This window comes from Heloderma suspectum, chromosome 11 (genome assembly GCF_057233095.1).
Source record: "Heloderma suspectum isolate Gila_16-S chromosome 11, 16-S_ref, whole genome shotgun sequence".
NCBI lineage: Eukaryota > Metazoa > Chordata > Lepidosauria > Squamata > Helodermatidae > Heloderma > Heloderma suspectum.
Genome location: NC_139468.1, coordinates 27,593,520 through 27,880,025, shown reverse-complemented (window position 1 = coordinate 27,880,025; position 286,506 = coordinate 27,593,520). Strand labels below are relative to the sequence as shown.

Genomic DNA, 286,506 nt, shown 5'->3' with positions numbered 1-286,506 from the left:
GGTGCTGTTGCAACTGTGTCCTGTTTCTGGGTTTCCCATGGGCAGCTGGCTGGCCACTCTGTGAACAGAATGCTGACCTAGAGGGACCGGTCGTCTGATCCAGCAGGGCTCTTCTTCTGTTCTTATGCTGGCGCATCATGTGTGAAATGGCCCTAAAGCTGTGAGGCAGCCTTTTCAGAAGAATATTGCCAAGGTGGCTTCGCAACCAGTACATTGAGACTCATACTCAAGAGAGCTGAGTCCAAATCCCTGCTCAGTCACAAAGATAACTGGGCGACCTTGGGCCAGCTGCTTACTATCTCTTAGCCCAACCTACCTCAGAGAGGTTGTTTCAAGGAGAAACGGGACACCATGGATATTGCCCTGTGCTCCATGGAGGAATTGTAATAATGATCGCCACTGCTTTTGGAATGTGGCCTTCATTAGGAAAAGGGTAGCCAGTTGCCCTGTTTTACAGAGAACAGTCCTCTATTTGAAGGGTTGTCAAAGGACAGTCCTCTATTTGAAGGGTTGTCAAAGGACAGTCCTCTATTTGAAGGGTTGTCAAAGGACAGTCCTCTATTTGAAGGGTTGTCAAAGGACAGTCCTCTATTTGAAGATGTCCTCTATTTATTAGGCTGTTCAGTCCAAGTCTGGTTTAAAGAAAAAGAACCATAAGAAAGGAGAGCTGGAGTCTTGATGCTGCTCATTAACAGCACCCGAACACTGAACAGGCAGGCACACAGGTCCCCTGGTCACAGTCTTCCCCACTATGGTGCAATGTACTGTATTTCTATTTTAATTAGAGTCATTATTTCTAAAGTTGTATCGATGCATAGAAATTCACGTAAGCAACTTGTATGCAAATGTATCCTCTCTTTTTGGTGATGTATTCCCTTCTTTTCTGGTCCTGTGTAAATGGCCACCCTAACTAGGTATTTTGCAGTGATGCCCTAAGGAAAGGGAAGGGCCAGATGTCTCACTGATCATCATTCCCTCACTCAGAACTGTGATTCTGGCCAGGAATTTCCTGGATTCAGGAGAGAAGGATGCCCATCTCCTGATGTTTCCTGCACAGCTGTCTTCCAGGGCCCCGGCAGAACGAGCAGGCAGATAGGCAGGAGTGAAAGACAATGTTTTGTCTCTGCAATGTGACCTACAGAGGAGAGCAGGGGGCTTCCATCAATTTCCTGCCTCTGCATCCTGGAGACTTTTATCAGTTTCTGTTCCCCAGAAAAATGTCAGAAGGATGCCAGTGGCAAAAGGCAGAGGGGCCGGGAAAAGCTTGTTATAATCCATTCCCTTATAAGCAACGCGGCCTGGAGAACATCAAAGTGTCAAGGTACCGCAAACAAGTTACATACACATCTCTAGCTAGACTCGACCAATGTTAAGCCAATTGTTCGAAATTCCAAAATGGGGTTGGGGGAATCATAGCAGCATGAAATTCTATTGTTTTACAAATCTCCAGTGAAATTGGAGGAGGAGGAGGTGGCGGCGGCAAAGAGCATTTATATAGCACTTCATAGCACAAAGATTGATTGCATTCAAACATAACACTAAGCCATGATGTATGTTAACCATGGTTTGTTGCTTTAGCCATGAATTGTCCTCCAGATGAGCAAACAAGCTGTGGCTTGTTTTCTCTATTTCTGGTTTGCTTCTCTCCCTCCCATTTAGCCAGCCTTCAGAGCACGTTTTGTTTTACAGTGGCTGGCCACCTCTGTTTCAGGGCAGACAGCAGTGCAAACAAGCCACAGTTCTAAACCCACAGCTCTAGGTTCAGACATCATGAGAAGCCATGGTTTAAACAAGCCAGACTTTGAAAGCCAGCAACAAAACATGGGTTCTGTGTGGTTTACAGCTGGTTAGCAAACTATGATTTTTTTACAGGGATGGGTCCAGATGTAACAATAAGTCAGATGTGAACAAATCATCCTTAGCCTGATGTGCAAACCAGGCCATTATACCTGTAATAGGGATGTGTGAATCAGCAAAACTCCAGCTTGCTGAAGTTCTCCGAATTCAATCTCAAAGCTCACTCCAACTAGAGTCCATATCAGATTATGAGCTTTCCTTTTTTCTTTTTGCACAACAATCCATCTGTATTTTAGTGCATAGTTTTCCAAATGTGCCCATCAGTTCTGCGCATTTTGAAATGTACATATTCTTCTCCCATCCCTTAAAGCATATTTGTGTGCATTTTTCAAAAGTATGCATTTTTTCATGTATATTTTTCAAATGTATGCATGCTTTCAAATGCTTTTTTTTTTGGTTCGTGAATCGCATTGTACGCTCAGAAATGTACAAACTTTGACCGCAGATTGCATCCAAGTCCATGTTCAGTCCAGAAGGTGGAAACTGGGTAAAATCCTGCTCAAAAACAAACTGAAATTAATTTCTCATACATCTCTCATCTGTAATCCTTACACCATCCCTGTAAAGTAGACTATAATCTACCCCATACTGCAAATGGGGGCCAAAGGGTACCCGGTAAGTTCAGGGATAAATTTACCTTTGAACCAGTAACAGTTCAGTCTCTTAACCACTGCTCTATACTGTAGCATTGACTGTTTTACATAGCTGATTAAGGGAGCAATCCTATGGCTGCTAGACAACGGCTAGACGGCCATAGGATATGTTGTTTTCTGGGAACTGACCTCGGAGCTCATGTTCCAAGGTTGGTTCCTGGAGAACTGACTTCCCCCCCACTTCCACGCTGCCTCGGAGGCAGCTCGGAGAAGCCCCGTCCTCCACGCTTACAAGAGAAGCATGGAGTGGCCAAAAAGGGGTGTGTCTGGGGGCGTTCTGGGGTGGGGAGGGCAGAAATGCCTGTACGACACATCCAATGTGTCGTACAGCAGCTTCCTCCCCCGTCCCTGCCCTCACGGCTAGACAGCTGAAATCGGCTGTCTAGCCGAAAATGCAGGGCAGGAGGAGCGTGGAGGGAACGACCCCCTCTGTGCTTCTCCTGCCCTGCATTGGATAGGCGGTCGCCTCCGAGTTTGGAGGTGGCCGCCTATCTGCATAGGATTGTGCCCTAATATACATAAACATACACATGCATGCACACACAAATAGATAGACTAACAACAGACCAATTTAACAATACATTTAGAGCTAAACATTTCAGCGTCTGCCCTCATAGCTGTGATGTTAAACAGATACCAAGAGTGGCAGCTTGGAATGCTGGGAAATGCATATTCCTATGGAGAAAAAAAGCAAGGTATGTATAGTCTAAAGCTTATGAATTGTCCTCCAGATTAAGGCCATATATATAATTCTTATATATTTTAACTTAAGATTGACAGCATCCATAGTGGATCGAGCACCTTCTTGACACTTTGCTGTTCTGCTGCTTTACCCGTACATACACACAAACACTGCGTTCTCATACTTCAATGGATCGTCTTCATTCCAGATCCTCAGAGGCGGCAGGGAGATTAACTTTCTTGAAGAGTAGCATTCGATATGTAATTGTGTGAAACTTTAATCAGCTAATTGATCCACTGAAAGCCAGATAGTTATTCAGATTTTTAAAAAAACACACACTCCAATTAGCTGACAGCCCTATTTCTGAGGGGGGGGGCTGGGAGGGGGTTTAGTGGAATCATAGGGTGGGACTTTAGCAGCTGGCAGGGCTGTTCCCCCACCTTGGCATGGACTTTTATTATATCCGTGCCTGTCTCGGACAGCGGCCAGGGCTGGGGAATTTACAAGAAGCGGCTGAGCAATTAAGGGCTGATCCATCCTCCCGTTGGGGCTGGCACCTGAAAACCTTTGATTGTTAAACAGCTGCAACTCAGTCATTCCTTGGGGGCTGTAGGCCTCACTTTTTCCCATGCACAGGGGGGAGAGAAGCAGCTCCCTCCCAGATGAGCTGTGAGCCAAATGAGAGCATGTGTGGGGCATCGTGGCCAAATTGCAAAGCATACTGGCCGCTTGATTACAATTTCAAAAGAAAAAAGAGAAAGAAAGATCCCTGTTCTCTCTTGAAATGGCTCACAAACCCTGTGCACAGGGGGTGCATTTGTTCAACCACCCTTGAAATGTGCTCAGCTTCTCTCCCACCTGGTGATGCATTCTGTCTATATTAATGCCATTGCCAAGTGAAGGTTTCGATGCAACATGGTGAAGAAGCTAAGGAGCCATTTGGAGAGTCAAGAGGATTCAGCCTTGCTTTCTGGCTGGATTGGAAACATTTGAGGGGAAACCAGCTGACCACCATGGCTTCCACCCACATAGACCTTTCCCTTTCTCTCTCTCTCTCTCTCTCTCTCTCCCCCTTTTTCTCCACTCCCAACCTCTAGCCTCGCTGTTTCTCCCCCCAACCCCTTTCCTCATTATTTCTCTCCCTTCCCTGTCCCTAGCCTTGCTCTTTCTCTCCCTTCCCCATCCCTAGCCTTGCTCTTTCTCTCCCTTCCCTGTCCCTAGCTTTGCTTTCTCTCCCACTCACCCCTTTAACTTGCAGTTTCTCTCCACTCCCAGCTTCTAAGCTTGCTCTTTCTCTCCCCACACCTCTTTATCTCACTGTTTCTCCTCGCTTCTATCCTTGCTCTTTCTCCTCTACACCTTTGCCTTGCTTTCTCTTCCTCCCTGCTGAACAGGTCAGCAGGTTCAGGAACAGGAAGGAGAACCTGGTGCCCTAACATTTTTCAATTTTTTATTTAATTTTTTTCTTTTTGGAAGGGTGCAGAGAGTGGAAAGCTTTGCAGGTGCCATTGGATGTCCCCATGGCCACCGCCTTGGGGACCCCCTGCTTTAAATGATAAGTGTGTATTATTTTACGTGTTTCAAAATGCGGTCAGCCAGGTTTGCTACATTTGGGAGCCCACCTGCTCATTCTCATGATCGAGGCCCTGCACCTCTGCCCCAAAGTTCTGCTCTGATGACACCACTGGCTGCTTATGTTCTGTTTCTGAAATCCCAGACAGATAGCAAAAATCAGTCTATCCAGCCCCTGGTGTAGGAGGGCCATCTACCCTACTTTGCAGAGGACAGTTCTTTATTTGAAGGGCTGTCTAGTCCAAGTATGGTTTAAAGAGAAAGAACCATAAAACGCTGGGCGAGCCGGGGCCCTTACAGTTGCTCATTGCTAGCAGGTTGAGCAAGCAGGCACACAGGTCACCTGGTCATAATCTTCCCCACTCTGGGGAGATGTATTGTATTTCTGGTTAAATTACAGTAATTATTTCTAACTTGCATCTATGCCTATCAATGAACAGATGCACATTTAATGCAAATCCCTGTCCTCATTTTGGGCAATGCGTTTCCTCTTTTTTAGCAGTGCATGAGTACCCCCCCACCCACCCACCCCAGCGATCTGCAAGGCTTCACTTGGCTTGGTGGGTGAGTAGTTGTGTAGCCTGCAATCCACATTTTCACCCCTCCTGTCCCATTGATTCTCACTTCTTCATGTCTGCCATCCTAGGCCATCCCCTTCCCCTTATGATTGTGCTGTCCACCCCACCCTATCTAAGGCAGCCATTATTTTACACAGTACCAAAAGAGAGGACAAAAGAGGACACACATTTGCATGAAACTGACCTGTGCTCATTTATATGTAAAGGTGCAAATGTGGAAATCATGAGTATAATTGAAATAGAAATACAGTCCATCTCACCAGAGTGGGGAAGACTGTGACCAGATGACCTGTTTGCCTTGCTCAGACTTTTGTCCAGGTGCTAAAAGTTGATAAGCAACTCCAATGGTGACTCCTTCCTTCCGATGGCTCTTTTTCTTCAGACTGGAGTTGGACCAGGCAGCCCTTGAAACAGAGGATGCCTTCAAATGGAGGACTGTTCTCTGACAGCCCTTCTGCTAGAGGACTGTCTTCTGCAAAATAGGACACCTGGCCACCCTAATCCGCATTGCTGGCTCAAGCCTTTTCCCCATGACACAGAGATAATCAAAGCCTCCTGGTTGTCTATGAGGGCTGAAGCCATACTTGACAGTTTTTGTGGCTCTGGCACATCCAAGCTGCCCTGAAAGAATTTCTCTCCCGAGTCCGGTTCCCCCAGCAGCACCAGTCATAGCCACAAGACATCCCTTGCACGACTCGCAGCTGGAATGAGTTGCGGCTATAATCCCAGGCCTCAAAGCGTGGCGTCTTGTGTCGAGGGGAAGGCAGCTGAGATGGAGCAAGACAGCATGCATGGAGCGAAAATTGGGAGCAGACAGTAAGCACACAGTGGAATGCCATCTTCAGCAGGGATGGCAGGGGAGGGGCTGTGGCTCAGGGGCAATCCCAGGTTCAATCCCTGGTGTCTCCAGGTAAGGCTAGATAAGAATCCTGCCTGAAACCCTGGAGAGCCACTGCCAATCTGTGTCGACAATACCAGGCTAGACGGACTAAGAGTCTGACTCAGGACAGGGCAGCTTCCTACGTTCCCATGAACATCTGGCCCTCCAGATGTGGTTGGACTGCAACTCCCATCCAGTGTAGGCTGGTGGCTCTGATTTCAGTGGGGCTGTGAATGCATTCTGGGTTTCAGTCAGAACCAGCTAGAAGTCTAAAGAAGCTATCCAAGGTGCTGAACCCTATCCCTAAACTAGGTTCAGCACCTTGGATAGCTCCTCTAGAGAGCTGACTGGGACCCAGAATGGATTCACAGCCCCACTGAAATTGGAGCCACCAGCCCTCCACTGCCCCCTTCACCCTTCCCCATAGGCTACGCTGGCTAGGGCTGATGGAAGTTGCAGTCCAATGATGTCTGGGGGAGGGGGGGTAACAACCAATCAGGAAGTGGTACATCATGTGGTGATGCATAAGGCCATGAGGCATTATACCATTCCAAATTACAGCTCCCAAGATGCAGTTTGATGCTGTGCATGTGCAAAAACTTGTATACACAGAATGAGATCATGAATTAAAGGAGTACTCTCATCCCAGATTACACACATGAATTTGTTACTTTGTGTTCACCCACCAGTAGACAAACCTCACTGGCTTGACCCAGCGTTCAGCTTGTTAGAACGTCTTTCTGTCATGCAGCTTGTAGAGGATGGAGGAACAAGAGTTCTCACCGTGGGTGAAGAACTTGACTTCATTTCTCTTTTAATATTACATCAGTCTTCATCCTCTAGGTTGCCAACTGTTTTACCAGCCTTGCTCCTATACCTTTCACAGCAGCTTAAAAAGGAGAAATTAAGGTGAAGCTTCTCTCAGCACTCAACCTCCATGCCACAAAAAGCAGCATAATTTCTTTAAGTTGCCAACTTTATTCCCTCATTGCAGGCAGCCTCGCCATTCCTTTTATTCAACATGAATAACTTTCATTTGTAGCGTGCCTTGTCCAGCCACATACTGAGATCTTGAGGTAGTCAGGTCTTCACTTCTTCTGCTAAAAGACATGAGGAAGGACTGTAGCTTGGAGGAAGAACACTTGCTTGGCAGCAAAAGGTCCCAGGTTTGCTCTGTGGCATCTCTGGGTGAGGCTGGGAAAGATCCATCAGAAACCCTGCAGATCCACTGTCAGTCGCCATGAATAGGCAATACCAGTCTTGAGTGCCCCACGGCCTGACTGAATATGAGGTTGTGTTCTATGTTCCTAAGCAGCGGAGGAGGGTGGCTCCGATGTCAGTGGGGTGGTGAATCTGCTCTGGGTTTCAGAACTTTTAGAGTTCTGATTGGAACCCAGAGCGGATCCACTGCCCCACTGACATTGGAACCCCCCAGCCTCCATCGTTCCTAAATGTCATCAACAGTATATGGATGACTTGTGATCACGGGTGCAATAATGGTACAAATCCAACTCTTAAAAAAAAAATAATGTACAGTTGCCTGTATTGTTTCTGACTAATACACACATACACACAAAATAACACACACTCACACACTCCTTTTATACACTGCATAAACTGTATTTTTTACTTTTCCATTCTGTATTGAGCGCCTACTGAAGCCGTTTTACTGTAGATGTTCCATAAGCTCATCAGTTATAGATGAAGAATGATAGTGAATCCCTTTGTTTCTTTAGTGATCTTGATTTATTATTATGTAGGTTCTTCTTCATTGCCTTTATTTTGTTAACTTTATTGTGAAATAAAATAAAATTCCATGTAGGAAACAACAAGAAAGGATTCGACGGTGGCTGGGAACACATGAGGGGGCAGCTCAGCTCAAGACTCTCTCTGTGTTGCCCTGCAGATGTGTTGAACTACCACTTTTATTATCCCCAACCAGCATGGTCATTGGCTATGCTAGCTGGGGCTGATTGGAGTTGGGAGTACAACACATCTCCTGGGCACCAGGTTCAGGAAGGCTGATTGAGAAAGAGAGGAGAGGCAGGGGGTTAGGATGGAAAACAGACCCTCAAGGGAAGCGCCAAAGGAGAAGGAAGCGAGATAACATAAACAGACTTGCCAGATGCCTTTAGATCCTCCATCCCCTTCAATAGGTTATCTGTTTCCTCCATGGTGGAGAAAGTGGAATTGCCTGAATCAAAGCCAGACTGAGCTTGTATGGGCGAAATATGTCATTGGTTTGTGCTGATGCTACAGGGCCACTGTGGTCTTCTCTAGCGTAGCAGCGCCTGTGTTGCCACAGCCAGGCCCATTCTGCACAGCCTTGCTCCAAATGCCTAGCATTGCGTCTTTATCTGATGCGTCTATGGATCTCAGGTTGCGTCTAATTCGGCAAAAACCTTGTTTCATGTCTATTGGTCACCACAACATCTCTTTAATATGGGTTTGTGTTTGTCTAAGTTGGGCTAATTGTCAGAGGTGCAACACAGCTAATGCTTCTCTTAGGCATGCATTGGCAATGCCCAGTAGTTGCCTCTTTGGGGAAGGAGGTCACTATGGGGATACATTTTTGTATTGGAACACTCCTTAATATTTATTGATTGATGTATGTGCTCTTTTAAATTATCTACCTGCTTCCTGGACGTTAATACAGGGTCAGCACCAATGGATTCTCCACGCCCTTCTGACAGCTATTAGACTGTTACTACAGCACTGGAAGGATAAACACTCACCTCCTATAATGCCATGGACTGAGGACCTTACAACACTTTCAATATTTGAACAGGTGGTGTTAGACACTCACCTGCAAATGGATACTTATTTGGATATTTGATCTGCTTTTGTTGAAGTTTATGTGTAGCTCTTAGAAACCTGTATTTTCATGCACATATATATGCATGAAATACACACACACACACTTCATATGTATGCACTGAAATTGATATATTCTATGTAGCCACATTTCCTTTCCTTTCTTTTATTTATTGCATTTATATCCCACCTTTTTCTCTCTTGCAAGGAACCCAAGGTGGCTTACATTATCCTCCTCCTCTCCATTTTATCCTCACAGCAACAACCCTGTGAGGTAGGTTGGACTGAGAGTCTGTGACTCGCTCAAAGTCACCCAATGAGCTTCCATGGCCAAGTGGGGACTAGAACCCGGATCTCCTGAAAGGATTCAACAACACTCTCGCCCCTACACCACACTGACTCTCTTTCCTTTTGTTGAAAGTTTACTGTATATTGGTTGATGTCATATATATCTCTCTCATTGCAGAGTGAGCAGGCAACAACAAAAGGTCACGTGCAGAGAGCAAAGGATGGGTGAGAGGATCTATAGCTGGTCTGCCATGGTGCTTGAAGCAGCACACAGGGCTGGCTCCCCGTTGTAGGCTGGCACAGGCAGAATGCCACCCACCCTTTAGCCATCCTTAAGGCATGGGGGATGAGCCAGGGGGTTGTAAACACTCAGGGGTAGGGAACCTCTGGCCTGGGCAGGCTTCCCATCTGCCCCACATTGGCCAGAGACTAAATGCCATCTCCCCACCTGCTGACGTCATTCAGCCTGTGGAGGGCTGAGTGGGAGGACATGTGCCCCCCTTCACCAAAACACAGTTCCCAAGCCCCAGCCCCTCCCACTCCTCTCCAACCTCCACCCCACCCTCACCAGCAGCCTTAACTTTTGTTAGTTTACGCCAGCTCCAATCTTAATCAGGGTTAATACTGACCAGGGTTTCTGTTAACCTGGATTCTATAACCAGCTTCTAACCCTGGTTAGCATTAACCAGAGCCAATATAAGCTGGGGGTGAGCAACCTCAGGAGGTCCATGGCCCATTTTTGCCCCGCTCTCAGCACCCGTCCCACAGCCGCTGGGAAAAAAATTAAATGTAATGAATTAATTAAAAATGGCGTCTGTAGCAGCTTGTTTGCAAGCTATTTTTTTTTATCCTTTTGACACTTCATAGCCACTGTAGATGCCATTTTTCTCCCAGTTTTATAAAAATTAATTTTGAGGATGGCAGGGGCAACATGGGGCCTGCCCCTTGTATAAGCTTAAGGCTGACAGTGGGGATTCATGCACACAATACAGCTGGGGAAAAGAAGCATATGAATCGTCATCTGTTCCTAATTCCTTCCTAATTTCCATCTGTGGCTAAGGGATGGGCCACAGTGCATCTTTGCAGGTTCTGCATGAAGAATGAGTTAGCTGATTAGTATTTGCCACATATTTTGGCAGAACATTGATAATTACTAATGGGTGAGCTTTCCTAAGCTCAGTTCTGACTAGACTTATTTAAAATGAGCTTGATTTGGAGCAAGCCCAAATTAGTAAAATCCCACTGATATCACAACCAGGTCTGAACCCACACACGCACACACCATCCACATCCCTTGTCTGCTCCTACATATACAGAGCCCTCTTGCCACCAAAATTTACTTGGCAGTCCTGATAAAGCCTTAGCATTTGCACCGTAACAGCATCCCTGGGAATTGTAACATGGACCCAGAAGCCCTGGGAAACTGTATTTCCCAGGGCTCCTGGCACCCACAATGCTGCTGTAAGGGTGCAATGAAAGCCAAAAAAACAGTCCTCCTTCATTCCTGCCAGGGAACGTTCAGCAAGGAGGGGAAGGAGGCAACTGTGGCAGCAGGCAAGGATGACGTCAAGTAAATGACAAGCCGAACCTGAAATTCAGAGAGGTTTGGGCTTAGCTCATAATGAGCTCAGAAGCTGCAAACTGGAGAAGTGTATACTCTGCACTCCGCAATTCCAAATTTCAGAAGCACCACTGCTGTGGCTTTCATTCAGCCCTTGAGCACTTGAACATTGTGGGTGCCAGGAGCCCTGGGAAATTTTGATTGTTCACTTCCATGGTTCCCTGCCTGGAGAACACTTTCATGGGGTCCTGCTGGGGTCTCCTTGAACCAGGCAGCACAGAAAGAAGCCACATAATGTTTGCCATCCCAATTTTAGAATTCCCCCCCCATCCATTGGTTCTTTCTGGGATTCAATGCATTGAAAGACATCAAAACGTAGAGATCTTAAGATGTTTTAATACTGTGAGTCTTTACTTCGCACTGTGTCCAGCTGCGAAGCCACAATCCCCACCATCAGGATTTCCTATGACTTTTTATTCCTTTGCGCTGGGTTAATTGCTTCCAGATCTCAGACCATGCCCTTGTCGAAGCCCCTCTTGTTAGGTTTGTCTTACTGAAAGCTATACGGTGCCCCCCACTCCAAACTCACACATGCCTCTTTCAAAGGGACATTCCACATTTGTTTTCATTTTTAAAAGTTGTCCTTTCTTCTCCTCTATGGCTTCACAGCGTCCTGCTTCTTCATAGCGCTGTGACCAAGCATGACGTTGGCCTGACAATGTAGAGCATTTGAGGGAAGATGTTGTGGGGGGTCAAAGGAGAGACACAAAGCATGATGGGTAAAAAAAATCCTCAAGGCTTTTTTAGTCGGCAAAAGGTGAGGGAGCAGTTGGGCTGCTCCCCCATGAGTGACACCAAGGGCTGAATGTATTTTACAAATCGGGGGGGGGGGGTCACCGTGTATGCACCTTGTCTCCAATATTTGGAATCCTCAGACATCTTACAAATAGGGGAAGGGGGCCAGGTCTGTGTGGAGTCCTTGCAAGTGAAAGTGGCACTGGGCAAAGAATCTGTCTTTCATCGCTGAGGAACAAAAAGCAAGCTTCTAGCCCTCATGGCTGTGAAAATAAACTTGAACGTGTGTGAGGAAAATGTGTTGGCAATTTCCAGGAAAGAGGGTTATTTAATGAGCCCTAAGATTTCTTGTTCCACCCCATGATTCTAAAAACAGAATAAATTATGCAAAATTGGGCACATCTACTTAGTCTGCAAAGTTCAATCTTACAAAGACTGAAAAAAACAAGCTTTTCTTGGTGCAGAGTTTGGATCGTGTTTTTAAAAAATAAAGACAAAGAGAGAATATACACAGCTCTGTCTGTGACCTACACCACATCTAGATTACGAAACATCTATCTGCTTTCCACCAGTTTAACTGACATGGCTTCATCCAGAGAATCTTGGGAATCGTAGTTCAAGGAGGGAGACAAGCACTTTGTTAGAGAGCTCTAGCCCCTGCCAAATTACAGTTCCCAGGGATACCCAGACAGAGGGGCTGAAAACCAGCTGAACTCTGCGGTATGAGGACATGCCCCAAGGGAAACCAAAACTTGGCGCGTGGAGCAGGGCCCACAAAAGCAAGAGACCCATCACACAAAGTGGTTCTTAAAGTGCTGTGCTCAGGAGCCATGGGAAATCAAGGGGGGCAGAGTGTGATAATGCAAATGAGGTCACCAGGCTGTTGCATATTCTCTGAAAGCAAAGGTGAGAGGTAGGGATGAGAAGGAAGACAAGGTGAGCAGGTACCAAGGCCCCTCCTTTCACATAGCTGCTGCCTCCATCTACAGATGTCAGGAAACATGGAGCCCACAACGCCCAACCTGCACAGAGCGCGGCATCCTTATAAATGGCCCTGGGGCGAGACATGAAGAAGAGGATGTCGGAACAGCAAGAGCCGTGGGTCCAGGGGAAAAGGACAAAGCAGGTGGGGTGGGGGGTAATCAGTACAGTTCTCCGCTCCGTGGTCCTCACGCCAACAGGACCTACTCATCGCAGCCCAGAAGCTCCACACGCAACGTGATACGGTTGTGCCAGGATTCGGGCAAGATGCGCACAAACCGGGCGTAGAAGGGCACGTCAAACACATTTTTCTTGTGTGAATAATTGTCGTGGTTGCCTTCGAATACCTGTGCCAGCAGGGGAAAGAGAAGCAGCTCTGTTAGAATCAGCAAGAGGTAACAAAAGGAAGGGAACCCAACAGAGCAATTGCAGGGTCTCACTACCATAGACACAAGAAGGGGAAGGAAGGAAGGAAGGAAGGAAGGAAGGAAGGAAGGAAGGAAGGAAGGAAGGACAAAAGATCAGCCTACCTTGCAGGGCTGTTGTGAGAATTCACTTTTTTCTTGATGTTCTGGACAGATAAAATGCTATTAAAACTTAGTATGGCGCCATTATTAGGATGTTGGGTTTGACCCTGGGAAAAACCAGGTTCAAATTCCCATTCAGCAGCAAGGTCAGTGGATGGGGCAAAGGCAGTTGCTAAAATTGCTCACCCTAACAAGTTTGTTGTGAGATTAAATTATTCCTCCCTTGCTCCTCCCGCCACAGAGCTCCTTGGAGGAAACTTGGGATCTAAATGCAGTAAGGAAACTCTAACAACAACAACAACAACAACAGACACAATGTGGAAATGGGTGCACAATTCAGCTTCCTAAAATCTCAGCTTGCTTTGTAAGTTTCTCACCCTTCTGGCTGCCCAGGTATGCCTGCTGAAATCTCAAGAGGGTGGGCTTTATTATGTATGTATGTATTACATTTATATCTCACCTTTTTTCCTCCTTAAGGAACTCAAGGCAGCATACATAATCCTTGTCCTCCTCCATTTTATCCTCACAACAACAACCCTGTGAGGTGGGTTGGGTTGAGAGTCTGTGACTGGCCCAAAGTCACCCAGTGAGCTTCCATGGCCGAGTGGGGACTAGAACCCAGATCTCCTGGCTCCCAGTCCAACACTCTAACAACCGCACCACACTGGCTCTTTAGTGCCCTGTACTGATATTCTTGCCCCTCTTTCCTACCCCCCAGGAGGAACACTGTGGCAAGGGGAAGACCAGCCTCGCCGCATTTGTCAGCCAGAGAAGTAGCAGCGTGCTTCCTCCTCCCTGCCAAAAAGAACCTGCAGCTCCAACTGCCAGTTTCCCCAGGACTGCAGAGAAGAAGGGAAGCACATTCTGGCCTCTGCCCCGGCCAAGGGGACCAGGGGCCACTGGGAGACTGCGCCCCCTGCGTCCCAATGGGGAACATCATGACAATGGGGAGACCAACCTGTCCCCGTCCTTGGCCAAAGGACACAGGGCTGTATTATTACAGCCTGTTGTAAGCTACCTTGAGAATAATCCGACTGAAAGGTGGGGAATAAATCTTCAAAAGAAACCTGTAACAATAAAAGAGGATGGCTGTTGGTCTGACTGTCGATGTCATAGTTCCAGGACCATGAAAGTGAGACACCTGAAATATGGCATTATTTTGCTTTTAAAACTCATTTATTCATTTTAATGTGTCCATGTGGTCAAAGGCTGCAATACCACTATCGGTCATTAGGAGCAGACTTCCCTAACCAGTGCATAGCTTTTGTAGCCCATAGAGTTTGAAGCCACAGAAGACTGGTAGGCCATTAAATGCCTGTTCCCTCCCCTGTGCTGTGGGGCAGCCCCCCCCCCTGCCCAGGGAATGGAGTGGACAGACCCCTCCCTTAAGGGGCTACAGGGGAACACCTGGCAGGGGCCATGCCTAGGGGGGCCAGCAGCCATGGCTTCTCAGATGGGGTAGGCACAATGTGTGCAGTTCTCTAACAGCTGTGTGGGTTTGCTTGAAGGCTTCACTGTATCAAGCTATTTTATGGGCCGAGGGACAGAGTTATATGCCTGTTCCCTCCCCACCAGTGTGGGGCAGTTCCCCTCAGGGATGTGGAGTGAACAGATCTTCCCTCAGGGTACTGTAGGGGTATACCATGACAGAAGCCATGCCTCGAGGTGCCAGCAGGCGTGCCTTTCCTCAGACAGGGTGGGCACCATGTGTCCAAATCTGACAACTGCGTACATTTGCTTGCAGCCTTCGCTGTATCAATGTACAGGCTATTCCCACCTGTGCAAAGCCGCGTCTGTTCACTAGTAAATATATATTACTGCCTAGCAACCCCAGAAGATAGTATGCATTTTAGGAAGCAAGAGAAATTCTGCAAAGCAAGAGAAATTCTGCAAACATGCTTAATTTGCGTAACCTACAGGAGGTCACAGGAGTTCCTGGTGGTGCCAAATGTGAACTGTTTTAGCAGAGAGAGTAGACAAGCTGCTCCTAGTTCCCATCAATCCTGCAGAAAACTTTGCCCAAAGTTACCTTAGTTTTGTTGGTCCTCTTGTCCTTGTAAAGACTCCAGGACTTCCCATCATCACTGTAGGCCACTTTGTAGGCTGCCACGTACTGAATATGCCCAAAGTCACGAGCCCCTTGGGTGACAATCCCGGCCACCTTTTTCTGATTCCGAAGATCAATCTGCAGGAAGCAAAAGCATGGGTTTCATTGGTATAAATAAGAGGCGCTGGGGTTCATGTGAGGCCCTTTACTCCTAAGTGCCAGATGTGTTGGGTCTGATTATTTATAGGATTTATATACTGCTCTATATTTAACAAGATTCCTCAGCAGTGAAAAAGAAAAAATGTGCCAGACTACAACCCCCATCATCCCCAGCCAGCACTGGCCATACTGGCTGGGGTAACGGGGTCACATTCCAAAACATTTCGTTTGGGGAAGGCCAAATGAACCCATGAAAGGCTGAAGGCTCCTCTTGGGCCGCCAACTTAAATATGGGGTTCAGAAAAAGCATGCAAACATGAATGCAATTTGGTTTGTTTATACAGTTTATTTAGACAGGCTTTCTTGCTAGAGAACTGGGATATTTTTTCCCTTCCTGAACTATTATTATCATTTACTTGCGACTGAGCGTGAAATAGAAATCCAGGGGGGTGTTTTGTTTTTAACCCATGTCACTAGTAGCAGATATCAAGTACAGGCAAGCAATGTGCAACTAGACAATGCAACCTATTAAATCCCAGAGAGAGAGAGAAAGATCAGCTTTTGTAGGAGGAGCATATGCATACTGTGCTAGAAGATAACTGAGACTCTGAGATAAGCTCCTTCTCAAAGTAAATAATCCTGGCTTGAGGGAAGCTACGTGTCTTTCAACTTGGATGGTCTGGATTAATGTTACCTCACTGTTTGAAAGAGAGAGCAAAAGGGATTCAGTCTCTACACATAAGAAGTCAGGTATAGATGCTGAACATTTAGAACAGGGGTGGGCAGAAGGTAGATCAGGCTTTACTGGTAGATCTCTCAGTGATTTGCAGTAGATCAACAAGGGCTTCTGACGGTTGTTGAACGGCAAAGCTTTTCCCCCTATATTAGGTTGCTGAAAAGGGGGAAACTAGGTGTAGATTTTTGTTCAAAAAGACTTGTGAGCTTGGTTCTGGTACCAATCACACATTCCTTTGCTGAGTCGATGCTCACAGACACCCTTTTCCTTACTTCTTAGCATATAATCTGCCCATATGCTGTGCCACTGTTTTGCACCTGGCCTCTGGTTGGCAGGCCTCGGGGTTCATGTAAAAAGGAAGCCGATCCCACAAGCCTGAAGTCTGCCTGCTCCTGGTTTAGAGCACAGGTCCACCCAGCCAAAGATGCACCCTAAGGCCACAAAATCCCAAATTCAGTCATTCTCACATGCACACCCTTCATCCCCATCTCCTTGCACGAGGAGACACACCTGAAGCCATTCGTCCTGATTGTTGGTGAGGGCTGCCCAGGCATTGCTCTTGCCCGTCTTGTCAAGGCGGGCATAATGTGGATGCCAAGTGAATGCATCAATGCCCCACGTCTTGTACACACTGGAGGCTGTGATCTGCTGGTCAGAGATGCGGTGGGATTTCATGCCCAGCGGCTCCGAGCAACCTGCCATGTTGAAATACACTGTAACACAACGGTTTACAGACACAGTGAAAGGGAAGAGTCCAGGAGCACAAGGCCTCAACAGCAACAAAGAATCAAGCACCGTCAAGCAAGCATACCCAAAGATACCACCACCACCACTCCACCCGAAACAATCACTTTTTCAGTCTTCCAGATTTAGGTAACCCTTTCTATGATGACTCATCTGCCAAGGAGCAATGGAACTCCTCGTGGGAACCAGGGATGTGCAAATCAGCAAAACCCGAGTTGGTCAAGATTCTCCAAATTCCACCTCAACACTCGTTCTGACTCACGTCCATATCAGATTGTGAGCTCTAGGTTTTTTTGCACAAAAATCCATGTGCATTTTCATGCACATTGATCCAAATTTATGTATCAATCGTATGCATTTTTGAAATGTACCCTTTTCCTCCCACTGATTAAAGCATGTTTGTGCGCATTTTTCAAAAGGACACGCTTTTTCGGCCGCATTTTTCATCTGCATTTTTCAAATGTTTGCATTTTTCAAATGTTTGCATTTTTAATGCCATTTTTATGTTCTGAAAATCACTTTGCTGGCTCAGAAATGTAAGGACTTTAGCCACAATTTGCTTTTGGATCTGCATTCAGTTCCGGAAGTTGCAAACTGGGTAAATCCAGGTGAAAAGCAAACTGAAATGAACTTCTCAGACATCCCTACTAGGAACATAGGAAGCTGTTTTATACCGAGTCAGACCGTCGTCAGTCCATCTAGCTCAGTACTGTCAACAGTGACTAGCAACGACTCTCGAGGGTTTCAGGCAGGATTCCTTCCTAGCCCCACCTGGAGATGCGGGGGATCGAACCTGGGACCTTCTGCATGCAAAGCAGGGCCTCTACCACTGAGCTACGGCCCTTCCCTGGTCGCCAAAGGTTCTGGGGGATGATTCTAAGGCACAGACTCAGTTCAAGCAGGATGCTGGCCAGACCTGTTTGGACAGGGCCAGTACTGAGGGTTGGCATAGCTAGGTGTCTGTTGAGGCCCACACCCCAGCCTCAGCACCGAACAGAGCCCACTGGCTCTTGCAGCTTCTCCTTGCCTTCTGCCTGTTCTTGCACCCACCCTCTCCCACTGGCCAAGAGAGGGCCCATAAATAGCAATGGCAAAGGTATAATGAGCAGGAGCAGGCAGGGGTGCAGTGGAGCCAGGGTTCGCAGGGACACAGTGCCACCACTTTTTTATTAGCAGGGATGCTGATGTCATCTGCCACCCCCCTCAGAATTCCCTGTTCTCTCCGAGCTCAGATGAAATTCTCACAGTAGCTGGGAGGAAAGGAATTCTCCCAACAAGAAATATACTGTTCCCAGTTGTAATGCCAAATATTTTTGGGGTCTCCACAGCCTACTGGCTGGGCTTCAGGGTCCTGGACGCACCTCGGAAGATGATGCAGCATCATTCCCAGCCCGGATCTGGAAAAGCAACTGGAAGGCTGTGCAAAACCTTGCACCGCTCCGAGTTGCCGCAGTGTGTTTTCTCAAAGATGCAAGGAAAGGAGGGAAAAACCCTCAGCCACCTCATATAGAGAGCTAGTCTGGTATATAGGGATGCTAGAGAAATTCGAGATGAACTAAAATGAGCTTGGATTTCTAAGAATCTGACCTGCAGAATCTGCTGTGGACTGACCCCCCTCAGGCCACGTGGAGTTGGTGGACTTTCGGATCTTTTTCTTTTTTACTTTCCCCAAATTTACGCATATTTATTTGCAGGAAAATACGCAAGTTTCTGCTGATACCAGTAAATATACATGCAGAAAAGTGGAATGGAATGGGGGACAATATGCTAAATGTTATGTACTAAGGTAAATTACGTCAATTGTTGCGAACAGGCATCACGAAAAAAATTCAAATCTGTCTGTGAATGGACAACAGAACAATAGGCGCCTGACAATCGAGAAACACAGGCTGAGTGAACTTTAAACAGTCCATATATCCTCAGTGGTGTAGTGATTAGAGTGCTGGACTGGGACTCAGGAGATCTGGGTTCAAGTCCCCTCTCAGACATGAAGCTCATTGGGCCAGTCACTGACTCGCAGCCTAACCTACCTCACAGGGTTGTGTGAGGAGGAGGGCTATGTAAGCCACTCAGGGGGTTTTGCAAGAGAAAAAAACCCGGGATACAAATGCAAATAATAATAATACTGACGATAATAATAATAATAATAATAAAAAAGATAATTAAGACAAGTCTAAGCCTACCAAAAAAAATCTATGCAGTTCACCCACCCTCCCAATCTTCAGGGGGAGGTCTACTTTCATGCACCCCCCCCCCCAAATGTCGAAAAGACTGAACCAGCAATAATATGAAAAGAGCAGCAGACCCTGGAAGCAACAGCCTTTTTTCTGGAAGCCCTTTCTCTTAATTGCAGATCTTTTGAAGTTGCTTATGCAGTAGCAAGGGAATGCATTTTGCACATTCACAGTATATGGGCAACGTAGAAAAGGCCTAGAAGAGCCCATTGAACCCATGGACCCACAAAAATCAGGCTCTTTCACCTTCTGCTCAAATTTAGATTGTAAGCTCCCTGGGGCAGGGATCTGTCTGATTTTTTGATGTTGCTCTGTAAAGCGTCAAGCATTAGAAGTGGGAGTAGTAATAGCAGCAGCAGCAAAACAGTAAGCAATCTTGCAGTTCCAAACACCACCAGTGGGTGTCACTGTGATGAGAGGAATAGGTTGGGAGCAGACAGAGACACAGAGTCCCAAAATCTGGCATAAGGAGACCTTCCAGTTTAGTCAACAAGAGCCAGCAACGAAGACTCCATTGCCATTAGGGAAGTTAATGAAAGCTTAGTCCTGTCAAGCCAGTCCTCACCACAGGGTCCCAGTGCAGTCTAGCATTTCCAGGACAATTTTGAGTAATGACCACTGGCAGACATAGGGGGCTTGCCCCACGGAGAAGTGGCAAAAGCACAGTGCCCATAACATCATACGTGAGGCCTGTACATCACTTCAGCTTTAGCTTCCCAGTGGTTTGGAGCAGAGCCCCTGTTCCCCTCTCTGGGACCCACTAAAGCCAGATTAAAAGTAGGCAAGAGAAATCACGCCAACTTGCTTCATTTGCATAATGTGTACAGCTCGCAGAACCCAGGTTTTCTTGGTGCAGAATTTGGACCATAAGAGGTTGGATTTTTTTTTTTTTTTTTACAGTGCACACAGCACTGGCAATTACTCACAATGCCCAAGGTTCCAGGAGGAGAGGCCTAAACGTTCATGGGAAATGCTAACAGATTTTGGAAAGTTTGGTGAGCAAAGACAAGACTTTCAGCCGACAGAAGCCCCCAGGCGCTCCAGTAGCCCTGTATCAGCATTTTGATCTCCTTTTGACTTGCCCAGTCCTCATTTAGAAAAAAGTATTCCCAGTGCGGAAACACCTCTCAATTTCAGTTTCTCTCACTTTCTCATTTTTCCAACTTACGTTCAGTCTATCCAAAACTTTTGAGAATTTCACATTTCTCCTAATACATGTATTTTTGCCTAATACACACATTTTTCTCAAGCAGTTTTCCTATTATAATGCATATTTCAACATTTTCTCAATTGCAAAATTTGGAAAAGTGCGAATTCCAACAGATAACTGCATTTCAGTTCGCATGGCGGTTTGTAAGTGCAAAATTAGGCACATTCATATCAAACTGTGAACTGAATGAATTCCTTCCCCATCCCTAGGCTGAACTTGGGACACCGGAGCACGGCTGCCCTCTGATTAGCCACGCAAGAAATTGCACCACCACTGCCCAGCACAATTAAACCAATGGGAAGCATTTACCATTCATTTCACAGCCAATCAGCTCAAAGCGCACGGTGCAGGCTCTACGGCAGACCACAGGGTAGATGCGGATGTACTGGGCTGTGATTGGAGGATTAAAGAAATTGGCCACCGTGTCATCATTGCCCATGTTGCCCGAAAAAACCTGCAGGAGGAAAAAGTCGAAGTGAACAATGCCTCGGGAATGGGGATGGATACCTGTGCACAGTTCTTCACAGCATTGCTCTTAATCAAGGGGGATATGTTTTCACAGCTATATCTGAGAGACAGTACAGTGTCATGGTTAGATTGTTGGACTTTGCTTGGGGAGATCAGAGTACAAATCCCTGGCTGGCCATGACACTCACCAGCCTTGGGCCAATTACTTTCTTTTCCCTAGCCTATCTCGCAGGGTTGTTGTAAAGATAACCATGGAGTGACCCACATCCATGCACACTACCCTAAGCTCAATGGAGGAAGGCTGGGATTATAAGAATGTGGAGAGCCAGTGTGGTGTAGAGGTTAGAATGTTGGACTGGAACTCGGGAGATCCGGGTTCTAGTCCACACTCAGCCATGAAGCTCACTGGGTGACTTTGGACCAGTCACAGACTCTCAGCCTAGCCTACCTCACAGGGTAGTTGTGAGAATAAAACGGAGAGGAGGACAACAACCATGTAAGCTGCCTTGGGTTCCTTACAAGAGGAAGAAAGGCAGTATAAATATTTAATAATATATAGATGATGATGAGAATTAATTTATCATCATCATCATTATCATCATCTGAACTTAGGGGAGCCAATGTTATTTAGTTAGACTCAGTATTAAAGGACTTTTGAAGCTATTTCGGATCTCATGTGTTACTGTAATAGGGCATGAAAAAGAAAATATTACAGATGAACTTACCAATTATTAAATTAGATAATAGGCAACTTTATCTGAAGTCAATCAATTAAAAGGCAGATGACTTCTCACTTCCTACCTAAGATAAATTACCTAAAAATGTGAAGTAATGAAAGGCAAAATAAAGTCTCCAAAACTAAGCAAAAGTATTAATTGCAGGATCGGGGATTTCCCTGGGTGAAGAACTTAGAATTCTGCCTGCAAAAAGTATACATCCTTCATTATATATAGTGTAGATTAAGGCTGCAATCCTATCCACGCTTACCTTCTGAGCAGACGTGCACAGGACTGTGCTGTAAGAGTTCAGCCAACAGCTCTTACCAAACTTGTCCCTTTAGCAAACCGCTTAAGCAGTTCCAATTATTCAAAAGCGCACTTGCTCCAAGAATGATCTGTATGGTTTAAACCAACTATTTACTTGGGGGGGAGGCCGTGTGTGCAACTTCTTGCAACTAGAACCCACAGGCCTTGCCTTTCATGCAGAAGCTAACTCAGCTCACATGTGCTTTGCGTCAGCCTTCCGACTGGGCGAGAAAAACATTTTAAGGGTGGGAGGAGGGGAATGAAGAATGTCAACTATGCATTGAGGAGCAATCTGCTACTGATTATCTTGCTAGTCAATGCTTGTAGAAGAACTCAAAGCACTTCTGGACTCCCAAATATTCCATTTAGTCTCCTGAATACCTGGAAGCAAGCAAGGATCTGCCAATTGGAGCAAAGCAAACTATACACGATTAGCATTCATGAATGAACAGACCTAAAGTTTCTTGCTCTCCAGTAGCAAGGGGCCGGAATTGCAACAACCTAGAGAGATGGGAAGGATGGGATGGCAGGACCTGATCGCTTTCCAGGTCCCTGTCTTGAATTGTTAGATTTCATAAGTTACTGAAACACAGTGGCTTAGGGTGAAATCCTATAAATGTTTAGACAGAAAAGGTCCTACAATTCCCAGCATGTCCCACCCAGCATGGCTGGCCGGAGGGATTCTGGGAGTTGTAGGACTTTTTTCTGTCCAAACATGCATAGGATTGCACCCTTAGAGAATCATGCAGGCTGGGGAATGTTGGGAACTATAGAACTTTCTTCCTAAGACCCAGAACCCAGACTGTCTCTAAGACCCAGTTCAAATATAAAAGGAAACCACGAGTGATTCCAAATGCTTCTGGGGCACCCTACCGCAACCTTTTGCCCTCCAGATGTGTTGGACTCCAACTCCCATCAGCCCTAGCCAGCATAGCCAATGTCAGGAAAGCTGAAAATCATAGTTCAAAGCATGTGGGAGGTTGGGTGAAGGCTACCAAAGAAATGGCATTGTGCAGAAGTTTTACCTTTTCCTCCTTAGTGGATTTTTTTCTGGTAAGAAAAATGTTGGAAGAGCCAGTGGGAAAACACAAGAAGAGTGACAAACTGAAGCCAGCAGTGTCTCCCCCACTCACCTAGTAAAATTTCCATGAATGAGTCATTGTACGATAGAAGCCTCATCAGGAAGCAGGGGTGCCAGAGAAATCCATTTGGGGGGTGGAGTGCAATGAGTTCTGCTAGGCTCGGCCCCCCAGACTTTGTTTCAGCCCCCACTATGGCGCCGACTCAATCTGCAGTGCGTTGGGTGCTACAGCAGCTTTCCTGGGAATTTTGTGTATTTAGGGAGGAAGTTTCCACAATTTGTGCAAATTTTCTAAGCTATTTGAACAAATTGCAGCTGAATTTGCGCAAATTGCAGCTGAATTTGTGCAAATTATGGCAAATTTGTATAATTTATGCAAATTCAGCCATGATTCGTGCAAATTTGGCTGTAGTTTGCACAAGTTGCTCAGAAATTTGTGCAAACTGAAGAACCTTCTCCAAAAAATACACAAAAAGTTCCCAGAGTTTGGGGAACAGCCGCAGCTTGGCTTGCAAACACAAATCGAGCTATACACGCTGCAGAACTCCGTTGAGCCAAAAAAGGAACAGATTTCCCAGTGACAGACATCGCTATCAGGAAGCAGCCAGATGTAAAAGATCAGGCATAAGCCTCAGGCCCATGTGTTGCCTCTCCCCTTCTTTTCCATCTCCTCTGTGAGGAGGAGATGGAAACTCTCGCATCCAACTTTTAAACAAGCCACAGTTCCCTGTGACATCAGAACGCAAGAAAGTTTGATTTGTTTAAACCTGGGGTAGGCAACTTGTGGCCCTTCTACAACTCCCATCATTCCTCACAATTGCCTATGCCTGCTGGGACTGATGCAAGTTGCAGGCCAAAACATCTGCAGGGCCACAAGTTCCCCACCTCTGGTTTAAACTATGGTTAAGCCAACATCAAACCTTTGATTCAGGTTTTGGCTTGTTCTCACAAACTTGGGCAGCCTTCCCCAACCTGGTTCACTCCAGATGTCCTGGACCGCAACTCCCATCATTCCCAGCTAACATGGAGGGCACCAGGTTGGGGGAAGGCTGAACTAGAGTTTAAACAAACACAGTTCTCTGAGCTTGGACATCAAAGGAAACTATGGTTAGCTTTAGAGTGGCTGGGTGACCAACCAGATGGGCGATTAATAAATTTAATAATAAATAAATAAATAAATAAATAAATAGCTTTAAAACTGGAAGCAATTCCTTCTGATTGGTTCCTCTGGAGGGGAGGGGAGTGACAGAGCCAAAGATTTTCTGTGCCTTGTTCATGTAGTGGAATAAAGCATGGGTTCCTATTTATGTCTGAACTGGCCCTAAAGCAGCAATCCTAAGCACACTTACATGGGAGGCTTAATTTTTTTTTAGTAAATCTGCACAGGATAGCACTGTGGGGTATGAATGAGGAAGCCCCTGATTTGAATCTCACCCCTGTCCTGAATGCAAAAGCACCCTTGAGCAATGCACAATTTCTCTCAGCTTCAGTCCCTTTTCTGCAATATGGCTGAGGCCAGAACCAGGTTCAGGGGGGCCCTCTAGGGGGATCCCTCAGAAATTGGTGGACCCCCACAGTGGGCTTTCCTGATGATGAGTAGTGGTGGCAAGGCTCCAACCAGAACTGGATGTCTGTAATTTTACATTTCCCACAATGCTGCAGAACAGTGCTACCTCAGGGGGATTGTGGGAAATTAAAATGGCAGCCACCCAGTGCTGATTGCAACACCACTTTTAAAGAGGGGGTGCAGAATCAGGGCAGACATCTGTGATGGTCCATGTCGGGGCACTAGAATGCTGGCAGCTGCCCAAGAATGCTCTGTGCTGGTGTCGGGATGGAATATGGGGAGAGTTTTTCTGCCCTACCTTACAAGGTTGTTGCCAGGAAAACAAGATAAAGCACTCAGAACACCCAAAAACATTTTAGATATGATAAGTATTATTTAAAGTATAAAGGAAATCCCTTCCAATCCACTTTCCATTACTTTCCTTCCCACCAGACCCATCACTCACCTTATCCTGATTTCGCTCCTCATCCTGGAAGAACACGAACTCATGCCCATCGAGACTGTAGGCTACTTTGTAGGCCCGGACATACTCTGCCCGGCCTACACGGCGCGCCCCTTGCAGGGAGATACCGGAGAGTCTCATTTTTCTCAGCAGGTTTGCCTGGTGGGTGGGGAAAAGGTTGCCCCAAGGAGGGCAGAATTACCCACTTTGGCTGGGTAAATAAACAAACGAAACACAGCAAGGCTCAGCACTAAATCAGACACTGTGTGCTTGGTTTATCTTCCTGAGGGCCTGCTGGGATTCATGGAACAAACCAGGCACTGGCAAGTGCAAGAGGTGATGTTCTCTCATCAGTTCCTCTTCCTGCTCAACCCCCTGCTTTACCCTTCTGCCATCTACGACAGAGTTGGGCCAAAGTGTTTTGCAGCTCAAAGCAAGCTAGCATTCTGTCACCAGCAAAGCAGCATCCCAGCCACACGTTACGGAACCGAGAGTCAACCAGCATATGATTTTCTCGTTTTTGTTTTTTGGCATCCTCCCTTTTCCTTTGCGTCCTTTGATTTACATTTTGTGTGTGTTGGGGGGTGGGGGGTCCTAGGTTTCAGGCAGCCAATGGAGATCAGAAGCTCCCCATCACATTCTCTGGAATACAAGGGGTAACCCGCAGCACATACGCCCCTGGCATTTTGGCACCTCAAGCAGTTCTTGAGTTTGCCAGTATGGCTGGGCCAGTCCTGGTTAAGAATGGCTGACCAATGCAGGATGATCCAATTTGGGAGACAGTTGAGTAGATCTCTCCTCAGCATTGCCCATTCTCTCTTGATACCCTTTATGTCTAGAACCACTCCGCAAACACATATGTGGTACCATCTCTCTCTCTCTCTCTCTCTCTCTCTGTCTCTCTCTCTCTCATATCAAATCACCCTGAAAATACATCTCTTCCATTAAACCTTTGGTTTAGCACCTTATTTCTTGCCCAACTGAAACAAAGGGCCAAAACAGACATTATTTTAACATGTGTCTAGCAGCTAAGGGCACAATCCTATGCATGCTTAGACAGAGAAAAGGCCTACAACTCCCAGCATTCCCCAGCCAGCAGGCTGGCTAGGGAATGCTGGGAGTTGTAGGCCTTTTCTCTGTCTAAACATGCATAGGATTGCGAACCTAAATCTTCTTTTCATTTTTAATCTAGAGTGGGAGCAGGGCTCCTGATCTTTAAAAACCTTCTCCCCCACCCACCCCGCAAGCTAGGGCCCCAAAGCAGATTGGGTAAGTAAAAATGACTGGAGTAAAAATGAAAAAACCAACACAAACTGCTAGACGCACTTTTAAAGTAATGTCTGCTTTCGTCCAAAGCTGAAGCAAAAGTGATTCATTTTATGTCAAGCCAAACATTTTCATGCAACATTTTGCAGGGAGGAGAGGGGGGCAAGCAAATGGGAGGCCCGAATCCTCTTGGCAAGAAGTGAGGAGAATTTCAGGGGGTGAAATGCAGCGCCCTGCTCCAGAGCTCTAGCTGCCATTTTTAATTCTCTCCCAGAAGCCCCGAACCAAGCGGTGCTGAGGTGCTGCTTTTGGGAGAAAAATAAATAAATAAGGGCAGCAACTGGAAGTTGCTCCAAAAGCAGCCAATTAATTTCGCCTCCCTGAAAATTTGCCAAAATGCTCCCCCTCTCCCCGTTTTGCCAGCTGCAAATGCGTCAGCACAATGGGGGAAGAGACCATTTCAACTCGGCCCTACTCACTTATGCTCACCCCTTGTTCCTCTTGCCTCTCCTCCTTTCCTTCATTTTCTGTCCTCTGTCAAAATTTAGACTGTAAACTCCTTGGGCCTGGAAGGGTTTGTTTCTGAAATATCACTGATGGCACCATACAAAAAACTGCAGCAAAAGGGCACCTCTTCATAGCACCATCAATGTGCCATTCTAAAACATGCCATGCTGGATGCGCCCGATCTCATCTGATCTGGGAAGCTAAGCAGGGTCAGCCCTGGTTAGTACTTGGATGAGAGACCGCCTGGGAATCAGGCTTCCTGCACTGAGCAGGGGGTTGGACTCAATGGTCTTCTGGCCCCTTCCAACCCTATGATTATATGATGATTCTAAGAGGAGTGTTTTTATGGCTGCTGCACCACTCTGGAACTCACTTCCTTTAGAGCAGGGGTGTTGAACCTCTTTCAGCCCGAGAGCCAAACTAAATTTCAGAGAAGCCCCCTGGGGTCATATTCCAGTGGTGGGTGTGGCCAAAGGCAAAAAGAGTGGGACCCAAAACCCCAGCATATTTTAGCTGAAAGCGGTTACTGCCAGTAACTGGCAGAGGCATTTCAACCTTTTAGAATGGGAAAAAACATACAAAAGCCAGGAAACCACCAAAAGGTTGGCAGTCAGGGGAAAGGGGCGTGACTATCTGGGAAAACTCAGAGGGCCAGATTTAACCCCCAAGGAGGACTGGATTTGGCCTTCGGGCCTCAGGTTCAACACCCCCATTTTAGAGACTTGCCCAAACTCTGGCCAGACGATCAATTGACAGCACTGTCAGGCTATTCTGTTTGGATTCCTCTTTGATGGTAGGAGTTAACATGTTAGGGTTTTATCTGTATTTATTTTTTTGGCCTGTGCAACAAAAAGCCTTTTTTAAAGGGCTTTTTTCAAGCCTGTTTGACACAGGAAAGGGGGGAGATTTTCAGGGGTGGGGTGCAGAGCATGGGAAGGGGAGGTTCATCATTCCCTCCCCAGATGCAAACCCCTAACACCGCTCCCTGCTAAAATTATGCCTTCTTAAAGCTTCCCTTGGCCCTAATGAAAGCTTTTTAAAAAAATCCTAGCTTCTGGGCGAGGGGAGGCTGAAGAAACAGCCAGGGAGTCTCCGCAAGCTACATCTGGCCCATGGGCTTCCGGTTCCAAAGTCATGCCCTTGGCCAGCCTTCCCAACCTGGTGCCCCTCCAAATCTCTTTGACTACAACTCCCATCATCCCCAGCCAGCATGGGAGTTGTAGTCCAAGACCGCTGGAGGGCTCTGTGCCAATCGATGCCACTTGCATGGCTACGAGCCCCCTGGTTGGCGGCGGGGGGGAAATGCACCGTCTCCTTGCTTAGATTTTTGCAGCTCTTAAAGCCCATGTTGGACGTGCTGTTCCTTCCTGCACTGATACCTGAATCCAAGGGTTTCTGTCGTAGTTGCTGGAGGTCCAGGCATTCACAATCCCCTTGTTGTTGAGGCGGGCAAGCTCAGGGCCCCAGCGCTGCAGGCCAAGGAACCCATAATGCACGGAAGAGGCCGTGAGCTGGGTGTCCGCGATGGCGCCTGTCTCCATGCCCAGTACATTTGCACACCCTGTAATACACAGTGGGTTGGGGCATGGGGTCATGGAGAGGAGAGGAAAAGACCATGAACATGAAGGGAAGCAGCAGGGCAGAATGGAAGCCAGAGAAAAGAAGGACCAAGAGAAAAAGAAATGAGGACATCTTACAAAAACGTGGCCATTTTCCCCATGCAAATCATCCCGTATACGCTCCTTCCCCAATCTGGTGCCCTCCAGATCTTTTGAACTTCAACTTCCATCAGACCCAGCCAGCATGGCCCATGGTCAAGAATCCTGGGAGTTGTAGTTCAAAACATCTGGAGGGCACCAGGATGGGAAAGGCTGCTATATACTTATACTGAACTCATTCTCCCTTATGTGGCAAAAATGGCACCATCCATACACAAGAGAGGAGCATTGGCAAGTTTGGGGGAACCTCAAGATCTGCAGAAGTACCCCCCCAAAACACCACCTTTAGGGGAAAAAAATCTAAGAGGGGAAAAAACCCAAAACAGCCCATGAGGCCCGAGTAAGCTCAGTGGCCACAGAATGCCAAGTATCTTGTTGGGGCCAGGAGGGGAATGTATGGGAATATTCTTAGAGAGGACATGGCTGGTTGGTTGGCACCCTGAACTCCATACTGCCACTCCAGCACTCCATGCTACCACATTCTGTTGCAGCTCCTACTAGCAATATTCGAGCAATCGTGTCCTGGGCATTCTTAAATTTTTAATCAAGCGCTCTTCAGAGACCATGGGGTTCTGGAAGGCCATTTCTATTCACCTCTCCTTCCTGTTGTTCTGTCTCAAAGGTCAGGATCTTTTCAGGCCCTCTAGCTTCCATTATACCCATCAATTGCGTCTTCCCCTATACCAGTAAGCAGTGCCACAAAAAGGCCAGGTGAAATCTCCCCCGACATGCAATTTGGGGGGGGGGGAAGAGATACATTTTGATAGACTAGCTATTTATAAAATTAAAACCAGCTCCCAATTTTGCCACAAGACAGTGCTGGATCAGCCACCTTCCCAGAAACATCAAGTCTGTGCCAACAGGTGTCTGACACCCATTTGTTTCTAAGCCTTTGCACGCAGCAAATCCATGCACGCTCAGCAAAAGGAGGGTGGTGGAACAAGTTCATATTCACTAGACCCATTTCCTCTACCCTCCTCAACCTCCATGCCTCAATCAAGCTCAAATGGGGGGCCCACTGTGAATTGGGACTGCTCCACAGGAGCAACTGCCCCATTACTTCTCTCCTTGCTCCGTATTCCCAGTAGAGAAACCATCAAATTAAACCACCAAGGTAAAGGGGGAGGAAAATTATTTGTGGGGCTCTTTAGAAGGATAATGGGTTTGGCCAGCTCTTATCTCACTTTAGTGCCCAGTTTGTTTACTCCATAAAAGTGTCAGTAAACGCATCAGCAAGAAGCTATGAAGAGGACCTCCCAAGGACAACTTCGGGACCTTGATTGCCCACAAACTTCATCTTGAGATAAATGAGGAAAGCAAACAATTACATGGCAGTTATCTCAAACGCGGGTGGGGTTCACAGGACGTGGCAAGCACAGAGCGACAGGAAAGAGATAGCGAGCAAGGAATTGTGGCTAACACTCAGAGGATTTCTTGCTCGTGTAACAACCCTCTCAGGAAACGCAGAAGCTACAAACGGGAACCTGTACGACTGTATGTGGCTTCCCGGTGTAGTGGTGAGCAACAGGCAGAAACTGCTGGATCCGTGTACGGGTGCCACGTGTGGTGAACCACTGAATTGCAGGTATCAGCTTCACAGTGAAGCACGGTCACAGGCCCTGGATTGACTCCTCCCACCGAAGCTGGTCATTCGATCTTCCTGGACAGGAAGACTCCTGTTCTAGTTGAGTCTTGCTTAAGCAACAAGGACTTCCTGAATACTGGCTTCTCCCGTGGTTCCTGGTTCTTGTCTCCTGGCTCACCACAGACTGCAGCCTTCCCCAACCTCATGCCCCCCAGATGTTGTGGACTACAACTCCCATCTATCCAGCCAGCATGGCCAATGGTCAGGAATCCTGGGAGTTATAGCCCAAAACATCTGGGGGGCACCTTGTTGGGGATGGCTGCTCCAAGAGTACATGTTGGAGCATCACCCTAGCAAGCTAAGGGATCCCGGCTGCTGGAGTGACTCCACCCACCTTGGCTAGCCATTGGCAATCCCAGTGGAGGCTGGTGGCTCCTATTCTGGTGGGGCTGTGTATCCATTCTAGGTTTCAATCAGAACCAGCCAGAAGTCTAAAGGAACTAAAAAAGGTCCTAAACCTGTTTTGAGGATAGGGTTCAGCAGCTTGGATAGGTCCTTTAGAGTTCTGGCTGGTTCGAAAACCCAGAATGGATTCACAGCCCCCCGAAATCAGAGCTACCAGCCTCCAGTGGGAAATCCTCAACAGGAAGAGCTATTAAAGCTTCATTTTTCAGACTGTAACTTTCCCTGAGATATGGCCATTTCCTAGCTCTGACTCAACTTCCCTCCCCTCCAGCTCTGACCCCTGGCTCCCACCTAATGTCTGCCTGAAAGTCTGTTCTGATCAATCCTGACTCAGTAAACTTTGAAGCAATGTTTATATATGAGCCCTGTTGTTAAACAAGCTATTGCTGATGTCCTTGAGCAAAGAGATACAGGCTGCAGCGTAGATAAAGTGAGAAGGATGGGTCACGGGGGGAAAACACCTTCAGATCCCTTATACTAGCATTCACCAACCTGGTGCCCTCCAGATGTTGTTGGACTTCAGGTCCCATCAGCCTCAGCCAGCACAGCCAATAGTCAGGGATTCTGGGAATTGCAGTCCAACACATCTGGAGGGCAGCAGGTTGGGGAAGTTTGCCTTACATGGTCATACCCCCTAGGTGGCCTTAGGCAAGTCACAGTCTCTCAGCTTAGCCTGCCTTACAAGAGGGTTGTTGGGATAAATGAGATAAAAAATGATAAAGGGCTTTGTATTCTAAAAAGTGTTACAAAAAATGTAAAACATGACAATGCCCTCTTGTGTTTGGTGTTTTGGTGTTGTTGTTGTTCTTGTTCATTTCTCTTTGTATTGTATCATCATTCAGTGAAAGGAATCTCTTTTATGTTTATAAATAAATAAATAGGAAAGGATAAAATAATGCCCGCTTTTTCTCCTGGGTCGGATTTGCATGTTCACATGGATACGACAGCAAATTGCTCCCCATTTGGACACAGGGGCTCACCAGGAGGAAGAGGCGGATTCTCAGCGGACCACCTAGGAAGCCCAGCAAAGCACATTCTATGCCAACAGGGAGACGTTCCCTTGCTTGGATCAGATCCCCTGATGCATGATGGGTGTTTTACATTTAGAGGGGCCTAATACACATCTGAGTATGGATCAGAAGGCTGCTTGGTTGATTTTAGCTGAAGTCCAGGGCTGCGTTTGGCAATGGGCATCTTTGAGTAGCTGCTGAGGCCCAGCAATGTTCTGGGCCCTTTTTAATTCCCCCCCCCCCAAAAAAACCGGCATTCCAAGCTAAACATAGCAAATGGATTTAACTGCCATTTTAATTTCCCATCATGCCCCTGATGCAGCATCACTGGTAGGTCCCAGTCTCACTTGCCCCTGCTACCACATAAACACACCAGGGACCATCAACAAAGGAGGGAACCTCCAGAGGCAAGCCCCAAATTCCACCTTTGGGGCCTGTAAAGCAGGGGTGCAGAACCGCAGGCCCAGGGGCCAAAGCCAGCTTGCCTGGGGCCCCAATCTGGCCCTCAAGGGTCCCCCAGAGGGCCACACCTCCTTCCCCCTGACCACTGATCATTTGGCAGTATCCCAGCTTTTGTGCAGTTTCCCCCTTTCTAAAAGGTCGAAACGCCTCTCCTAAGGCTTAGTTACTGGCAGTACGACCTTTAAGCTAAAACAGGCTGGTATTTTTGGTATCCTGGCTCCTCCCCTTTGGCCCCGCCCTCTGCTGGAATGCAGCTCTGAAGAGCTGCTCTGAAATGGAATTCAGCACTCAGGCTGAATTAGGTTCTGTGCCCCTGCTGTAGACAGACCTTCCTCAATACTGGAGCTATAGTTTGGCAATGCTCATCAAAGGTCAAATTTGTAACCACCTTTCACTTCATCGCTCCCCTCCGTACCCGCCATCACGAACAGGAACTTACGGATATGGCAGGTCTTCCCCACGTAGGGTGAAGCACATTTGCAGGCATAGTCACCGCTCAGATCCACGCAGCTCCCTCCATTCTTGCAGGGCTGCGAAGAGCATTCGTTCAGGTCTACGGACAAAAGAAAGGAAGCATGGATGCACCCACACCTAAATCCAGCCAAATCAGGACTGAGACTCAATTGAAGAAATCTTAAGTCTAATCATATTTATTGGAGACGTCCTAAGGTTGGAAATATCGGGAAGCTGAATCTTGGACAAAGAGAAGAGATGACAAGGTAAAATTTGTCATGAGACTGGGCCCATAGCAGGGGGAAGAAATAAAGCCCCCAGCCCCAACCCCACCCCATGCTAAGCTCCCAATCCAGATCAGGTCCCTGCACAAAATGAAAACAAGACGTAACTGCTAGATATGGATTTAAAGTAACGTCTGTTTTGGCCCTTCATAGCAGCAGAGGGTTGTTTCCATTAAGCACTACTTGTGGGTTTCCTAGCTGACCGCTGTCAGAAGCAGGATACTGGGCTTGATGGCCCTTTGGCTCAGCACCAGCAAGAGCTGTTCTTCCCTTCGTAGAGCCACTGTTTCCAAAGATATCCCACACTCACGATTCTCGCAGTGTTTGCCTTCATACCCCGAGGGGCACTGGCAGACATATTCAGTAAAGACGTCACCCCGGTTGGGAACCACCTGGCAAATGCCACTGTTCTGGCAGGGATTTGGGTGGCAAGGACCTGAACACAAAGAGATATGGAGGAGGAAGAAGAAAAAGCAGATGTCAAATGGGAACAAGAAAACTGTCATCATAATCCTGTCCTAGATGTAACTATGGAAGATTTAATCCACCCAATGCATCTTAATTCCCCAAACATGCATGCACCTTGGTTCAGCAAGGAGATCTGCAAACAAATAACGAACTTAAGAGCAGCTGCTGATTTGCATATGAAAACCATAGCATGGATATCTTTTCCAAGCAATTGAGAAGATTTGCATGTCATCAACGTGGCTCAGACAGGAAACCAACCAGATGCAATACATATGCTGTAGTGTAATAGTAACAATTGGTTCTAATACCGATTCAAGCCTTTCCATGCTAATATAGCCAAAACTGCACCACCCACGCACAAGACAGTTATTAGCAGACTTGGGGTAACCAAGGTTTGCAGGTGCTCAGAAAAACATTAGCGGGGACACGGGGAATCATCCCATGAGAGCTCAGTGGTACAGGATCTTGAGTGACTGATAGAGAAAAAACTGACGACTGGGTCGAAGAGGGAATGAAATGGAGTGGCTGAAAAGAAGAGAGGGAGAGAGACACAGAGATATTTAAAAAGGGTAGAAAGAACCATATCACAGTGTGAATAGGTCACTTCCTGGTTCACACTATTTTAAGAATGTCCCCAGGGTCAGAAAAGAGAAGTGCTCACAGAAATTAATGGAGAAATCGATTATTTTAATGCATATATGCTTATGGACATAGACATATATGTCCGTTCCACCCCAAAACAAGAAAGGGGAAAGAAAGCAGCCTAAGGAGGACAGAGTATGCTCAGTGAGTGGGCATAGAATGCTGACTGTTCTGGTGGGGGGAAGGAAAAATGGTGCAGTGGGGAGGGCAGAATGGAATGGTTAGAAACTTGAAACCTCCACGCAGCAACATTTTAATGCGGAGCCCCACTTGAAATAATATTTTGCATTATCAGGGTAACTGAGGTGCTTACATATATTATAGCTCAGTAACTGTTACAATCAATATGTAGCATAAGTCAAGTATTACCCAGTTTCAGATCGGGGGAGGGGGGGCTTGTGAGCTTGTGCAAGTAGCCAGAACAGTCCATTGCCCACTACACTACTTCTCACAGATTTCCCAGTGAGGTCTACCAAAGCTGAGATTCCCATGGAATGATTAGGACAGTGGGAGGATCCAGTTTTCATAGCAGAACTGTGTATATGCCTCCAGAAAGAGCAGAACCATTACATATATATTGCATATTCCCTGCTGTGTGTGATGTGTGGCTTGATCTAGCATGCATTGACCTATTTAGAGAGAGAGAGAGAGAGAGAGACATACACACACACTCACACACCGCTCCTCATCAGAAGATTTTGGAGCGGAGAACAACATGATAAAAGAATAAAACAATGGTTAAAAGAGTTAAAACATTGTTTAAAAAAGACAAACCCCAACGAAGTGGAGCTTAACAAACCACGGCTGGTCATGCAAGGAAGGCCTCTTGAAAGAACAATGTCTTCAGGAGGCGCCGGAAGGAACACAGTGTTGGCGCCTGCCTGACCTCTAAAGGTAGGGAATTCCACAGGAAGGGGGCCACCACACTGAAGGCTCTTTTCCTGGTGGACTCCAACCGGGCCATGGGTCCATGTGGAACCACCAGGAACATGCCCTCTGATGACCTCAGTGACCTAAAAGGAACAATCATGTGATCGTCATACTGCACTTTAAAAAATCTGCATCACTCCCTCTAATAGCAAACTCAGTTGGTGAGTGCCAACAGCTATGTAACCAAAACAGGGCCACTGAGAAACACGAGGGAGGTATCCATGCGCTCAGGGGAACCCCAAAGTTTGCAGAGGCACACAAAAAATATTTTGAGAGAAAAAAGCCTCCCTCCTACAATCCACTCTTGATAAAAAGCCTCCCTCCTACAATCCACTCCTGATAAAAAGCCTCCCTCCTACAATCCACTCCTGAAAAAAGCCTCCCTCCTACAATCCACTCCTGAAAAAAGCCTCCTTCCTATAATCCACTCCTAATATCCAGCAGTCTGTTACCTGGAACTTGTTCAGAAAAAAAATGGGGGGAGAGGAAAAAATACTCTAGAATAGGTTCTATGCTTCTTGCCGTAGAAGCACCGTTCCTAGAAAGCAGCCAGAAGCCTTTGAACACTGCTTCCTAGGATGTTCCAGAGATGCTCTAGGAATGAGGCTTCTATGGAAAGAACCATAGAGGCTGTTCCTAACATGCTTTTTCCTTTTCTTCCCCAGTTTCCTCCTGGGAGTCTAGAGGGCCACCAGTAGCAAGCAGATCACACTTTTTGTGATTTCAGGCAAAGACCACCTTTCAATAATCTTCCAGGGCACTTGCTGTGGTTGTAGTAAGAAGGATGTGGTATGAAATTTAAGCACAGACATAAGGAATGATGGTTTTGCCAATTCACCCTCAAAATCAGACACACACAAAGAGATACAGGTAACCCAGGATGCAGCCTTTGACTGTAAGGACACTGGCTTCAGTTGATTGACGTGAACTGCTGTTGTGAATCGCCCAGAGAGCTTTGGCTATTGGGCAGCATAGAAATGTAATAATAAAGTGAGTCCTCCCTAGCCATTAGCTCAGCTATTGCGGTGTTATAGAATGTTTATGAACATTCCAACAGCTTAGAAATGTTAAAAGCTACCAGCAGACAGGGAGGCTGTCTACTGTTGGTGGAAAGGGAGTGTTGATCACTTGCTGGAGTGTGTGTGTGTGTGTGTGTGTGATGGGGGGGAGGGAGAGGGGGAGATGTATGTGAGCTTGCACATGTAAATGGCATGTGAGCATGCACATTAATGTAAGTATTGAATGTGAATGTGTGCATGAAGCAGGGAGTGTGAGCAGTCAGAGAAGGAACTCCACACCCAACAAACACACGTTTACATGAGTTTCCACTTGGCACATTCTATTTTCTAAGTTACACAAAGGTCTGTGCTCTGGGATCCACTTATACCTTTCTCAGTCTCGTTGCAAACAATCCCAGTGAAGCCTTCTGCACAGATGCAGAAAAAAGGAGATTCATTAACGTCACTGATGCAAGTCCCTCCATTCTTACAGTGGTTCACTTCACAGAAGTCACCTGGAAGAAAAGCAAGGGCATAAAGTGAGTGCAAACAACAGCCGCCAAGGAAAGGTTCTCCACCCACTGAGTCATTAGAACAGAAGGAGGCTGACTGATGGTTTATTGAGCCCAGTATGCTGTTCCTGGTAGTACTGTGTCCAGTGGCAGAAAACATACCTGGAGAGAGGCCGTGGCTCAGTGGTGAAGCAACCTGGTGCCCTCCAAAGTACAACCCTATCATTCCTGATGGGATTTGGAGTTCAAAGTATCTGGAAGGTGCCAGGTTGGGGAAAGTTGCTTTACAACCTGAGAGTCCTCCTGGATCAGACCAAGGGTGTCTCTACATTAAAGGAAAACCCACAGCCCTACCATTGCGGAGCCTTTCCGCATTTACCACAGACTACCAGGGGAGATAAGATAGCGCTCTTTAAGTACTTGAAAGGTTGTCGGAGAGAGGAAGGCCAGGATCTCTTCTCGATCATCCCAGAATGCAAGACACGGAATAATGGGCTCAAGTTACAGGAAGCCAGATTCCGGCTGAACATCAGGAAAAACTTCCTGTTAGAACAAAACGACAATGGAACCAATTACCTAGCAAGGTAGTGGGCTCTCCCACACTGGAGGCATTCAAGATGAGGCTGGACAGCCATCTGTCAGGGATGCTTTGCCTTGGATTCCTGCACTGCGCACAGGGTTGGACTAAATGGTCTTATAGGCCCCTTCCAACCCTACTCTTCTATGATTCTACCAGATGATGACCGCGTGATTGCTGAGAGGGGAAGTTTTTAATTTTCAAAGTTTCATAGATCTCAGTGAAACAGCCCCATCTACTGGCTGTTTTAATAGTGCAACAATGAATGTATATGGCAGGGAAAATCCAGGATATTTAAACAGCTCATTATCTCTGGATCTTTTTAACATGGAATAACCGGGAAATACCACTGGATGTGCCCTGGAGGCTGATGAAGTCATGAAAAGGACCCGCAAACTTCCGGGAGTGACCCACCACAAATGCATGATAAAAGCCTTGTGTGATGGCCTATCTAGTCCACATCTCTGCTTCTCAGAGAGGTCAACCAGAGGCCGCCTCTGGAAAACTCCAAAGACAGGATACGAGGGCAACATCCCATTCCTGCTGTTGCTCCCCAACAACTGGTATTCAGAGCCCTGCCATCTCTGATCCTGGAGATAACATATAACCATCATGTCTAGTAGCCACCGATAGCCTTATCTTCCATCAATTAGCCTAATCCTCCTTTAAAGCCATCTTAGCCAGTCACCATATCCTGCAGCAAATAAGATAGTTTAACTATGTGCTGTCTGAAGAACTACTTCCTTTTCTCTGTCCCAGATCTCCCACCCTTTGCTTGCTGTGGAGTAGCCAAGGTGGAATCTCCCAAAATAACCCCTGTGCAACCTTATTCTCTGAGATAGGAACGGAGTCGTATTGTCCAAAGAGTTGGATCAAGACACGCAGCTTTCATGGGCTTAAGCTACTCCCTGGAGCGTTATTGCTCACCGGTCTTTTTATAGCAGAAGGTCTTTAGAGTTTAATCTCACTTCCTGCCACTCCACAGCAAATGGGCCAAGCTGAAAACCAGGCTCCAAACAGCCAGTTCAGAGAAGCTGGTGCAGCTCCCATAGCCAAGCCGGAAAAAAAGAAACAGAGCTTGGGCAGGAGATCAAGTCACTGCCTGTGCTGCTGCCCTGGCTGGCTTGGGATGATCTCATCCTCCATCAATGCACTGCCACGAGGTATAGCCAGGGAGGAGGGGATGCCCCTAGGAAGGAGAGACATCGCTTCGCATCCAACTCAAAGCACCAAGGACCGGGAGTATTTAACTGCCCTCCGAGTCCCTCTGCCCTGTCTCCCAAACCCTCACTAGCAGTTCTGGATCAAGGCCCCATGTAGTGCAACAGCCAAGCTGCTACAGCAGCCTCCCCCAATGGGCTGGGGTGATGGGAGTTGTAGTCCAATGCTGCTGGAGGGCGCGGGTTGGGGGGGCTGTGCTACAGTAAACACTGGACCTCTTCAAGTACAAGAGATGGTTGCATGAAGATGCTCTAACACTCAGCAGGGCTGCATCCGCACCACAGTTCCACGGAAGCATTCAAAAATGCGCTGAAGGAGATATTGCCTACAGAATTAAGATCCTTGAGAAAGTCTGTTTTCAGGGTTTGTTTGTTTGTTTGTTTGTTTTCTAAAAAGACCCAAGTTTCTAGCACTTAAGGCTGGAAAAATATATTTGAATATATGGCAAAAATGCCTGCTGAGGTGTCAGAAGCCAGAGGCATGGCTGATTTCCAGTGCTTGCAGGCTGAACGTCAGAGGCCTCGATAGCATCTTGTCTACCATACTTAAAGATGAGAAACAGTAAGAATGTAATTAGTCACATTCGCTTAGTTTTCCTAATTTTTATCCAGGTCACAGATTCAGCTTTTCTTGGATCATGTGGATGAATTTAAATGTTTTGTTTCATTTTATTATTTATTTATTCTATTTATGAGTCCCACTCTAGCCAAAGCTCTCCGGGCCACATATATAATAAAAGCAAAACCAAACAACAACAACAATAAAACACATTAAAAAGTATTCTTTAAAAAGCAACAGCAACAAAAAACATTTAAAAGAGATAAACAACTGAGTAGCTAAAAACAGATATGTTTTTAAAATGCAGCATTACACTTATTAAAAATAAAGCAAGCAGAAGTTGAAAATACTTTTAAAAGGCCTGAGAGAATAGAATGTATCCATTTTAGCACTCGATGCATACACAGTCCTGCCTATATCCAATATCTATGAGGTGGGGAACAGCAACACTTCCAACGATTCATTTAAAGAAAGACCCGGAGACCTGAAATGGGAGAATATCCAAACTATTACACATACAGAATAAGGAGGGGCAAAAGTAGAGATGATGTTGGGAAAAGCTTCACTTCTTGATTTCTGTCCATTCTGCAACTTTTAAAGCCAAAGCACTTCCGTGTTCAATTTTAAAAGTTTGTTTGCAAAAAAAGTTTGTCAGGACCATGTCAAGACCAGGGTTTATTCTCTCACATACACTGCAGGTGGGAAACTAATAAAGCAAAGCTAGGGATATTGTGTTATGAGTATGAATTCTTTTGTGGTTGCGAAGTTTGACAAAGCGTGTGAACGGTCACAGAGAAAGTGACTGAAAGGTATCAGAGGGGAGATTCAGAAGGACATTTCACTCCCCATAATCCTGAAAATTTACCCCAAAGTATCAGCTAGGCCAAGGGTGCAGAACATCAGGCCCTGGGGCAAAATCTGACCCACCTGGGGTCCCAATCCAGCCATCCAGCATTCCCCAGATGGCCATGACCCCTTCCTCTAGTCCCATCCTTTTCCCCCAACCACCAATCATTTGGTGATTTCCTGAGTTTGTGCCATTTTTCTCCCCACTCTACAAGTCTGGAAGTAGGGCAGCAGATGACTATAACAGACACCAATACTAAACTGGGCTCCAGTGTATCAAGATCTCAAAATTTAAGAACAAGTGTTTCCTTGACTTCCACCAGTTGAAATGGGCTCTTTCAGCAATAGCTCCATGAAAACTCTGTTTGACAGATTAATCAACCAAAACTTTAGTTGATTAATCTATTAAAACATGGGTGTAGAAGTCCCAGGGGCCAAGTTCGGCCCTCCTGGGGTCCCAATCCAGTCCTCCAGGGTTCCTCAGAGGGTCACACCTCCTTCCCTGTTTCCCCCGACCACCAATTATTTTGTGGTTTCCTATCTTTTGTGCAGTTTTTCCCCAATCTAAAAGTTTGAAATTCCTCTCCTAAGGTTCAGTTGCTGGCAGTAAGAGCTTTAAGCTAAAATATGCTGGGATTTGTGGGGGGGTTGGTCCCACCCCTTTTGCTCTCAGCCCGGCCTACATCAGAATGCGGCCCCCAAGAGCTTGTCCAAAAGGGAATTTGGCCCTCGGGCTGAAAGAGGTTCAACACCACTGAGCTAGGCCATACTTTGGCTCGGTCTTACTTGTCACCCATTATCAGTGCTGGGAACAGTCACTGGGCTTAGAGCTGTGCGCAAAGGGCCTCTCAAAATTCTCCTGCCTATTCGTGGGCAGAAAAATTGCAAGGACAATTTCACCGAATTTCTCCTAGGGGAGAAGAAATTCTCGAACCATTTCTCACAGATAGGACTCAGCATTGGCAGGGGTTGCAGACCATGTTCTTTCTTCTTTCCTAAGGGTTTTTGGTTTATAGCACTGCTTCTATAAGTGGCAACAGCATCAGCTGTGGTGAGGCTTCCACTTTTCTGAGGAAGAATTTCGAATTTCTTTTGGTGGTATTTTTGAGCTAACCTAACTCCTGCAAGGGGGCCGAGGAGGCTGTGTGTGTTTTTTCTCTCTATTACACATCTTTCCATTGCTCTGAAGCCTCCCAGGCCACCTGCACTTCCTGAACTGAAAAAGCCCCGTGGGAGGAATAGACTTATGATGTCTTCCTCAGGATGGCGTTAACCGAAGTGTGGGAAGCCAAGGATGCTACAGGCTGCCAAATAGATTATTGGACAGTGACAGACAGGGCACTCATGCACACTCCTCAGCCACCTCATAAGTAAGGTAAGCACAAGATCCCCAAACCCAACCCATGAGAATTTCTCCGAAATTTCTCCTCCTTAGAAGGGAAATTGCTTTTGAAAAGAAATTCAATCAAATTGAATGAGAATGGTCGAAAAAAATGTGGGAGAAATTTCTGGCACAGTGCTAGCTAGGCTCGTCTTGCATACAGCTGAGTTTTGCACAGAGCTGTCACATACCAGACCTCTTGCATTCCATCACTTTTCAACCCCACTATGTACATGTTTTCCCTTCTCTCTATTCATGCATATCACTTCCAGCTGAGGATAATGCTCCATGCAACTGATGAGTTAGTCCACCCTTCCCCAACCTGATGCCCTCCAGATGTGTCAGACTACAAGCCCCATCATCCCCAGTGGGGTCTGATGGGCAGTGTAGTCCAACACTTCTGGGGGGCGCCACGTTGGGGAAGACTGAACTAGTCTATGGAAGATTATACTTCGGTTAGCTATAGCTCAGTGGTAATGCACATGCTTTGTGGCATACGGGATGAGGACATGTGTGCACAGCAGAGGGCCCAGGTTCAATCCCTGTCTTTTCACGGTAGGGCTAGGAAAGATGCATCCTGGAGAACCGCTGCCAGTCAACCAGTGGAGGCGGGTGGCTCCAATCTCAGTGGGGCGATGAATCCACTATGGCTTTCAGTCAGAACCAATCAGAACTCACCTTGGAAAGCTCTTTTAGAATTCTGAGTGGTTTTGACTGAAACCAAAGTGGATTCATTGGCCCACTGGGATTGGAGCCACCAGCCTCCACTACAGTCAGCACTGGCAATAATGAACAGCATGGACCAGACTTGGTACAAGGCAATTTCCCATGTTGCTAAAGTCCCCACTTCAATCCCCGGCAACTCCATTTAGAAGGATCCAGTAGCAAGTGATGGGAAACAGCCCTGCCAGAGACCAGGGAGAGGTGCTGCCGGACAGAATAGGCAGTACAAGGCTCTAGACAAGTAGCATGACTTGGTACAAAGAAGCTTCCTGTGCTGCAATAAAATTGTTCATCTTTAGAGTGGCACAAGATTCTTCTGTGTTTGATTTAACAGTCTTAACATGACTATCTCTCTGGAATAACATGTTTGCAACTAGGGATGTACAGATGGTGTGAATTATCTCCGTCTGTGTTTTGCAGATTGGCAGGCATCTTTTGTTCCGTCATCCATTCACAGACAGATGCAAATATTTTTTTCATCATGAGGAAAAATACGCAAATAATTATGTAAGGGGGTTCATAACAATTTACATAATTTACCTTAGTATGTAACATTTCGCGTATTGTCCCCCATTCCATTCCACTTTTCCTCAGCAGAAACCTGCATATTTTCCTACGAACAAACTTGAGTAAATTTCAGGAAAGTAAAAAACCCATCCGAAAGTCCACAGACCCCACACAGCCTGAGGGGGTCACTTCGCAGAGGATTCCACAGGTTGGATTCCTAGAAATCAGAGCTCATTTTAGTCCATCTCAAATTTCTCCAGCATCCCTATTTGCAACAAGTTACACCCATGGGTGCCTCTGTATTCTTGTCCTTTCCTCCTTCCTGCTTCTGTAGGCCAAAGCAGTGCCCTTTGGTATGTACTGCTTAAATACAAGGACATTCCATGTGTCTCACAGAAATGACTGGAAAACAATGGAACAGGAATCTATCTAGTAGAGGGAGGATTAGCCACTATTGTCTATCCTGTCAGGGAAGCACTGCCTAATAATTAAAGCAAAGACATGTATCTCTGTCAGGACAGGACTGCCAGATCAGAATCAAATCCAAATTGTCGCTTTATTCGCTGTCAGGAAAGCAAGGAAATTGGATGAGCAACATAATTATCCTCCAAACCAGAGAATATTGGCTGTGTTTTGCAGAACCAGGATGTTTAAATTTGAATACATATGGGTCATATCTGCTAAAGGCTTCAAACACAGCAGGGGCTTTTTAGGTAGTGCTTCCTGAGATTGTGACTTCTCCAAATCCACCATTTTTTTCAGTTGTTACATTTGTGTCCCCACAATGTGCTTGCAGCATAGAATTTCCATGTGGCCACCCGCAGAGGTACTTAGATTCAAAATTGGAACTACATCTTCGACCACTATTAGGAGCTGGATTCCCATCTCCTAAATGCTCCAGTTCCTATCAAACTCTCCCTATAGACTCCCTAATGTTCCATGGCATATACTGGGATAGTTCACATGTCACAAGAACACAGCAACAGTCCAGGGGAGAAAGAAAAAGTCCTGCCTGGAGAGAGGTTGATTCAGTAGTAGTGGCAGCAGCAGTATTCCCCCTCCTCCTTTGCCCTTGAAGAGTTGGTAGAAGAGATTAGAATTAGTTTTACAGGAGGATTGTAGCTCAGTGCTAGAGCTCCTGCTTTGCATGCAGAAGGTCCCAGGTTCGATCCCCGGCATCTCCAGGTAGGGCTAGGAAAGATTCCTGCCTGAAACCCCGGAGAGCCGCTGCCAGTCAGTGTCAACAATACTAAACTAGACAGACCAAGGGTCTGACTCAATGATCTGGTTCACACGTAACGACAAGCTCCCATGGGTTCACTTCCTTGCCGAGCTTGTTGTAGCAATGCCAGCCGCCATTTTAAACGTGTAAGTTATGGCGGGCCCCCCGTTGTGGCTTGTTGTTACCTGCAGACCTGGCCAGGGTAGGTTGTTGGGGTGGTTAACAAACCACCCAGAACCCATGGCCTGTTTTAGGGTTTGGGGTGGTTTGTTAACCACCACCACAACCCATCCTGGCCAGGCTCGCATGTCATGACAAGCTGCAGTAGGGGCCCTACCATGGCTTGCGATGATGAGCCCTGTGGGGAAATTAGCCCATGGTGGCTTCTTGTTACATGCAAACCGGCCCAGTATAAGTCAGGTACCTATATTCCTAGAGGGCTACTAACTTAAGGAGCACCTTCTCCTATATGTTCCAGCCTAATTGCTAACATCACCTTCAGAGACTCTTCTCTGAATGCTGCTGCCCACAGCAGTGCAACTGGTGGTTACCAGGGAAAGAACCTTCTTTGTGGTGGCCCCCGGTCTGTGGAATGCCCTTACCAGGGAGATCCACCTGGTGTCTTCACTGTATACATTCAAGTGCCAGGTTAAGACCTTTCTCTTCCAACAGGCACTAAATCTTTCCTCTCTTGCTCTCATTATTAATTTTATACTGCCTCCTTAATATTTTTAATCTTTTAAACTTTTCATTTTTTTTCATTGTTGTATTTAATGTTTTGGTTGTTATTTTATTGTTGTTGTTTGGGGGGAAGGGGGCGTTCTTACTGTAAACTCTCCGGAGAGCATCTGCCAGTTGGGTGGTATATAAATGTAATTAATTAATTACTAAGGGAAGCTAACAGGGCAATACTCTATGCCCCAGGGCCTGGTGCCAAGTACCAAGGGCCATGAAAGCTACTCATCTACGCCCCCCCCCCCCACACACACACACACATTCTGTTTGTGGGTTTGGCAACTGGTGGAGGAGGGAGATTTAGTACCACTTGAGGGTTGGAGTTGACTCAGCTGCTGCTGCCAGTTGCTGAACCTAAACGAGAAACTATTGTCTTTTCTACTACTTTTTATTTTTTTTTCAAAAACAAGGGTGCAGTTTGCACCGATAGCAGCATCTGCTGGGATGTTCATTCATGCAGAATTCCATCTAAACCCCTCGAGCTGCATCTCTTCACCTCCCCCACAGTACCTGGTTGTGCTTTCCTTTGAAAAGGGCTCAGTAGTGCTGACTCTGGAAAGAATTGTTCCAAGAATTCAAGCAGATAATGCTGATTGCGTTTGGTTCAGGCCTGTACCCATCAGAGCTCTGCGATAGGAATTTAAACTGTCCCCTCCCCCGGCACCATTAGTCAGAAGTAAAAGCACGTTTCAGCAGTTGTCTTAGGAACCTGGCAAAACCTTGGTGGAAAAAGACTCCCTGTCTGTGACCATAGAGATGAGCATCGTAAGTACTGGGATATCGATATGAATGTACACCTTCATATCGTCACTCTACATTTATTATATTTTCTCCTGCCCTTCCTCCAAGGAATTCATGATGGCATGCATGGTTTCTCTCTCCCCTCTCCCATCACCAGCCCCCATACAAAGGATAAAAGATACAGCCTGCTCCAAGGTCAGCTAATAATCTTCAGGGCTGAGTGGTGGATTCAAACCCAGGACTCCCTGATCCAAGTCTGACACAATCCCAGGGAAGTCGAACCTATTTCAGCCCGAGGACCAAATTCAATTCTGGGGAAGATATGGGTGGGGAGGCAGATTCCAGTGGAGGTGAGGGCAAAATCCTAACATACCAGCATATTATAAATTAATGTTCTTACTGTCAGTAACTAAGCCATAGCAGAGGCATTCAACCTTTTAGGATTGGGCTGGGGGGAACAGTGCAAAAGCTGGGAAACCAACAAATGATTGGTGGTTTGGAGAAAGGGGGCGTGGCCAGGGGAAGGGGGCATGGCCGCTGCTCAAGGCTGCTCAAGGCTTGCTCAAGGCAGCATACATGTCATCCTCACAGCAAACCACATGAGGTGGCTTGGGCTGAGAGATAGTGCTTGGGCTGATGACACCCAGCCGAGCTTCATGGCAGAGAGGGAATTTGAACTCAGACCTCCTGTTCCTAGTCCGACACTGAAACTTTTACTCTGTGCAGCCTCAGTTCAGTCACATCGTGAGCCTTTCTCAAAGGGGAGTCTTATAAATAGCCATTTATTTGGCATTATTCACCCAAGGCAAGTACAAGCACTCCTGTGTGAACAGTAAAAAGTGGGCTTGTAAATTGGAAAAGGTTCACCAAGTATAGAATAGTGGTTCTAATTTCAGGCCTTCACCAAGACAGAAATGACTACTGTATTTGACCCACAGGCCTGAGATTCAACACCCTGCTTTATCCACTAGACCATGCTAGTTCCCCAAGGAGGGCTCCTAGAGAGAGGGGGGGGGGAGGCATTGTGCATCTAAAAAAAAAAAAGATGAAAGAAGGGGTGGGAAAACAGAAGAGGGTTGCAAGTGGAATACACCACCTTCAGGACCCCCCATAACATTGTGTGGACGAGGCAGGGTGATTGCCTGAGAAAAGCCTTGTCTGGAAGCATGACACAGCAGAAGTGAGCATAAGGTTCTTGGCTGAATTCCAAAAGCCCCCTGCAAGGGTTCAGTTAAGAGGCTTCTGGAAATTGCTACCTATCACTCCCTCAGGAGGGAGAAAGACGGAGAAGTGAAGGGAGAGGGAGAGAGAAAGCTGGCAGGGAGAGAGAGAGAGAGAGAGAGGTCTAAACCTGCCCACTCCTGGCTTTGGCTCCACCCACTACCAGTATGCCCACCTCTCCCTGACAGATTACCTGCACAGGAAAAGAGACCTGCAACAGAAAATAGGTTCCTCACCCCAGCCTATCACCATGGATAACTCCTTAAAAAAAAAAGTGTTGCTTCTGTCCCAGCTCAGAAGAGAATTTCTTGGAAGTAAGCCTCTTTAGTTTCCAAGGAACTTACTTTCCCAAAGTTTTAAATTCTATGTTTCCTCCCAGGAGCTCAAGGCAGCATACATGTCATCCTCACAGCAAACCACATGAGGTGGCTTGGGCTGAGAGATAGTGCTTGGGCTGATGACACCCAGCCGAGCTTCATGGCAGAGAGGGAATTTGAACTCAGACCTCCTGTTCCTAGTCCGACACTGAAACCTTTACTCTGTGCAGCCTCAGTTCAGTCACATCGTGAGCCTTTCTCAAAGGGGAGTCTTATAAATAGCCATTTATTTGGCATTATTCACCCAAGGCAAGTACAAGCACTCCTGTGTGAACAGTAAAAAGTGGGCTTGTAAATTGGAAAAGGTTCACCAAGTATAGAATAGTGGTTCTAATTTCAGGCCTTCACCAAGACAGAAATGACTACTGTAAATATAGCTAGTAAAAATTGGTGTTGGCTAGCAACAGTTGCAGATATATATATATATATGTAAGGCTTCTGTACGGAAATGCAATTAATGGTGCCATCTTATGCATGTTTAGGCAGAAAAAAAAGTCCAACAACTTCCAGCATTCCTGGGCCAGCCATGGCTGGCTGGGGAAGGGTTTTCTGGTGCACTGAAACTGCCCTTGCCCACCCAGGATTGTGCCTATCTAATCTGGATGGTCTTTCATATTTTAGAGCCCCAAAACCTCCATGAACTGGGGTCCCAGCTGAACAGAGCAAAACAACAACACAGATCTAGATCACTTGAAACCTTAAGTTGGTTGAGATCTGTGTTGTTGCTTTTAGCTTCTCAGCCTGTTCTTGACAACAAGGCTCAGCCATGAAAATGCAAAACTGAGTATGTAAAGAGTGCCTTTCAACCCCGAATAACTACAGCTGCACATCTGGACAAAGCTTCCAGGTAACAGTTTCCAGGCAAGATTAAGTCTGGGGAAGAGCCATAGCTCAGTGGTACACTGCTTTGCACTGCTTTGCATGCAGGAGGTCCCTGGTTCAATCCCCAGCATCTCCAGGGAGGGCTTCTGTCTGAAAATCTAAACGGCTGCTGCTGAAAGAGACAAGGCAACTTCCTATATTCCTAAACTCTTTTTAGAAATTAACCATTGTACTAATCTTCCCCACTCCCACAATTCTACTGACAACATTCACACCCCTCACCCACAGCATCTGAAAGACTCTCAAGGCTGCAATCCTGTAACACTTAGCTGGGAGTAAGTCACTCTGAACTCAGTGGGGCTTATTTCTGAGTAGACATGGATGGGATTGCAGTGTGACTCAAAGAAACACACATATACCTCTGTGCCAACCTTCCTCACCCTCCAGCTGTTTTGGACTCCAGCTCCCATCAGCCCCAGCCAGTATGGCAAATGGTCAGGGATGATGGGTGTTGTAGTCCAAAACATCTGGAGGGTGCCAAGTGGGGGAAGACTGATTCTAAACCCTGGAAATAGGATGGTATTAAAAAAAAAATCACAAGAACAAAAAGATACATCCATAATGCAACCAAAGTAGAAAAATAAGTCATTTGTCCCCAGAACAATCTCAAATTCTTACAGCAGACCCCTTTGGCTTTCATTCCATTGAGATGATTGAGGAAACACAGCAAACCTCCTTTGATCCACACCATGTTGTACACATTGTAAAACATTGGTCTGGTGATCTCCAGTGCTGTGGGGTGGGGGTAATTTGGCTGAAGTTCTCATTTCAGTACCCCCCCCATCACACACACTCACCTTGTAATTTGGGCATGGGGGCAATTCCTACAAGACCCCTGACTAGGTCTTCACTTTTGTTAGGACTCACTAAAGTCCCACACAGACACACAAGGATACACACATTTTAACTCAGGAGAGGGCAAAGGTTGATCTCCAGGTTTTTTTGGACTTCAACTCCCAGAAGCCCCTGCCAGCAAGGCCAATAATCAGGAATGTTGGGAGTTGAAGTCCAAAAAACCTGAAGATCTACTTTCTTCCCACCCGTGCCTTAAACAAGATAAAAATAACGCCAGAGCTTAGCGCGGGCCCTTGTGAAGTACTCATGACGATCAGAGCATCTCTGGAACACGTGCAGAGTGCTTTTCCGATCCGCACCAAGTCACCCACATCTTCCACACAGGGTTGCGCTGTAAAGTTTATATGTGTGCGCGCGCGCGCGCGAATGTATGTAATGGTTTTACGATGTGTGCGCGTGAAAGGGTGGTTAGAAGGTTGTACGAGGCATGAAGTTTTGTGGAAAGAAGGGGATGGATCCGGGGGGGGGGGTTGCTCGGTTTGGAGAGCGAGCGAAGCCCCGGCACTTCTTCTCCCCGTATCCACGAAGCCCCGTGCGCGCCAGCCCCCCGCCACCATCACCCCCAGTGACAGCGCGGAGCGGTCTGGAGCCAAGAGGGAGAGAGGGGAGGGAAAGGAGGAGGAAATCGGCGCCTACTCACAGCTGACCGCCACCAGCAGCGACACGACGAGCCAGGGGCCCAGCCAGAGCTGCAAGGCGCTGGATCCCTTCATGGCGCTCCCTCCCCGGGCTGGACTGGCTCCGTCCCGACCTGCTCCGCTCGCTGTCCTCGGGCTGTTTGGTGTTTTGCTCTTCGCAGAGATTAGCCCGAGTCAGTGAATGACTCAGTTCATCCAAAGCAAGCAGCCCGCCCCCTCTTTCCCCCTCGGGCTCAGCCTGCCAATTACGCCCCGGCCGCCACGTGCTCCAGCTGGCGGGCCAATGGCGAGCGGCACCGAAAGGAGGCCAAGCGGGAGCCGCCGCCGCCCTCCAAAGCGCGTTGGCCCTCCTGCGCCTGAATGAATGGGTAGAGGCGGGCCGGCTCGGGCTGGTGGGCGCGTAGCCGCCGACATTCGACAGCCGGCGCTTGCAGTGGGCAGCCTCCGGCGTTAGTCCTACTCAGAGTAGACCCACTGAAATGAATGGGAGGTTAGTCGCGACTAAGCGACGTCCCATTCATTTCAATGGGTCTACTCTAAGTACGGCTAGCGCTGGATTTTACCGCTCACAACCCTAGTGCGTCCGCTGCGGTGTGGCGGTTGGTGTGTTGGACACGAACTGGGTTCTAGTCCCCCTTCGGCCATGAAGCTGCCCGGGTCTGAAGCCTAACCTAACTTACAGGGTTGTTGGGGGGATAAAATGGAGAGAGGGAGGATCGTGTATGCCGCCTTGGGCTCCTCGGAGAAAAGGAGGGATAGCAATGTAACAAACAAATCTGCACATGCTAATTTATATGTAGAAATGCAAATTTAGAAATAATAACTAGTTTAAACAGAAATAGAATACAGGTCTTACCAGCGGAGGCTGGTGGCGCCGATGTCAGCGGGGCAGTGAATCCACTCTGGGTTTCAGTCAGAGCCCTAAAGGAACTATCCAAGGTGCTGGACCCAAACCCCAAATAGGTTCAGCACCTTGGATAGTTCCTTTAGAGTTCTGACTGGTTATGACTGAACCCTGAAGCGGATGCACTGCCCCACTGACATCAGAGCCACCAGCCTCCACTGGATCTTGCTGTACTGGGGAAGAGTGTGGCTGGGTGACCTGTGTGCCTGCTCAGTCTGCTGTCCTGGTGTTAACTGTGGATGGGAACCATCAAGGTACCTGCACTCCTTACCTTTTTACTCTTTTTTATCTTTAAACCAGACTTGGACAGGACAGCCCTTCAAATAAAAGACACCATCAAATAAAGGACTGTCCTCTGTAAAGTAGGACACCTGGACACCTTCCAATCCCCATGGACATGACATACACAGACACGCCCCTTGCTCTCTTACGGTTACACACAGGGCTGGCTGGAGACCAAGAGTCATCCTCCAGGCGGAGAAGCAACTTTGGTAGTCCCTCTCCATTTGTTTAATTTTTGAATGCCTTTTTTATTATTGCATATGTCACCAATTTCATAACTGTGTGAGAAATGAAATTTTAAAGCCACTGGCCTGCAGTTTTTAAAGGCACTGGGCTGCCTGGGGGTCAAGGGGACTGGGGAAATTTGCCCTGGGTCTTCTCAAAGCAGCTCCCATGTGTGTCATGGTCTTTGCCTTGCCACACTGTAGGGGGCAATGGCCCCCAACATCACACCTTCCCCTGCCCCTGCCCCTTATGGGGGAGTTGAAAGATTTGGGGGTCAGGTCCACAGGACACAAATCTGCATACATTTTGCATATGCTTATATCTATATCTGCACATTTAGAAATAATTACAAGAATTTATTTACATTACAACATTACGCAGAAGGCAAAGGCACCCAATTAATTTTTCATCCAAATTGCCTCAAATAAAATCAGTTCTTCAATTCATTTGCACTCCACTCCAGATCATCCCCAATCAGGAGTTCCTTGTTAATTACAATTAATTTGCAGTCTCTCGCTTTCCCTGCCCCCACCCCACATCTCTCTCTTGCACTCCTGAAGGAAAATCTCCCCACCCCAACGCATAAGCATAAAAGGAAAGCTTCCACTAACATCAGTGGATTTTTATTATTTATTTTTTTTTGCTAAGCTTAATTGCCATATGGGGATGGAGGGTTAGGGGGGTGTTCCATCAGGTGGGGAGGGTGACCTTTCCATCCCTAGGTGCAATCCCCCTTGAAAATTACTCCCAATTAAACTAAAAAAGAAATCTTGCATTAGTACCAATGGACAGGCAGGGCTCTGTGGAATAGATCCAGGGCCTTGGGAAATAGATTTAGGGCCAGGCCCCATTGGTTCAGGCCTAGGCCTATGACCCCATAAACCCACTGGGCGGCCCTTCTGGCCTAGCTTCCTCCCAATTAATCTCCACAGGATAGGCTGGTAATCTGGGCACAGTCTCTGCACTGGGTGTGGTTTGAGCATTTCATCACTCCTTGTGCAGGCATGCACAGAATTAACTAGAGGGGCTTCCTCCATGGCATCTCTGCATGAGGCTAGGGTGGCCTGCTTTTAATCAGGAAGCCAGCCAGCCCCTAAGAATGACTTCTGCAGAAACACAGAGGGTTGTGTCCCTTCCGAGGGCGGGTCATTCTTAATCTCACACAAGCTAAAAATAACCCTTCGCAGATGTGCCAGTAAAGTGTGCTCATTTTATTTTATTTTGTATTATTTTAAGTGGGCCTCAAATGGTGCTAGAGGAGAAGCGGGTCATAGGTATGGAAATTCCCCTTGAGAGGGAAAGCAGAATTAAAGTCACCGAGCCATAAATAAGCAAAGGGCAAAAAAGGCAGGCACAGAGCTGTGTGCAATGCAAACCGACAGTGGCTAGGGACTTTTCCAGATGTTGGCGAGCTCTCCTAACTTAATTTCGAAAGCCCTTGTTTGAGATATGTCTGCTCTGTAATTATGATGGGTCACAAAACTGACCTCAACCCGTAGAAAACAAAAGCTGTCCAGTCTCTAGCCCTTGATGTCGTAATGGAAGCTACGAAGTTTTTTAAGGTTTCCTAAAAAGGTTTTAAAAAAGGAAGAAAACACAAAACAGTTTCACGTGTATTTATTGAATTAAAGTTCTTGAAAGCACATCATCATTATTGGCACCTCGAGTAATTAGGCTGTGCAGAAATTAAAACAAAACACAGGTTCTGTCTTCAGGCGGACAATCCAAGGCCCCGATCCTACTACAGTTAGTATGAATAAATTCCCATAAAATCAATAGGGCCATTTTGTTGCAAGTACTAACGTAAATCCCATTGTGTTCCATGGGGAAACCGCCTTTTCCCTTCTGCAAAAGAAAACCGGACACACTTGAATCAGGGCATAAGAGATAAAACTACAGAGAAGTAATTAAATGGAGGGGGAAGGGTAAGATGATGAAGATGCATTTGAGACTGGAATTTCTAACAGGCAAATAGCAGCTTGGGGCAGAGGGACAGAGTGTGGCATCATGAATCTCCTACATCATGCATAGTTAAGACTGAAGATAAACTATCCATACCACCACCAGTAGTAGTAGAGTAGGAACAGTGGTGTTTTATATTTTGGGACAGATGTATTCATACAAAGAGATGTCATAATGGATCTTCCGCATCTTGTGGAGTTTGGACCTAACATCTATCAAACCTCCATACTAGTAGTAGTAGTGTCTTATATTTAGGGACAGATGCATTAGTACAAAGAAAGACACTCCAGTATAGGATGCACCTGATCTCGTCTGATTTCAGAAGCTAAGCAGGGTCAGGCCTGGTTAGTACTTGGATGGGGGGGATTTTGTTGTGTTTTTAGGGGTGGGTAGCCTGCCTGATAGGCGGGAGCGAGGGGGCATGTGTCCACCTGATGGAGGCAGTGGGGGGAGTGTTGGGGGCCAGAACATACCGAGGCTGGGCGGCAGGCGCTGGCGGAGCGCTAGGGGCAGGCCATGCCAGGTAAGGGGAACAAGGGAGAGATGTGTAGTATCTGTCCCCTGCTCCGGGCCTGTCCAGAGCCAAAGGATGGCTGGGAGAGGCGTGACCCCATCTTCTGGCCTTCGTTTGCTGCTCTGCAATGCCAGGTCTGTTACCCAGAAAACCTCCCTCATACATGACATGATCCTGGATGAGGGTGCAGACCTGGCATGTATTACGGAGACCTGGCTGGCCGAGGCTGCTGCTCCAACCCTTGCAGCCATGTGTCCAGCTGGATTTTCGTATGCACAGCAGCCGAGGGCTGGGGATCGGGGAGAGGGAGTGGCTGTTATCTACCGAGAGTCCTTGGTCTTCACCAGACCCCCTTTCCGGGAGACCAAGGTTGCTGAGTGCATGTACTGGAGGTTGGGCCCAAAGGGCAGTCTGGGGATTCTGCTCGTGTACCGTCCACCCCGCTGCACGACTGACTCCCTGGCCGAGGTGCTTGAGGTGGTCTCTGATGTGCGTGTACAGTCCCCTAACTTACTGGTGTTGGGGGACTTCAACGTACATTCGGAGGCCATCCTCACAGGAGCACCTTGGGACTTCATGGAGACCATGGCCTCCTGGGAGCTGCACCATATTCTAACTGGGCCCACCCATGTAGCCGGTCATGCACTAGACCTTGTGTTTGTTTCTGGAGAAGCGGAGAGTGATCTGGAAGTCGGGGGTATATCCACCACCCCCTTGTCATGGTCAGATCACTATCTGGTGATGTTGGACTTCTCGGTTCCACAACCCCTCCACAGGGGTGGAGGACCCATTAAAATGGTCCGCCCCAGGCGTCTTATGGATCCAAATGGATTCCTGAACGCGCTTGGGGATTCTCTGGGGCATGCCAACGGCCACTCGGTCGAGACCCTGGTGGGTGGCTGGAATGCCGCAATCACCGGGGCATTAGATCGGGTGGCTCCGAAACGCCCTCTCCCCCTGAACAGGGCTCGGACTGCACCATGGTTCAATCCACAGTTACGAGCTCTGAAACAGGAGGTGAGACGGCTAGAGCGCCGGTGGCGGAAGTCTCGCTCCAAAGACGATCAGACACGGGCTAGAGCTGTATCTTCAGCCTATCACGTGGCGGTGAAGGCAGCAAAAAAGGAATATTATGCTGCCTCCATCGCGTCTGCAGAGTGCTGCCCCAGGAGGCTGTTCCAAGTGGTCCGGAGCCTGGTCGGTCCTGTGGCTCCGGAACCACTGGAGCATTCTAAGGCCTCCTATGAGGCTTTGGCAAGGCACTTTGCAGATAAAATTGATCAGATTAGGTGTGTTACTCTGCACACTGTGGATACAGTTAGTGAGCAAGAGGCGGCCTGTGGCAAACCGGTTTTGTGGGATCGGTTCCAGCTTCTTCCTCCTGATGAACTGGACAAGGTGCTTTCATCTGTAAGGCCGACCACCTGCTTACTTGATCCTTGCCCATCTTGGCTCATTATGAGCTGCAGAGAGAGACTGGGTGAAGGGATCAGGGCGGTGGTGATGCCATCAGCCCTCAAGGAGGCAGTGATAAGACCGCTCTTAAAGAAGCCCTCCTTGGATCCTCAAGTTCTGAACAACTTTCGCCCAGTCTCAAATCTGCCATTTTTGGGCAAGGTGATTGAGCGGGTGGTGGCGGTGCAGTTGAAGGCACACTTGGAAGAAACTGATTATCTAGACCCATTTCAGTCGGGCTTCAGGCCTGGGCATGGGACAGAAACGACCTTGGTCGCCTTGGTGGATGATATGAGGAGGGCTCTGGATAGGGGTGAATGCTCCTTCCTTGTTCTCCTCGACCTCTCAGCGGCTTTCGATACCGTTGACCACGGTATCCTCCTGGACCGCCTGGAGGGGTTGGGCATTGGAGACACTGTATTGCGGTGGTTCCGGTCCTTTCTCTCCGGCAGGTACCAGAGGGTAGCACTGGGAGAGGAGGTTTCGGACCCGTGGCCACTCACTTGTGGGGTGCCACAGGGTTCCATCCTCTCCCCGATGCTATTTAACATCTATGTGAAGCCGCTGGGGGCTATCATCAGGAGGTTTGGGGTGCAGTGTCATCAATATGCGGATGACACGCAGCTCTACCTCTCATTCAAATCTTCACCAAGGTTGGCCGTAGAATCCCTGTCCAAATGTCTGGAGACGGTGAGTGGCTGGATGGGGAGGAATAAGCTGAAGCTCAACCCTGACAAGACCGAGGTACTTTTGGTGGGAGACAAGAGGAGGCTGGGGGATGTTGACCTGGTGTTGAATGGGGTACGGCTACCCTTGAAAGACCAGGTCCGCAGCCTGGGGGTCATTTTGGACTCCCAGCTGTCCATGGAGGCTCAGGTGTCAGCTGTGAGCCGGACAGCGCTGTATCAACTCCATCTGATACGGCAGCTGCGCCCCTTCCTTCCCGACCATCTGCTCCCATCGGTAGTACATGCCCTGGTCTCCTCTCATTTAGACTACTGTAATGCGCTCTACGTGGGGTTACCCTTGAAGACGGTTCGGAAGCTGCAACTGGTACAGAACGCGGCGGCTCGCCTGATTAAAGGCAGCCGCTGGCGAGATCACATCACTCCAGTGCTGAAGGAGTTGCACTGGTTACCAGTTGTTTTCCGGGCCAAATTCAAGGTGTTGGTTTTGACCTTTAAAACCCTATATGGTTCCGGCCCAGCCTATCTTAAGGAGCGCCTCCAGCAGCACCAGACAGGCCGCTTAACAAGATCAGCCTCAGATGGCCTTCTCTCTGTCCCATCAGCCAGGACAGCTAGACTGGTGGGGACGAGGGAGAGGGCCTTCTCTGTGGTGGCCCCCACTCTGTGGAACTCCCTCCCTAGGGAACTCCGTCATGCCCCCTCTTTAATGAGCTTCCGTCGTGCATTAAAAACGTGGTTGTTCAGGCAGGCATTTGGGGTGGGTTAGGGTATTTAAAAAAAAAAATTATGGTAAAATTTTATTGTTTTAAATTGTTTTATGGGGGTTGTACATCGCCCAGAGTGGCTGGGTGACCAGTCAGATGGGCGATTAATAAATTTAATAAATAAATAAATAAATAAAATGGGAAACCGCCTGGGAATCAGGCTTCCTGCACTGAGCAGGGGGTTGGGCTCAATGGTCTTGTAGGCCCCTTCCAACCCTATGATTCTATGATCTCATTATGGATCTCCCACAACTTCTAAGTTTGGACCTACCAAACCTTCATACTAGTATTACTGTACTACTAGTAGCAGTAGTGCTTAATATTTAGGGCAAAAATGTATTCATATAAAAGATTCATTTGCTGTATTGTACTTAATAATTAAAACTATTCATAGAATCATAGAATTGTAGGGTTGGAAGGGGCCTAGAAGACCATCAAGTCCAACCCCCTGCTCAATGCAGGAATCCAAGTCAGAGCATCCCTGACAGATGGCTGTCCAGCCTCGTCTTGAATGCCTCCAGCGTGGGAGAGCCCACCACCTCCCATATTCTGTATTTAATGGGACGTATCCAAATCGACATGAGAGCTAACGTAGATTATGCTGCGCTAGCATAGAGGACTTCTTGCGCAGTGGTGAAGAATCCAGCCCTCCTCCGATTTTGCTCCCGCCTTCTGGGGTTCCCCAAATGACCACATCTACTTCCCCTAGTCCTACCCTTTCCCACCTGACTGCTGATCATTTGGTGATTTCCCAGATTTTGCATGTGTTTTTTTTTCCTTTCTAAAAGGTTAAAATGCCTCTCCGAAGGCTTAGTTACTCGCAGTAAGCACTTTAACCTAAAATATACTGGCATTTTGACACCACCCCCTTTGCTTTGGCCTAGCCCTTTTTGCCTTGCCCACCACTAGAATGCACACACACAACACACACACACACACACACCTGAGAGTGTCTCCAAAATGGAATTTGGCCCTCACACTGAAAGAGGTTTGACACCCCTGCTTCTGGCCACCAGGCCCAAGCCAAGTCAATCATGCCTTAACAGGGTTATAAGCTCATCAGTTTCATTTTCCCTATCCTCCCATTATTATCCTGGATTTGCTTGCATTTGATAATGTGTGGTTCCATCAGCCAGCTCTGCCCAGCTTCTTGAAGCATGAGATGGGGACCCAAAGAATGGTCTGTGTTTGCGCAGTAAACAGAATAAGATAAGGAAAGAGGATTCCTTTCTCAAGATACCTTCCAGCTTCCATGACATCAACTGTTTGTTGCAAGACTTATTCTATCTAAGAAGCCTCGGTATCAAACTCATGAATGGAAGAGAAACATCTCAAGATGCCGAAACAGAGATTTTACTTGTAAAAAAGTCAAACGTGTTTCGGCCTATATTTGTTTTAAGGCCTTCTTCAGGGAGCTGTGAAATAATACAAGACAACACATTACTAAAAGAGCATAGAATTGCACCATTAAAGTACAAAACATTTAAATCATTGCACACTGCAGATAGAGCTGTGCATACGTACTTATAAAAAACGTCTGCAGAAATTCCTGTAATAATGTCTCTGACTAAAATTCACTGGTGACTCGGAAACGTGTTCAGAAGGAAACGTGTCATTTTTATTCAATCTGTTAGAGAGGTTTATTCAGGTGTTCCCGAGATACATCAGTTAGCTCAAGGATACTCATATCTGGACAGGACGGCATTGGAGAGGAAAGGGAATGTCTGAAAACTAGGGCTGTGCAGGGACCCCCCGACCCAACTCAGAAGCCACTTCAGGGCTTCCGAGGCGGGCCCAACCCGCTTCAGGGCAATTCCGGGGCTGAAGTGGGATTTGGATGGCCAAAGCGGGCTCTCCCCCCACCCGTTCAGCCCCTGCCATGCCACATGAGCCCCCTGCTCCTTACCTAGACCCTTGGGATACACACAGCCTCTTCAAGGGAGTCGTCATTTTGGTGACTTCCTCTATTTCTGAAGTTGATTCCTGGGCAAATGGCGGCCATAAGGCAGTTATGTATGCAACATTACAGGTGTCTATGCCTGTAATGTTGTGTAGATGACAGCCTTACGGCCATTTGCACAGGATTCAATGTCCAGAAATAGAGGAATTTGCAATGGCGACTCCCTCAAAGAGTCCGACGGCTGCCAGCACACGTCCCGAGGGTCCAGGTACAGAACAAGGGGCTCGCACGGCTAGGGGGTGAGCGGCAGGGCAGTAGGGCTTCTGGATCACTCCAAAGCATGTTGAAGTGCTTCGGAGCAACCCGACCCACTTCAGGTTGCTTTGGGCCAATCCCAACCCATTTCGAGTGTGGCCCGAAGCGGCCCGAAGCACCCCGCCTCGGCTCAGAACTCAGCTCTGGAACTGAAGCAGTGCGCAGCCCTACTGAAAACTACATAGTTCTTAGAGAAATGGAAAAAACTCCAATTCCCCTTTACGTCCCTGAGGTAATAAAGGCAGTATCCAGTAGAGGCCATGCGCGCACACCCAGCCCCACCAGCCCAGGTCCACATGTGGCCCATACCACACAAGGCCACAATATAGCACTTCTGGGGCAAGCCCCCACACAAGCAAAAACTGTCATTTCTGGAAGGAGCACCATCTGCCCTTTCCAGAAGAAAGCATTTTTGCTTGTGTGGGGGCTTGCCCCCGGAAGCAGTATGTTGCAGCCACATGTGGTAGGGGCCATGCATGGACTGGGGCTGGCTGCTGCACACAGCACCTACTGGATACTACCTGGAGTGTTTAATCTTAGGAGACATCTATCCTCCAAGCCTCCAAGACAAGCATACCCACAAAAGGCTTATAAGCTCATCAGTTCCATTTCCCCTAGCCTCCCGTTATTAGCCCAGATTTGCTTGTGTTTGATAATAGGTGGCTCTGTCAGCCAGCTCACACTCAGCCCAGCTTCTTGAAGCATGAGAAGGAGACCCAAAGAATGGCCTGTGTTTGCCCTGATAAACAGAACAAGATAAGGGAAGAGGATTCCTTTCTCAATATCCCTTCCAGCTTCTCACTCCATGACATCAGCTGTTTGTTGCAAGCCTTATTCTTTCTAGGAAGCCTCCGTATCAAACCCACCTCCCCCGAAATGGAGATTACAGAGGAATCCAAGGACTAATTAGAACTCACAACAGGATAAACTAAATCACCCATTTCAGTGTTTATTGTTCCTAGCCATTATGGCCATTATATTATCATACTATAAACAAAACAAAAATAGAAAGTATTACCAACAATATATTTTTAAAAGGTCAGGTCAGTATGTATGGCATCTATGGCAAGCATATATCCTGCCTTTCCTCTAAGGAACTCAAGGCATCATACAAAGTTCTCCCCCTTCCATTTTTATCCCCACAACAGCCCTGTGAGGTAGTTTAGGCCCAGAAGTAGTGACTGGCCCAAGGTTACCCACTGAGCTTCATGGCTGAGTGGGGATTTGAATCTAGGTCTCTGCAGTCCTAGTCTAACCACTACACGCTACTCACACCACATGTTCAAAATGAATTTCTGCATGACACATTACCTGCCTCCAACCCATCACCTATACCTTTTGATCAGTTCAAGTAACCAGTAAAAGCACTCTCAGTAAATAAATACTTGTGGAATTCCCTTCCTGTTAATATCAGGCAGTGATGACAGATCTGACTTTTAGGCTTGTGCTCAAAATGCTCCCACCCCACCCCAGCCCTCACTCAGGCTTTCCTTGTGGAGTGGTCCAGCTCTGTACTTTGCTGTTATTGATCATGTGATGGTTTTTCTTTATCTTCTTTTCTTCTTGTGTGTATTTTATTGCATGTTTTACATTATACCCTGCTGTGGTGTTCTTATATATTCAACGGCATATAATTTGTACAAATAAATACAAATAGATAAGCAACCGAAGGCAATGAATACTGAAGAGCTGTTATATAGAAGAGGGTGAGGACTTGTTCTCTGCTGTCCCACAAGGCAGGACGAGGGGCTTTTCCGCATGAGGCATTTATTGTGTGCTCATCATTCCCTACTCATGGGTTTTTACGGGTTCTTTAGATAACATGATGACCTTCCAGTTTCGCTTCTGTGTCTAACCAGCACTTCCAGCGAGTCTTTTTAGAGCATGGAAAATGCAGCATTTAATCCTGAAAGTGAAAGAAAGCATGATTATCTCTGGTGTATTTGTGCTATTCTGCTATACCACAGTGCCACCTAGAGGTTTTGTAGCAGAAAAGCAGGAAAGGAAATGCTCCTCAGATAGTGTTCCTATGTCAATTCTGTGACAAAGCCAAATATAGATGTAACAGATGACAAGTGTAGCAGATGTAGATGTAGCAGATATACAAGATGTCGCTTGTGTAAAAAAAAAGAAAAAAAAGCTCTATATCAAATGGGTTTAAGTTACAGGAGGGTTGATTTTGGTTGAACATTAGGAAATCTTGATAGTAAGAGTATCTTGATGGTAAGAGCCATTCAACAATGGAAGCAATTATCTAGAGTGGTGGGAGGCTCTCGCTTGCTTGAGGTCTTCAAGCAGAGGCTGTGCTAGAATTTAACTCCTGTCAGCCTCAGTCAGCATGGCCAATGGTCAGGAATACTGAGAGATGTAGTCTAAAATATCTGGAGAGCACCAGGTTGGGGAAGGCTGCTGCAGACCATGTAGGAAGAGCTCGTCTTGCTTCAGTGCCTCACCATGCCAGCACTATCCCAGTTTCTGGAGGGTTGAACACTGATGCGCAGAAGAATCTAAGCCATGGTTCCTCCCACATGGTCCAAGGCTACCCCAGGAGCAGCACTGCAGTGCTTCCTATACCACTGGCATAACAGAAGAACTCACTCAGGGCCGGCCCTACCATTAGGTGACGTGAGGCAGCTGCCTTAGGTGGCGGACGCTGGGGGGGGGGAAGCAGCAGTCTCCCCACCTGTTCCTATCAGTTGGGGGACAGAGCTGTATGTGCCCTGCAGCCTGCCTTCTGTCCCCTAAATAACCTTCTATCCCCAGTTGTGGTAGAAGACACTGTCTTGTCACTAGTGTCAAAGTAAGATTCAACTGCTAGTCCAGCTGGCTTCTGTGTGTGGAATGGAGGGCGGGGGGGGGTGCCATCTTGTCCTTCCCAGCAAAATGCCTCAGGCTGCCCCTGAACCCCCTCTCATAAAGCTACTTTCACTCTTCTCCCTAGGGGTCCTCCACACGTTAAAGGAAAGGAAGTGTTCCAACACTGTGGCTTGACCACCACGTAATGCTATGAAGTCTAAAATGCTTGCTTGAAAACATAATACAAACATGGCCAGAAGATTTACAGAGGCATGTTAAGCATGTGTATTACATGTTTTCAGGGACTGAGATGTAATGAGCAAAACATTACAGAAAAGATGCAGATGAGATGACCCATGGTGGAAATACAGGAATCCATCTTTTCTTAAACATTTGAAATGGATGCTCCTTGGATGTGACCTCTGAATGTAATGGCTCTTTACCTTTAGCCAGATGGGGGAAGTGGAGATGCTGCATGGATGCCAGAAATTCTGTCCTCCTTGTTTGTTAGAATGGCCACCTTCACATGGAATTGTAACCTGGGATTCTGGGAAATCCTGGCTTGCTATGAACAAGCTATGTGCTGGTGCACGCAGACCATTTGCTTCTACTTGGCTTCTCCTCCTCGCGCCAGCAGCAAGAGCTAGACAAACCAGAACTAGCTGTTTAGTGTGTCATCTGAATCAGAGATCTTGGCTTGTTGCACCTTTACCATTTGTTTACAGCCAGGATCATAAACCAAGGTTGTTGGCTTGTGGATCCTGGCTTGTGTGCGAGCAACAAGCCAGGATCCCTAGTTTAGACAACACACGAAACAAACCATTTCTAGAGAAGGAACCAAGTGGGAACAAACAGAATCCCCAGAATCCTGGCTTACCATTCTGTTTGAACCTGTAAGTGCTTTTGCTAGAGGCCAATTTCACCTGCAAGGACAAAGGGCTTCATCACACGGAGCTTTTATCCTGTGATTGAGATTGCTCCCTCACAGAAGTTTGTGGGCTCTTTACCCTCCTGCACTAAATGCCCTTTGTTCGGTTTTTAAATAGATCGCAGATAATGAGCTATCAAATTATCCCTTTGTGTTCCGCTTCAGTTTCCTCCATGAAAAGAGTTAAAGCAGGAAGAAGAGGAGTGAGATCAATGAAAGATAATGGAAGACTCAGATACAGGGAGAAGGGGGGGGGGAGGAAGCACATGTAAAGGGAGTCAGTGGTGATCCTGCATTTAAAATGGAAGCAGAAAAACTTAAATTTAAATGCAGGCTTTTAGGCTGGTGTAGAAATGCCCAAAGTGTGTGCCTTAGAGCACATGCTTTGCAAGCAGGAAGTCCCAGGTTTAATCCCTCGCATCCTCAGTTAAAAATTTCTGCCTGATACCTTATTGATTTTATTGTTTTCTAGCCCACTTTTCAGGTAAAAACAAAGCAGATAACAATATAGTTTCACACACACAAAAATACACCATGTTTGGTACACAAATCATTAAACAATAAATAAGACCAGATAAAAACCTTACCAAACAAAAAAGCACAGTACACAGAAATTAAATCAAAATTCAGACTGGGATAAAGAAGTCTTTAAAAATCCTCAAAAGGCCAGCAAACAGGTGTCCATATGCTTCCCAGAGAGGGCATTCCAAAGATGTGGGGCCATCATAGGAAAAGCCCTGTCTTTGGCACTCACTAATCTTACATTTTTCATGGTGGGCCAGAGAACAGGGGTATGGAGAGCCACTGTCAGTCATAGTAGACAATACTGGGCTAGATGGGATCAGTAGTCAAATTCTAGATAAGGCAGCTTTGTGTGCTTAAACCAATCATTCCCAAACAGTTTGCCATGAGAAATAAATGAAGTAACTATTGAAAATTTCCAACGAGCCCAAAGTCAAGGTCAACATCACTGAGGAACTTGCTTCAGCAGATGCCAAGCTCTGGCAGGGTTCATCACTAACGCCTACTCTGGGACTCCCATTAGGCAGCCACCATTTTAGGCAGCTCAACTTCAGGCAGCCACCATTTTAATTTCCCACAATGCCCAGAGTGATGCTACATGGGAAATTAAAACGGCAGTCACCTAAAGCTGAACGCCAAAAAAATTAAAATGGGGGCTGCCCAGCACTATTAGGAATAGCATTGTTAGTTAAGCGGGGGGGGGGGAGAGATGGTATAGGAAGGGGCTCACAGAGGGCACTATTCCAAGGAATCTCTCAAAAGTGTAGCTGGTCATGCCCAAAGTATCCACAAAGGAGGCTGCCATGGTGTCTCTGTATGATTCATCACTCCAGCTTGCCTTTTTGCCAATCAGCATTGTGTGCGCGCGCGCATGCGTGCAATAGGGGATGGGGGAGTGTTAATTCTGTCTCTGCATCAGGGCATTGGAGTGTTCAATCACTCCTGACTGACTACTAGATAGTACATTGTGTAGATCAACCTTCCCCAACTTGGTGCAGTACAGATGTTTTGGACTTCAACTCCCATCAGCCCCAGCCAGCATGGCCAATGGCCAAGAATGTTGGGTGGTGTAGTCCAAAAACATATGGAGGGTACCAGGTTGGGGAAGGCTGAAGCAGTTAGTAGATACTGGGCTAAGGCAGCTTCAGATGCTCACGAATGAACATAGAAGGCTAGTACAGAGCTAGAGATGACAACTAAATACCAATGCTTGTGCCTTGGGTAGGGTGGCCCTTATGAATCCGCCCCCCCAAAAAAACCAGGAAATACATAACCAAAAAAGAGGACAGCAATCTGCTTAAAATTTGCATATGCTAATGTCTTTGTATAGATGCAAATGCAGAAATCATGGGTATAATTTAAATAGAAATACAGTACATCTCATCATAGTATGGAAAATGGTGACTTGTGTGCCTGCCTATCGGTTGTCCAGGTGCTAACGGTTGTGGCAAGAGTTCTTAGGATTCTTTCTCTTTAAACTGGAATTGAATGGGACGGCCCTTCAAATGGAGGCTGCCTTCAAAGAGAGGATGGTCCTCTGTAAAAGAAGACTGTCAAGGTTCCGTTTCTGAGCTGGATCCAGTGAGCAACTCCTTAAGGATCTCTTGCCTCCTTAAGAGTCTCACCTTCTTTCTTTTAAAATTCCCCTTCCCAGTAACATGGGGTTTAGGTTGTGGGGTTTAGGCTGTAGATATGGGGTGACTGACACTCTAGACACAGGGTTTAACCACAACAATTTATTGATAAATTAAAGCAAACAAATAATAACAAAAGGTATTTACACCATGGAGCTAAGTTATACAAAAGGCATTAAAAGGAAAGAAAATTTGCAAAACATAAGTTCCTTTATTCTTGCTGACCTTAGACTTTTCTAGGCTGCTTCTTCCTCCTCCCTCTTCTGACTCTGCTCTCACTTCAGGCTCTGGCTGTCTCTCTCTTACTGGATCTCTCACTCTCTATACCCTCCTCCTTCTAAACTGAAAGTACTGCTTCAAATGTGAAGCAATCAAACTTAAGTGGAGACATGAAACTGACACTTCACCAGAGAAATGAAACTACTCCTCTCAGGGTTTCCCCCTCCCAACAGAAAACTCCGGGCATCAAAGTCTGCCCTTTTTTCCCATTGCTTCTGTAGGCCTCAAACGTTTACAAGGGCACATAGCTATTCTAGCCTGGGGGTAACTTCTAGCACACATAAGTCACCTACCCTGACCTCCATCAGAATTAACCCTGAAACAGTTCAGAGTCTGGCCAAAGAAAGAGAAACAAAACAGTTAATTAGTAGCCTTGGGAAACTAATGCTGACTGTGCACTAGTAACAAGATTGAACAGTGTGCCCTGCACCACCCTGCTTTCAGTCATTGACGAGGTCCGATTTCCTTGGGTATGGCTTGCACACCCTCTTCACAGTATGGAGCTGACGGAAGCTTAGTCATGTATGAGCGATGCTAGGACTTTCTGGGTCTTCCTGACCCTAGGAGATAAACGATGCAACAGATAAAAGAAGCCTCTCCTGGTAATCATATCTGGAAGCAAAAGGTCAGTGACAGCACGGTGCCAGCTGGATGGGCTGAGAGCTACTGCTGCCAAGTTCCGTAGGAGATGGCAGGGAGATCTTTGCACAGCACAAAGTCCTTTTCTCCTCTCCCCCTCCCTTGTGAAGAAAGAACAGCAGAAGAACATACATGAAAATAACATTAGGGCTTGGGCAAAGGGGGAAGTGCAATCATTCTTCCCAGTGCAGCAAACGGTGGGGCATCTGGCAACTGTATATGTGGCTGGGAACTAGCATCCATCCTGTGGATGCTGGCAGAAAAAGAAGGAAAAGAGGAGCCCGAGCCATCTCCAGAGATGTCCAGGATGGCCTTCTTGGCACTGGATATAAAGGCAGCCTAGAGACAAATTAGACATGATGTAGGACAGGGGTGTAGAACCTCAGACCTGGGGGCAAAATGTGGCCCTCTGGGGTCCCCCAGAAGGTCACTTCCCCTTCCCTTAGCCCCTTTCCCTTGACCTCTGGTTGCTTGGTGGTTTCCCAGCTTTCGTACAGTTTTTCCCCCATTCTAAAAGATTGCAATGCCTCGCCTAAGGCTTAGTTACTGGCAGTCAGAGCTTTAAGGTAAAATATCCTGTTGTTGTTTTAATTTGGCCCTGCCCCTTTTGCTTTTGGCCCCATCCACCACTGGAATGCAGCCCCCTCCCTCCGAGAGCTTCTTCAAGATGTAATTCAGCCCTCAAGCTGAAAGAGGTTCAATACCCCTGATGTACAAGATCCATGCTGAGCCAACATTAGCACCCAGCACCCTTGGGTAGATGCCTGAGCCCAAGGGCCTCAACAGGGTTGAATCCAATGCTTGCTTGGCTTTTGCCAGCCCCCAGCCACCCAGGCATAGGCTTATCTGGCAACACCAACTGGGTCTGGGAAGCGGCCCAACATTTTACATTTCCCAGAGTGCCTTGGAGTGGCCAAGGTAGCATTTCACCATAGCACTGTGGGAAATTATAATTTGGTCCTTAGGAACTAGATGGGGAGGGAGAGCTCCAGCTAAAGACCCAGCAGGCTGTGGAGACAAGGTCTGGGGGAGGGGGGCAGTGTTTTATCTTCTTGTGTTTGGGGGGCTGGTAAAGCTAGAGGGGACATAAAATCCTTCCTCGTTAAAAATGGGTGGATTGTAGTTGTTGACAGAACAGGATCCCTAGAGGAAAATAAAATAAAAATAAAAACCCAGATTGTTGCAATAACCTCCGGCCTGGGGAAGAGCCACTTTAGGAAACTGCTGGGAAATGAATCCCGAAATATTTTCCCCAAGCCAAATATGCAGTCTGAAATTCCAACCTCTCCTTCCTGAACTGTACCAGATTGGAGGAACAGGTGGTCTTTCCGCCCAGATCATTCAAATGCTGGAGCAAATAGATGGTGTGTGTTGAGTCATAGTCAGGTACCAGTTTTTCAGCAGGACTGGATTGAGAATGGTGGGCTAGTCTCTCCTCTCCTGTCCTGCTTCTGCGCTGAGAACCGAAAGGGCCTTCTGGTATTCCACCAGGGGGCTGGAATTGACTCTGGGGTCCCCAGTTGCTGTTCCCTGGTGTAGAATATATCATAAAGCAAAGATTGTGCAGTGAAGGAAGCCAGAAAAGGGAACGAGAATGTGGGTGAATGTTTGTCAGCGGTGGTTTGGTGTTTGCACTCTGACAGTGTCACGGGTGAGCCTTAATCAAACAGACCATCTATTATTGGAAAAAGAAAAGTGTCGTTTTTTTCTCTCTCTCTCCTTCTCTCCCAAAGGTCATGGACACCAGAATAAAATAAAGAAGTCACTTTCAAACACAGAACAAATGTCGAGATTTTTAAAGGAAAAAAATGGCAGGCCAAATAAGGGCATTGTTCAATATTTTCCAAAAGCAAAACAAAACAGTGAAGTAGGGAAGGAAACAGATTTAAGAAATAAGTTCAAGTGACTAGAAAGTGAGGCGGGGAGAAAATCATATCATCATGTACTGGGAGGTAAACTGGGAAAGAAATCCATCTTCTTGGCTAGTATAGCTAGATTCTGAACTAGTGGAATTTTTTTATTTCTACATATCTCCAAACTGTTTTTCACAGACCAGTCAAGCCTTCTGCATGGGAGAGATCTCTTTATGCCCTGGTGGAGTAAGCTATGTACAATTTAACAACTCCTGCAGGGGCAATCTATGTTGCTTTTTAAAAATATTTCCACAGAGGTTTGATCTAGGGATGTTAAGACTTTGGATTTCAGTTGCTCTAACCAAAGTGGGGGGGAGCATAAGGGGAAGAGACTTGTTTCCTATTTTCACACCTGCTTAGAACATCTGAAGTAGTGCCATATAATATCTCCCCCTTTCCTTCTGCCCCATCCCAAGTCTCCACATCTGAAAAAGGGTTTGAAACCTTGTAGCGATATCTGGAAAGAAACTGCTCTTCTGTTCCAAAAAAGAATTAACACCCACAAATGGCCATTTATTTAATTTTAATTGTATTTATTTTGCTGTAATTGACTATATGGGTTATCCTTTTCCCCCTTTCTTTTTTGTATTAGTTTTTAAGCATTTAATATGGATGGGTTTTATTGTGCAATACATTAAGGATGCAATAAAACCCAACAATATTAAATGCTTAAAAACTAATACAAAAAAGAAAGGGGGAAAAGGATAACCCATACAGCCAGTTGCAGCAAAATGTCCCCTGTCATCTAGATCATAAAAGTCTTACCGAAAAGGAAGATTTTGATGTTTCCCACCCACTCCCACCCCCCAAGGTGAAGCAAGCAGGCCAGAAACATTTCCTTTGGAAGGGAGTTCCACAGGGTATACAGGCAAAAGTCCCAACTTCTTTTGTGTGCAACTTACCTACGGAGGTAGTGGCCTCTCCCACACTGGTGGCATTCAAGTCGAGGCTGGACAGCCATCTGTCAGGGATGCTCTGACTTGGATTCCTGCATTGAGCAGGGGGTTGGACTCAATGGCCTTGTAGGCGCCTTCCAACCCTACTATTCTATGATTCTATAATTTTCTTTTCTTTTCTTTCTTTTTTGTCTGCTTGAAAAAGGGATCTGTGCAACTCAAAAGCTTGGTCCTCCCTCCTGTCGACATAGTTGGTCCTGTCAAAGATATCATTCTGACCCATTCTGGATTTGGTTTCTTCCTGAACGTTGCCAACATCCCAGCCACTAAATGCCATTCCTCCCAGCCCCGAACAGATTCCACTCCTCCTGAACTGAACACTTTTGTGCTCGGGCATTTAAAGACACACACACTTGAGTTGGTTTGTTAGGCTTTGGCATTAGGGTCAGTGGAGGCTGGTGGCTCTGATGTCAGTGGGGCATTGAATCTGCTCCGGGTTTCAGTCAGAACCAGTCAGAACTCTAAGCACTTTGGATAACTCTTTTAGGGTTCTGACTGGTTCAGACTAAAACACAGAGCGGATCCACCATCCTACTGACATCAGAGCCACCAGCCTCCACTGATCAGGGTCCCAGTCCAATGCTGTTCATTTGGCACTTCCTATTTCCATTTGATTCAGTGCTGCCATTTGGGTGGTAAGCAAGGGCAGGGAAATCAGGCTTTCCCTTTAGCAGAGGTGGGGAACCTTCTCCCTCCCCCCATCTCCAGAGGGCCACATTCCCTCAGGGGTAGTCTGTTGTGGGTTGCATGCCAGCAGTGGGAGGGAGGGGCAAAGTTGGCAGTGGGCGGGGCCAGAATGAGCAGTGGGCGGGGCAGAAATGGCAGTGGGTGGGGCCAGAACGAGCAGTGGGTGAGGCAGAAATGGCAGTGGGTGGGGCAGAAATTGCAGTGGCCAGGGCCAGAACGAGCAGTGGGGGGCAGAAATGGCAGTGGGTGGGGCCAGAACGAGCAGTGGGTGAGGCAGAAATGGCAGTGGGTGGGGCAGAAATTGCAGTGGCCAGGGCCAGAACGAGCAGTGGGGGGCAGAAATGGCAGTGGGTGGGGCCAGAAAGAGCAGTGGGTGAGGCAGAAATGGCAGTGGGTGGGGCAGAAATTGCAGTGGCCGGGGCCAGAACGAGCAGTGGGGGGCAGAAATGGCAGTGGGTGGGGCCAAAGCCAGTAGTTGGGAGCAGACTTGGCAGTGGGTGGAGCTAGTGAAGGTGGTGGACAGAGCCAGTGGCAGCAGTGGCAAGACCATGGTCAGTAGACCAGAGCCGCTCCACTCTCTCTCTCTCTCTCTCTCTCTCTCTCTCCCTTTCTCTCTCTTTCTCACACTCCCATCCATTCAGGGCTGGTGTCAAGGGTAGGCATGCTTGGGCATCTGCCGAGGGCCCACACCCCAGCAGGGGCCCACTGACAAGAGCTCCCTGGGTTTGCTCCTCCTCTTCACCACTGCAACCTCCTTGTTCACCTGGCTCTGGCCCAGACGATGGTGATGGGGAGGGAGGGAGAAGGAGGAGCAGCAGATGCTGCTGCCTACTTGTTCACTGAGGGGGACCATTGACAATGCCTTGCCCAAGGGCCCTCACAAACCTGGGACCGTCATTGGCTGACCCTACCATAAGGCAGAGTGAGGCAGCTGCCTCAGGTGGAGGATGTTGGGAGGCGCAGAGCAGTGGCAAGATATTGGAGCATCCTGCTCTGCATCCCCTGCTGCCTTCAGGTGCAGTGGCGGCTGGTCTCCTGTCGTCAGTGTTGAAGTAAGATTTATCTGCCAGTCACTCCATTCTACTTCTGTATGTGAAATAGGTGGGCACGGGCGCAGCAGGGGCGGGGGGCATTTCTCCTTTGTCTCAGGCAGGAAAATGTCTTGGGCCAGCCCTGCATCTGTCCGTTCACAAACACAAACACATCCATTCAAAAATGAGAACAAGAGAGAGTGTGTGTCACGTAGGCCGGCAGGCATGCATAAGATTTCAGAGGTCTGACCACGGAGTGCTCCAGAGAGCATCTTTCCGAATGACACTACACCGCTCTAGCCTCTGTGCTCTGTGGTTGAGCCTCTGAGCTTACATGTGTGCCTGCTGGTCTAACATAAGACTTATAGAGATGTGGGGATACAGTGCACCTGACCATGGTGTCATCATGGCTTTGACCCAAAATGGCAGCTTTCAAACAGGAAAAGGAAGCGAGGGCTGTGCATCACTCCAAATCAGCCTTCCCCAACCTGGTGCCCTGCAGGTATTTTGGACTACAACTCCCAGCATTCCTGACCATTGGCCATGCTGCTGGGGCTGATAGGAGTTGGAGCCCAAAACATCTGGAGGCTATCAGGTTGAGAGAAGCTGCTCTAAAGTTTCCTTAACTCTAGGTTTCCGTCTGCTTTCCTCATTGATAAATAATACCTCAACTGGGCAACATCTCCTTCCTCCCTTTGGACACCAGCTCAAGCTTCTTGCCAGTTCACCTCTCCTGCATTGAGCCTCTTAAAGCCCACGTGCTCCATTATCTCTCCCTGTAGCAATCTCCCTCCTGCTTGGTCACTGCCAATCTAACCTACAATGCTAAGCAGACTAGGTCACAACAGTATAATGAGGTCTACATTTTATAACCCATTATCTGAGCCCCAAGGAGATTTGCCAGGGCCATCATATTAAACCTCCGGCAGCCGCAGCTAGGCATGTGCTTGCTAGCTAGCTAGCGGAGGAGGCGCTGCAATCACCAGCAGTCTAAAAAAGTATTCAGCCCTATGCCTGTTCCTAATCCTTCTGTCAGGACAATCAAGGCCCTCAGTCACAGCTTGTGGCCTCTTGCATGACAGAGACCAGTCAGTGGGCATCTTAGCTAATGGTGACAATAAGCAGGTACAGCCAGGTAACAAGTACTGGGATTTATTTATTTATTACATTTCTTTCCCACCTTTTTCCTGCCTTAAGAAACCCAAGGTGGCGTACATAATCTTCCTCCTCCTCCATTTTACCCTCACAACAGCAACTCTGAGAGGTGGGTTGGACTGAGAGTCTGTGACTGGCCCAAAGTCACCCAGGGCCGATCTACATTGTGCCTGCCATCGCAATGAATTCGGTGTCCTCTCAGGTTAAACGCTCTTGCATTAAAATGTGATTATCAATACTCAGCTGTTTTCCCCGTTGCGGTGCTTCATCAAATGCGCGACCTCAGTTCACACTTGAGCGCTGTGCTGTTTTCCTGCTCTTAAAGATGGCAGCTCTCATTGGAGGATCAGAAACTCTTCCTGTTTCTGCTGATTCCACGCCCACCGCGCGGCAGTGGCGCAGGAGAGGCTTGTCATTTTCTGCATGTTTTCCTGGCCTTGGGGAAAACAACCAGCTTGTCCCTTGCCACCGCCCCTGTAGCAGGTGGGGGTGGAGGGAAGGAAGAGGCACCTATCCTCTTCTCTCCCCCCTCACCTGCTGGAAGCCAGAGTGAGCGGCTGAGGGGTGTCTGCCAATGCTCTTTTCCCCACGCCAGCCCTTGACAGCCGGCGCGAGGAAGAGAGTCAGTGGCGGCAGCACCCAGCACTCGCGTTTTGGGGGGGCTGCTGGCATCTTCAGAGATTCGAAGCTTCACCTCAGCCCAGTCAGTAGTTGGATGGGCCTGGGAATCAGGCTTCCTGCACTGAGCAGGGGGTTGTTCTATCCCTTCAAATGAGACTAAGTTATCCCTTCTATCCCCTGCTTTGGCTTTTTTTTTTTTAATTTAAGGTATTATCTTCAAAGAATCCTGGCTTCTCCGTGATTTTTTTTTTTTTCCTAATTCAGGCATGATCTTTGAAGATTTGAAGATTCAAAGCTTCACATCTTTGAATTTTCAAATCTTCAAAGATCATGCCTGAATTAGGAAAAAAAAACATGGAGAAGCCACGATTCTTCGAAGATAACACCTTAATTTTTTTTAAAAAGCTGAAGCGGGGGATAGAAGGGGGTAAAACTTAGTCTCATTTGAAGGGACAACCCCCTGCTCAGTGCAGGAAGCCTGATTCCCAGGCGGTCATCCATCCAACTACTGACCGGGGCCGACCCTGCTTAGCTTCTGAGACCAGACAAGCGCGCGCACATCCAGCCCTTTGCTTGTTGTTGAGGAAACATTGAGTGCTGAGGAAGCTATGCAATCAGGAACCGGAAGACGACATGGGGCCGTTGAGAGCTGTGATTGGACAGGAGGGAAATACAAACACCGCCGTATATGGACAGGCAGGGGAGGGGACTATGACCAGATATGGTAGCGAAGGTGGAAAATCAGAGCACATTAAGGGAAAATACCAGGATATCAGGGTATTGAAAGCGGGAGCATGGAAGCGGGAAATTCCAGTTCCAGTTCAAGGCAGGTACTGCGTAGTGTGAAAGACAGGCGATGAAACTAAGTGTAGATTGGCCCCCAGTGAGCTTCCATGGCCAAGTGGGGACTAGAACCTGGGTCTCCCAACTCCCAGTCCAACACTCTAGCCACTACACCACACTGGCTCTGGTTTAGCAATCGATTTTGGGGGGATATTGTTTAAGCACCATTCCTCTGTGTTATGGAATTATATGTTTGACCTGCAATAAAATGTTGCAGTGTATGTTCACCTCCTAACAGGATTGCTCCTCCCCAGTGCTCCAGACAGCTACCTGTGCTCTCCTCCAGGATATTTAGGTTGCAATTGTATACGCACTTACCCAGAAGTAAGTGCCATTGAACTCCATGGATCTTACTTCTGAGTAGACATGTATAGGATTGCGCTGCAAAGAGCTCAAGCAGGCCATTCCACTACCTCCTCCCCACCCACACTTTTGGTTTTCTTTTCTAACTGAAACTCTGTATTATGTGGCTAGTGAGCATGCTCAATCTTAATTGGGCTGTTTTTTGAGGGGGCTGCCCCTTAAGGGTTTTTTTTTTTTTTTAAAGTACTTCTGCAAAACTCAGAGTTCTCCCCTGAGCATACTGCTACCTCCCTCTCCTTTCTTAGTGGCCCCAGTTCTATTAGCAGTCACCACCTCAGTTTGCTCTTAGAGGCGGTGATATAATATATTTGAATGGATGATCTTTGGCAAGTTTTAATGAAGGGGTATGGCCAAACATTGGGAGGGATTATGCTAAATGCACATGATTAAAGAAGGAGTGAGGCTATAAGATCAAAATCAATACATAACTAATTTATGAAATCCACTCTTACAAGATGTGCAAAGTTCTTCATTTAGGATAAAGAAATCAAATGCACAGGTATAAGCTTGGGAATACTTGGCTTGGCAACAGTACATGTGATAAGGACCTTGGAGTTGTAGTCGATCACAAACTGAATATGAGTCAGCAGTGTGATGCAGTTGGAAAAAAGGCAAATAACATTTTAGGTTGCATCAATAGAAGTATAGTTTCAAAATTACAGGAAGTGATACTTCTACTGTATTCTGCACTGGTCAGACCTCACCTCAAATACCACTGTGTCCAGTTCTGGACACCGCACTTTAAGAAGGATTCAGACAAATTGGAACAAGTTCAGAGAAGGAGCAACAAAGATGATCAAGGGACTAGAAACAAATTCCTGCAAGGAACAATTGAAGGGACTGGGTATGTTTAGCCTTGAGAAGAGGAGACTAAGGGGGGATATGATAGCACTTTTCAAGTATTGAAAGGGTTGTCACACAGAAGAGGGCTGCAACCTGTTGTCTATCATCCAAGTCTGTGGGATGCAGGCTTAAGTTACAGGAAGGCAGCTTTCGGTTGAACATCAAGAAAAAAACATCCTAACGGTCAGAGCAGTCAGACAATGGAACCAACTGCCTAGGGAGGTGGTGGGCTCTCCGTTGCTGGAGGTATTCAAGCAAAGACTAGGCAGCCATCTGTCAGGGATGCTTTAAGCTGGATTCCTGCACTGAGCAGGGGGTTGGACTCAATGGCCTAAATGGCCCCTTCCAACTCTTTGATTGATTCTATGTGGCAATGGCTGCCAGCTTAAATGCCTTAAAAGAGGGAGTAGACAACTTTATCAAGGTGAGGTCTATCCCTACTAGGTATTAGCTATAATAGCTCCACAGAATCTCCAGGTTCACGGGCAGTATATCTCTGAAGAGGGCTCTTACCCTCATTATTTGCTTGTGGGCTTCCCAGGGAAGTATCTTCCCAGTTGGCCATTGTTGGAAACAGGATGCTGGACTAGGTGGACCTTTGGTCTGATCCAGCAGCACCCTTTTAATTTCATGATGTTCTTAACATTCATTAGAAGTCGGTTCCTTCCACCCCCCACCCTTGCTTCTACCACTGATCTTCCTTTTTGAGTTTGGATACACATAAACAGTGTTTTCTTTTAGCTATGGGTTTGTCCCATTCCTGCCAGTAGGGTCAAATCCTGCCTTACCAGGACTAGTCTTGTGAGTCAAGGATAAGATAAGTACAGGCTCGCGGGGGGCTGTCCAGCAGGGAGCACAGGAAGAGAGAGGTTGTTCCCGCAATGGCTAGGCTCTAACTGAGTAGCTTCTTTTCTTTCCTCTACTCTCAGGCATTTGGCAGCATATGATAGGGTTTTTGATCAGGTCATAGGATTTCTTATTGTTGATTGTTAAGATTGTGTGTGTGTGTGTGTGTGTGCTGTCTGTTTATATCTTTGTATGTAAACTGTTTTTATACTATGTACAATCACTGAATGTTTAAGGTTTTTAATCTCTGTAAGGGCACAATCCTATCCAGATAGGCGGCCGCCTCCAAACTCAGGGGTGACCGCCTATCCAAAGCAAGGCAGGAGAAGCATGGGCGAGGGGGGTTGTTCCCTGTGTGCCTCTCCTGCCCTGCTTTTTCTGCTAGACAGCCTTTTTTGGCTGTCTAGCCCAGGGGGGGTGGGGGGCGAGTGGGAGAGGAGGCTGCTGTATGACACATAGGATGTGTCATACATACGCTCTCCCCGCCCCGGAACACCCCCAGCCCAGCCACTTTTCAGCCACTCTATGCTCCTCTTCTGAGCACGGAGGACTGGGCTTCTCAGCGCTGCCTCTGAGGCAGCGCATATGTTTGTGTGTGTGGGGGGGTTGGTTTTCCAGGAACCAACCTCAGAGCACAGGCTCTGAGGTCGGTTCCCAGAAAACAGCATATCCTATGGGTGTCTAGCTGCTGTCTAGCAGCCATAGGATTGCTCCCTAAACCACCCAGAGACCTTTAGCTATTTGGAGGTATAGAAATGTAATAAATGAAATGAAATGGAGTTGCTGCCCCCACCCCAGTTTCTAGCTTGCCATTAGGGCCCTGATCCAGAGCATGCTTCCTCCTCATGAGTAAGGCTCAGGGATATTTGATGTGCTGTCAGATTAGCACTGCACTTCCAACTCTGGGCCTCCATCTGGACATGCTTCTGCCTTTGATCTTGGAGCCCTGGGAGTGATCCTGGTGGGTCTGTACTGGGCAGATGGGACCAGTCAGGGAACTTTGGTTCTCCCAACTAGCGCTGTGCTGAAAATGTCTCCCAAATATTTTTCAGTCATTCTCATTCAATTTGATAGAAAATAAATTGCTTTCGAAATGAAATTCAGTGGTGAAGAAAATTTCTGAGAAATTCTCATGGATTGGGTTTGAGTTTCTTGCACTTATCTTGCTGGTGGCTGAGGAGTATGTGCCTTTTTTTATTGTACAGCCATTTCTCTGACAGCCTGTAGCCTCCTCTGCTTCCCACACTTCAGTTAAAGTGTAGAGGAAGACATCATGAGGTAATTTCCCCCAAAGGGGTTTTTCAGCTAAGGAAGCATGGGCAGCCTGAGAGAATGCAGAATAATACAAAGAAAACACACACACAGCACCCACGACCACCTCATAGTGATTAGGTAAGCTCAAAACACCACAAAAATAAATTATAAAACACCTGGAGAATGAGGCAGAACAATAGAATCCTCTTTCATGGGGGAAGAAAACTTTCAGGAAATTGGAGGACAAATTTTGGCTTAGCACTACCTCCCACCTCTTCCCTGCAATTAGAAACAACACTGCCCCTCTCACACCTGCATTATGGTGGATACAAAATGGGGGACAGCCTGCCAATGCTGTTGCCACTTGGAGTGAGAGCACTTGTTGTTGTTGTTTATTCGGTCAGTCGCTTCCGACTCTTCGTGACTTCATGGACCAGCCCACGCCAGAGCTTCCTGTCAGCTGTCACCACCCCGAGCTCCCCCAAGGTGGAGTCCGTCACCTCCAGAATATCATCCATCCATCTTGCCCTTGGTTGGCCCCTCTTCCTTTTGCCTTCCACTTTCCCTAGCATCAGCATCTTCTCTAGGGTATCCTGTCTTCTCATTATGTGGCCAGTTCACTGACACCCAAAATGTCTATATTTAATCTTGACATCTCCTCAATAACCACATCCAATTTGCCCTGGCTCATAGATCTTACATTCCAGGTTCCTATGGTGTGTTGATCTGTAGAACATCAGATTCGTCGTTCACCACCAGCACCATTGGCTGTTAGCCGTCCTTTCGGCTTTGAGCTAGCTGTGTCATCACATCTGGGGCTAGTTGAACTTATCCTCTGTTCCTCCCCAGTAGAATTTTGACCATCTTCCAACCTGGGAGTCCCATCTTCCGATGGTATACCGACATATCTCTGGTTGTACTGATCCATTTAGTTTTAGTGAGAGCACACAAAAAAACAAAAACCCTTATGAAAGAAAGAAGAGGCTATGCTACAACCCCTGCCAATGGTGAGCTCTACCTGTGAGAAACTGTTGAAAATTTCTCCCCCGTCTGGAGAAATGCAGTGAAATTGTCCCCCCAATTTCTCTTCCTACAAATAGGGTGGAGAATTTTGAGAGGGCATTTGTGCACAGCTCCGCTTCCAACACTGAGGCCTCTTTGAAGGGGACATCATCCTGAGTGGTGGTCTTAGGAGGGCTATCGACATCCTTTGATTCCTCTTGATCTCTGCAAACACTAGGGCTAACTACAGGAAACTCCTCCTCCTCTTGACATTTCACCAAGTTCTGGGGAGGTTCTACCAGGAAGCTGGCGGCACACAACAGAGATATTTGAAAACATGTGATTGCCCATCCCTGTTATGTCTTCCATTTTGGGGTGGGAAACTACTAGGAACATATTCACTGCTATGCTGTGTACTCCACAGAACAGCTATTGTCTTATCATCTGTGACTTGACCAAAGTTAAGAATATGTCCTACTTCTTTCCAGCCCTGGACTTCTGTAACATTCCCTATGATACACACACACATACACAAAACAGAGGCAGTTCCCTTTTCATACACAAAAAAGGAAAGCAATGGTTAGTTTCTCAGCCTCAGGAAAAGGTATAATATCAGTAACATGAGAAACAGAGTACTCCTTGTACTAGATTTCAAGAGCATATGGGCTGGTGGGAAGTAATAATGGCTGTTTCTCAATTTGTCTAGCTTCATAAATGAACAGCAGTCTGGGAGAAAGAGTGACTTAGGAGGAAGACGGATAGAAGAAAGTTAATTGTGCAGCTCTTCCATCTTTTCTTCATTAACAGATTTTTTCTGGGAAGAAACAAAATGGAGGAAGCAGTGGGAAAACATGGGAGGGAAGACAGTGATGTCTCATTCCCCGCCCCTCCCATAAAATTACATGAACAGTGCAGGGTGATTACGCAATAAAAGCTTCAACTGGAAGTACCCACAATGCATTGCAGATGTTGGCCATTACTCATGACTCTCCCTGTGTTTCCCTTGGCTTTCCACAGGCAGTGCTCAGAGAGGTACAGAGGCAAGGACATCTCCATACAGACCAAGGAGAAATAGCCTGCAAACTCATTGTAAGGAGAACCATATAAGTCAGGGTTGAGCAACTGTTCCAGCCTCAGGGATCAGATTGCTTCCCAGAATGGCCCCTGGCTGACATCAGGGGGATGGGTCCTCCCTTCTGAAGCCCCACCCCAGACATAATCAGACTCTCTATGCAGGGAGAGGAACAGAGAAAGTCAGCGGCTTTCCCTGCTCCGTGCTGAGTGTTGGGCAGGGCCTGGGAGAGAAGCTGGATGAGGAACCCTTGCAGGCCAGCCAGAGGTTCCCCATTCCTGATACGGGTATTTGTATGTTTATCCCCATGAGGCATGCAGCAACTTGGGGTGAGGACAACTTAGATTGAGAAACCAGCATGAGGAAAAGAGTAACATACGAATATGGGAAACTGCCTTATACTGACTCAGACCACTGGTTCGTCTAGCCCACTGTGCTCGACCCTGACTAGCAGCAGTGGCTCTCCAGGGTTGTAGGCAGGATTCTTTCCTAGCCCTATCTGGAGATTCCCAGGGATCGAACCTGGGAACTTCTGCATGCAAAGCAGATGCTCTACCACTGAGCTACAGTCCTCCTGTAAAACTAATTCTAATCCCTTCTACCAACAAGGAGGAGGGCGAATACTACTACTACTCAGTCAGCACCTCAAATGGTGCCCAGAAGGCAACAGGAAGCCACTGAAAACTCTGGAATATCCATTCCTCGGTTGGGACAAAGCTTTGCTGTAACTTTCTGCCTGCAGAGAGAGAGAGAAAGAGAGAGAGAGAGAGAGAGAGAGAATCACATATTTTGCAGGGCATGGAAACCACAACAGGACTCTGGCATGCACGAGTCCCCACATTCAGAAATGTCTTTGCCAGTGGCTCATTCTTCTTTCCTCTTTATGACTATTCCTTTCCTTGGGCAGCAGGGCAGAGGGGGTGGGAGAATCCCTCAAAGAAACAAGCCCTGAGCCAGCCATATGTCCCTAAATGAAATCCATGTGCTGACTGGCCCTGGTAGACATCTCCCAGCGGTGCTCGGGGCCCTGAGGATCTGCTGCTTGTTATGCTGAGGCACGGCTTATGGGGCGTTCCAGAAGATGGAGGAAAAATAAATGTACAGGGTAGATTCCATATGTCTGTCAACTGTAATGCGCCATGTAAGCAATTAACAGAAATTCCTGTTCTTCCTACACTCGGGCACCTTTATGTCTCTGTTGACTATTGTCTGGAAATGTTTTTGAGCTCTGTGTGTTCCTCACCTTTCAGCAGTGATTCTGATAACTTCTTATCATAATTGCCTGCTGATTATAGGCTGTAAAACTAGGATTGACCCATGCTACACTTGTCTTCAGAATAGTTTCTCCTACAGGGGTGTTGAACCTCAGGCCTGTGGGCCAAATCCGGCTCTCTTGGCTTCCCCAGAGGGCAATGACCCTTTCCCCTGACCACCAATAATTTAGTGATTTCCCAGCTTGTGTGTGTTTTTTCTCCTTTCTATAAGGTTAAAATAACTCTTGTAAACCTCAGTTACTGGCACTCAGAGCTTTAAGATACAATATGCGCACATTTTGGCCCTACTCCTTTTGCTCACAGCCATGCCCGCCACTGGAATGCGGCCCCCGAGAGCTTCTCTGAAATGTGTGTATAGGATTTCACTATTCAGGAGAGTAAACTCCACTGGGCACAGGGAGACTTACTTCTGAGTTAATGTTCTTAGGATTGTACTGCATACAGCCTTTTTAGCATGCCTGCTCTTGTGCCTTTAAGACAGTCACCCAGATAGCCATGCCCACTTCCCCTGGCTCCACCCCATTCCTCCCAACCACTGATCATTTTCATTTTTTTGTGCAGTGTTTTCCCCATTCGAAAAGGTTGAAATGCCTCTCTTGAGGCTTAGTGACTGGCAGTAAGAGATTTAAACTAAAATATGCTGGCATTTTGGCCCCCTAAGAGCTTCTCCAAAATAGAATTTGGCCCTTGGGCTGAAAGAACTTCAACAGCCCCACCTTAAAATAACTGTGCAGATTACCAGTCAGTGTCTGGGCACTATTCAAAGGGTTGATGTTGATTTTTAAAGCCTCACATCAGAGGTGGAGAGATTTCAAGCTTGGGGAATCTATTTATTTATTTATTGCTAGGACCCCAAGATCTACTACCTGGAGCCAGGTGGAAAATGGTAGCTCAGAGAGGAAAGTCAATTACCTACTGCATCCCACAAGCCATACACTGGGATAACCTGTGTATACAAGTACGAGTTACTACAGATCAGGGATTCTAAGCCCAAATTCTACAACTGACCAGCAGTGCTGCACAAAGACCAGGTCAAAGACAACCTAATTCATGTTTGGGTTTTATATTTGAGGCTGAGGATTAAGTGATTAGCACAAGGTGAGCCATGGCAGAGTTTTTCTTTTTATTTATTTTACTTCATTATTAATGATAATAATTCCCTCTATTTCCTATGTTCAGACAGTGAGTGCCATTGTTTATGTAGCCAAAACTGTATCACACATGCACAATTGGAAGGTATCAGCAGGCTTGGGGGAGGGGGGACTCCAATGTTTGCAAAGGTAAAAGAGATCTTTAGGGAGGGAATTCCTAAGGGGAAGACCCCCGAAAACAACCCAATGAGGACTGAATGTGCTGAGCGACCACGAAATGATGAATGACTCTTGGGGAGAGGGGACAGAAAACCAGGTAGGAAAGGGAATGGAAGGAGAGTATGGCTGGCTGGCTGGAATAGTGAACATTAGTACTTCCCACTGCAAAGTTTTGATGGTGATGACAATTTAAAACATGCCTCAAATATCAGAAGTTTGGAAACATGTTATAAAGGCATGATTGCCTCAGTTCTGGCACTGATTCTGTGAAGATACCAGATGATAATCCTCCTTCTCTCTTGCTATTTGTCCTTCTAAATAATTAAACCAGCAACACTGACTGATCTGAAGTTGCCAGTCTGTGACGGCTACTATGACATCTCAGCAGCTAAGCCAGCTGACAAAACCAGTGTCTCTGCTGCACTGCAGCGATGACCCCTTCTCAGCCACGTGACCAGTCCCTGCTGTCATATGGGGAAATGTTAGCACGATCTGTGTTGCACATTGATGATAGCCAGCAGCAACCCTGGGTATCATTGCAAGTCCACAGTCCAATACGCTAAGGTTCCTTGTGAGATTCTGGGCACACAAGGAGACGAAGAGCAGGCCTGGCCCAAGATATCTGACCTCCTAGTGAAGTCGGGTTGCCACCTGGCCAAGAAGTAGGGTGCTGGCCCCTGCTTCTGTGCCTTTAACAACGCCTTGATCGGCATGCATGACAAGGAACTGGTGCTTTTCTCTGGGCTGTGAAGAACATCACTTGACTTCTGCAAAGCAAAGTGCGGTGAAAGGAGCAAGGAGCAAGCCAGGCCATTTTTTCTGGTTAGTTGGCGAACCTGACAATGAAGGGGCACACTTGAAGTAAAATGAATAAATAAATCAGAAATTCAGTAACTGGCGTTTTCCCTTTAATGACACCTAAAATCCGCTGCCTCACTCTCTCTAATGGCAGAGCTGGACCTGGAAAACGGGGCTGAGGCTGCTTGTGACTAAGGGAAACTGCCTGTATGATCCAACCCTACCATTAGCCCAGTCTTCCACCACCTGATGCCCTCTAGATGTGTTTGACTGCAGCTTCCATCATTCCCAGCCAGCATGATGGCTGGGAATTAGCAGAGCTGCAGTCCCACGCATTTGAAGGACAACAGCTTTGGGAAGGCTACATTAGACCAACAGCAACTAGGGTTCCTTCCATCCCAGAACTCTCTCTCTCTCTCTCTCTCTCTCTGATCCCAAGCAGGAACTCAGCAAGCAGCAGTTGTAGAAAGAAGCTGTTCCATTCATGTCATTCTGATCAGGCTCAACTACCCATCAGGAGTCTGGGGTTGAGGAAAAGTGAGAAGAGAAGCACTCCTGTGATAATCAATCTCTTAATGTCTGGGTAGATTCCAGTGGTTTGCATGCCACTCTGTGCAAGAATCTACACACATACATTCATCCACCAAAGGTATGGTTGGTGCAGATTTGTCCTGGAAAGCAGAGCATTTAGAAGGGAGCCCAAGTTCAAAACATTCCCCCTCCAAACCCCACAGGAGTAGTGCTGCTTAAGTATTTCTGCTCTCCCTGTTTTTCTAATCTCTTCTATTCTTTCATCTCCCATATTTCCTGTATCATTGTTTTTCTTCCTCTTATTTCTTTTCTGTTTGCTTTTCTTTGTCCCTCTGCTTTGGTTTGCATTTGTTTCTCTTACTTCTCATTTTCCTGTTTCCTGACTCTTGCCTTCATCCCCAGTTGCTCCTTCCCAGGCCCCTGAGTCAGTCATTCTCCCAAAATGGATGAGCGGCTAATACATTTCTGATGGGTGAAGAAAGAATAACCTTCCAAAATGTCACCCCCAGCCTGCTGTTCAATGCTTCTCCAGGAATGGGGGTAACAGTGGCCAAAAAGGTGTCATTGCATACCAGCAACAACATCCCACCACACACAGCAGCTTGAATTTAGAAGAATTGCACTAAAGTTTCCTATTGTCTATGGCAGGGTTGCAGAACCTCAGACCCGGGGGCCAAATCTGGCCCTCAGAGTTCCCCACACGGCCATGCTTCCTTTCCTTAGCCCCACCCCCTTTCCCGAAGCACCATCTGATTGGTAGTTTCCTATTTTTGTGAGTTTCCCCCACCTCCCAATTCTAAAAGTTTGAAATACTTCTCATAAGGCTTAATGAATGGCAGTAGGAGGCTTAAGCTAAGATATGCCAGTATTTTTTATATGTTTGGTCTCGCCACTTTTGCCTTCGGTCCTGCCCACCATTGGAATGCGGCCCCCAACAGCTTCTCTGAAATGCTATTCAGCCCCTGGACTGAAAGAGGTTTAACACCCCCCTGTAACATGCGAACAGATTCTGTATCAATCTGACTTGTTGATATGAACTATCAAGTGGACAATACTGATTTAGAAATAGCTGTGAACATTCTAACAGCATTGAAACTGTCAGTTGTCTATTAGAAGAAGAAGGGCCCGATTCTATGCATGTTTAGACAGAAAAAAGCTCCACAGTTCCCAGCATGCCCAAACCATGCGGCATGCTGGAAGTTTTAGGGCATTTTTCTGTCTAAACATGCATAGGATTTCACCCTAAAGGAGTTTCCCTTTGCCCCCTGTTGCTCGACTGGTATCTCAGGGCCAGACTAAACAAGACAATGGAGATCTATGACTGGAACTCCCGTCTCCTTACAGTTTGATAAAAAGCAGCTGCAGGAGGGGGATTTGGACTGAGACCAAAGTGCGGGGGGAAGATTGTGTTTAACCCTTTCCCCTGAGTAGTCTTCCGGATGAAAATTGCTCCCCCTTCCCAAGATGTTATTTCCCCCATTAGGGAAAGCTTATGTGTCCTTCCCCTACCCCAGCACTGAGGTCCCAAACTGAACAGGGGCCCCTTCATAGCTTTCCTTTATGGATTTCCATTCTCTTCTTGGCCAGCTTGGCTGTCAGGTGATGGCAGATTTCCCTAAGCCAGTGCCCTTCATGCGGCTGGGGATGGTTGGAGTTGTAGTTCAACACCCCTGGAGGATGCCAGCTTGGGGAAGGCTGGGATATGGGATTTTGCATGGATGATCAAACTCACTAATTTCGTTAGTTTAAAGCAGTGTTGTTTAAACATTCTACCTTGGAATGGCTCACTGGAATGAAACAACAACAACAAATTGCGACAATAGTTGCACCCCAGTGGGCAGTTTAGCACTGAGTTAACAGCAGAAGCACAGGGGTGGTATGGCACTAATTCTTAACATCACATGGTGTTTTTAGTTTGTAGGTTATTTCAGAATTTGGCCAAAGCTTCTGAAAAAAGTACCACAAAAAGGACAATTGAATTTTGACATCTCACTTCAAAGAAAACAAGACCAGCAATCAGCAAAGTCCTGGCACAGAAGGAAAACCTTTAGTGTACAGATAGTGCCCCTGCCCTGAGTAATCAATATTGCCTGTAACACAGTGCCCCCTAGCACTCTTACAGAGCATTTGCACATTATTATCTGAGTTTACCTATTTTCATGTTCAATTACTGATGATGGTTTCCTGTCTGAGTTCCAGTTTCCTGCCCAACTATCTACTAAATATCACCCAGTGATGGATTATTTTCTAGGAAGTCTGAAACCAGGAACGAGTGCTTTGATCCACTAATCTCCAGAGGAATAGTCATGTTGACCTGTTGTAGCAAAAACAACAAACAGTCTTGTGACACTTTAAAGCAGGGGAACCTAACTGGTGACCCCCTGCCTTTACTGCAGCCCCCCAAGGGTACCCTGATCCCATCACCACTGCCAAATTCCATGCCTCCTGTACTCTCCACACCCTCCTCCAGAGATGCTCATATATATCACTTTTTTCCTTGCCACTGCCAGCAGCAAGGACAGATGTATCTGTATAAGGATCACTACGGGAAGGGGTGGAGAGAAGTGTCTCTGCTCCCTGCCCCAGAGGTCCTCATACAGATTGCTGGGATGTGTGTGCATATATGTGTGTGCATCTGTGCAGCCCCACCCCAGCATTACATGAGGCCCTCAGGGCCAAAAAGGTTGTGCTTGTTGTTGTTCAGTCGTTCAGTCATGTCCGACTCTTCGTGACCCCATGGACCATAGCACACCAGGCATTCCTGTCCTGCGCTCTCTCCCGGAGTGTGCTCAAGTTCATATTCATTGCATCGGTGATGCTATCTAGCCATCTCATCCTCTGCCGTCCCCTTCTCCTTTTGCCTTCAGTCTTTCCCAGCATCAGGGTCTTTTCCAGAGAGTTTTCTCTTCGCATTAGGTGGCCAAAATATTTCAGCTTCAGCTTCAGTATCTGTCCTTCCAATGAGCACTCAGGTTTGATTTCCTTTAGGATGGACTGATCTGACCTCCTTGCAGTCCAGGGGACTCGTAAGAGTCTTCTCCAGCACCACAGTTCGAAAGCATCGATTCTTTGGCACTCAGCCTTCCTTATAGTCCAGCTCTCACAGCCATACATTACTACTGGGAAAACCATAGCTTTGATTAGACAGACCTTTGTCGGCAAGGTGATGTCTCTGCTTCTTACTATGCTGTCTAGGTTTGCCATAGCTTTCCTCCCAAGGAGCAAGCGTCTTTTAATTTCATGGCTACAGTCACCGTCTGTGGTGATCTTGGAGCCCAAGAAAGTAAAATCTGTCACTGCTTCCATTTCTTCCCCTTCTATATGCCAGGAAGTGATGGGGCCAGATGCCATGATCTTAGTTTTTTTAATGCTGAGTTTCAAACCAGCTTTTGCACTCTCCTCTTTCACCCTCAACAAGAGGCTCTTGAGATCCTCTTCGCTTTCTGCCATTAGGGTGGTATCGTCTGCATGTCGGAGGTTGTTGATAATTCTCCCAGCAATCTTAATTCCGACCTGTGCTTCATCCAACCCGGCGTTTCGCATGATGTACTCTGCATATAAGTTAAATAAGCAGGGTGACAATATGCAGCCTTGTCGTACTCCTTTCCCAATTTTGAACCACTCAGTTGTTCCATGTCTGGTTCTTACTGTTGCTTCTTGATCCTCGTACAGGTTTCTCAGGAGACAGGTAAGGTGGTCTGGTACTCCCATCACTTTAAGAATTTGCCACAGTTTGTTGTGATCCACACAATCAAAGGCTTTAGCGTAGTCAATGAAGCAGAAATAGACGTTTTTCTGGAATTCTCTTGCTTTCTCCATGATCCAGCAAATGTTGGCGATTTGATCTCTAGTTCCTCTGCCTCTTCGAAACCCAGCTTGTACTTCCGGTAGTTTTCGGTTCGCGTACTGCTGAAGCCTAGCTTGTAGGATTTTGAGCATCACCTTGCTGGCATGTGAAATGAGCGCAATTGTGCAGTAGTTTGAACACCCTTTGGCATTGCCCTTCTTTGGAATTGGAATGTAAACTGACCTTTTCCAGTCTTGCGGCCATTGTTGAGTGTTCCAGATTTGTTGGCATATTGAATGCAGCACTTTAACAGCATCATCTTTTAGGATTTTAAATAGCTCAGCTGGAATACTGTCATCTCCGCTAGCTTTGTTGTTACTAATGCTTCCTAAGGCCCACTTGACTTCACTCTCTAGGATGTCCGGCTCAAGTTCAGTGACCGCACTATCATGGCTATCAGGGACATTCAGATCTTTCCTGTATAGTTCTTCTGTGTATTCTTTCCACCTCTTCTTAATCTCATCTGCTTCTGTTAGGTCCCTGCCTTCATTGTCCTTTATCATGCCCATCTTTGCACAAAACGTTCCCTTGAGAGCACTCCTTCCTTAAAGACTAATATATTGATGACAGTATACATTTTTGTGGACGGATGCAGGAAGTATTATCCTCATTTGTGTGTCTGTGTGTGTTCCCGGTACTTTGGAGCAACCCACCAACTTTATTTCTTTGTAAATCTCTCTTCTGAGGGTGCCAGGAGGCACAGCCCAAAGCAGATATTCTATAGGCAACCTCCTTTGGAGGAAGGACATTTTACTGTGCAAGATTACCTACACCCTTGAATACTGATTGCAAGCAAGGAAGGAGACTTTAATTACTTACTTCATTATTTCCCCTGCAACTCCCATCAACTCCCATGGCCAATGGTAAGAGATTATGGGATTTGTAGTCCAACATATTTGGAGGGCACCAGGTTGCCTATGCCTTAAGCATACGAAGCTGCCTTATACTGAACCTTTGACCCACCTAGTCCAGTGACTCCAAGATTCCAGACAAAGCTCTTTCTCAGCTCTACTTGAGATCCTGTAACTAGAGATGCTGGTAGGGATTAAATCTGGGACCTTATTCATGCAAAGTATGTGTGCTACTCCACCGAACTATGGTCTCTCCCTCTCAACCCTTGATCTTGCAGCCACAGCAGAACCTGAACCTGCAATCTTCTGATTCAAAGTCAAAATGCTTTCTCCATTAGTCCAAGCATCCAGCAGACCACATGCTAAATTAACAGTGGTTCTGGTGTGTTTTTTTTAAATCTCAGGGTAGGGCTGAAAGCAGGCAAGGCTGTCCCAACTTGACACTGCAAATAAAGAAGCCAAAACAAACAAAACAAACCACTGTAACAGGGTGAGTAATGAGACAGGATCAGGTCAAAAGGTAGGTCCTTTTATTTGAAATGAAAGGCATTAGCACAAAAGAACAAAAGAACGTAAGAAGAGCCATGCTGGATCAGATCAAGACTCCATCTAGTCCAGCATTCTGTTCACACAGTGGCCAACCAGCTGTCAACCAGGAACCCACAAGCAAGACACGAGCACAACAGCACTTATTGTGAAGATTAACCTCATGCTCCTCATACCACATAGGGTGGCCAGGTGTCCTACTTTACAGTCCTTTATTTGACTATATCAGAGGACAGTCCTCTGTTTGAAGGTGTCTTCTATTTAAAGGGCTGTCCAGCCCAAAGCCTGTTTAAAGATAAAGAACCAGAAGAAAGGAGACCAAGGGACTTGCTGTTTCTTGTCAACAGCTAGCACCTCAAGAGCAGACCGGGAAGGCAAACCACACCTGGTTACAGTCTTTCTCATTATAGTGAGATGTATTACATTTCTACTTAAATTATAATCATTATTTCCAAATGTGCATCTATACATATAAATTAACGTATGGGAATTGTATGAAAATAGGTCATCTTCTTTTGTCCCCTTTTTTGGTGATGTGTTTCCTTTTGCTGTTGTTTTTGCTGTGTAAATAGTCACGATAATGGCACAGCTCAGTACTTCAAAGGTCTCTCAAGCTTTCTTACCGAGATCCTTTTTTCCCTCCCCAGACAACTCAAGCTTGAGAGTGTACAGTCCCAATGCAGACTTGATTGACACTTCTGGAATTATACTGAATTCAGTCGCCACTCTGATTGCCAGTAATACTAATTTTTATTTTTAAAATTTGCACCCCATTTTTCTTGATTAAAATAAACCTGTAGCAGCTCACGGATTAAAGTCCATAAGACAAGAGACAATAAAAACTAAGCCATATAAGCCAAAAGCTTTCTGAAAAAGTCCGGGTCTTAGCCAAGTATATAGGATTGGGGCCCAAAAAAAATCTCTATAGCAGCCTTTCCTACCATGGATCCCTCCAGATGTTTTGCCTTACAACCCCAGTGTCCCTAACCATTGGCCATGCTGGCTGGGGCTGATTTTGTAGGCCATCTGGAGGGATCTAAACTGAGGAAGGCTGCTTTATAGAGAGGGAGTTCCATCGAGTTAGCACCACTACCAAGAAGGCTCTGCTCCTAGTAGAAACGTAACAAGATCCCTGTTAGATAAGACCAAAGCCCTATGTAGTCTGGCATCCTGTTCCCCATAGTGGCTGACCAGATGTCTCTGGGAAGCCCACACGTGGTATAGGAGAATAGCTACTCCCACTGTTGCTCCCTAGCAACTGCAACTCAGAAAGATGCTGCCTCTGAAACTAGAGGTAGCATATGACCATTATGATTCGTAGCCATTGACAGCCGTATCCTCCATGAATCTGTCTAATCCCCCTTTAAAACCACCTAAGCTGGTAGCTGTTATCACAACTTGTGACGGGAAGAAGCAGATGCCTGCCAAACTTAATCTGGGCCTGGCATGTAGGGCAGGTCTCAGATGCTGAATGCAGTATATGTGGGGGCACATATGGAAGAAGGTGGTCCCAAGTCACTTAGGGCTGGAGGTCAAAACCAGGACCTTAGATTGTGCCTGGAAACAAACAGGCAACCAGTGCAGATCAAACAGTAGATAAAATACAAGGAGTATAAAGCTCTCAGCATGAGATGCGGTGGTAGAGCAATGCCTCTCTATACTCCTATCTGTAACCATTGTAGAACATCATGGACATTCAGTGGCGGCTTTACATTTTTTTTTTTGTACTGGAAATGCAAGCTACTTGTTCTTTTAGCCTTCATTCTATACCATGCTACCCAATTGTTTCACATTCCCCCACTTCTCCCCCCAAGAATAACGTACTCCATCTTTTTACAGGGTCAATTTCTTTGGAGAGACTGCTAGACACTGCTGATATCTTTGTAATATATCTAGCTGCAAATGGCAAAGCTGAACCTGGAGGAACAGGTAAGCCACAGATGAGGCTTTTATCACACTGACACACAGTCTCACTTACAGAATTTTACAGAGAACCCAAATGTTGTTGTCTTCCACTCGTAATCCTCCCATGTTTTCCCACCACTTTTTTCTTACTGCAGCAAATCCATTAAGAAGAAAAAGACGAAAAAGCTGGATAATTAGGGATGTACGGATTTTCCATCTGCGTTCCACGGATTGTCAGGTGCCTTTCATTCTGTTATCTGCTCACTGACGGAATTGGATTTTTTGCAAATTTGCACTTATGCAAATCCACACTTGCGAAAATTTGCACTTGCAAAAATGCGTAAATCCCCCCCAAATTAATTCCCCCCCCCAATGTTCAAATCTCCCCAAAATGCACATTTTCATGATTTAGCCTACGGGGGAAAATGCACATTTTTGGACGGTGTTTTTGTATTTTACGTATTTTTTTACTACTGAATTTGCGTAAAATTCCAGAAAGTAAAAAAATCAGTCCGCAAGTCCATGGAATCCGTGCAACTTGGGAATAGCCAGTCCGCTGCCAAATCTGTGGGTCAGAGTCATAGAAATCCAAACTCATTTGATTTTGTTGTGAATTTCTCTGACATCCCTATGTACAATGCCTTCTAATTCGTAGCAGTAGGACCCCCCCATCTGGAAGCACACACAGTGCTATTGTTTAAACTGGCATCAGTTCCCCAAATGGCTCTTTCTTGTCAGACAGCTATAAAACTTTTACATTTGTCTTTTTTTCCTTTTTGCTACAAAACTGGTCCCTCCCCCCCCAAGCCTCAGCCCTTCCTTCAGATTTAAGCCTCCACCCAGCAATTATATTGTGCTCATTATGTAGTAGCCACTAACCATTAAGCAAGTACCTTTAGCTAGCAAATTATATAAAAGAGAGATTATTTTGCATATCCAAAGAGGATGCTTGCAACATCATCATCTCTAGGGAGTGTGAGGATTGCTAGGAACATACCTGTAGGAATGGAAAAACTCTGTGCACTATCATTTGTTCATGTAATGTGTTTATTTTTTTCTGTGAGTACTTGGATTGGAAAATTGCTGTGAGCAGGTATTCTTACCAACATAACAAGTATATTGGTTGTCCTGTATTTCTCAGTGGCTTTTGATACCAACAGCCATGGTGTCTTCTGGGCCAGCTCTCCGGGCTAGGAGTGGGAGGCTCCAGCCTTTCCTGCAGTAACAGACTCTGGGTGCTGCCATATGAAATTTTTTACCATGCAATTGCCCTGCCTCATTCATGGAATGTTATGGGACTGGGGGGTGGGGTCCAGACATCATTGTCTTCCACTTGTAACCCTTCCATGTTTTCCCATTGCTTTGTCCTTTTTCTTTCCATAAAAGGGGGGAAAAAAATAAGAAGGAAAAGATGGAATAGCTACACAATGTCTTTTGATTGGTAGTACTAGAAGTCATCCATTAGGAAGCATCCTCACCAGAAGATGATGCTGGGGGACTTCAGTTTCATCTCATGGCCCTTGGCCTTTGGAGTGCTTCAACATCTCATCTTGCCCCCAGTGCTCTTTAACATTTACATGAAACTGAAGGGAGAAGTCATGCAGAGTTTGGGGTTAAAGCTCAGAACAGCGGGTAGCACTATATACTAAGGCCCCCATGAAGCCTGTGTCACACAGAGTAAAAGAAAATGCATTGAAGATGATGCAAAGGTGGTATGTTACATCAGTAAAGCAGTGCTATTTTAATTGTAATGAGAATCCTAGTTGTTGGAGGTGTGGAGCCACCAGAGGCAACTACCTGCATATGTGGTGGGATTGCCCAGTGGTGCAAAGGTTTTGGGTCCAGGTCTTTTCCTTTGCCAGTGAGGTCACGCAACAAGATACAACACTATCTGGAAAACTGGGACAACTATCTCTTGATATGGACTGTAATTCACAAATAAGACATAAAGAGCTCCTGACTTTGTTCTGGACACCAGCCAGATTGATCATAGCTGCTAAATGGAAATCAGCAAACAAACTTTCTCTTACCATATGAAAACAGAAAATTTGGGACTTTGCACTAATGGAGAAACTCACTAAACATCTTCAGGTACAAACAGGCCAAATAGAAATTGACACTTATGGAATATGGCATCCATTTATTGAATTCGCTAATATTGAGAAGAATACACAACAACCTCCTAAGATACATGGAACTCTTATGGTGTGATCTATTTGGATGATGACTTTATCAGGTAATCTTGCTTGTACCAAATAGAGATCCTGAGTGATCAGAAAGACTGTAAAGAAATTGACTGACATGTGGTGTATTTAGATTCATTACTGTTCATTGTTACTTAGAAAAAATCAATTTTAAAAAGTTTTTTTAAAAAAAACGTTTTTTAAAAGTGTCATCAGTTTGTGGGTGACACACAGCCGTACTTGTCTTTTCCACCTGCCAGTTGAGGCTGTGGAAACCCGAAGATGTCTGGAGGCAGTTTGGGGATGGATAAGGGCAAACAAGCTGAAGTTTAATTCAACTAAGACGGAGGTACTGTGGGGTGAGAAGTTTGCCAGTATGAAAGGTGGATTGCACTCACCCTGAAAGACCAAGTACACAGCTTAGGGGTTCCCCTGGCCTTGGCACCATCTATGGAGACACAGTTGATGTCAATAGCTAGGAGAGTCTTTTATCTGCTTGAGCTTGTTCTCCAAATGCAACCCTATCTAGAAAAAGTGGATCTTGCCTCAGTTACACATGCCCTGATTACATACATAATAGACCACTCCAGGGGGAGGCAACCAGGTGCCTTCCAGATATTTTGAACTACAATTCCCATAATCCCTGACCCTTGGCCTTGCTGGCTGGAGCATATGGGAGTTGTAGTCCAAAACATCTGGAGGGCATTAGGTTGTCTTACTGGTGGACTATTGCAATATGCTGTATGTGAGGCTGCCTTTAAAGATGGTTTGGAATCTTCAGCTGGTGGAGAAAGCAACCACTAGGATCCTTGAGAAGGTTGAGCACTGACAGCATTTAACACAACTACTATACAAGTTACATTGGCTGCCTGTTCATTTCTGGGCTCAATTTAAAGTGTTGGTGTTCACCTTTAAAGTCATAAAAGGTTTGGGAGCTCATTTGAAGGATCGTTTGCACCCATGCGAACCTGGCCAGCCCTTACGTTCAGCCTCTGAGGCCCTGGTCTTAGGCCCACCGTAAGGTATATCAGACCGGCCAGCACTTTGAAATAGAGGCTTTTCGGTAGTGGCCCCTTATCTTTGGAACTCCCAAAAGAAGTATGTACGGTCCCACTTTTGTTCATTTTTAAATGGACCATGAGCATTTATTTGTTTCATACTGTGTTCTATTAAAAGTGTGGTGAGATGGATTTTAAAGTGCTACTGCTATTAGTTTGGGTAATTTGATTATTTTATTTATATTTTTTAAAAGCTGCCTCGAGATGGCTCTGTCCTATGAACAAATAAATAAGGCAAGAAGACTCCACCTGACTTCAATCAAGGAAAAACTAACTTTCTTCAGGATATTAGTAGTGGGAACTATAGCTAAGACTATAATCTAATGTAGAATTAGGCATGGCTAAGCTCATTGATTTTCAGCAGACTTACATGGGATCAGGCTGCATGTTTTTAATTTAGCAGTCTTCCTGATACATCTGTTCCCTTCCTCCACGGTGACTCAGAATCTTTGGGACTTAGTCACCTTGATAAATATACTACTCTTTGGAAAATTTGAGTACATTCTTACAAACTTGTTTTTATATGGCTACGCAGACAAAAACAACTGAGGGAGGATATTTTTACAGAATGGTGTAAAACAGCCAGGATACTAATATAGCCAGGAGAATTAATATAGAACAGCACTGAGGAGACTTATACGACTTGGCCTGAGAGGCGAATCACCTTTTTAAACTCAGACAACTGGACTGCATCAAACATTGGCTATGAGGAGGGACTGTGGGTGCTTCCAAATGGAGAGCCTCTAGTGCTACTGCATTGCATTGCGATTTTGCCTTTCTTCCTTAGGGTGCAATCCTATCGACTGCACCCTCAGTGATTGGAAGACCCTGAACTCAGAGATGTCCAATCATCTAATGCAGGGTGGGAGGAAAGGCAGAAGCAATCTTCACCTCCTGTCCTCTGGTCCTGCTGATTTCACTAGATGGGCTTTTTAGCCCATCTAGCAAGGGCGCCTTGGAGGGGGAGGGAAGAAGGCTGGAAGAGGCTCAGAATAACTCGTATCCTGGCCTCTCCGGTCTCCTCCCTTGCCCACCCATCATTCCAGCCCTTTTCCTCCTCCTCCTCCTCCTCCACCTCCTCCTCTGGGGTCGCTGGAGGGCAGCCGGCATGGTTCTTTCCACGCTGGCTGTTAGAGGTTGGAGGAGGAAGGGTCGGATCTCTGACGCCCCTTTCCAAGATCGGAGGGGGAACATGAACAATCCTATCATCCCTGGGATACTCATCCAGGCTCCATAGGATTGTTGTCTTAATGGATTTTCAGCCATAAGGAAAAAGATGGGAAAATGTCAGGAGCTCCCTGGCGGCCTCTTTCAGTAGACTCCAATAGCCAACTCAAGACACAGACGAAAGGATTCTTTTCAAAGCTTTAATCCTTTTACAGCTTAATGACTCTTTCAGATGCTAATCACCAGCGACTAAAGCAAGGAACAGCAGAGTGGCCTAAGCTTCGAATAGGCAGTTGATCCCCATTTGAAAGAGAGTCACTTGAAGATTCAGAACTTATGGGGCAGGGAGAGATCCTCCCTCTTTCCCTTGGGTCCATGGGAGGCGGCCGTTGCTTGCGCGCCAAACAGGTGCTACGCCTCCTTTCCGCACCCTCCTTCGCTCGTTGCTGTCTGCGTCTGCGTCGAGCATCTAGCAAGCCTCGTTCCCGCACTTTCTCACTGCTAGGATCACTATCTAACTCAGGAATGCCGGCAGGAGGAATCTCTGCCAGCTGCTGTGCCTGTGGGGGATGAGCTGGCTCCTCTCCCACGGATTGCTGTTCTTCTTCAGAATCAGAACTGCTCTGGGGCTCTATGGGCTCAGTTTCCACCCTGACAGAAAAGTGGTGGGAAAACATGGGAGGGAAGACGTCGACTGGACCCCCCATAAAATTTCATGAATGAAGCAAGGGTGACGCTGTGATGGCACCATAAAACCTTGTCTGGAAGAAGCCTGTAGTTCAGTGGTAAAGCACATACTTTGCCTGCACAAGGTCCCAGGTTCAATCCCTGGCATGTCAAATTAAAAGGATCAGGTAGGGTGTGATGTGAAAGACCTCTGCCTGAGACCTTGGAAAGCCACTGCCAGTCAGAGTAGAATAGACAACAGTGGGCTAGATGGACATAAGAACATATGAACATAAGATGAGCCATGCTGGATCAGACCAAGAGCCCATCTAGTCTAGCATTCTGTTCATACTGTTGTCAACCAGGAAACCCACAAGCAGGACATGAGTGCAACAGTACCCTCCCACCCATGTTCCCCAGGAACTGATACATAGGCATACTGCCTCTGATACTGGAAGGAGCACATAGCTTTCAGGACTAGTAACGGTTGATACCCTTTTTCTCCAGGAATTTATCTAACCTTCTTTTAAAGCCACCCAGATTGGTGGCCATCACTACGTCTTGTGGTAGCGAATTCCCTAGCTTAACTATGCACTGTGTGAAGAAGTCCTTTTATCTGTCCTGATTCTCCCCCCAATCAACTTCATGGGATGACCCTGGGTTCCAGTATTATGAGAGAGTGAAAAAATGTCTCCCTATCCACATTCTCCACACCATGCATAATTTTGTACTCCTCTATCATGTCTCCCCTTACTTGCTTTTTCCCCAAGCTAAGCAATCCCAGCTGTTGTAACATTCCCTCATATGGGAGTTGCTCTAGCACCTTGATCATTTTAGTTGCCCTTTTCTGCACGTTTTTTCCCCAGCTCTACAATAACTTTTTTAAAGGACCAAATAGTCCGACCTAGTATAAGGCAGCTTCCAATGCACTTTTATACCATCTCTATGTTTTCTGCAAAGGGAGTTTTAGAATTGTCAAAAGATGGGGGGAAATTCATCTTGCTAGAAGATTTTGGCCTACTTGTCCATGATCACAGCTGAAGGAAATTGCCTCAAACAAGTTATCTGTCAGCTTTATAAAGCAGAATATTAACTATAGAAGATATTTTCAGTAACATAATTGAAATGGTTAAGGAATGACAGACTCTACCTCTCCAGGGTTGCTAGGTGTCTTGTCATAGCTGGTCTCAGCAGAGCTCTGAGCAGCTTAGTTGTCTCCGGCTGGGTTTACAAATCTGCATAGAATAATATTCAGCAGTACACTAGCAAGTGCTTCTTGCAATTGAGGCATCTTATCCCCAATCTGAATCTGATCTCTGCATGAACTCACTAGGTGGCCCACTGGTACCCCCCATCAATGTGATGATGATGATGATGATGAGTGTTTATAGTGCTTGGTAAAGATGCCTCAGAGTAAAGCCATATTCCACTGATTTTTATCTAGAATGAATGACATCAGACTGGAAATTGGGGAAAAATACTTTTAACCTAATTGATGGAAGTTCATTTTTGTAGTTAGTGCCCAAACAACTAGTAGAACTTGGGTGGTGGTGGGAGAGTTCAAAGATATTTCCTGCTTTTTTCCAAATTAGCGCACTGCACACAGTACACTAAAAAAACACCATCTCCAAGCTCAGTTCGTCACCCCCTTTATCTTGGCACCCAGGGCAAGCACCCATCCCTAAGGCTGGCCTTGGTCTGAACGTAACGCAGTGAATACTCCTCAAAGACTGTACTTTGTACACAGCCTTTGGGGAGTTATGCAAGAGAAGATATGCTTGTGGGCATGGCAGGGCAATCCCTAGTCTGTCTCTGGTTATGAATTCTGGCAGAAAAGAGAGTGTAATTTATGAAGCAGAGTTAGGGGTGTCTGGTTTGGCATAGGGCTCCCATGTCCTTTACACCAGCCTTGCTATTTGCAAGCTAGAAGCAGAATTAATTTTAATTATTATTTTTTGCTGGTGGCTTTTAACTACAACTACCAGCTGTAGTTTGGACTAATGTACCAAACTGAATAAATGTTTATGCATGGTTCTCAAGCCATTTTGGAACACTTCCACTAAATTCAAGAGGACCATTCTGAAGTAAGTGGGAGGACTGCAGCTCGATCATGGTGCTATCAAGAGGCAGCAGTAAGAACATATGACTCAACAAGGAAATGTGAATCCAAGATATACAGAGGGCCTGTCACGTTGAAGCAGCAAATGCCACCTTTGACTGTTACTATAAAGGTCTAGTGTAGCAATCGCATACACATAATCATTGAAAACCAGGCAAATGTTAAGCAAATAAGTTTTTTTTTAAGGCATTGTGATATTTGGTATCAAAAATGGCTTTTCTAAAAATAAAATTGTCATCAGGGCTTTAATGTGTACTTCGCCTCTCAGCAGGAAGTTAATTCAGTGATCTTAGGCTAGCTGTTGTTTCTCAGCCTTACCTACCTCACAGGGTTGTTGTGATGATAAAAGAACCCCATGTTCTCAGCCATGAGCTCCTGTGAGTAAAGGCTGGATACAAATGTGATTAATAATGATATTATTACTGAAAACCCACTCTCAACAAACTCTAAAGAATTTGAGAGGTAACTGGAGACCTTGTTTCAAAGCCTAACAGCTATAGACAATCAGGATTTTTCTAGAATTCTCCTTTGTTTTTCTGAATTCTCCCCCCGCCCCCCCATCCCCTGTCATCATCAGTGGTGGCAACAACAGGAAATATTCAATTCTTACTAGTTGTGAGCAACTTTCACCAGTGCTGTTAAAGGCTTTCCTAATCCTAAGTACTGGAACAATACTGCACCTTTGCATAAAAGACCCCATAAATTCTAGTAAGCTGAGAATGAAGAATTATGAGTCACCTCCCAAATATTTAGCATAGAAATTCCTAATGCATGCCATGGAAATGTTCTTTAAAAGGCAAGTGCTATTTCTTTATCCAAAAATAGCTGATGAAAAGGAAGATCTAGAGGTTAAAGTACAGAAGCATGACTCAGATCAAGATCCCAGTTGTTTGCCTGTCTTTCTTTCTCTCCTTGAAGAGGTTTGTAGAGGAAAAACTCATAACTGGGCATCCTTTTTCACCAGCATATGGTAGTTTACTAAGGGTGCTTCCAGATGGAGGGCTCCCAGTACTACCAATTAAAATGCATTGTGTAGATGCCCTATCTTTTTCTCCTTAATGGATTTTATGTGGTAAGACAAAGACAGAAGCAGCAGTGGGAAAACATGGGCGGGTCATCTGGACCACCCACAATATTCCATGAATGAGGCAGAGCAATGGTGTGATAAAAACCTTGTCTGGAAGCACCCTAAAGCTGCAATCCTATAAACCAACCTTTCCAACCTGGTGCCTTCCAGCTGTGTTGGACTACAATGCCCAGCATCCCCCTGTTGGCTGGGGGATGCTGGGAGTTATAGTTCCACACGGCTGGAGGGCATCAAGTTGTGGAAGGCTGTTATAAACTTAATTGGGATTAAGCCCCATTGAACCCAATGGGACATACTGCTGAGTAGCCATATATAGGATTGCACTATAAATAGCATCAACTTTACTCTGTGCCTCTCATTCTCTGGAACCAACATGGCAACTACACTGTTTCCTTTCTTTCTGTGTAAAAATGGTGGCAAATTATTTCATTAGTCTCTGCTTCAGCTTTGGTTCCTAAAGAACGGCTGAGTGGTGTTGTGAAGGTTACATTGATGCTTGCATTCATTGTGGCGAGAAAGGGTATGATAATACCACATTGTTATGAAGTTAATATCAGGGGGAGAAGTGAGAGACACACTGGTCTGGGTGTTTCTGGTTGAAATGAGAGGCTGAGTCATTCCCAATGAGTGAGTTGCAAGTCAGGGTAGATATACAGGAAAGGCAGCTGTATCAGACAAAGACACAGGGTTCTGTTTCAACATGCCCTGATCTCTCCCAAAATTCTCTTTGGTCTGATGTGTGCCCATTTTGTATTTTATGGCCTGACTTGTGACAAGGAATGTGACACAGAACGGACAGGACAATGGCCAAAGGCACAGAACCGGCAGTTCTTTGTGATAGCCTGCATCCTAGTGTTTGTACTGAAACAGGAATGGCAAGCGCTGCCTTCTCATCTCATTGGCAGTCTGCTCACAGCAGCTGCCTTCTTTACTTCTTCTGCATGCGGCACGGGTCTGCACACTGGGATGAATAATGAAAGGGGCCGTTGCTCGTTCTGTTAGGACCAACCTCTCTGTGCAGCCTACAGGCTGGCTTTGCACACAGAGGAGGAGAATGAGCAGCATTGGACAAGCGCTGTTTCATAAACACATGAGCTGCCATGTGCAAGGACCGAGCAGATGTACTTTAAAAGGCCAGGAGGATGAATCATAGGGCATCACAAAAGGATCTGCGGAACTCCAACCTCCCTCCAGACACTGCAGGCAGCTACTTGGATGAGAATTAAATACGGGGCCAGCACTTTGCAGAAGGCCCTATGGAGCAAGCAGTCCACCATCCTCACAACTGTGTGATGCAGAATCAATTCCACCTTGGGCTAAAAAGCCCAAATCAAACAGGCCCTCATGCTCACATCCTAAAACATAACCTTGGTGTCAGCCTAAAAGCCTAACTCACACTGAGATGACATGACAGTAATTGTCAAGGCTGGAGTTACGTGTCTGCAAACATGCACAGATGTTTGAGAAGAAATCTAACAGGTTACAGTTGACTCGCTGAGAACGAGCAGAACATATGTGCAGCTCAGAACCCCAGTTGCTCAGAGAAGCCTCCAGATTTTAAAGCAGGGATAGCTAACTGGGCAGCCCATGGGCCAAGTAAGCCACACTAAATTTTAGTCAAGCTGTGATAAAAACATTGCTTGCCATTTCAATAGTAAAAAAAAAATTAAAGAAGCTGTGTGTGTCTGAGAGAGCAAGAGAGGGGTGCTATTCTACATTTTAATATTTCATCTCTCCCTTAAATAACAACGCCATGCCTGTGTGCATGCTTTTGCAGTTAGTTGGCACCAATTTTATCATACAGCCTAACCAACTGGGAGTGAGATTGTATGGCAAAATATGCATCCAGCCCATAGACAACTGCTCAGGCAGCACTGGTGCATCAGAATATGGATGCTGGCCATTCCTGTTTGATAAAACACGCACACACTAGGTGTGATGCCTTTATTCTGTCAGGGATCCTATGTGACAGCAAGAAATCCAACAGGGGCTTTTCCCAGCATGAAGGCGCAGATAGGTGTAGGGGGGATGAAGCTGAATCACCGCTGTTCAAGTCAGAAAAAGCGCAAAAAGATGTTGATAACTATGCTAAGAGCGTAACCCTATGCACGTTTAGCCAGAAAAGAAGTCTTGCAGCTACAAATCCCACGGGTGGCTGAGATATGCTGTGGGTGGTAGGCCTTTTTTCTGTCTAAACCTGCATAGGATTGTGCCCTAAACCATTTTTATTTAGGCTAGATTTTAATGTGTTCGAGGTCTGGGGTTTTCTTTCTTGTTCGTTGTTATGTCTTATTGACCGTTTTGTTCGTGCTTAATGTGCCACAAGCCTCTGTGTCTCGTTTTTTTTTTTCCTGCAACGGGCTGACACAACTACCTGTGGACATTTTTTTAAATGGTGTGTGTTTTTTTTACTGCAAACTGTGGCAAGCCCCTTCTCCTCATGAAGACTGGTAACTAACCCCTGGGGCAGGACACAAGTCACAAAAGCACACTCCAACGTATACCCTGAGGTAAAAAATAAGCTAAACTAAAATGGCAGCCTGAGGCACGGAACCGAGGGCGCATCCGCAGCCTCGTCAGCCTCCCCTCCCTCAGCGCGCGTCACGACTCCATTCATTCCTGGCTGACACTCCGCCTGAACCAATGGCGACTTGAAGCCCCGCCCAACTGCGTCATAAGGAACCAATGGCACGCCGCCTCTCCCGTTTGCCGGGCCGCCGCGGGCGGGGCGGTGTCGGTGGTGCCGCCGCCGCCGCCGCCCTCCTCCTCACAACCTTAAAGTCCTCCCTGTTTCCCCCTCCTCCCCTTTCTTTTTTTGGTGAGAGGCCGGCTTCCAATAGCCAATCGCGCATCGGTGGATGGCGGTGAGTGGCAGGCGCGAGCGCCAACGGAATGACATAGTCGGCGGCAGAGGAGAGGGCGGGGCAGGCGGGCGCCGAGCGGGGTGCGCGAGTGTGTCTGTGGCGGAGCAGCTCGATGGGAGCCGCTGTCAAGGCAGGAACTGGCGGGAGCGCCCGGGCTGGGCCTACGCAGGTGAGGCGATCATTTGGGCAGGGGCCCACGGGGAAGGGGACGACGCCCTCAGAAGGGAGGGGGCGTGAGAGGAAGCTGAGGTAATCTCGCAAGCTGGGCGGTGGCCAAGAGAGACCCCCTCCCCAACATCCGGGGGTCGCCTTTTCTGCCCCCCCCAAATCCCCATTGACCAGGAGGAACTGATCGGCCGAGAGATATCTAGGCCTGGGTGGGTGTGGGATAGGAGGAGAGAGCACGGCTGGTGAGCTTCCATTACCGCCTGTAGAATCCCCCTCCCCTTTTTGGGCGCCCCCCCATCACCCATCGATGATAACGGGAGGAAGCGGTTTTGTGTCCTCGGTCCCTTCACCTCTCCCTCCCTTCTTCTGTCCCTTTCACAATCACGCCCAGACTGGCCACCCATTACCATCTGCAGGAGAGAGGCAGTCCTGAATACTTTTCTTCCTGGTTCCTGCGGCTCCTTTCTCCCCTTTTTGTTTTCAACTCTCCTCTCTTTAAAAAAAAAAAATTTTTTTTTAAATGTATTTATTTATTTCTATACTGCCCAATAACTGAAGCTTTCTGGGCAGTTCGCAGAAACTACACATCGTAATATAAGGTAATAACATAAAATCTGTAACATACAAAATTTAAAACGGTTTAAACAGTGGAAACATTTACAATAGGGTACTGGACCTGGTAGAAACAACTGACATAAATGCCCCATCATATGCAGTTTTAAAGACATTTTAACTTAGGGTTTTACACATGCGTGCGCTCACACACGCACACACACGAAGCTGTAACATGTTAAGAGGGCTTTTCTCACACGTGTCAACATGTGTGGCCTCTCCTGGCCCTTATTGTTCATGTTCCACTTCTTTGAATAATATTTTAATCGAAAAATGTGGTATAAATATCAAATAACCTAAACTAAAGCTCATTGTTTTGCCCTCCCATGATAGCCCTCTAGATTCTCTCCTTCTACACACAGGACCTGAAATCAGCAGGTGTGTCACTTCAGTTTGGTAAAGGGGAAGAAATGTCAGTATCCCTTTGTCTGTGTGCATGCAGAGGGAGTTTATTTTTTTAATCCTCCTGAATCAGACTAATGGCCTATCTAGTCGAGCATCCTGTTTTCAGCATGAACCACCCACATGCCTCTAGGAAACTCAGGGTACGAAGGGAATGACCTCTTCTGTTTGTTTGCATTGCAAACAAATGGGATCGAGGGTACAAACAAGAGTAAGATTCACAGTAGGGCTCAGAGGCCTACCTTGGAATATATTCAAGATCAAACTTCCAAAAAGGAAAAAAGGTCATTTTTAAGAGCATTTAATGTGGTTACTCTTTGTAACAATGGAGATGCTCCTCAGAAATGATCAGTTTGGTCTGAAGTGCAAGGGTGGAGAGGCAAGGGCTTTCCTGCTTGCCCTCCCTAAATGGCCCCATAAGTTTGAGGTTCTTTCCTTCCCCTCCTATTTCCTCTTTCACCCATTACAAAGGCTTGTGTTTCTTTCCCTGGATTGAGTTAAAGGGCTATGCCCCACCTATTCTCGTAGTGGCTGCCGTTTCCCTTTATTACATGAGTTGTGAACTGCTTTGGGTTTTGACTGGTTCCAGATTATCCTCACATTCTTATGGGCTGGGGTCCCCTTCTCCAAGATGTGTGGTGGGATTTTTCTCATCTCCCCCTCCCCCTTATTTCTTTTCCACAACTGTAACAATATTCACTCTCTGATTTCAGCATCCTCTTTTCCCTGGGTAAAGATTCTTTCCTTATAAAATTCACCCACCGCCTTTCAAATCCTCTCATATGTCACTTTCTAGCCTAAGTTTCTGTTATGTGAATTTTAGTGGCCTCCTTTGTGAGATATTTGCTGCTTCTGCTTTTGAGGATTCAGCTGCTCTCGCCCACTTTTCCTCCTGAGGTATTTTGTGGGTGGCTTTATGCTTGCTGTACTTCCCCTTATATGTGGCAAATGCCATTTTCCACCTCCTGCTGTTTCTGAGCCTGGGGAAAAGATGATTAAAAAGCTATATGGTAGCTACCCTTAAAAGCAGCCTTGAAATACTTCAAATGAATTAAATAAATATTTGAAGAGCTGTCATACAGACGATGGAGCAAATCTGATATCTATTGCTCTAGATGGTAAGACCAAAACCAGTGGGTTCAAACTGCAAGGAAAAACGGGGTTTCAACGAAACATTAGGTCAAGAAGATGGTATGTAACAGACTGGCTCAGAAGGTGGTGGACTGTCCTTTGCTAGAGGTTTTTAAGCAGAGGCTGGATGGCCACCTGTCAGAGATGCTGCTGCAGCAGTAGATTTCCTGCTTTGGCAAAGGGTTGGACTATTAGATGAACCTTCCAACTCTGTGATTCTTAATAGTACCCATATTATACACCCCCTCTTATTTTTTGGCTGGTGGTTAAGATTTCTCTGTAACACATACATCTACATCAATTTTTTGGAAAGATATCCAACCTGCAGAAGGTGTCCCTCCAAGGTTCTTGCTTCAGAATTTCTCTGACAGTTATTATCCTCTCAATTACTTGTCATCTTAATGTGTACTGGCTTGCCCTTCTATTTTTGTATTTCATCTACTCCTCGCTTGTTATATAGTCAGGCTACACAGACCTGTTATATAATAATACTTTAGAAGTCCGTAACCTGGTCACTCAAAATAATAGGGGATTCAGTGTCATCATAGGCTATAGGTTATGCGAATAGCTTACAAAGACTCTTATTTCAATCCATGCACAAGTATCCAACACTGGGCACCTTTTCCTGCCTATCGCTACCTAATTCTATTCTATCTAGTTACTCCTTGATGCTCTTCAGCAATTAATCATGTTCTAAATGTAATATTTTTGTTGGGGTGAATTCTGTTGTGGCTTGCCTTGAATACTGTTATGGGTGTATAGATTGGCCTTATATACTGCTTTAGAATTCCTCTTATTGCTGTTTTGTCACTGGTGTCATAACCTTGTCAGTGTTGCATAGAGAAATTATTGTGCTGTAAATCATGTCTTGTATCTCAAGTTTATTTGAATAGAACTGTACATATTGTTCTGTAATATCTAGCTGTTAAAATAAATAGTTGGCACTGCTGGTCACCTAGGGATATAAACACATATAGCATAGGTGATCTATTCATTATCTCCAAATAGAAAAGTGAAGTACAGGGATGTAATGACAAAGGTCACTGGGGCTTCTGGGAACAAATTAGGTTTGTCTGAATTGTCCGAGTCTTATTCAGCCCAGAATATTGCAATGACTCCTGCTAAATATGTTTCTTTCTTAGAATTCTTGATGGATAGCATTTATTGTATTTCATTGTAGGCAGTCCTCTTGCTACTTGCAGATTTTTTCTGTTTTCTGTCAGTCTGTCTGAACTTTCAGGTAATGGTTGTAATATTTTTTTGTTGGCTTTTCTGAAATCTATTTAGTGTAGTTTCAGTATTCCATTGGCAAATATCATTTTGACAGTTTTTTTCTAAAATATTTGTCAAAAGGATCTTGCTTCATAAATCCTCAGTATGGTTTATGCAGCTCCTGGTCTGATTATCCCAGTTTATGAATAGCAATTTATTTATTTATTTATTATTAAACATTTTATCTTTTGTTCTGATAGTTCTGTTGCACAGAATCCAACAATAATGCCTGGTTTTGTTTAAATAGCATGGTCGTGCATCTCTTAGTCTGTAGTCACATAATGAGAGTTATAACTTCTTTTATAAAATAACTGTTTAAAATTCCTCTTTGACACTATACTAGATGTTTGACTTCCTGGGGTGTTTCCCCCTTGATACCAGTTCATCCCTTACTTGTTTTTTTAACACCGTTTTTTATTTCTAAATTGTATTGTGATATATCATTTTGACATTGTTGCATCTATAAGGAGAGGTTTGGACCAAGTCTGCCTTAATAAAATCAGATATCTTTCACTCTCCAATGTACTTCATGGGAGAAGATACAGGGCAGAAATATTCATATCTTAAGGAGCCTGAGACAATCACTTAAGCATTCTACTAGTATTATATGAAGATTTTAAGATAACCTTTGGAGGGAGCAATCCTATGGCGGCTAGTCAGCAGCTAGGCAGCCATAGGATATGTCACTCCAAGGTCGGTTCCCGGAGAACTGATCTCCCTGCCCCCCCGCGCTGCCTCGCAGGCAGCTTGGAATGGTCCCACACTCCACACTTGGAAGAGGAGCGCAGAGCGGCGAAAATAGGGCGTTCTGGGGCGGGGAAGATGGAAATGCCAGTACGACACATCCTATGTGTCGTCTGGCAGCCGCTTCCCCCTCTCCACCTTCCCATGGCTAGACGTCCAAAATCTGCTGTCTATCCACAAATGCAGAGTGACTGAAACGTGGTGGGGCGATCCCATCCATGCTTCTTCTGCCCTGCATTGGATAGGCAGTTGCCTCCGAGTTCGGAGGTGGCCGCCTATCCCCATAGGATTGCGCCCTTAATATATTGTATTATAGATTCATTAAGGGTTTGAATGGTACTTGATATGGTGATTGAAAGAAAAGGCTTTCCCTTTGGAGTAAAGAAGCTACTTTCAGAAATAAATGTTAAATTGCTTATTATCATACTTTGAAGATGTTGGCTGTGGATACATGTCAATTTTATTTCGAGTGAAAAAGTATGTGTGTGTGTGTTTGAGACAAGGTGTTACTTGGCCAGGTTAACATAACTGTCTCAGTTCGATTACTAGCATTCTTCCAGTGGCTTTTTAAATTACTGTGACACCTTGCAGAAATATGCGTAGTAGAGATTACAGGAACTCTTATGACTTCATATGCAAAGCTGGATGGTGTTGTCTACAATATATATTTAAAAGTTATATTGCTTGAAAACAGTTGCAAATGAACCAGTGCTAAGAATTAACAAGTACAAAATAAATTACAGTTTGAATTGAATTACTACTTAGCAGCATTATTGGCAAATTGTTCTATCTTGTGACTAACAGATTTTGCATTTTAATTGTACAGTGATGCATGTGGATTTCCGGTTCTTTCAAGCATAACAAAAATGCAGCTCACATTATCAGCAAGATTATACAGAATCACTTTCTTATGAGACTGTTGTGTGGGCCTGCAAAGAATGTTGTATAGAATGGAGAGGTGTCCATTCTCAAATGAGAATTTGGGGCTGTGATGTACAAGTTAGACTGTGTAACAGCTTGTGTGGCTCAAGAAAGATTGTGTTTGAAAACAGAGGAGAAGAAAAAGTTTAAGGCACGCTCATTTTAAGACAAACCCATTTTAAGTAAATTGAGCAGCAGGACTCTTCATTCTTCCTCCCCCCCATTGCAAGCAAGTTACACAAGATGGGACCCAAAGAAGCACAGAACTAGTTCCATGTACTGAAGAGGCTTTGGACTTGTTTCTGAAACAGACCCCCAGGCAAAAAAGCAAACTACTTTCAAAGGGGATTTTCAAAGCAGACTGTAATATAGAGGGTAGGAGAGATCTGCTATTAAAATGTGTTTGTTTTGACATGAGGTATACCTAAGCCACTGGATTGATGTAAAGTACTTATTTGAGTATGACTATGAGCCTAAGAGGAATAATTTGTCTAAGCTTTTTAATAGGCTATGCCTGTTTGTGTGTAACATGACAATGACTCGATTGTTGTCATTGTCATTGACAACAATCCAAGTTTTTTGTTTTTTTTTTAAACTAGCAAGTGTGCTGGCCCAGGGTGTTACTCTGCATTCCAGCTCTGGCTTATCTCTTCCCCAGCAAGCCAGAGTTACTGGTTTGCACGTCACACTAAAAAACCCAGGGACAGAGCATCCCTGGATTGTTTAGCCACTTCCACTGCAAGTGATCAGACAGCATGCCTACTGAACCAATGAAAATGTGGGTAACTGAGCCACAGTAGCACTGTTGAAGTACCATAGGGGCAAAGGGACTACAAGTACTCCTGGAAAAATTATTCTAAACTTACTGAAACATCTCTGTTTAAAGCAAAGTGTTGAATCTGACACCTCTTCTGAGTGAGTTCCCATTCCTCCAGCTAACCATTGTGCTGAATATCTTATGGAATTAGAAACTGCAATCACTCATATCACGCAGTCATAAAATTTCTTGTTTGATGGTATATTATGGATCCTGATTATTAATATTACCAGTTGTACCAGTCTCTGGTGTTGTAGGGTACAATAAGAACTAAAAACAGGTGATGTTAGTTGTTGTCAACTAACTAGCATAGGCATAGAATCTTTCAACAACTTGGTGTCACCTACTGTAATCAAATTAAACACCTTGGATAAACTTTGAATCTAAAGCATTTCCTGTCTTGTCATAGACTGGTAGCTGTCATTGGGTTGCCAGTAGATGCTTGCCATACTCTTTCTACAACGTCAGTGTGGTATTGCAGTAATGTTTCCTAATATGTTTCCCTAAAGCAAGACAGTCTGAGAATATCACCTCTACTTAGCTTTTTTGTCTTGCTGAAATAATTTGACAGATATATCTAAACTTGTCCAGGCGAGGTTGTTTGACCATATTATACTGTTCTCCAGGATTTGGTCTGGCTATGGTCTGGCTTTTGATGGTAAAATTTGTAGTGTGTCCTCTTATATATAGGGCATATAGTGCATATTGGTAGAGTCCTAAAGATAAGGGTCAAAATAGATATAGTGTGAGAGATCTGTGATTAGTATCTCTCATGATTTGTTTTGTTTTTTGAAAACTTATTAGTAACTACCATCTGCCTTGAAGATCAATTACTTGGGAGAGAGTGGTAACCTTTTTTCCTCCCTTGCTGTTTCCCAAATTTCACCCCCCCCCCCGAATTAATAGCGTCTTCAGGATTTAGATAAAGGGAAAGGGTTAACAGGGTATATCCCAGGGCATTACTATACTGATCTTCAAAGCAACAATGAACAGGTTAAGCATCCTTCAGCACCTGCTGAGGCACATACCCCAGCAAGGGAACTGCTGCCAACCCCTAAAGCCTCCTGGCCCCATTGCTGTTCCTTATTGCTCCTCAGGAAGCAGAGAGAAATTATAGTTATCATAGTGGAGGGATTTAAAGAGTGGGTTTCCCCCAGGATCTGTTTTGGGATTGGTGCTTTTTAATTATTCCTAAATCACCTAGAGTTAGGGGTAGGTAGTGAGGTGGCCAAGGTTGCTCACAATACCAAATTATTCAGAGTGGTGAAAACAAAGGGAGCTCCAAAAGGAACTCTCCAAACGGAGTGAATAGGTAATAGGCAGTAAACTGTACAGTTCAGTGTAAGTTAAATGTAAAGTATTGGGCACTGGGGCAAAAAATCCTAACTTCACATATGCAGTTATAGTATCTGGACTGGCAGTGACTGAGGAACAGTATCTTGGGATCATGGTGTATAGTTCAATGAAAACATTCACCCAGTGTGTGATAGCTGTGAAAAATGCTAGGGATCATTAGGAAAGGGGTTGGATTTTTTCTTTTAAACTGCCTTTCTACAAATCTGTGCTGCAGTCACACTTGCAATACTGTGTTCAGTTCTGGTCACTATATCTCATAGGATATTGTCGAGCTGAAAAAGGTGCAGAAAACAGTAACCAAAATGATCAACAACTCCCCCTAAGAGGAAAGGTTATGCCATTTGGGGCTTTTTAGGTTAGAAAAAAAGGGGAATGGGGGTGGAAATACAATAGAAGTGTATAAAATTATGCCTAGTGTGGAGAAGTTTTTCAATCTCTCATAATACTAGGCTTTCTAAGGTCATCCAGTAAAGCTGAATGGTTGGAGACTGAGGACATGCAAAATGAAGCACTACTTAACACAATGCAGTTAAACTGTGGAATTTTCTGCTGCAAGATGTGCCGATGGCCACAAACTTAGATAAATTCTTGGGGGATAAGGCTATTGATTGCTACTACTCATGATGGCTATATGCTACATTCAGTATCAAAGGCAGCATACCTCTGAATACCAGTTGCTGTGGAACATGAGTGGAATGGTGCCATTCCGTTCATGTCCTGCTTCCCATAGACATCTGGTTGGCCACTGCGGAAAATGGGTTACGGGATTATTCCTTCATGCATGATGCCATGATTACGGTAAAGTAAGCAATACTTAGAGCTTGAAATGTCATGTGGTCGTGATTTTTTTAAAAAAGAAATAAAATAATTAGAAATACATAGGCAGAACAATCCAGCTTTAGGAAGAATACAAGTCTTTGTGACTTTCAAAGTGGAATGTGTAGCTTTTTGAAGTGCAGAGGTCACACGCTTCCAAAAACCTTGGAGATTGAATTGTAGACTTCCTGTAGTTTTCCTAGGCAGATGAAATCCTCCATTGACAAATCTTTTCACAAATGGTAACTAGTGATCTACAATTGTTTATGCTTTTGACTCTACATTAAATGTTAGATATTGTTTCATCCAGTTCAAAACAATACCCTTTTAGGATTCCCTTGCTATTTTACTTTTATAACACTTTGTGCATTGCTTCATCCTCTCTCAACAACCCAGTTAGAGACCATGCTAATTTCTACTTATACAGATGGAAAACTGAGCCTGAGATAATTGTGCAGTATCAGTGAGCTTTTACTGAGCCAAGAATCCAGATGTCTCAGATCTGAAACTTTGTCCCTCTGGATCATAATGGTGTAGTTGAACGATCCTTGGAAATTCAAAATTCTTACGCCAGTATTTTACTTCCCCTTCATACAGAAAAAGTGGTAAATGAAACCCATTATATATACCTATTGTACTGATGGACAAAGTTCTTTAATGTACTATCTCAGTACCTGACAGCATATATATAGATTGTGCCCTGGGCAGTTGCATTTCTGAACTCTGTCCTTGGGATATATGAGTGAGGATGGTGTCTTGAGTAAGCATGTTTCACCCTGACTTGTAAAGTAGCTCTTATATAGCTGTCCAAAGAACAGCTGTGAGCTGAAATTCCAATTCTTTGATTATAATCTTTCTTTCTCTCCCCTAAATATGAGTTTTGAGAAGGGCAGTGGGTGGGGAGAGAATGTTGAACTGGCAGCAAGTACTGCAGTCTTCTCAGGAAGTTAGAGTAATAAAAACTGCATCAGAGTATTATAGGCCTTTTTGAGATGATGTAATTTTTCTTTTATTTCCACTGCCCTCCCTGTTTCTCCAGATGGGCACCGTTGTGATTGGGTGTACTATACTACATTGGCCCTAAGATTTTTCCTTCTGGCATAGCTTAGTGACCTGTAACTGCTTTCTCTCTGTTCTGCTCCTTGGATGTTTGAGGGGGAAGAGCCTGACTGTAGCCACATCTCACTGTGTGGGTTTTATGCCTTCCTCATTGTGATACTTCCCAGTAGCAATGTCTTTTAACGGGGCAGGGACTTGGTCATAGAGAAGGTAAGTGAGGATCTTGTGAATCTTCAAGGGGTGGCGGGGGGGGGGGGACCTTTTTCCAAAGATCTCAGTGGCTGTGGGCACCTGAAGCATTCTTGCTACTGATGAGATTTAATGGCCATGCCACAGGAGGTGGGGGTGGGAAAGTGGGGTAAGCACACAAATAGCTCTCACAATGGAACCTGTGGATGCATCTTCAAGTGACCTCTGTGTAGTTGATTTGTATGATGTGGGCCTAAGCCAACTATCCTCCTGAATTGCCGATGGCTTCTGTGCTGTAGTGCAGGAGTGGAGAACCTCAGGCCTGGGGTCCCAATCTGGCCCTCCAGGGTTCCCTAAATGGCCACACCCCTTCCCCCCAACCTCCAATTGTTTGATGTTTTTGCCTGCTTTTGTGCAGTTTTTACCCTGTTCTAAAAGGTTGGAATGCCTCTCCCAAGGCTTAGTTACTGGCAGAAAGACTTTTAAGCCACAATATGCTGGGATTTTTGTATTTTTTGTTTGCCTTTGGCTTTGCCCCATTTGCTTTCAACCCTGCCTGCTGCTGGAATGCAGCCCCTGAGAGTTTCTCTGAAATTGCATTCAGCCCTTGGGCTGAAAGAGGTGGCCCACCCTGCTCAGTGGGATACCTGTACTGTGACTTGTGCTTTATTAGATTGTTACTATTGGCAGTAAAGTGATATATACAATCTGTTTGTGTTTTATAGGCTAACTTTGACTTGGACAGCATACTTGCTTAGAAGATTCCTGAGTTTCCTGTATTTAAGAATAAGTGGCACACCGCACAGGTGGGTTTTATGTGCTTTGAATGCATTGTTTGAGAGGTGTCAAGGACTACCCTGAACATCCTGCAAATTGTTGCCGGACATTCCAAGCAGAAGAGTACTGTTGTTGTGGCATGTAATATAACCTAGCAGTGTTCTTCTTGCTAAAGCAGAGACCAAGCCAGAGTTGGTAGCTATGGAGAAATCATCTGTGTGCTTATGTATTTCTTATAGCCTTGCCTTAACATTGCTACAGAACATTGTGTCAGCACCAAGAGTAATTATGTTTACGATTTTTTTTTAAGATTAGTGTAATCCAAATTGTACATTTTAGAGTTGGATCTGATACCTTAGTGATACATCCCCCTCCCCCCAATTTTTCTTCACTGGATTGTCATTTGCCTCTTTTTTGTTTTGTTTAATAATTCATACTTCTGTTATAGTTTTAAATTCTAGGGAAATTCTGAAGGCTTAAAAACAAGAGAAACGAATAACCAATTGAATTGTGTAAATATTGATGAAAATGTGGTTTACAAGTATACACAGTCATCTCCTTTCCCATGCCACAGAATGCCACTGTCCAATGGGAAGAATCAAGACTACCCAGTAGATTAGTTTACTCATAATGGATCCATCCTGAGACACCCTTAATGCCCCTGCCTTCTGTAGACCTATGCATATATGTGTGTGTGCTGCATAGAAAAGTGTGTAAATATATATTGGGCTCTACTCCTTGATCATCTCATAACTGAAGTTGTTGTTGGTGCATCTTATTACAGTTAGTTTTCTATTTAGAATAGGCACCAGAATTGTTCCTTGGGAAAATGTTTGGCTTGGAATAAATATCCTGCATTTTTTTTAGTGCAGCATGAAATACAGAATCCTGGGCAGTTCTGTTGGAGTAGCTAACTGATAGTTCTGCCCTATAGTTGCTCTCTGGGGTGTCTTTTCTTTAATTGTGAATGTAGGGGTAAAACTCCAAGATAAGGGCTGTCTACTAGGGATAGTTTCCTAAGAAGAATCTCTTCTTGGTCTCAGTGTAAAATCCTAAGACTTCTTGATTATGTAGACACAGTTCTTAAGCTAAATTGCATAATCCGTTCTGTATGAACTTGCCCTGAGTTGGCTTCTTTATGAATGGTATTTTCTCTTGAAAGCATTTCTAACACTGTGCTTAACAAAAGACCCGTTACCCTACTTTGTAAGGATATCTTGGCTGCTGAAAATAGTTTTCTGAGTTTTTTCTTTCTTTCTCAGATTTCAAGATGAGTTCCATAATGGAAACCCCTGAACTGCCGGCAGTATTTGACGGGGTGAAGTTGGCTGCTGTAGCTGCTGTTCTCTACATTATTGTCCGCTGCTTGAATCTGAAGAGCCCAACTGCCCCTCCAGAGCTCATATACCAAGACACTCCTTTGTCCCGCTTCCTATTGAAGTCATGCCCTCTTCTAACCAAAGAGTGAGTAGCCAGTCAACATTAAACTATGTTCATATGTTCAAATGCAACATGTTAGACATTAGACAAGATACTGTCTTTGGAAACCAACATATGGTGTGAGATCTCTTGTTAGCAATATAATGGAAAACAACTTTTTCATGCTAGAATCTAATAGCATAAAGACCTGATTCAGATGTCACAACAGCCTAGGGTTTTTGAAATCCTGGGTTGTTGTGAGAAAAACAGGAGTGTGCTGGTTCTTGCTGCCTGATTGCTCCCACTGCAGCTGGGTGAAGGCAAACAAACCAGGGATGTCCCATCCTTGGGTTTTTTAGCATGATACCTGAACGCAGACCTCTGGGCTGTTGAGAGAGAGACAACCCAGAGTTGTAACCCATGGTTTGTTCTTTCCCCCGTTTTGTCTCCAGTATCTGATATGGAGAGTGATGCTGCCTCTGTACATCTTGGAGCATCAGCCCAGCTAGGATGGAGGAATGATTTGTGTTGAAATCTGTACAACTGCTTCCTCTGTCCTAAGCTGAAGATGCTTTGTACCAATAGACTAGATTTGTTTACTTCGGATATTGTTGGAATAGAAATACCCATCTGCAGGCAGTTGTTTGGCTCAGGAAATATTGTCATAACCACTTTGCTGCTTATGTAGTCTCAAATCTGCTTTTGTTACAGAGGGGTGTTTATTGGATTCTCATTTCAGTTTATTTTGTTTATTATATTTCTATACCACTGCATAACCGAAACTCACTGAGTGGTTCTCAGGCACTAATATGTTAAACAAGCTATCAGTACCTGCAGAGATTGCACAAGGATGAATGAACCATCCATATTTCAAACTGCTATGGCTCCTGCATGATGGGCAAAATGAGAATCTTGCAAACAAATTCATTTTTCTAGTTCAGATCTACAAAAAGCTTTGTTAGGACAGTATTTCAGTACATGGTTGACTGGCACATTTACCATGTGAAATATTTATTTCAAAGAATGTTGAAGGTACTTGCAGGAAGGTACTCACAATTCCTGAAGTTTTTGCAGGAGGGGCTTTAAGGATGCAATTCTGTGTGTTGCTCCATTGTTGGACAAAAGCCTCCAATGTCCTATCAGGCTGCTGCGAGCAGGGAAGGAGGAGTGACGGAGGTTATTTTCACCTCTCTGTCCTTGTTCTTTTCTTCTGGATGAGCCTCTGAGCCCATCTAGTGGAGGGCTGGGGCTGGAGAGGCCATAGGATTCTTCATAATCTCCCCTCCCCGCCCACCACAACCCCCCTTTCAGACCCCTCCAAGGTCACTTTTGCAACTTTGTAATGTGCCCAGCAAGGTTCTTTCCATGGCATTTCTGAGGGGATTTGGGGAGGGATTGGATTTCAGAGTCCCCCTTCCAAGCAGGGGGACTCTGAAGAATCTTATGGTTCCTGGAATGCCCTCCAGGGACCGTAGGATTGCTTTCTATGTGTACGAAACATCAAGGAGTAGTATTCCTCTAATACAAGTACTGGCTGATACAAATAGCGGAGAGGATTCCTGTATTTATGACAGCAGTATAGAAGCAGAAATGTCAGTAGGTTCAGTTTGAGTATCAGTGCTGCAGAGGTGAGAAGCTGTATCTGCCACTATTTGCACTTCTACACAGCTATCAACGTTATAGTAACCCCCTCTTCCATGGTGGAGGAGATATGTCATTTGTTACATCTGTTCACCCTTCTGGGGAATGTAAACTTGAGTTTCTTACATAGAATGAAGGCAGCATTTAAGCTGTTATGCAACAGAATAGCAGATACAAAAGACAAGCCTCTCACAGAAACTTGTTGAATTCAACAGTGTAGTACTGAATACATCTTGGCTTCCTGAATGAACTCCCAGAGCCTTTATATAGGGGAATATAGTGCTTGTTTAAACCATTAATACAAACTTATATTTTACATGAGTGGGAAGCAGTGTTGAAAATCTCTTGCATTTAGGCCACTAAAAGAATTTGATAAGACTTCGTTATGAGCTAACTATTCTAAATCTGTTTTGTTTAAGCATGGATATAAAGTAAGTGACTTAATTTTTTGGAAATCTCATACTTCAGCCTTCAGGTCAGTGGCTCCCAGAGTAGACGACAATGGTTAAAACCTGAAATCTATTAAAACAGCAGAGCAGAAAAACAGATCAAGAAAAAAGTGCCAGGTCAATGCCAGGCAAGTCTCACAGGAGAGAGCGTTCCAGAGACAGGGCCTTTTCAGATGTTCTCTCTCAGGTCACCACTCACCTTGCCTCTGAGGATCTTAACATCTAAGCAGGCTCATGTGGGAGAAGGCAGTCCTTCAGGTGAATTGGCCCTAGGCTATTTAAAGCTTTAAAGGTTAAAACCAGCACTTTCAATTGTGCTTGGAACCAGACCGGGAGTCACTGTAGCTCTTCTGAAATGGACATGTTGCATATGCCTAGTAATTATTGGCCTAGCTCCCATATTTTGAACTAACTGCAGTTTCCAAACAGCTTTTAAAGGCATCCTTGGATGCAATGCATTTGTGTAATCCAAACAGGATGTTTCCAAAGTATGGATAACTATGGCTAGGATATCTGTGTCCATGAGAGACCTCAGATGATACACCAGGCTCAGCTGGTGTTAAAGTAATTTGTGCCACATAAGCCACTTGCACATCCAAAGACAAAGGCCAGATCCCAGCACCCCAGCCTGCCAACCTGATCGTGTAGGGCAGCGATGGGCAACTTGTGGCCCTCCCAGAACTTGTGGGCCTACAACTTCTATCACCTCTAACCATCAGCTATGCTGGCTAGGACTGATGGGAGTTCTGGCCCTCCAGATATTTTGGCCTACAAGTTGTTCACCCCTGCTGTAGTCCATCCAGAACAGGTTGAGCATCCAGTTCAGATGAACTACCCACCAGCAATACCATTACCACGTCTTGAATGTAGCTTCGGCTTACTGGGTCTTGTTCCGACACTGCTTCAACATTCTGACAGCTTCCCGAGAATTGGATGGTGAGGGAAAAAGAGTTGCATGTCATTGGCATACTGAAGACGTTTCACCTCAAATCCCTGGATGGGATCCAGGATCATGAAGATATTGAATATCATGTAGATCAGAGATGGGGAATGTGTATCTCTCCAAATATTGTTCGACTGCACCTCCCATTATCCCTCACCATTGGCTATGTTAGCTAGGGCTGATGGGAGTTGCAGTCCAGCAACATCTGGAGTGCCACACGTTCCCCACCCCTGCTGTAGATATTGAATAGCATGGATGACAAAATAACACCCTAAGACATACCGTAGCATAATTGCCATGGGGGGAGCAGTAGTTCTCTAGCATCACATATTTGATCCAGGTAGGAACAAACAGTGTAATGCAATGCCTCCAGTCCCTACCTTGGGCAGTTGATCCAGAAGGATGCTGTGGCTGATGCTATTGAAAGGTCTGGGAGAATTAACAGGGACATTTCCGCTGTCCTTCTCCCACCATAGGTCATTCATCAAGCAATGAAAGTCATTTCAGTCCCAGGCCAGAAGCCAGACTGAAATTGATCCACATGATCTGTATAGAGATGTAACATTTCCTGGAATTTTGAAGCCATGGGGGAAAACCTGGTTTTGGGGGGTGGGGAAAAAATGGAAAATTTAGGGAAAATTGAAAAATAAGCAATATTTATTTTTTTAGTACTCTTTACAGATCTGAAGTAACTTTGTTGCTTTAGGACTGCCTTCCCTAACCTGGTGCCCTCCAGATATTTTGGACTTCAGCTCCTATCAGCATCAGGCAGGATGGCCACTGGTCAGGAATGCTGGCCATTGTAGTCCAAAACATCTGGAGGGTATCAGGTTGAGGAAGGCTGCTTTAGGAATGTAAAATAGGCCTTTTAACATCGTAGTTAATGTCAGTGCCTAACTTTTTTTCATCTCAGGGATGCTGCAATTCACTGTGACAATGAACTGATGAGTAAATTCATGTTGAGGGTTCTTCATAATAGAGTGCTGGGCCAAATACTGCTGTCTGAGGAATACTTCAGCCCTGTAGTTGACAGCCCTCTGCTTTATTTTCATATCACTCTTCCCCCCATCCCAATTGCATGCATCTTTGAAATGTACGCATTCTTTTGCCATTGATTAAAGCATATTTGTGTGCATTTTTTAAAGTACACATTTTTCCATGTGCATTTTTCAAATGTACGCATGCTGTTGAATGCATTTTTGTTTGGTCCCTGAATCACATTGCAAAGCTCAGAAATGTACGGACTTCAACTGCAGATTGTGTCCGGTTCCATGTTCAGAAGTCCAGAAAATGCAAACTGGATAAATCGTGATCAGAAGTTAACTGAAATGAATTTCTCATACATTCCTAGAAATTACTTGGGAGAGGGCTGTGTCTTGGAAGCAGGAAGATGCAAGAGAAAAGAGCACTTCCTCATCTTGTTTATATAGCTCTATCTGTTTACTGTTCCCTCCATTCTCTGGAGCTATTTCAGGAAAGGGTAGGTGGGATGTAGAGAATGGCCCCATATCTAGTGTGAAGTTTGGAGGGCTTGTCCATGACTGACTGCCTCAGAGTGGTCTGCCAGCAAAGCCTTTTTATCAAGCTAAGCCTTATGGTGTACACAATTCCTTATAAAATGCAAACATTAAATGCCTTTGTATTGGAACAGTTCATTTCTAACTTTTTTTTAATATGAAGAGGTAGCATCTTGGGATTGGACCCTTAGTACAGATGGCTTGAGGGGAAAAATGCATGTGATCATGGACAATATTATTCTTTTGATTTACCATCTCATAAGACTAGGGATGTATGAAAGTCACTTACCTTTCGTGGATTATGTTGATGGTGTGGGGGGGAGGCATTCTATCTGTCCCTCTGGAATCCTTGACGGTGGGGGGAGGCGATCCGTTCCTCCCCCCCGGAATCCTCCGCAGCCAGCTGTGCTCTGCGGCAGCTCCGCAGAGCAGCTGGCCAGGCCCAGCCAGGCCAGAGCAGTCCGCAGCTGGATTTCCGGCCACGGAGGGCTCTGGGGAAAAAAACAAAACAAAAACCGCGTACGCAAATGGCAGCGGCTATGGCCGCCGCCATTTGCGTTCCTTATTTTTGCCGTCTTAATCTACGTAAATATTTACGTAGACTAAGACGGCGAAAATAAGGGGAACGCAAATAGCGTAGCGGACGCTGTCTGTAGATGTAAATATTTACGTAGACTAAGATGGCCCAAAATAAGGAACGCAAATGGTGGCGGCCGTAGCCGCTGCCATTTGCGTACGCCTTTTTTTTTTTTTACCCAGACGTTTTAGGCTACGTAAAAACTTATGTAGCCTATCATGTCTCTGTAAAAAAACAAACAAACAAACAAAAACTGCAAATGGTGGCGGCGGCTGGTCAGAAGACCAGCAGCCGCCACCGCCCGGAAGATCCACCCCAGGTAAGTCTCGTCCCAGGGGGGATCCGCAGGGGGGCGGGGGGATGGCAGGCCGTTCCGCCACAGATTTCGGGGGGCCGAATGCACTGGCATTCGGCCACACCGTGATCCGTGGCGGAATTCTCTGCCATCCCTACATAAGACCCCCCCCCTCTCTTTCTCTCTCTCTTTTTTTTTTTTAAGGACCTGCAGTGCTTTCCAAGGGCTTGTTTAGTCCTAGCTTCATAAATTTAATGTGCATTTAGGAGTATATATTTGGAGTACCACAGTACTTCATTTAAGAAGACAAAGATGCTTCAGATATGAGTGCGGCTTCAGCAGTTCAGAAGCACAATGTTGGTTCTTTATAGCACTCCTTGTGTAATTGAAATTCCTCCCTTTTTGATGTATATGGGACTGATTTGACAAAATGTTGTCTTGGAAATCATTTTGGCAAATACTTTCAGTGAAGCTTCTGATACTGAAAGCATTGAGAATCTCCACAATTTGGCTGTGAAAAGCTTCATGTTGACATTTGTATTTCAGTTGAATAATAATAATAATAATAATAATTTCATTTCTTATTTTTTCATTTCTATAGCTGAAACTCTCTGGGCAGTTGATAAAAACTAGAAATATTTTGCTAAATATTCTTTTTAAAATCTTATGGGTCCATTCAAACTGCAACACATTTCTGTGATTAACACAGCAGAAGTGAGAGAGTGGGGCCTCACATGCTGGCCCTACCCTTCTGACCTCACCCCCATGCTGTCCATGCGTGGTGGACATGTCTGTAGACGGAAAGCCTGCTGACTAGGTTGGCTATTTTCATGAGCTGGAATCTTGGATCTCAGCTCACGGAGATAGCCTACACATGTTTGGCAAGCTTCCCCTCTGCAGAAATACTACCTCTCCCTCCAAATGTGGGGGTAAGGCTGGCAAGAGACAAGGGGGCAGGGCTAGCACGGGCAGATCCCTTCTCTCTCTGTACAGTGAGTTCAAAATGCTTAAACAAGGCTCTTGTATAGCTGAAATTAGCTGCTGCTTGATAATTAGATCACCATGTTTCACTAGCATCTAGAGGGTTCTGTTTGCATTTAGCATCAGAACCTGGGATACAGTCTGTTACAGCTTTTTGCCACTGTAATATGAGAGGGTTGTTGAAGGAAAGTTGTCTCTGAGGTTCTAGATTTACTGTATAACTAAATACATGTCACATTTTAATATGTAAAAGTAATATGTAATATGTACCCTCCCCCACCATTTTCTGTCTGAGTTCTGACATACAAGCCACGGTTTATGCTAATTGTCATTTACCATTATGTCTGAATTCACAGACCACTGCTCAGCGACATAGGGCCATTTTTCTGCCTCAAAGAGGCTGCCGCATTATGGAGATGGGAGTGAACTTAAAAGGATGCATCCTGAGTAGATGGGGAAATGTAAATGGACAGGCAGCTCACAATCATGGTTTGCCTATTATGCATCTACATGTTCAAGCTGTGGTGTGAGTTCTTAACAATGGCTGGCACAAACAATGGTTTTGTATTATAGCTGAACTTTACCTCTGACTTATCCCTCTGTCTTCTGTCTATTTCAATCTGTTAGGGCGCAATCCTGTCATGATGCTCATAAGCATCAAACTTGGAGGCTTCGGTCATCCTATGCAGAGCGGAAGGAGTGGTGGAAGTGAGCATTTTTGTTAGATGGACTTTTTTGCCCATTGAGCTGGGGTGCTTCAGAGGGGGAGGGAAGGAGGCTGGAGAGGCCTTAGGATAGCTCATATCCCAGCCTCTCCAGACCCCTCCCTGCCCACAGAGATGCTCCCTTTACCCCCTCTCGGAGGTAGCATTCCTGACCTTGGAGAGGCAGTCAGTGCAGTTCTTTCCATGTCAGCCAGGAAGTAGAGGATGGTTGGAGCATAGATTCCTCCCTCTGTGGTTGGAGTGTTGTCGATGTCAGGGTGGAAACTGAGCCCATAGAGCCCCAGAGCAGTTCTGATTCTGAGGAAGAGCAACAACCCGTGGGAGAGGAGCTCACTCATCTCTCACAGGCATAGCGGCAGGGGGAGATTCCTCCTGCCTGCATTCCTGAGAGAGATAGTGACCCTGGCAGTGAGAGTGGGGGAGGGGTTTTTTCTGGATGCTCGGTGCAGACGCAGGGAGCAGTGCCAGGTGGAGGGCGCCGAGAGGAGGCTCTCTGCCTGCTTGGCACTAAAACAACGGTCGCGTCCCAAGGACCCAAGGGTAAGAGGGAGGACCTCTCCATAGCCCATAAGTTCAGAGTCTTCGTGCTCTTCCCCTTCAAACTGGGACCAACTGCATTACCTGGAGCTTAGGCTTCTCTGCTAACTACCCCAGTGCAGTTCCTTGCTTAGTCGCTGGTGATTAGTATCTGAAAGAGTCATTAACTTGTAAAAGGAATAAAGCCTTGGAAAGAATCCTTTCGTCAGTGTCTTGAGTTGGCTATTGGAGGGGACTGTAAGAGGTAGCTAGGGCGCTCCTGACAGTCCCTGACCTTGAATCTTGGGAATCCAAAATAACCTATGGCCCCCCAGATGCTGTGTAGGAGCTATAGGATTGGTCCCTTAGTCATGTGTACTACTTCATTTTGATGTAATGAATGGCCCTTATTTTTCTAGATCCTTTGGCCCTCCCCCCTGTTTTTTTCCTCCAAGCAACCCCACATCTTTTGCGCTTCAACCTTCCAGGGATACTAAAGCCTGAGAAATTTAAAATTGACAAAGTTGTTCCCTGCATCTGTAATGAACTACTGATGTTTGTAATTACTTGGTTTGTTTTTGTGTCTTCATTGTCCAATTAGTGACCATTCTTTTAGCATTATAGTATTGGTTCAATTCACTTCATAACAGAAATATTTCATGTTCTGGCTACTTCTCACTCCTGAAAATGAGTGAATATGTTTAGATTATTATTATATTCTACAATTACAGCAAGCTCAGACAGCAAATATTTACTGTGGTATCACAGGTGAAACATTAACAACTAAATGTATCCTAGAAAAATGTGCATTCTTCAGCTCTTGTGATCAACATTAGTGGAGTACTTGAGAATATTCTCTTCTCTACTTGGGGTAGGTGAGAGCATAGCCTTGTCTGTGCTGCCCCCCCCACCCCCCCGTTATGCAGGGATATTGTATTTTTTTTCTCATTATAAATCTGGAAGCTTTGTGGCAGATTCTCAGATGTTTTTCCATAAGGTATCTTCACTTGCATTGCTGACCAGTATCAGTAAACTGCAACTGAAGCAACTGAAAATTATTTTTGTAACCTTCAGTGGAACTTAAATCTTAAAACTAGCTTTTTCTTTTACTAGTCAAATGTGCTCATATTTTCAGATAGGGTTTTTTCATATTTTGTGTGGTGGTCTTTGGTATTTTGGATTTGAGGGCTCTTTAGAATAAAGTGTGTGATATATTTTTTTAAAGAATTACTTGAGAGCAAGTTTTGAACACAGAAAGGGACTTTCTGAGTAAACATGCATAGAATCGGGCTATAAAGTAAACAGAAAAAATTGGCTGCTGTTAAAGTCAGTGCAAAATGCATGGAATTTTAATTGCTGTGTTCCTCATGGAGTTCCAAGGACCTTATTGGGTCTTAAGGGATTTCGCATGCCTCTTCTAGCTTTATCTCTGACTTTTAAAGGACTGCCAGAAACAAGTAGAAAAAACACACATGGGTCAAACTACTCTCTGTTCTCATAAAGTCAGCTAGTACAGCACTAAGCCTTCTAAAAGATGGCTACATGAAATAATATCACAAGGATAGCATAATTGATGAGGTTACATTTCACTTTCCACATGACCAGTATTTGCATTAATCTGAGTTTTTGTTCTGCTTGCCACAAATCATTCAGCAGTAGTAAACACTCATAATGTTGTTGTGGGTGTTTTTTCTTGTTTTTTTGCAATGAAACTGCGAGTAGCACATGATAAATATTTAAATGCTCTTACCATAGGCAAACTAGCACAATTCTTCTGTTTTCAGCTCAGATAAAATAGTTCAGTGTCTAATCTGCTGAGCTGAACTTTTTGCATTTTACAGTAATGTAAATTGCCCCATTTGGTGGAAAGGCAGGACATAAATGTTACAAATAAACAAATAAAATGGCTTTTTGCTGCCCTCAGGGTGATACGGAAGAGAGTACATACTGTATATTAGATTGTTGTTTTCCTGTACCTAGATAGTGTGATACTGGGATGAAACTTGTCCTGTTTCAATGTCCACGAGCTTGAGAGGCTCCTCCATAGTTAACTTCCAGAGAAATGGAATTTGCAAAGTATAATTCTAAAGTAAGAATTTTCTATAGATGTATATCAAGAATGCCTTGGTCATGGATGAGGCAATGGAAGACACTTGGCAGTAAGGCACTCTATATTTGCCTTGAGAAGCATTGCTCAGACTCAGTGAATTCGCTAATGATTGCTTGAGAACATGGGCCATTTAATGAGACTATTTGTAATGAATTAGACTGCATATTGAGGCTGTTGAAAGGTCCTTAGATGCAAATATTATGGAAAGGGGAGCTGACCCTTGGTCTGGGCAAGGATTATGGCATGTCCGACGTGGCTGAAAACAAACAGGATTGATAACAAAGTTCAGCGGAAGTACAGCAGAAATTGCTAGCTGATAAATTGCTCACCAGTGACAGTTGTGTAAATAAAAATACAGTTAACTATCTGTTGTCAAACTTTATTATATTCAGCTGCAGTACAAACTGTTTTTCTCACCAGCATAACGCAGGGTTGAACAGTGGAAATTTGCAGCACAAACAAACCTTTATTGTGAGAACAGACATGAAATGGGGAGAAGCTCTGTGTTGGGTTGTAAAATATTGTGCTTCAAAGAGGAAGTGTAGAGGTTGGTGAAACCCTTGAGATTTACAAACTTCTTGCCTTCGTGGTTGGTGAGAAAACAGGAAAAGGTAGTCCCTTGACCTTAAGTTGTATAATACCCAGAACTAGTTTTGGTAGAAAAACATTTAATGTTTGGTAATTTCCAGAGGGGTATCCATGTTAGTTTATTTTGCAGCAAAAATTACAAAGTATTGTGGCACCTTTAAAGGCTAACACATTTATCATAGCATAATGGATGTCATGGATGAGGAAGCTTATAGTGTGGGCAAGACATAATTTATTTAAAAAATGCTTAGGTCTGGTAATAACTAAATCTGACACTTTTAAGTTACAATTTTAAAACAAAAATCATCAGTCCATGTAGTTTCTGTCCTTTTGCACTCTATGTTTCTACTGAATGCAACATGTTCAGTATTGACCTATTTTTACTGTCCTCTCTTGAACAGTTTCCACTTGTCCCGAATCTTGGAATTTAACGTTAGTGTCAAAGCTGTAGTGCCTGCAGCTTAGGACAAGTCCTCAACACTGAGCTAAATTACCATAAGATAATGGATGATGTTAGCAGAATGAAGATGTTTAGTTTGATTTACAGACCCCTGTGAACTTCCTGTGTTTTGCCTCTAGCATATTTATTCTTGAAGATGGAGAAATATATGCACCTAGAAAAGTATGTAAAAAGCTTCGAACCTAGAAAGATCAGCTAATCTTTCTGAGATGTGCACCCCATACTCAGTCACAGGCTCTCTCTTCACTTTATGTATCTGCTGGCCACAGGTTTGTGTTGTCTGTAGCCTTTAGCTTCAGTGAATACAAGCAAGTGCAAAAGTGTCTCTCTTTTTTAAATAATTAATTTTTGTTCTTAGGATTTATTCAGAGGGATTCTTACTCAATCTCTGTTTTAACTTAATCATTTTATCTTGTGTTGGTTCCTTTTAACATACTTGCTGTATCTACTTTATTTTTTATTCTGTGAACGCATTAACCTCTGTTCTTGTCTGGGCCAACTCGTGGGAGGTAGCACAGTATTGCCTAAAATCTAATACCTATTGGCCATCTCCTGAACTTGAAAAATGGGAATTATTTGGGTTACTAGCATTAACTATTTTACTAATGATAACACTGCCTAAATATATTTAATTGATAATGTTCTTAAGCAGCCACTAAACCCTTTCAGTCATGCTCCAAAACTTTATTGGGAAGTTGTTTCATATGCCTACAATTAGAACAAGCAATATAAATGCCAGTATATCTCATTATTCTCAAGATCCTATTAAATGCTTTTACTATTGTTCAACAGCTGGAAACTGTAGCATCTCTAGCATCCAGTTTAGACTAACATGACTATGGTGGTGTCTGGACGATTGTGGTTTCTCCCCCTGCCCCCATGCATACTGCACGCATGACTACCATTTACGTAATTACCTGTGCTGCATTGCTGGTTGGCGTGTTGTCCGAACCCATTGTGTGGAGCGGGCTTCATACCCACCCTACAACCCCTACTCTGCATTGTGGGTGGGTATGAAGCCACCCCTGCCACGCTATGTGCCAGGTTTGGATGATACACTAACCCAGGCTGCAGAGCAGTAATTATGTAAACAACCGGCGCACGCGTGGTGTGCACAGGGGGAGATGCCCTGATGGCTTCTTCTCTCTACATGATTTTTCAAACCCAGTCTGTAAGTAGTAGAGTTGGGTGAATTTTGCTCCGTTTACTAGGGGAAGAAGAGTCAGTTTGTGTATAAACGGAAGCTAGTTGGTTGTGTCTGTTTTATATTTCACTTGCATATAATCAAAATGACTTGATTATTTCAACATTTGCATCAATGTTGTAGGTGTTGCCAAACTACTGCTGCGCATATTCTGGAATTATTAACCACAAGGACCTTAAGCGTATTCAGAACACTTGTCTAATGTGGCTACCAGCTGAAAACACGTTATGGAAATAAAAAGAACACAGCCAAGCTGCTCCAAAAATGATCTGTATTTCCAGTGTTGGTGTTTAATGTCTTAACTAGATCATGCTGATGACCCTTCATAAATAATAAATTGGGAACACCAAACATCAGACAGGATATGAAAGATGTATGAATGTGTCTATGAAATAATTGGGTAGGGTTATGATGCTGATCAATTAACTACCTGTTACTTGATTACAGTCAAAGATTCCATGAAATCACAAATTCTCTATGCAAGCAGCAGCCTTTTTAATTGCATCATAGTGTCTTCTGATAGTAGTGGAAGTCCCTTCACTCCTGAGACCCTCAGGGGTGTGTGTGTGTGTGTGTGTGTGTGTGTGAGAGAGAGAGAGAGAGACTCTCACCCAAACCTTTAATTCTGTAAGTGAGCACCTCTACACTGCAACTCTGATATTTTCTGCGTTTTTTGACAGTGGTTATCTACAAGCTTTATTCAGGTTCATGAGCGATATTGCCTGGCTTCCTCTTTTTGTTTGAATGCTGTCCTCCTTTTGTTTGAATAAATCACTGATGAAAGAACTAGCCTTCATTTGCACCATTCTAGTGTGTTGTGCAATATGACCTAGCTATGCCATAAATATGACCTAGCTGTGTGGTACAATATAACAGTTGTGCCATAACCTTCAGTGTACTGACCTGCCCTCTTCCCTCCCGATACAGCCATGTAGCCTAGTGCTTCCTATTGGCCATGTGCTATAACAGCAGCCATGTATAACCAGGAGTAGAATTCAGGAGGAAGCATGAAGCAAGCACGCATAAGTTACAAGTGCACAGGAATCAGGACAACCACTGAGACTGCTGCATTTGCTCTAAAGATGAGAGAGCTAGGTATGATGCAGAAGGGATTGGACTCTGGAGTATTCAAAACCCCCAGTTCTTTTAATTAACATAATTCTTTCTGTTCTAATAAATCAGTGATTTTACTGCAATTGAGCAAGTGCACACTTGTTTTTACTGGTCAAATGTCAGCTCTAGAACTGATGATTAGTAAGCTATGTATCCGTGGCTACTTCCTTAGAATCACAGAATCGTAGAATAGTAGGGTTGGAAGGGGCCTACAAGGCCATCGAGTCCAACCCCCTGCTCAATGCAGGAATCCAAGTCAGAGCATCCCTGACAGATGGCTGTCCTTCCCACTGTTTGAAAAATTCTCTTGACCTTTGTATGGTCTCAAAGAAAAGTCCATCCTTATTGACATGTGCTGGCATTCTTGATATACCTTCAAAAGAGGCTGCTCCGATCTGGCAGTTTGGGATTACATACCAGCTGATTTCTGGAAGCTGTACTGGTGTCACTAAAATAGACAAAGGCATCCACCATGTCCTTCTCTCTTTTCCTTCTCTCTCTCCACACCCCCCTCCAAATTTCCCTCTTCAATTCCCTAGGAACCATAAATCTGAGATAAAAGGCCATCTGCTTTGGCACCAGGCCATACCACTTTCCTGATAAGCATGGTACAGATGTTATTTCCTCCCTTGAAAGGAAGTGCATTTATAAGCATTCTGCACTGTAGTGGAGTGCTTGTCAGAGATCACTAAATTGTATTTGATGTCTGATCAACAGGGTGGTGCTGCAGATGTATCATCTGTTGCCCTTTGGTACTTATTGGACAACTGCTCCTTAATTTTTACCAAGTGGACTGGGAAGATTGGCGGGTACTTCTGAACATCACAAAATCCTACCCCAGGACAAAAATGTCCTTGTTTCAAATATGAAAGCTGCTGCCTTAAAGCAAATAGCTAAATAGTTTTGTTTTGATTTTCATTTTTAGGTACATTCCACCTCTGATCTGGGGGAAGAGTGGTCACATCCAGACTGCCCTTTATGGGAAGATGGGGAGAGTAAGATCGCCACATCCTTATGGACTTCGCAAGTACCTCACAATGTCAGATGGTGCAACAGCAACTTTTGACCTCTTTGAACCACTGGCTGAAAACTGCATTAGAGGTTAGACAACCAGCTGTGCCAGTCCATTGTTTGTTGACCTATAGGCTTGAGTAAACGTTTGGGGGAATCTATATTGCTACTTTTGATTACCATAGGCAGGTCAGGGCACCACTTATTTCATAACTCTGGGCCAAGTTTAAGTATTCTCTTTTGTGCCTGGCCTATCAACATTTGAAGCTAGTGCTATTACGAATCATGTACAACATTATTTCTACAGCCAGCTGATGAGATGCAGTGCTTCATGGCCTAGATTTCTAGTTTAGGTAATGGGTATAAAAGTGCTATTCTTGTGACCCATAAAGAACATAATCTTAGGATTAAGGTCTCCAAAGAGGCTGTTTAGACTATAGGATTTTTCCCTTGTGTGTAAGTGCTTAATTAAATCTGGAATCTTTATTTAAAAAAAAAATTGTAGAAGAGTAAATATAACTTACCAGAATTTAGTGAACCACCCTAAAGACAATAATTGGTGTTGTCCTTGTGAAGGCAAAGCATATGGGGCTGTTGATTTTGTTAGTTTTGAAATATTGTCCATGTGTACAGGAAGTTGCTGCTAGATCCCCTGAGTATCTACTCTCAAGTGTTGTCCTTTTGCTAAATAACGGGGTTGGCTCCAGCTACCAACAGCCTTTTTCCAGTATAGGTAACAATACAAGGAGCTGTAGAGCTTTAAGATGTCCCTTAGATTTCTTTAAAAATTCAGCACTAAGGTATCTGTTCCTGGCAGTTGTTTTCCTTCTGCACAGCCCAACAATATTGATTTGATCTTCAAAAGAAGTTTGTCACTCCAGATTTATCACTTTCCAGATAAGTGTGTAAATTCAGGCTCTTACTTGCTAAAACCAAGCAGTTCTTTGTCTTACCTAGCTCCTCTTCCTAGTTCTCCTAAAAGACTAGTCAGTATCGTTTGTTTTAATGAGATACATTACCTAACTCAAGGAAGGTTTATTTATGAAAAATTCAAAAGTAAATTATATCAGAAATAGCTTACTTTATGTAATTTATTGCCAGTTGTTTTGAGTCTTTCTGAAAAAGCAGGATAAAAATAATATTTTTTCACTATTTAGAAAAACCCAAACTGAAAGGACTTCAACCAAATTAGGACTGCAATTCTGTATATATAAAATTAAGTATAATACAAGGAGAGGGCGGAAAAAAGTGTGGGTGGAGGAAGAACCTTATAGGATTATAGCAGTTGGTATTACACGGGGAAGTTGGCATTGAATCCCTGTCCAAAGGTCTGGAGACGGTGAGTGGCTGGATGGGGAAAATAAGCTGAAGCTGAACCCTGACAAGACCGAGGTACTTTTGGTGGGAGACAAGAGGAGGCTGGGGGATGTTGACCTGGTGTTGAATGGGGTACGGCTACCCTTGAAAGACCAGGTCCGCAGCCTGGGGGTCATTTTGGACTCCCAGCTGTCCATGGAGGCTCAGGTGTCAGCTGTGAGCCGGACAGCGCTGTATCAACTCCATCTGATACAGCGGCTGCGCCCCTTCCTTCCCGACCATCTGCTCCTCTTGGTAGTACATGCCCTGGTCTCCTCTCGTTTAGACTACTGTAATGCGCTCTACGTGGGGTTACCCTTGAAGACGGTTCGGAAGCTGCAGCTGGTACAGAACGCGGCGGCTCGCCTGATTAAAGGCAGCCGCCGGCGAGATCACATCACTCCAGTGCTGAAGGGGTTGCACTGGTTACCAGTTGTTTTCCGGGCCAAATTCAAGGTGTTGGTTTTGACCTTTAAAACCCTATATGGTTCCAGCCCAGCCTATCTTAAGGAGCGCCTCCAGCAACACCAGACAGGCCGCTTAACAAGATCAGCCTCGGATGGCCTTCTCTCTGTCCCATCAGCCAGGACAGCTAGACTGGTGGGGACGAGGGAGAGGGCCTTTTCTGTGGTGGCCCCCACTCTGTGGAACTCCCTAGGGAACCGCCATGCCCCCTCTTTAATGAGCTTCCGTCGTGCATTAAAAGCGTGGTTGTTCAGGCAGGCATTTGGGGTGGGTTAGGGTAGTTTAGAAAATGTTTTTACTGTAGAATTTTATTGTTTTAAACTGTTTTATTGTATGCTGTACATTGCCCAGAGTGGCTGGGTGACCAGCCAGATGGGTGATTAATAAATTTAATAATAAATAAATAAATTGCCAGCGATCAGCTAGCTGGAGGAATAGTTTGGTGCCGACAGTAATTTGTTAAAATAAATTATCTGTCAATTGAAAGAACTTGGGTAAATGAACTCTGAAGTTGCATAGGGCATATCGTGCATTTTCCTTGATGATGTAAACATAGATAATACGTGACTACACATTAAGCAAAGTGTGTGTGTGTGTGTGTGTGTGTGTAAGTAAAAGAAAATGAGAGCAAAAATTGCTTTCTTCTGAAATAATGTGTTCACTGTCTTTGGGAATAGAATGAAACCATGATATATCTCACACAGCTTAGTGTATCCTTCAGCTTTCTCTTAAATTCTCTTCCCCCAACCCTTTTCATTGTACAGAAGAGATCACCATGGTAATCTGCCCTGGAATAGCCAATCACAGTGAGAAGCAATATATCCGCACCTTTGTTGACTACGCCCAGAAGAATGGCTATCGATGTGCTGTGTTAAACCACCTTGGAGCGCTGCCAAACATTGAGCTGACTTCGCCACGCATGTTCACTTATGGTAAATATTTGTTGGTTCTTCCATCTTTAGCTTGAAGTTTGACCAAGCACACTAGTGTCAGACATATGCTACATTTGGCTTGAACTTGTTGATGCCTTGTGAAGCTTGAGAGTTCTGCCTGCGATTAGAAATTGGCCCTCTTCACAAATCCCCAAACAGGATGACTTGTTTGATTTTCTCTTTTGAAACTGAACAGTCTTTCAACAAGGGAATTGACAACTGATACAGACGCTATTACATGGACTAAGTCTGCACTAATTTTGCCTGCAGATATTGATTCTTCAAATCCCTCTATTTACAGTATAAAACATTCGGAAGCGTGGTTGCACTGCCAAACGACTAGAAAGGAAAACTGGTTTGGAGAGGGTGACCTGGTGAACTGAGACAATTCTTGTGTCACCAGTGTTTTACCATATATAATAGCAGAATGGGATGACCAGAAGAAAAGGGCCTTTGAGAGGGCTGCTTTTTTCATAGAATGATACATTTACTGGATATACAGATGTTGGCAAGCTGGTAATGCTATAGCATATCTGTCTTTAGCTGCTATCTAAAGTGAGTGATATACAGCTTGTCAAGATAACTGTAGCCCCGTTGGAGAGCAGGTGAGCACAATGATATCTAAGTGGGGTGGGAGCTCTTTTGTTGATATAGGCCTGTTGGCTCTTGCCACTACTTGTACCTTGCTGTTTGTGATGAGAATCTCAAGCCTCCAGGGTGAATGGCTGCTCTTTAATAACCATAGTCTATTGCAGCCCCCAGGAGATACTTCTAGATTGTTGTTGAGCAACCCAAAACATTGCTGTAAAGCTTTGCACTGCCCCTCTTTCCAGTGGGAATTGCTTTCTTTGTGGCTCAGGTATGGTGATCATAAACAAGGCTTGAAAAACATTCTGAAGAATGAAGACAGCCTGTCTGCCAAAATGTACTGTGCAGCTGCTCACCTTCCTGAAATGTTAAGTTCCCCAAATCAAGTTATGACACATCTCTCAAGGGAGGGGAACACATCTCCAATTCTGCCCCTGCTGAGTATGCTGTCAGGAGTATAGCTTTCTGGCTGGACATCTAGTCTGGCCACAGCCACTTCATTCTCTTCTCATTAGGAGGACATCCTTCCCTGAAACGAAAGAGGTAAAATGATGATAGCACGTACAATGATAAAGTGACAATGGCAAGTACGTCCCAAGCCTCAGTGCGAAGCTAGGCACACCTTGTTCATCCAGAGGAAGACAGGCAGGAAAAAAGCAAATGAGGCCACTACATTCAAAGGTGGGGAGTGTGCTGCTTTACAGTGGTGGTAAGAAGAAAAGGAAGTAAGAGGTGGAAAGAGCTGCAGCAGCCACAAGGATAGATGAAGGGGATTGGGAGCTAAAGAGGAAACAGCACCTGTAGCTAGAGCCCCAGTGTTAGGCTTACTGCCCAACCAATGTTTCAGAAAGGTGCGTGGCAAGACCCTCTCTTCCTGCTTCTCCATAATGTGCTTGGGTATGTGAAGTTAGGAATATGAATGTGTGAGACTTGGCAATAATTCTTTGTGATCTTCCACGGGTTGCAAGAGTCTCTCTGAAGCCCATGTTAAGTCTGTTGTTGCTTAATGATAGCAGCGCATAACCCTGTATCAGACACTTAGCCAAAGTGAGCCCCTGGGGTCAGAATGATAGTTACTTTAAGGCACACCCCCATTCTTGCTCCTGGTTTTGTGTTTTTTAATATAGCAGTCCATGAGGGTTTACTTCAACAGGTTGCTGTATAACTCAGCCAAGCGTTATATATAATGGCTTGATCTGATTGTTTTTCAAGGAGAGGGTATTGACAGTAAGATATAAGCTTAAGAACCTGGTTGCAAAGGAATTGCACGGGTGTTCTGTTGGTATGAATAGATAGTTTTCAGCCCAGTTCTAAATATGTGTACAAATACTTTGTAGGGAGGATTACAGTTAAATGCATAAATGAGACAACTTTCCTCATATACTGATGAATTCTGTGGCTGCTGAAAATCTGGAATACATGCAGGCACTAAGTGTTATGCACTGGAAATAAGGGTGTGTGTGTGTGTGTGTGTGTTACTTTTATCAACTTCTCTCCCATTACCAAGCTGGAAGAAGTGACAGTGTGTGGATTATTTTTAGTTGTCACTTTTGGCTGAGTCCAGATGGCTGGTGAACAGAGTGAAGCATTTTGAAAGACTCCCTTTGATCCAGTATTTAAAAACTACTACAAAGCAGTTGGAGGTTCTGTTCATAAGGCAGTAAAGAGTTTTTCAGAACAGCATATGTGTATTTCATCATTGCTCTCTGCTTATGTTCTTCCTCTATATTGCCTTCTGGAATATCACGATGACTGTGCTAAAACACCTGTCCTTCTCCAACTGTGAATGATATTGTTAGAAACACAGTCTCTCTAAATGTGCATGTGAGCCTTTGGGGAAGATTGGGGCTTTAGATGAATCTGTGATGTATGGCTTACTTGGTCTCTTCACTGTTTCACAGGTTGCACCTGGGAATTTGGAGCCATGGTGAGCTACATCAGGAAAACATATCCCCAGTCCAAGCTGGTTGTTGTAGGCTTCAGTCTGGGTGGAAATATAGTGTGCAAATATTTGGGGGAGAATCAGTCTAACCAGGACTGTGTATTGTGCTGTGTCAGCGTGTGTCAAGGATACAGTGCCCTGAGGTAAGCTTGATCTCATGCTTTGGTTTTGTAGGGCAGGAGGTGAATGCTATTGCTGGTGGTGATTAGTACAATATGTTACATGTGGTGTTGCAGGTCCAAAATAGGGCAGCAAGATTGTTAACAAGAATTGACTGATATGATCACATTATGCCAGTGCTTTGTGATCTGCACTGGCTTCCAGTCTGTTTCTGGGCCCAGTTCAAAGTGCTGGTATTAACTTTTAAAGCCCTAATTGGCTTGTGGCTGGGTTAACTGAAGGATAGTCTTCTCCCATATATACTTGCCTGGACTTTAACGTAGTCTCCAATATATACCTGCAAGGAATTTAAGGTAATCTTCAGAGGCCCTTTTCCAGGTGCCCCCACCAAATGAGCTGAGGTGAATGGCTACTAAGGAAAGGCCTTTTCAGTGGTGGCACCTTTGTTGTGGAATGCCATCCCCCAAGAGGCTTACCTGACGTCTGTATTGTAATCTTTTTATTGTGTTTTATGGTTTTACGTCTTCTTTTGTGAACCTCATTGGCAACTTCAGCTATTGGTTACTACAGAAATGTAGTAAATGTAATAAATAAAATAAAAAAGCAAGAACAGGTTATACTGCCCAACCTTGTATTGATTGGAAGCAAGGCGCAAAGCATTTCTGACTGTCCTGGCTTTGTGGTACTTTATGGTCTCAGAAGTTTTTGTTCACCATGTCCAGCCTCATGGCAATAATGTGCAACGGTGAAGATTCCCTTAGCTGTTTGTACAGATCAGGAATCACACACAGCTCACATGGAAGTAGGAGTAATATGGATATGAGAGCCTTGTGCTGTTTTGTGCTACGTGTTTAGGGCTTGCTTTGTGGATTTTGAATATTGCACTGACGCTCCTGTGAGAGTATATAGGAATTTCCATATTCCAAGCTCTATATATTCCAGGAGATGGAAAGCTACAAAAAAGGATCTTAAGCTGCCTGCTTTGTCTATGGCACTTTGAGTCATGGCATTATATTACAAGAGCAGGTTATACTGGGATATTGAATGGTAGTTAAACGTATTAGGCCTTGATAGGTTGAGGAGACCTTAGATGAGGCTAAGTTCTCACCGGTCTTCAGGCAGTGAATAGTAGTTGGGGGGGGGGGGTGTCTTGCAGGTCTGATTAAATAGTTGGCACCCTTAAAGTAATTTAGCCCTAGTAGAGTATTGAGCTACAATGCTTTTTAGTGTGGTTTAAGGCCAAAACCCAAGGGGAGACTGCTTTTATCAAAATCAGCTAAGTACTGGTATATCTCATCATCCATTTGCACGAATCTATAAGAAAAGTCTTCTAACACCAAATAATTTGGGCTGCAGTTGTAAACATGCTTTTTGGAAAGTAAATCCATTGAAATCCATTAACTACAGTGCTGTAGCTGCAGTTGTAGCTTAACTAAAGAAATTTGAATAACCAAAATTAAGGGTTCTTATAAGAAAAAGTAAATACTACATAGGTCTTTCTGGTTTGGCAAAAGTGTTGAGCAGTACTGTTAGGCTAAGGAAATTGCAACCTCCATATTAACAGAACACTTCTTGATTTAGCTCTGGTTTCTAACCGGACAACAAAGGCTCACTTTATGCTTAAAGCTTTGCAGATGCAGAAATCTTGTGGCAGGATTAAATCTTTAAAAGCAAGAGGATTAGGAATTGGAACAACACAAGCTTAGCATACCATGTCTTCTCTCCCCCCACCACCCCTAGAACTTTGGTCAAGTAATGTTTGAACCAGAGCAACAGGGGAGGATGTTGTACGTGCAGGTAGATCTGACATGTACTTTTTTCCAAATGGCTTCTCAAGACTATGCTACCTTTGGCATTTGTGTGATTTCAGAGTTGGAAGGTCAACGTGTAACAGAGGGGTAGATGTAGGAAAGTTTCTGGATAATCTTAAGCACTGGGACTGACTACTCTGCCTGTGGTTTTTCTTGCCTACTAAATCTTGCTCCATTTTCAGGGTGGCTTTCAAATACAGGTTTGAGTTCATTTGTAAAGCCTCATCCCTCAAATGTATTTAGGAATTACCTGTTGAGACAACGTAAGACTTGAACAGTTCCTGGAGTTCTGTTTTGCAAGCTGTTGGTTCTTGCCTTGTATTCCAGTTTCTGAGGTTTTTGTTCCCCCTGCTGGCTGAATCTTTTTATGGCAAGTCCCTATTAGGCATTGCTGCTATGCATTTGAAAAAGTGGGTTTCAAAGGGGCTGTCTTAAGAGCCCACTCCTCTTAAATTTGTGATAGCTTTTGGTTGCCTCTTGAAGGAATCAAACCAATTATGTGGAAATGTTGCCATCTACTTAGAGTACTTCTTGTCATGACCTGGAGTCTTGCTTTGTTTTAATTGATTTTTTTCCCCCTGCCATTATCTTTAGGGCACAGGAAACCTTTATGCAGTGGGATCAATGTCGGAGATTTTACAACTTCCTCATGGCAGACAACATGAAGAAAATAATCTTGTCTCACAGGTACAGAAGTATGCCTGTTATATTCGAAATGAGCCTCAGTGTCAGCTGGTCATGCACAGTGCCATAAACTGTTATAAGAACAACGTGTAGATTGCACTCTTTATTGACCCAATCTGGTTTCAGCAGGTTGCACAGGCTACCAACCTAATCTATTTAGTTTCCTTTGGATGGGTAGCTACTAAAGAACTGCATCGAATAGTAACCTTGCATTTTATTTAAGGATGTCAGCGATATTTTGGCTGGGGCCTGCAAAACAGAGTGAAATGGCAAGAGCTGTTTTTTCACACAATTAGCAGCTGTCTTGAAACCTTGTAACTAGCTGCTGTATTGCTTCCTGTCCAAGCCAGAATGGAAAAAAAATCTTTATAGAATTAAGAGACTCCAATTATGCATGGGATATAGAGCCTGCTTAATTCATCTCAGATAACTAAATATTTTGAAAACTTAACTGAAAATATTTTAATCCCTGTTAAAGACTTCTCAGTTGTAAGTATGAGTAACCTTTGGCAGGGTTGAAGGACAGCTTGTTTAATCTGCCTAACATTTTGTCTCCATAATGGATCTTTTGTCTTATAGGGCAGACCCCCAAATCAAACTCTCCCTCATGCTCTTCTTCTGTAACTGCTGTTTGGAGAACAAAGATCATTCATGTGGTCCACAGTCTACAGCTCCCTTTTTATTGTTGTTCTGGGCCCTGTACATCCTCTACTGTCAGGGGCCATTGTTTACTCATGTAATCCACTCCAGGGTCTAATGTATTTTATGACAGATGTCCCCAGTGAATGCCTTATGCTGAAATAACCATTCCAAGTGGTTTATTTGGATGACCTAGTGTTGCCACACCTCACTGATGTGCCAGCAACCAGATGGAGGAGGAGGAGGAGCTACACCCACTATTGTTGGCATGATTACTGAAGCTATCTATTTCTAGCTTGATGCCTCCAGATTATTGCTTCTAACTGGAGAAAGAACTTTGCAGAATGTCTGCAGCCATTGTAGCGTATGAAGTTTTTGCTCTTAATAGGCTTTAATGAAGTTCTCACCACAGCAAGAATTTGTGCCCCTTCAAAGGCAATTAAGTTCTCAACTGTTTTCACTTTATGTCACTCCAAGATTTCTCAAACCAAACTCAAGCTGGACCTTCAGTTACTTCAGGTGTGATTAAGCCAAAATTAAGCACTTCCAAGTCCTAGTGACTTGATTCTCTTCCACTGACTTTTTTTTAAATTACATTTTTATCCTGTCCTTTTCTCAAGAAGTCCGGGGTGGTGTAAATAGTTTTTTGCCTATACCCAATTGATATTTGCAGCAATCCTTTGAGCAAAGTTGGCCTGAGATATCTGGCTCAAGGTAGAGTAAGGACTTGGATCTCCCTGGTTCAAGGCCAGCACCACACTGGCTCTTAAGCACTTCTGACTTTGGCTCAATTGTACTCTTATGTTTGTATCTGCACAGATGTTAATACCCATGTCAGTATCTTTTATTAGTTTCACATAGGAGGGATTCAAAACTGTTTGTGAAACTGACATGAAATGGGCAGGTCAGAGGTGACATTCACATGGATTTTAAGATCTGTGTCCATATAAAGCAATTTCTGAAGCAACTTTCAGATCAACTGTACACCTAGCAGGTGTTTTAATAGTTACAGTATGTGTATCTTGCATAAACTGTTGTTTGTTTCTGTGTATTTCAGACAAGCTTTGTTTTCTGAGAGCTCTAAAAAGCCCCAATGTTTAGCAGAAACAGACCTGAGCAAACTTCACATGGCAACATCCCTCATGCAGATTGATGACAATATTATGAGGTATGCCACAAAGCAATTTTGGTTACTTCCCCATGCAAATATAGTTTGCCATTTAGTCCTTCCTAAAGTTGAGGCAGCTGTTAACACCATTGTGCGTATAACTCCTGATAATTCTTTATTGATCTTCTTGTTAGTTGTTTACAGATTTGGCATGCCACATGATGGTCTTTTATAAATCTAGCATTGTATAAATAGCAGTATTGGTGGTGGGTGAAGTTAGGGTGCTGAGTTAACTGGTCAGATGACATAGTTGAGATTTTACTGTGTTTCTGCAAAATCATTCTTAAGCCTTTGCTAGAAATCTGTACTGTGTTAATTCTTACCTAGTTCATTCAGCAAACTTCCATTTTTGCATTATCTGGTCATGCTACTTAAATACCTGATGGACTGCTTGGTGTAGGCTTACCATATTTATGCCAACTCTGACACTGTGTTAGAAGCACCCACACTCCCAATGCTAGGTGCAGATGGGAAAGGAAGTATGTCCGAAGGAAACATGCACTAAAGATCTGTAGTTAAAATATACTGATATATTACAACAGATATGGAGAGAAAAGATTCTGTTGAGGGTGGGGAAACCCCTTCTCTTTCAGACACCTGTCACTTTCCCTCTCTTCCTCCCCACCCAGCAGCCTGCTGGGGGAGAGAGAGATTACTCTGGGAAGGCCCTTCTCTGAGTCCCACCACTGTCACAGGCACGTTTGGTGGGAACCCGGGAGCGGGCTTTCTCAGTGGCTGCCCCACGGCTGTGGAACACCCTTCCCAGGGAGGCTAGGATGGCTCCCTCCTTGATGTTTCCGGAAGCAGGCTAAAACATTCTTATTTCAGCAGGCGTTTGGGACATAGTTGGAACCCGGGGGTAAGCTGCTAAAATGCTGTTTTAAAATGATGTAATGTTTTAATATAATTTTCATTGTATTGTTTAATTATATTTTAACTTTTGTATATTTTCATATGTTTTAATTGTATATGTTTTAATGTTTGTAAGCTGCCTTGTGTCCCAGTACTGGGAAAAAGGTGGGGTATAAATAAATATAATAACAACAGCAACAACTCTTGCCAGGGGTCTGAACTGATCACTTGCGGCAGGCTTTTGAAATTAGGCTGATGGTCACATGAAATTAGGCAAAGGCATGCAGGTTTCCTGCCCCTTAGTTTTAGAAAAAAAGTTGTTGTTTTTATCTATGCTTACAACTTTCTACGCATTGTATTATATAGCTTAACTTCTCTCTTGGAGTTTCAAGGGTAGGTTTTCAACTACAGAAATGCAACTTGCTCAGTTCAGTAGTCTTCAGAAGAAATTAGATGAAGTCTCCCTTGATTAGGAATAGTTTCCCCTACTTGCATAATACATTATAGTGATATGGCAGAAAATCAGCCCTGTCTGTAGAGGGTTCCACTTTTTCTTGCTGCCAAGTTTTCTTCTATAAAACTAACTTCCCCAAATAGGCAACATAGTTGTCAAAGCTCATGTGAGCATCTGTCTCCTTGCTTATTTTTGTTAGCTTCTGTTACTGTTCCCAGGGAATGTTGGAAAATACTATTTCTAAGCATTTGATAGATGACCTGTTTATGGCCAGTACAAATAATATTTGGGATAGGTGGGAGTAATTGAATCCTAATATGAATGTCGCATTATGGTAGGTCTTGCTAATTGGGTAGATGGTAGACTTTTGTTCTAAGATGAAGCAGGAGTCTGTCCTGAATGAAGTTAGTTCTGCCTTTTCAGAAGGGAGCTATAATATGATGAGTTGAGGTTTTTTGATAATCCATTTGAGACTCATGTTTTATAGTTTTGAAAATGAGTGTATTTGGTGGCTCAGTTGAAATATATTGCATCTAAAAAGGGGCTAGTAATATAATTGGTGTGGACTATTCTAACTTTAGGTACTGCTCATCAGTCAGAAAGTATGTTCTAAATGTTTTAGCTGTAGCTAGGTATATATAACATATAATTACAATATAATATATATACACCCTTACCATGCATCCATCTTACATCTTTCTTGTCCAGTCTCTTAATTCCCTAGGTAACAGTTTACTGAAACAGCCACAATCTTATTCTTTGATGCTTCCTTCACCAGAACAATCTGGGAATGAAATTTAGCTATTGTACTTGGCAGCTAAGAACAAGAGGAATTTGAAAATAGCTCTGTATTCTCTGGATATTTCATCAAGCAATTCATTCTAAAGCCTAAACAGACTTCAGGCTTTAAAATGTATAGGGAACTCTTCTTATTCTGAGTGTATGAATTAGAAGAAAACAGCATGTTTTTATTGCAGCAAAAACCTCTCCCGCATTTAAATTATCTTTCTCTGTGTCTCAGGAAATTCCATGGCTATAACTCCTTAAAGGAATACTACGAACAGGAAAGCTGCCTGCACTACTTGCACAGAGTGAGTTCCCACAGTAAATATTGTTACCTTGGTTCTCTTTATTGGAATGGAAAACCATGTATAGACATCTTGACGTGCACTGCTCTTGTGTGCATGCGTGAGATTTGGCAGGCAGGCAGGGGGTGGAGAGCAGCCCAGTGCATTGAAGAATAATAAAGGATAATCTCAGAACGGAGGCATAGTGTGCCAGGTTTATCGCACATGTGCTTGAACTATGATTCTAACCAGAAGGTTTTGTGTAGTGCTTTATGTAGAGTTGTCTATGGCCCTGCAAAGTTTAGTATAAAGAATTACGTTATAGTCAACTGATAGAAATATGCAAATCTGTGACATTTAAGAACCAAAGTATTTATTTACTAGGAAGAGATCAAAGCTATGGTCTCTTACAGTTAGGTAGTTGGAGATGAGCAATGCTTACAGTCTCAATCTATTCCTTTACATTTATTCTCTTGAGATTCTGTAGAACAAACTTCTGCACAACTCCTGTGAAAGTAGGCTGCATAGACTGGTTTGCTTGCTTGATTGTTAGTATTTTATACTGCCTTTCTGTAATTAAAAAAACAAGCCACCAAGGCAACATGCTTCCAAACAGACAGCTCCCACTGTTAGCAAAAAGCATTGTGCGGTTATTACAGGCCCCCCTGTAAAATGAATGAGGCATGAATGAAGCAGGGTGATTGCATGATACAATCCTCACTTAGGAGAATCCTAACATAGCCTCCCACCCCAGTTCCTGTATCTGCTAAATTCAGGGTGCTGCAGATGGCTGTCATTGGAAAACATTAAATCCATCCTAGCAAATTCTGCAATTGTTATAGCCATGAATTTTATATTGGCTAAGAACCTTGTCCATCTCCTGCAGTTGGTTTCTGCCACAAAATGTTGTACTACAGAAGAAGAGCTGCTGTTGTATTGTACTTGTGACAGAAGTTTTCTGTGACAGAATTCACTTAGATTGGCTCTGAGCAGCACCTGGCTTGGATTGAATGCTATGATAGTATGAGTTTAAAAGCCACTCTTGAGGCAGTTCAGGGAAATATTCTTACCCCAGGCCATGGTGTGGATGCTCTTCTAAATGCAAAGCATTAACTAAAATGTGAGGGAGAGTGTACGTATAATCCTTCTAATAAGGTGCCCTGGATTCTGGCTCTCCTACGCATCTCCAGTCTTGCACTGATAAGCTTTCCGCATCAGTTTTAAGTGTGTATTATCAGGACAATTGTGTTTCTGCAGGTTCAGGGCCTCCACAAGATATAGCTCGTAATTGTGACTTCATAAGAAGGTTACTAATAGGTTCTTTATGTTGAGAGAAACATGTTCAAACATAAATAACTCACTTCTCACTTCTGCCTGCAGATCTTTGTTCCCCTTTTGCTGGTTAATGCTGCTGATGACCCTCTGGTGCATGATAGTCTCCTATCAATCCCAAGAGCACTCTCAGGTGAATGGAACATTTCACTAAACAGTCTTTTCTTTCTGAACCACACTGTATTATGGAAGAAATACATGTGGTCTTGGATAAGCTTGGCCTGCTTCCTTCCTCCTAGGCTCTGCTGAACGTTTCTGGATGCTAAGCAGTCTGAAAGGCAGTGATGTTTTGTGACAACCTAATCTGGGGGGTAGATGGAGGCAGGTTCTGTTTGTGACCCATGGAATCCATCATGTTGTAGTTGTTTGATATAGCGCCATCAATGTGCATGTGCTTCACTGAGAACAAAAGGACAGGTTTTTACAGTAAAAAAAGGTGCTTACAGTATAAAATTAGATGCAGAAACAACAGAGCAAGGCGAAGGAGTGTCCTGGTTTCTAGAAGGTACAGTGGGAAATACCCAGGGTAGCCTTGATTTCTGTAGCATACAGCCGTCCATCTTGATTAATGCAGGCTACTTGTGATAGGCGTATGATGACTGGTATCTGGAGAACTGTTTGCTGCATGTTAAGTATATGTCCCAGCCAAGAGAGCAGAATTTCTTTCCCTTAAACCTGAGATCTTATTTCATCATTGGGCAAAATACCATACTCTGGTAAAATGCAGAATTAGTCAAACTGAGTTCTTAACTTAGTTTTTGTTCTACTCTTGCAGAAAAGCGGGAGAATGTCATGTTTGTTTTGCCACTGCACGGAGGTCACCTGGGCTTCTTTGAGGGTGCAGTACTCTTTCCTGAGCCCCTCACCTGGATGGATAAACTTGTGGTGCAATATGCCAATGCCATCTGTCAGTGGGAGAAGAATACATCTCAGTGCTCTGATACAGAACAATCATCTGGCCAAGAATAAAAGGTCCCAAAGCATTTTCAGGTTGTTTCACCTTAATCTCCATCTTCTGGAATTCTTCTATTCTTCCCCCTGTTTTTCCGGGCCTGTCTTCTGAACGTCTTGAACTTGGGGGTTTGACCACAGTGTTTCATGCCAAAGCTGAGTTACAGACAGAGGGGCTAATGTCTGGTTTTGAGTAACTTGGAATTATGTCTGAACATTTGCAGTGCTCTCCTGCATTGAAAGAACTAATGCACTGTACTGGTAGGTTGTTTCCTTCAAGTTTCTGAAGCAAGTGCAGCAACAGAACTTCTTTGAAAGTTGCAAGAAGTTTCAGTGCTCTTGACTCTCTGCTCACACTTTCACTGATCAGAAAACCAAACAAAAATAACCTCATCTGGTTTTTGCAAGACTTGTATAGGTGTCAGTGATGTGAGTTAGGGTGTGAGTTGCATTCAGCAGGGGGAGAAATGTATATCGATCTAGAAGAAACCAGTCATTCACCACGTCTGGAAGTCATCAGCTTGGCTGTCCACAAAACAAAGGAAAAGATGTGGAGTTTTGACTTTCCAGAATTGCATCCCTTCATGAGAGGGGGGCCTTGCCCTTTCTGATTAATGCACTTCTAGGGTTTAGATTGCTTTGAAAGTATTTGGAGTGATGGCTGGGTGCACTGTCACATGTTTTGCTTTTTGTTGGGACTTTGCGCATAGATGGTTATTGGCTTGATCAGTCCAGTGGATTCCCTGCCGTGTTACTACTTGAGACTAAACAAGTAGCCTTGTGATACTTGCCTTTTCTAATGTAAGGAATCTAATTTGACCAAGACTTCTGTGTGCTCTTAACCCAGGCCTTTTAATCTGGTCTCTGAACGGAAGCCAGTTACTATTAGCCTGTGGGTTGTTCATTTTGGGAGTTTTTTTCGAGTACTTCATAGCAAATCAATATATATGCTCTTAGGAACTTTGTGTGTGAAGAATAGGGAAAATACGATATCATGCTCTTTATTGCCTCGCCCACCCCTCATGTACGCTAGAGTGGGACATAAAAAGATAAATCCCCACCATGACTTGCTTTAGAGGAGTTGGGGATTAGGTGTCTACGATGCTGAATTGCTAAAAGATATTTTTGTATTAAATGCCTTTACAGTTACTGGGTTCTGTAGGACAATTTTAGAAGTCCAGTGCTCCACACTGTAGTCTTTCAGTACAAGGGTATTAGAAGGAAATGGATGAGTGTTGTAATAGGGTGAGATAATGGTGAAGAAGCAAAGAAGCTCTTTGCTACCACACAACTGAGACAGATTTCTCCATTGAGCCAGAGAGTTTCCAACTTGGAAGAAAAAGCTTACACCATCAAAATAATAATTTTTTAAAACTCAGATTATTTAGATGACTTTATTAAGACAGTGAAATTTTGTGGTCAGACTCTGCTTTTACTTCCCTTCATAACTGTCAGCTGACTGTTCCCCCTTGTGGCCCCTTTTCACTTCTGTTTTACAACAGTTTTCTTGCATTGCAATTCCCATATCAGTTAGCACTTTATTGTTTCGACATTTAACTTTGCTACCTAGGCACTTTAATTATAGCGTGCATTTGTTTGTATGTTTGTATCTTACATGGGTAGGAATCCTTTTTGAACTTGAATGCTGTGCAGAGCATCTCCTGCACCAGCTTTGAAATTCAGAAAGGTGTATGTTGTATATGTGGGTTTGTTTTTTTAATTGAGCAATAATTAGCTACTGTAGCAAAGGTGCATTTCTTACATCAGGATTCAGACTCCTTCAGCCTTAGTTCAGCAGCCTAGGTCTGTTCAGCAGACTGTGTAAACTAAGCACAGTTTGTCAAGTGAGAGAATGCAGGTTTTTCAACTCTTCCAAATACAAAGAAATGACCAAGCGAAACAGTGGAAGATTTGGCCAGCGAGCTTATGACTGTCCTTCCTCACCCGCACCCCAAAACAGTAGGCTTTGTATTTTTACTCAGCCTATTTGTATATAGTCTTTGGGCATTTCTTGCTACATCCATAAAGAGCCAAAACCTAGTATAAGGAGATTAAAGCTTTGTGTGCAACTGAACGAGTAACCTGCACTGCTTATGGAACGACTAGGAATTCCTCTTCCACTTGAGCAGAAATAGATGCTTAAATCAATTTCAGTTGCTACAATATGTAAAATGGGAGTTAATGTGGCTTATTTATCCTCAAACAACTTAAATGTTAGAAAGTAAGCTACAAGAGAGTCTGCTATTGGTTCACATCACATCAGTCTATTAACATATTAGTTTGCCTGCCTCCCTCAAGGCCTGCAGCCATTTTTCCAAATCCATCTTCCCTAAAAACCAATAAGAATAATAGTTTCCCTTGATCTGTCAGTGGGATCCATCTTTTTCCAGCCTGACTTTTTCCAGAGTGGCTGCTGTATGGTGGAATTTAACACAAGGAAAATAGTACTAACCTCTGACGGAAGAAGACATTCTTGCATTTAAAACATATTGACTGGGTTCAAATGAAATGCCACAGCTTATCATGGGTTATTTAACTCACGATGAGCCATGGCGCCCATGGGCACCATACTGCATATCCAAACTCTGCTCAGGGGTTGTTGTGTTGTACGAACCCAGAGAGCATGGGTTAAACAACCCTTGCGGAACCCATGGTCTGTTTTAGGGCCATGCAAGGGTTTATCCTTCACATAACCCATGCTCGCCAGGTTCGCACAACACAACAACCCCTGAGCGGGGTTTGCATATTTAAAATGGCAGCCACACATGCTGTAGCCTCGTTGTGGATTACATAACCCAAAGTGGACTGTCATGGTCATGCGAACAGCCCCACTGTAAACAGAAGCTAAGTCTCCTTGCAAACAAAGGCTTTTATTACCTTCCCTTGCTGAAGGTGGGTGTGAGTGCAAGTTTCTATTTTTAACCAGCTACAGATTGGTTTTGTGTGCAAACAGGAAAAGGAGTTGATGCCTGAATTTGATGGCATTCTTAAGCTTTGGTACTCAGGGAATACATGTCTGTGCACCTATATAATTAGCCCTTTCAAGGAGGAACACTTGTATGATTAAATTCTTCTGAATGGTGGAGAACATGCACCACTGTGGAAACAAAACAAGAACCTGTAACCCTTGGCATTTTGACTTCTTGCTCCATGAAATGTAGAAAGTCTTTTGTCCCCCTCCCACAAAGTGGAGCTGTACAAGGAGAGTCCATATTCTCATTAACATCGCTAATTAGAGATTTATCTCTTCTCATGTCACAAACTTGGTCTTCTCCCCTACCCTGCCAATGAGATAAGGAACTAGGAGGCTTCTCAATTTGTTTGAGGGTCTGCTTTAAACTGAATGCCAAAAAAAAAAAAAAAAAAGGCTTCTGTGGGGGGAAGAATGGAATGAGGAGAGCTTGACCAGGAAGTAGCTGCACAAATTCCAGTTTTAAAAAAAGTGTCTACATGATGCTAAACTTCTGTTCACATTTTTCAGTGAAATTGGGATGTTGCTATGAGGCATTTTCCTGTAACTGTAAGTGAAGTGGACTGGACTATCTCAAGTTCCTTTTGAAAAGTAGTGCTGAGAAACCGATCAGCAAGGAGATTACGTATGTCGAAACATTTTTTCCACCCCAAATTTCCCCCCAGTAAAATGGTCTTTGTATTATTGCGTTTCTCTGGATATACTACATTGGTGGGATCTTCTTTGCTTTGTGTGGTCAAATACTTTCTTGGGGAAGGACTGTGTACCATTTGTAATTATGTGTAGCAGCTCACCATACAGACTCTTTTTGGTGACTTCTTAATTGCACCACTTCAAACCTTTCTTGTTGATGAAAATTGTCCATGTCCCCTTGGTGAACTGCTACATTAATGGTTCATGTGGCATGAGCCTTTGGATTAAAAATCACTCAAAAGTAACCTTCATCAGGTGGCTGTAAAGCATACATCTTCACTGATAACATGTGCAGCATTTTGTAAGCTGTACGTCTGTTCCAGAGTTAATGTCTTGACAGCCTGTTGATGTCTGCATTAAAAGTAGCCTGTCTTTGGGTGAAATGTTTGTATCCTAAATATACATTGGTTCACAAAGGAACCTTAGGGCTGGGCATTTTTTGAAAATTGGGTTTGGTCTACATCTAAAGGCGTATATGACTAGGTAGCAGATCGTGTTTACAACTCTGTTCATCCCAGATACATGGTGAAAAAATTAAAAAACATACCCGTGAACATTTTCACTGGGAAATTCCATTATAATAGACATGTCCCTCTATTCGGCTACATACTTACCCCATATACATGCAGACTGAAGTAAGCTGTTGCCCACAAATTGCATTGTCTTACTGGCATGAGCCCTTCCTTTAGGTTTGCTGCCAGAATAGTACTTCCAGGTCCCTATCTGGGATTTTATCATAAAAAAATGGAAATGCCTCTACAAGGAGATTAACAGAGGAGGTCTAGTTTTGTAAGGAGTCATGACAGCAGTAACAGTAACGAATAAGAAAGTTGTAAGATTCCAAGCCACATCTCCTGCCCCCTCCCATGTATCTCTTTTATTGGCAATTCTCCTTTGCTGTATGTTATGCAGTGGCCTTAGTGGCATACAAGGTGCACTTATTGCAGTTGATCTAAATAAGGGCAAATGCAACTTGATGTTGGTATAGTAATTTTGGAAATGAGGGTTATTTGCTCACCTTAAAGAGCAAAGTTGCCACTGAAATAGGGGTACCATGCAATGCTGCTGGAGTGTGTGGCCTTTGTTCTTTGCGAACGTTCTGTTGCACTGTCTACACATGTTCCTGTCTGGAATAATTTTCTTTAAATCTGCTTTTCCCTTGAAGGGTCTTTGGCGTGGATGCATAACAAAATGAGTTGAAATCATCTGGGTGGAACTGGGTGTGTGTGGGGAAGAATCTGTGTTTTTTAATCAAGAACTGTACTGCATCTTGTTTAAGCATCTGGTGTTCTGTTCTTTTTGCTGGTTACATTAAAGGGCACAACCATGAAAGGGCAGCATTTACTAAGCTGGAACTGAGAATTGGCATTCCTCCCCCCACCCTTTTTTTCTTCTTTTGCAGCCAGAGGGGACCATCCTGATTTCCTCTGCGCAGGAAAACGTTATTGTAACTCCTCAGTTCCTGGGATCACCAAGTTCCCGGCAGCTTTGCTGATTCTAGTCCTAGTGGAGCAAGCCATTGGCTCAGAATTCCTGAGATGTGGTTTTATCATTCAGCATAAATACTGATTTGCTAATAGCAACATTTTTATTTTTATTTTTTTGCATTTTTGTTATATGCAGCAGTATTTCTGCTTATACAAACAGCCTTGCCCCCTATTGACGGAGGCTCAATTTCATATCAGAGTGGCTGGTAAAAGTACCACTTACCCAAACATCAGCATTTATTCGAGTGGCTTTTGTGAACTGGGAACCTTGAGAACTTAATCTGCCATCACGTTTTATCAGTGGTAGTGTCCAGTTCATGTGAATCTATGTCCTTCCAAGCTAATTTCATCATGGCTATTTTGAACCATTTGTGTTTGGTAGTAAATCCATAGATTCATTCTGGGCAGTCTTTCTCCTGATTTAAGAAAGCACAACTTTTTAAAGAGGAAATCCGATTTTTTTTCTTCCTCCTGGACCGTACCCAAATAGAAGGATATCCCAATACCTCAGGAAGCTAGACCTGTACCTGTGCACTCTATTTTGATTTCTGTCACTGCAGCTGCCTTATTGGAGTGAGTTGAGTGTTTGGTTTTTTTAGTTTTTAAAAACCGTCTCTTGAACCTCAATTTTTTTGGCAATTTTTGCTTCCAAATAGACATTTTGGAAACCATAATTTCCACATTCCTAATTACTTTGGAAACAAAAATGCTGCCCTGAAAAGGTTCCATGTGTGTAAGTGACTCTCGTTGCTGCTGATTCCTTGTCGGACTCTTAGGAACCAGTTGTTTTGAGGATGAAGATTTGCAACTAGCAATGCAATTTTTCTAAATCTGCTAACGTTTCAAGTTATAAAAGTGTGTCCTTTATATTTTTTCTTTTTTGTTCTGTGTGTAATAAACAGAGGTCATTGCGGAACAGAGTAATTTTGTTATTTGATTCAATGGAATTTCTTTGCTTAAAAAATAAAGAACAATTGAGTTCAGAATGTGTTTTAATGTCTTATCACTGGTTTCTAAGGGGTGGGCACATGTAGGCTTATGGGATCTATGTTTTTTTACCAGAACCCAAAGGTCCACCAACCAGAGATAAGTGCAAAATAGTGATTGAGGGGGCCATGCTAGATGAAAAATGTCAACCCGGAGGCAGAGCCAGTTGCCTACTGTATCTCCACATGAGCCTGTGCATGCATACAAGTACAAATCTGCTTCTGAGTTACTACAGATCAGGGATTCTCACACACCACTCTAAACATGACCAGCAGAGCAGTGAATGGATATTCATATTTTACAGGTGAGGAACACTGAGGCTGAGAGAGAAGTGATTAGTACAAGGTCAGCCATGGCAGATATTTTTTAACTTGCAGTTTTACTTGTACTTTTTAAATAATTCACAAACCCTTGGAGATCTCCTGCAATTCACTCAGATCTATCATTAGATTCTGATCTACCTTCTGCCCGTCTTTGGCTTAGGAGATGCAAGTTTGGTAACTATCACAGTTAATACAATTATTCCTTTTAAAGTTACATAGGACCCTGTGTAGTTCACTACTGGATTTTGTGGTAGTGGCATTGGCTCTACCGTTGGCTGTGCTGGCTCAGACAATAGAGGGGGGGCAAGCAGAAGTATCTTAAGCAAACAAACAAGCAAAAAACCAAGTAGGAACCTAGAAAAGGTGAAGGCTAGGCATGAAAAAGTAGCAGGCCTATGAAGGATGATTGTCTAAAATGAGGGGACAAGGAGGACGGAGGAAAGAGTGAGAAGGGAATTAAACCTGGATAGAGAATAAGCAGGATTGAAATAGCTGGCCAGATATTTGGCTGCAGGCCTTTAGTCATCAATATAATACATAGCCAACTGCATGGTGGTCTGTAGCTTTTTGCATTGTGACTTATTTAATGCCTCACTATCTAGGAGTCAAGCTATATAATCCATAGTGTTGCATTGCATATCACACCACACTGCTTGTTCCCCCAAATTCCATGCCCTTAGAAAAATAGCAAGTCAAGGAGAAGGTTCAGCAGGAACTCTTTTCCATGGCTTGTTTTCTATGATCAAGCAAGAGATTTTTATTCTATGTACTGATTTAGGAGAGGCTGAAGTGATGGTGGATACAAACTGAAAGGGGAACAGGGGCAACTTCTGTTTCCAACTTTCTGCTGAACTTCGGGAGATAGTAGTCCCAGCGTTTCCCTTCCCTGACTTAACGTGGGTGGATTCAACTCAAAAGGGTGGAAGAGTTGATCCCATCCATATCCCCTGCTCTGCCATGAGCCCTTAATGTCTCTGGTTAGGATGAACTTGTGCTACTGAGGTGGGTGGCTGAGCCAGCCTCCATCCTGCTCTCCATTCAGAAAGGGCCCCCATCCCCACGGCAGCTTCAGAGCAGACATCCTGTTTGTCTTGAGTGGAAGCCAGTGGTCTAATGAATACCCCTCTTGTAGGCTTCCTCAAGGTCTTTCAGTTTCAGAGGGACTCCTGCTGGTTTGCTTTGCTTTCAAACAGGCCTGCCATTTAGCTGTAAGGAGCTGCATGGGAGAGAGGTGGAGACGGCCATAGATCTAATTTCATAGAACAAGGAGTAGAACAGAGAAGAGAATCAGCTTCTCTTTGGGTAGTATTTCTCCTTCCCGTTTGTGTGGGTGCTTGTTGCCTTAACAAGCGACAAGAGGGAGTATGCTCTAAACATAGGTTGTATGAATAAAGTGGTGAACTGATCATATCACTACACACCCCATTTGAATTTTACTTTACGGGGAATGCAAGGAGCCCATTGTCAAGTTTAAAAACGGAGTATTTGTTTGGCTGAGGGCATGATGAACATTACCAGGTGCTTGTGCTGGCCTTGGGGCTCATGACTAGGCCTGCCCAGCCACAAATGCAGCACAATCTGAAACTTTCCTTCTGTGTTCTTCTGCAGCCTAGCAAACCAGCATGGAGGATGGGAAAAAATGGTTTAAACCAATAATGCAAGTTCAGTGGAGGGAACTGTGGATCTCTTACCTAGATCTGGAGCTTGCTGTGATGGTAAAGCTATTGTGCAACCACTTCAGCATCTCTGCAAACCATTTTCATTCTGCCCCTATCACATTGCCTGAAACGTTGCTGTATGAATTTGGCCATGTGAGACTAGGCAATGCCCTCACTTTGAAGGAGGCTGCAATACCATTCTCAAGTAGCTTTTTCTGGGACATTCGGTAAGGCTATATTTAAAATATTGCTGAGTGCAAATGGCCTCTCAATTTTCCACCCTACTTGTGCACAGAGGGGACCTTTTCATCGAATTTCTTCAGGGGGAGGAGTAAGTCTACCAAAAGTTTCTCAAAGTGGGGCTCACCATTAGCAGTGGTTATAGCACCGTTTCTTTTTTCCTAAGGATTTTTGTTTTGTTTTTTGCACTACTATAATTTTGGTGATACTTTTTAAAAGTTACTTCATCTTTGTGAGGTGGCTGAGGGTGCTGTGTGTTCCTTTTCTATTACACTCTGCAGCCTCCCTGGCTGTCCACACTTCTTGATCTGAAAAAGCCTCAGGGAGGTGGGAGGAGTGATGTCTTCCCTGGGCCTTAATTGAAGTGTGGGAAGCTGCAAGCTGCCAGAGAGATAATTGTACAGTGAAAGACAGGGGACACATACACCCTCCCTCCCTCCCTCCCTCCTTCACCTTGGCTCGCCTCATAAGTAATGTAAGCACAAGAACCCTGAACCCTGCCTATTAGAATTTCTCCAAAATGTTCTCCTTAGAAATTTTTTTAGGAAGCAATTTATTTTCTATTACACTCGGAGTGCTTAACTGCAGCCTAAGATTCTTCGCGGTCAGAGTATGGGGTTTTGGTATTCTGTAATGCTCCTTGTTCCTCGCCATGATAAGGAGAAACACAACAAAGTGGAATAGCACAATTTACAGAATAAGTTATACAAAAATTCAGCAGTGCCTAATTTGCACCATTCAGCTTCACATAACGAATTTTGGTTTCTCCTTTTTTTCAGGAATGAAGTACACAAAGAAGCCTGGTGATTGGTGCTTTTAGTTACTACTCACACAAGCAAAGCCAAAGCATCTGTGCTATTGGAGCCGTTTATTATTATTTCTCAATAATTATATTGAAAACAGCCCCTTGGCTTGAGTGCTCCTGTGGTGATAGGCTCTGGTGGTGCCATTTACTGTGCAGCAGTCTGTTTCCCTCTTCCTTAGCCAATTGCTCCCAAACCAGCAGTTGCTGGGGCCCTAAAATATAAAACTGGGGAAGCGGGGGAGAGAAGATTTTCCCTACCACTTACAAGGCAAACCAGTAAACGGATGGAGGCAGTTCTCAATTACTGTATTAGCTGGGTGCTTGGGCTCAAGGTGAACAAAACAGCAATACTGCCTCCTCTACCTGGCCCAACCACATACTCTCTCCCTTGCTCTTCTGCCTGCTTTCTTTTCCTGGGGCTGGGAAGAGAGAAAAGGAGAGAGGATTCTTCCTAAGAGTTGGAGTCGCAGGGACTTTTCTATGCTGTGCTGCCTGTCTGGTGACTGGAAGGGTGATAAAGAGGTGTGAAGGGATGGATACCCAGAGTATATGATCACAATCTTTTTGACCAATGCTACATTTAAAAAGATGCTGAGATTGATGACCACCTCTGGCCACTATCTTCTATACTGGGTTGCTGCTATTTAGAGAGCTGTATCTTCGGCATTGATCCAGGGCCCGAAAAGCATTTCGGCAGTAGCTTTGCCGTCGTATTTTGGCAGATTGCCCCCCAAATCTGCCGGAAGGATATCGGCATCAATCTCGTGGTAGAACATCTTGAGTTCATCGCCATGCACAAATACCTGAGAGCAAGAAGACAAGGGAAAGAAGTGAGGAGGTATAGCTTGGTCCTGCTTGTACTAGTGTTCCTGACATGTTAGGTCAGCTCGACAACCAGAAATCTATGTTCCAGGCTGTCTTCTGATGGCATTCAAATTGCTTTACCCGTCCTCCCTTGCTGCCCTGTGTGTGTTTGTGTTTCAATTCTGCAAGAGTGCAAACCTTCAGAATGCGGCGTTGGATGCAGCGTTCAGCTGTTTGAGATTCTCAGCTTCCATTTCAAACAAAAACATACATGTTTCTAGCCCTTATGGCCAAATACCATGTGTGTGTGTGTGTGTATGAAATCTTAGAAATAAAAGTCAAAACCTGTGATGCAAAACCCCTGTGCCTGGAGTTGCCCTCCCATAAGAAAACCAGCAACATGATGTCGTCATGTGACACACGCTGTTACGTTAAGATGAGGGGACGTCTTCTATTCTTGCTGTTCACTTGTCTGCAGTGTAACTCACCCGTTCCAGCAGCTTGTTCTTCAAGAAAGGTCTGACCACATTGTAGGTTGTGGTGAAGTACCACGGTTGATGAATGAAATGGATCGCCTTGAACCGAGCTGGAAAAGAATCCTAAGAATTCCAAAGGCGTAGATTATGCACCCAGCCACAAAAAGCAGAAATGGGAAGATGGGAGAGATTGGTGAGGCATAAGTTACTTTTCATTTGTTCAAAAACCTAGATTTCTTCTTGGATGATTTTGGGGGGTGGGGGCAGCAGGAGGAGGAAGGAGAAGCACTTCCACTACCCCAAACCAGAAGGCTGTGAATGTGTAGGGTAGCCTTACCCAACTTGTATGGCCATGCTGGGTGGGGTGATGGGACTTGTAGTCCAACACATCTGGAGGGCACCACATTGGGGAAGGCTGGTATAGAGCCTAAAAAGACATGCTGCTTTGCCAGTGGTCTAGGAGATGCTACCCTCTGCCAAATGGGGACTGGTCACTAGCCCGTTCCTAGCTTTTAGCTGGTTCATTTTTTGCCAGTGCTGGATGTCTACTGGCTGCAAATCTCATCTCCCTCTCTCTGAATTAAGCCAGTGAGCCAAAACACTGGTCAAGTGTTCACTTGATCATTGGTGACTTGTGCAGGTAGATATGGGTGATCACAGTTCTTTCCCTCTGCCACCACAAATGGCCAGGGACACTGTTCGTTGTGATGCCCGCACCAACTTGTTCTCCCTCTTTTGTGCACTTGAAAGCAACAGAAGTCCCAATGCTTGGCTGCCTGCCAAGAGGACTGTAGAAGAAAGTACTTTGGCTGCAGCGACAAGCTGGCAGGTGGCTTTGGGGCATTATTTTATTACATTTCTATACTGCCCCATACCCGAAGCTCTCTGGGTGGTTTGCTGAAGTTTCTGGGTGGTGTACAGAAGGCATGTTCTGTCTGTCTGTCTGTCTGTCTGTCATGATTTCTAGGCCACCTTTAAGGGTGCAACCCATGGAGGCTGGTTGATTTCAGTGAGGCTGTGAATCTATTCCTGGTTTCAGTCAGAACTCTAAAGCAGCTATCCAAGGTGTTGAGCCCTATCCCCAAATTGGGTTCAGCACCTTGGATAGCTCCTTTAGCATTCTGACTGAAACCTGGAATGGTTGCACAGTCCCACCGAAATCAGAGCCACCAGCCTCCACTGTGTGGATCCTAAATCTCAGGGGTGAAGATAACACAGACTTCCCCAACCTGGCACCCTCCAGATGCGTTGAACTACAACTCACATAATCCCTAGCCAGTGGTCATGCTGATGGGAGTTGTAGGCCAACACATCTGGGGGGTGCCAGGTTAAGGATGGCAGGAGTAAAGGCAGAAAGCCTCAAAAGAGGAATTCTATGTGTTGCATGCCCTCTTTCTCTATATTCCGGGACAACATGCAAATGTACGTGGCACTGCTATGGTAACAGCTCAGATTCTCTCTCTTTCTCTCTCGCGCACACACACACGGTGAAGAAAAGAGAGTCCCCTGTTTACAGAGAGTCCTGGAAGTACAGCTCTTACGTGACCTATTTCAGAGCAGCTGTCCACACTGGGCAGAAGACCTATGGAGCAAGCTAAATTCTGTTGCTGCCATTTCCCTTGCAAAGCATCTTCCGGTGAGGGTGGCGGGGAGGTGATTTGCAGCCGAGAGAGGACAGGGAGAGAAGAGGATGCCCAACCCCTTCCCCTGCCAGTTGCTTTCCTCCTGGAACACGCTTGTCCCAGCTGCTGTGATCCTGGGCAGTGTTCTGCATTCCCAGAGCAAGCATGGGTCTAGGCAGCCCCAGAGGAGAAAGCAGCTTGGAAGGGGGGTCTTGGCAGCACAGTGGCTGGCAGGGGCAGGGTTAAGCACTCCCTTTTCTGATGCAAGTCGGAAGACATGGTCTGAAGGCACATGAGGCAGCCACCTTGCTGAAACTAAGCAGGTCTGGGTCTGGTCGGTACTTGGAGGGGAGACCACCTGGGAAACACATGTAGCCACCTTGAGTTCCACCATGGAAGAAAGGTGAGATAGAAGTATAATAAATAAATAAATCCCACCCTCCCAAAAAGGTGTTGTGTGGAGGAAGGGGAGGTCAAGGAATCCTTGCACAGAGCTGCGGTGTAGCTTGCCTGCTGGTTCTAGGGCAGGGGCGCCGGACCTCTTTCAGCCCGAGAGGCGAATCCCATTTTGGAGAAACTGTCAGGGGCCGCATTCCAGTAGTGGGCTGGGCCAAAGGCAAAGGGGGGGGGCAGGTACCAGCATATTTTACATTCAAGTTCTTCCTGCCAGTAACTCAGCCTTCGGAGAGGCATTTCGACCTTTTAAAATGGGGGAGGGGGATGGCACAAAAGCTGGGAAAGCCACCAAATGACCACTGGTCAGGGTAAAAGTGGTGGGACCAGGGGAAGAGTGTATGGCCGTTTGCCCCCCGCCCCCAGCAGACTGGATTTGGCCCCCAAGCCTGAGGCTCTGCATGCCTAGTTTAGGGAATGCCTGTCCGGTCTCCGGCAATGGACAGAGGTTGGTCTGCTTTCATGGCTTTCCAGGGAGGGCGGTCGGTCGGTCGGTGTCTCACCTGCAGCATGTCCACCATCTTCTTCAGCTCGGAAGGTTTGATACCGGCAGCCTGCTGCATGGTAAAGCCCTTAAAGTTTTCGACGATACAGAAGCCATTAATCTGAGTCTCCTCGTTCTCCAGCAGCTTCTCTAAGATCACACAGTAGGCACGAAGGATCTAGATGGAAAACAGATGGAGAGAGGAACCGAGGGCTGCGTTCAGAGTCATGGATCTGGATCCCCTCTCCTGTCTTGGCATCAGAGGTGACGACCAACCCTGGAGCCTTTCTTAGCTGTGCTACTAGGAACATCGGAAGCTGCCTTATACTGTGTCAGGCCATTGGTCCATCTAGCCCAGTATTGTCAGCACTGGCTGGCAGCGGCTCTCCAGGGTTTCAGGCAGGAATCTTCCCTCACCTTAAATGGAGAAGCCGGGGATCGAACCTGAGGCTTTCTGCATGCAAAGCAGGTGCTATGTCACACTGAGCTATGGCCCCTCCCTGCTAAAGTTAGTATAGTAAATGTCCAAGGAGGGTTCTCTGTGGCTGCCCCTCCTGGTGGACTGGAGGGTGCAGCTATCAATGAGGCTACTAGTCATGATGGCTGTATATTACCTCCAGTATTGGAGGCAGTATGCCTCTTAATCAGTGGTGTAGGGGAGCCAGGACTTTCAGGGACTCAGCCCCAGCACCTTTTTTATTAACGGGTGACGCGGACGCCATCTTTATTTATTCATTTCATTTCATTTCTATACCGCCCAATAGCTGAAGCTCTCTGCCACCCCCCTTCAGAATTCCCTGTCCCCTTTGGGTTTAGCTGCAATCCTTGCAGTGGCTGGGGCGAAATGAATTTCCCCACCAGCAACATATTGTTCCCTGTTGTAATGTTAAGTATTTTGGGGTGGCATGGTCTTAAATGGGCAATTAAGACCCATGAGCGTTACAAAAGACCTGCCAATGGTGGAGAAAAAACTGTTGGAACAGGTTTGTTGCTATGGATCATTACCACTGCCTGAATATTTGGACCCTCCTTTAGCACTACGCTGCCGCTTTTAATACCAGTTGCTGGGGAACACAAGTGGGAGGCTGTTATTGCGCTCATGTCCTGCTTGTGGGCTTCCCATAGTTATCAGCCCCAGCCTGCATGGCCAGTGGTCAGGAATGATGGGAACTGTAGTCCAATGAAATCCAAAGGGCCCTTGCTTTAGGGGAAGCGGTGATTGTTAAAGCAGAGCAAAATACTGGTGTTCGTTGTGCAGGTAAGCCCTCCGCTGTAGGAATCTGACCTCGTCAAAGGTGATCTCCTCGTAATCCCAATTCTCGATGTTGAACAGAAGCACCACCCGCCCATACTTGTCCCTGTTGCTCAAGATGCCAGGGTAGCCGGCCTCGATGGTACTGCGCACAGCCTCAGGCGTCAGGTTTTCAAAAAGCTCTGGATACTGCTGGCGGAAGTTGACATAGCCTGCAGTTAGCAGGGTGGGGGGGGGAGAGGCAGAATGCTGAGCCTGGGAAGAGAAACTGTATCGTGTACTGTCACCACACAGCAGATGCTAGGCTGTCTGTCTACACTGCAGATCCACCCAAAGCTTGAGAATGCACAAGGGGAAGCAGGAGGTCTGGATCAGGGCTGCATGCTTTAATCTGGGGGTGTTGAACCTCTCTCAGCCTGCAGTCCTAATTCTGTTTCAGAGAAGCTCTCAGGGGCCACATTTTTTTTTTTTGGGGGGGGTGACAGCAAAAGTGGCAGAGCCAAAATACCAGCCTATTTTAGTTTAAAGCGCTTCCTGCCAGTAGCTAAGCCTTAGGAGAGGCATTTCAACCCTTTAGAGTGGGGAAAAACCTGCACAAATGATGGAAACCACCCAACAATGGGTGGTCTGGGGAAACAGGGAAGGAGGTGTGACCCTCTTGGGAATCCCGGAGGGCTGGATTGGGACCCCAGGCGGGCCAAATTTGGTCCCCGGTCCTGATGTTCTACATCCGTGTTTTTAATCAGTAGATTAATCAACTAAAGTATTGGTTGATTAATCTGTCAGCTAGAGTTTTCATTGAGGTATTGATGAAATAGCCCATTTTAACTGGTGGAAGTCAAGGACATACTTGTTCTTAATCTTTGAGTTCTTGATACGCTGGAGCCCATTTTGGTATTGGTGTCCGTTATAGCCATGCGCTGCCCTACTTCTAGACTTGGTACTGCGGACCTTCGACTCCCTTTCAAACTGTTTCCTAGAATATTAAAAGATGATGCTGACGAAGGCTGGAGTGCTTAACATAGCCTTTCCCAACCTGGTGCCCTCCAGATGTGTTGGGCTGCCAATGGCCATGCTGGCTGGGAATGATGGGAGTTGTAGTCCAACACATCTGGACGGCACCAGGTTGGGGAAGGCTGGTGTAATGGAAGCACTCTTATATCCAATTTCCTGGTGGTAAACCCCATTAAACTCAATGTTACTTACTTCTGAGTAGACATGTATAGGATTGCTTAAGGACTTCAAGAGCCCACCCTTTTCCTGGTCCACCTCCCTGCACACACACACATACACACCCAATTCCCCATCCTCTTTTGAGTAGAATTAAATTCTTCCCTCCCCTTATTTCTCCCATTCTCTTCTGCTAACGGGATGATCAGCCCACACTCTGATCCTGCCCCCGAGCCCTGTGTTTCTTGCTTTCCATAAAGAGCTGTCAGGCGTGAAATGAGAAAAGATTAGCCTGGGAAAGCTGGTTTGTGGAGGGGAGAGAAAGGGCAACAGTTTGTATATTGCCCACAGCTTCTTCTGTCCCTCATCTCCTCAGCCAATTCTATTAATTACTGCCTCTCGTTACTACTCAGGCCTCAAAAGGAGCCATGAAACGGAGCAGAGCCAAGCGTGGCTCATCTCTCCAACTTGCCACCGTCCAGAAGGAATGCACGCAATAGTGAAAAATGTTAGAGAAGCCTTGATGCAATAAGTATTTTGCTTGTCTTCAGTTGCGGAATCTTGTTCTTAGATCCATTGTCATTTCTCCTACATATTGCATATGACACCTTCTCCCCCCCCACACTTCTTTTTACATTCAGTTAAATAAATCACATTAGTGGAAATGCATGTTACTGATTGTCCAGTGCAAGAAGTCTTGTTAGTAATTGGGCTCCTAAAAGATTTATATATTTGTAAAAAAAAAAAAAGGATGTTGTATGCAATATGTAGGGAAAACTACAATGGATCGAAGAACAAGATTCTGTAACCACAAATCTGTGATTCTTACAAAAAAAAACTGGAGCAGCCTGTTGCAAGACATTTCAGCTCACCCTCACATAGTCTCTAGGATTTACAGTTGCTTTCAATAGAACAAACAAAAGATACTGACATGCTTGACAAAAAGGAAAATCTCTGGATCTATAGACTGAGAACTCTTAGCCCTATACGGCTCGGGTCCAGGTTATCTGAAAGACCGTATTCTCCCCTATGAGCCTACTCATGCCCTGAGATCTTCAGGGGAGGCCCTTCTTGCCTTCCCGCCACCTTTACAGGCTCATCTGGTGGGCGGGAGAGGGCCTTCTCAATGGCCGCCCCAAGGCTCTGGAACTCCCTTCCCGGGAGGTGAGAATAGCACCCTCCTCGGTATGCTTTCGCAGGCAGGTTAAAAAAAAAAATTGTTCCGGCAGGCCTTTGGGGATAGCTAGTCTGGACCTGTGAGAATGTGATGGATGGATACTATGGTTTATCTTCCTTGTCTTTTAAAATGTTGATAATTTATATAATTTTAATATTATTGAAGTTGTTGTTGTTGTTCAGTCGTTCAGTCGTGTCCGACTCTTCGTGACCCCATGGACCATAGCACGCCAGGCCTTCCTGTCCTGCGCTCTCTCCCGGAGTGTGCTCAAGTTCATATTCATTGCATCCGTGATGCTATCTAGCCATCTCATCCTCTGCCGTCCCCTTCTCCTTTTGCCTTCAGTCTTTCCCAGCATCAGGGTCTTTTCCAGGGAGTTTTCTCTTCGCATTAGGTGGCCAAAATATTGGAGCTTCAGCTTCATTATCTGTCCTTCCAATGAGCAGTCAGGGCTGATTTCCTTTAGGATGGACTGATTGGACCTCCTTGCAGTCCAGGGGACTCGTAAGAGTCTTCTCCAGCACCACAGTTCGAAAGCATCAATTCTTCGGCGCTCAGCCTTCCTTATAGTCCAGCTCTCACAGCCATACATTACTACTGGGAAAACCATAGCTTTGATTAGACGGACCTTTGTCGGCAAGGTGATGTCTCTGCTTCTTACTATGCTGTCTAGGTTTGCCATAGCTTTCCTCCCAAGGAGCAAGCGTCTTTTAATTTCATGGCTACAGTCACCATCTGCGGTGATCTTGGAGCCCAAGAAAGTAAAATCTGTCACTGCTTCCATTTCTTCCCCTTCTATATGCCAGAAAGTGATAGGGCCAGATGACATGATCTTAGTTTTTTTAATGTTGAGTTTCAAACCAGCTTTTGCACTCTCCTCTTTCACCCTCAACAAGAGGCTCTTGAGATCCTCTTCGCTTTCTGCCATTAGGGTGGTATCGTCTGCATATCGGAGGTTGTTGATAATTCTCCCGGCAATCTTAATTCCGACCTCTGATTCATCCAATCCGGCATTTCTCATGATGTACTCTGCATATAAGTTAAATAAGCAGGGTGACAATATGCAGCCTTGTTGTACTCCTTTCCCAATTTTGAACCAATCGGTTGTTCCATGTCTGGTTCTTACTGTTGCTTCTTGACCCTCATACAGGTTTCTCAGGAGACAGGTAAGGTGGTCTGGTACTCCCATCACTTTAAGAATTTGCCACATTTTGTTGTGATCCACACAATCAAAGGCTTTAGCGTAGTCAATGAAGCAGAAATAGACATTTTTCTGGAATTCTCTTGCTTTCTCCATGATCCAGCGAACGTTGGCGATTTGATCTCTAGTTCCCCTGCCTCTTCGAAACCCAGCTTGTACTTCCGGTAGTTCTCGGTTCGCATACTGCTGAAGCCTAGCTTGTAGGATTTTGAGCATCACCTTGCTGGCATGTGAAATGAGCGCAATTGTGCGGTAGTTTGAACACTCTTTGGCGTTGCCCTTCTTTGGAATTGGAATGTAAACTGACCTTTTCCAGTCTTGTGGCCACTGTTGAGTGTTCCAGATTTGTTGGCATATTGAATGCAGCACTTTAACAGCATCATCTTTTAGGATTTTAAATAGCTCAGCTGGGAGACTGTCATCTCCGCTAGCTTTGTTGTTACTAATGCTTCCTAAGGCCCACTTGACTTCACTCTCGAGGATGTCCGGCTCAAGTTCAGTGACCGCACTATCATGGCTATCAGGGACATTCAGATCTTTCCTGTATAGTTCTTCTGTGTATTCTTGCCACCTCTTCTTAATCTCATCTGCTTCTGTTAGGTCCCTGCCTTCTTTGTCCTTTATCATGCCCGTCTTTGCACAAAATGTACCCTTGAGATCTCCAATTTTCTTGAAGAGATCTCTAGTCTTTCCCATTCTGTTGTTTTCCTCGATTTCTTTGCATTGTTCATTTAAGAAGGCCTTCTTGTCTCTCCTTGCTATTCTCTGGAACTCTGCATTCAGTTGGGTATATCTTCCCCTTTCTCCCTTGCTTTTCGCTTCCCTTCTTTCGTGAGCTACTTGTAAAGCCTCATCAGACAGCCACTTGGCTTTCTTGCATTTCTTTTTCTTTGGGACGGATTTTGTTGCTGCCTCCTGAACAATGTTACGGACCTCCGTCCATAGTTCCTCAGGCACTCTGTCTATCAGGTCTAATCCCTGAAATCTATTCCTCACCTCCACTGTATATTCATCAGGGATATGATTTAGGTCATACCTGAACGGTTTAGCGGTTTTCCCGACGTTCTTCAATTTAAGCCGAAATTTTGCAAGAAGTAGCTCATGATCTGAGCCACAGTCAGCTCCAGGTCTTGTTTTTACTGACTGTATGGAGCTTCTCCATCTTTGGCTGCAAAGGACATAATCAATCTGATTTCGATATTGACCATCTGGTGACGTCCATGTGTAGAGTTGCCTCTTGTGCTGTTGGAAAAGAGTGTTTGCTATGATCAGCATGTTCTCTTGGCAAAACTCTATTAGCTTTTGTCCTGCTTCATTTTGTACACCAAGGCCATGCCTGCCTGTTATCCCGGTGATTTCTTGACTTCCTACTTTAGCATTCCAATCCCCTATGATGAAGAGGACATCTTTTTTTGGTGTTAGTTCTAGAAGGTGTTGTAGGTCTTCATAGAACCGATCAACCTCAGCTTCTTCGGCCTCAGTGGTTGGGGCATAGACTTGAATTACTGTGATGTTGAATGGTTTGCCTTGGATTCGTACTGAGATCATTCTATAATTTTTAAGATTGTACCCCAGTACTGCTTTTCCCACCCTTTTGTTGACTATGAGTGCTACTCCATTTCTTCTAAGGGATTCTTGCCCACAATAGTAGATATGATGGTCACCTGAATTAAATTCGCCCATGCCTGTCCATTTGAGTTCGCTGATTCCCAAGATGTCGATGTTCAATCTTGCCATCTCATGTTTGACCACCTCCAGCTTACCTTGATTCATTGATCTGACATTCCAGGTTCCTAAACAATATTGTTCTTTACAGCATCGGATTTTCTTTTCACCGCCAGACACATCCACAGCTGAGTGTCCTTTCGGGTTTGGCCCAGCCGCTTCACTCTTTCTGGCGCTACTTGGAAATACCCTCTGCTCTTCCCCAGTAGCATATTGGACACCTTCCGACCTGAGGGGCTCATCTTCCGGCGTCATATCTTTTAGCCTTGTGATACGTTCCATGGGGTTTTCTTGGCAAGAATACTGGAGTGGGTTGCCATTTCCTTCTCCAGTGGACCACATTTTGTCAGAACTCTCTGCCATGACCTGTCCGTCTTGGGTGGCCCTGCACGGCATAGCTTATGGCTTCACTGAGTTACGCAAGCCCCTTCGCCACAACAAGGCAGTGATCCATGAAGGGGATTATTGAAGATGTAATTATATTTTTAACTTTTGTATATTTCTGTTTATAGGTTTTAACTGTATCAGTTTTTAATGTTGTAGAGCCTCCTTGAGTTCCAGTACTGGGGGAAAAGGAGGGATATAAATATAATAACAACAACAACAACACCTCGTAGTCCTAATGGCTTTAATCTGGAGGACAATTTGTAAGCATTGTACCAATCATATCTCTGTTTTTTCTCCTACGGAACTTTCATTCCCAGGAATTCCAAAGTGCCACTCCTGAGACCCACTTAACAGCACAGCTACTGATGAGGGTGGAAGCCAAAACGCTTAGCTTAAAATTTATTTTTAGTACTCTGTTGTTAGTCTTTCTATCTTTCTTGTACCTTTTACCTTAAGACTGATGGCATCCATGGGGGATCCTCCTTGTTGCTTTGCTCTTGTGCTGCCTTACATCAACCATATATATATATATATATATATATATATATATATATATATAAAATCAATGTTGATACTGAATCTAAGCGATTGGCCTTTCCCAGGTCCCACTTCCTCCCCTTTTGGCCCGAGATGATGAGAACAAATCCCACAAGCTTTCTGAATGGATCAAAAACAAATTGGATGGGAACAGGCCAAATTGGATCCTAATCCTCAAGCGTATCTCATTTTCTATAGATTTATTTTGTTTTATGTTTTGCCTAGGAAGACAGCCAGTTGTGCCAGCTGCTCATTAATTGATGGCATACATTAAGATCTGCATGCTACCAGGGTTAGTTGCTTGGCAACTACAGTGGGTGCCTTCATCCTTCTTTTTTTTCCTTTTTTTTTTTTTTTTTTTAAGAAAGATGATGAAATAAGCAGTGACATTCCAAAGGCACCACCTGGCAGGACTATCCGGGTGTCCGCTTATGAATTGCAAAAAAGAGACAATACATCTCAAAAGAAAGGAAGAAAGGGACTGCGGTTTGCATAAAATTTGCATATGCTAATTTATATGTATAGGCGCAAGTGTAGACCTAATTTAAATAGATAGTACATCTCATCGTCCTAGTGTGGAAGGCTGTGACCAGGTGACCTGTGTGCCCGCCCGTTCAGTCTGCGGTTCACGTGCTCACTGTTGATGGGCAACAGTTCTTAGGGGTCTTTTTCTTTAAACGGACTTTGACAGGACCGTTCATCAAATAAAGGATGCCTTCAAATGGGGGACATTCCTTGAGCAGCCCTTCAAACCGAGGACTGTCCTCTGTAAAAGAAGACACGTAATCACCCTAGCTATTATACCTCTCTCAAGAAGATTTGACTGGGAGCGTCTGTAGGCCTAAGTGTGTGGAATACAGGGACGTTAGCTCCCAGAAGTCCCACCTTTAATCAGATCGTAAGCCCTGTTGACATCAAATTTGCGGGCACGGATGAAGCGGAGAAAGAAGGCTTCATCTTTCCCCTTCACTTTTTCAGCCACTGCGTTGCAGATGTCTTCTCTCCCTTTGGCTTTCTCCTGGACAAGCTCCTGCAGCTCTTTCACCATGGATTTGCATTTCTCTGGTGTCTCGTTCAGTTCATCTTTGGCCTGCGGAGGAGAGGACAGGGTAGCCTGTCAGCAGACAGAAAAGGGTGGAGGATGGCATTGGAACTGGGCAATCTGTGCTTCCTCTTTCCCAGGAAAGCCAACACTTTAATTACAGCATTCAAGGACGGCATTCAAGGAAACCATCTTCAAAATAAGAATGTCGCAAAAGCCCTTGCTAGATCAGGACAAAGCCCAGTCGAACAGGGCTGCCCAGAGGATTTATGGACCCTGGGGCAAGTGCGATATTGGGAGTCAGAGTAGGGGCCAATGATATGCACAGGAGCAGAGGTGGGAGACCCCTGCTTTGAAGGGGTCTGGGGCAAATTGCTTTAGTTGCCTTTCCTCTCTGGGCAGCCTTGCTTTCTAGTCTAACATCCTGTTCCCTGCATAGCCAACCGCATGCCTATGGGAAGCCCGCAAGCAGGACATGAAGTAGAAATATGTCCGCTAGCTGTGACCCCATCTCACTATGCCAGTTCCAGCATGGCCCTCAGTGTTCAACAAGCCGCTTGTCCTTAGCCTCATGCTGCAGATTTCAACTTCTCTTCCACCCAAGAGCCTCAACTTCTGCATCAACTTGTCATCTCCCAAGCTCCGCTTGTGCCTCTGGATTCTGGGCTATGCTAGGAGACACGCACAGCTCCTGTAGATCGCTGGAAGGAACTATTGACTGTCACTGTTGCCCCGTGCAAACACTGGTGGCTTGTCATTTTGTGTCTCGCTGACGTTAATTTCAGACACGCCCGGCCCAAGGCAGGTTGCTGCCTGAAACGAGCACCAGCCGCTTCTGCTCCGCTTCTTCTTCTTCGTCTTCGTCTTCGTCTTCTCTTCATTCATTCATTCGTTACATTTATATCCCGCCTTTTTCCTCCTTAAGGAACCCAAGACGGTGTACATAATTTTCCTCCTCCATTTTATCCTCACAACAAGAACCCTGTGAGGTGGGTTGGACTGAGAGTCTATGACTGGCCCAAAGCCACCCAGTGAGCTTCCATGGCTGAGTGGGGACTAGAACCTGGATCTCCTGACTCCCAGTCCAACACTCTCGCCACTACACCACACTGGCTCTCTCTTCTTCTTCTTCTGGCAATGGTGCTGTGCTGCCCCCCACCCCCACCCCACATCTGCTTGGCGGCCAGCTAACCCAGTAAGTCTGGCCAAGAAGTTCATGCCCAGACCGCTGGCAACTTCTCTAACTTCCACTTCCGTCTCCTCTATTGATATTTGTAGATGTGTGGATTAGCTGGTTCATTGCAGTCTGAGAGTTTCCTAGAATCTGCATTTGTAAAGTAGCTGGTCCTCAACTAATAAAGTGGTGTTAGCCTGAAGCCTAATTTCCTGGAGACTCACATAGGAACATGACAGATGTTGATGGGAAATACTGTTTCCTTGGGAGTTGTTGTCTGTCTGTCTGTCTGTCTGTCTGTCTTTCTTTCTTTCTTTCTTTCTTTCTTTCTTTCTTTCTTTCTTTCTATACTTCCCAGTAGCTGAAGCTCTCTGGGTGGTTCACAACAATTCACAGAATCACAAACCCCAGATACAAGATAAAAAAAATACAGCATAAAATTTCAATATACAAAATGTAAAAGAATTTAAACAGCTAAAAAGGAATTTCAATAAAACACTAGACCTGTTCAGGACAGCTGACATAAATGCCCCATCATAAGCCATTAAATGCCTGGGAGTAGAGGGCAGTCTTAACCCAGCACTGAAAAGATGACAGTGTTGGCGCCCGGCGGGCCTCAGTGGGGAGATCATTCCATAATCGGGGGGCCACCACTGAGAAGGCCCTCTCCCTTGTGGTCACCTTCCAAGCCTCCCTCGGAAGAGGCACTCAAAGGAAGGCCTCAGATGTTGATTGACCTATGGCAATACATACTGATTTTATAATCAGGGCCATGCCGGCTGAAGGTAAGGGGAGTTGTAGTCCAACACACCTAGAGGTCGCCAGGTTGGGGAAGGTTACATTAAGCAATGTGGAAGGGTTGTAGCTCAGTGGCAGAATACATCTTGCATGTGCAGAAAGTCCCATATTCATAAGTTAGATCGGTATGGGGAACATGTGGCCTTCCAGATTTTTTGGACGACAACTCCCAATATCCCTCACCATTGGCTACAGCTGACGACAGTTGCAGACCAACCACCTCTAGGGGGCCTCACGTCCACCACCTCTGAGCCAGTTGGGCCAATGGTCTCGCTCGGCAGCGCCCTATATTCCTAATCCCCCTACTCAGCTGTGTTGCATCTCTAAATTTCCCACAATGCCCTGGAGCGTCTGACATAGTGTTGCTTCAGGGCATTGTGGGAACTTAAAATGACAGCTCACACACTCAATTGATCAGCACAGGGGAGGTGGGGCAGGGTGGTGGGCTCCCTCCGGGCGCTGGGACCTTGGCAGGTCCCCAGGACTCCAGATAGGGATGCCTGGCCTCTGAGCCATGCTTTTTGCCTCTGCTTTGTTGTTTGGTGCCATCTTGTGGCCAACGCTGGTTATTGCCGTTTTGGAGGCGGAAGAGATCCGATTGAAAAGCTATTGCCGCGTTCCTATTCAGGGGTGGGCAGAAGGTACACTGGGATCTGTTGGTAGATCTCTGGGTGATTCAAGTAGATCGGCAGGGATTTCTGACTCCCAAGTGTCTAACGACAGCAACAACAAAAGGACTCTTCTCCCCACCCTAAATTATGCTGTTGAAATGAAGAAAGTTTGAGATGGGGGAAGTGGGGAGAATCAGGAATGGATTTTTGTATGGAAGAACTGTTGGCTCCCAATAATAAGCCCTGCTAGGTAAACACATCTGGCAGGAGGAGGGGTCACGGTGCGAGAATGGCTGGTGGAAGGAACAAGCAGCAGTGCAGTGGCATATGGACCCTTCCAAGTCTCCAGACCTTCGGCAGTTGCCCAACTATGCCGACTTCTGGCGCCAGCCTTTACCATCTAATGGCGGATCGCGGCCTCAACCCTGGACCTTATCCACCGCCTTGTTCGTGATCATAACATTATTATGATCTTTACAGCCATCTAATTCTGCTCACTGTAGGGCTGTCTCCTTGCCAAAAGGCTCCTCACATCAACACAAGGTCCTGGTAGGGCTGGATTTGGGTCCAGGTGGTCCAGGTGAGCACCTGGGGCAGCGGGCTTGAGTTATATATACTCAACTAGTGATGCCATTATGGCAGGACTTGGGGGCAGAGGTGCAGGGTCCCATGCAGCAGAATGACCAGGAGGGTCCCCCAGCGCAAGAGGCCTGACTTACCCTGTTTTGAAGTAAGTGAAATAATGCACATTACCATCTAAAGAAGATGGGGCCCCTGTAAGACCAGAATCAAAAACGATCTAACTACACCACAGTACTCAACAATCTGTCTCCTCAAGTCTCCACTCAACCGCTCAAATGAATAGCCCAAACAGTTCATACGGCATGCATACATACAGATCCTAGCGTGAACATCTATTATCTTATGTGACAGGGATAAATCATGCTTGCTAACAGGGTATTAAAATCATAAAATGGGTGACAAATGCAATTGAAAAACAAGTTATTCGAAAGTCGAACAAATGGAGAAGAGGGCTGAGACACCTCAAATGGGGCACTGTTATGTCTAAGGCAGGAGTGGGCAACAGACAGGCCACGGGCCACGTGTGGCCCCTGCTGCTGCCCCAGTGTGGCCCCTGCTGCTGCCCCAGTGTGGCCCCTGCTGCTGCCCCAGTGTGGCCCCTGCTGCGTTACTGCTACAATTCACAATAGAAAAATATTGGTGGTTTGCTACTGAATTTCAGCAGCAGCAGCAAACCACTACAGAAGGCTGAAACAGCCAAATTTAGCTTGTTTTCAAGCTAAATTTGGCAGTTTTAGCCAAAAATTGGCAGAGCAGCAGCAAAACTGCAGCCCACAGAGGGCTCTGGGAGGAAAGGAGTTGAAAACGGCCCACCCTTGGTCTGGGGCCAGCCACAGGTCCTGGGGAGCTCTCCAGTTGTGACATTCTGCTAGCAGTGCCAGCCCTAGGATTTGGGGCCATGCAGCCTCGGTGAAGAGCAGGCATCCTAGCAGAGAATTCTCCCCAGGCACCTCTGACATCATCAGGTGTTCCATGCAAAATGAGATTTAGGGTGGTCACTTACACATTGCCAAATGTGTAAAATTTGCATAAAATTTGCATATGCTAATTTATAGGTATAGGTGCAGATTTAGACAGGATTCTAATTTAAATAGAAATATAGGACAGCTCACCACAGAGGGGACCCGTGGGGCTGCTCAGTGTGGTGTCCAGGGACTTACTACTGATGGGCAACTTCAAGGCCTCTTTCGCTCCCTTCTTATAGTTCTTTCTCTGTAGGCTGGTGGCTGCAGTGTCAGTGGGGCTGCGCATCCGTTCTCGGTTTCAGTCAGAACTCTAAAGGAGCTCTCCTGCCATGCCTCCCTCAGACTCCTCCAAGGATGAAGGGGGATGGCAGGCTCCAGACCCAGGGGAAGGGACCAGCACAGAAGGAGCCCGAGCCCCCCGTGGGTGTTCCATGCCCAGCTGTAGTCCCCCCAGGGGATTCGGAGGGCAAAGTGCCACTGACCCCCGCAGAGCGAAGGCAGCTGCGTGTCCAGGAGCAGTGTAGGCGAGCCTCTGTCCATTTAAGACAGAGAGGCTCTCGGAGGCAGGAGGACAGATTGGATGCAGCTGCTTCTGGATGTGGCTATTAAAAGCAGGAAGCAGGCTGGGGCAAGGCTGCTGGAGAACAACGTTGGATCTCACGCTGGATCTCAGCCTCGACCCTGGACCTGACCCACTGCCTTGCTTGTGTTCCTTTGTGTGTTTTGGACTTCGGACTGGACAACAGACTTCTCTTTGCCTCAACACTTTGGATTCACTGCCTGGGTAAAATATTCCTTGCTACAGTCGTTCTTCACTCCCCCAGCCTTGGACAGGTTTACGACCCTGTTATCAGCCAGTGATCCAGCTGGCAGGAGCCTACATAGCCTGAGCCACGCAGGGTCACCCTCAGGCCCTGCCTTCGGCCTTCTCTACCCTATCCAGTGACTCTTACCTTTTGCAGGGTGTGTGCCGGGATCTTCTCACACTTCCCGAAGATATGGCCATGGTCCTTGGTGGTCAGGCGCTCAAGTTTGGTCCGCAAGGCCTGCTCCTCCTCGGGAACGATCCTGAACGTGCCGGCCTGGGGGTGAAACCATGGGGGGAAGTGAGCTCCTGCCTTAAGGAGATCCCCAGGGCAATGGCTCTTGGGCCCAAACCTGAGAGAATCTTCAAGCAGGCTAGCAAAACTCACAGCGTGTGCTTGGCAAAAAAAGAATTCAAGTGCTCCCCTCCTCACTGACTGGCACGGGAACCCAAGGACCAGGTTCGATATGTGTGAGGTTAATTGTGCGAATGCAGTGAATTAATGGACATCTTTTTTGTTGTTAGGTAAATAGCAGCCATGGGGGGCGGGGGGGTGGGGAACCTATGCCCCTTTGGGACTGTGGGCATGGGAGGGGAAGGTTAACTCTATATCTCCCTGCTATGGATGCTATTTCCATTGCAAGGGAGGTCTCCATGGGGGCCAGCGGTGGGAGCTTCCCTTGAAATGCAAATAGCAGCTTTGGGGAGGCTGTTTTAGTCGGGACCATGGCCGGGAGAGAAAGAGTTAAACTCCTCCTCCTCACTGCCCCCCCATGGACCCCCTCCCTCAGTGAGTCCATCTTCTCACCACCACGGTCACCAGCGGCTCTTGCCCCTCACCTCTTTCTCCTCATTGCTGCCACTTGTTTGCTGGACAGGCAGAGAGCCAGGGAGCCAGCAGGCCGTGGCATCTGCTGCTCCTCCTCCTTACTACTATTGATGTCTGAGACAGAGTGAGAAGCAGGTGAGCAAGCCGGTTGCCATGGTGAAAAGGAGGAGGAGCAACTGCAGGGGGCTTTTGTCAGTTGGCCCCTGCTGGGCCCTCAGCAGGTGCCCAACCATGCCTACCCTTGACATCGACCCTGACTGGCAGGCACATGACTGAGGTGGATAGAAGGGGTCCTCCCCCTGCCACACACACACAACTTTCCCCATAATACTAGAACTCACAGCCACCCAATGAAATAAGTCAGCAGCAGATTCTTGCTGACCAGATGGAGAGAAAGCAGGCAGGGGCTTCTACGGCTCCCCCTCGCCACCACCGTTGCCTGGGCCAGAGCGAGAGGCAGGTGAAGAGGAGGAGCAAGTCCAGGGGGCTCTTGTCAGTGGGCGCCTACTGGGGTGTGGGCCCTTGCCAGGTGCCCGAGCATGCCTACCCTGGATACCAGCCCAGCCCAGGCTGCTCAAGCATCCCCTGAGGGGAGAGATTGCTATTGACAAAAGGAGGAAGCGCACATGAATTGCATTCTTGTGCTGAGCATCACATCATGTTTGGTCCTGATTCTGGAAGACGGGAGGGTTACAAGTGGAAAATGACACTGGTGTCTGGACCCTGTAAAATTCACTGAATGATGCACAGTGATGGTGCAATAAAAGCCTTATCTCTGGAACCCTCCCTGTACTGTGTGTTTGGGAGCAGGGGAGTGTATCTGGCTTTTCCCTTCCCATGTGTGCTTCTCCCTGCCAGAATCCCCCAGTTGCCTGCTACCAGTCTTCCACAATGTGGTGCCCTCCGGATGAGTTGGACTACAACCCCAACCAGGCTGCCAATGCAGTTGCTGATGTTTCCGCTCGCAGTAGCAGCAGAAAAATAAGCTGTGCTGCTACAACCTCTGCCAATGGTGAGCCCTACCTGAGAAACTCTTGGAGAATTTCTCCTCCCGCTGGAGAAATTCGGTGAAATGGGCCCCCAAATTTCTCTGCTCACAAATAGGGTGGAGAATCTTGAGAGGCCGTGTGGGCACAGCTCTGGGGAAATGGTTGCAGGGTAAGTTTTGTCCAACCACACTCGAGACAAGAGACAACAGCAAGCTTTAAACAGGACCTTCACTTAATATTAACTGGCATCTTCTTGTTACAACTAAAAGCAGGCAAAGAAAGTAGGCATGAATGGAACCAAAACTAGCACCTCAAATCCCTACATGCACTAACTGTCAGGGTTGGATCGGAGCCCAGAGACCCCCAAAGCAGTTCTGATTCTGAGGAGGAGATAGAAACCGCGGGAGAGGAACCTGCGTGCTCTTCAGAGGCGCAGCCGGGGGGAGATCCCCTCCCGGTACACATTCCTGAGAGTGATAGTGACCCTGGCAGGGAGAGGGAGGTGCAACAGCAGTTTCTGGATGCTAGGCGCTGGCGCAGCGTCAAGCGGGATATGGCGGGCGCTGAGAGGAAGCGCTCAGCCCGCTTGGCGCGATGGCAACAGCGGCACCCCGATGCCCAACGGGAAAGGGATGGACTCTCTCCTCCTAGCCCATAAGTTCAGAAGTTTCCCGCCTGACCCTCCAAACAGAGACCAACTGATTCCTAAGGCTAGAACCCTCAAGTAGGCAGCTCTCTTAAGTCTCGCTGGTAGGAGCAAGCTATTAGCATCTGTAAGTGTCATTAGGTTGAATGGGAATAAAGCCTTGGAAAAGAGCCTTATTGTCTGCGTGTTGACGCTGGCTACCTCTACCTGAGGATTTCAGAAGGCAGCAGGGGCGACCTCCTGACACTAACCATGTAGGGTGCAATCCTATGCATGTTTAGACAGAAAGAAGTCCTACAACTCCCGGAATGCTGGGAGTCGTAGGACTTTTTTCTGTCTAAACATGCATGGGATTGCACCCTTAGTGACTTTTCGACCAGTTATTTCCCCCTCCATGCAGTGGGTTTTACATAATGGTTGTTGCTTATTCCAACAAAAGCGTGGGGGTGGGGGGGCCAAACTGACGCTGCACAGTGGGTCCTGCTCGGGGCCTGGCAACTGATGGAGGGTGCAGGTATTGACGCCAGCCCTGCTAAGAGCAGGTTTGAGCCGAAGTCTCCCTAGGCTAAGTCCTCAGTTATCCCCTGCAGAGCAACCAGGAAATGGAGGGAAACAGAACAGAGGGAGGGGCTGTGGCTTAGCGGCAGAGCACCTGCTTTGCATGCAGAAGGTTCCAAGTTTGATCCCTGGAATCTCCAGGTAGGGCTGGAAAAACTTGGCCTGACTCAGTATAAGGCAGCTTCCTGTGTTCCTATGTAGCAGAATCGGTACTCACCACTGAAGTCATTTTCTCTCTCTATTCCACACAGCCCCTGAAAAAGAGGATGGAGAATCTCGAGTTTGCACCCACAAGAGGCATCTCTGGCTGCCTGCTTACTAAGCCTACAGTTGGAGTTCAGTCGCTCAGAGAAAGCCTCCAAAGAGAGGGGATCTTGACCTGTCTACTAATGAACTGATCCAGTTGTAATTGAAATTCAGGAGGGAAAACCCTACTTGATTTAGGTTTGTGCATGCTCGGGGTGCAGAATGCTGACATTGTTGGGGGAATGCTAGAAAACTGGTGGCCAGGTGTCATCTTTTACAGAGGACAGTCCTCTCTTTGAAGGGCTGCCCTGTATAATTCCACTTTAACAATAAAGGACCATGTGACGCATAAAGAGAAATGACCATAAGACTCATCAACACTTAGCACCTGAACAGCAGACTGAACAGGCACACAGGTCACCTCGTCACACAGTATGGCGAGATGTACTGTCTTTCTATTTAAATTACAATTGTTTCTAAATTTGCATCTATACATATAAATTAACATATGCAAATATTATGCAAATTGAAGTCCTCTTTTTGAGTGATGCATTTCCCTCCCTCTCCCCCCCCCTCTCTTGGCCATTCATAAGTGGCCATCCTAGGAAGGTGATGGGAATGGAATAGAATGGACTGGCTGGACTTCTGAAAGGGGGGAGCAGTCCATGCTGCAACATTTTGTTGCAGGGCCCATGTGTATAAACTCACAGCAATCTCAGTTCTCCGAGTGTCAGCCCATCAGTAGCCAAAACAACACCATCCACACATACCCACAAGGTTTGCAGAAATACAAAAACACTTGCAAAAAAAAAAACCCTACGGGGGAGAGGGGAATACCCCTTAACCGTCCCAATGAAAACTGAATATGCTCAGTGGCCAGACGTGATACTGACCAAATGGGATAGGGGACTGAAAACCGGGTGGGAGGAACGAATGGAATGGAATGGAGTATCCTGAACAGGAGCATTTCATGCTGCAGCATTTTGTTGCAGTGCCAATTTGTGAATTAGATTTGCTCTTGGAGGTGTTCCTGCCCCTTCCCCATTCAGAATGCAATTAATCTCACTACATAATTCCATCCACCCAAGGGTGCTCAAAGTCAACAGGTCAAGTGGGAGTGGGGGAAACAGCCCCTGAATTTGGGGTTTCCATCTGGTAGGGGATCGAGGCAGCAGGCAAAGAATGGGACTCAGACTTACTTGTGAGTAAGGGCCAAACAACACATGACATGGGACATCCACAACTGGATCTCCCTAAGCCAGCCTTCCCCGATCTGGTACCATCCAGATGTTTTAGATAACAACTCCCATCATCCCCCCTCCCCGTTGATCTCAAGTGTCCTTGGATGGATGGAATGAAGCAGCGAGATGAATTCCATTCTGAACAGGAAGGAGACGGCAACTTCTCCGAGAGCAGACCTCATCCTGTTTTGCCGCCTGTTTTGTGTTTACTACGAAGCAAGTCCTGTTAAACTTCATGACACGTACTTCTGAGTAAACATGCACAGGAACTGGCTGTTGGTCTTGTTTCAGCCACAGAGCACAGGCTGTGCATACAGAAGGTCCCGGGTTCAATCCTTGGCATCTCCAGGGAGGAGGTCACGGAAAGACCCTTCTCTGCCTGAGACCTCGGAGAACCGCTGCCTGTCAGAGTAGCCAATACTGGACTAGATGGATCAACAGCCTGACCTGGTAGAAGGCAGCATCCTGTGTTGTTCCACGGGGATGTAAAAACGTTAACCTTTGGATGGATTGTGCCTGCCGTTCTTTGAAGGCATCAGTACCGGCTCCAGGATCCTGAGGGTCCTTGGGCAAGCCACCCTCCATGGGCCTCCTCCCTCAAAGAATCTACCTTCTCACTGCCATGGTCACCAGCTGCTATTGCTCCTCATCCTCTTTCTCATCATTGCTACCGCTTCCCTGCTTGACAAGCAGAGAGCCAGGGAGCAAGGAGGCAGGGGCATCTCCTGCTCCTCCTCCTCACCGCCACCGTTGTCTGGGCCAGAGCGAGAGGCAGGGGAACAAGCCGGTTGCAAGAGTGAAGAGCAGGAGCAACTTCAGGGGGCTCTTGTCAGTGGGCCCCTGCTGGGATGTGGGCTCTCGGCAGGTGCCCGAGCATGCCTTCCTTTGACACCGGCCCGGGAAGGCATATAAAGCAAAGCTGTGGCACCGATCGTATCCCCAGCTGTGAGAAACCGGAGTGGTGCTGGTGGCAGAGCATACAAATTCTGCCCTGGACAACAGTCTCAGATACTCACCGGAGAAGCCGAACAGTTCCAAGCAGGTCGGCATGCAATCCCCAAGAGTCGCGGCGATGAAAAGTCTCGACACCAGGCAGGCAGCGAAGGACCAAGAATGGCCGAAGTGGAAGAGGGAGGAAACCCAGGCAAAAGCTTTGCAGAGTCACCGGGCTGGGATTAGACCATCACAAGGCAATGCTCACAGCAGCTTTTTAATTAGGTCAACACAAACAGGCGAGGGAACCCCATTAAAAAATCACAAAAGGCAGATGAAGAGGAGAGGGAGCGGGCAGCCTTGGCTTGCAGAAGTGCATGGCAGGGGAGCGGACAGGATTCTGGGACCGATTAGCCAAGTAGAAAAGCTTCTTATTGTGTAATTGGGCCACACTCATTAGGGTAACATACAGGGTGGTAGGAAGGATGTTGCAGTGGGAGGGAACAGGCCGGGTCCATTGCTTCATTAGGGCAGAACTGGAGTTTAATGAAAGAGCAGAAAGTGTGCATGCAGGAGGCCCCAGCAGGGCTGGCGTCTAGGCTAGGCATGGTTGGGCTCCTGCCAAGGGCCCACACCCCAGCGGGGGCCCAGTGACAAGAGCTCCCTGCAGTTGCTCCCCCTCTTCACCACTGCAACCTGCTGGTTCACCTGCCTCTCCGTCTCGGGCAGAAAATGGTGGTGGTGAGAAGAAGGAGCAGCGAATGCCACTGCTGACTTTCTCCCTGGCTCCCTGTCTGTCAAGCAAGCAAGTGGTAGCAACGGTGAGAAGGCAGCGGGTGACCATGGCGGTGAGAAGGCAGATTTACTGAAGGAAGGGCCCATTGAGGGTGTCTTGCCCGAGAGCCCTCCGAAATCTGGATGAGTTCAGTGGGCAGAATAGATAACAAGTATGCAGAAGGTAGATCTGGATCTACTGGTAGATCTCTGGATGATTTGCTGACTCTCAATTGTTTAGGAACAAGATGACTTCCACCTCCATCCTGAATTATACTGCTGAAATGAAGAAAGGGGTGTATGTGTGTGTGTGTGTGTAAACCTGAATGAATGGTTGGTTGGTTATGTATTTATTTATCTCATAGATTTATATATCACGCACCTTATTTAAATATCTCCATCTGTCTGTCTGTCTGTCCATCTTCATCATCCTCATCATTTAGTGTGTGTGTGGAAGGAGGGTGAGTTCTGGTCAGTTCTGGTTCTCAAAACCAGTTCCTGGGCTCAGAATTCTAAGGGGATGTCTTTTGCACCAGGCTCTGGCTGGTGGGTCTTGGGGTTCTAGTAAAACACAAAATAGATACCCGCCAGCCTGAAGTCTGCCCACCCCTGGAAATAGACAATGCTAACCTGGTGTGAGCAGTGGAAGGTGGTGGCTCCGATGTCAGTGGGGCAGTGAATCTGCTCTGGGTTCCAGTCAGAACTCTAAAGGAGCTCTCCAAGGTGCACCTTGGATAGCGCCTTTAACGTTCTGACTGGTTCTGACCAAAACCTGGAGTGGATTTACCGCCCCACTGACATCGGAGCCACCCATCTCCGCTGGGTGTAAGGTGACTTCCTATTAGGTACATGGATTTGTCTGGTTTAATATGCACTATAGACCAGGGTTGGGGAACGTGTGGACCTCCAGCTGTGGTTGAACTGCAGCTACCGTCAGCCCTCGCAAGCATAGCCAATGGTGAGGGATCATGGGAGCTGCGGTCCAACGACATTACTGCAACGCGCTCTACGCGGGGCTGTCCTTAAGGTTGTTCTGGAAGCTGCAGCTAGTGCAGAATGCAGCAGCTCAGCTGTGGGAGGGAGCTGCCTCCTTCCAGCGTGTAACAACTCTACAGAGGGAGCTGCACTGGCTGCCTACCCACTACCGGGCCACATTTAAGCTTCTGTTACTGGTGTATAAAACCCTCAACAACTTGAGACGAGGACATTTGAGAGCACCTTCTCCCTTACCAGCCTGCCCAGTCACTGAGGTGATTAGATGAGGCACTCCTGGTGGTTCCACGTACACCTGTGGTCTGTTTGGACTCCACCAGGAATAGAGCCTTTGAGGTATTGGCTCCCTTATAGAAGTTCCTGCCTGCTGATGTCAGGCAGAGACCAACATTGTCTCATTTTTTTTGCTCCCACTGAAGACATTTATAATGAAACATGCCTTCCTTGATTGACCAGCCACAGTTTTATTGTTATAATCAGGACCGGCCCAAGACGTTATGATGCCTGAAGCAAGGAACAAGATGCTGTTTCCCTCCCATCCCATGCACAGAAGCTGACCAGACTGACAGTTGAATTTACTTCAACTCAGGCTGCCTCTACTGCACCTGAGGGCAACAGGATAGCTTGGAGAGTACAGCACAGGCTGTGTGGTACACATCCAGCTCTGTCCTGTAACAACTTGCCACCCCTTCCCACATCTGTCGCCTGAGGCGGCTGCCTCACTCTGCCTAATGGTAGGGCCGGCCTTGGTTATAATTTGATCTTAAATATTTTAATTTTGTATTTTATTTCTGTTTTCTCCTTTATTGTTCACCGCTCAGAAATCCTGCTGGATGTAGAATGGTATACAAATCTTGTAAATTGTTTATTCATTATTTATTTCATTTCTATACCGCCCAATAGCTGGAGCTCTGTGGGCAGTTCACAACAATTAAAACCACAAAATACAGCATAAAATACAATATAAAATTTAAAAGTTTAAAACTACATTATACAAGGAAAACCAAAATAAAACCTAGCAGCAGTGCAGAGATTTAAAATACAATAACAGATTTAAAACAACAGAACTAAAAGACTAAAATGCCTGGGACAATAAGGAAGTCTTCACCCGGTGCCAAAAAGAATACAACGTATGTGCCAGGTGAGCCTCTCTGGGAAGCTCATTCCATAACCGGGGTGCCACAGCAGAAAAGGCCCTCTCCTTGGTAAATAAGAAACATCTGGAGGGCCTCAAGTTCCCCATCCTTGCTATAAAATATACACCTTTGGGTGCAGTTTTGCTTGAGTCTTCTGAATCAGGGAACAGAATTGTGCCAGAGAGGCTGGTGGGAATTGAAGGGCTGACTCAACCTATGCCAATGTGGTGCCCTCCAGATGTTTTTGACTACAGGTCCCATCTGCCCCAGCCGGCGTTAAACCCATGTTTAAGGATCCTTGAAGTTGTAGTCCAAAACATCTGGAGGACACTAGGTTGAGAAAGGCTGATCCATGCCAGGGTTAGGTTGACCACAAGTGAATAACCAAAAAAGAGGATAAATTTTACATATGCTAATTTATATGTATAGCTGCAAATTTACGATTACAATTTAAATAGGAATACAGTCCATCTCATCTTAGTGGGGAAGACTGTGATCAGGTGACCTGGGTGCCTGACTCAGTCTGCTGTCCAGGTGCTGCCGATGGACAACTTCAGGGCTCTTCCTTCTGATGGTTCTTTATCTTTGTACTGGGTGTAACCTGGGCAGCCCTTCAAACAGAGGACTGTCCTCTGTAAAAGTGGACACATGGCCACCATAGCAACTGGCCCTCCTTAGGCTAGATTAGCTAAGGTGAAGACTACTAAAGACAGATGTAGCCACCAACACATACTCAAGGCCTCTGCCTTTTTTTTTCTGGACCAGCTTTCTCCAAGCTGGGGCCCTCCAGATGTTTTGGACTAAAACTCCAAGCATTCCTGAACATTGGCCATGCTAGCTGGGGCTGATGGGAATTGCTGTCTAAAATGTCTGGAGGGCACGAGGTTGGGGAAGGCTGATTGAAAGAATTTCACTCCAAATAGGGCTTCTACGGGGCATGGCGGCAAAGTAGATGAACGGTGCAAGCATGAAGGGGACTTACGCAAAGCACATTTTGTAACAGCGCTGCGATTCAAGGATTTTACATTCCATGTTGCCAGAAGTGTGGATGGAAACAAGTTCCTACTGTGAGGCACCAGAGCAGGATAGGGAAGAAGGAAAGACAGAGATGATTGTTGATGGAGCTCTGGGAGGAAAGAAGGAATGGGGTTCAGCCAAAAGCCAACTCTTTTTTTCTTCATTTTTTTAACTACTCCTGATTTAGCATCTAGGGATTTGAAACTTTAATGAATGACACTAGTATGTGACCTTCACAAAGCAGCCATAGGGTTGGAACCAGAGTTAGAGACAACTTAAGTGTAGACCGATTGAAATCAGTGGGGCTAAAGTTAGCCACAACGAAGATAAGTCCCGCTGATTTCAACGAGTCTAGTCCTAAATATGACAGGAAGCCAGTAAAGGGATTTCTTAGCTGCCTGGAAACTGCAGCGGAAATGAGACTATGTGGGATCTACTGCTAGGGATCTATGTGGTGTCAGGTGTCCTGCTCACCAGAGGGCTGAGAGCCCTCGCTCCAGGTGAGCTGGTGAGTGGATTTGTTGATGCCTGGTGGGGTTCGAATGCAATGAAATCAAAAAAGCATAGTAAGGGTGCAATCTGGCTGGGAAATGCTGGGAGTTGTAGGACATTTTTCTGTCTAAACATGCATGGGATTGTGGTCTAAATTACAATTCATTCAGGAAAACATTTCATGCAATGGATGAAGTGGACTCTAATCCATGAAAACTTATCCCATAGTAAATATGTAAGACCTTAAGGTGTTATAAGACTCGTTGTTGTTGTAAACAATTGACACTCATTACAGAAAGAAGCCTGGAATTTTGGATCCCTGCCTGAGTAAGCACTGGAATTACCAAGAAGAAAAAAGTTAATGAGTAATAATACTGGATAATAACAATAATAAGTGAGAACTGCAACAAAATGTTGCATTGTAGAATGCTCCCTGTTCAGGATTTCCAACCACACCATTCCTATCCTCCCACCCCTGGTTTTTCGTCTCACCTCCCACCCCATCAATCTGTTAGCATTGTGCCACTGAGCACACACAATCATCACTGGAGTGTTGGGGGTGGTGGTGTCCCTCCTATTTGTTTTTTCCCCTCAAATATTTTTTTTTCTACTTCTGCAAACCTTGGTGTTCCCACAATCCTGCAGATACCTTCCTCTCTTTTGGTGCCATTTTGGCTACATAAGCAATGGCACTCCCAACCTGATCGTCAGAAATAGTGGGAAGGATAATAGTGATAATGATGTCCTTGAGAAGTAAGGCCAAACGCTACAGTCACCTTCTTCTCATTGACCTGGTTCACACAATATGACAAGCCAAAGTACAGCCTAAGTGCGGGTTTTCGTTGAACTGTGGGTTGTTGTTGAATCGTGGGTTGTGTTGTGTGAACCCAGCTGTGCTAACAAAACATGGTTTGTTAACCATGAACAACCCACAGTTCACAACCCAACAACAAACCACGGACTCTCTTCGTGGGTTGTTCGTGGTTAACAAACCATGGTTCGTTAGGGCTGCTGGGTTCACACAACACAACAACCTACAGTTCATCGACAACCCATTTTCAACCTGTGCTCTGACTGTCGTGTTGTGTGAACCCAGCCTGTGGCTTCTCTTCTTCCACACTGAGGTTGGCGGCTGTCGCTGAACCGCTCAGGCTTCTGTGGAACGCTTCAAAAACAAGCTGCATGTTTGCAACTGAGAGGCCACGTAGGTTAATCCCTGCTTCCTAAACACAGGTTAAAATTGCCTCATGGAACAAAGGCTTCCCCCTGTTGCTGGGTGCTTATGGGGCTTGTACAGAATGATCCAAGCCACATGTGTTATCAAAGATCCGTCAAAGAAATGGACAACCTGCATGGGGAAATAATAACAGCTGGTTCCTGGTTGCTGTTGAATGGGCTCTCTGTTTGTTCTCATAGCAGTGAAGAAAAGTCACTCCAGGGTTAAATTGGAACAAATATTATGCAAATGACATGTGTAATGACGAGATTGTTCTGCAGATTGAGGTTGGATGAGGACAAGGCAAGGGCAGCTCTGGAAAGGGTTTCACTTGCTGATGTGGGGTGATGGTTTATGCATCACCCTGGAAGAGGAAAGGCATTATCAGAAAAGTGGACGAAAGAAGACACAGATCTGCATAAACTCTGAGTGTACAAATGTATAGGTGGAAATGCAAATTTTGAAAGGATGATGACGATGTAAAGAGAAATACTGTCCCTATCACCATAGTGTGGAAGACCTGTGTGTCTGCCTGCTCATCTGCTGACCAGGTGATAACTTTTGATGGGCAAATCTTTGGCCTACATCAGCATTATAGCTGATGGTGAGGGATCATGGGAGTTGTGGGCCAAACCATCTGGAGAGCCACAAGCTGCCCGCCTCTGAGACAGAAAATGCCTTCAAAGAGAGGACTGTCCCCTGACTGACTCTGAAAGAGAGAACTCCCCTCTGTAAAGTAGTACATGTATTACTGTATTACCTGATAGGGGGTGTGTGTGTCATTGCTGGATGAGGGTGATGGGCGTTGTAGTCTAACATCTGGAGGGGTGCCAGATTGAGGGAGGCTGGCTTTGTTGTTGTTGTTCAGTCGTTCAGTCGTGTCCGACTCTTCGTGACCCCGTGGACCACAGCACGCCAGGCCTTCCCGTCCTGCGCTCTCTCCCGGAGTGTGCTCAAGTCCATATTCATTGCATCGGTGATGCTATCCAGCCATCTCATCCTCTGCCGTCCCCTTCTCCTTTTGCCTTCAGTCTTTCCCAGCATCAGGGTCTTTTCCAGGGAGTTTTCTCTTCGCATTAGGTGGCCGAAATATTTGAGCTTCAGCTTCATTATCTGTCCTTCCAATGAGCACTCAGGGTTGATTTCCTTTAGGATGGACTGATTTGACCTCCTTGCAGTCCAGGGGACTCGTAAGAGTCTTCTCCAGCACCACAGTTCGAAAGCATCAATTCTTCGGCGCTCAGCCTTCCTTAGAGTCCAGCTCTCACAGCCATACGTTGCTACTGGGAAAACCATAGCTTTGATTAGACGGGCCTTTGTCGGCAAGGTGATGCCTCTGCTTCTGACTATGCTGTCTGGTTGGCCATAGCTTTCCTCCCAAGGAGCAAGCGCCTTTTAATTTCATGGCCACAGTCGCCGTCTGCGGTGATCTTGGAGCCCAAGAAAGTAAAATCTGCCATGCTTCCATCTCTTCCCCTTCCATACGCCGGGAAGCGATGGGCCATCCGGTGTTTAAGTCACCGCAAGAGTCGCCCCTGTTCGAGCGATGTCCGTTCAGAGCAGCGGAGGCTGGTGGCTCCGATGTCAGTGGGGCTGTGCATCCGCTCTGGGCTTCGGTCAGAACCCTAAAGGAGCTACCCAAGGTGCCGGCCCCTATCCCCAAAATAGGTTCGGCGCTGCGGACAGCTCCTTCAGAGTTCAGACTGAAACCCAGCGCAGATTTGCGGCCCCGCCAACACTGGGGCCACCCGCCTCCACTGGTTCAGTGTGGCAGCAGCTCTGGGCTATCAGGGCTCAAGATCTCCGGCCAGAAGGGTGCGTGCGTGCAGGGACAAAACAGCCAGAGGAATCTGGCGCGGAACTACAGAGAAAGTAACAGCCATCGCACCTTTGTTGGAGGAGAGATTAAAACGCGACACTAGTTCGGCGAGGGGCGGCCTCGAACCGGCGACTCTCCGCCTCTCGCACCAAGCGCCCTTCGCGCGGCGCCACGGCTCCATCCGGGAACCTTTCCGCGCCGCGGGGGGGGGGGAAGGAGACCGGTGACGTCAAAGGGCCGCGACGCGAAGGCGGCGCTCCGGTTCGCCCCTGGCAACGGAAGTGAGCTTGAGAGGGCGGGCTCCGTGGCCCTGGGCAACGCCCGCGAAGTTCCTGGCGGGAGATTCGGTGCCCGGGAAGCTTTGGAAGGGAGAGGGGGGCGAAGGGGCCTGACAGCTCAGGGAAAGGCCGCCTGAAGCAAAGCGAGGAGGAGCGTCCGCAGCGGGAGGCTGCGGGTAATGCCTGAGGGGTCAGGGGAGCAGCCAATAGGGCGAGAGGTCGTTGGGGGGTGCGGGGGAGAGGTCACGGGGCCACCAGCCAATAGGGCGAGAGGTCACTGGGGGCCTGGCTGGTGGGGGTGGGGATTACCAGGCTGAGAGGTAATTTTTGCTCGTTAGCCGAAGGTGACAGGTAACTTGCAGGGCTTCATTTGAGTCAGGAGAGAACCGGGGGGGGGGTGTAAAGGGCGCCTCTGAGCATGTGGAGAGTGCCATTTATTCATTTAATTTTATATACCGTCCTTCCTCCATGGAGCCATATACGATTCTCCCTGAATTTTATCCATGCAAGAACCCCGCGGGCTTCATTTGGGTGGGAGAGGGAGACTGGCCTGGTGAGCTTCATGGCTGAGTGGGGATTTGAATCTCGGTCTCTCCAGCCCTGCATTCTAAGCACTAAGGGTGCAAGCCTATGCACGGTTAGACAGAGAAAAGGCCTACAACTCCCAGCATGCCCCAGCCAGCGATGCTGGCTGGGGCATGCTGGGAGTTGTAGGCCTTTTCTCTGTCTAACCGTGCATAGGCTTGCACCCTAGGTATACTGGCCTTTCTCTTGCTGCGGTGTAGCCCCAGGCAAGAAGGCATGGTAAAGTGCAGGAGATACGCGCATAAATCCAGTGATGCTAGCAAAGTTGTAATGCCTGAGGACCCTCTTACACAGTTAGGAAGAACACGCATTTACGTTTTACAGAGAATTGTCACGTACTGTACTAGTTTTTGCATTTGCAGCCTTTGACTAATGTTTGCAGTTTCTCCCGTCTATACGTGTGTGTGTGAGTGTATGTATATATCTGTCTGTGCGTAGTATATATGCCAGCTGAGGATAATTCTTCATGCATCTGATGAAGGAGACTCTAGTTTGTGAAAAAATATGCCATAATAAATGTGTTAGTCTTCAAGGTGCCACAGGTCTGTTATTTCAGAAACAAGAAGCAGTTTCCTCTGGGTTTTCCTCTTCAGGCTGACCGTGTGTGTACGTTTGAATGTTTCTTCATGCTCCCCAAACCTACAAAAACTTCTATGCATAGAAACATATCTATGCATAGAGACAACTTACATGTCAGGGTGGATTAACTCAAGCCTTCTCAATGACTTAATTTTTGTCTATATATGGGGATCTTTTATTTTACTTTTGGTGGAACTTTCACACATGCAGCCTGTCACCAGTTGTGTGAAGTGGTCCGGGGGGGGGGGGGGGGAGCGTTACTGTTTGATTCTGCTGGCTTGAATAAATTGGTCGTTAGTGGGGGTTTTGCTACTGGCCATAAGAAGATAAAAGCAGCAATCTGATGTTCCTTTATATATTTCTATAAGTATAAATACTTTTTCTAAAGTTTGCAGACTGCAGTAAAATAAAAAGTTCTTTCTGCCAACACTGTTATAATGGACCAGAAAATCCTGGTTCTCGCAGCAGAAGAAAGATTGGAGCAACTTCAGTTATGCCTGCAAAACCTGAAAGAAAATGAGGTGAGGAACTGTTGTGATTCCCACAGCTTTTCAGCAAGGGCACCCAGCTATAGTATCCTCATTTGGGGCTGATTTTAGATCCATGGAAGCTTTAGTTGAGTGGGCAGCGGGTGGTGGTGGGATCACAAATGACTAATGTAAGTATAAATGGGCTAGTAAATATTTTTGTGAGCTAATAATTTTTGTGGATCTATTTGCAAGACTGTATTAAGAGGAGGGTAAATTTGTGTGCTTAGGGTGCAATTGTATACATGTTTAGACAGAAAAAAAGTGCAGGCTGGGGAATGCTGAGAGTTGTAGGCCTTTTTTTTGTGCAAACATGCATAGGCTTGCACCATTAATGTTATTATATGGCAATTAGTAGCCAGTGCACAGTATTTCCATGAACATCAGATATAAAAGTTTAAAATGATGACAAATGAGTTCCACAATTCTTTTCTTCTTGCTACAGTTGTGTGAGCTGGTTACAAAGCATGCTCTGAGAGGGAAGGAAATCGGCACTCTTCTGAGAGGGATCTTCAAAGGTACCAGGCAATGACCTGTGTCAGACTGACCTATGAACTGTTTGTCCTTAGCTTTTTGACCCAACTACTTATATAACTGCTGTGCATATGAGACTAACGTCTTAAGTATGTACTCTAAATAATCAAGGTTTCCAGACATATTGTTGGGGGAATCATAGAATAGTAGGGTTGGAAGGGGCCTACAAGACCATAGAGTCCAACCCCCTGCTCAATGCAGGAATCCAAGTCAGAGCATCCCCAGCAGATGGCTATCCAGCCTCATCTTGAATGCTTCCAGTATGGGAGAGCCCACTACCTCCCTGGGTAATTGGTTCCATTGTCGTATTGCTCTAACAGTCAGGACGTTTTTCCTGATGTTCAGCTGGAATCTGGCTTCCTGTAACTTGAGCCCATTCTTCCGTGTCCTGCACTCTGGGATGATCAAGAAGAGGCCTTCCTGTCTGGGACAACCTTTCAAGTACTTGAAGAGCGCTATCATATCTCCCCTCAGTCTTCTCTTCTCAAGGCTAAACATGCCCAGTTCTTTCAGTCTCTCCTCATAGGGCTTTGTTTCCAGTCCCCTGATCATCTTTGTTGCCCTCCTCTCAGCCCTCTCCAGCTTGTCTGCATCCTTCTTAAAGTGTGGTGCCCAGAACTGGACACAGTACTCCAGATGAGTCCTAACCAGTGCTGAGTAGAGGGGAACTAGTACTTCCCGGGATTGGGAAGCTATGCTTCTATGAATGCAGCCCAACGTACCATTTGCCTTTTTTGCAGCCACATCACATTGTTGGCTCATATTCAGCTTGTGATCGACAACAATTCCAAGATCCTTCTCACTTGTAGTGTTGTTGAGCCACATATCCCCCATCTTGTAACTGCATTTGGTTTCTTTTTCCCAGGTGCGGAACTTGGCATTTATCCCTATTAAATTTCATTCTGTTGTTTTCTGCCCAGCGCTGTAGTCTATCAAGATCACTTTGAATTTTGTTTCTGTCTTCCAAAGTATCAGCTATCCTGGCCAATTTTGTGTCATCTGCAAATTTGATCAGCATTCCCTGCACCACCTCCTCCAAGTCATTAATACAAATGCTGAAGAGCACTGGGCCCAGGACTGAGCCCTGTGGTACCCCACTCGTTACCTCTCCCCAGTTTGAGAAGATCCCATTGATAAGCACTCTTTGAGTCCGATCCTGTAGCCAACTGTGGATCCACCGGATCGTTGTTTCATCTAGCCCACTTTGAGCTAGTTTGCTCATCAGGATATCATGGGGCACTTTGTCGAAAGCTTTGCTGAAGTTGAGGTATATTATGTCCACAGCATTCCCACAGTCCACAAGGGAAGTTACTTGATCAAAAAATGAGATCAGATTAGTTTGGCAGGATTTGTTCTTGACAAATCCATGTTGGCTTTGAGTAATCACTGCATTGTTTTCAAGGTGCTTACAGATGGATTGCTTTATAAACTGCTCCAGAATTTTCTTGAGGGGAGGGGGTTTCAGGTAAAATCTTTCTGTCTCTTGAATTAATCCTAGCAGTTGGGTTTCCTAATCTTAGTACCACTTGAATGTCCTAGCATCAGCTAATTCCTTGTGGACGGTTTGATGTTTTTTGGCTAACATATACAAAATGTGCAACAGGTAAGGGGACCTTGCAATTGGAACCACATCTGTTGATAAAGGAATGTGCAAGATTTTGAGTTGCATATAATGTTTTAGTTGTTTAAATTGCATGGAAGAAAGTGCTTGGATGTAAGGGCTCAAAAAAAATATTGAGAGACCAGCAAACGTGTTTGCAAAATCTAGACCACGAGCTGCCCCCTTTTTGCCAAAAAAGCTGACTTAAAATATTGATTCAAGTAACTAACTTTGTTGTTTTGGTTTCTACTTGTTCTCCACACTAGGTTCTCCCTGCTCCCAACAGAGTGGTGTTGTCAGGAGGCTCAGTGTTTACAAACATTGTATCCAGCTTGTGGAATCAGGGGACCTGCATGTGGAAATCGCATCTGAGATTATAAGGCTTCTTATGTTAGAGGTAGGAATGAATGTATTCAAATTAGCTTCTCCAGGGCCAGTTAAGTCTGATGGAGAAGATTGTTCCCTTTCACTTCTAAGGTACAGGTTTATATTTTTGAATTGGATGGGATGTAAATAACGTGCTGTTTATGTCCTATGTAGCCTGATCCTCTGCATGTCCATATATTACAGAACATGCATATTATTTAATGGGTCTTACTTTTTCCTTTGACAGCAGATCAGTACACTGAACATGAGTCTATCTCCATACCAGAAAAAAATCACCTGATTTTTGTGTGTGAGGTTACTGTTAAAAGCATAGGAGCAGAGCCAGTCAAAACATTTGGTAGCCCTATAAGGATAGCATTGCATGTGTGCTTATGTGCATATTGATAATTATCAAGATAGTTTGTACACTGCGGTAGTTTGAACATTCTTGATCTTCAGCTTCTTATGGTCTGATGTGACAGTTATCCTGGGACAGTTACTGTAGACTCTGGCATTAGAAGAGGGCCAAGGGCCACTTGGGAGGCTGTATCCCCTGTTTCCCAGGAATAACATCACGCCAAGAGGGTGACTAGCCTGGCCCATCCATTGGCCAGAGAAGGAGCATTTGCAGGGAGTTCACTTACCTCTCCCTGGCAGAAAGAACATGTGGCTCCATAGCCACCAATTTCTAGTCAAGCAAGAACACCAGCATGGGAAGCTCAGCCTGGTCTGAAGTGCATTCAGATGCCTGCTTATAGCTCACCGCCTTGCACTGGCCTTGAAAAACCTATCTCTGTCCTCTTCCTTTCCCTCCCACACCCCTTTCCCTTGTGTGCCTTGTCTTTTTAGTTTGTAAACCTGATGGCAGGGCCTATCTCTTTTTGTTTTATGTGAGCTGCTTTGGGAGACAATAATTGTCTGAAAAGTGGGATAAAAATACAGCAAAGAAATAATAAATGTGAGAGTGGTACTTCCCATGTTCTCCTAGGGAAAACCATTCCAGCACGCAGGTACAACAGCTATTTTTGAAGCAGTTTTCAGCAGCATCTTCAGAGTACATTTGCCTATATTTTTGTTGCTGCTGTTATTTGCCTGGAGTCCCTTTGCTGCATATTTTCATATCTTGATATGTCTTTTGTATCTTGTTCCCCATTTGTTAGGCTCATGAACTGCCAGGCCCTGCATTGGTGGACTTGGCTACTTTGTTTGTTGAAGCTATCAAAGGAGGCAGCCTGCTTAGTGGTAAATCTTTGGAGCTGTTTCCTACAGTTCTGACTGCACTGGCTACATCTAAAGAAACTCTGGTTTATGGTACAGGTAAGCCTTTTTCTTCCCCCGTCCCCACCCATTCTGTTTGTTTGACTAGCAGCATCTCCTAAAGGCCCTTATGTCTCTCTACCCCCCTTTTCAGGTGAGCTGAGTGGAGAAGAGTTTAAGAAACAGCTGATCAATACACTTTGCTCCAGCAGGTAGGCATGTTTTGGCCAGGTTATGTTTAGTTCTGTTGTTTTGTTCAGATTGCACCAATTTCAAGCAAGCTTATTTTTTTTACCATGTTTTACAGCAGGGGAGCAGAACCTCAGGGGCAGAGGCCAAATCCAGCCTGTCTGAGGTTCCAATCCAGGCCTCTGAGGTTCCCCAGATAGTCACACCCCCTTTCCCTGACCACCAATTGTTTGGTAGTTTTTACCCTATTCTGAAAGGTTGAAATGCCTCTCCTGTGGCTCAGTTACTGGCAGAAAGAGCTTTGAACTATGATATGCTGGTATTTTTTAAAATGTTGGCCCCGCCCCTTTCCCCTTCGCCTTCTCCCATGACTGGATTCGACCCCTGAGAGCTTCTCCAAAAGGGAATTTGGCCCTTGGACTGAAGGAGTTCCAGCACCCCTATTTTAAAGTCAAACGGTGAGCTTTGTAAGTGCATTGGGGTAGGGACGCCCCCCCCTTTATTTGATGAAACATCATGAATATGGATGGTGCTACATAAAAATTATATAAATAAAATATCAGTCCTGAAAATGGTTATGCTAGGAAATGAGGCTCGCTACATTTTCCTTGTAAGTGCTTGACTATGCCTCACTCATCTCAGTATAGAAGAACTTTCTTCTTAGCTTCAAGGCTTTGTTCCCCCTGTTTGGTTTGCTTTACTCTTTTTAAAATTCTCATGCCACTGTGCTGGAACATAACAATGGAGCAATTTCTCTTGAACCAGGGAGCTTTTCTGTGTGTGCTTAATCTGTTCCTTTTATTCTCCTATTTTGCCAAGAAACTTAAGAGCATGTCAGAGATGTTGCAAATGTTCCAGAATAGCTGGCAAAATTAGTTCCGTGGTCAAAAGTCTTAACGGGCAGCTCCATCTGGAGGAAAAGGACAAACTTATCCTGGTAAAACAGATCTCTAAGATGGGCCAGTAGAGCAAAAGAATGTATAAATGGGATATATCTTTTCCTCCTTTAGGATCTAATTGCTTTTTACTGTATTTTTTCTCCAATTCTTGCCCACCAGTTGTGCTATGGGACATTTCAGCCCCTCTCTCTTTCACAATACTCCAAGACAGGTTTCTAGCCAAATTTGCTAGGCACCAAATGCCTTCTTGGGAGCCGGAATGGCCCCTTGCATGCAGATCCTTGGCTGAGCAATGAAATGCAGTCCCTCTGGGTGCAGCTTCTGTGCTAGAGTTTAAATTTGTAACTTTCCTCTTTGTACATCATTTTGCTCTTAAAAGTGGCTTATAAATACTTTGAATTATTTCAGGCAAAATCATCTGTTGAATTCTAGATGGGTTAATATTTACTGTTTGCCTAAACTTTTGTGGACTAGACCCCACTTCATCAGATGCACAAAAACATAATATTTGTTATTCCTTAAAGTTTTACAAGACTCTTTGTTTTTGCTGCAATAGGACTAACACAGTTACCTCTCTGGAAGTATTTTCTGTTGGCAATTTATTTTCTATTTTCAGATTAACTGACTGATTTTTATTTGGATAGGTGGGGTCATCAGTATGTGATTCATCTCACCTCTATGTTCAGGTAACCACCTAATATTTACAATGTATTTATGTTTCCTTTTATGATTTGGAAATCATTTGCAGAGATAAGGAAAGAGTGGTAGTGACACCTCATTCACAACTCATGCTTCGACTTTGGAAGAGATTCTAGTTATCTGAGTATTCTTTAAGAGGGGAAAGTTCTGGATTGAAAGATTCAAGACCATGACATTTTTGGAATGATCTAAGCGTTGGTGGTGCCCTTTACATCATTTACTGAGTCAGCTGGTATGGGGGGTGGGGAAGGGAGAGGGCATAGCTATTATCCAGGGCAGCCTTCCCCAACCTGGTGCCCTCCAGATGTGTTGGATTACAACTCCTACCATCCCCAGCCAGCATGACTATACATCAGGAGGGCACCAGGTTGAGGAAGGCTGATCCAGAGGAAAGGACATGAACAACCCTTGTGGTCCAGGTTTTGTTCATCTTCTCAGAGTGTGATGCAGGGATAGGATATTGTGGGAGTAGTTAGAATTTCAGATTAGGACCAGGGAGATGTGAGTTGATGCCTCTGCTCACTTGTTGAGTTCACTGGGTGACCTTGGGACAGTTGCTGTATCTTAGCCTAAGCAGGATTATTGTAAGGATTAAATGAGTTGCATGCAGAACCATATATGCTGCCTTGACCCACTTGGAGGTAAGGCAGGATATAAATGTAAATATTTTTTAAAAAATATATAAATATTAGCTGTTTTTCTTGTCCTAGTGTCTGTGGTACCAGACACTCTTTTACTGATGATTCAGAAAGATGATTCCATGGAGCTGTGGGGTCTGCTTATAAGTTCAGGGACCTATTTGGTATTGCAACCAGGAAGTTGCCTGGCCTGTTTCTACATCTCTTTATGGTGGGGTTCTCTCTCTCTCTCTCTCTCTCTCTCTTTCTCTCTCTCTCTCGCTCTTTCTTTTTTGGCTTGCTCTTGATCTCAATGTGCAGCTGCCTTCTGAAAGGTACCGATGTGAATTAAGGGAAAATGGTTGGGCTGTCTTTTTTGTTATTTTCCAGGGACGTCCCATTGAGTGCAGAAGAGCTGCAGTTTGTGGTGGAAAAGGTCCTAAGGATGTTCTCTAAATTAGACCTCCAGGAAATCCCTCCTTTAGTTTATCAGCTGCTGTTGCTTTCTTCAAAGGTAATGCTTTCAGGAAAGCTGGCCAGGCTCCCCAAATGTCAAAACTTGGACCCTGCAGTCAGCGTGCATCAGCTTCTATGGGTGAATTGAGATTAGAGTCCCAGTTGTTCAATTGTTCTAAGGTCGAATGGCCAGATCCAGTCTAAGCAGCTACAAAGGAAATTTAGCTTTGACTATTGGGTGGTACAGAAATGTAATAAATGAATAAAGTCTGCTCCACTCAAATGGATCTCTTCCACAAGGCTTGTATTGCCTTCCCCCAAAACCCACTGCTAGTGACTGTGTACAGAGGCTAGCGATGAGGGATGCTGTGACATTAGTCACCTTCATGAAAACAGCCCGTAGCTTTGGGTGCTTCCAGATGAGTTTTTTCATTTTGCAATTGCCTTGCCTCGTTCATGGAATTTTATGGGGGTGGGTTTGGGGGTCGCCATCGTCTTTCACTTGTAACCATCCTGTGTTTTCCCACCACGACTTTTGTCTTTTTTTCTTACCACAAAAATTCTGTTGAGAGAAAAACGAAACAGTTGTACTATGTCTGTTGATTGGTAGCAATAGGAGCCCTCTGGAAGTATCTTCTCTGATATTACTGAAATACACCAAGTGGCTTGTATATGTGTAAAACTGTATGCTTTTTGTTCTTGCAGCCTTCAGAGGCTGCAAAGAGAAACCTGGGCTGTGTTTGTGGTATTAAAGGTGAAGCAAACCTGAGAGCTAGCATGCATAGTGGCTAACAGACTGAGTGGCAAACCTGAGAACTAGCATGCATAGTGGCTAACAGACTGAGTGGTGAACCAGGGATGTCTCTGCTTGACTCTGTCCTGTACTCATTACATATAGCCTTAAGCAAGCTGCTCTTTCTTGGCCTCACTCCCTCCATCTGCAATATGGAGGATAATGTTCTCCTGCCTTACAAGTGTGATGCAGAGATTACTGGGGTAACGTGTGTGAAGTATTTTGAACTCTCTAACATACCAGGTCAGACTATTTGTCCATCTAGCTCAGCCTATTCCATCTGGCAGCTTCTCTCCAGGGTCTCAAGCAGAGGTCCTTCATATCACCTCTTGCTTGATCCTTTTTTTAGACTGGAGGTGCCAGGGATTGAACCTGAGACTTCCCACATTTTCTTTCTTCCTTTGGAACTATTTATATCTCACCTTTCCATGGTCAAAACAGCACGCAGGGTGGCTTGCATGCTTTAAATAACCAGCATTCCATAAAGCAGTTAAACAACAATAAAAGAGAGACATCTGCGGCAGGTAAAAGCAATTAAAAATGACAGGATCAGCTATTAAAGTCTTGATCAGGCAAATTAAAAGCCTGACTTAAAAAAAAAAGTCTTGACTAAGTGGTGGAAGATGGAGAGGGGCCAAACAGTCCTCCTGAGGTAGGCAGTTCCATAATTTAGGTGCAGCCACAGATCCCAGCCCTCCTTACCTCAGCCATAATTGGGGCACCGAGCAGGGCCACCCTGTTAGATCTTAGGAGTCATGCAGGATGGTACCTCCCAAAATTCTGTATGGAGTGTTTATTATTAATGGCGTGGATCCAAACCTAGTCATACTTAGACCTGATTTGCATGACACAATAGCCCATGGGTTAAACAACCTGTGGGCTGTCATGCATGGGCAGGAGAGAGTGGGTGTGCTGCCTCCCACACGCCTGCCACTTCTGCTTTTACTCAGCAACCCACAAGCAGCTCCTTTGTAGGTTGTTGAGTGTGTTGTCTGAACCTGGACTGCTGGGTTGTTTAGGGGCTAAACAACCCAGCGGTTAACCCAACAACAAACCATGGTTAACTGCTGGATTGTTTAGCCCCTAAACAACCCAGCAGTCTGGGTTTGTATGACATGCTTAGCAACCTATGAAGGAGCCGCTCGTGGCTTGCTGAGTAAAAGTGGAAGTGGTGTCCATGTGAGAGGCTGTTCTCCCACTCATCCCTGATATTTCATGGGTTGTTTAACTCATGGGCTGTTGTGTTGTGCCAACCGGCCCTTAGAGTTGACTCACTGAAATCAATGCTATTTAAGTTAGTCATGACTAACTTAAGTCCCACTGATTTCAGTGCATCTCCTCTAAATATGACTAAGTCTGGATCAAACTCAATATGTTTTAATATTGTAGTGTGATTCTGTATACTTTATTTCGTAATCTTTCAGGGTAGCAAGAAAAACATTTTGGAAGGAATAATCCACTTTTTCAACCAGATGGATAAAAAGCAAAAAGAAGAGCAGAGAGATTCAGAGTGAGTCATCTCTCATATTCTGTTTGTGCTGTTATACTTGTTATTCTTTTCCTCTACTATGGGGCAAATGTCTTCCAGTGGTTTCTATGACGTTCCTTTTTGTTACCGTGATTGTATCTGTGGCCTTTATGTGACCAACTCTTTTAGGTCAATGGACCTTGAAGAAGCCACAGTGCCCTTAGACCAACTCCGTCATGTGGAAGGCACCATCATTCTGCATATTGTGCTGGCTGTTAATCTAGACCAAGATTTAGGAAAGGAGCTAATCAAATACTTAAAGGTATGTCATATGCAGAACAAAGCTGAAGCCAAGCTGATTGTTGACATGGCGGAGGTAGCAGTGTTAGAGCTAATCTGCTCATCAAAACAGCATTTATAGTTAATCTGTGGTGGTGAGGGACTCACAGATTGCAACTAGCACCTTAGGATATTCTGACCTAAGTGAAATCTGATTCGGGATGTCAGGTAGAAGCCCTTGCTGTTTAACTCAACACTAGAATTCTCTGGCCTCTTACCTGCTTTAATCTTTTTCAGCTGGATGACATGGCTGCTGCCATCTTAATTTCTGCCACCCTCATGGAAGCAATGTGCTCTGTAATAGCATAATTGCACCATGTGCATGCAGGTGCAGCAAATCAAGATGGCACTAGCTCAGCTTTGGAAATAATCAAGGGAAGGTTGACTGCCTAGCCCAATCTGCTTGTCTCCACCCACCAACATTACCACAATACAATACCTTTCCTTTCTTTGACTCCTGCAGAACAGGGAGAGACAGCTACGTTTAGCATTGAGTTGTTTCTTTTTGACAGCATGCTAATGTCCTGTGAGGGAGTCTTTTCTCCCTCACAGACTGAGCGGTGAAAGCTTTAAATCTGGGAGAGGGAAAGGGAACCAGATCTCACAGACAGCCTCCATAGCATCAGTATGGAGAATGAATGAATGCTCCCAATCTCTGGGCCTTTCCAGATAAAACATTCCTGGCTTCCTAAACCATGCGTTAGGAAGCCTGGAATGAGCACTGGATGCATGCAGTTCTCCCTCACACCTCCTCTTCCCTCCTGGCATGCCGGCTTTGCCACTGCAGTCGTGGTCACTAAGCTGCAGTTCCTTGTTACATAGAATCATAGAATAGTAGGGTTGGAAGTGGCCATCGAGTCCAGCCCCCCTGCTTGATGCAGGAATCCAAGTCAAAGCATCCCTGACAGATGGCAGTCCAGCGTCATCTGGAATGCCTCCAGTGTGGGAGAGCCCACTCCCTCCCTAGGTAATTGGTTCCATTGTCATATTGCTGTAACAGTCAGGAAGTTTTTCCTGATGTTCAGCCAGAATCTGGCTTCCTGTAACATGAGCCCATTATTCTGTGTCCTGCACTCTGGGATGATGGAGAAGAGATCCTGGCCTTCCTCTCTGTGACAGCCTTTCAGGTACTTGAAGAGCGTTATCATATCTCCCCTCAGTCTTCTCTTCTCAAGGCTAAACATGCCCAGTTCTTTCCGTCTCTCCTCATAGGGCTTTGTTTCCAGTCCCCTGATCATCTTCGTTGCCTTCCTATGAACATTTTCTAGCTTGTCTGCATCCTTCTTAAAGTGTGGTGCCCAGAACTGGGCACAGTACTCCAGATGAGGCCTAACCAGTGCTGAGTAGAGGGGAGCTAGTACTTCCCGGGGTTTGGAAGCTATGCTTCTATTAATGCAGCCCAAAATAGCATTTGTCTTTTTTGAAGCCACATCACATTTTTGGCTCATATTCAGCTTGCGATCTACAACAATTCCAAGTTTCTTCTTGCTTGTAGTATTGTTGAGCCAAGTAGAGGAACTGTGCTTTTCGTTCGTTTACTAATCAGGGTCTTAAACCACTGCTTGATCCTGGTTAGTAAACTGACATTAAACCACAGTTCCTCATTTCGGATGTTGAAGAAGTGTAGTTTAAAGAGACTAGGATTGCAGTACTGAAGCTGCTGTGTCAGGGAAGGGGTGGGGGGAGTGTGTGATCCCAAAACTCGTTCCCAGCATAATAAATTATGGTTTGTTAAGACAGGAAAGTTACATCCAAATGGCCTTCTCTCTCCCTGCAAAAGAGAGAGACACACAAAATGAAAGTGAACAGCCAGCCTTGCTGTATTTGCCCAGCTGGGCGAATCAGCAGAGTGTCTGAACTTGTGTCCTCTTTCTGGCTCTCTCTCCAAACTAAAGACAAAGGGAAAAGTAGCATCCAGCTCTGTAGCACTTGCCTAGCTGTGAGAGTGAAACAGTCCCATGCGATATCTTACTTGGTTGACTGGATGCAATTCTTACTTTTCCCAAATGAACAGTTGTTTGCAAGCTTGAATCAGCTCTGCTACCTAGCCATCTCTATTTCATTTGAACTTTTGGAGAAAAAGGTATTTCGGACGCAAGGGTCCAGAAGGATGTTGAGGATGTTGTGATAACTTCTGTCATCATGGTACAAATGGAGGGTTTGTTTTTTGTTTATAAGAGCTCAACTCCAGTTGAAACAAGACCAAAACCCAGAACTGTCTGCTTGAATAACCACGTGGCTATTCAAGCTAGTTTTATTCCATGTGGATGAGTTATTTGCAGACATGCAAGATTGAATAGGCATGAGCAGACATGCCCATTAATGTGTCTGCTCTGTTGCTTGTGCATTGTACAGGGAGAGATACAGGAAAGCCCAGTTGTAGAGCACATGCTTTGTTTGCAGAAGGTCCTAGGTTCGGTCTTTGGCATCTTCAGATAGAGCTGGGGAAGATCCCTGTTTGAAATCCTGGAGTACCGATGCCAGTCAGTGTTGAAAATACCAAACTAGCTGAATCAGTGGTCCGACTCGGTCCAAGCAGCTTCTTCTGAAATAAATTAAATACTGAAGCAGCATTTCAGTGACATGATTGCAAAGAGTCTGTCAAGAGGAAAGCTCGTGTTTCATATTGTTCTGAATCTGTATTCCAAATATAGTTGCAAATTAAACATGAAATATGCACTTTAAATTGCCAGACCTGATGTAGACTACGGAATCTCATTATAAATATGAAGCCCTCTAATTTGTTCTGGTTGGTTGCTGTTTCTTAGACTGAGCATCAAGGGGATCCTAGCAAGGCCCTGTGCCCCTTCAGTGTAGCCATTTTGCTCTCAGTGGCCAGAATACACCGATTTGGAGAGCAGGTATGTCTTCCTTTCTCAATCTTGAACGAATCAGTGAGTCAAGTGAGTTTTGTGTGCTGTCTGAGTTATCCAAAGAGCATCTACTGCGGCGCATGCTGTATCTGGTCTTCCTGGGGCATTCGGTTGTGGAAACTGAACAAGGATTGTCTATCTTGCTTACTCACTTTTGTGTTTTAGGTATTTGACTTTCTGAAAACTTCGATTATGAGAAGCTTCAAGGACAAGCAGTTCCTTCACGGCTCCCAGTTCCTTCAGGATTTGGCTCCTTTACACTGTGACATAGCTGCCATGTTTTTAGAAGTTGTAGCAAATAGGTGAGTTGTAACAGCCTACCAGTGGAGAGCGCTTAATGGAAGAAGCTCTAGGCCCCTTTTCCCCCCACCTCATGCATCCTTCTTCATCTAGCTTTGCTAGTAACATACACATTCACTAAGTGGGGACCTGGATACTACGAAGTATTGTTGGCTTTGCAGAAATGCCAGCTCTGCCCATGCCCAAGAATGGAAAAGAACATTAGAAGTCTAGATGCTGTATTCTTTATTTTCCTCACTCTTCTTCTAATGGTTCCATCCAGTGTGTTTGGTTGGGATCATGTGACTCAGGGCCTGGTGGAGCTTGGATTCATACTGATGGACTCCTATGGACCAAAAAGACCTTTTGGAGGCAAAGCCACAGAAACTAACCATGGGCTTTCCAAAACTCCAACCCAGCAGGCATGTAAGTTGGGAGCTGATATCCTATTGGAAGCCTTCAAGGTAAGCTGAAGATTGCATTGTATGTTCTTGTAGGTAAACAGTTATGTGATTTTCCCCCCCTCCTTGTCATTATTGTTTCCCCAGGCACAGCCTTTTTAACTCTCAGTTTAAAACAGGATAACATTAAAATTGGAACCATGACCTTCTTTCTTGCATCTACACTTCTAGAGTGTCAGAGAAAGAATTGGCCACCCTTTGGAACCCACCTCTTGCATGTCCTTGTATGAATCACAGTTCTGAGCATAACTCCTGATTAAAATGAGCTAAGTGCAGTGTAGTGACATGCAATGTATAAACTGCACCTTCATTCAAAAATGTCAACAATCAAAACAATATTAAAAGAGCAAAACAAATAAACTATAATAAATGTCATCACTACAATTCAGTTGAGAGGCATAAACAGAACTATTCAAAATAAAATACAAAAGTACAATCAATTTAAAATGCCTGGACAATTAGAAACATTTTAATCTGGTGCCAAAAGGAGTATAACATTGGTGCCAGCCTTACTTCCCCCGGGAGGATATTTCAAGTCTGGAGTGCCACCACAGAAAAAGCCTTTACTTTTGTGGATACATAATGCATCTCTCCTAAAGATGGAACTTGAAGAAGAGCCCATCTGATTATCTTTATTCATGGGTAGGCTGATACAATTGTAAGCACTTCTTCAAATATTTGGGTCCCAAACCATTTTAGGGCTTTAAAGATAAGCATCAAGACCTTGAATTGGTTTTGGTGGCAAATAGGCAGCCAATATAGTCTCTTCAAAACTGATATAATGTGGCTCCACCTAGATATGCCAGTCAGAATTCCAGCAGCTGAATTCTGTTTTAGCTGAAGCTCCTGAACTGCCTTTGAGCTGACCCCCATTTATGATGCATTACAATAATCCAACTTGGAGGTTACCAGAGCATGGGTCACTGTAGCCAGGCTATCCCTGTCTAGCAAAGATGTGTGTTTTTTTTTCAATTAATTAAATTTCTTACTCGCCCATCTGGCCAGTCACCCGGCCACTCTGGGCGATGTACAACAGTACAAGCAGTTTAAAACAATAAAATAGTATCTGGTGTAGCTGGTGAGTCAGCTGAAGCTGGTAAAAAGTGCTCTGAGCCACTCTGCAATTGTTGCACTTGAAGACTGTTTGGAAGCTTCAACCAGTACAGAATTTAGCTGCTAGAACTCTGGTTGGTGTATCTAGACAGAGCCATGTGACAAGGATCATCCCCAAACTGTGCATCTGCACCTTCAAGGGGAGGGCGGTCTGATTGAGAAAAGGTTGTACACCAACTTCCTGGACCCAGGAACCGTCTATCCACAATGCCTCCATCTTGTCAGGATTGAGCTTCAGTTTATTGGCCCTCATCTTGCAGCTTCATATAGGTGTTAAAGAGTATGGGGGACAAGAAGGAACCTTGAGGGACTCCACAGTACAAATGCCATAGAATCAAGCATAAATCCCCCAACGCTACTTTCTGAAGGCAACATTGCAGGTAGTGGAATCACTGTATCACCAAGCTCCCCAGTCCACAGAATTGGTGTAACAAGATACTATGGCTGATGATATCAAAAGCTGCTAAGAGATCAAGGAGAATCAACAGGGTTACACTTTGTCTGTCTCTTTCCTGTCATCCATCAGGGTGACTAAGGCTGCTTTGGTACCAAACCCCAGCCTAAACCCAGATTGGAATGAGTCTAGATAATTTGTTTCATCCAAGAGCTCCTGGAGTTGGACCACCACCATCCTCACGAGCATCTTGTCCCCAAACAGGATATTTGCAAATGAACAACAGCTGTTACTACCTTCCAGGTCCAACCTCCTGTTAAGGGTGGGTAATTGTGGTGCTGTTTCTGCTTCAGAAGTGATTGGATGATCCATTCTTCATCAGTGGAGGATAGTATCCTGATATGATAGTATCCTACTCCCACTACTGCAATTAGTCATTGCAGTGGTTTTTGGGATAATTTTTTTATGGGCTGGTAAATCTGCAAGTCTGGTGCAACCTCAAAAGTAGACTTATGGGTATATTAGACTGTGAGTGATCTCCTGAAATTACATGGACAAAATCTAATTTTAAAATGCTCTGTCTCCTACCAGGTCCATGAGCCGATCAGAAGTGAAATACTGGAGCAGGTGCTGAACAGAGTCATCACAAATGCAGGTTCCCCTATCAGCCACTTCATAGGTAAAATGAGCAAAGGGATGCATTATTGAAAGGACAACCTTGGGCCTGCACAGTTCAGTAAAACAACATCTTGGTTTCTTTTCTGTCTCAGTTTCAGACAATTGATAGCTTTTCCTCATTCCAGAGCCATAGTTCTCTATCTTTATTGAGAAGATTAAGTCTCGTATACCACTTGCACTGTTATGTCTTCATCTTCTTGTTGTTGTTTTTTAAAATGCTGTCTTTCTATGTATATATATATATATATGTCCAAGGCACTTTACACAAAGATGCAAAGAAATTCAAATAGATCAGATCATTACCAAACCTAAAACGCAACAGTTTACAGCAGATACAGTTAAGATGCAGTCTGTACCTAGTTAGAGCCTGCTGAAAGCCTGGTATACTGAATAGTTTTTACCTGGATATCAGTGGAGATGCTAGGTGAAGGTTGCTGATAGTGAATGCCACAAATGGGTTGCAGCTATAGAAAAAAAACCATCGAAACCCATCTGACCTCAGAAAGAGCAGGCATCTAGAGCAGAGCTTCGGAAAATGACCTTAATTAGATAGACAGACAGATATTCTGACATTTCTTTATGGAGCTCAGGGCAGCATATGAAGTTCTCTCTCAACCCCCATTTCTCCTGGGTGACTGACTGAAGGTCACTCTGAACTTCATGACCGGGTAGGGATTTGAACCTGGGTCTTCCTAATCCTAGTCTGATTCATTAAGCTCCTGGCTCTCACTTTTTAGCACAGGAGTGTTTTTTCAGCCGGAGGGCCACATTCAATTTCAGAGAAGCTCTCAGGGCCACATTCCAGTGGTGGGCTGGGCCAAAGGGAAAAGGGTTGGGTTTGGAGGCCAAAAATAGCAGCACATTTTAGCTTAAAGCTCTTACTGCCAGTAACTAAGCCTTGGGAGAGGCATTTCAACCTTTTAGAATGGGGGGCAAAATGACACAAAAGCTGGGAGACCACCAAATGATTGTTGGTTTGGGGTACAGGGGGTAGGGCCATCTGTGTAATTTCAGAGGACTGGATTCAGCCTCTGGGCCTGAGATTCTGCACCCCTGCTTTAGCATTTCCTCTCCCAGGCTCCTGACACTTGGACCTTATTTTCTTCTTACCACGTTAAGAGGCCACATCTCTTCTTGTTAATCTTCTCTTTCAGATCTCTTGTCCGGTATTATCATTTCTGCTCCCCTTGTCCTTCAGAACTCTTCCTCCAAAGTCACAGAGGCCTTTGATCATTTGTCATTCCTGCCTCTCGATACAGTACAAGGGCTTCTAAAGGCTGTGCAAGTAAGATACTTACTTATTTACTTACTTGTTCTATATTAATGTGTTAGTTCCATTTCCGGTCAAAAAACTCTCAAAGCAACTCATAAAAAAGAGAACAGCATATTAAAAATAATTAAAAGTACAAAATATCCCTACTAGTCTTAAATTATTTTATTAAAATATTTTATCTGTCCTTTCCATTAACAAAGATGGATTTATTAGCCATTCAGTATATTAAAACAGTATAAGAGAAGAATGTGAAGGTAGGCCTAGCTAGGCCTTATAGGTAGTTTTGTTCAAGCAAGGTGCTTGATGGGATTGAGATAATGTGGATGTGTCTGATCATGAGAAGGTAATTGTAACTTGCTCATTATAAGCAGGAAATTCCTTACTTTAAGGAGTAGCTTAGGAAATTAGAAGTAAGATAAGAATGCAGCTGTGCTGATAAGACTGATGCTAATCTAAATTAGCTCTTGAGCATGCATAGTGTAGTGTATTTTTTCTCCAACTAACTGTGTACACGCATCCTGTTTTTTGTATTTGCGGAGACTCAGTTTCGACTGACTCTCCCACAACTGTGATGTGCTTTAATACATTTCTGACAGTTCAACCTAACCTGCCTTCGATGTTTCCTTAACAAGAGGCTCATGATAAAATATTTCAGTTATCAGGGGGATGAAACAATTCAGCAGGTAAGATACTTTCCAGAAAAGAAAAGTTTTTGCACAGTTGCAGAAGGGTGTCAGAGAGAGGGTGAGAAGGGCCTCTCGACAAGGGGTTCTAAAGTTTAGGCGATGCACAGAGAAGACCCTCCTCCATATCTCAGTCAAGCTTGTGGTTGTGGTGAGGGGGAAGTCCAAGCCTTGAAAGACTGATAGTGGTGTCGTTCAATTGGATTCTTGCACTAGACTGGTTGAGGGCAGAGCCATATCAGACTTCTTCTTGCTACAGGTCTTTGAAAGCATTTATATACTTCCGATAACTGATGCCTGCTATTTTCTAAATTACCATTAGAGGCACATTTCACTCTTGCAGTCCAAACAGTTTTTTTATCATTACTACTGGCCTCCCATCAACACATGTTCCCTGGACGAAGTAAAATGCAATATTAAAATACAGGATAATAATAAAGATAAAGTGGCGTAGACTTATTGAAATTAATGGGACCTATGTTAGAACTAGCTTAATTCCTATTGATTTCAGTGGGTCTTCTCTCAAGTATGACTAAAGCTGGATCCAACCCAATATTAAAATACAAGATCTGGTGAAAAAACATAGAACACCGAAATACAGCTTTGAAAAACGACTTTCTGTAGATTCTACAGCGAAGAGGAAAATACAATCAATTAGCAGCTCAACTTACAAAACAAAACACAGTTTACAAAGAAAGAGCCCAGATTTTGTTTGATTAAACTAGATTTTTGTTTAAGCACTAGTTTAAATGTCTTGGGTGAATCAAAGTCTTCACCTGGTGCGGAAAACACCATACAAGTGAGCCTCTCTGGAAAGGCTAGTCCACAGGCAGGGTGCCACTACCACAGAGGGCCCACACAAAGAAGGGATCTTCAGTAGCAGGGATAGGCACCTGGTGCCCTCCATATGTTTGGACTACAACTCCCATAAACCTCAGCCAGCATGCCCAATGGTCAGGGCTTATGAGAGTTGTTGTCCAAAACATCTGGAGGGCACTTGGTTGGCTACCCCTGTTTTAAAGCATATAAGAGGAAGACTTAACTGCCTTCAAAGTAACCCACTCCCTCAGTTTCTGCTTGATTTCTGGGCATGCCTTCTCTGAGGGCAGACACTTATGCCCTCTCTGCTGTGTCTCTGAATTGAGAGTAATCAAAAGAACCAGCCACACCCAATGCAGAAATACAGCAAAAGTATACACACATACACCACTGAGGTTGACTGAAAAGATGGAAGCCAGAGTAGCTGAATTGTGCAGATATGTCATGGGCATCCTCTTCTGTGGGTGGCTACTCAGGGCTCACAGGAGACTCTGGTTTTCTTGTGGCATACTAAAAGTTCTCTTGTGGTGCATAGTTTGGGAATTACTGATCTAAGCCCTTGGTCATGCTGAAACAGTGTCCTTCCTAGCCTTGTCGTCTTGGCCTTCCTATTGCTGTTGCTCCTTTAGAAAAACTCCTTGGTCTAATGCATTCTTTTTATCCCAGCCCCTGCTCAAAATAAGCATGTCCATGAGGGACTCCCTGATCCTTGTTCTTCGCAAATCAATGTTCTCTGGGTAAGTTGCCATTTTTAAATGTACATTTCTAGAATGAACATACATCTTCTGAGCCACATGACTCCCCCGACTCCCTATTTTCTTAATTTGCAATAAAAGCCAACTGCTTTTATCACTCAGTCAAAATCTCTTAGCTGTCAGAGGGTGAAGATAGCCTTTTGGGAGACAACTCACAATAATAATTGAAATGTGTTGAATCTTAAGGCACAATGCAGTTTGGCTATGTGTTACATCAAAACAAAATTGTAGAAATGCCCTGTGGAAAGTTCAAACTGAACTGCTAAACAAAAGTTCCAAGCAAACGCTCTATTGTGATTCTTGTTTTGTTGTCATAATCTGTGTTGTCTATAACCTGTTATTGTGCTGGTTCAGTTCTTTTCAGTGGCCTGGTTCAGATGTAATGGGAAAACTGTAATGAAAAACTGTGGCTTGTTCCTAACCACAAATAGAAGATTTAAACTTCTTCTTAGTTGTGATACGCTGTCATAATGGGAAATCATTATATTTCCCATTATGACAGTGTATCACATCTAAGAAGAAGTTTAAATCTTCTATTTGTGGTTAGGAACAAGCCACAGTTTTTCAATATGCGTGAATACAAGAAACTGTGGCTTGATAGTTACAACATACCAGGATAAACGGTAGTTTCTGATCTTGGTTTGTTAACTAACTGTTGCTTGAACAAACTATGGTTTCTCATTCTGATACAACAGTAAACTACAGTTTATTCGAAGCTGCAAACACAATCTTTTAACTTCCTCCTCTTGAATGTAGAGGAGGGAAGCGGGAGTGTTTGGGGGAGTGCCCAAGCCCAAGGCTTGTTGTGGTACATTCTCAGAAAGGGAAACCACAGCTTCTCATCATGACTTAGCCAGGCAGTATATTGATGGTCTATGATGGAGCAGATAAAACACCTTAAGAGTAGACACATTATCTGTTGCATCTATTCATCATAGGTCAGATGAGAGAGGAATAGAGAGAATCTCCGGGTTGGCTGTCCTTCCACTGGACCATAATTTTCCCCCAGGTTGGACAGATCTAAATCAGGTTTCCCATTCGACTTACCTGTTTCCTAAGAAAGCATATATACTTAGATTTGTTGCGAAAACATAAAGAATATTTTTACTACCTTTGAGGATAATCCAGATCCTTTGGTCATGAAGTCCAGGTTCTTTGGGCACTATATATCTGCTTAGAGACAAGAGGGATATTTTGAAATGAACAGATTTCTGTTGATTAAAAAAAAAAGCTTTTATCCACCTGATTCCCCCCCCCCCCAATAAGCAGCTCACTACTCCAAGTTTCAAGACAATTCAGTCAATAAAGCTTTGTCCAGTACTGTTGCTTGAACAAGGGATGGAGGACAGGCAGCCCCAGAATGCTCAACAGAAGTTTCTTGGGGCATCTCTTTCTCAAATTCTTCTTCCTTCTGAGTCACCTCCCTCTCAATTTCAGGCAGCTGGATGCCCGTAAGTCGGCAGTTGCTGGATTCTTGCTCCTCTTGAAACATTTTAAGGTTCTGGGCAGCTTGACCTCCTCCCAGTGCAGCCAGGCAATTGGTGCGAGTCAGGTAAGCACAGCTGATGCCAGCACCTTTCAGTAGTTCCTGTGCACTCCCAGGTAGCTGTTGATCCTGCTGGACATACGTGCATACATACATACATACACATATGGAGGTGTAAGAAAGGTGTAATAGATATATACACAGTTAACTTATGGAACTTGCTGCCACAAAATAGGATGGCAACCACCAGCTTAGATGGCTTTTAAAAGGGTAAGACAAGTTTATGGATGCTTGGTGAATTAATAGCTATAGGCTTATTGGAGCCTCCATGTATAGAGGCAGTAAACCTCTGAATACCAGATATTGGGAACAAGCAGGGGAAGGTCATCACTTTTTTCTGCTGGTTGTGAGTGCCGAGGGGCAACTGGATGGTTTCTGTTGGAAATAGACTGCTGGACTTCCAGTCTAATTTACCAAAACAGCTCTTTTGTCCTTATCCATGTTCCCAGAATTTGGCTCCTGTTAGGCAGAGTGGAAATGGTGCCTGCAGAATATTTAGAACTTGGCACTCAAAGCTGCTGTTGGTTGGAATATTAGAGGAGTAAATCAACTGTGGCTGTCTTGTCAGCCAGAGCTTGACAGAGCCGAGTCGTTTCAGGCATGACAGCAGAGCTGATTGTACCAGAATGGCAGCAGATTGAAAATGAGGGTCTTCCCCTTTTTCTCAGTACCTGGTTCCTCCTCTGACTCCAGTCAGAGTCACCCATTTTAATTGGTGTTTTAAATGTGCTTCTCACAAATTGTTTCCCACTGTTGGTAAAGGAGAACTGATATAATTTCTGCAGTACTCACAATACTGGATAATACTGGGGAGGGGTCTTAGCAGAGTGGTTGAACTGGGCACACAGAAGATCCCAGCGTCTGTCCCTTGCAACTCCAGTTAAAGGGATTCAAAGGATTTCTGTCTAGTCTGGTGGTGGTGAATGTGTGGCTTTCCAGATGTAGTTGGACTGCAACTCTCATCAAACCTAGCCAGCATAGCCAATGGTGAGGGATGAGAGGAGTTGCAGTCCAACAACATCTGGATGGTCATGTGTTCCCCATCCCTGATCTAGCCCCTAGATCACTGCCTAATCCAACTGGCAGCATCTCTTTTTCAGCCCCTGCTGCCTGAGATCCCATTAACCACTGGTCTGACCTGGTAGAAGGCAGCTTTGTGTCTTCTCAGTACGTTTCAGGCATAGAATGTGGACGCTGCTTGCAGAGTTGTAACGCTTTGTGTTGCAGACCTGGCAAGACAGTATATTTTTAGAAGGAAGTCCTAACATCACGATAACACAAAAACAATGGAATACCAAGAGGTTAGAAGGGTGCTTGACAAATCTTTAGGTGAAGGCAGAACAGGGATTGACATCCCTTAGAAATACCACCCTCAAGTCTGTGGGCCCCTAAATTGTTCAGGTAATCATATTTATACCCCAGTTACTCAGGAAAATGCAGTAACTCTCCTAATTACTAGAGAAACAGTGCTTCCTGGGGGCTAAGTTGAGTGGGCTTGATTTGCTAAATGCCTAGTCTGCATTGGGTTGGTTGACAGGATGGGTTTATTCAGAAGCAAGTTCTGCCACGTTCAGTTGGGCTTGCTCCCTGGGCAAATGTGCATAGGATTGTATCCTTAGCCATGGTAAACAAGAGGTGGTTGTGCATGGCTCTTCTACTGCCTTCCAGGTCCAGGTGGACGTCCATACCCGCTATAACGCAGCAGCCAATGAGGCTTTCTGTCTAGAAATCCTGGGCAGCTTGAGGCGGTGCTTAAGTCAGCAGGCTGATGTCAGACTCATGCTCTATGAGGTAAGGAAGATTCTCTCTGCAGTTCCTACTTATAGCACTATCTTGGGAGTGGATTACTGTTGTCGGAATCTGCAGGCCTGTGGGAAGTGGTCTTCAGTGCAGCTTCTAATAGGACAAGTCTTCACACGCTGGGGGTTGTGATTATCATAGTGGCTACTTGTACGTCCTTGCCCCTCTCTGTTGTTCTTCATGGCAGCGCAAGCCATTAGAAGGGAACTGATTTGGTCTTATGGGTAGTTTGTGCGGGAAGGGGGTTGTCTGTTATATTGTGGGGTTCAGCTCTCATTTCTGACCTCTCAGTAATAGTTAGACTGGCTGTACAGCACAGGCAGCATGCTTGGCTTCTGCAGGCAGACTACTGTGTGGAAAAAATGCCTAGAAAGGTTATTTTTTATATTGATATTTTTACTTCTTTTTCCTCCTCTCGCAGGGTTTTTATGATGTCCTGCGCAGGAACTCGCAACTGAGTAATTCCATTCTGGAGACCCTTCTGTCTCAGGTACAGTACTTAAAGCAGGAGCAAACACCACAGGCTTAGTTCAGACGTAATGCCAAACCATTGTTTGGTATTACATACTTTAGCTCAGACTCACATGCCCTCCTGTCCCTCTTTGATCCTGGTTTGTGATTCTGGCTTCCAATTCTGGTTTGCAGGGAAACCACAAGCTTTCTGATTTGGAGAAAATGGCAAACTATGGTTTTCCTCAAACCAGGAAAGGAGCAAGGACATTTCCATGCATATGGGGTGGAGGAAGGGTGTGAAACTGAGGTTCATCCTTATAGTGCTAAACCATGGTAGGTGTTGCATCTGAACCAAGTCAAAGAGTCCTGTGGTATCTTTAAGGATATGGTAGTATAAAGTTTTGTGCATCCATATTTTTTTACAGCTTTTAAGATGACACAGGACTTCTTGTTGCTTTTGCTATCCAATGGGTTAGCCGTGTCATATAGCAGGGTGAGCAACTCGTGAGGCATGATGGGAGTTGCAGTTCAACAACATCTGGAGGATCATAAGTTGTCCACCATTGTGACATAGCGAGATGTAATTTATAGGCAAATGGCAGGGGACGGTCATACAATAACTTAGAATCTCAGCTCTCTCTTTTTTTAAGCTACATCTCCAAACTCAATTTAACTCAGAAGCAACCAGTTCTTCCTGTTTCTAGGAGAAGCTAGCAATATAGAATGTTGATTGGCTGGCTCTCCTGCTTGTCATGAAGCCCCCCCACCCCCAATTGCCCAGAACACTGTTTTAAGTTTAAAAAAAACATGGAGTGGCTTAAAAGAACAGTAGCACCAAATAAACGTTTCAGTAGAGAACATGTCAGGCACCTGGAGGGAGAAAAGCCTGGCTGAAGAATGGGAGTGGGTGTGAAAAACTGTACTGAGGCCTAGCTGAGCCAGGTATATGTGTCAGTAGAGTAGCTAACCAGGAATAAGCAGAGCTTTGACAGCATAGCAGAAAACCCCCACCCTTACTCCTGGAGAGATACATCTGCCTTCACTCCAACTGAGCAACCTAAGCTAGAGAAGACTTATTTCTTCATCCTAATTTTAATTTAGTTGTATGCCTTTCTCCCCCTTCCCTTCTGCTACCTTGCAGTAAAATAGGATGGTATTCACTTGTTAAGTGCTACAGGTTGTTTTTCATTTATTGTGGCAGATAAAGCGGTATTATGAACCAGAACCTGACCTGCTGCCCCCAGTAAAACTAGAGGGGTGCATCCTGGCTCAGAGAGACCAAATCTTCCTGCAAGAACCTCTGGTGAGAGAGAGAAGGAATTGGGCAATGGTGCTGTTAAGCATATTTTCAGCTCTGCTGATATCTGAGTGTGCATTTATAACCAGCAGCTTTCAAAGGAAAGTGCCAGAATATTTTCCATAAACTTGCTGGGGGGTTTTATCTTGAACTACCTGTTACTTTGGATTTGCATCCATGAAATGAAATATGATGATGAAGTATATTTATACTTTCCAAGTAAGGTTAACACTTCATGTATCTGATTAAATGGAACGGACTCTGCTCTGCAAAAGCTTATGCCATAATAATTGTGTTAGCTTTTAAGGTGTACAAGATTCTTCATTGTTTTTTGCACTTCTGGCTTAACAACCAAAAAGGGAGCTTGCACACACAAGCCATCCCTCACACAGAAGACATGTGAAATCTCCTTGTTGGATGTAAAGAAATGCAAAAAACGGGGAGAAAAAAAATGTGATTTGCTCTTGCTCACTGTTTCAGCCCTTGTAGCTTGAAAAAGGTCTGTGAGTTAATTGTTGGCAATCCTTTTCATATCCCGTTGTCACCTTTCCTTTTCCACATTGACTTGTGCACTAAGGAACCCTCCCCACCCCCGCACGCTTGTGCTTCTTAATGTGGAGTAGAGTTGTGAATGCTTGGAGGAAAAAGAAAAAAAAAAACATTTTTGGGGAAAAATGTTCCTCCCACTCAAAAAATGTTTCCCCAAAAATCCTTGGGAGAAAATGGATTAAAAAAAAAAATCTGCCCCCCCCTCCATTTTTTCTGGTTTTTTTTTTCTGTCACATTTCTAATGGGGTGCCAGAACCGTCCTTAGCAGGTTTCTGAAACTGGGACTAGACAATATGTTTGCCATGTGATCATCTATCCTAGTGTGTTTTTCTTTTTGAACTAGCAGCCATGAGAGCGGTGGAGATGCCTCTATGCCATTTTCCTGCCAAAGATGGGCCCCCAAGCTGCTTTTTGGCCATTTGCTGCAGATAGGGCAAATAGTTTTTCGTGTGTGCATGGGTGTGCATGACAGAGAGAGATTTTCTGCAGGAAAAGGCAGTGTGTGGGGGAAATCCCATGCTTCCAATCCAGATCCCTCCCCCCACACTCTCTGACTGCTATTTCTAGGAGAAAAACAAGCCTGGGACAGACTATTCTAAGGCCAATATAACATGTAGGCCTGATTTAAGCTGGCACTTGATTCTAGGCAGGTGCTTGGCTCTTTGACCACTTCCTCCTCTTCCAGTGATAGTACTAGGGTAGTATCAGAGCATCTTCCTGAGAAGGAGGTATCTGAACAATTCACATGACAATTAATGGTTAATGCCATGATTCTTTCAGGCTCACTTGCTCTGCTGCATCCATCATTGCCTGGCCTGGTATAAGGGCACCTTAACCTTGCGCCAACAGGCTGAGGAAGATGACGACGAAGATAAGGGCTTCCAGCAAGAGTTGGATGAGATGCTAGAGTCTATCACACGGCGCATGATTAAGAGCGAACTGGAAGATTTTGAACTGGTAATTGGGAACAGGAAGTGGGAAGGATATCGCTCCATTCTGTTGCAGTGGCATGGAGAGGAGATTCTAATCTTATTGCTTTTGGTGCACAGGATAAATCAGCAGACTTCTCTCAATCTACTGGAGTGGGCTTGAAGAATAATATCTTTGCCATTTTAGTGATGGGCATCTGTGAGGTCCTGATTGAGTACAACTTCAGCATAGGGAATTTCAGGTAAGGAATTAATTTCTCTTTCAGTGGCATCCATCACTCTGTAACTGGGGTGGGGAACCTGCGGCCTTGCCTTTGGCGTAATTTCATGTGGAGTGGCACAGAGAGAGAGAGAGGGGGGGGGTGGCAGCAGAGGGAGTGAGAGAGCACACTGTGCAATGCTGCAAACTCCACCCAGTTTTGTCTTTGGCTTCATCCACCTGCAGCCCCCTGATTGACCTTTCCCATGAAAGTTCAGTGGCCCTTTATAGGAAAAAGGTTCCCCACCCTTGGTCTAATACTGCCAGTGGGACTTGCTATTCTCAGGCTGCACGTGATAGACATGCACCTTCCACCATCAGCAGAAAATGAAAAATTAGATGGAGCCATTGAGCATAGTACTTGGACACTTGACGAACTTCCTGAAGGTTGTGGGTTCAAGTCTCACGTCATTGCCAGTGGTGCAATCTCCTCATGTGCTATTGAGCCTTTAACTCCAGTGGGAAAGGACATGAGTTCAAGAGTTACTTTGACCTATAAATATATAACTTCCCTTAATTTCCTTTACGTCAGTCTCGTTAATGGGTCCACCAGAGTTACTACTCCACACGCATTTTTACTACCTGCTTGCCACAAATACCTGCTAGTCATTTGCAGTCAGCTGGAAGAAAAGAACAGGGAAAAGGCCTCTTTTCTAAAACTACTTTGCCTAGAGATGATTCTTATTTGCCATAGGCTACCAGGCAATTTTACATCAACCTGGTTTGCTGTAGCCTATTCTTACATCATGAAGGTGTAAACTCCGTTAGTTACTAACATCTATTTTGCTTAAGGGTTTATAGTTCAATGGGATCATGATAAGATGGGTGGGGATGTTGGACTGCAACTCCCATCATCCCTTGCCATAGGTTATGCTGGCTAGGGTTGGTGGGAATTGCAGTCCAATAACATCCAGAGGGCCACACATTCTCCATCCCTGTGAGAAGAGAACACTAGACATTAGTTTAGTTATAGAGATGTTCTAATATCCTCCCATTAGGAACATATGATGGTGCCGTATACCAAGTCAGACCCTTGATCCATCTAGTTCAGTATTGCCTACACTCACTGGCAGCAGCTCTCCGGGGTTTCAGGCAGGAGAATTTCACGGACATATCTGGAGATACATGAGACTGAAATTGGACCCTTGTGCACGGAAAGTACGTGTTCTTCTGGACTATGGTCCTTTCCCTGCTTATCTGTTGAAATGCCTCTACGTAAGCTTTAAATAGAGGTATTTCAAGGAAATTGGGTGGGGACCCTGTGACCCTCCAGATGTTGCTGGACTCTTAACTTCCTGATCATTGGCCATGTTGGCTGGGGCTGCTGGGAGATGTAGTCCAGCAACTTAAAACTAAAAACAGAACAGCCATAGTGAAGGCTCATATGATGCATATGTGAGTGCAGCATATGAAACTGTCTATCCTAATCGTCATAGTCTGTGGACAGGTCAAGAAAGACCGTATAACCTCTGTCTGAAATTTATTTGTCTTGTGTCTTTGGGATGTTATATTTACCTTCTGGTAATGCATGTTGCAGCAAGAGTAGGTTTGAAGATGTTCTTGGCCTGTTCAAGTGTTATACCAAACTCTGTGAAATCCTGAAAGAGAAAGCTGGAAAGAACAAGCCCCCTTCAGCAAACAAAATTGCCCGGAGCTTCCTTTCCATGGGTTTTGTGTGCACTTTGCTTACAAGTCTCTTCAGGTAAGGAATTCTTGTGGGAGAGATATTTATTTAAAATATTTATATCTCACCTCATTCTGGTTTAATATAATGTGTTGTCTTCTGGAAATGGGCCTGTACCAAGAATTGTGCTGTGCTGTTTTCTTCTAATGGGCAGTAGCCTCTGGATCCCTACATTCACCATTTGACAATTGGTCCTCTTGGCTCCTCCTTTCAGCTTCCTAGAACAAAGCTCCTATGGTTTATATATACTATCTTGAAAGTAAACATGAGTGTTCTGGGTCTACTTGCCATGTAGTCACTGTTCCCGGTCTTGCATCAGATCCTTTATGTCACTCAGAATTCAGTCTAGGCTCACTTCTCCTCTGGTCAGTTCGCTGATCATTTGTTTCAAAGCACAGTCTTTTAGGGTAGACATTTTGCCTCTTTGTTTCTGCAAACATGCATTGACCCAGGCATTGTGAAGGTAGTTGGAGTCACCCATTATTGCAACACTTTCTCTTTTGGCTGCCTTCCTGATTTCTTTCTCCACCTTGAGATCACCATTAAAAATCTTGCTTCCTTCTGATTCCTTAGGGACTCTTCCCAGAACCACGAAGAGAGCCTGGCTGTTCTACGCTCCAGCAGTGAATTCATGCGCTATGCTGTTAGTGTGGCATTGCAGAAAGTGCAGCAACTGGAGGAGGCGGGGCAAACAGATGGTCCAGATGGGCAGAACCAAGAGAAGATGTTCCAGAACCTCTGCAAAATCACTCGGTGAGCCGTGCCTTATTTATTTTTTATTTATTTATTGCATTTATAGCCTGCCTTTTTCCCTCTTGCAAGGAACCCAAGGCGGCTTACATTATCATCCTCCTCTCCATTTTATCCTCACAACAACAACCCTGTGAGGTAGGTTGGGCTGAGAGTCTGTGACTGGCCCAAAGTCACCCAGTGAGCTTCCATGGCCAAGTAGGGACCATAACCCAGATCTCTTGGCTCCCAGTCCAACACTCTCACCACTACACCACACTGGCTCTTATGTGGCCCAGTGGGTTTGGTATGGTACTGGTAAAGGGTGGTAGTTAAATATCCCAAACTGTTGCATATAACAGGAAGGAAAATAACTTATGTTAGAGTTGTTTGAAACTAAGCTGGAGTTGGATTCCGGGCAAATTGCTTCTGTAGATCTTTGAGGCAACTGAGCAGCAGACGTCTGAAGTAGTTAGCTGAAGCAAACTACTTAATTTTTATTTTGCAGTATTTGTAAAATTCTCAAAGTGGTTCACAATAATAAAATCAAATTTATTGGCGGAAAATATAGCAATCATAATGATGGATCCCATAAAGTGTATCCAAGCATTGGAGAAGATACGCTCTGAATATTTTTATTCTGCCCTTCTGAGAGAATTCCTTAGACAAGAGAAATGAGCCTTCCCTTTAAGCTGTCTGTCTTAGAAATACCAGGGGACTTTGATGATGTCCAACTTCCATGGCTCCTGGCCCTGCTTTTCCTCAACATCAGTGGTGACAAAGGGGAATCCTGGGTGCAGAGGTGTTTACCAGAGTCCTCTCTCCAATCCACTAGGTGTTCTTGCTGCCAGTACCAGTTCCTGCTGGTAGTATTGGTGGCTCCCAACCCCTGGAATTCTCGAGGCAGTGGTTTTTAGAGACACGGAGGAGACAGTAACATGAAGTCCTTTCCCCAGCCCTTTTGCTGGTGTTGCTGCCTCATTGCGTCTACAGCAGCGGCTGCAGGGAAATTACCCCACCCCCCCAATACACACACACACACACATACACACACACACACACAGGTTTAGCAGGCTTATGCTCAGCAATCAGATGCTTTCAAACTCTGTGGGGTAGGACGACTTTGTCTAAGCGGATGTCCATAGCCGTGGCTTCCGGCTCTGCTCCTTCTCAATGGCAGCAGTGGCAAAGGGAAGTCGGGGGGAGTGGGCAGATGTCTTTCAGTGTCCTCTGCTCAATCCACTAGGTATTCCTGCTGCCAATGGGCTACTGCTGCCATTGAGAAAACCACTGTGTGGGTGAAGTATCCAGGACTGAGCTGGCAGCTGGAGGAGCGTTCCTCCAGCTGCCAGCTCAGTCCTGATGTGGGACCCACCCATTTTGGGTTGCCCTCCCCTGTCCTAACTGAAAGGAAGGAGCTGCCACAGACAGCCCTGCATAATTTGTGACCCATTAAGCAGAGTGCAGCTCGTCAGGTGTTTGGTACACCTTCTGTTTTTACTGCTGACCTGAGACTGCAACAACAGAGGAGTTGTCAAGCACCTGACAGACTGCAAGGGGTGGCTTGAAGGCAGCGTTTGGCTTGGCGCACCACAAATTGTGCAGGCCTGATTTTGGATGAATAGAGCAGGAGGAACAGATGATGATGAACAGATTTTGGATGAATACGAGCAGGAGGAGGTCTGCCAGGCTTCAATTTTCCTCTGCCCTCCTCCTTTTCTCATAGAGTCCTGCTGTGGAGATATACCTCAATCCCAACTGCAGCTGAAGAATCAGGGAAGAAGGAGAAGGGCAAGAGCATCTCGCTGTTGTGCTTGGAGGGTTTGCTTCGAATCTTCAACACGGTGCAACAGCTTTATCCAGCAAAGATTCCACAGTTTCTACAGGCGTTGGGTAGGCATTTGTACTGGCTTTCTTCTGAATTGTTACTGTGGGCAGTGGGAATGTTGTAAAGAGCTTGTTCCCCAAACCCGGGCTCAGTACCAGCGTGGGCAGACTTCAGGCTTATGGGATCTACTTTGCGTTTTACTAGAACCATGAGGTCCACCAGCCAGAGCCTGGGGTAACAGACATATACTTAAAACGAAAGAATTTTGAACCCAGGAATTTGATCTGAGTACCAAAACTGAACAGAGCAGCTCACATTCTTTCTTAGAAAAATCAGTTTGTGGTTACCCTAAAACTTCTTACATTTCAGTTTAGAGCAGGGTGAGGGGAGTAATTTTGTTGCTGCTATTGTTAAATAACTGGGAGTCAGAAATCCTTGCCAATCTATTGCAAATCACCCAGAGATCTGCCATTAGATCCAGATTTACCTTCTGCCCAGCCCTGCTCTATGCAGTCTGTAACCAGGGCATACAAAGAACCACCTTCTTCCACATGAGCCTGCCCATCAAATGAGATCTTCATCTAAGGCTTTTTTGCAGGTGTCTGTACTTTCAGAGTTGAGCTGGTGGCTACAAGAGGCAGGGGCTTCTCTGTGGTAGCACCCCAGTTAAAGAATTCCCTTCCTAGGCAAATTCTCCTGCACCTTCATTACTGTATTTTTACATGCCAGGACAAGTCCATCCTGTTTGCCTGAGCTTTTAACAGCAAGTAACATCAGTCAGCTGTAACTGGTCCCCCCCACCCCTTGATGTTCAGTCGTTAAGTTGTGTCTGACTCTTCGTGACCCCATGGACCATAGCACGCCAGGCCTTCCTGTCCTCCGCTCTCTTCTGGAGTGTGCTCAAGAGTCTTCTCCAGCACCACAGTTTGAAAGCATCAATTCTTCGGCGGTCAGCCTTTCTTATAGTCCAGCTCTCACAGCCATATGTTGCTACTGGGAAAACCATAGCTTTGATTATACAAATCTTTGTCAGCAAGGTGATGTCTCTGCTTCTTACTATGCTGTCTAGGTTTGCCATAGCTTTCCTCCCAAGGAGCAAGTGCCTTTTAATTTCATGGCTACAGTCACCGTCTGCGGTGATCTTTGGAGCCCAAGAAAATAAAATCTGTCACAGCTTCCATTTCTTCCCCTTCTATATGCCAGGAAGTGATGGGGCCAGATGCCATGATCTTCGTTTTTTTAATGTTGAGTTTCAAACCAGCTTTTGCACTCTCCTCTTTCACCCTCAACAAGAGGCTCTTTAGATCCTCTTCGCTTTCTGCCATTAGGGTGGTATCGTCTGCATATCGGAGGTTGTTGATATTTCTCCCGGCAATCTTAATTCCGACCTCTGATTCATCCAATCTGGTGTTTCTCATGATGTACTCTGCATATAAGCTAAATAAGCAGGGCGACAATGTGCAGCCTTGTCATACTCCTTTCCCAATTTTGAACCAATTGGTTGTTCCATGTCTGGTTCTTACTGTTTCTTCTTGACCCTCATACAGGTTTCTCAGGAGACAGGTAAGGTGGTCTGTTACTCCCATCTCTTTAAGAATTTGCCACAGTTTGTTGTGATCCACACAATCAAAGGCTTTAGCGTAGTCAATGAAGCAGAAATAGACGTTTTTCTGGAATTCTCTTGCTTTCTCCATGATCCAGCGAATGTTGGCGATTTGCTCTCTAGTTCCTCTGCCTCTTCGAAACCCAGCTGGTACTTCAGTAGTTCTCGGTTCACATACTGCTGAAGCCTAGCTTGTAGGATTTTGAGCATCACCTTGCTGGCATGTGAAATGAGCGCAGTTGTACGGTAGTTTGAGCACTCTTTGGCATTGCCCTTCTTTGGAATTGGAATGTAAACTGACCTTTTCCAGTCTTGTGGCCACTGTTGAGTGTTCCAAATTTGTTGGCATATTGAGTGCAGCACTTTAACAGCATCATCTTTTAGGATTTTAAATAGCTCAGCTGGAATACTGTCATCTCTGCTAGTTTTGTTGTTAGTAATGCTTCCTAAGGCCCACTTGACTTCGCTCTCTAGGATGTCCGGCTCAAGTTCAGTGACCGCACTATCATGGCTATCAGGGACATTCAGGTCTTTCCTGTATAGTTCTTCTGTGTATTCTTTCCACCTCTTCTTAATCTCATCTGCTTCTGTTAGTTCCCTGCCATTATTTCTCCTTTATCACGCCCGTCTTTGCACAAAACGTTCCCTTGAGATCTCCGATTTTCTTGAAAAGATCTCTAGTCTTTCCCATTCTATTGTTTTCCTCGATTTCTTTGCATTGTTCATTTAAGAAGGCCTTCTTGTCTCTCCTTGCTGTTCTCTGGAACTCTGCATTCAGTTGGATATATCTTCCCCTTTCTCCCTTGCTTTTTGCTTCCCTTCTTTCCTCAGCTACTTGTAAAGCCTCATCAGTCAGCCACTTGGCTTTCTTGCATTTCTTTTTCTTTGGGATGGATTGAGTTGCTGCCTCCTGAACAATATTACGGACCTCCGTCCATAGTTCCTCAGGCACTGTGTCTATCAGGTCTAATCCCTTAAATCTATTCCTCACCTCCACTGTATATTCATAAGGGATATGATTTAGGTCATACCTGAATGGTTTAGTGGTTTTCCCTATGTTCTTCAATTTAAGCTGAAATTTTGCAAGAAGCAGCTCATGATCTGACCCACAGTCAGCACCAGGTCTTGTTTTTACTGACTGTATAGAGCTTCTCCATCTTTGGCTGCAAAGTACATAATCTGATTTCGATATTGACCATCTGATGATCAAGGGTGATCTGGTGATCAAGGGTGATCAGAGTCCATGTGTAGAGTCGCCTCTTGTGCTGTTGAAAAAGAGTGTTTGCTATGATCAGCGTGTTCTCTTGGCAAAACTCTATTAGCCTTTTTCCTGCTTCATTTTGTACACCAAGGCCATGCTTGCCTGTTATCCCGGTGATTTCTTGACTTCCTACTTTAGCATTCCAATCCCCTATGCTGAAGAGGACATCTTTTTTTGGTGTTAGTTCTAGAAGGTGTTGTAGGTCTTCATAGAACCGATCAACCTCAGCTTCTTCAGCCTCAGTGGTTGGGGCATAGACTTGAATTACTGTGATGTTGAATGGTTTGCCTTGGATTCGTACTGAGATCATTCTATTGTTTTTGAGATTGTACCCCAGTACTGCTTTTCCCACCCTTTTGTTGACTATGAGTGCTACTCCATTTCTTCTAAGGGATTCTTGCCCACAGTAGTAGATATGATGGTCACCTGAATTAAATTCGCCCATGCCTGTCCATTTTAGTTCGCTGATTGCCAAGATATCGATGTTCAATCTTGCCATCTCATGTTTGACCACCTCCAGCTTACCTTGATTCATTGATCTTACCTTCCAGGTTCCTAAACAATATTGTTCTTTACAGCATCAGACTTTCTTTTCACCACCAGACACATCCACAGCTGGGTGTCCTTTCGGCTTTGGCCCGGCCACTTCACTCTTTCTGGCGCTACTTGGAAATACCCTCTGCTCTTCCCCAGTAGTATATTGGACACCTTCCGACCTGAGGGGCTCATCTTCCGGCATCATTTCTTTTAGCCTTGTGATACGTTCCATGGGGTTTTCTTGGCAAGAATACTGGAGTGGGTTGCCATTTCCTTCTCCAGTGGACCACATTTTGTCAGAACTCTCTGCCATGACCTGTCCGTCTTGGGTGGCCCTGCACGGCATAGCTTATGGCTTCACTGAGTTATGCAAGCCCCTTCACCACAACAAGGCAGTGATCCATGAAGGGGCACCCCTTGATACTGCTTTGTATTTGCACTGCTAAATTTGTATTTAGTCTTTTTATTGCTGGTATTTTCATACTGTTTTTTGCCACCTTGAGGGCTATTATAGCGGAAGGACAGGATAAAAAACTTTCAAGTAAATAAAGTCAAGGATTGTCCTTGGGCAATCACTGGTGCCATCAGCTGGCCAGTTCATAGGAACATTTCACAGTTTCCATTCCTAGCTGGAGACAATACAAACAGGCCACTGTTGATGGCAAAACGTGTCTGACAGGCTCATACTGCCAAACTGTAGCTCTCCACCTCTCCCAAAACTTCAGCTGGACCTCACTCTGACCATTGCTTTTCAGAGTAGTGATCGTATCTCTGGATGTATGCTCTTTTTATATAGCTCTAATGAATCCCTTCTCCTGGCTTCAGCTTCTGCCTTGATGCCATTTTTTCATTCCCTTTTGCCAGATACTACAAATGAAGATGCAGAAGAAGAGGCGGACGTTAACGTCACAGAGAGAGCTGCCTTCCAGATTCGACAGTTTCAGGTAAACTACTGAAAGGTGATGGCTGGTGCTGAGCAGCCTGGAGAAATCAACTTTAGTTCAGGGACAGGTAGTGGCCTGTGCTCTTAGTTTGCTGCTTACAGCTGCAAAAATAATACTCCATTGAAGCAGGCCTAGAAAGGATTCTCTGACCTTTTTTCCAGAGCATCTCTCATTTGGGAAACCTCCCTGGAGTAGTGCGACAGACACAGAAAGTTTGATTCTCCAACCACTTGCCCCCTTCTCCCTCACCTCACTTCGTTGCTTTCTCCCGTGTTTTTACTACTTGTGATTCCTATCCACCTTTTCTTCCATCTCAGAGGTCGCTACTGAACCAGCTCAACAATGCTGATGATGACTTCAACAGCAAGGAGGCACTTCTGTTGGTCAACATTCTTGCGACACTTTCCAAACTGTTGGAGCCTTCCTCCCCGCAGGTATATACTGCATTTGCTAACGGTGGGGGTGCAATGCTGGGGTGGAGTAAAGGAGGGCTTTTATAGATAGACTGGAAAGCTCAGTGGATGGGTACTGATTTCAGCCTGCAAGGCTTTGAAACAGAGTTCTGTTGCCCCCTCCCTTCTCACCACTTCTTTTCTGTCTCTTTTATATGGTTAGAAGCATCAGATTAAAACAGTGTTCTCAAGCTTTCTGTCTTCAAAGAACACTTCCTACATCAATGCATCTGCCAAGGAACTCCTGGACATCCACCACAGAACCCCTGCATATTGCAATGGATTCTGGGGGACATACTTAATTCATGGGACCTCACCATCACTTTGCACTTGGGGCACACAACCTTTCTATGTCCGATGTGAGGAGACAGCTGCGACTGGTTCTCCCCTCCCCCGCTGCCCAGGAAAGGGAAGGATATGAGCAAAGCCTTGCGGCTTTCTCTCTCACAAACTCTCTTTTTAAAAAAAAGCAAACAGAAATTTAGAAAGAAAGTTGTGCAGGTCAGACATAGTCAACTGAAGTAGTTGTAGTGAAAAAGGAGAAAAGAAGATGAGGCCTGAAGAGTTTGTGGGAAAGAAAAGCACAAGCTCCGTCCTGGTTGAAGGCGGGGAATGATCCGGAAGGAGGAGCTACAGAGGCTGGAGCCGAAGCAAAGCACTCTTGTGACTTTTTTTTAGGGCTGGTATGCTGCCTACGTCAGGGGAGGGGAATGTGTGGCTCTTCAGATGTTGCTCTACCCTAGCTAGCATTGCCAATGACAAGGATGATAGGACTTGCAGTCTGACAACATTTGAAAGGCCACATGTTCCCCACCCCTTAATATATAAACCATAATCACTTTGTTCATGAAGAAGAAGCCAAGGAGGCAAACTGCCATAATGCCCTCTTCACAGTCTGCTGCTTCACCAAGCTGGGACTAGGGCCCTCCTCCCCTCACAGAGACCATTTAAACCAGCTGCTCTGTGAGCAGGAGAGGAAGAAACAGACTGTTATAATCACCACCTTTTTAAAAGACTCTGCTGTTTTAATGTTATGTTTAATTTTTAAACATAATTAAATGTTTAAAAAACGTTTAATGTTTTAATGACATATTATTGTTTTCATTGACCTTTTGTAAACCACTCTCAGAGTCTTGTCGGCTGAAGATGAGGTAAAAGGCTTAAAATTAATTAAATACATGCATGCATACAGACATAATGAGAAATGTCTCTCTCCTTGGGCAGTTTGTGCAGCTGTTATCTTGGACGGTCAAGATTTGCAAGGAAACATGCCTGGGTAAGAGTTTGACTTGATTGGCCTTCCTTCTGTCTTGAGAATCTTGGAGCTAGAGGGCACCCAACGAAATGCGAGCATTGGGATTCAAAATAGGGCTGAAGAAATTCATGGGGGATAAAGGTATCGAAAGCTGACTGGCAGGAGTTTGGGCCACTAAACAGCTTGGTGTGGACTGGTGTTGATGTAACATTGCATGATCTGCTAGCCATGGTTAGGTTGCATCCTTTGGGCTTGCACACTCTCTCCTCCCTCCCCTTTAAATTTCTGAATTGTGGTTAGCATTATGACTGCACCAGCATTTTTGCTAATCGATGCCAAACTGCTGTTTGTAACCATGGTTTGAACTCATTTGGTAACCATGGTTAGCGAATCTGTCAGTGCAGATGTAATGCTAACTATAAAAAAATAAAAAAAACATAGTTCATTTGGAAACAAAGTGGGGAAAGAAGTGTGCTTGATCTCCTAACTATGGTTTGGAGATTGAGCAGTGTTAATTCTGCACCAGACCTATTAGAGACAAGATGCTGTGTTGGTTTGACCCAGTAGATTTGTCATGGCGTCTTCCAAGCTTACTCACTGGTTTTCCCTTTCTGCAGAAGATGCCCCTTGCTGCAAAGGTTTGCTAGCCCTGCTCTTCAGTCTGCATGCTCTCATTAAGAGCCCAGTCAGCGTATTGCGAGAGCTTGCCCGGGATATCCACGCTCAGCTTGGGGACGTAGACCAGGTGAGGGGGACCAGCTGGGCCTTTCAGGCAAGTGCAGCCTGCATGCATTTGCTTGCGCTGCATCCCATAACCTCCCTTCTGGATGCAACAAAGAAAGCCAGCATAGTGTAGAGCAGGGGTCCCCAACCTTTTTGCATCTGTGGGTGCATTTGGGAATTTGAGGTACTGCTGTGTGCACCACCACAAAATGCCTAATTGGTGGATTGATGCTTTGGTGTCTACCTTTCAAAACTGTGGATCATAGACTGCATTCTATTCAGCAAAAACCTTTGCTTCGTGCCTATTGGATGCCACAACGTCTCTTTAATAAGGGATTGTCTAATTCAGCTAATTGCTGGCAGTGCAATACAGCTAATGCTTCTTTTAAACATGTTTTTGGCAATTTCCAGTAGTTGCTTCTTTTTTGCAGGGAGGGTTATTACACAGATAAATTTTTGTACTGGAACAATCTAATATTCACTGATGTACACAGTCTTTTAAATTATTTACCTGTTTCATGGAAATCAACAAATGGTCAGCGTAAATGGATTCTCGGCACTCTTTTGATAGCTAAAAGACTGATATTACAGTATTGGAAGGATAAACACTCACCTCCTATAATGCAATGGATTGAGGACCTTACAATGCTTTCAATATTTGGATGGGATACTTTTAAGTGGATACTTATTTGGTCCACTTTTGTTGCAGCCCATGTATAATTGCTAGAAAGCTGTATGCATTTCATACAAATCCATATATGTATATTAAATTAAAAATAAAAAATATTTGGGTGCCTGCAGGTGCTGTGTTGGGGATCCCTGGTGTAGAGGTTAGAGTATTGGACTTAGACCAGGGAGTCCTGGGTTCAGATCCCCATTTAGCCACAAAGCTCACTGGGTGGTTGTGAGAATAAAAAGGTATATTGGAATATTAGATTTCTAGATTACTGCCTGTCTCTTTCTCACTCCTGCAGGATCTTCAAATGGAGCATCAGTCCCACTTTGCTACTGTGAACTTGAAGACAGCAGCTCCTATGGCTTCTGTAAGTTGAACAAGCAAACTGGGGATTAAAAAAAAAAAGATTAATTTTGATGAAGGATGACTTTTATAAATGTGTGAAATAAACAAATCCTGCTGCATAGTTAATGTACGATGTGGCACAATAAACTGTTCTCAAGGCACCTCATGCCTTCTCTCTCTTTCTTAGCTGCTGGTTTTGGGTCAGGCGGAGAAGGTCCTTGAAGAGGTGGATTGGTTGATCAATAAGATGAAGAGCCATTTGGGTTCAGAGGCAGCAGGTAAAAGTTAAAAAGGAGCCGTTCCCCTATAAAGATGCTCAGCCGTGGGTAACTATAAGTGACCATCTGTTTTATGTTAGAACTGTCTTCTCTTGTGTAAAGCACAGCAATTATCATTAAAGTAATCTCCAGACCAGCACTACTGAAGCTTTTTCCTATTGAGCCGTCTTTTGTTAAAAAAAAAAGAAGCATTTGAGCTTTCTCCAAGCGTTATTACAATAAACCCAAGAGAGATGGCTCAGCTGGCAATACTTGCTCTCATCCTTGTTCTCAGGTCAAGAAAAGGGTAGAGTCAGAGATACATGGTGCTTTGGCATGATTTAAGACCTCTTCCTTTTCAAGAAGAGACCTTAGGGAAGCCAAAGTTTCACAGAGACAGGTGCACCTATTTTGGAATGACATTCTACTGTCTGAGCACCATCAGAGGGAAGGCTCTGTCCCTTGTGCTCATCCAGCATACCTCAGATGGCGGGGGTGGGGTGGGGTGGGACATAGAAGAGCCCTCCATAGATTATCTCAGTGTTCAGGCAACTTCGTATGAGTGGAGGCAATTCTTAAAATACTCTCATGTCAGGCTAATTAGGATTTTAAAGGTCAAAACTGGCACTTTGACTTGAACTCAAACAAGTTTGTTAACCTGTTGATGTATTTATTATTGCATTTATACCCTGCCTTTTTTTACTCTTGCAAGGAACCCAAGGTGGTTTACACAGTCCTCCTCCCTGCCACTTCATCTTCACAACAACCCTGTGAAGTAGGTTAAGCTGAGAGTCAGTGACTGGTCCAAAGTCACCCACTGAGCTTTATTGGGTGTTGGAGTAATGTTTTCCTGTTTCCTTGATCCAGTAAGCATTCTGGTAGCCATTCTGGGCCAAATAAAATTTCTAAAATGAATTCAAAGGCAGCTCCATATAGAATGCATTACAATAATGCAACCTGGAAACTGACCAGGACATAAATGACTGTAACCCAGTCCACCTTCTCAAGGAAAGGGCACATAAACTGAAGCTGGTGAAAGGCACATCTAACAACTGCTGCTACTTGACCATCCAGGAGCACCCCTAAGCTGCATACCTGATTTTCAAGAGGAATGCAGCCCCATCCAAAGCAGGCTGCACATCAGTTCCTAGATCTCCTGGGCTTCCTTCAGTCTTTCTGGTTTGTACCGAACTTTTCCTTTTGTTTTTGTAGATGATGCCTCTCAAGCAGCAAACCAGTCACAGCGGCTAGAAAAGGCAATAATTCTTCAGCTTGGGACTTTACTGACCGCTTACCATGAGCTGGTACAAACAGCCTTGCCTACAGGGAGCTGCGTGGACATGCTACTCAGGAGTGTCAGCAAGATGTATGCCATTCTCACTGCCCTTGTAAAATATGTGAGTGTTCTTGATCTGGAGGGGTGAGAATGGGGTTCCAAGGCCCATTACCAACTTTCCCTAAACTCAAGTTAGCCTGGATGCCTAAAACCTGGTAATGGGCCATTCTCGAGTTGAGACAGCCAACAAAGCATTGATCATGCCTATATTTATTTTAAAATGTTTATTCTGCTATCTAGCCCAATAGACTTTTATTTTTTGTCTGTGTATCTTGACCCTTTAAATGTATTCCAACCATTAAACACTCAGCATAATGCAACAGTAACTCACAATCCTAAAACCATTATTGTCAGGGAGCTAAAAGGAAAGGTGTTTTTCTGAAAGCTGGGCGAGAGCTTGCCATGTTAGCCTACCTGGGCAAAGAATTCCAGTGGGAGGGCACCACTCCTAAGAAGGTCCTGGATCAAATTCCTACCTGCCAAATTCAGATGATATGGGCACAGGAAGCAGGGTCCCTCCTGCTGATCTTAAGGCACAAGGGTGACATAAACAAGGAGATACAGACCACTTGGGTTCAGTAGCAAGGAGTCCTGTCACTCACACACCATCTCCTCTTGCTTTACTCTCCTAGTATCTCCAAGTGTGTCGAAACACAACTGGTGGGATTTCAGGACGGTTTGAAAAGCTGGTGAGTGTTATTTATCGTGTACAGTGCCTAATATTAGTAGGTGCTTATTAAATATGTGTTTTTTCTGCCATGGTTGCAGAAGCAAGGAAATTCTTGGAATTTTGACTTCTCTCTAGGTTAGGCTCTCTGGTTCCCACTTGACCCCACAGTGTTACGCCTTCATCACATACGTGCAGGTAAGACCAACAAAGAGCCAAATTTCTTATTTCATATTTTCAGTCCCCCCAAATCCATCTATTTAGCCAAGGAAAAAATAGCACTTGCATGGCCTGGAGGCACAGGATGCATCAACCGTGCTAATGCAAAGAGAGTTTCAGGCAGGTCGGTGTCTGAATAGACCACCTAGGACCCCTTGAGGTACATGGAGAAATGATGGCATATATGTGACAGACACTTAACCTCCCTGATGGTGGCATGGTGCTGCAGTTGCTCTGCAGTTGGAAGCTTTGTTCCAATGTATGGTGTTTTCCAGTAGCTGAAGATGTTAGTCAGATCTGTATGAAGTTTTTAAAAGGTTGTTTTTGCCCAGGCAACACAAATGGCACTAAGAAAAGCTGAATTCCATAACCTGTACAAATTATGTAACTAAAAAAAGTCACTCTCCCTGTTTTGCATTATCTGCTGTTCAGTTAGTCATAGGAAATGGCAAGGTGCCATTCAAGGCATTGAAACCCTGTCCTCCTTGCAGGAAATCTTATTTGGCCACCTGAAATTCCAGCAAATGTTGCCCACGCCCTTTAAAGCATATTTTCAGAGCAACGAGAACTGTTTGGGTTTTTTTTAATGATGTCGAGGAAGCTAAATTCTGCAGCCAGCACAACTTCCCGTGCTCCCTACAGACTCTCAGCATATATGTGGGCGTTTATCAGTAGCAAGAGGAAAGTCTGTGGGAATCCAGGCTTTTAAGGCTGAATAACCACTTACTTTCTCTAAGGTGTTGCTGGCAGAGAACTTTTTGCTATATTTTGTGCAACTGTAGAACTGTACAAGTTAAGCATGCAGGGAAACAATGAACAGGTGTTGCGAATGAGGATCTGGGTATTTCTGCAATGATGGGTCAAGATTCGCCTTTCTTCAGAGTGAAGGTCATGGGAATTACAATTAGGGAGATCAGAGTTAGAGTAACAGAAGAGATGGGCAGGTCTGGAGCAAAATAGTAGAAGATAGAATGCCCAAGTGCAACAGTGGGTTCTTGCCGTAAAAGGAACTTCCTGCTTTTTGTGAATTGCTCACAACTTAGAAACCCACAAACTCTTATTCTTCTGATTCTGAGTATACTGACAACAAGTATCCAACTCCAGTCCCAAGCTTTCAGTTGCCAAACCTCTCCCTTCCCACCAGCCAAGTAACCATTTCCCTCCCTAGTCTGATTTTTGCTATCTCCTTTCTCCAGAACATCCAGAGTGAAACCTTGAGCTTTGCCGGAGCAAAGAAAAAGAAAAAGGACAAGACAGTGATAGAGGTGTCCACTGCCATGGTGAATGTGGCAACCTTTTCCTTACTTTGGAATATCGCATATAGTACTCTGCCAGAGATATACTGAACCCTCAATATTTTCTTTGATGTAAAATCCTCTGCATTTCAACCATGTGTGCTTAAAACTGTAGTCCTGCAGCTACAGCTGCATGGCTTCCTAGACTTTTGCTGTGGAATTCTACAACAAGAAGGAAAATGTGTTATCAAAGCACAAATAAAGTGGAAGGGGGTAACACTGTCCATGTGCTTCTCTAGAAAAGACCTCCCACCACACAAAAAGGTGTGCATAGCTGTGTCCTTCATTGTCACTTGTTCAGAGGTCCAATCGAATTCAGAGTTTCTAAATTGGTTAGGATCCAGTTACTTAAAATGCCCTGAAGCACCAAAGTTTTACCATAAAGATGCATTTAAGGAATGTTTGACGTAAAACTAACATGTTTTACCCTTACTCTGGGGTTTACCTTTTATCTAAAGTGATGGTAAACATTTGTTTCTGCCAGGGGTGGGCAACATGCAGACTACTTGTGCACCACCACCCCCAGCACACAACCAGCACCACTGAAATTCAGTGGTGGGGAAAGAATTGATGGCAAATAGCGACAGAGGCTTAAAAGGGATACATTTAGCTTGAAAACTAAATTTGTCCCTTTTAAGCCTCCATTGTGGTTTGTCATCAAAATGTGGCAGTAAATCACTGGAATTTTTGCTGGCAGTGTGGTGGCTGCGACAGGAGTACAACTGGGGAGTGGATGGTGGCTCATGGCCTCCCTGAAGCTACCACCCCTGGTTTAGGCTGTACCATTTCATGCTGCAAATAAGGGCTTAAGTGGAATGATTAAGAGGGAATGATTCTTCCTACAAAAACAAAATCTAAATAGAAAACTAGCACACCGGGGAGAAAGTGAAACTAGAACCCTTCTTGCTGACGTGCTAGTTTTTGGTTTGGAGGAGCATTCCATCACAAGAGCCCCACCTGGAGTCTGAAGTTATGCAGCCCAGACAGTACTGTGCCACCTCAGTGAGAGCTAGGCTAGCATCTTGGTCGTTATTTTTAAACCATAAATTAATTCCTCTGTGGCAATGACTTGACTGAAGGTGCAAACAAACAAAAAACACCTTAATAAAGTGAGCTTATCAGAAAATTCTGCAGTCATTGATTCCAAGACTGAAATGTGAGATTTCAAGATTGCCTTGTGGTTAGAAGGGTATTTCATAGTGCTGTGCTGAAAATTTCTCCCACATTTTTTCTGACCATTCTCATTCAATTTGATAGAAAAGAAATGGCTTTCGAAAAGAAATTAAGAGAATTCGGAGAAATTCCCATGGGTTGAGCTTGGGGTTCTTGCCCTTACTTTACTTATGAGGTGGCCATGGAGTGTGTGTGATTGTCCTGTCTGTCATTGTACAATAGTCAATGTACTATTAATGTACTACTAATGTACTACTTTTAGCCTTGTGATACGTTCCATGGGGTTTTCCTGATAGCCATGATAGTGCGGTCACTGAACTTGAGCTGGACATCCTAGAGAGTGAAGTCAAGTGGGCCTTAGGAAGCATTAGTAACAACAAAGCTAGCGGAGATGACAGTATTCCAGCCGAGCTATTTAAAATCCTAAAAGATGATGCTGTTAAAGTGCTGCATTCAATATGCCAACAAATCTGGAACACTCAACAGTGGCCACAAGACTGGAAAAGGTCAGTTTACATTCCAATTCCAAAGAAGGGCAACGCCAAAGAGTGTTCAAACTACCGCACAATTGCGCTCATTTCACATGCCAACAAGGTGATGCTCAAAATCCTACAAGCTAGGCTTCAGCAGTATGCGAACGGAGAACTACCGGAAGTACAAGCTGGGTTTAGAAGAGGCAGAGGAACTAGAGATCAAATCGCCAACATTCGCTGGATCATGGAGAAAGCAAGAGGATTCCAGAAAAACGTCTATTTCTGCTTCATTGACTACGCTAAAGCCTTTGATTGTGTGGATCACAACAAACTGTGGCAAATTCTTAAAGTGATGGGAGTACCAGACCACCTTACCTGTCTCCTGAGAAACCTGTACGAGGGTCAAGAAGCAACAGTAAGAACCAGACATGGAACAACCGATTGGTTCAAAATTGGGAAAGGAGTACGACAAGGCTGCATATTGTCACCCTGCTTATTTAACTTATATGCAGAGTACATCATGAGAAATGCCGGGTTGGATGAATCAGAGGTCGGAACTAAGATTGCTGGGAGAATTATCAACAACCTCCGATATGCAGACGATACCACCCTAATGGCAGAAAACGAAGAGGATCTAAAGAGCCTCTTGTTGAGGGTGAAAGAGGAGAGTGCAAAAGCTGGTTTGAAACTCAACATTAAAAAAACGAAGATCATGGCATCTGGCCCCATCACTTCCTGGCATATAGAAGGGGAAGAAATGGAAGGAGTGACAGATTTTACTTTCTTGGGCTCCAAGATCACCGCAGACGGTGACTGTAGCCATGAAATTAAAAGACGCTTGCTCCTTGGGAGGAAAGCTATGGCCAACCTAGACAGCATAGTAAGAAGCAGAGACATCACCTTGCCGACAAAGGTCTGTCTAATCAAAGCTATGGTTTTCCCAGTAGTAATGTATGGCTGTGAGAGCTGGACAATGAGGAAGGCTGAGCGCCGAAGAATTGATGCTTTCGAACTGTGGTGCTGGAGAAGACTCTTACGAGTCCCCTGGACTGCAAGGAGGTCAAATCAGTCCATCCTAAAGGAAATCAACCCTGACTGCTCATTGGAAGGACAGATACTGAAGCTGAAGCTCCAATATTTTGGCCACCTAATGCGAAGAGAAAACTCCCTGGAAAAGACCCTGATGCTGGGAAAGACTGAAGGCCAAAGGAGAAGGGGACGGCAGAGGATGAGATGGCTAGATAGCATCACGGATGCAATGAATATGAACTTGAGCACGCTCCGGGAGAGAGCGCAGGACAGGAAGGCCTGGCGTGCTATGGTCCATGGGGTCACGAAGAGTCGGACACGACTGAACGACTGAACAACAACAAATGTACTACTAATGGCAGCCTGTAGCCTCCTCAGCTTCCCACACTTCAATTAAATCCATCATGAGGAAGACATTGTGAGGCAATTCCTCCCATGGGGCTTTTTCAGTTCAGGAAGTGCAGGTGGCCTGGGAGGCTGCAGATAAATGGGAAGATGTGTAACAGAGAGAGAGGAAACACAGACAGCACCCTCGGCCACCTCGCAGTGATTCGATAAGCTCAAAAATGCCACCAAAAGAAATTCAACATTCTGCCTCAGAAAAGTGGAAGCCTCAACACAGTTGATGCTATTGCCACCTACAGAAGCAGTGCAGTAAACCAAAAAACGATTAGGAAAAAGAAAGAACCTGTGCTACAAGCCCTGCCAATAGTGAGCCCTCCCTGTGAGAAAGTGAGATGTTCTCCTCCCCTAGGAGAAATTCGGTGAAATTGTCCCCGTCCCCCCGCAATTTCTCTGCCCACAAATAGACTGGATAATTTTGTGAAGCCATTTGCACACAGCTCTAGTATTTAATTTATAAATTCACACTGAAATGATGCACTATGTGTTCCATTTTGAGAATCCTTGCAGGTGACTGGCCTGTAAAAGGTCTATGTAGTGATTTACTGTAAGATCCTATGACTCTGTGCTGCCAACCCGTTTTATTTGCTCATTTCCCCTCCCTCTATAGGCTAAAGTATTGCGGGAGAGTAAGCCAATTCCAAACTTGATTTTTGCTATAGAGCAATATGAGAATTTTCTGATCCATCTCTCAAAAAAATCAAAGGTAAGATTTTTTTCTAAGAACGTAGTTAACATCTTTTTGGAACTCACTGGCAATTAAGACTATGCACTTTAATAATAAATTCTATTATTTATATTGTACTTCAAAAACTAAGTTTACATAAAATGAAGGACCTGCCCTGTCCACAGGTTCACAATTTTCATTTGCATCTACATATGTAACTGGGATCCTTGACTCATCACTTCAAAGTAGTATCTGAACAAGACAGGACAGAACAGTGAAGAGTCTGTATTTGCACTCACAAACAATATTGAAAAAACAATAAAAGAGGCAAGTAGTATTGGTTTTGTTACAGGAAGAAAATTCTCTTTGCATTTCAAGCAAAGTTGCTTTCACTCAGGTGTAGATCTTAGGGTAAGGGGCACCTACTCTTTTCCCCCAATTGTTATTCAAGTTTCTTGCCTCTAGGTTCAGTTAAATTATATTTAATAAGTTATACCAAGCGGAGTGCAGACTCTTACACTTTGACCATCCTTTTGGCTGTTGCAGGTCAACCTAATGCAGTATATGAAACTGAGCACCTCCCGTGACTTCCGTATCAATGTGTCTACACTGGAGAGTGCTCTACAAGAGCAGAATACTGAAGATGCTGAGAATGAGCCAGACAACGACCAGGTCAATATACATTTTAAAAGGGGACAAAGTAGTGACATCCTGTTTCTGTTGATAACATCACTTCCCTGCAGTTCTTTGTATGCTAACTTGAATTAAGTAGAGGGAACATATGTTACTGTACACTGGCAACTTGTTTTAAGAATGGCCCACTTTTTGAGGTGTGTGATATGCCTTCCCCCAGTCCTGCTTGGAAGCTGAGTAACTGATTCCATCCGTGTGTCACACTAACCAGCATGGGGCAGGGGAGAAGAGTACTTAATGGTATGGCTCTCTTCTGTCTCCCCCACTTCTAGCCAGGGGCAACAACCAGAAGGGAGGTCTATCGTAGCAGATAACTGCTTTGTCCAAGAAGCAGATTATTTCATTGGAAATTCTCTGGTGCATTTATCACTGGACTTTGTTTTCATCTCTTTTAGAGCACTGCATCTGCACAATCCAGCAACAGCCAGGAACCCAAAAAGAAGAGACGACGAAAAAAATAAGACCTGCCTTCTTTATTCCCAAGTGGCTTTTTTCCTTGGTTATGCTTGTCCTGTGTAGCATTAGACAAAGATTGTCTGCTTTTAACAGGGGCTCTGATCAACAGTATATGCGAAAGTATCTGCTCCCCTTGTGAATTCCATAATTCTTGAAATGCTTTACTGCCAATTGTGTGTTGAGCTGTCCTGTCATATTCTTGCAGGGGACAGTTGAAGTGCATTCTTTCCTTTTGGCCTCAGCCCTGTCTGGACAATGTCAGAGATTTGCCTTGGCAAAATGCTGTAGCCTGTTGATACCATGCACTATTCTCACTCTCAGAATGAAAAGAAAAGGCCAGGCGGTGGGGGTAGGTGGGAGTCATTGCTTCAGAGACTGCTTCTAGGATGATTCCCCGAGCTGCTAGGTTTCCTGTTACAGTCTCAAACCCTACTTTCCTTTCTCCAATGAGCCTTTGGTTATTTTGAGAAGTTGATATATATCCAGAGCATCACCTGAAAGAAATTAAGAGTAGTAAAGTTCCTTTCACATATTTTTTTCCAAGTCTGCACAGCAGAGATGCTTGTTGCTCTATGTGCCACTAAACACTTCTTGACCTAGCAGGGCAGGAGAAGAACAAGTAATCAACACCAGTGTTTCTCATTATTATTATTCTATGTCAAGACTGCTGATATTAAGGAAGAAAGGTAGAGAATATTCCAAATTTGTCCTTTCTAAGTTCCTGAGAGAGCTTAACTTAATTTAAAAAATACACCAACTGTCCCCGTATTTTTTTTTCTCCTAACTGCTATTGTTCAACAAAAAGCACAATTGCATTTCAGTAAATAAACAAGCCTTTGTTGTAAGCTGTTTAAATACCCATTAATTTGCCCCAATTTAAAAGCAATTATGTCAAGTTCTGAGCATAATTACCACTTGTGTGATGAGGTTTCGTCTTGAAGTGTTTGTAGTGCTGTGAAATGGTGCTAAGGTGCAGTATAAAGAGTTGTCAGTGGCTGGGTAATAAGATTAGAGCTGATGGAGTGAGAGTAAGCCAGGTGCTCCAAAAAGGCCCATGCAGTTTGGGAATGTATCACAAGGCAAGAAAACTGGCACAATGATGATAGTAATTCAGCTATTGTAGACAGAAGAAATACAGTGAACCACACACTAATGGCCTATCTGGATGATAATCTCTCCCAGGTTTGTTGCAGGGGAAAGAGTAGGCTGTGTGTTTTTCCTCCATAAACTAGAGAGAGACTGAATAGGAGGTCCCAGTTATTTGAAAGTGGGATCTCTCCTTTCCATGGGAAACTAAAGCTGCCATCCTATATATATATGCTTACCTGGGTGAAAGCCTCAGTGGGGCTTACTTCTGAACAGGCAGACAGGACAACACTAACACTTTAAAGCAGGTGAGGGAAGATCTTACATTCAAAGAGGCATAGATCTCCCATTCAACTACTCCTTTCTCCCTGTGGTAAAAGGAGCGTGTGAATCCAAGTTATGCTCCTGGTCTGTCCCCAAGAACAATCCTGGGGGAGGGACTATAGACCCTGAAGATAGGCTAACTGGAACACTTTGAAGAACATATTTACAAAGCCTTGGTTGAAACCATACACTAAGGATATATCAATTTCTCGCACTGGAGGAGATCTGGAAAAGGAAGGTTCCAGCTCACCTTAGATAAAAGAGCAGAAGTATTACAGTACTCACCTTGAGGGATGCTGTATCTTCTTTCCATCCCTGTTGGGTTAGATGGAGTGACACAATCCATAGTCACCTCTTTTCTTAAGCACCGATCAATGTCCACAGCACTGAAAAAGGCCACTGATTGAGGCAGATCTTGAAGACCCAGTTTATAGGCAAACATGCACCTAAAAAGCAGCAACAGGAGTAGTATGCTTTAGGATTTAAGACATTCTTGCCCTTAGGACAGGTGGCAGATTCTAGTTCTCAGATCAGTTACGGGCCCAGCTCCTCACATGCTTTTACAACCTTTTAAAAAAAAAATCCAAACTTCTACCACATACCTGAATGAAAACATTCTTTTGAGGGAAGAGGCTTAGAAGCACATTTTACTCACCCACAGAAAGGTACTTACTGCAAAAATCTGGGGAGCCCCACAGCCCCAACTTCTGACACCAGAATTTGCTAAGTGTGAATTTTCAGGCTATCCCTGACTCCTGCCAGCTCAACAAATGCTCTAAACTTTCACCTGCTCAAAAACGGACAGGAACCGCGCTTACCGTGTGAGGAGGTTGGTGATCTGCAGGGCCAGAGCTGCCCGATAGCGGTCCTCACTCTGAACCAGGTAGCGTACTTCATCATGGATGCTGATGCAAAAGCGTCCATCAATGCCAAATTCTTCAAAAAGCCATTTCATTGACACTAGCATTAGGTGCAAGTAATCCACAGCTGAGCTCTGGACCACCCAGTTTACTCTACTAGTTACAAACTAGAACGAAATAAGCAGATAATTATGATGCCCACACTGGAAAATGGTTGGATTAAACTTCCTTGTTGACTGTATAGATCCTAATACACCTATCCATAGACACAGCAGCTACAGCCTTTCTTGGCCCCTTCTCTCTACTGACCCATATTTGAATTTACCAACCATTTGCACTGCTCAGGCATACTGAAAGCAAGAGGCAGCAGGGTGTTGCAACACAGGAGCCACCACAAAGGTTACTACATCACCTCGTGAAAACCATGCAATTCACCTGTCTTCCAAGTAAGTCTACAAAAAGTTATTTGCCAGATAGTCTTTTTAATCCTGCCTCCTGCAAATACCTATGCTGCCTTTTTTTGGTTTTAAATCATGACTAATTCATGTAAAATTTCTGTCTTGTTGCCTATAGGCAGTTTTTACGCACTACAGGCAATAAAACTGCAATACAGCTCCTGTCATTCTTGGCCTTGAGAATGGAGGATAGACTGCCAGAAAGACCGGAAGGAGCATAGTGCTTAGCACATACAGCACATCAGGCTCCGGTTTTCCCCACACTCATCGATCTGGAGAGGTGTTGGGGGAGAAATAAACTCCCACCCCTTACCTCAATATACACAGTGATACATGTACATTAATTATATCATCATGTGCCCTGTGGAGTGAAGCACATCATGGAATAAGGCCTGACACCAGCAGCTACAACTACATACCTTGCTTCATATAGGTGGCTGGGGAAGGGTCCCATGAACAATTAAAATGAAATATTTTGCTACACATTGTCTATTGGCAAGAGACTTCGGTCTTTGTCCCCCTACTTTATTCCCATACCACATCTTCAGTAAGAACACTCACAATGCTATCTGAGCAACCACCAAAGCCGAAAAGCGGTACCGAACCAAAGCTGAAATTCAGCGCCAAGGGGGTTCTCTCTTACCTCACCCTTGACAGCAGCTGGCTCCAATGCTCTGCTGATGCGGCAGCCCAGCACAGGGGTGCGAGGCGATTCTGACATGGCAATGCTTTCCAGTTTGTTGAACATTTCAGATTCCGTTCCATTGGCCCATACTCGTTGGCGCACCACATCCCACTTCCTTTTTCGAGACCTGCAATGTGAAGAACTTAAGAGCTGAACTAGATGTTCAGCAGCAGCTATGGGTCTAGGGATCTAGGTTGACCCTGGTTTTGAAAACAGATAGTTGCTGTGTTGAGCTGGGGCTTGCTAAGGAAGGGGAGACAATGTGTAGGGAGACCTGCAGGGAACCCAAGCTTATGAAAAACAATAATCTCTGGTCTTAGCCCTTCTCCTTAATTCTGTGGGAGGAGCAAGCTACTATTTGCTGGGAGGGAAAAGCACTCTGCATGTATTCAGAGAACTTTGGCTACTAGAATTAATTTTTGGCTACTAAGCCCAGTCAAAATTTGTGGAACCCTGGAGGGGTGTGTGTAATCCTTCATCTGCCCACGCCTTGTATTCCCCCACCTCATGTCATTTTTCTCTGCAACTTGGCAAAAATGTCTCTTCTCCACTACTAACACCTCTTCTCCACTACCTACCCCACCAATTTGTAGATGTTTGGCTTCAACCCATATTCATAAACCCCTTGCTACCAAAAAATAATGTAAACGACCAGCAAAAATGTAATGGCTGCCTCCCTTTCAACTGTGGCTAAGTGCTGGGGATGGAGGGAGAAAACTTCCAGTAACCCCAGAACAAGGCAATAAACACAGTGAGTTGGTCTGATAAATGCCTGGTCTCAGGAGGGATTGGAGCTGGGGAGCAGGGAAGATTCCTACCCATGGAGGCTTCAAGCTTGTCTAATTTACATAAACCTTCCCTGAAGAGTGAGAAGAGGCAACCGCTCTGCACACCCTTCTCCATCAACAGTGAGCATCTAGTTTTAGCTTAAAGCCTTATCTTCTTTGGGAGGAAGGCCACAAAACAGGCTATCCTTGATGTACTTGGATCCTGCAAGGCTCTAAGATGCACTGGCATCCTAGAACCTTGCAAAGCACAACAGACTTTTCTGAACTCACTACTAAAAAAGGAGAGTGGGACAACTGCAGTGCAGAGTCCACACTCCATACCAGCACAGAAAAAAAGCATATACTGTAGTGGTCTGAGGCACAAACTTCAGCTTCCCAAGAATTTCAGTTTACATCTTTCTTTTAAAGCAGGTTTCTAGCCCTTATGGTTGCAAAGGTAGGCCTGATTGTGTGTGGCCAATGCCTGGTGAATCTCAGAAGACACAAGGATGGCTGAATAATATTTCCAGTGGTCATGGGGCAAGGCTTCAGTGATCCACATAGTCCTTTGCCCCTCCCAATGACAAGCAGGAGAAGCATTAAACAAAATGTGGAAATTCTTTACAGTTATTTGTGGTATGGAGTTTAGATAACCCTTAGCACAGAATTTTGATTTATTTTAGTGCCAACAGCCCTTGCTTCAGTTCAAGCATGATCTTCTACCAGACCCCCCTCCCCCTCCCCCACCTCCAACTTACCTTTTCCCTACTTCTCTATGTATCTGCCGCACGTCTTGGAGGGACACAGAACCATCCTTTGCCCTTTCCACGGGGATGCCCAGCTCTTTCACCAGCCATTCTCCTTCTTCGGACAGGTAGCAACTACAAGACAAGAAAAGGTTTGTTGTTGTCATTCAGTCGTTAAGTCAAGGTTTAGGAGGGACTTAAAACTGCAATCAAGCCCAACACTTAGCAAGCCCATTGGCACAGTCTACCACAACTCAGAGCCAAGAAACACTGTACAGGAAGGTGCCCAGAGAAAGCAAGTGGCTTACAAGGGGAAATTGGAGTGAAGACACCTGCCCTGGCAAGGAAAGGCCCTCCCCACGCTTGTCACACAGTAGCCTCCTACACTCCCCTACCTCACCCCCATGCAAGAATATCCTCCTCCACTGCAGGAAAAACTCTGTGAGCAGGTATGTTACCACATGTCCTCAATCACATACTTGAGCAACATGGAAATATCAGGATTGTTTGCAGAGGCATGTTGTATGCATGGTAGGCTGCACCCTAAATTAGACGAAGTGTGAAAGTAAATACAAGAACACTGATTAAGGATGAAAACACATGTTTTTACTTTACCACAAGTATTTATAGAAATAAAAGACTAGTTAATATACCACCCCATAGCACTTGACTGACAGACCATTCCTTCATAATTCCTAAGAGGGGGAACAGAGCATGGAGTTCTAGTTTGCCAAACAGAGAGCAGGGAGGGCACTAGTGAGGTGGATGTTGGAAGCCTAAGCACAATGGTGAAAATTCGAACACACTTCAATTTTAGACAGTGCATGTATATATTGTAGCAGGTGCCAGCTGAGAAGAGGTATTCCTTCCTGTCTTGAGAGCGTAGCAAGAATGCTTCTTTTCAGATAGCTCCTGCCATCTGCAATTAAATTTTTGTTCACACTGTATTGCTCCATTAATCAGAGACACCCTTTTAATCATTCAAATATTTTTAAAAGTTGATTAAAAGATGCAGCCTCAATTGCTACAGTCAATATCCAACTGATTAAACAGAGGCTGACCTTTCCCCAAGAGAGCCTTACCGCCGGATCCCTTTTGTGACAGCATACATCTGGCGGGCCTTTTCATTGGCCTGCTGCTCTGTAAGGCGATGGTTGAACTGCATGAGTAGGCGCTCTGCAAAGGGCTGCCCTGCCCCATAGATGCGCCCATAGTTAAACACTTTGGCATGTTCTCTGTTGATCCCCACTGTGGAGGCTGTTTTGCTGTGAAGGTCTGTGGCATTGCTTTTCTTCCCCTGAAGGGTCATCCAGCCAAACGCTGTGCAGCCTGCAGTGGGGAAGGAAAAAGTTAATGACAAAGGGGCCTCAGGGCTGAGTATATCTCTGCAATTCCGTTCAAGTGCAGAGTAAGAACAATATACGGCACTGGGTGCAGAATTCGGCTGAGAACCTTGGATTTAATTTAAATCATAAAACAGGTTTCCAGCCCTTATGGTTGCAAAGATATGCCTGAAAGAAACACCTTGTTTAATCTCAGAAACCAGATAGGTGGCTGTAAAAGATTTCCAATTGGCAGGTACTGGAAATGTATGCCTTGCTTAGTTCCTTGTGTCTCCCCATGACAAACCAAATACGCTATGCAAAATAACAGAAATCTCGCCAATGTTATTTCATTTCCATAATTTAAAAAGTTTCCAAATTCGGTTTATCAATGCTTACCCCCCCCCCTGCTTTTTTTTTTTAAAGGAGAGGACAAATTAATAGAGCTATGACAATAAAACAGAATTCCATGTTCATTGGTGTGACACCTTTGTCTACCAGACAAAAACACCTTTGTTTCGGGGACGAAACAACAGGAGAGGGCCGTTGTGAACAGATGCACTCACCATGCATGCCAGCAAAATGAGCTTCTCCCAAGACAGCTGCTATCCAAAGCTCCTGAGAATCCACATCAGCTCCAACCAGATGGTAGCCAGGAGGGGCCTGGACCATGGCTTTCAGCTCACTCCCCACCCGGTCAGCCTGCAAGACACAGAGGAAGAGGTTCTATTCTCACTGTGCTCCTCAGTCAACCCATGTGCCTAGCTAAGAAAGTCCCTTTCTATTCCTCCACCTTGCTAGATTCCAAAGCTCTCTGGGTAGTTCACAACAATCAGAATAAAAAAATACATGATAAAACATAATATAAAAGTTTAAAACTACAGTATAAAGTCAAAATGAAAAATAAAAACCAAAGTAAACCTAGCAGCAGTGCAAAAGATTCAAAATACAGTAACATATTCAAAAACAACTGAAAGACTAACATGCCTTGGGAATATAAGGTCCATATATACCTGGCACCAGAACGTCCATAACACAGATGCCAGGCAAGCCTCTCTCTTTCCACAACTGGGATGCCACAGGAGAAAAGGCCTTCTTCTTAGTAGCTACCTTGTGTAACTAGTAGACTTGTGTAACAGAAGTTATTTTTCATCTCTTGATTACAGCAAGGATAGCCTGAACTCGTAACTGGAAACATCTACTCTCCAAATTAAGAAATGCCTAATGAAGGCACTAGACTTTGAAGGAATGAATAAACTGACTGATAAAGACAGAATGGCTTATCTATTCCTGTTAATTCAGCCAAAAAGTGACTAATCTTTTTATAGATTGGAATTGTCCTCATGGATAGGAAAAGCTGGATTGACATCTCTTTTTGTGACTTGTATTGCAATGTTTTCTCTGTTAATAAGAATAAAAAGCATTAGAAGAGACGTACCCTAGCATTGCTGGCTGTCAGCCAGGTGGGCTCCACAGCTCGCCGAGTTATTGTCCCAGCAGTCACCACCTGCGGCAGGATGGCTCCATAGCTACTCTCCTCATCATAGTCTGGGTGCCTTAAAAAGTGTCAATGTGAGCACATTTCAAAGCACAGTAGGAAGCCATGCACAGGGAATGCTAATAATCAAGCAGCTACTTGATAGGGTCAGCTGCAGCTAAACTGACACATTATGCAAAGGCCAGAGGTTCTAAAGGCCATTTGCTTGAGTAGCTCAGCATCTGTTCATTAACATTTATCACTCTCACTTGGCCATTAATCTATATGTCTGAAATTGGCTTAGAGTCTAGTAACCTGGTAGAGATTTCTAAGAGAACGCAGCTTTCACTAAAAAGAAAATAAGTTTATAGACCTCACGATCAGTTTTGAATTTTTGTGCCAGCTTTTCACCCCATAAAAGGTTCTCAAGGATTTGAGGAGAGACATTTTGAAAATCTACAGCAACTGGTCTTGGAAATGTTCCAGTGTTCAAGGGGCAGAATTGTCTGTGCTCTCCAGGGTGGTTTTTTTCACCTTTTGGGTGCTGAGGCACATTCCCCTACCCTACACCTTTCCTGCCCACCATTTACCCAGACCTTTCCTCGTACCACCATATTCCTTGCAAAAGGTGGGTGGGGAGCCCAGCTTTTGCAAACACCAAGTTGGCTATTTCAAAGCAAAACTATGCAAGCTGATTAATTTTATGGAATTTTACTTATTTGAATGAGAACAGAATTGGGGCCTTCTTGGTGAGACATCTGGATTTCCTCAGCCAGAGTATCAAGAACCCAGACCACAACTGATACAGTCAAGGTGGAAAACTGAAGAGAAGCTGTATCCTATTTTCCCCTGCCCCCTTTTCAAAGGTAAGAATTTCAAGACATCTACTTGGATAGATGAAAAATGGACATACGAAGCTGCCCTATTCGAAGTCAGCCCACTGGCCCATCTAGCCCTGTAGTGTGTTCTCTCTCAGGCCTCAAGCACGGTTCTTTCCTAGCCCTGCTAAGTCAAAGCCCAGCTACACATTACACTTGCTGCAGGAGAGCAGCCCCAATGAGTAAAAACTCTGCCTGTAGAGAATTCTCAAGGTAGCAGGAGGAGTGCTGGTGGGGAATACAAATCATACACATACAGCAAAGCAGGAGCTGTTAATTTTCCATGGGGGGGGGGAAGAGCAGGGAAAACAGCTCCTAAAGAGAAAGATAAATAACAGAGAATGGCAGCCAGCAGTTCCTTCTTGACTCGCTGTGTGCACAGAATTTCTCCCCCCCTCCCAGCTTTCTCCGCTTCTCAGGGTGGGGAAATGCTCCTGCCAGGTGAATGCTAACATGCAGTCAGGGTTTGAGGTCAATTAGGTGGCAATAACAGGAACTGAACGCGGGACCTTGTGTGTGCAGAACACCAGCTCTGCCCCAGAACTATGGACCTTTCCCCAGTGAGAAAATTAAACAGAAACCAATGAAAGAGGCACTCCTGTGGTTGGAATATTTGCCATTTGCCAGTCCCTGAGTTCATCTGAAGCTTTGGTGGGGAAGAGCTTGGAACCTAGACTGCATCACCAACTACCAGGGACCAGAAGAGATCCACCAACACATCCCTCGTATTGTACCTTCATCTGGATTTTAGTTGTAAGTTGCACTGAGAACCAAGTTTGGTTGTAAAGTAAGAAACAGATTTAAAAACAAACTAACACTGGCTTTGAGAATATCTCCACATGCATACCTGGTTACAGATCGAGGCAGCTCTCCTTTCTTCAGCCACACCACTACCTGGGAACTGTTGGAACAAAAATGTGAAATGGGGGTATCCAGGAACACTAACTTTAGAAAGCAAACACAGCAGAAGATAAAGAACTATATACATATTTTTGGGGGGGAAGAGAAAACTCACTGGAAAAGACCCTGATGCTGGCAAAGATCGAAGGCAAAAGGGGACGGCAGAGGATGAGATGGCTAGACAGCATCACCGATGCAATGATTATGAAATTGAGCACACTCCGGGAGACAGCGCAGGACAGGAAGGCCTGGCGTGCTATGGTCCATGGGGTCACGAAGAGTTGGACACGACTTAACGACTGAACAGCATACATATTTTTTTTAAAATTGGCCCATACCTCCTTGCCTGAGCATCCTGACTCTCAAGTCCCTAACTTCTAGCAGGTCACGAACGGAATAACCAAGCTAAGCTGCCCATAGTTTACTCAGTGTTCCACATACCCAGTCATGAGATGCCAATAGTGACTACACTTCCCCCTCCCCGTACCAAGCACAAAAATCCCCTCCCCTTAATTCTCAGAAAGTTGACGAGGACTCAGAGGAGGAGCTTCTTTCACTTTGCACTGGAGTTTGAAGAAGGTAAAAAACCATACAAGTCTCACATGCTACTCAGACTGGAATCTTCTCTATACCTCAGCACAAGACCCTACTTCTGCTCTGAGCACTCTATACTTGCCAAAGGACTTGGAAGAAGGGAGCAGGTTTGTGGCGACCACAAGTAATGGATGGCTAGTAAACCACGTCAAAATTTGTGGGCCTTTGAGCTTATCTGAAAGCTGTTGTGAATAGTGCGTGGTATACAACTAGTACGTAATAAGCGTTAATCATGATCAGGCTTCTGGCACTTCACTTGATAAACCACAAAATTAGAGCTACTCCTGTAAAAGCAGCGAAGAAAGAATATTCTGGTGGTTATCCGTATCCAGAGCCATTGTAATGTAGTGACTAGTATTGGACCTGGACCAGAGAGACTTAAATTCAAATCCCTGCTTAGCTATGACATTTACTGGGTGATCATGGGCCTCTCACCTTAACCTACCTGGCAGGATTATTAGGAACAAATAATCTCCACATTTTGGGCATTTGCTCTTATGTATATATGTGTGTGCATGCATGTGAGTTGTGTGTGGGTGTGATTGTGACCTGGTTTGCACATAACACTAACCTATGGCTTATTTAACTCATGGGTTGTTATATGTGTGACATCCTGTGCTAACAAGCCATGGTTTGTTGTTGGGTTGTGTGAACTCTGGGTTGCTTAAACCATGGGTTGTCATTATGTGTGAACCCAGAACTGTGGACTGTTCATGGGTTGTTTCGACAGGGTGGAGGCGGTGGGCAAAAGCGGTAAGGAAACCTGAGCTGCTCTACATGCCAGTACCACAACACCACAAGGCATTTGGGATACAGAGAAGGAGCAGGCAATTGAGCAGGGTAACAAACAACCCAGGCACTGAGAAAAACAAAACACAGTACCAGCTTGTTCGATCATCTACTAGACAAATCCTGGATAGGGCAAAAAATCATGGGTTAAATAAACTATGGGTTAGCGTTATGTGCAAGTCATATCAGTGAATACCTAAAGTTTGCATAATTTCTGTCAATCCCAGGTGAATGTTATGAATATTGACAGTCTCCTAAATGCAATTGTCAACAGTCCATTTGTACATCTCCAAAAAGGAGACTTCTCTATTTAGGGGCATTTGAAAAATTCATCTGGGATTGTCAGCATTCACACACGAATCTCAACATTCATTGAAATTTGGGCACTCATTCCAGCTGCTTCTAATCTAGTCATACTTCTCCCTTCTACTCCTTACATTCAGGATTCTGTAAAAAATAAAATATGGGAATTTGGAATAAAGTGTGAACCTATTTAAATAAGCACATTTGGCTAGAGTTTAAATAAAGAATTTGAATTATCTCTGTGCAAAGTAGGGGAGGGGATGGGGAGAGACTAAAGAGTACAGACAGCAATGCACAGTAATCAGGAGGGGGCACCTTGTAGCTGTGCAGACCTTTAATTGAATTTGGGGGGGGGGGTCACCTGATTCGTTTATGGGCATTTCTCCAGAAGGAGATCTTCTTGTTGATTTCTAGAGCTTGCGTCCCATCTGTGGCCCCTATGCCAGCTTGCAGGGTGCCATCCTCCATCTTGGGCAAAAAATCTTTGGCGAATGGACTTCCAACATTGTTGTCATTTCCATCCTTTTAACAGCAGAAGAGGGAAAAGTCTGCTTTGGCTCAAAGTATCAGCTATAAAACAAGCTTAGCCAGCACAACACAAAGCCCTCCTCCCTACTACATATGAAACTGCTTTACACAGATCAATGGACCATCTAGCCCAATACTGTCTACTCTGATTGGCAGTGGCTCTCCAAGATCTCAGGCGACCTCTCTCAAGCCCTGCTACCCAAGATCCATAGTTTAACTGGAGATGCCAGGGACTGAACCAAGGACATTCTGCATGCAAATCATGTGCTCTACATAATCTGTATTATGGCCCCTTGAATGCTTGTGAAATGTTCAAGCAAAGCTTTTGGGCAAGTGTACAATGTCTTTCCATTCCCAACGAACAATCCTCAACTATACTTGTCACATCTGGTAATTGGCAAAAAAGACCTCTAGGTCACAGGGTGTATATTCCAAGCAGATTCGAACTCTGGCACCTCTTGCACACACTTCTTTTTGTTCCATTCAGGAGAGGAAGATTTAATTTCCAAGAGGATTTAGCAGAAGGCCGTGCAGCCAAAGTCAATCTCGGTGGCACAACTGCATCGTTGGATATGTCTATGTCATCAAATAAGCACTCTTCAGTTTTTTCTGCAAGGATATTCGACTAAAAAGAAATCCAACTGAAAAAACATTTAATGTGTACTGAGGGGGGTGGGGGAGAAGAACGTTGACTGTGTAGGGTGCAACATCCTCCATATATCACAGAGTCTGATTCTAAAACTCAACTGACGCCTTTCGATGCACAAGAAATGCTCACAAAGTCTACACTCACCTTGTGAGGTAGCCTGAAAAACCAACACCCGGGAACATTGACCTCATTGTAAGGCCCATTGCCATGGTGATATTCAGGATGGCTTTTTGTGGATTCCACCTCATCCTGTCGGAAAATCATAGGAAGCTGCCTTATACTGAGTCAGACCACTGGTACATCTAGCTCAGCTCTCCAGGGTTTCAGGGAGGAGTTTTTCCAGCCCTACCTGGAGAAGCTGGGGCCTGAACCCGAGACCTTCTGCATACAAAGCATGTGCTCTACCACTGACCTACAGCCCCTCCCAAATCAGCGTAGGACTAGCTGGACTTAAAGGTCTGAAAGTGCAAAAGATGATGACTTGAGGTATGGGAAACATCTAATACCCCACCTTCTACAGACAGAACTCTAATTTAAACAGAGTCCACAAAAGTATTCCTGAAAAGCTCCGTGGAGGCAAGATGGTTTCACCACCCTCTCCAGCCAGTCCTCAATTCCCTCTAAAGTTTTCATGAGGAATGATTTATAGAAGAGTAGCCAGACAAGTTCCTCTCAACTCTTCCAAGAGCTCTTGATGTTCCTCTTGCTATACCTGACATGAGGGTTGCCAGAATAGATAACAGGCTTGGGACACTTGGGAAAAGCTCCTACTACCTCCCCTATTGAATTAGTCCCTCAAAGTACTGACAGATCGCCATATGTAGTCCAACATTCAGGCTTTTACCCAACACTCCAACATCCACCCCCTGAACACTAGACCCACAAGTCTGGGTGATATACTTGGTAAGTCCTAATTGGTTGTTTTTCCGTTGGTGGGGTATGCCATTACCTGCTTCAATTGCTTTGTTACAGTATCTGGATCCATGTCAATCTCCAGCTGGCTGAGCTTCTCAACCTGGCATAAAGTAAATATCTGTATTTAACACGTGAAGCCCTCTCTCTCCTCACATATCTACTCATATCATAGCTTATTTTCCTGGCTCCCATCTGACCAATAGGGACCTTCACAGAAAGTTCTACCACATGAAAAAGTAGTAAGGGCACTGGCCTAGCTTTATTCATGATGCGATAGTTTTCTACATTCAGGCAGCTGTCCCATTTAATATGCAGGAGCAATCAAATATGTGATTCCCTTGTTATCTGAAATAGCTGCACCACATAATTATATTGATCATGTATCTCAACTCCAAGATACACAAATTGTACCTTTTGCCAGATAGTGCTGTTTTCTGTTAACATGAGTTCTTCTTCCAAGGAGGCATCCAATGGGATAGGAGGCTGCTCTTTGCCCTTCTCCTTGCAATGTTCCCGGTACAGATGCTCAATAACCCTACAGAAAAGAGGAAGGAGAGTTTCTTTCATTGAATTTCAACTGAACCATGTCCTGCCTACCAAAAAGAATGCAGCAGATGGTCCTATTTCTTCATTCCAATGGCAAAGTAATCCTACGTTTTGCCATTATAATGTTGACCACCAGGGAGATTGGTGCGCTAGGCCTAATCACATTAAGAAAAGGCAGCTTTTCTTTCAAGAACCTGGAACATTTGGGACGTTTTCTTATTTGTCAACATAGTTCTAGAAAAATCCCTGGTACACGAGCCTCCAGGATTCTAAAAATATAATGCTTAGCAATTGAAACATTTCCTCAGTTTTTACAGAGCCCGGCTCTTACAAATAAGAGATGTTCTCCAGCCTTGGCCAGTGTCAACTCATTGTAATTCATTGTGGGGCCGAAGGTGACTGGCTACCAGGCCATGACCTCAAATGAATTCCACAAGAGATGGCAGCAAGGGTAGACACTAAGGACCCTGAATCCTCTCCTGGCTTTATAGTGAAGGGCAGGACTGTGGCATTATATATAGAATACCTCTGGAACTCACTGATGAGAAGAGAGAGCTTCAGCTAAATACACCTATGTATTTGCAAGCTGAGAGTGGACAGGGTGAAGTAAACTATGCTCTTTTCTGTTGGGACCACTTTCTTTGTTTGTCTTTGGGGCAACAGCTCAGGCTGGAGGGGGTTTGAAATCCTGTGGGATTCAATGAATGGGCTATGAAGGGGGATGTATGATCTGGAGAACTGTGCATGTAATGGCATTTGCTGACCTTTATCTCTTCGTATAGTTTCCTCTGTTTGTTACTTTTGCTTCTCTCTTCGCACCTCGAGCTGAAATTTTAGATTGCAAGGTCCTTAGGGCAGGGATATGTGTTTTTTGCTTGTGTGACCATATAAAACAACATGTACTGCTGGCAGTAAATTACATAATATTACTACTAGCAACAGTGCCAGACACTGGTAGTTTTGTTGTTCTTGCTTCCCTAGAATTCCCATCTCCTTCTTACCTGAAGGGGCATGTAGGCAACCCACTGTCTGGAAGATCCTCTGACAGGTTGTCCTTCCTCCCTGGCACCAGGTAGCCCCAGCCATATTTCTCAGAGTAGTGTAGTGGAAAACCATCCCAGGTGAGTCTCATGAGCTTTGGGGTCACTCTCATCTGAAGGCTGATGAGGCTGGGCCCAGGCACCCAATTGGGATCGTCCAGCCGTAGACACAGCTTACGGTACCACCTATGGCAGGGGAAAGCAGCTCTCAAATTCATCAAGGAATGTTTCTTAATTAAGCTGAGTGTTGTTGCTTTTAAAACCTCGCCTATTTTTATTTTGTGGTACTGTATGGTACCATATTTAGTATTAATAATAATTTTACATTATTTGTATTGGTAATTGGATCTTTTAAAATCTTCACTATGGAGCAGGTTGGAAATTCAATAAATATTTTATCCCCCCCCCCCTCCTTTTTCCTTGTGTGCCATGTCTTTTGAGATTGTAAGCCTGGGGGCAGGGACTGTCTTGTTTAATTGATTATATGTAAGTCACACTGAGGAGCGGCATAAGAATACTTCAAAGAAATAAAAAATAATAGATCTATTTGTCAAAATACATTTAACTCAGCATAATAAAAGGAACCTCCTCTGTCACTGATGCTTCTAGGTGGCCTGTTCCTTCTGTTTTAAAATAAAGAGCACTTTCCCAGTCGAGATGCTAATGGAAGACTCTGGTTGCTGACTCTCTTTTTAGCTACATTATAATCTGGGTGTCACTGAGTCAGATGCTAACGGAGTCTGAGTACAAAGAAGCATGCCTCAGTGTAGGAAATTAATTAGCTCTCTGGAGAATGTCTGTCCCTACAATTCCATTGTTGGTTTACTTATTTAAATAAATACAAATAAAAAAAAATAAAAAAACACAACAGAGGCTGTCAGATCCCATTTTAAAAGGAAGATCCAGAACAGACTCACTGAAATAAAGCAATTTTTGCTGTTCACTGAAAGCCAAACTGCAATGGAGCTAGGTGGACCTCTCTCAGGAGGCTGTTCCAAATTCTAGGTGTCAACACAGGGACAGCCCTATATCTTTTGCCCACGTGCCATACATCAGCAGGGTGAATTAGGAGAAGGGCCTCATAAGTAGATTGTAGTGCCTGGTGAGGTAAGATAGTCTAGTCTCAGACCATTTAGGGCTTTAAAAGGTTAAGATTTGCACCTTGAATTGAACACAGAAACAAATTAGCAACTGATACAAATCGTAAAGAACTGGAAGTACTATAATCTGATTGATTGGCTCCAGTCAAAAATCTGGAAGCTGCATTTTGTACCAACTGAAGTCTCCAAACTATTTTCAAAAACAGCCCCAAGTTCAGCACATCATAGTAATCTAATCTCTAAACAATGGCTGGTATATCATGTCACAAGATAATTTAATGCAGGAGATGAGTAACAGCCCCATGTAAGGTTGCCATCTACTAGGAGATCAGCATATATGCAACCTTCCTTTAGCAACGCACCCTGGATGGCCAGGCAGATGCTGAATTCTCTTTGGCTGCAAAGCCACAGTCTCCTTCAGATGGTCTAGGGTCATTCGGCTCTCAGGGATTGTCTGTTCTTCCTCTTCAGTTGGGGGACCGGGATCTGTTCTCATGATACAACAAACCAGAAAGGGGCATTCTTCAAGCAGTACATTTCATAACTACAGTACATGTTACCTCAAGAGGTCTAAGAACCTATATGGCCACAACAGTTCAGTAAACTGCAGAATCTATAACCCAATACACAATTTAACAACTAACGTAGACTTATGCGCTTGTTAGTTTTCATCTAAAAAGACTCAATGCCAAAGAAGAATGAGAGACAGTGTTTCATGCACAGGAACCTAAAGAAGATCAGAAAGGTAACTCCAGGGGGAGATTGTTAACTTGCAAAAATGTGCCAGCCCCATAGCAATCCATTGCTCCTATGTGCCTTTGCAAACTCCAAATTTCTGTGTATCCTACCTTTTCACCTGTAAGCCTGCAACTGAGAAAGAAAAAAAAAATGCAACAGAACAAAAGGTCTCTCTTAGAACATCTGAAGCTTCTGGTTTAATAATACTATAGTTGCTTGAAATCACTTAAAGAACATGTTTTTCATTTGATCCCCTACATATTGCCTGAGACACACACACTGACGTATGCATTTTGGGCTTGCAAAGAAGATTTGAGGGGATGGTTTCTCATAATGTGGTCTGGCTACAAGCACAGCTTAGGGCAGCATTCCCTAACTGGGTGCCCTCCATGTGTTAGACTACTGTTGTTCATGCTGGCTAGGGAACATGAGAGTTGTAATCCAATACATCTGGACGGCATCAGGTTGTGGGGAGGCTGACTTAGGGGAAGACCCCTGGTTCAGTGCTAGAGCTCATTCTTTGCAGGTTTGATCCCTGGCACCTCCAGGTAGGGCTGGGAAAGACTCTTCTCTGAAAGCCAGGAGACCCGCTGTCAGACATTGCCAACAATACTGAGCTAGATGGATTAATGGTCTGATATGGTATGGCAGCTTCCCACAGTTCTAGGTTCTCTCTCCCTCTTCTCTCCTCTTTCTACTAAGGCTTAGAGAGAGACAAAGAAAGAGAGACTGCAATTACCACAAAGAAAACTTCCACTGGGCTAAGGGGACATCTGCTACTTGCCCCATGCTAGCAGGTGAGTGGCCAATTATGATGTTGCGCTACCTTCCTGCCACTCCAGCATGGAGGCCTTTTCCACATTCGGAGTTTCGCCATCAGCATCTTGATTCTTCTTCCTCCCAGGTTTCTCTTTCTTTTGCTTAAATTCTTGGAGGTCCCACTCCAGATCCCATAACCACGGATCATCTTTGTACCTGTTTTGATACATTAGACAAACCACAGCACATGGGTTATTCTGAAGAATACTTTGTCAATTGCCATCTGTGAGATCTTGGACTTCAGATTTCTCCTTGTTTACAGCAGTGAATGAAGGGACTCATGGGGGTGGGGGCTCTTCATCATCAATGTTATGTCATAGCAACAAGTTCCCAATCTATCTAGGACAGTGACAGTTAAATTATTTGACTAAGCAATTTTCTGATTGATAAAAAGGTATTGCCTTTCAAAAACTCTGCAGCCTAAATCCTATCAACCTTGCATTCCTCCTTTTTAGGATGCTTCTCATCACAGAGTTTGTTGTAAGGATGGAGCAAGCTACAGATTTTAAGGCCACGATGACATTTTTGGCAAGACCGTAGCTGGGGACCCAGTTATTTAATGAACAGCTGCAAGGATGAGGGGGTAAGATGCAACCTGAAGCACAGAAGTGGCATGTGGGAGGAGGTGCTTAACTCTACCCCATCCGCCTCCCCCCATCCCAATCTCCATCCTCAACCAATTTTTCCCTGAGACACAGCAAACATGCAGTTGGAACCCCAGCTAAAAAGAGAGTAGAGTGACACACACACACACACACACACACAGGGTCAGTTTTCTCATCTATATCATGCTCTCCCCCCGCCCATTTGCCACTGCTCAAAGGACACCTAAATTCCAAGATCCAGGTCTTCACTGAACATTCAATGTTCTGGCCTAAGATGCAATGCACTGTAACAATGTTATACCACCAATTATCAATAATACCACCAACACCTCTCCTCTTGAAGCAGCTGGCAGGCATTGTCAGCCAAGTTCATCAAGGATTTCTTCATCTCCTTTTGCAGCTCCTCATAAGTGACATGAGCTTCATCCAGGTACCTCTCCCAGTTCTGATTGACAGGCAGGTAGGAGACCCCCATTTCTAGCATCCCTGCAAATGTCACAGGATGGGGACACCTGATGCAGAAATAGGGAGAGGACTAATCACAAAGTGGAAACAGTAGACATTTGGTGACTTTAACATACAAGTAAGCAGTTTCTAACAGCATGTCACTCTAAGCATGATCAACAGACAAAACCCAGCAAGGTTCTGTGCAGATGAAAGGGTGGGGTTTTATAACTAGGAACAGGTGCCAATGGCTGGAATCACCAAGGGTAAACAGTTTTAGCCCCCACCACAATGGTATCCCCATGTGAACCCCCTTTACTTTCTCTCATATAAGTGCATGGTTACCATTTGTTCCTAAGGGCAACCTTCATGGACAGAGATTCTTCAGGGGGCAAGACGTACTGCACATACCCTACCCCCCAGATCCTTGCAATATACAAACTTTCCTTCAGACTTGCCCTGCCCATCATGACAAGCATTTTACTAATACGAAAGAACTACTAGGATGTTTGATGAAACTCCCAGAATTCTTAGCCTCAACTGTCCAACATGTATTGTGAAATTTGACCAACTCTATCTGCATTTGTTCACTCAAGAGTAAGTACTGGGAAATTTTCACCAAAAGGTGAAGATACAGCCTTCTGTTTCTTCTTTGAGGATTGTATCACTTACTATCCATAGGGATGTTTTACCACCACACTGGGCCAAGTAAGTTTCATCTGTCATCCAAAGAAAGGGGAAGAGAGAACAGAATCTCTGTCAGGAGATAAGAATTGATGGTGTTTTGTTCTTGTTGTTTTGAAGATCTGACAGCATTTTGCCCCTGAAATGTTTCTGACACACAAGGCAACTCAACACTTCTGGCTAACCCAGAAAAAGCTACCTCATAATAGGATCCACCAAGGCCCACTGTAGAAAAGGGCTCCCCAATTTAGACTCCCCACTCTTTGGAGCAATAGCTAAAGTTGAGTCTCACTCTCAACACAGTTGTGCTCTAAGAACACCTCACCTTTCCAAGAAGAGAGGAAGCTGCTGCTGGAATACTTCATGAGTAGCCTGGACATCATGAGCACAATATCTCATCAAGTCCTTTGTGGAAAAATAGAATGTGAAGATAAATTATGAAAGGATATGTCAAGAGCCACCTTATCTTGAGTCATACCATTGGTCAATCTAAAACAGAGTATTCCAGATTTAAGGCAGAAATCTTTCCCAGGTCAATATATACCACCTGAGATTCTTTTCTTTAAGCCAGAGATTAAATCTGGGACATTCTACATGTAAAGAATATGCTCCACCACTATGGCCCCTTTAAAACACATATGGGCAACTTGCTGCCTTTGGCCACTTTCTGTGTGGCCTACAGAGCCCTGAGGTGCACCACCCACTTTCCCCAGCTGATCAGCCATCAGCTGGGGGGTGGGGAAAGTTAGTTGTTTCCACATTACTAACAGCAGTGGGAAAACAGTGATCTGGATCACTGGAGGAGGAGTGGGGAAGAAACTTTAACCTGGATGCCCCCCCAACTATCCCAATGCAGAGATCGCTGGGGGAGGGCTGAGGTTAAAGCTCCCCCCCCCATGCAAACCTGATGCAGAGATCGATGTTTTCTTGTTGCTATTAGCAGCAGAGAATGAGCTATCTTTTCCCCACCCCAGCTGATGGCTGATCAGTTGGCCAGCAAGGACAGGCGGGTGAAGCACCCCTATTAGCAGGGAGGGAACTGTGATCTGAATTAGGATGCCTGAGAGAAGGGATGAGGTTAAAGCCTCCCTCCACCACCAGCAATCTTGATGTAAGTATCATTATAAGCAGCGAGCAAACAGCTACCTAGTTCACTGGATCGGGAGCTTTAACCCGCCAACCCCAAGCAATCCCATCCCGACCTCAGTCAGCAGGGATGTGTGGGGGAAGAGACTGTATGTGCACGCATATACACGCAACGTGGAGCTCCTGATCCACCACCTGGCACTGCATGTGGCTCTCGGGGCCAAAAAGGGTGCCCACTCCCGCTTTAAAAGGTCTTGTCCAATAGATTTCCCTTCTACCTGGAAGTTATTCCTGATGTCATGCATTCTCCCCTTGACAAAGAGTTCCCGGGCTTCTTTCTCCAGGGGCTCACCCCCAACATATAGGGCATGCACATCGACTAGGTTGTTGATGCTGCTAATGTTCACCCAGTCCCAGGAGGCAATCTGCAAGGAAATATGACAGCAAAAAAATGAGCAACTAGTCAACAAGCCCAAAAACATTTGGAGAGGAAGGGTATATATTAAAAAAACCCAATTACATTAGTTCCTCTAAAGAAGCAGCTCTTCCTTTCTAACTAGTACCAATGTTGTTGTTCAGTTGTTAAGTTGTGTCCGACTCTTCGTGACCCCATGGACCATAGCACGCCAGACTTTCCTGTCCTCCGCTCTCTCCTGGAGTGTGCTCAAGTTCATATTCATTGCATCGGTGATGGTATATAGCCATCTCATCCTCTGCCGTCCCCTTCTCCTTTTGCCTTCAATCTTTCCCAGCATCAGGGTCTTTTCCAGGGAGTTTTCTCTTCGCATTAGGTGGCCAAAATATTGGAGCTTCAGCTTCAGTATCTGTCCTTCCAATGAGCACTCAGGGTTGATTTCCTTTAGGATGGACTGATTTGACCTCCTTGCAGTCCAGGGGACTCGTAAGAGTCTTCTCCAGCACCACAGTTCGAAAGCATCCGTTCTTCGGCACTCAGCCTTCCTTATAGTCCAGCTCTCACAGCCATACATTACTACTGGGAAAACCATAGCTTTGATTAGACGGACCTTTATTGGCAAGGTGATGTCTCTGCTTCTTACTATGCTGTCTAGGCGTGCCATAGCTTTCCTCCCAAGGAGCAAGCGTCTTTTAATTTCATGGCTACAGTCACTGTCTGCGGTGATCTTGGAGCCCAAGAAAGTAAAATCTGTCACTGCTTCCATTTCTTCCCCTACTATATGCCAGGAAGTGATGGGGCCAGATGCCATGATCTTCGTTTTTTTAATGTTGAGTTTCAAACCAGCTTTTGCACTCTCCACTTTCACCCTCAACAAGAGGCTCTTTAGATCCTCTTTGCTTTCTGCCATTAGGGTGGTATCGTCTGCGTATCTGAGGTTGTTGATAATTCTCCCGGCAATCTTCATTCCGAGCTGTGATTCATCCAACCTGGCATTTCTCATGATGTACTCTGCATATAAGTTAAATAAGCAGGGCGACAATATGCAGCCTTGTCGTACTCCTTTCCCAATTTTGAACCAATCGGTTGTTCCATGTCCAGTTCTTACTGTTGCTTCTTGACCTCATACAGGTTTCTCAGGAGACAGATAAGGTGGTCTGGTACGCCCATCTCTTTCAGAATTTCCCACAGTTTGTTGTGATCCACACAATCAAAGGCTTTAGCGTAGTCAATGAAGCAGAAATAGACATTTTTCTGGAATCCTCTTGCTTTCTCCATGATCCAGCGAATGTTGGCGATTTGATCTCTAGTTCCTCTGCCTCTTCGAAACCCTGCTTGTACTTCCGGTAGTTCTTGGTTCACATGCTGCTGAAGCCTAGCTTGTAGGATTTTGAGCATCACCTTGCTGGCATGTGAAATAAGCGCAATTGTGCGGTAGTTTGAACACTCTTTGGCATTGCCCTTCTTTGGAATTGGAATGTAAACTGACCTTTTCCAGTCTTGTGGCCATTGTTGAGTGTTCCAAATTTGCTGGCATATTGAGTGCAGCACTTTAACAGCATCATCTTTTAGGATTTTAAATAGCTCAGCTGGAATAATGTCATCTCCACCAGCTTTGTTGTTAGTAATGCTTCCTAAGGCCCACTTGACTTCACTCTCTAGGATGTCCGGCTCAAGTTCAGTGACCGCACTATCATGGCTATCAGGGACATTCAGATCTTTCCTGTATACTTCTTCTGTGTATTCTTTCCACCTCTTCTTAATCTCATCTGCTTCTGTTAGGTCCCTGCCTTCTTTGTCCTTTATCATGCCCGTCTTTGCACAAAATGTTCCCTTGAGATCTCCAATTTTCTTGAAATGATCTCTAGTCTTTCCCATTCTGTTGTTTTCCTCGATTTCTTTGCATTGTTCATTTAAGAAGGCCTTCTTGTCTCTCCTTGCTGTTCTCTGGAACTCTGCATTCAGTTGGATATATCTTCCCCTTTCTCCCTTGCTTTTCGCTTCCCTTCTTTCCTCAGCTACTTGTAAAGCCTCATCAGTCAGCCACTTGGCTTTCTTGCATTTCTTTTTCTTTGGGATGGATTGAGTTGCTGCCTCCTGAACAATGTTACGGACCTCCGTCCATAGTTCCTCAGGCACTGTGTCTATCAGGTCTAAACCCTGAAATCTATTCCTCACCTCCACTGTATATTCATAAGGGATATGATTTAGGTCATACCTGAATGGTTTAGTGGTTTTCCCTACGTTCTTCAATTTAAGCTGAAATTTTGCAAGAAGCAGCTCATGATCTGAGCCACAGTCAGCTCCAGGTCTTGTTTTTACTGACTGTATAGAGCTTCTCCATCTTTGGCTGCAAAGTACATAATCTGATTTCGATATTGACCATCTGGTGATCAAGGGTGATCTGGTGATCAAGGGTGATCAGAGTCCATGTGTAGAGTCGCCTCTTGTGCTGTTGGAAAAGAGTGTTTGCTATGATCAGCATGTTCTCTTGGCCTTGGATTCGTACTGAGATCATTCTGTCGTTTTTGAGATTGTACCCCAGTACTGCTTTTCCCACCCTTTTATTGACTATGAGTGCTACTCCATTTCTTCTAAGGGATTCTTTCCCACAGTAGTAGATATGATGGTCACCTGAATTAAATTCGCCCATGCTTGTCCATTTTAGTTCGCTGATTCCCAAGATGTCGATTTTCAATCTTGCCATCTCATGTTTGACCACCTCCAGCTTACCTTGATTCATTGACCTTACATTCCAGGTTCCTAAACAATATTGTTCTTTACAGCATCGGACTTTCTTTTCACCACCAGACACATCCACAGCTGGGTGTCCTTTCGGCTTTGGCCCAGCCGCTTCACTCTTTCTGGCACTACTTGGAAATTCCCTCTGCTCTTCCCCAGTAGTATATTGGACACCTTCCGACCTGAGGGGCTCATTTTCTGGCATCATCTCTTTTAGCCTTGTGATACGTTCCATGGGGTTTTCTTGGCAAGAATACTGGAGTGGGTTGCCATTTCCTTCTCCAGTGGACCACATTTTGTCAGAACTCTCCACTATGACCTGTCCTTCTTGGGTGGCTCTGCACAGCATACCTTATGGCTTCACTGAGTAACGCAAGCCCCTTCGCCACAACAAGGCAGTGATCCATGAAGGGGAACTAGTACCAATCCTTAGGATTAATTAAATAGAGCATCTACCTTACTGATACAATCCAGGTTTTTCACTAGAATTGCAAGCCCTACTAGGCCTCATCTATACATGCAGTAGAATAAGGTGGTATTATTGAGGTGGTATATATTGAACTGTACCACTGTAGACAGGTGATTCCAGTTTTGAATGCTCCTCTAAATTAAAAAAAAATACACACTGCAAACAGGCACAGAAGGGAGAAAGTTCTATCTCAGCCCTTTCCAATGATGGTGATTTTTTATTTGCAGAGTTTTTAACACAGTTAGATAAGCATTAAAAATATGATCACCAACTCTAAAGTGACAATCCATTCTACTACACTCTGTCACATAAGTGTCAGCTATACAGAATATTCTAAAACATACAGAGTAAACAGAATTATAGCTGTACTTAGTCTGCCTCGTGCATCACTGGCAGGTCTCTAGCCAAGGATTACCTAGAAAACATTAAGATAATGCAAGAAGCAATAAAGCCCACCATACTTGTCAAAGCAATCTCTCTATTTCCTTCTCTTATATCTAGATGCTGCCAACCTCCACCATGCTGGTTCCCCTCTTCCACCCTCTAGTCAATTCAGAATGCTTTTGCCAAAAATAATCTCTCCCGTCTGTCCAAGATAGCAACTTCAAAAAAAGACAAAATCAATGTGTACACATTAAAAGGTGCAATTATGAAAGAGAGGAGGTGAGAAGAGGAGGAGGACAACCAGTTCTTCTGGAAGAGAGACAGTGTTCAGTCCCAGCTGATCAAGCATAAATATGGCATCTCCATCTGCCTTTCTCCACTCCTCTTAGAGGACAGAGCATCAAACACCAGTTATTCATTCATTCATTCACGCATGTGTGTGCGTGTATTCATTCGTGTGTGTGTGTGTGTGTGTGTGTGTGTGAGAGAGAGAGAGAGAGAGAGAGAATAAAGATGATAGATAGATAGCACACAATAGAAGTATTTTCCAATCTCCATTTCACAGGATCATAGAGTTGGAAGGACAATTTAGGCCACTGAGTCTAACCCCCTGCTCAGTACAGGAATCCAGTTAAAGCATCTGTGTCAAATGGCTGTCTAGTGTCTTCTTGAAAACCTCTAGCCACCACCTCCCTAGGCTGTTGGTTCCATTGTCTGAACAAAATCTGCCTTCCTGTAAGCCTGTTATTTCGTGTCCTACATTTCTTTTGTCCTACTGTCACTTCAGGACAAACAGGATTTGTTTGTCCAGAGATTTTGCTTACAAAAACTATTTACCAGAGACCAAAGTGGGGCAAGTTCCCACAACACAAGCACCAATCCCTCTTTCAAACCACTTTCCACTGTGAAAACGCTAACACCCTTTTGTTTTTCTCCAGCTCGGTACTCATATATGCTGGACCACATTGGATCTTACTTAGCACTGCCACCATGCAAGTCCCATAGGTATGAATTGAGGTTGCAGAGAAGTAACACACTGTGGATTGCACCTAGTGAAGGAAAAGAGGGGTGAGCGTGACACTTGGTACTGCCTCTCAACTCACTGCAGGGCCGTCTGTTTTGCTGCGTGTTTTCTTGATATGCTCCTGGACCTGCTGCTGCCCTCTCCTCTTGCCATGTTTTGCTGCCATCCAAAGGCTGCGCTGGAATCCCGTCAGCCCTGAGATTGCCATGTGCATACTCATGGTGTCCAGAAAACGCATCTGGGAGCCCTGAAATAGTGTATTTATTTATTACATGTATATATTGCCCAACAGCTGAGGCTGTCTGGGCAGTTCACAACAATTAAAACCATAAAATACAACATGATAAAACATAATATAAGACTTTAAAAGTTTAAAAGTAGCATGTAAAACCAGAGTAAAACCCAACAGCAGTTACAAACCAGGGAAAACAGTTGTTTTAATGGACACAGGCAGTGCCACTGGGATATTCATTTCCATAAAGAACTGTATATGGCAAGACCAGAAATTAGAGGGTGGCAGCCTGGAGGATTAAAGCTTGATATGCTGTATCAGACAAATTTTTTGCCAAATGGTTCATATCCAAACTACATTCTAGTTCCACCCTAATGTCATGAAATCCTGGCTGCTGCTATTCCCCCGCACTGGGACAGGGAGTGGAAGAAAGGTGCTTAACCTTTTCCTTGCCTGTCACTTTCCCCTTGCAACTTCCACCAGCTGGAGTTCCAGATTGTTGGAAACATGGGTCTGTAACTCTGGCTAGCAGAAAAGCAGATGATGTTGGAAATGTTAAGCACCTCTCCTCCCATTGCACCGCATCTCACTTGCAAACAGCCCCCTTCTGACAGCGCTTTTGCAGAGGATAAGCAATGACTGGGATTTCAAGATACAAGGCAGCAGCAGAACATGAAGTTCTAGCCTCAGACAAGCGAACAACCAGGAAAGTTGCTTTGTATGCAGCAGCAAAGATATATAGGGACACTGTAAACAAAAATTGCAGTCATCTGCAGCGGGGATAGTTTGCACTGATACTAGTCTTGATGGTTATGTACTACTTCCAGTACCGGAGGCAGTGAGCCTATGTACACCAGTTGCTGGGGAACATGGGTGGGAGGATGCTGTTGCACTCATGTCCTGCTTGTGGGTTGCTGGTCAACAGCTGGTTGGCCACTGTGTGAACAGAATGCTGGACTAGATGTACCCTTGTTCTGATCCAGCATGGCTCTTATTTTCTTATTGTCGTTTGGCACAGATCTAGCCTTTTACCCACTTGTATATTATCTACCAATTCTGACTAGATAATATTGACAATGCTGACATGCTTTATTTCTATGCCAAGCAATTATTTGTATCTTGTTTATTTATTTATTTATTATTTAATTTATTAATCGCCCATCTGGCTGGTCACCCAGCCACTCTGGGCAATGTACAACATACAATAAAACAATAAAATTCTACCATAAAAACATTTTCTAAAATACCCTAACCCACCTCAAATGCCTGCCTGAACAGCCACGTTTTTAATGCACGACGGAAGCTCATTAAAGAGGGGGCATGACAGAGTTCCCTAGGGAGGGAGTTCCACAGAGTGGGGGCCACTACAGAAAAGACCCTCTCCCTCGTCCCCACCAGTCTAGCTGTCCTGGCTGATGGGACAGAGAGAAGGCCATCCGAGGCTGATCTTGTTAAGCGGCCTGTCTGGTGCTGCTGGAGGCACTCCTTAAGATAGGCTGGGCCGGAACCATATAGGGTTTTAAAGGTCAAAACCAACACCTTGAATTTGGCCCGGAAAACAACTGGTAACCAGTGCAACTCCTTCAGCACTGGAGTGATGTGATGATCTCACCGGCGGCTGCCTTTAATCAGGCGAGCCGCCATATTCTGTACCAGCTGCAGCTGTATGTTTCCTGTATGTTTTCTCCACAGTTGTTGTGGCTCATGTATATAATAAACAAATCCATATGTATGTTGCCACAAACATCTATCCTTCAGGTCACTAAGAATGCTATGTATACAAGAAGAAAGAAAGCAGAAGAAATGGACAGGCTGAAAGACAGAAATGACCTACCTGGATCAAGTACTGTTCTTTGATGTGTGCGCGGTCAAAGGAGACATTGTGGCCAACCACCAGCCTCTCCCGCCGTTCCTGCTTGGTGAGGCTGTTGCTTGTTTCCAGGGGGATGAGGTCTGACAGAGTCAGCTGGCTGGACCAGGTGTACCGTTCCTCTAACAGCCGCTTGCTACACCATGAATACCTGGGGAGCAACCACACCCACCTTTAAAATACTCACATCTATGTGAACTAAAGCTCTCTTATCAATGCATGATTGGGCACCAGGACTCACCTTTATTTCATTCTAGAATTGAATTTTTTAGTAATTTCATAGCAAACTTGCAGCATTAGGATGAACGCCAAATGAAATATGGAGCATATCAGGTAACTCCCCCTGGCTCTTGTAATTTTATATCAAATTCATATTTTTTTAAGGTTACAGTCCTAAGCACACTTACTAGGGAATAAGTCTTGTTGAACTCAGTGGGAGTTTCTTCTGAGCAAACATGCTTAAGATCACATATGCTCCTATCAGTTTAAGCATCTTTAGATTTTAACCACACCAGCAACCCAGCTCTGTTTTGGGCAGTTGCACTGGTGTGTTTAAAGCAACAAATAAGCAAATGCACATAAATGACTAACCATGCAGAGTGACAGCCAGGCAGATCAGATTCCCAGCAGCTATCACACTGCCAGGACAGCAGCCTTAGAAACAGCTCAGTGGGAGACCAAGAACAAGATCACAAATTTAAGAGTTCTAATTTAGCATAGGCCACATATTGTATATGTGTAGGGCAGGAGTGGCTAAACTGTGGCTCATAAGCCAGATATGGCTCCTGAGAAGTTCAAGAAAATTAAGGAAAAGTAGCCTTTTCACCCTTATTTCCACCATCACTATACTTTGAACACATAAGTGAGTGTGGACTCCAATGTTCTAATTTAACACACTTAACCTCTGTGTAAGTCTCACAGCATCTGTGCACAGCACACACATGAGGCTAGGAATATTTGAGGTCAAAGGAAGGAGCTCACTCCAAATAAATAAGGAGTACATGATCCTCCATATACCACTTTAACTGTCTTCTTGGGAGCACTGCTTCTCACTCTTCTGGTTTTGCACAAGAACCGAGGAAGTTCCTAGATGGTCACATTTCTCTCCCGACTGTCCCTCTGTAAACAAAGGAACTCGGGAAGAAGCAATGGTGGCATAGTGTCCAAAACCCTAAGGTAATAGGTACTGCCCTGGAGCCGAACAAGGGCAGGAAGGTGCAGCGGTCCCTTGGAAAGGAAAGATAAGGGATAGTAGTTGATTAAGAGTTTTGGGGTGCTGGGGACAGAAGCAGCAGGGCACTGGCTGTGTGTCCTGTGGTTGTTGGCCATATGTTAGATTTGGCACGCAGCCTGTAGGAGCAAGAACTCTGTCCTATAGTTTAGTGGTACAGCACATGATTTGCACACAGAAAGTCCCAGGTTCAATCCCTGTCAACTCCAATTAAGGGTGGAAAACCTTTCAAGCAGGAGGCTGGAAAACCTTCTGCCTGAAACTGTGGAGAGCAACTGGCAATCAGGGTTGACAGTACTGGGCTAGGTCTGACACAATATAAGGCAGCTTCCTATGTTCCCCACACCTATACCAGAGCTTTCACCATCTTACCAGGCACTTGGAGATACAGCCACTGCAAGTGTGGGGCAATGTCCTTCTTCCATGCACACTTCCACATCAAACACTATGGCTTGCTCATCAGGGAAATCCACAGCTTTTTTCTCCCCGCTGGGGCCATATTGTGTCCATCCCACTTCCCAAGCCCACTCCAGGGGCATTGGTGGGATCTCACACAGGAGAAGTTCCTTAGCAGCCTCCAGATACGGGAAGTTCTGCTTTTGTGCCAAGATACGGAAGTGTTCATCTATGCTGGCCCCATACATCCGGGGCAGCTGGAGCTCCACGTCAGGAATGGTGGCTGTCTCTTTGCCCCACAAGTCATGCTTCTGCAAGTGTTCCATACTCTTCTTGATGTCTTCCTCTGAATACTGTACCTGAGCGCCCCGGAAAATCTGTTCATGAAGACCCTTAGAAAGCATCTGGATGCCAAGGGGATTCATGCGCTGCTGTTTGAAGGCAGTGCCAATATCTTGCAACTTCTCCTCCTGAACTACATGACCAGCGGAGGAACCCGAGGACCATCTCTGCAGTCTTTGTAATACAAGCGGACCTGTCAGTGGAGTCCTCCATACCAAACGTTTCATCTTCACCAGGAATAAACAGCATGGAGAATGTATAACAGTCTGATTTTCTTGATAACTCAGATCTATCATGGGGACAAACAGCAGATGCAGCCGAAGTGAGATTCAGTGTATTTTTTCCATCTCCCTGTCCCAGATGCTCAATACTCCATCTCACATACCGTTTAAGACATGCTGTTTAAGGCTAGTTAGTGTTAGATTTAGAAAAGGGAGATCCAGATTTTCTAAAAAAATCTCAGCCACAAAGCTTGCTGAATAACCTTGGTCAAGTCAATATCTCTCACCCAAGTCGACCTCCTAAGGTTGTTGTGCAAATGAAAGAGGGGTGGGGGGAAACCATGTATGCTCTTTCGAGGAACGGCAGGATAAAAATAAATAATAAGATCTAGGATTAGTCTCTGGAAATAATTAATCTCTCTCTATATATGAGACACTGATTCAGCAAGCCTAGGAAAATATTTCTAATTCCTAGCCACCAGCATCAATATTTCTAGGACCAAGATAAAATTCTTTGAACAAAGCAAAATTCCCAGACCCTAGTTGCAAAGTTTTAGGTACTGGGCAACCAAGTATCTGGGATTTCTCCAGCTCTAGCATAGCAATAAATAACCACCTTATTCCACGTATGTGTTTTAGCAACCTTCTTGGTATTATATTCCTTTTTAAAAAGAAATCACATTTCAGTGGCAAGACAATAAAATAACAAGAGTTCCATTTAAAAATAAGCGTGAGAACATCACAACAGTGAGTTCTAAAAATGTATGCAAAATAAGTGTGAGAACATCACAACAGTGAGTTCTAAAAATGTATACAAAATAACATTTGGGTGCAGGGAAATTGTTACACCGGCTCCTCTTGCAGCTACTGCTTAAGACCCATACATCCCAAAAGAGTTGCTACCTTGACAATGCAATGATAGAGAAAGCTATCCTGTCTGAACATCTACCTCCTTTGCACCTTTTAAAGCCACAAAGCCTGGCCAGAAAAAAAGTGGCGATCCTACAGAGACACAGACCTGGTTAACACATAACGGCTAACTATGGGTTGTTTAACTCATAGTTAGCCATGGCTGCACAGCAGCTAGTGAGCGTGCTGCCTCCTGCACCTTCATTACCTCTGCTTTCAATCAACCCAGAAAAACCCTGTTCCTGGGTTGTTTTTGGGACATCGAAACCCAGAATTCTGGGTTGTTTAGGAGTTAAACACAGGGTTAATTCAACAAACCATGGGCAATTGTTGGGTTAACTCTGAGTTGTTTAACCCCTATACAACCCAGAGTTCCAGGTTCAGATGTCATGACAACCACCTTGGGTTGTTGACTGAAGGAAGAAGCGACAAGCATCAGGAGGCAGCGTGTTCACACCCAGCTGCTCAGCCCTGACAATTCCTGGGTTAAACAACCCAGGAATTCTTGTTACGTGTGATCCCGGTCACATACAGAGACCACTACCCAAATGAACCCTGCCCAAAGAGCTACTCTCTTCCCACCAATGAACCCTGGCTCTTCTCCCACAGGCACAAATATATCTACTGACTGCTCCTCTCTGATCTGGCTACCCTTCCTCTGCCCCAAAGAAACTAGCACTGACTCTCCTTCTCCCCTTATAAAACTAGGCAATCCCACCCACTCCCTGCTGTACATTAAGGTTGTCCACCACAGAAAGATGTCTACAAATCATACCCCCTACCAAAAAATGTGGCTGTTTTTCCTCTCCTCACAACAGAAACACTGACTCTTCCTCTCCCCCAATGAAACTAGGCTCCCCCTTTCGAAAAGGGTGTCTACAGACTGCCAAAAAGAAAAAAAAGTGCAAGTCTATGCAGGTTTGGGGGGGGGGAGTCCTACAACTCCAAGAATTCCCCAGAGAGCATGGCTGGCTGGGGGCGCTGGGAGCAGTAGGCCTTTCCCTCCTCGAGTCATGTATAGGATTACACCCTAAGGGTGCAATCCTATGCATGTTTAGAGAGAGAAAAGGCCTACAACTCCCAGCATGGCCCAGCCAGCCATGCTCTCTGGGGAATTCTGGCAGTTGTAGGACTCCCCCCCCCCCAAACCTGCATAGACTTGCACTTTTTTCCTTTTTCTTTTTGGCAGTCTGTAGACATCCTTTTTGAGAGGGGGAGCCTAGTTTCATTGGGGGAGAGGAAGAGTCAGTGTTCCTGTTGCGAGGAGAGGAAAAACAGCCACATTTTGTGGTAGGGGGTATAATCTGTAGACATCTTTCTGTTACTGGGAGCTGTAGGCCTTTTCTCTGTCTGAACATGCATAGGATTGCACCCTAACTGGCTATTCTTCCTCCTCTTCCCAAATCCATTTACTTCTCTTTATTCTCTCCCTGACCCTGACCCAAACAGGATATCTAAAGACTTTTGTTGTTCAGTCGTGTCCGACCCTTCGTGACCCTGTGGACCACAGCACGCCAGGCCTTCCTGTCCTGCGCTCTCTCCCGGAGCGTGCTCAAGTCCACATTCATTGCGTCGGTGATGCTATCCAGCCATCTCATCCTCTGCCGCCCCCTTCTCCTTTTCCCTTCAGTCTTTCCCAGCCAGCATCAGGGCCTTTTCCAGGGAGTTTTCTCTTCGCATGAGGTGGCCAAAGTGTTTGAGCCTCAGCTTCAGGATCTGCCCTTCCAAGGAGCACTCAGGGCTGATTATTTATTTATTTATTTTAATTATTAAATTTATTAATCGCCCATCTGGCTGGTCACCCAGCCACTCTGGGCGATGTACAACACACAATAAAAACAGTTTAAAACAATAAAATTCTACAGTAAAAACATTTTCTAAAATACCCTAACCCACCCCAAACGCCTGCCTGAACAACAGCGTTTTTAACGCACGACGGAAGCTCATTAAAGAGGGGGCATGACGGAGTTCCCTAGGGAGGGAGTTCCACGGAGTGGGGGCCACCACAGAAAAGGCCCTCTCCCTCGTCCCCACCAGTCTAGCTGTCCTGGCTGATGGGACAGAGAGAAGGCCATCCGAGGCTGATCTTGTTAAGCGGCCTGTCTGGTGCTGCTGGAGGCGCTCCTTGAGATAGGCTGGGCCGGAACCATATAGGGCTTTAAAGGTCAAAACCAAGACCTTGAATTTGGCCCGGAAAACAACTGGTAACCAGCGCAACTCCTTCAGCACTGATTTCCTTCAGGATGGACTGATCTGACCTCCTTGCGGCCCAGGGGACTCGCAAGAGTCCCCCTCCCAAAATGGCCGTTCTTCCTCTCCTCGCAGAAGTAACGAGGGCTGGCTCCCCTTCTCCCCCAGGGAAGCCATCCGCCCCTCACTCAAAAAGGGACGTCCACGGACTTGTGTCCCCCCCCTTCCCCACACACGATGTGCCCTTTCTTCCCCCGCTCCAAACCCCCTATTGAGCGCCTTTTCCTTCCTCCCCCTGCCCAAAGACACTGACGCGCGTCCCCCTCTTCGTTGCGCTCCCCCCTCAGGGCACCTGCGGGCGGCCCCTCCCTCAGAGTCGGCTATTTCTTCTTCCCCTCACAATTAACTCCTCCCCACACACACACCCCCTCCCGCTTACTCTGCCCCCTCAGTGAAACTGGGCTCCCCCGCCCCCCCAATCTGTGGGGAGGGAACAACCTATGCCGACAGTTCCCCCCCTCCTCCCCCCCAACCCTCTTCTCTCTCCCCCCAAACCCTCTTCTCTCCCCCCCAACCCTCTCCCCGCCCCCCCAAACCCTCTCCCCGCCCCCCCAAACCCCCTTCTCTCCCCGCCCCCCCAAACCCCCTTCTCTCCCCGCCCCCCAAACCCCCTTCTCTCCCCCGCCCCCCCAAACCCCCTTCTCTCCCCCCCCCCCCGCGCGGTCTCCCTCAGGCGGACCTCCTCCTGGTCTTGAACTGGAGTGGTCTCGTCCGGCGCGGGGGGGGTCGTATGCCAAATATGGAAAGGAAAAATGTTCCTTCCGGAGCTTTACAGATGCGCAGCCCACAGAGCAGTCAGGAAGAAAAAAGAGCTTAGGAAAAAAAAGGGGGAAAAAAGAGTTTTCCTCAGCCGGGGAGGGTTCGGTTCGCTCCGCTTTTCTCGGAGCCCTCCCCCAACACTCTCGAGAAATGGTATCTTCCGGAATGGTTCAGCCCGCACCCCCCCCCCACCCCGGGCACAAAGCTTTCACCTTCCTATAGGTCTAGCAGAGCGTTGCTTCGCAGGGTGGCCGCGTGGCCTAATGGATAAGGCGTCTGACTTCGGATCAGAAGATTGCAGGTTCGAGTCCTGCCGCGGTCGCAAATCAAGAGAGGGAGGTGCGTAAATCTCGGGTCTCTCTCGTTTTTGTGTTAATGAAGTAAAACATAATACCTAATCGGTTACAGATGCTTTTTTTTTTTTAAGACTTATTTTGATGATGTGACAGTATTGATTTATGTTACTTAGGAACCCATCTACCATCTTCCACTAATATTTGCACGACTAACGGGCTGGAGCATGCTGGGCATTGTAGGCCTTTTCTCTGTCTGAACATGCATAGGATTGCACCCTAAATTTCACTCTTCCCAAAGTTGCAAAAAATCTGGCAACCTTTCCCTAAATAGGGGCCTTTAAAAGCTGTAGGACAGGCAGAAATTCAACAAGTGCAGCATTGCCCTCCAAAGTAATGGGAAAAGCTGCATGTGTAGAATTTCTGCCTGTTGTGGAGGTGCTCCCACATTGTCCAACATTACATAGACGAAACTGCGCTTATAAGAACACAGAAAACTGCCTTCTATCAAGCCAGACTCCATCTAGCAGGTGAAGCTTATAGCAGGTAGTCCTATACAGGTGTAGTGCTGGGAAAGACTCTACCTGCTCGCTTCCTGTTTGCATCACACTGCTATTTTAAAAGAACATAGGAATATAAGCAGTGGAGGCTGGTGGCTCCGATTTCAGTGGGGCTGTAATTGCATTCTGGGTTTCAGTCAGAACCAGCCAGAACTCCAAAGGAGCTATCCAAGGTTCTCAACCCTATCCCCAAAATAGGTTCAGAAGTTTGGATAGCTCCTTTAGGGTTCTGGCTGGTTCTGACTGAAACCCGGAGTGCATGTACAGCCCCACCGAAATAAGAGCCACCAGCCTCCACTGAATATAAGAAGAACCCTGCTGGATCAGAGCCCAAGTCCATCTCGTCCAGTATCATGCTTCTGACAGTGGATGTCCATATTCTTCTAGGAAGCCCATGAGGAGGGCAGGAACCCAACAGCCCCTCCTCCCCCTGTTCTTTCTTTCTGAGCAACTGTTGTTCAGAGATGCACTGCCTTCGAACACGGACATTCCATTTAACTATTATGGATAATCGCTGACTATAAACGTTGTCCTCCATGAGCTGCGAGAGGCCTCAAAGGTCATCTTTCCAACTCCCTGCCGATTCCAGCTCTCCCACTCCCCCCCCCCCACTATTTTGCACTTGGCTTTGATTAGTGGACCTAGTAAATGAACAAAGTAGATCTCACCAGCCGGAGGTCTGAATACCTCTAGAGGGGAATTATAGCATCCTCTGACACCTATAGAAGGCCTTCCAGAGCCACCATTGGGGTGTCCTGGTCAGGGCCAGGGTCAAGGGTCAGCATGGTTGGGCATCTGCTGATGGCCCACACCCCAGCAGAAGCCCACTGACAAGAGCCCTCTGGAGTTGCTCTTTGCCCATTGCAACCTGCTTTTTCACCTGGCTCAGACAATGGCATTGGTAAGAAGGGGAGCAGTAGATGCCAGTAGACAGCATACATGCTCGTTGGCTATCAAGCAAGCAAGTGGTAGCAATGATGACAAAAGAGAATGAAGAGAAGTAGTAGTTTGAGACCATGGTGGTGAGAAGGTTGACTCATGGGGGGAGGTGCCCATTGAGGGTATCTTGCCCAAGGGCCCTCACGAACCTGAAGCTGGCTCTGCCCCTGGTTCTTGAAGACAACGAGCTTAATTCATCTTTATTTATCTTTATCTTTAACCCATCCTTCACCGTAAACCAGTGTAGCGTAGTGGTTAGAGTGTTGGACTGGGACTTGGGAGATCCGGGTTCTAGTCTCCATGTGGCAATCCGGCTGACTGGGTGCCTTTGGGTCAGTCCCTGACTCTCAGCCTAACTCTACCAGGGTTGTTGTGAGGATAATAAGGAGAGAAAGAGGACCATGTAAGCTGCCTTGGGTTCCTTGCAAGAGGAAAAAAGGTGAGATATAAACGTAATAATAAATAAAATAAACTATCAGGGGAGTATTGTTGTTGTTTATTCATTCAGTTGCTTCCGACTCTTCGTGACTTCATGGACCAGCCCATGCCAGAGCTTCCGGTCGGCTGTCGCCACCCCCAGCTCCCCCAAGGTCGAGTCCGTCACCTCCAGAATATCATCCATCCATCTTGCCCTTGGTCGGCCTCCCTTCCTTTTGCCTTCTACTTTCCCTAGCATCAACATCTTCTCCAGGGGTATCCTGTCTTCTCATTATGTGGCCAAAGTACTTCAGTTTTGCCTTTCATATCATTCCCTCAACAAGGGAGTATACAAGAGGCATAAAAGCCAAAACATGGCACGATATAGTATAATATGAACATAAAGCAAGACCACAATAAAAAACAAGTCAGAAGCATAAATGCAAAGACATAAAGCAGCGTAACACTTTAAAATGCATGGGGAAGTCAGTACATTTTAACCTCGTGCCAGAATGTTAGCAGTGTCAATGCATTGCCAATCCAGCTTCAACAGGGAGGGATTCCAGAGATGGAGTGCCACCCACCAAGGCTGACTAACCCCTTATCAAACTACAATTCCCAGGATTCTTGGGGAGATGCTGACATCAGGACTGTTCAAACTGGAATAAAACCAACAGACGTTTGTAATATACATATGCCCCAAGAATGTCTTTGCTCACACTCCGATGTTTTCACTCTCCTCCGACCCATGTGGCTGCTTTATTTCTTCTTTTACCACTAGATGTCAATGTTGCCTCACTATCAGGAGATGGTCGTCCATTACTAATGGCTGGCACATCTGCTAAGGCTGCATGCTTTGCGCACTTTTTCAAGACTAAGTCCCATTGAATGCAGAGGGTCTTAGGAACAAACTAGACCTGACATGGGAGTTTTGTGGCTGCAGCTGGAACATTTCATTTAAACCTTTTAGTTTTGCATTTCCAAAAAACAACAAGTTAAAAACAAAAAAGCTGATCACAACCCATACCTTTGGTATACGGGTACATGGTGTACTGATTGGAGCAGGGACAGAGAAACTCTTTCAGTCCAAGGACTGAATTTAATTTTCTGGGAAGCTCTTGGGGGCTGTGTTGCAGTGGTGTGTGGGGTTGAAGGCAAGATGGGCAGGGCCGAAATACCAGACATACCAGCATATTTTAGCTTAAACCTCTTAGGGCTCAATCCTATGCATGTTTAGATGGAAAAAAAGTCCTACAATTCCTAGCATTCCCCAGCCAGCCATGCTGGCTGGGGAATCCTGGGAGTTGTAGGACTTTTTCCATCAAAATATGCATAAGATTATGCCCTTAGTGTCAGTAACTAAGCCTTAGAAGAGACATTTCAACCTTTTAGAGCATCTCCATACCAGCCTAAAATCCTGCATTTAAAATGGGACTTTCTGCTTCCACACTTGCTTGATCACTTCTGACAACTGTGGATCACCTCCAGGTGACCAGGCAGAGAACCTTCTGTGAACTGAAAGAGTGTCTTTATTTCCTTCCTTCCTGCCTGCCTGCCTGCCTGCCTGCCTGCCTGCCTCAAATGCCTAATGGTATTTATTCATTATTTATATCATGCCATCAATGTGGTGCTTTACAGAATATTGACAAAAAAGATAGGTCCCTGCCCAAGGAGCTTGCAGTTGAAAGCGGAGGTGTGCAATTAGTGGCCCTCCAGGTATTCTGGCATACAATTCTGGCATACATCACTCCTAGCCAGAATATGAAATGGTGAGGGATGATGGGAGTTTTACAAGCCGGACAGAGATGTCACAGGCAGTGATGTATCAGGATATGAGAACAGAGAGAGAGAGAAAACAAGGAGGGCAAGGCCACAGAGAGCTTTGAATGGTTGAAGAAGCAGTTTGCAATGATCTGGGAACAGACAGGAAGCCAAGTTGGGGAGGTGTTTAAAATGTTTATCCATCTGCATCCTGCATTGATTTGCATGGAGCAAGGGGTTGAACTAGATCAAGGGTGTAGAACTTCAGGCCCAGGGGCCAAATCCAGCCTGTCTGGGTTCCTAATCCAGCCCTCTGGGGTTCCCCAGATGACCACACACCCTTTCCTGGGCTCCACCTTCTTTCCCCCAAAGGAAGGTGGTTTCCTGGCTTTTGTGCAGTTCTGCCCCCCCAAAAAAAGGCTGAGATGCCTCTCCTAAGGTTTAATCACCTCCTAGGATGCCTCTCCTAAGATGCCTCTCCTAAGGCTTTATTACCTCCTAAAATGCCTCTCCTAAGAATGCCTCTCCTGAGATGCCTCTTCTAAGGCTTCATTACCTCCTAAGATGCCTCTCCTAAGAATGCCTCTCCTGAGATGCCTCTTCTAAGGCTTCATTACCTCCTAAGATGCCTCTCCTAAGAATGCCTCTCCTGAGATGCCTCTTCTAAGGCTTCATTACCTCCTAAGATGCCTCTCCTAAGAATGCCTCTCCTGAGATGCCTCTTCTAAGGCTTAATCACCTCCTAAGATACCTCTCCTAAGATGCCTCTCCTTAGATGCCTCTCCTAAGGCTTAATTGCCTCCTAAGACGCCTCTCCTAAGAATGCCTCTCCTGAGATGCCTCTCCTAAGGCTTAATTACCTCCTAAGATGCCTCTCTTAAGAATGCCTCTCCTGAGATGCCTCTCCTAAGGCTTAATTACCTCCTAAGATACCTCTCCTAAGAATGCCTCTTCTAAGGTGCCTCTTCTAAGGCTTAATTACTGGCAGTAAGAACTTTAAGCAAAAATATGCTGGTATTTTGGACCTACCCATTTTGCCTTTGGCCCCGCCCACTGCTAGAATGCAGACCCTGAGATACTCTCGGAAAGTGGAATTTGGGCCTCAGGCTGAAAAGGGCTTAACACCCCTGGAGTACATGATTTCCAAGGTCCCTTCCAACTCTTAAGATTTTAGGAGGGGCATAGTCAGAGAGATGTGGGTCTGGAGAGGTGGATTGCTTAATGGGGGGTAGTAACTTTTTCTAGACATAGTTGCAAATTTGGCCCTAGAAGTCCCTTTTCATTTTTTTCTCTGTCCTTGATAATGATGACTAAGAGGAATGCAATCAGTGGCTACTGGTCCTGATGGCTATATGCTACCTCCAGTATCAGAGGCAGTATTCCTATGTACACCAGTTGCTGAGGAACATAGGCGGGAGGGTGCTGTTGCACTCATGTCCTGCTTGTGGGTTTCCCAGAAGCATCACTAGGGATGTTAGAGAATTCCGCCATGGATCCCAGGGAGGCCGAATTCCAGTGAATTCGGCCCCCTGGAATCCGTGGCGGAACGGAGGAACTCACCCCACCAACCCGTGAAAGCCCCGCGAAACGGAGCCTACCTGGCTGTGGCTCTGGTAGCGGCGGCAGCTCCGGCAGTGGCTCTGGCGGCGGCTCTGGTGGCGGCTCCGGCGGTGGATGAAGCAGCGGTGGCAGCAACGGCGGCAGCTCCAGCCACTGCCAGGTTGCTGCGGCCGCAAATGGCAGCCATTGTAGTGGCTGCCATTTGTGTCACTACACCGGCCTGTGATAGGCTACATATATATTTATGTAGCCTATCACGGCTAAAACGAGAACGCAAACGGCATAGGGGACGCCATTTGCATCCCTGCTTTAGCCATGGTAGGCTATGTAAATATATACATAGCCTATCACAGGTCGGCATAGGGATGCAAATGGCATCCCCTATGCAAGACGCCATTTGCGTCTGTAGCAGCCTGGCAGTGGCTGGAGGCCCCACTGCGGGTTGGCCTGGCTGGCGGCTCCACGGACTGGCCGCAGAGCAGAGTCGGCCAGGCATGATTCCAGGGGGGAGGAACGGATCGCCTCCCCCCACCTGCAGACCCCAGCGGAGCCAGGTAAGTGTGGTTTCGTACACCCCTAAGCATCACACAGTGCATTGTTAAACTATGGAACTCACTTCCACAAGAGAGCCAGTGTGGTATAGTGGTGAGTGTGTTGGACTGGGAGCCAGGAAATCCGAGTTCTAGTCCCCACTAGGTCATGGAAACTCACTGGGTGACTTTGGGCCAGTTACAGACTCTCAGCCCAACCTAAAAGGTGGGATATAAATGTAATAAATAAATAAATAAATAAATAAGTAAGTAAGTAAGTAAGTAAGTAAGAAAGAAAGGCCACCAATTTGGATTACTTTAAAAGGGGATTGGACAAATTCATGGAGGAGAAGGCTATCAGTGGCTACTAGTCCTGAGGGCTAAATGCCACCTCCAGTATCAGAGGCAGTATGCCTATGTACACCAATTGCTGGGGGACATGGGCAGGAGGGCATTGTTGCACTTGTGTACTGCTTGTGGGTTCCCGGTCAACAGCTGGTTGGCCACTGTGTGAACAGGATGCTGGACTAGATGGACACTTGGTCTGCTCTAGCAGGACTCTTCTTATGTTCTTAATCCTTCTTCGTCCTGATCCATCATCCATATGAAGGAAGCCATCCATCCAGCTGCTGTGGACTTAATTAAAACTGCATCAAGAGCTCACACCAGACTATACCTGTCCAGAAGCGGCCTGAGATGGCTGCGTAGAAAAGTGCAATCAAAATCCGCCTTATCGGCGAGGGCATGAGAACAGAAAACAACAGCAAGAGCCTAGTAGAGTTATCTGAGTGACGTCTGATGCAAAGATACGGTCCATAAAATTGGCCAGTTGACATTGTCAACGCCTTGGGGCTGGAGGCTGACCCAGCTGGGTTGTCCTGCATGAGGCCGGTCGCCGCTGCTCTCGAGGTGGTCTTGCAATCTCCTTCCCTTGCTCCTTCATCAGCAATACAGGTGGCTGCATCTAGACCAGCCTGTATTGGGGGTGAACTCTGGTACAGAAAAAAATGGTAGAAGGTGATGGCACCACCCACAACCAGGTTCTGTGATCAGTCGCTGTTGAATGATGCCAAAAGCCACTTCTGGCTTTTCTCAGGGCTGACTTTGCATTTCACAAAGTCTGCAGTCCCACACATGCATTTAGCGGTCAATAGTTAATAGTTCTGAGCAATGCATAAGACTGGGCTGGCGTAAATTATAACCTTCCCATAGTAAGACTGGGCAGAAATCATGTGCTTTTCTGGCTTTTTTTGGCGTGCTTTTTGTGTATCATCATAATCACACCTATGCACACCTGTGTTTGCTCCTTCCAGCCCCATGCCCATTGCTAATTCCTAGCTGAAGTTCATACAGACTCCTTCACAACCCTTTCTCAAGCTCTCCCCCTTTTCTAGCACCATGCATTAGATTTATTGGCACGTTATGGGCACGTGACCCTAACTTTGCACGTTCCCTGTTTACTAACAGGCATGTACACATGTCGCAAGCACATACCCACACCCACACTCACTGTTGTTTGGATCCAGAGGAATGAGTCATGCTTTAGTCCCATTGAAGTCAATGTGACTTAAGCTAGGCACGGTGAACTGTCCCATTGATTTTGATGCTTGACAAATGCCCTCTTGATCCAGTGGTGAACTAGGTAATTTTAGACCCTGGACAATGGACTTATGCCCCCCCCCCTTAAACGGCCTTGTGTATTACTTCCGTTATGAAGCAGCCAACAAACATTTTTCTTCGTTGCTCACCCCCAGTCACCATTCCATGCTTTACAACTGTTTTTACATGCCTGATATGTTAGAATGAGAACAACAAAACTGTTTGCCAGCCCTGATTTTTTTTTTTTTTTAAAAAAATAATACTCTGGGCATGTGCAGTTTTGCATTTTAAACTCACGTAAATCATAGCACCATCATGACTACAAGAATCAAATGGAGTTTGCTTAGTCTGTCCTGATCTCTGGCTGGTAATTTGGGGGCTCCCTGTGCTGTGGGATCCTGAACTCTTGGCTCCAAGGCCTTAGTTTACACCACTCTCTGTATCCAACTTGTGTCTGCAAGTCCAGCAAATCTCCCAGTGTACTCTTGATGGCCAGAGTGGTGTACTGTATAGATCGCTTGGAGCTGAAACAAGAATCCATTTGAGGGCACGGTTGAATGGATTGGTGGGGGGTGGGAGAAGGCTGTATAGCTACTTAGTCAATTTGCAGAAAGTCTCTTTGCTGAGAAAGCTGATGAATATCCATCTTCCCCATGGAGGCAGGAGGGTGGCAGGGAGAAGAAATTATATGTTTCATTTCTGTGTTTCCCCCGCAATTCAAGAATGTGATACTGCATGCTGCAAGACCGATATGCTCTGAAACCTTCCTCTGCTTTTCCCACAGCCAAGGGAAATGGCAACATTTCTGCTGCCTGAACTGATGCCCCATTGTCTTAAAAACCGGCAGAACAACAGTCCTTTCTCCCAAAGTATAACTTGGCAGCAGAGTGCCCTCTTTCACAGGTCTTATCTGCGAGAAACGGTCACATCTCCTTCCTTGAACTGTCCCTATTTTTTTTTACAAGATACTTTCTTCCTATAATTTTGTTTTTACACAATGGGAAGAATGCAGAATGTTGTTATAAGTTATATTTATCAGCATTGCCTTTGGGCGGAAAAAAAAAAATCACAAATCCCTTGAGAGATCTTCTACAGATCTCATGCAAAGATGCCGTTTATATTCCCTGTAGGTATAGGCACAGTGTTTCTCCCCATCCACACCCCACGCCTTTTGCATCTAATCTTCACTCTACCATCTCTATTCCCCTGATTCGCCCACCTGGCTTTCTGCATGGGCTCTGGCTGCTCTCCTTCTCTGCCCCTTCCAGAAGACCTATGTAAGCCAGCGATAGGGATATCCCGAGAGTCCATGGTGGGGGGAATGGAGTCCAACTGGCTCCCCTTCGCCTGCCCTCCCTGACCCTGCTCGCCGAATCTCAGGGTGCTCGTAGGCCCACTCGGCGAGCACCCCACAGCTTGGTGAGTGCCCAGCAGCTGCCCGTCCTTCTTAGTGAGCCGCCATTGTGCAGAATGATGGTGTCTCAGGTGCCTCCTGGTAGGTAATGTTGCATGATTGGTGGCCGTAAAGGGGCCATCTACGCAACATTGCAGGCGTGAATGGAGCATCCTCGCCTGTAATGTTGTGTAAATGGGCCTTTTATGGCAGCCAATCATGTGACATGACCCACCGGGAAGTGCGCGCGCCACCATTGTTGCGCACAATGGCAGTTTGCTAGGGAGGATGGGCGGCCCTGTGGCTTCATCAGGTGCTTGCTGGGCTGCGATGAAGTTTGTGTGGGGGTGGGTGGTGGCAGCAGCTCGGCGAGTGCTCGATGAAGCAGGACGCAGGGGAGTCCATCCATCCCTAGCCAGGAATGGGGAACATGTGACTCTCCAGATGTTGTTGGACATTAACTATCATCATCTGTCACCTTTGGCTATGCTGGCTAGATGCAGTCCAACCACATCTGGAGGACCACCCCTTCCCCACCCCTGGATTAAGCCTTCTGTCCTCAACTCTGTTGGAAAGTCTGGTGTGACTTAAAGCAGAGTTGCTTAAGACAGAGCAAGCGTGGCAACACAGCATTTAGTATTGGAGGCAATAAACACAGCCTAGAGCCAGTTTAAAAGAAGTTCAAATCAACTTACTTTATTTGTGCTTTTATACATCTTGTCAGAGAAGGCTATCTAACACTGTTTAACTACAAGCACTCCGTAAGGCTGGGTGTGTGAGTGTAAGTGAGCAAAGGCATGAGATATGGGTACTTGCTTCCTCTTTGGAGAGACCACATGCTGCTGGTTTGTTGCAGAAACAAGAGGAGAAGAAGAAAGAGGAAGGGGAGGGACCAGGAAATAGGAACTGATCAAGCTACAGGACATTCTCTATCGCCCCCTAGTGTCTGGAAGCATGCGGAGTTGTTCCTATTATCCAACAAACTCCAGCTTAAACAGAGCCTAAACCAGGGGAGTAGAGGGCTGAATTCTGTTTTGAAGAAGCTCCGGGGGCTGCATTCCATGGGTGGGTGGGGCTCAAAAGTAAACAGGGTGAGCCCCCGCCCCCAAATGTTGGCATATTTTAACTTAAAGCTCTTAATGGGGAAAACACTGTGCAAAAGCTAGCAAGCCACCAAACCATTGGTAGTTGGGTAAAAGGGAATGAGACCAGGGGGAGGGGGTATGGCTTTCTGGGGACCCCTGGAAGGCCAGATGAGGACCCCCAGTGGGCCAGAGGTTCTGCACCCCTGGCCTCAACCCATGTAACTGCATCTCAGAGAAGCACAGAGTTGGGAAGGGCTGAAAATGCATTCAGTCTAACCCCCTGGCGATGCAGGAAACCCATGGCAGCATTGGTCATAGGTGGCCATCCAGGCTGTGCTTGAAAACTTCTAGCAAAGGAGAGTCCACCACCTCCTGTCCTGGGGCTGTCCGTTCCACTGTTGAACAGCTCATACTGCCAGAAAGTTCTTCCTAATGCTTAGTCGAAATCCCCTTTCTTGTAATAAAAAGCTCAGGGCCTAACCCCTGCAGGAACAGAAAACAAATGCATTCATATTATCCTTTGTTAGTCTTGCCTTTCTGGGTGGGCTTCTTCCCCGGAGCCATTTTAAATGTAGATTGTAAGCTCCTTGCAGTCGGGCCCTTTCTTTCAGTTATGTTGCTTCATAAGGGGTCTTTTTCAGGTGCTGCCAGCATCGCAATTGCAGTGGGTGGCACCCAGAGATTGGGCCTTCTCAGTGATGGCCCTCCAGTTCTGAAATGATCTCCCAAGAGAAGGTGGCTTGGCACTTACCTTCTTATTTCAGCACCAAAGACTTTTTCAGTACTGGCTCCAGGTTTGTGAGGGCCCTTGGACAAGCCGCCCTCCATGGGCCCCCTCCCTCAGTGAGTCTGCCTTCTCACCACCACGGTCCCCAGCGGCTCTTGATCATCCTCCTCTTTCTCAACATTGCCACCACTGGATGCTTGCCAGGCAGAGAGCCGGGGAGCCAGCAGGCAGGGGCATCTACTCCCCCTTCTCCTCACCGCCACCATTGTCTGGGCTGGAGCGAGAGGCAGGTGGACACACAGGTTGCAGTGGTGAAGAGGAGGAGCAATTCCAGGGGGCTCTTGTCAGTGGGGGGCTCGCCCATCCATGCCTCCTCCTGATGACAGCCCTGGACTTTTTCCTGAAAAATAGAAAAAAATCCCCACGCATTTTAAAAGAGTTTGAACTTTGTTGTTCTGCTGCTTTTTTGCTGTCCTTTTCTTTCTGCTTTGGTTTCTGTAAGTTGCTTTCGAATGTGTTGTTCTAGTATGCTTTTTAAACTATTTGAAAAGTAGGGCACACATTCCCAAAACGAACAGGAATGAATGAAGTGCCATGGACACACTGATGCCGCAAGAACAGGAACCATCATCTGATCTTAGGTTCTTGCTCATAACAGCTTCAAACCTCGGCTACATACCATTTAGTCACATTATTCTGGGGATGTATACGCAAAGTTGTTCAAGGAGAGGTAAAAGGGAAGCAGTGCGTAGAGGCCACCTGCGCTGTTCCGGAGACTGGGCTCCTCCTGTCTGGGGCAGATCTTCCTGCTGGATGCAGTGGAGGCTGGTGGCTCTGATGTCAATAGGGTGGTGAATCTGCTCCGGGTTTCAGTCATGCCTCAACTTGTCCACAGAATGCTGCTGCTAGGGGGCGGGGGGACTGGAATGCCAGAAAGCTGGGTTGGGGAATCATGCTCTTCCAGGTCTCCCTTATCTTCCCCACCACTGAGATGAGTGAATGGCTTTGCATTGAATTGTATAATATGGTGGAAGCTGGTGTCTCTGTTTTCAGTGGGACTGGAAATCCATCCTGGTTTTCAATCAGAACCAGCCAGAACTCTAAATTAGCTATCCAAGGTGCTGAACCCCACCCCCAAAATAAGTTCAGCACCACGGATAGCTAATTTAGAGTTCTGGCTGGTTCTGACTGAAACCCGGAGCGGATTTACCACCCCACTGAAATCGGAGCCACCAGCCTCAACTAGCTGAATGTCCTCCAAAATGCGCCACCTCTCCCTCCCACTGCATGTTGGACACGCTCCACTCTGGGCTCTGAATGTCTCCAGTGTCTCCAAGCACACCTCACACCAGAGGTGTGGAACTCGCTGGCCATGAAGGAACTGCTAAGGAACAGGCCAAGCCTGCCAGAAGACGCAGCCGAGGTTACTTTGAGGTGTCTCCTTGAATTGGTGTAACTTGTTTCCTGTTCTGCATCTGGGAAGGCCTCGCCAATAGTTCTGGGAGTTTGAAACTTTTCAAAACGCATCTCAAACCACTTTTCAAGATCGTAAAAAATGAGGGGATAAAATAGCCTTGCCCAAACTTGGGCCCTCCAGATGTTTTGGGCTAGAACTCCCACTACCCCTCACAATTGGCTGTGATGGCTAAGAATAATGGGAGTTGTAGTCCAAACTAGCTGGAAGACCGTAGGGTGGAGAAAGCTGGGATAAAAAGTAATCAAGAATAGGCAGTAAAACCCTACACCAGTCCTTCTTCAACCTGATGCCTGCCCATCATCCACAGCTAGCATGGCCATCACTGATTGAGGATGCTGGGAGTTGTAGTGCAATACATCTGGAAGGTGCTGCGTTCAGGAAGGCTGACTTCTACCCTGGCTGCTTTTGTTTCGTTTACTTCTGGACAAGAATTTTTGTGTTTCTCAGAGGCCATCATATTTTAGAGATGCTGGTCTGGAAGCTGAAACAATCAAGCTTTCCCATGAATTCTATAACAGTAGGTCTGGCTCAGTCAGAAAGTTAGCATTACCCAGCAGTAAGGGCTTCACCTGCACTCAGATGGTATCTAAACAGCCTTCCCCAACCTGGTGCCCTCCAAATGTGTTGGTCTACAAGTCCGACCACCCCCAACCGGCAATGGCCATGCTGGCTGGGGATGATGGGAACTGTAGTCCAACCTATCCAGAGCTGGGGAAGGCTGCTATATAATATCATCATAAGCTGGCAGGGCAGGCTGAGGAATGAATATGTTTCCTGAGAGATCCCTTCAACAGGTACATGCCAGTGAAATGCACAGGCCAAGTCATGGCATGCAGGGCTGGATTTAGAGGCAGGCTACGCAGGCAATCACCTGGGGCACCATGTTTTGGGGGGTGTCAGGCTCAACAGACAGTGCCAGTTCCAGGTTTTGGAGGGCCCTTGGGTCAGACAACCTCAATGGGCCCCCTGCTTCAGTGAGTCTACCTTCTCACCAGCATTGTCACCAGCTCCTCTTGTTCCTCATCCTCTTTCTCATCATGGGCTTGGCTGCCAGACAGAAATCCAGGATCCAGTGAGAAAGCAGGCTGTGGCATCCTCTGCTCCTCCTCCTCAAAACCACCTTTGTCTGGGCCAGAGTGAGAGGCAGGTGTATAAGCAGGATGCATTGGTGAAGAGGAAGAGCAGCTCCAGGAGAAGTTGTATGTATGTTGTCACTTGTATGGACAAGTTTCCAATATCAGTGCCTCTTCAACAAATGGTGTGTTTGTGAGACTGATTTTGATCAGATCTATGCTTGCATTCAGCTTTATCATAACGTACCAGAGAGCTGAATCAAGCATGCAAATTGTGTATTGAAGTCATGACATGGGATTCAAATGCTATATATGTATATATGAGAGAAAGTACTCAAAAGTTGGGCAACAGAAGGAGGTTACCAAAGATGCCCATAGCCTGGGGCACCATGTGGCTTAGGGTTGGCCCTGGCTGTGTCTTGTCCTTAGGAACGTGGGAAGCGGCCTTATACTGAGTCACTCCATCTAGCCCAGTATTGTCGACATGGACTGGCAAACAGCTCTCCAGGAGTTTTTCCAACCCTACTTGGAGATGCAAGCCAGGGAACGTCTGCATGCAAAGCAGATGCTCTACCACTGAATCAAGGCCTCTTCCTTATCAGTGGAACACTGAGCAATGTAGTGACTGGGTTCACACAACACGTTAACCAACACTCAGTGGTTAAGTGTGGGTTGTTGTTGAACTGTGGGTTGTTTGTTGAACTGTGGGTTATCGTATTGTCTGAACCCAGGACATTTTCCACAGGGTGGCTTGTTAACCATGCAGTATGGCTTATTTTTCTCAAACAAGTCACCTTGAGAACCCATGGTTTGTTGTTGGGTTGTTCAGGGTGGTTAACAAGCCACCCTGCAGAAAATATCCTGCATTCAGGCATCATGCTAACCCACGGTTCAACAAACAACCCACAGTTCAACAACAACCCACGCTCAACCCCAAGTGTGGGTTAGCATGTTGTGTGAACAGCCCCAGTATGTTGTTATGTAAACACACTTTGATTAACATTTCTATAGTGAGTCGCCTTTTGGCCATCCCTGCTTTAAACCACGAGTAGCCAAAAGTAGAAAGGAATCTATTAGGAGTTCTCCAGGTGATCTGAAGTCAATCAGCCAGAGTTTCCAGCTCCTTCCCAATGATTTAATAACAGCAACAATAAAAAGCCTTTCCCCACCCCTCCTAAATTAGTTTGCTGAAATCGCAGATGCTTCGGGGGTGGGGGGTCATGAAACAGGAGAAGATCTGTATGTGGAATTCCTGGGATGAGTTTGTGCTCAGCATCACCTTGTTCCTCAATTCTGTGTCCTTTTCTGAGCCACTATTTCGCAGTCAGCTCCAGCTGGTGGCTCTTAGGATCTATTTGCAATTATGGTGTCATTTTAATAGATTTTAATAGATTTTAATAGTTTTATTAGTGTTTTATACAAACATTTCAGCAATTTTATGTATTTTAATGGTATTTTAATATATGTTATAACATTTTTGTGAACCACGTAGAGATATTTTAAATATATTCAGTGGTAAAGAAATCTATTAAATAAATAAAGAAAGAAAGAAAGAAAGAAAGAAAGAAAGAAAGCATAAGTAATAGCTCCTGCAAGCCTAATGTCGGTCCAGCCCTGACTTAAACAAGACATTCAAATGACAAAATGTCAAGGGACATTTCAAAACTCTATATATGGAAAACAAAGCTGCCCCCCAAACTCCCTCCCTTTTGTTCGTTACGGCCTGCCTTTCATTCATGCCAGGATCTCCTTGTACGGACTTCAGATTTCAGTGGTTATATTTTTCAACCTTTTCTGATAGCTTTTATTGTTCCCTTCTTAGATGGTGACCTGAAAGGTGAGGGGCTTTTCAGCAGCCAATTGTGGTTGTCTCAGCAGAGCCGGTGAAAGGTGAGAGGCTGTGTTTTAGAGAAGCCACTGGACCATGGAGGTAGCCGCGTGGGTTGGACACCTGCCCACAAAATTCTGATCCTGAAGACTGATAAGGTGAGAAACGGCGGGGGGAAAAATGCAGCAAGGTGAGAGAGATTATTGGTTCAGTGGAAAAGGCATGACCCGGCTCCCTTAATGGAAGCCACAAGGACTCTTTGCTTTCCAACAGGGAAAAGAAGTGGCTGATTAACTCAGAGGATTGACTTGAGCTTTGCCAATCTCTGTGTATAGGGGATGCTGAACCTCTCTCAGCCCTAGGGCTGAATCTAGTTTTGGAGAAGCTCTCGGGGGCCACATTCCAGAGGGGGGCAAAATACCAGCATGTTTTAGTTTGAAGTTCTTCCTGCCAGTAACTAAGCCATAGGAAAGGCATTTCAGCCTTTTAGAATGGGGATGGGATGAAACCATGCAGAACCCAGGGAACCACCAAACAGCTGGCAGTTAGAGAAAGGGTGTAGGGCCAGGGAAAGCATGTGTGGCTATTTGGGGAGTCCCAGAAGGCCAGATTTGGCCCACAGCCCTGAGGTTCTGCACTCCTGCTGTATACAAAGCCTGACCTTTGGAAAAGGCAGAGGGGGACCTGTTTGGTTTGGTTCTCAAAGGCTGCGATCCTATACCCACTTACTTTGGCATAAGTCCTATTGAGCTCAAGGATATTCACATCTGAGTAAACATGTATAGGATTGTGCTATAGACCTGTATCTAAAGTGGGCATAGGTGGATTTCAGGTTTGTGAAATCTACGTTGTATGTTTTTTTTTAAATTAGAACCTGGAGAATCTAAAAGGATCAATGGGCTGGAGGACTCCCCTATGAGGGAAGATTACAATAGCTGGGATTGCTTAGCTTGGAGAAAAGGCGAGTAAAGGGAGGCACTGTAGAGGTGTACAGAATTATGCATGGTGAGGAGAAAGTGGATAGGGAGACATTTTTCTCCCTCTCTCATAATACTAGAACCCAGTGGGGTTGTCCCATGAAGCTCATTGGTGGGAGATTCAGGACAGATAAAAGGAAGGACTTTGTCAGGGTGGAGACTGAGCCCATAGAATCCCAAAGTAGTTCTGATTCTGAGGTGGAGCAGCCACTCCTGGGAGAGGAGTGTGCTCATCCTTCCCAGGGCCAACAGCTGGCAGAGATTCCTCCCACTGGCATTCCTGATATAGATAGCAGTCCTGGGAGTGAGAGAGTGAGGGAAGAAGACTTGCTGGACGCGCGACGCCGATGCAGGGAGCAGCGCCAAATGGAGGGCGCGGAAAGGAGGCATAGTGTCTGGTTGGCACGCAAACAACGGTTGCGCCCAGAGGATCCAAGGGAAAAGGGGAGGGACTCTCCCTAGCCCATAAGTTCAGGGTCTGCCAGTGATTCTCCTTCAAACGGGGACCAACTGTTCCAACTTAGGGCATAGGTACTCTGCTGCTCATAGCTAGTTGCTAACAGTAGAGTTGTTAAGTTGTAAAAGAGGAATAAAGCTTTGAAAAGAATCCCTTTGTCTGTGTCTGGACTTGGCTACTGGATTAGACTGAAAGAGGCTGCCAAGGAGGCCTTGACAGATTTCTTTACATGGCGCATAGATAAACTCTGGAATTCACTACCATAACATGTGGAGATGGCCACCAATTTGAATGGCTTTAAAAGGGAGTTAGACAAATTCCTGGAGGAGAATGCTATCAATGGCTACTAGCCCTGATGGCTCTATGCTGCTTCCAGTATCAGAGGCAGTATGCCTGTACACACCAGTCGCTGGGGAACACAGGCAGGAGGGTGCTGTTACACTCATGACCTGCTTGTGGGTTTCCCGTGAGCAGCTGGTTGGCCGCTGTGTGAACAGAATGCTGGACTAGATGGAGCCGTGGTCTGATCCAGCATAGCTCTTCTTATGCTCTTATGTTCTTAATTACCAACTAGAGCCAGGAGCAAAAAAGTTGCTTGGAGGAGGGGATGCAACCAGGTGCAAAAGCTCCACCCCATGAGCCAAAACTAGGATGACCTGCATGCACACAAGTACCAATCAACATTTTAGAGTTACTACAGATCAGGGATTCTAACAGACCCTTTCAGGGAAAGAAACCCTTTTGTTGCTGTGGCTGTTGAACAGATGGGAGTCAGAAACAGGGTGGCCATATGTCTTACTTTACAGAGGACAGTTCTCAGTTTGAAATCATCCTCTATTGGAAGGGCCGTCTGGACCAAGTTGGCTTTATAAATACAGAACCATAAAACGTCAGGAGAGCAGGGGCCCTGAGGTTGCCTATTAACAGTTAGGTAGACAGCAGACTGGGCAGGCAAGGATGCAGGTCAGCTCATCACTGTCTTCCACACTAGGGTGAGATCTTTTCTAGTTCTATTTAAATACATTATTTCGAAACTGCTATCTGTGCCCATAAATCAGCACATGCAATGTTTGTTGGAATTTGTGTCCTCTTTTGTCCTGTTTTTTCAGCATTCCCTCTCTCTTTTGGCCTTGTGTAAGTGGCTATCTTACTGCCGCCCCTCCGTACTTTTTCTTACATCTCCGTTTTGCTGCCTGAGAGGAAGGACAAGATACTCCTCTGTGTTCCATGCACCAGCTGAATCTTACTTCAGTGCTGGCAACAAGAAGGCGTACTGGAGGGCAGAAGGCTCACTTAGGAGTCACAAGCCAGCTCTGTCCTCCAGTGCCTCGCTGCTGCTGCCACCCCACCTCCCGGCAACTGCTGCCTGGGGCAGGCACCTCCTTCTGCTTCATGCAGGGGTGGGCAACTGCAGGATGCTCCCCCACAGGCTGCACTCCATGGGTTGCCACGCAGTTCATGTGGCACCCTGGAAAAAAAAAAAATCCCCTGGTTTGCCACCGAAATTCATTGCCAAGCCACTATGGAGCACTAAAAGGGTTAAATGTAGCTTGTTTGCACACAAGCTAAATTTGACCCTTTTAGCACTCTGTAGTGCCACTTTCTCAATTATAATAATTTTCCCCGCTGCTGCCAAATCTGGTGGCATGGTGGGGGCTGCATGTGGCCAGTGTCCCATGGTTTGCCCACTCCCTGGCCTAATGGTAGGGCTGGCCCTCATTCCCACAAGTTAATGGGTTAGAGAGACATCATGAAAGCTGAAAATTCAGGGAAAGGGTCTGGAATGTTGCTGAGAGGGCCAGGCTCCTCCTGGTCTCCCTGAGGCTAAAGTCTCCCTGATTTGAAAGCAGATTGGCCGGTTCTCAGTGTACAAGCCCGTAAATTGGCAGGAGAGCGTGGGAAACCTAAAAGAACACCAGGATCCTGAGATACGCTGGAAAAGACTTTCCTATGTGGGACAAATCATGCTGTGTGCTGTTCTCTCTCCTTCTTCATTCCGCATTAAATACATTTGGTGTACAGATGCAAAGTATTCATCGTTCTCATCATGGCTCCTTCAGCCTAGGAGGGGAGGCAGGCTAGGATGAAAAAACCTCAACCATTAAGTTTCCTCCACCCCGCACATAAATCACATTGTGCGGCTTCTCCCTGCAGAGGATGTCATGATGGTTTCTTCTGCATGTACCTTGATAAAGAGTATGCATGCCATGTTGCCATTCTTTGGGGAAAATGGACCCTGCATCAATATGTGGCTCTCAGGGTGGCGATTTTTTTTAAGTGTTCCTGTTTTTTTAATGCAGAGATGGGGGACCTCTGGCCTGTAGAGGTTCTCCATCAAGCCTGTGGAGGCTTGGGTTCCTAGTGCAGGCCCCATCCACTCCTCAAGTTCCAGCCCTAGGCCTGGGGGCTATCAGGAGCTTGGGGAGGGGGCATGTAGACGCATGCCCTTGTTATCTCCAATCGGTGATCAGAGATAACAAGGAGATTTCCCTGGGGCTCCTGCAAATGCTGGCTATGTGCACTTCACTCATCCTTCACCTTACCCACTTATATCAGGGGTATGGCCATGGGATGGGGGAGAATTCTGCCACGGGCCCCAATGAGGCTGGATTCCAAGAATCTGGCCCCATTGGGGCCCGTGGCAGAATGGAGCACTCACCTCCGCCTCCCCCCAGAATCCGTCCAGGTCGGCTCCCTCCGTGCGTTGATCCTGCGGAGCCGGCCGCCTGCTCCGCTTTGCTGGCGATACGGCCGGCAACCATTGCTGTGCCGTATCGCTGTGCTAAGTCTCTGGCCACAAATGGCATAGTGGGTGCCATTTGCGGCCGTAAAGCTGGTAGATTAGCCTAAATGCAGCCATTTACAGCTAATCTAGTCCTCCCACCTGCGGACCCTCCCAGCTGGAATGGGGTAAGTGATCCGCCCATCCCTATATGGCCATGTCCCCTGTCATCATTTGGCCCATGGCAGGCTTGGCGGATAGGGGGACATTCAGCCTCCACCCAAAAGTCGTTCCCCAACGCTGCTTTAATGGCAGCCCATGCTGGTGCTCAGGGCTGCCCAGGGGGTTATGGCACCTGGGGCAGGTGCAAATGTTGGGGGACCCCTAGAAGAACCCATGCATTTGTGTACAAGCTGGGGGACCACGTGTGAAAATTCTTGCACGCACAGACCATATGCAAGAAATGGAAATCGCAGACACAGTTCTTCTTTGCCTTGGAAACAAGAGGGCTTTTCCAGTACAAGGGTGGATCGACAGAGTTCACCTCAGAGACAAGTTAACAGGAAGTGAAGCACTGATTAAACATGCCACAAAGTTAGGAAATAAAGACCCAAATAAGCAGATCAAAGTTCGAAACGCTTTCTTTGTTTAGGTGCGTGCGAGGGGAATTAAGGTCTATGCAAAGTATTTCTTGCTTTCATAAATGCAAAGTCATCAATTACATAAGCATAATTTATTTGCTTTGCATGATAACATGAGAGCATGATAACATGGTTCAGCCTATCCTCTCTAATCACTGACCACAGGTAGTTCTTAATCATCTTCAGCTTACTAAAAGTGGCTTTCCCAGATGCAACAGAGGCCTGCAACGTAATGAGCGTTCTCAAGCAAATCCATATCTGTCAGAATACAGCTTCTAGACCTTTGCCATAAATCTGGTTGAGAAGCTCAAACGCAGTGCTCCCCCAGAGGTACACAGATTCGAGTCTTTCCTGATTTTGTAAAAGAGGCAAAGTTCATCTTGTAACTCCTCCTTGATTACATTCTGTGGATATGTCGTGGACAAGGATTCTGCAAACTTTGCGATTTCTTTATCCTCTGCAACAGCTGGTGAGTCAAGGATGGAGGAGAACATGTTTGAGAGTTTCCCCCATGGTCTAAGCTAGGGGTTGAAGGTCTGAGAGGAGCATCTTCATGGCTGTGTTGAATGCTTCAGTGCTGAATTTAATTAATTAATTAATTAATTTTTTCATTTAATTTCATTTCTATACTGCCCAATATTTGAAGCTCTCTGGGCAGTTCACAAAAATTAAAACCACAGAGTGCAACATAAAACAATATAAAATATAAAAGCTTAAAACCACAATAGAACAATACAACCAGAATAAAACCTAGCAGCAGTGCAGGGATTTAAAATACAGATTTAAAACACCAGAGCTAAAAGTTTAAGAAGCAAAAATGCTAAAATACTGGGAGAATAAAAAGGTCTTCACCTGGCACTGGAAGGAGAGCAACATAGGCGCCAGGCAAACCTCTCTAGGGAGCTCATTCCACAGCTGGGGGCCGCAACAGAAAAGGCCCTCCTCCTGGTAGCCACCCGCCTCACTTTCTTTGGCAGGAGCTCCCAGAGAAGGACCCCTGAGGATGATCTTGGGTAGGCACATATGGGAGGAGGTGATCCTACAGATAATCTAGCCCCAAGCTGTTTAGAGCTTTGAATGTTAATACCAGCACTTTGAATCAGGCCCGGAAAAGCACTGGCATAATGTGATCTTGTTGGTCAGTCCCTGTTAACAATCTTGATGCTATTTTGGACTAGCTGAAGTTTCTGGACCATTTTCAAAGGCAGCCCCAAGTATAACGCATTGCAGTAATCTAGATGAGAGGTTATGAGAGCATGGATAAATGTAGCTAGGCTATCTCTGTCCAGATAAGGGTGTGGATGGCATATCAGCCTAAGCTGATAAAAAGTACTCCATGCCACTGAGCTCACCTGTGCCTCAAGTGACAGTTCTGGATTCTAAATTTAACTCTAACAGAATAGAATATTTGTCCTGTATTGACTGGGTCATCCTGGAAACACCTCCTCCTTTGGATCCTTCTTTGTGTCCTCTTGAATTCAATGGTGATACCCAACCCCTCAGTGAGGACCTTAGCTTCCATGAGAGGACTTGCCCAGGAATTATTTGACCATTGGATTTCCTCCTGGAGGCTCCTAATGTGTTGCACCCCTTCTTCCATGGTGAACTTAGATCCTTGGAAGAGTTTGCTTTGGATATTGATGGACTACAATATCTTGTACCACACTGTAGTCAGAAGAATGGATTCAAAGGACTGCATCCACTCAATAAGTCCTGAAACATTGGCCTGGGTTTCTGCTGTCAAGTCTAATTCTTCCTCAGTTTTGAAGAGAAGGTCTAGCACCCCTTTATGATTTTTCACAAGGGGTCAAATGGCATCGATTATTGAGGTCTCCCTAGTTGTTGATATGGAGTGCGGAGAGAGTCCTGGAGTTTCTCGAAGAATGTTTCATCTTGCAGGATTGCATGAAAACACTGTGTGCAGCTTCTGTACATTTCCAAAACACATGTTCACTTCAGGGCTCTGCCCCATGGCCTGGGTGCCACATAGGTTCAGAGAGTATGCAGTGCAGGGTGAAAACAATGCCTGAAGATTTTCATTCTGTATCCTAGTCCTTACACCCCGGTATTTCCCAGATATATTTGAAGCATTGTCATAGTTTTGCCCCCTATAATTTTGCAGTCTACCAGTAGTTCCTTTACTTCTTTTGTGATATCTACTCCTTTCTTTTTATCACATCCCACCATTTTCAGAAACCATTTCCGCACATCCAATTTTCCATCTTTTTCATGTACATATCATATGAAAAATGCTAGCTGCTCAGTATGCTAGACATCAGGTGTCCCATCTATGATGATTCCATAGCAGCGAGCATTTCTCACTTCCCAAGAATGGTATTTAGTACTTTCTTGGTGCACAGAGATATACTAAATACTGACTATGTCAGGACATGTAGTGTGTTTGCATTCTCTCTCCAGCCATTCGATGCCCCATAACAGTTTCAAGGTGGAAGTTCAGAACTTGATTGCACTGACTGATAAACTTTACAGTAGAAAGGAACAGTCCACAGACATCATGATCTAGGGTAGAATGTGATCCCCAGACTGGGTAATGTCAAGTAGACCTTGCAAAACTTGACATCACTTTTCCTTCTCTGAATGAACAGCACTTTCAAAAGCATTGTCAATGGGCCCTTTATCAATGCAAGAACATTTGCAAGATCTTTCCACTGTAAATAATGTTGAAGATGACTAGAATTGTCCTTGTGACTTTTCACTTTGTCATACAGTTTTCTCCAGTTATCATGTACATTCCCGTGGCAGCAGGGGAGGCTGGTGGCTCCGATGTCAGTGGGGCAGTCAATCCACTCCAGATTTCAGTCAGAACCAGTCAAAATTCTAAAGGAGCTATCCAAGATGCTTGAGTTTTGACTGGTTCTGACTGAGACCTGGAGTGGAGTCACCACCCCACTGACATCGGAGCCACCAGCCCCCACTGCATGGCAGAACCTTGCAGGATAAAAGGCTGGATTTTTGTTCAAATCTCGGACATGCATGGAAAGCAGAATGTGCCAGCTGCCGCATGGCACCGAATGAAGCCATTCCCTTTTCACACACTCACCATTGGGCAGAGCCTTACAGAAAACAGATGTGGAGAATGAACATTTAGAGGAATCGTCTGGGAAGCTTGCAGTTTAGGCAGTGGGCCCTTGGACAGAATTAGATCTCTTTGCAACCTATCAAGATGTCCCCAGGTGGCTGGATCATTAGACAACATTTCCTGAAGCTCAGGACCAGATACAGAAACCAGATCAGTTGTCTCGTTTTTTTCATCTGATACTATGTCCACTTCAACTTGCCCCACCAAACCACCTAACTCATTTTCACCTATTCTACTGCCTGCTTTCCTTGTGTCTGTCATAATCAGAGTATTCCTTATCCCATTCAAGCCAAGTGCCACCTGGTGCAACACCTGTTCCACTTTCAACTTCTTTATTTTCCTTTCCCCACCCATCCAAACTGACCCAGCCTCTGCTTTCCCTTTTCACCATGAGCCTTTTTCTATCAGACTGATAGATGCACTCATTTTTTTTTCTAATATGGGGAAAAGGGAATTGCAGTTCGGTTGTGCCTCTCTCCTAGTGACCTCCTCTAAATTCCAAACCAGTTCTGGCAGAACTACACTGTCCTACCAAGCCACCCCAAAATACTTTACATTACAACAGAGAGCAACATATTGTTACTGGTAAGACTAATCCCCCCGCTGCAAAAAGCCAAACTCTATGTCAGGCATAACTAGAAAAGGAATTGAGAATAAAGCTGCCAATATCATACTGCCCCTATACAAATCTATGGTGCAACCACACCTGGAATACTGTGTACAGTTCTGGTCACCACACCTAAAAAAAAGACATTGCAGAGCTGGGGAAAAGTGCAGAAACGGGCAACTAAAATGATCAAGGGGCTGGCACATCTCCCCTGTGAGAGAAAGTTACAACAGCTAGGATTGCTTAGCTTGGGGGAAAAAAGAGGGTACGGGGAGACATGATAGAGGTGTACAAAATTATGCATGGTGTGGACAATGTGGATAAGGAGGCATTTTTCTCCCTCTCTCAAAATACTAGAACCTGGGGTCATCCTATGAAGCTGATTGGTGGGAGATTCAGGGCAGATAAAAGGAAGAACTTCTTCACACAGTGCATGATTGAACGATGGAATTTGTTACCACAGGATGCAGTGATGGCCACCAATTTGGAAGGCTTTAAAAGGGGGTTGGACAGATTCCTGGAGGAGAAGGCTATCAATGGCTACTACTCCTGATGGCTATGTGCTACCTCCAGTACCAGAGGCAGTGAGCCTACGTACACCAGTTGCCGGGGAACATGGGTGGGGGGGGCGCTGTTGCGCTCGTGCCCTGCTTGTGGGTTCCTTGTCGACAGCTGGTTGGCCACTGTGTGAACAGAATGCTGGATTAGATGGGCCCTTGGTCTGACCCGGCAGGGCTCTTCTCATGTTCTTATGCTCTTAACCAATGTGAGGATTGCGGCTATGCTTAGAAGGAACAGGGAATTCTGAGGTGGATGGAGGATGACACCAGCATCCCTGCTAATAATAATATATATATATACTGTATATGCTTGCACTGCATCCTGCTCACCTTGGCTCCACTACATCACTGCTGTTCAACCTCCTCAGAATTCTACAACTTCATTCCTGTCCCTTTCTGCTGATGATGTAGACCAGGTCGGTGTGGTGTGGTGTGGTGGTTAGAGGTGGGGTGAACAACCTGGTTCCCTCTAGATATTTTGGACTACAACTCCCATCTGAATACTGGCCATCTGAAACATCTGGATGGCATCAGGTTGAGGAAGGCTATTTCAGGGGGTGTCCAGTCCACATGTGGTTTAAAGAGATAGGACCATAAGAAGCTTGGAAAGCAGAAACTTAACAAGTGAAATTTATTTTTTTATTATTTATTTATTTATTTATTTATTTATTTATTTATTTATTTATTTATTTATTATTGCATTTATATCCTGCCTTTTTTCCTCTTGCAAGGCACCCAAGGCGGCTTACATTATCTTCCTCCTCTCCATTTTATCCTCATAACAACAACCCTGTGAGGTAGGTTGGGCTGAGAGTCTGTGACTGGCCCAAAGTCACCCAGTGAGCTTCCATGGCCGAGTGGCGACTAGAACCCGGATCCCCCAGCTCCCAGTCCAACACTCTTGCCACTATACCACACTGGCTCTCATGTGGGAAATCCCTTCCCACACACACTCACAGTGACAGGAAGCCAGATTCTGGCTGAACTTCAGGAAAAACTTCCTGACTGTTAGAGCAATACGACAATGGAACCAATTACCTAGGGAGGTGGTGGGCTCTCCCACACTGGAGGCATTCAAGACGAGGCTGGACAGCCATCTGTCATGGGTGCTTTGTCTTGGATTCCTGCACTGAGCAGGGGGTTGGACTTGATGGTCTTATAGGCCCCTTCCAACCCTACTGTTCTATGAGTCTATGACCTACGTATGGCAGCACATAATCCCCTTTTGTGTGTTATTTGCCTGAACTGACAACATGCATAAGAAGGGTCTGTGGGGTCATGCTTCTGGCCCCACTCCCATGATGTGGGGCTCCCCTGGCCCCTCCATCCATGCATTATTGTGAAAGTCTGAGGCAGGGGGGCCTATGCACCAGTGGTGGCTGGTGACTCCAGTTTCAGAGGGGTGGTAATTCTACTCTGGGTTTTAGTTACCACCAGCCAAAACTCTAAAGGTGCTATCCAAGGTGATGAACCTTATCCCCCAAATAGAGGGAATAATAGAACCTAGGACAGCACCTTTAGAGCTTTGGCTGGTTGTAGCGAAAACCCAGAATGGAGTCACTGCCCCTCCGGAACTGGAGTCGCCAGCCACTACTGCTGTGCATATGCTCCATGCGCATAGACCACCCTTGGACCTGGAACCCTGCATGATCAGGGCTCCAGGATCTGGGGCGCCTAAACATATAGAGGTCTACATACATAGGCTCCTTTGCTTCAGACATCCATGCACAGATTTTTGTAACGGTTTGTCAGGTGCCTTTCGTTCCATCGTCCGCTCATTGATGGAAT

At 45.4% G+C, this 286,506-nt stretch overlaps 5 protein-coding genes and 1 non-coding gene across 31 annotated transcripts; 3 read left to right on the top strand and 3 right to left on the bottom strand.

Annotated features, from left to right (window-relative positions):
• Positions 1 to 11,260: 11,260 nt before the first annotated feature.
• On the bottom strand, positions 11,261 to 48,902 carry MFGE8 (milk fat globule EGF and factor V/VIII domain containing). Of its 2 annotated transcripts, none has more exons than XM_084817291.1 (10): positions 48,688 to 48,902; positions 36,079 to 36,204; positions 32,962 to 33,087; positions 32,354 to 32,467; positions 28,054 to 28,235; positions 24,905 to 25,060; positions 20,628 to 20,772; positions 16,641 to 16,843; positions 15,218 to 15,373; positions 11,261 to 13,008 (listed from the first exon to the last, which is right to left on the bottom strand). In XM_084817291.1, exons 1-10 carry the CDS (start codon positions 48,758 to 48,760, stop codon positions 12,865 to 12,867), a joined length of 1,425 nt encoding a protein of 474 aa, XP_084673417.1. In that variant the 5' UTR covers positions 48,761 to 48,902; the 3' UTR covers positions 11,261 to 12,864. The 2 variants fall into 2 exon arrangements, with proteins under 2 accessions (XP_084673417.1, XP_084673418.1); XM_084817292.1 differs by having other exon boundaries at positions 16,641 to 16,825.
• A 50,445-nt stretch (positions 48,903 to 99,347) lies between these two features.
• On the top strand, positions 99,348 to 169,506 carry ABHD2 (abhydrolase domain containing 2, acylglycerol lipase). Of its 8 annotated transcripts, none has more exons than XR_014785401.1 (13): positions 99,348 to 99,454; positions 109,498 to 109,578; positions 110,812 to 111,013; positions 125,013 to 125,188; positions 127,684 to 127,851; positions 130,341 to 130,524; positions 132,907 to 132,999; positions 134,693 to 134,803; positions 137,131 to 137,200; positions 138,557 to 138,641; positions 139,284 to 139,498; positions 142,941 to 143,055; positions 144,526 to 145,594. XR_014785401.1 is itself a non-coding variant. In XM_084817322.1 (12 exons), the coding sequence occupies exons 3-11, from the start codon at positions 110,820 to 110,822 to the stop codon at positions 139,475 to 139,477; spliced, it is 1,275 nt and encodes a 424-aa protein (XP_084673448.1). In that variant the 5' UTR covers positions 99,348 to 99,454; positions 109,498 to 109,578; positions 110,812 to 110,819; the 3' UTR covers positions 139,478 to 139,498; positions 169,162 to 169,506. The 8 variants fall into 8 exon arrangements, 5 of the variants coding, with proteins under 5 accessions (XP_084673448.1, XP_084673447.1, XP_084673449.1 ...); XR_014785402.1 differs by having other exon boundaries at positions 139,284 to 139,480; positions 144,526 to 145,568; XR_014785400.1 differs by lacking the exons at positions 142,941 to 143,055; positions 144,526 to 145,594 and adding an exon at positions 142,167 to 142,807 and having other exon boundaries at positions 139,284 to 142,021.
• On the bottom strand, positions 148,371 to 178,956 carry RLBP1 (retinaldehyde binding protein 1). Of its 3 annotated transcripts, XM_084817324.1 has the most exons (9): positions 177,719 to 178,956; positions 169,128 to 169,164; positions 166,037 to 166,165; positions 160,797 to 161,001; positions 154,565 to 154,690; positions 153,748 to 153,926; positions 152,482 to 152,640; positions 149,916 to 150,026; positions 149,198 to 149,426 (listed from the first exon to the last, which is right to left on the bottom strand). In XM_084817324.1, exons 2-9 carry the CDS (start codon positions 169,137 to 169,139, stop codon positions 149,268 to 149,270), a joined length of 1,080 nt encoding a protein of 359 aa, XP_084673450.1. In that variant the 5' UTR covers positions 169,140 to 169,164; positions 177,719 to 178,956; the 3' UTR covers positions 149,198 to 149,267. The 3 variants fall into 3 exon arrangements, with proteins under 3 accessions (XP_084673451.1, XP_084673450.1, XP_084673452.1); XM_084817325.1 differs by lacking the exon at positions 154,565 to 154,690 and having other exon boundaries at positions 148,371 to 149,426; positions 177,719 to 177,806; XM_084817326.1 differs by lacking the exon at positions 149,198 to 149,426 and having other exon boundaries at positions 149,805 to 150,026; positions 177,719 to 177,806.
• Positions 178,957 to 178,981: 25 nt separating this feature from the next.
• Positions 178,982 to 227,673, top strand: FANCI (FA complementation group I). Of its 11 annotated transcripts, none has more exons than XM_084817303.1 (39): positions 178,982 to 179,231; positions 180,608 to 180,740; positions 181,192 to 181,264; positions 183,147 to 183,277; positions 184,407 to 184,563; positions 184,658 to 184,715; positions 186,236 to 186,277; positions 187,298 to 187,421; positions 189,581 to 189,666; positions 189,814 to 189,946; positions 192,732 to 192,824; positions 193,002 to 193,138; positions 193,399 to 193,579; positions 195,675 to 195,762; positions 196,916 to 197,046; positions 197,631 to 197,717; positions 199,203 to 199,273; positions 200,729 to 200,843; positions 202,506 to 202,628; positions 203,059 to 203,127; positions 204,292 to 204,393; positions 205,717 to 205,893; positions 205,986 to 206,107; positions 207,662 to 207,826; positions 208,382 to 208,561; positions 210,264 to 210,430; positions 214,631 to 214,710; positions 215,028 to 215,144; positions 216,387 to 216,438; positions 217,035 to 217,162; positions 218,115 to 218,183; positions 218,349 to 218,439; positions 219,631 to 219,815; positions 220,387 to 220,443; positions 220,560 to 220,619; positions 221,837 to 221,920; positions 225,623 to 225,718; positions 226,226 to 226,351; positions 226,768 to 227,673. In XM_084817303.1, exons 2-39 carry the CDS (start codon positions 180,657 to 180,659, stop codon positions 226,831 to 226,833), a joined length of 4,107 nt encoding a protein of 1,368 aa, XP_084673429.1. In that variant the 5' UTR covers positions 178,982 to 179,231; positions 180,608 to 180,656; the 3' UTR covers positions 226,834 to 227,673. The 11 variants fall into 11 exon arrangements, 10 of the variants coding, with proteins under 10 accessions (XP_084673429.1, XP_084673435.1, XP_084673434.1 ...); XR_014785397.1 differs by having other exon boundaries at positions 179,033 to 179,231; positions 219,631 to 219,784; XM_084817307.1 differs by having other exon boundaries at positions 179,038 to 179,058.
• On the bottom strand, positions 226,926 to 260,438 carry POLG (DNA polymerase gamma, catalytic subunit). Of its 6 annotated transcripts, none has more exons than XM_084817317.1 (23): positions 260,333 to 260,438; positions 255,908 to 256,562; positions 254,269 to 254,455; positions 252,282 to 252,449; positions 247,447 to 247,593; positions 246,408 to 246,487; positions 245,284 to 245,466; positions 244,357 to 244,505; positions 243,155 to 243,278; positions 241,654 to 241,878; positions 240,518 to 240,641; positions 240,141 to 240,206; positions 239,336 to 239,440; positions 238,376 to 238,536; positions 236,276 to 236,329; positions 234,512 to 234,629; positions 233,640 to 233,775; positions 232,834 to 233,080; positions 231,764 to 231,886; positions 230,197 to 230,365; positions 229,057 to 229,265; positions 228,524 to 228,684; positions 226,926 to 227,322 (listed from the first exon to the last, which is right to left on the bottom strand). In XM_084817317.1, the coding sequence occupies exons 2-23, from the start codon at positions 256,498 to 256,500 to the stop codon at positions 227,258 to 227,260; spliced, it is 3,594 nt and encodes a 1,197-aa protein (XP_084673443.1). In that variant the 5' UTR covers positions 256,501 to 256,562; positions 260,333 to 260,438; the 3' UTR covers positions 226,926 to 227,257. The 6 variants fall into 6 exon arrangements, 4 of the variants coding, with proteins under 4 accessions (XP_084673443.1, XP_084673442.1, XP_084673440.1 ...); XM_084817316.1 differs by having other exon boundaries at positions 245,275 to 245,466; positions 260,333 to 260,386; XR_014785398.1 differs by lacking the exon at positions 260,333 to 260,438 and having other exon boundaries at positions 229,057 to 229,174; positions 245,275 to 245,466; positions 255,908 to 256,641.
• Positions 260,439 to 260,661: 223 nt separating this feature from the next.
• TRNAR-UCG (transfer RNA arginine (anticodon UCG)) lies at positions 260,662 to 260,734 on the top strand. Its single transcript has one exon. It is a non-coding gene; the product is annotated as a tRNA-Arg (tRNA).
• Positions 260,735 to 286,506: the final 25,772 nt, after the last annotated feature.

What these genes read in the sequence shown, in the direction of transcription:
- MFGE8 (XM_084817291.1), bottom strand. Translation starts at nt 48,760, where the DNA reads ATGAAGGGATCCAGCGCCTTGCAGCTCTGGCTGGGCCCCTGGCTCGTC. An exon ending in GGGGAAGACCTGCCATATCC is followed by an intron (nt 28,236 to 32,353) that starts GTAAGTTCCTGT and finishes TGTGTATTACAG; the next exon opens with GGTGTGCAAATGTACTGGGC. An exon ending in AGGAGCGAAATCAGGATAAG is followed by an intron (nt 20,773 to 24,904) that starts GTGAGTGATGGG and finishes TTCCTCCTGCAG; the next exon opens with GTTTTTTCGGGCAACATGGG.
- ABHD2 (XM_084817322.1), top strand. Translation starts at nt 110,820, where the DNA reads ATGAGTTCCATAATGGAAACCCCTGAACTGCCGGCAGTATTTGACGGG. An exon ending in GCCACGCATGTTCACTTATG is followed by an intron (nt 127,852 to 130,340) that starts GTAAATATTTGT and finishes ACTGTTTCACAG; the next exon opens with GTTGCACCTGGGAATTTGGA. An exon ending in AATCCCAAGAGCACTCTCAG is followed by an intron (nt 138,642 to 139,283) that starts GTGAATGGAACA and finishes CTACTCTTGCAG; the next exon opens with AAAAGCGGGAGAATGTCATG.
- RLBP1 (XM_084817324.1), bottom strand. An exon ending in GGCTTACGATCTGATTAAAG is followed by an intron (nt 154,691 to 160,796) that starts GTGGGACTTCTG and finishes TTAATATTCTAG; the next exon opens with GAAACAGTTTGAAAGGGAGT. An exon ending in AGATGGTGGACATGCTGCAG is followed by an intron (nt 150,027 to 152,481) that starts GTGAGACACCGA and finishes TGGAATTCTTAG; the next exon opens with GATTCTTTTCCAGCTCGGTT.
- FANCI (XM_084817303.1), top strand. Translation starts at nt 180,657, where the DNA reads ATGGACCAGAAAATCCTGGTTCTCGCAGCAGAAGAAAGATTGGAGCAA. An exon ending in CATCTCACCTCTATGTTCAG is followed by an intron (nt 186,278 to 187,297) that starts GTAACCACCTAA and finishes GTTATTTTCCAG; the next exon opens with GGACGTCCCATTGAGTGCAG. An exon ending in TAGAGGTGTCCACTGCCATG is followed by an intron (nt 221,921 to 225,622) that starts GTGAATGTGGCA and finishes CTCCCTCTATAG; the next exon opens with GCTAAAGTATTGCGGGAGAG.
- POLG (XM_084817314.1), bottom strand. Translation starts at nt 256,569, where the DNA reads ATGATAGATCTGAGTTATCAAGAAAATCAGACTGTTATACATTCTCCA. An exon ending in TTTTCAGGCTACCTCACAAG is followed by an intron (nt 238,537 to 239,335) that starts GTGAGTGTAGAC and finishes TGCTGTTAAAAG; the next exon opens with GATGGAAATGACAACAATGT. An exon ending in CAGCTGCTGTCAAGGGTGAG is followed by an intron (nt 229,266 to 230,196) that starts GTAAGAGAGAAC and finishes ATTTCGTTCTAG; the next exon opens with TTTGTAACTAGTAGAGTAAA.